Source organism: Sphaerodactylus townsendi, linkage group LG16 (assembly GCF_021028975.2).
Source record: "Sphaerodactylus townsendi isolate TG3544 linkage group LG16, MPM_Stown_v2.3, whole genome shotgun sequence".
Lineage (NCBI taxonomy): Eukaryota > Metazoa > Chordata > Lepidosauria > Squamata > Sphaerodactylidae > Sphaerodactylus > Sphaerodactylus townsendi.
Window position 1 is genome coordinate 15575989 of NC_059440.1, and position 205857 is coordinate 15781845.

Sequence of the window (205857 nt, forward strand, 5' to 3'; positions counted from 1 at the left end):
AAAGTCTTTTTTTAAAAAATACTTTTCTAATAGCAAGTATTTCACCATTCAGAAAACGTCAGGAACTCAGAAATAAAATAAAATGTATTGATTTGAACACAGAGGCGCGTCGGGGAATGTAAAAGGCTTTTCATAACCTCGATCTGACATCTTCCAGACCAGCAGCCTCCCGGGGTCGTTCCCCATATTTCATTTCACTGCTTTAAAAAAAAGTGTGCAAGGACGTAATCAAAAGCTCAGAACAAGCATTTGAAGTTGCTAAAGTGTAGTTTCAAAGAATACATTCTGGGATCCAGGAATTGCCTGATTCAAATCTTACATCCACCACAATCTTCCTCAGTGGCCTTAGCGGAAGGCCTTTTTCCTCTTGCTTCCCTTGTCCCTCAGTACAGGCGTTAGTCTACCTTACAGGGACGTTGTGATGGTGACTGAAATAGTATGCTTCATATACAATAATGTATTACTACTTTTTTTTCTGAGCTGAATCTAGACGATGGTATTCAGTTATTTTAAGATCCTTCCCATATAGAACATGACTTGCCATTTGCCATTGGACCAGAATTCGAGATGGTTTTTACCCCTGTTTAATATGGGCTAGTCTAGAGACTGACCTAGGGAGTCCCTGGTTAAATCTCACCTCTGGTTCACTCTTACCTTTAGCAAGCTGTTCCCTCTCATCACTCTTCCATATAGCTGTAATAATGATGGTCTACCTTACAAGATCGTTGTAAGGATTATACTTGAACAGCATTGAACTTTCCAAAGTGCTAGATGAATGCTAAGCTGCTGCTGTTCTAAATGGAGTGTTGCTGCCACTCAACTTTCTGTCTTTGTTCAACATTCAGAATTATTGATCATTTTTGTTTAATCCTAAAGCTCTGCTAATCCCTTTCTGGCCTACTTGTGACAGACTCTGATCTGGTGAACCAGGTTTGATTCCCCACTCCTCCACTTCAGCGAAGAATCTCTAATCTAGGGAAACCGGTTTGTTCCCCCACTCCTACACATGAAGTCTGCTGAGTGTCTTTGGGCTAGTCAAAGTTCTCTCAAAACTCAGCCCTTTCTCACAAGGTACATGTTGTGGGGAAAGGAAGGAAAGGCAATTTAAAGAAGTCAAGTTCCAGACTCCTTAAAGGTAGAAAAAAGCAGGGTATTATAAACCAACTCTTCTTCTTCTTCCTCCACACTTTCAACCAGCTCTTTTTTTCTGCACATGCAGAATAATGTACTTTCAATCCACTTTCCATGCACTTTGCAGCTGTATTTTACTGGGCCGAATAGCAAAATCCACTTGCAAACAATTGTGAAAGTGGATTGAAAGTGAATTATTCTGCATGTGCGGAAGGGGCCTTAGCCTCACTATACAGTGCACAACATTAGCCCAGGGTCACCTTGCCTGTTCTGCTGCAAACAGGAAGGCAGCGACAGAGGTCAGATTCTCTTTCTGAGCAGTGGGGAGGGGGGGATCTTGGCCTCCCCTCCCCATCTCGTGGGCAGCTGGAGCACCCGTAAGGTCAGCTCAGTGCGATCCCTAACAGCCGAAATCAAAACCCTGTGCATTTGCAACAAAAGGGAAGAGAGGATGCGGAATTAATTTTTTATGTTGCAAGCGGAAATGGAGATTACATAAGTCTCCCCTTGTCTTTCTGGTGCACTTCTGCGGCCTTCGCAATGCGTGTGGTTAAAGCTGGGCGGTTTAGAAACTCAGCAAAACCCTCCAGTGCTGGCCAAAGCTCTTCCCTCCCACCCGCCCCCAGCCTGGTAATGCTCCAGGATGTAACAGTAAATGTTTTTCCATTGATTATGAAGAATAAATTCTGCTGTCCTGCTGAAATGGAGGTTGCTTCCACACACGGAGCACTTCGGCACGTGACTCGATTGTTCTGTTCCCCACCATCAGCTACATGCAGAGTTAAAACTGGAATTCCGTATGGCATCGGACACAATTTCCTATTAAGGAACCTGGCAATTCTAACCTCAGCAGGCAATGCTGTGTCCTGTGTTTATGTGGAAACAAGAAGCATTCTGCCGCGGCTTGATTTGCCTCTGCAATTGTCCCTTTATATTTCCCTTCTCCCTCTTCACGACTGCTTTTCTCATTGCAGTCAAAATAATGGTTCGTTAACAGTCCAATCGGATCCCTCGGGCATCTGTGGGATGCGTTGCTGTGGGACCCCACTGCCTCCAGAAGGCTTCCAGGCAGCGAGGGAAACCCCACTGGTTCTGGTGGGTTTTCCGGGCTGTGGGGCCGTGGTCTGGTGGACCTTGTTCCTAACGTTTCGCCTGCATCTGTGGCTGGCCTCTTCAAAGGTGTATCACAGAGGGAAGTCTGTTCCACACTGTGTGTAACAGACTTACACAGTGTGGACACAGTGTGTAACAGATGTCCCTCTGTGATACACCTCTGAAGAGGCCAGCCACAGGTGCAAGTGAAACGTTAGGAACAAGAGCCACCAGATCACAACCACACAGCCTGGAAAACCCACCAGAACCAGTTGAATCCGGCCGTGAAAGCCTTCAACAATACACTGGAAAACCCCCACTGCCCAGAAACCCTCCAAAGGGCTTACTGGTGGCATAACTTCAGGTGGCATAACTTCAAGGCCTGGGTGGCAGTGTACTTGGCTCTAAAGGGGCCGCTGATGGTGCCCCCTCCCCCCCTTTCATGGCCCTCTACCTCATGGCCCTCTACATCTGGGACCTGCCATTCCTCCCTCTTGGGGAGAGGATTTTGAATATGGAGCTGTGGAAGCTATTTATATTTATTATTGTATTTTATTGTATTTTATTGTATTGTATTTATAAGATTTAGCTTTTACTGTCTTATCGCTGCTTTTAAAGATTTAGCCATTTTATGTTATATTATGTTTATTGTTGTACACCGCCCGGAGCCCCTCGGGGATAGGGCGGTATAAAAATCTAATAAATAAATAAATAAATCAAGCAAGCAAGCAAGCAAGGGTGGAAGCTGACCAACCTTGGGTCTACCCCTGGGAACGCCTCACCTCACTGCACTGGCATCCACTCGCAGCAACCCCAACTTTCAGGTTTTGCCGCCACAGAGCTTGAAGGGCGCCCCCAGCCACCGGTGCCTTTGCCCTCTCCACAGGAAGGGGTGCTTCTTGTGCCAGCGCCGCCCTCTCCCAATCCTATATCCCATTCAGGCCCCACACTTGGACTGGGCTATAATTTTTCTTAATAACTGTTTATTAGGATAAGAGTTTGGATTTATACCCCACCTTTCTCTCCTGTAAGGAGAATCAAGGTGGCTTACAACTTGTGAGGTAGGTGGGGCTGAGAGAGTTTGGAGAGAACTGTGACTGGCTCAAGGTCACCCAGCAGGAATGTAGGAGTGTGGAAACACATCTGGTTCACCAGTTAAGCCTCTGCCACTAAGGTGGAGGAGTGGGGAATCAAACCCGGTTCTCCAGATTAGAATCCACCTGCTCTTAATCACTACACCATGCTGACTCTCAAGAGGTCATAACACACTGTGCACATACACTCTAGTAAGCAGCCACTCTAAAAATGCTAAGTCTGTATTTTTTAACTGTCCTTCCTCATTTCTGCAAACCTAGCAGGCCTCTAGGTTTACAGCAAAATCCCCCATATCTGTGCATGGTCCCATTATATGGATATTTTGATCCACCCTTTGGAGTCAGAAGCGTAGATAATTCCAATGTGGACGATAGGCATATATTTTCAAATATATGTTGATTGTTTTAGTGTAACTTAATGTAACCACGAATATATTAAAATGAGGATAATAGAACATCTAAGAGTTTTGTGTTATTTCTTCATGGTGTGTGTGGGTCATGCCAATGCACCTGTACAAATTTTTGGACCTTGCAGTTTGCAAACTTCAAGGGCTAGTTTTTAAGCACAAAAATTCTCCCCCAACAATTTTGACTGCACATGCCCAAGTGGAAGAATTAGTATTTTCCTGCTTAGTTCTCTTTCTTCCATGGCAGCAGAGTTTAAGGGAGATGATTGACAGACAGGTAGAGTCATTTTTTTTATGTCTTCAGTTCCTCTTTCTGCCTTCCTCTAAGTAGTCTTTGCTTTACCTTCTGTGTCTTGGCACCTATGCTTTCAATCCAGATAATCAGCTAGTCCTATTTTGACTGTTTCTGTCCAAATAATAAACTCTCTTTTGTTTACTGCAGAAGTTGCTATCTGTTTTCAGTTTCTGTTTTTTCCTTTACTTCTCAGTTGGCCAAAATGGAGATACAGCGGGAGCGTGGGAGGAGCAGTTTTAAGCTTCCTCTCTTGAGTGTTCCATATTTTCACAATGCTGCTTTTACATTTCTTACATACGCAAAGTAGTATAATTGTGTATGCTAACTAAGTTATGCATGATGTATCTTCTGTTGAAGCAGTAAGCACACCTAGGGGCATGAGTCACAGGCCAGGAGCCTTTTGGCCCATGTCCAAGGTCTCACAGCTCTGCCCACACTGATGTTTTTACATGGTTGGCTCTGAGGCATGCGTTATTTGGGAGTAAGCTTGGTGCTAGTCGGTGGCTTTACTTTGAAACAACCATGCAACTCTTCCAACTGGTGAATCACGACCCTAGGAGGATTTACTCAGAAGCAAGCCCCATTGCCAGCAACCGAGCTTACTCCCAGGTAAAGGATCACGCTTTTGTTCTTCACATGAAAATCAGTGGGGTTTAACAGTGCTTAACAGGGTTACCTACACTGCTTCCCCAAAACTAGATCTTAAGTTTAATGCTAATAATCAAATCCAGCCGCCCAGGCCAGCCTAGATGTGTGTGTGGGGGGTGACTCTGTTTGCGTGTGCCCACAGAGAGGGCTCTGAGTGCCACCACTGGCACCCGTGCCATAGGTTCGCCACCACGGCCCTAGATAATCTGCAAACTACTGTATAAGGCTGGTCAGCCATGAGTCCTTAAGAATGGATCACAACCACAGCCCTAGAGAGCCAGCACGGTGTAGTGGTTAAGAGCGGTGGACTTTGATCTGGTGAACGAGGTTTGTTTCCCTGCTCCTCCACATGAAGCCTGCTGGGTGACATTGGGCCAGTCACAGTTCTCTCAGAACTCTCTCAGCCCCACCCACCTGTCGAGGTATTTGTTGTGCAGAGAGGAAGGGAAGGAGTTTGTAAGCCACTTTGAGACTCCTCGTGGTTGAGAAAAGTGGGGTATAAACCCAAACTTCTCTTCCTTCTCTTCTTCTTCTACTGTCCATTTAGTTCACCCTTCTTTTTTCTGGCTGACCAAATTCACTGGGGGGATCCCAAATCCTATCTCTTACATTGTTTTTGGTCATGGAGTTCCATTCACAACAGTTATGTCTAGGATAGTGGTTCTCAATCTTCCTAATGCCGCGACCCTTTAATACAGTTCCTCATGTTGTGGTGACTCCCAACCCTAACATTTATCCATTTTACAGATGAAGAACACTGATGCAGAGAGTCTTAGGCAGCCCCTGTGAAAGTGTTGTTCGACCCCCAAAGGGGTTGCAACCCACGGGTCGAGAACCACTGCTCTAGGAGCATATGAAGAGTTCTTTCCTAGATAATGTGTGAATCAGTCCTTTAAGAACAACAGATTCTCCAAAGAAGGCTGACAAGCCCGTGAGAGAGTGAAAGAGAGAAACAGTAAGCAAGCTAGCACGGATTTGACATTCTTCTGTCGAATGATCTTCAACCAGCTGTTTAGGAGGGGAAGGCAAACGCCACCAGGGATCCTGGGAAAAGCGGAACGTCATGCCTGCATGCACATGAGCCTAAGTGATTTGCTGTGCCTGAATCTCTTCACAGTATGAAGAAGCGCATTACTTGGTGCCATGGTTGACTGCTATGGGAGGCATGCATTTCTCCGCCATGCAAGAGCTGAGGCGGACAAGGAAGGGGGATGCAATCGCACGGCTCTGTGCTTTGCCAGTTTTAATCAAAGGATGATCCAGACCAAGTGGCAGAGCGGGAGATGGATGGATCTGCCGAGCTTTGTGATGCTTTCGACGAGATACATTCTGACTAGACCGTAGTGAGTCGGTAGGAGATATCTTGGGCCAAGTTATGCAAGTTGAATGTGGAATTAAGTTCCACGTTGTTTTCAATCGGATTTCTTCTCTCTGGGGACAGAAATGCAAATGTTTCGAACTTCTAGGAAACTTTCCTGCATTTGCTTTGTCTTCCCTGAAACCTGTGTGTTGTGCAGGACTCTTGTACACGCCAATTGGCCATGCTTTGTGTCAGGGCAGAGGCCTCCTGATGGGGAGTGCTCTAGTTCCTGAGGGTGTTCTGAGACATGAACACCACGGGTTGCACCAGGTTAGTCTTTCCCCCTTGCTACGCCTCTGGTTCAATGTCCGTCAGAAGGGTCTTTTTCACATGATGCAAAATTAACTTGCAGAACTCACATTCAGAGGGATGCAGAGATTGTCACTCATTTTAGAATCACAGAGTTAGAAGAGACCACAAGGGCCATCTAATCCAACCCCCTGCCATGCAGGAACACACAATCAAAGCACTCCCGACATAGCTTCATCCAGCCTCTGTTTAAAAACCTCCAAAGAAGGAGACTCCACCACACTCCCGAGGCAGTGAATTCTGCTGTCGAACAGCCCTGACAGTCAGAAAGTTCTTCCCAATGTTTAGGTGGAATCTCTTTTCCTGCACCTTGAATCCATTAGTCCGTGTCCTAGTCTCTGAGGCAGCAGAAAACAAGCTTGCTCCCTCTTTGACATGGCATCCCTTAACATATTTAGACATTGCTATCATGTCCACCCTTAACCTTCGCTTCTCCAGACTAAATATCCCCAGCTCCTTAAGCCTCTCTTCGTAGGGCATGTATTCCAGATCTTTTACCATTTTGGTTGCCCTCCTCTGGACACGTTCCAGCTTGTCCTTCTTAAATTGTGGTGCCCAGAACTGAACACAGTACTCTAGGTGAGGTCTGACCGATGCAGAGTAGAGTGGTAGAACTACTTCCCGCAAGACGCCATACTCTTATTAATACATCCCAGAATTGCATTGGCTTTCTTAGCTGCCATATCACACTGCTGATTTTGGTCATGTCCTGGGATAGACAAATTCAATTCCATCAGTGGCTATCATGATCAAAAGCGTCAATTCTTCGCACCTCCACTCAAAGGCTCAGGGCTTGGGGAAATACTTTTCTCTCTGCTTGGAGAGAGGTGGGGTAGGCAGTTCTGGATTCGAGGGTGACTTTGCATGGCCTGTTTAGGCTGTGGTTTTTCAGGTTTTGCAATTTGCATCGCAAACCAGGTAGGAGGACATAATGCACCCCCACCCTTGATAGGAGGAGGAGGAGGAGGAGATGTGTGCCACGTCTGCCACTCCAGATGTGAAGGACCATTCATTGGAGGGAAACTTACTGAAGATCTCTGGCCCGAAGGAAGTCCAGGTGGTTTCTAGTAGGGCCAGGATTGGTCTGGCTGTTTTAAATACTGTACTGTTGGTTATTTTATTACTGTATTTGGATTCTGTGTTGTGGCCACCCTGAGCCCTGTTGGGAAGGGCGCGATATAGATAGATAGATAGATAGATAGATAGATAGATAGATAGAAAGAAAGAAAGAAAGAAAGAAAGAAAGAAAGAAAGAAAGAAAGAAAGAAAGAAAGAAAGAAAGAAAGAAAGAACGAACGAACGAACGAACGAACGAACGAACGAACGAACGAACGAACCAAGGTTGCCTTTACCTGCTGGACCGGCAGGCACTTTGTACATACCCAAAGCGTGGAGGGAAGAACGACACGCAGCTCAGCTGGCTTTCCCCCTCGGGCAATACGCTTTGCTTCTATTTTGCAAAAGGGGTCTCTCCCCTTACACCCCCCCCCCCCCGCTTATCCAGCGCGCATGCCCTGAGCCGCTTCTGGACAGCTCCTTCTCCTCCTCCGGCCGGGCCCTTTAAACCGGGTCCGGTGGGAGGAGCCAGAAGCGGTGGGAGGAGCCAGAGACGGCGGCTCCCTTTCCTGGCTGCGGCGGCTGTGGAGGCGCCCCGGCGATGGTGCGCGGAGGGGGGGCTCGAGCTGCCACTGCCGCCGCCCCTCCTTCCCTACGCCCGCCCCGCTTGCCAGGCCGCTGGGCGGCAACGGAGCTCGGCGGCAGCAGCAGCAGCCGCCGCCTCCGGAGCGCCGGAGTGGCCCTTTTGCTCCTCTCCAAGCCCGGTAAGCGCTGCGCCCTGCCCGGTCTCCGCCTCCTCTCTTGGCTGGGATTGTGCTTGCACTGGAGCGGCGCAAAGCCTGGCGCGGGTGGCTCCATTCATGGGCTCCGGGTTGGAAGCGCTGGCTCTTGGCTCCATTCATGGGCTCCGGGTCCATTCACGCGCTCCGGACTGGAAGCTCTGGATCTTGGCGCACGAGGGTGGCTGGCTGGCTGGCGGCGCCTGGGGGTGCCTTTGCGTGGGTGGCTGGCGGAGCTGCTATTTGGATAAACAGACACCCCCCTCGATCCCCACTGCCTCCCCCTCCCCCCTTCTTTCCCGCAGTCCTTATTTTTGCGCCCCGCTTTTGGAGACGGCCGACGTGTCGGCTGGCACGTGTGGATCGGCACGCGCGCGTGTTTGGCCTCGCTCGGGCTGCGGCGTGGCACGGCGTGTGGGTGCCGTTGGGCGAGTCCCCTGCCCCGCTTGGAATGATTGGCACCCGTGCGCTCTTAGGGGAGAGCCTGCTTAATAAGATCTAAACATTGTCGTTTGCACATGTCGCTGGGGCTGACTTGAGAGTGAATGAGTTGGGGTGCGGTGTGCAATTATTTTTTATATTTTTGTTTGTTGCACATGGGCGTGCACACACCCGCTGGAGAGATCAGGGCTTTGGGGGAAAGAGCCCGCCCGCACCCCCACATGCGGTCGGGCTGGACTTTATTGGCGTTTCCTCTCTTCAGCTTCCTGAGCTGCAAGGGGTTACGTCCCTGTGCAGGCACATCTGTCTAAGTGGGAGAGATTCCCACCCACCCCTTTCCGTGGTAAATTACACTGCTGCGTATGTATCTACACAAGGGTAGCTCAGTGCTTCCATACACTGGGCCAATGCATGAATGGATTTCTCAGGGATGTTTCATATTTTCCCCTTCCTTATAGTAACTGCCATTCATTTCTTTTTAAGTCTGGAAAAGCTAGCAGGGCCCTTGCAGTTTTCTCAGAGGATACTTCTCGGGGCTTCTCCCTTGAGATATGTATTGTTCCGGTGGATGTACTCTTCTTTCTGTCTCATCAGAAGGGGCCAGTGTAAACCAGATTGTGGGGACCGGTCAGGTCAGCTGTGACTTCCTTGATTTGTGGTGAGGCTGTTCCCCAGCTGTGGCTGACCCATATCCGCTGCGGCCCCATTTCAACCTAGTGCCTGCCCATGTGTGTGATTGGCTGGCCATTATGCCTTCCCACCCACCTTCCCTTTCATCAATGGGCCCCAGATTTCTTTCTTTCTTCCTCACGATGACTTATTGTGCCTGCGTAGCATGCCTGTTCCTTCCAGATCTGAGACACCGCTTGAGCTCCCCCCCTCCAATAGTATCTTGCTGACCCTTCCCGCCCCCCACTTTTCAGTCCATACCTTACTGCATTATTTATCTCTAGCAAAAGGCCTGCCATTACGATGGGTGAAATATGCGCACTGCAATAATGTATATGTGTCGGTGTGTGCTCTGGCACATCGCTTGTCTGCTTTGCACATAGAAAAATGTTGTACCGCTCTGCAGGAATGTCTCAACTGCCACTTCTGTCTGCTGCTGACAGCTGTGACACCCCCTCTTCAAATACAGTGACACCCCCCTCTCCAAATATCGTATGCTTTTCCGTCTATAAGAATGATTGGCAATTATGCGCACTTAGGGAAGAGCGCATGGTTTATCCCAGTGACCCTTGAGAATCAAACCCGTTTCCATTACTTGGAAACGATTGAGTGTGCTGGAATGTTGTGAGCCAAGATGGAATAATACAGTTTGGGTGCCATGTGCTTTAGAGCTAGTCTGATGAGATTAGGCCGTGTGTGTGCGTGTGTAATTGTTTACAAACGCTTATTTAGGTTACCCTTTGAATGGAGGGAGATTGTAGACCAGTAGTCGCAAGGAAGCCGAGAACGGGCCGCTTTATCTTTGCACACAGCTGGACGGCTGCGCATCGAAGAAGCGATTGTTCTCACAAGATTGATCAGAGCCTCCAGTCCTGGATGGAGGATTATGCATCCACTGCTGCAGATATATCACTGCTGTCAGGTGTGCTTATAGATGTGGACATTCATTTTATGAACTGGTTGATTAAGACTCCACGGCGGCATGAATGGCTCGTGCAAAGATTCCCTCCTCTGGCACTGTAGTGGAAGGAAGGGGGCTAATTTCTCCGGGAAATTATTAAAAGCCAGTAGGTTTCTTTTTACTCGACATTTTATTTCCTGTTTTGTGTGTCTCTGGTTTTATCAGTTTTTACTATTGCTGTATTTCTTTTATTGCCCTTTATGCCCATAAAGGCTTGCTTCTTAATGGCATGAAATCGTTTACTCCTTTTTGTGTTGATTCGAGCTGCTAATTTCTTGCCCCGTTTTCCTGACTTTTGTAAGGAGCCTTCCATATAAGCCCTGTTAGACAGTCTTGAGCTACAGTGGACCATGCTGTTAATATATCAAGTGGAAGTGCTGAATTAGGATGCAGACAGCTATTGCTCCCCCAGGGTTGGAAAAGAAGAGTTTGGATGTATACCCCCCTTTCTCTCCTGAAAGGAGACTCAGAACAGTTTACAATTACCTTCCCTTCCCTGCCCCAGAACAGGCATCTTATGAGGTAGGTGGGGCTGAGTGAGTTCTGAAAGAACTGTGACTAGCCCAAGATTACCCAGCAGGCTTCATGTGGAAGAGCAGGGAAACAACTCCAGTTCACCAGATAGAGTCCACTGCTCATCTTCAGAAGTGGGGAATCAAACATGGCTCTCCAGATTAGAGTCTGCCTGCTCTTAACCACTAAACCACCCTGGCTTTGGTCTTCTTTGTTCACCAGAGGTGCATGTTACACTGTCTGCCCTGTGCTTTAAAGGTGCCAACGTTTGTTGCCCTGCGCCTTTTAAAAATAGGTGTGATTACCAAACACACACACACACACACACGTTCCCAAATTTCAGTGGCTTGTTACATTTATACTCTCTGCATCTGATGATGAGAACTCTGACTTGTGAATGGTTAGACTGCAGTGAATGTTATCAGTCTTTATATTGCAATGGAACATTGCAAAGTAAGATGACAACCCCTTTGTACAAGACAGTTTCATATGTCTCAATGACAGTGGCTGGTTGGTTTCTTGGTAGGTGTATGATTGACCTATATGGCCCAAGCTAGTCTGATCTTGTCAGATTGCAGAAGCTAAGCAGGGGCAGGCTTGGTTAGAATTTAGATGGGGAGTGAATTAAAGAAGAAGAGTTTGGATTTATACCCCACCTTTATCTCCTGTGAGGAGGCTCGAGGTGGCTTTCCCTTCCTCTCCTTGTGGGGTAGGTGGGGCTGAGAGAGTTCCGAAGAACTGTGACTAGCCCAAGGTCACCCACCAGGAATGAAGGAGTGCGGAAACACATCTAAGAACATAAGAACATAAGAACAAGCCAGCTGGATCAGACCAGAGTCCATCTAGTCCAGCTCTCTGCTACTCGCAGTGGCCCACCAGGTGCCTTTGGGAGTTCACATGTAGGATGTGAAAGCAATGGCCTTCTGTGGCTGTTGCTCCCGAGCACCTGGACTGTTAAGGCATTTGCAATCTCAGATCAAAGAGGATCAAGATTGGTAGCCATAAATCGACTTCTCCTCCATAAATCTGTCCAAGCCCCTTTTAAAGCTATCCAGGTTAGTGGCCATCACCACCTCCTGTGGCAGCATATTCCAAACACCAATCACACGTTGCGTGAAGAAGTGTTTCCTTTTATTAGTTCTAATTCTTCCCCCCAGCATTTTCAATGAATGCCCCCTGGTTCTAGTATTGTGAGAAGAGAGAAAAATTTCTCTCTGTCAACATTTTCTACCCCATGCATAATTTTATAGACTTCAATCATATCCCCCCTCAGACGTCTCCTCTCCAAACTAAAGAGTCCCCAAACTGCAGCCTTTCCTCATAAGGAAGGTGCTGCAGTCCCTCAATCATCCTCGTCGCCCTTCTCTGCACTTTTTCTATCTCTTCAATATCCTTTTTGAGATGTGGCGACCAGAACTGAACACAGTACTCCAAGTGCGGTCGCACCACAGCTTTATATAAGGGCTATCTGGTTCACCAGATAGCCTCTGCCACTCAGGTGGAGGAGTGGGGAATCAAACCCGGTTCTCCAGATTAGAATCCACCTGCTCTTAACCACTACACCACACTGGCTCTCAGTCCAGGGTCGCCATGCAGAGGTGGACAATGGAAAACCACCTCTGCTTCTCTCTTGCCTTGAAAACTCCATTTTGGAATTGCCATAACTTGACGGCACTTTTCACCATCAGGCTACTGAACTGGGATTTAATTTTTCATTTATGCACTTTTGATGTCGGTCTGAATAGGGCTGGGGAGCTATTCAGTCCCTATATCAAGTAATTGTTCCGTACTCTGCCTTGTTCTGCTAATTCACCAGTCTTTGGCCCCTTCCGCACATTCAGAATAATGCACTTTCAATCCACTTTCAATGCACTTTGCAGCTGTGCGGAATAGCAAAACCCACTTGCAAACGATTGTGAAAGTGGATTGAAAGTGCATTATTCTGCATGTGCGGAAGGGGCCTTTCGGAGTGAAACACACACTGGTCTTTTTGTGCTTTTGTTTGTTGTTTCATCTAGATTTTCGCAATGGGCCCTCCCCTCGCTTACAGTGTTGGGTCTTCTCGTTTCCTTTTGTATTATCCCTGCCCAAACAATGCTTCTCTCTGTATCTATTCTTCACGGTTCTCGCCAAGTGGGTTCTGAACCAGAAAAGTTGATGCCACAACAAATCTGGTTAGCCTGTTAAAGCGTCGGCTCTGTGTTCTTTGTGGGGCGGATTAAGTCAGCTGCCTCTCTAGAATTGGAGTGGGAATTTGAGGTATGAGGAAGATCTCCTGAAGTAGTATGCAGAGAGAACGCTGCACGGCCTTTTCATTCATTCAGCCTGTGCTACGTCAAGCGGTGGGTGAGCTGGCCTACTTTTCCTAGGCTTTGATGAATTAGCTCTGTATTATTTCACTTCCTCTTTGAAACTTCAGGATGAAGCATTTCTGGGGGATGAGTGGAAATATTTTTTTGACATTTCCATGTTTTGGTGATGGCTCCGAGTCTGGCTTTGTTTTGGAGGAGTGTTCCTACGTCCAACTTGGTTGCGTTAGAAAAGCAAATCTTAATGGAGACTTGCCATTTCTGGACAATGGAATAAAAAAAAAAACCCCTTCTTCTGCAGAGCCAAAACATTGATGCATCTAGCACTGTGCTTTTTGCTGTTCTGTTTTGCATTCGCTGGCAGTGTTTTGCCTGTTAAAGACACTGTTTTTTCCCCAACAACTGGCAATTCCAGGGACTGACCCTGTGAGTCTACATTCAAAACGTGTGCCCTGACACTGAGCTACAGCCTCCCCCTCAGATAATGTTACCATACCGCCCTGGGGGAGGGGCGGGGGTGTGCTTCTCAGGTACCCCTGCCCACTTGCTAGCCTAAGAAGGGTGGCATTGCAGAGATGGGAAGTCTGTGCTCTGGCGCTAGCCAGGTCAGCCTAAAATAATTGTTTTCTGGTTCTCAGGCTCTCAGCCGGCTTGTGTCAGCACATTTTTAGAGCAAGGCCAAAGAAGAATGTGTTCTCAATATGATACAGCAGCCCTACTGACTAGATACTCATTTTCATCCACAAGAAGACTCCTGATGTCATTGCCTCCCTTGATTATCTTAACCCAGATACTCCCTTCTGTAACTAACTCCTTTGGACCACCTTACAGTGCCCCCGATTGTTTCTCAAACAACCCACCCGGACACTCCCCAGAGGCTGTCCTGACATCCCCCAAGGGTTGGTTTGACACCCCCAGAGGTGGTCCTTCCCACTGTAAATATCCTTTCCCCCCCCCAAGACCATTGTCCAGCACCATCAACACCTTTCTGTCTTTGTTGCTGCACCACCACCACCACCACCACCACCCCCGGAACCAGACCATTTGGCTCTGAACCCTGGATCTTCTTCACTTCATGATCAGGTTGTATCACCCATATACCCCATACCCTTTTTCTATTCCAAGTCTATTTCCAACCTAGCTATATCTTAGGAACTCTGGCTGATTCCGCATGGGCCAAAAACACCAGAGTGAAAACGGTGTAAAAATGGTGCAAAAGGATTTAAAACGGTGTAAAAGGGTTTATACTGTTCTCACACCATTTTCACACCGCTGTTTTTGGCCAATGCGGAATCAGCCTCTGTGTGTGCATGTCTGCTGAATTGAATCCAGTGCTTGTAAACCCCTTGTCCCTGCAATAAAGACTGTCAGATTTGCCTCATATTCCCCTCTGAGGATTTTCTTCTGAGAGCCAATCTCCATATATACTGGTAGTAAAGATTCCTTACCCAGCCTCTTGCAACGTTGATAAGCAGTCTGCTCTATGCTAATATTCCTCACGCTATTGAGAGACTGTGGACTTTTCCGCACGGGCCAATAAACGTGGGTGACGTAAAACTCCAACTTGGTTAGCTGGTGTGGTTGGGTTTGGAACCTTTGAAAAATGGTGGCTTTCATTCACTTTCCTTTAAAAGAAAATAAAAGAAACACCACTCCCAGAGTCTGCTTGTGTTTCCCTTACTTCCACGACAGATCCCACGAAAAGCAAATTCTCTCCCTGTTAAGGTTCATAGAATCACCTTAATAACGCAGCAAACGGTACTTTTCATTGGCGTAATCTTCCAGCCGGTTCAGAGTGTTTTTACATATTGTAATCCTTACAACCGTGACCTGGATTACCCAGGTGAGCTCAATCCCATCAGATCAGAAGCTAAGTAGGATCAGCCCTTCATGGGACTCCATGAAGGAAGACTTGGGTTGCTACAAAGAGGCGAGGACAAAAGAACGAGGCGAAGACCAATGGTGCAAAATAAAATAAAATATATATTTTATTATTTGGAATTCCCAAACATTCCCGGCTCCTTTCACTAACAGCAGTGGTGGGATCCAAAAATGTTAGTAACAGGTTCCCTCGCCAGCCCCCTCTCAGCAAAGGGGGCAGAGGCGTACCTAGGCAAACCTGAGCCCTGGACAAAACCTGAGTTGGATTCCTCCCCCATGGGCAGCCACCCCACCACAACCCCCCCCCCCCAAATTTTTTGCACCAGGTCATTTCTAAATCATCATCACATTATAGAAAATGCCCCAACTCACAAATCTGAACACAGCAATGGTGAAACACACAGGTTCTTTGATAGAGACTGGTGAGATAAAAGGTACGAAAGGCTGAGAATCAATGAATTGCAGTACCTGAAAGGGATTAACCCAGTTCAGGGAGTTATATTATTAGTCTCAATTGCTATATGGAACCTTCACGTTCAAAGGCAGTCTGCCTCTTGAGGAGGTGAGGGCATGGAGATGGAAAAGCAGACCCAATTAGTAACCCCCTCTCGGCACACACAAATAATTAGTAACCCACTCTCGGGAACTGGTGAGAACCTGCTGGATCCCACCTCTGACTAAGAGGCTTCTTTGGGGAAACCTGTTTGTCTTGTAGTGATTTCCCAAAAGGCATACTTCTGCTCTTCACCCGCTGTGCAAGGGTCAGACATGTGGCCCCGGGGGACGGATGCAATCCCTGATCTGGAGCCAAGGTTGGGGAGTAGCCCCAGCTTGCTTGCAGGCCTGATAAGCCCTTTCAAGACGGCCACCCACCTGAAATGTTAAAATGGACATCTGTGAATTTTATTTAATGTTTGCGTGGTGGGATGTTCAGCTGGGCAAGAGAGAACCTGGGAGAATTGTGTTGGATGCTGCTTTTTCGTTGTGGTTTACTTAGGTAGCCTTGGTCAACTAGTTGACTTTCTCAGCCCCAGTCTGTAAAATGGGTCTAATGTCAGGCCTTGAGGGTGGTCACCTACACATTGTGCAGGAAATCTATGGCTTGTTCTTCTAACATCATTTGAAGGATTCAAGATGCCTTTCTGGGTTAAGTGAGGAGGAAGAAGAAGAGGTTGGATTTATATCCCCCCTTTCCCTTCCCCCGCCCCCACAATAAACACCCTGTGAGGTAGGTGGGGCTGAGAGAGCTCAGAAGAACTGTGACTAGCCCAAGCCACCCAGCTGGCATGTGCCCTGAGCCCTCCAGGGGTGGGCGGTATATAAATTAAATTTCAAATCAAATGTGCTGGAGTGCACAAGCTAATCTCATTCACCAGATAAGCCTCCACAGTTCAAGTGGCAGAGCGGGGAATCAAACCCAGTTCTCCAGATTAGAGTGCACCTGCTCCTAACCACTACGCCATTCTGAGGAGCTAATCAGATTGAGGTTGTGTCAGAGTGAGAGGACTTTTCGCCCTGGGGGTGGATTTTTAAAATTACCTTCTCCAAATTGCTTCCGGAGCCTTCAAGCTAATGACACAGGGAAAATACAACAAACACTGATTTTTTCATTTTATTAGCTTGGGTTGATGACGTTGCTACTGGCTTGAACTACTAGAGATTGCATCTACTACTGGTAGTCAGTGCTACTGGCTGACTGGGCAACATGCTGATGACTGCAAACCCCTCCTGAACCGGACTGCTTTCTGTTTAGCAGCTGTACACAAATTCTCCCCCCTCCCCCAGTTAAGTCAAAGAGGAACATTTCCCAGCTACGCTCAGCGGGGAGAGGGCTGAAGTTATCTTAGCTGCGAGTCTTTCATGCCATATTCTGCATACCTGCTTATTAAAGAGAGAGTATCGCAAGGGGCCTGCCGAGTGTCACCAAATAGGAGAAGAGCATGCGAGGTTAAATCCATAACCGAAGGCTTGCGGGAATCCCTGGAGGGGGAAGAGGCAAAGCACTTGAAAAGTATTCATTCACCCGGACGTGTTTGTGCATATGCTCAGTTATCTTGGGGCTTCCTACAAGGTGTCTGGTCTAATTTGTAATTTACACTCATTAGGAGCAAATATAAAAAACCAGGCAGTGAACATACGCGCTATAATTTAATTTCCCTGCTTGGATATTAGTAGGCAGTAATGCTGTAATGTAACAAATGTGAGAATATGAGATTCCCCAGGTTTGGTTGGCATCCCAGGAGCTTCTCGGCATTTAGTGGGTCCTCTCCCAGTGATAAGTCCCCAAGGCCTCCTCTTAGGGAGTGAGGATTTAATTGTTTTTCTTCTTAGCACGGCACGTTGCTTTTTTAAATAAAAAAAATTGTATGCATATCTGTGGCTGATTATTTGTCATATCCCCCAAAACTGAATCAAACTCCATGTAAAGAACAGAGGTTTATTCATGATCCAGAGGACAGCTTGGAAAAGCCAAGAATGGCTTTTCCAGCGCAGTAGACAGTAATATGTTTCCACACACACACACACCCCACACACACACATGAGAACAGCACTGAGAAAATATGGAGACAGATACCCTGTTTCTCCGAATATAAGACATCCCCGGAAAATAAGACATAGTAGAGGTTTTGCTGAAGCGCGAAATATAAGGCATCCCCCGAAAGTAAGACGTAGCAAAGTTTTTGTTTGGAAGCATGCCCGACGAACAGAACACAGAAAAATAAGACATCCCCTGAAAATAAGACATAGCGCATCTTTGGGAGCAAAAATTAATATAAGACACTGTCTTATTTTCGGGGAAACACGGTATCACAAACTGAAACCACTGTGCGTGGCGTTGACCAGCACCTGGCCAGACAGTGCTGTGTGGAAGAGATCCCATCCCCCACCCACTGAAGGCAAGAAGCAGCCCCAAAGGCAATCCAACTACTAGGCATGCTGACACTATTTTACCCTGACCCTGGCCACTAAAAGCTTGTTTGCAGTACGAATGTATCGCATCTTGGGGGAGAATCCCACAGCTGAGACGCTATCCCTGAGAAACTGGGCGTCTTGACAAAACGGATTGTTGACTCACAAAACTTTATATTCTGAGAATCGTCTTCTTGTTGGATGCGATGAGCTCAGCCCATAAAATTTATTTTTAACAGGCATTCTTGGCTAATACGAACGTCTCAATGTGTTGAGAAGGACTCTGATGGAAGGGGAAACCCCACTTCCATTCCATGCCAGCAGCTCAAGTTTCTCTGCCCCGTTCCCTCTCCTTGCTGCAAGGGAAGGACAGGGGAAACAACTCGGAGCTTCCTCCTTGCCTTCTCTTGGGCACTGCTGCCTCATTTTTGTGTACCATTTGGGGTGGTCGTCTGAACTTCGGAGGGTTATTTTGTTCCAAGATGTCTGTGCATCTGCAAACGCTGCTCTTATCGTTTTGAGGGTGATTTTTAAACCCATCCAACCCAAAAGGGTTTTCCTGCGAACTGGTCGATTTCCTTCACTTGGCAGAAACGAAGGGCCTGGCCCCACTGTGTGAATTTTTGGGTCCTCCCAGCTGTCCTCCCTTGACTATTAGTTGTGATAATTATATAATTTGATCTGTCTTAGTAAATGAAGCCTGTGCTCTGCAAAATAAATCCGCATTCCAGCCTGTTTCAGGAAGTGCCCAAATCAAAGAACGAGAACCCCAAATCTGTGCCATTCAGCCTTCCACCCAGTGGTGGGATTCAGCCGGTTTGCACCACTTTGGCAGAACCGGTTGTTAAAATGGTGCTTGTAAACAACCGGTTGTTAAATTATTTGAATCCCATCACTTCTTCCGCCCACATGCCAGTCATCTTTCTCTATGCAGGAATGCTGGCCTCTGCAGTATGGTGAACTTTAATCCCCAAATTCTGACTGTCAAGTGTGCAGTAGCCCTTGTACCATGTTTTTAGTTTCCTAGGTGGCGTGGAAGTCCTTCAAAAGTTGGTAGTTTCTTTGTCCCTGTTTCTAGAAAGAGACTTCCCAACATCTCTCCACCCACCCCCCGCCCCCAATATTTTTGACTGCTTGGATTTTGTGTGTACAAAATCCAGCCTTCCAAGCCGTCACAGTTTCAGTATTTATGCCAGTTGGTTGATCAACAAGAACCAAGTGTGCTTTCTGGAATTTGCACACCCTAGTGTAAGCAGTGCAGAAATCCGGGGCTGCTGGCCGATCACAAACAGTTTTTGCAATGCATAATGTTTCATGCATGCTTCCTTTCTGCTTCTGGCTGGGGAGGGGGCCGCTCCTTGAATGGTTTTTGAGCATCCGTTGGAAAAATGACTCCACAGCTGGACGAATTCCTAATAGGGCAGCGGATAAAGAATCCGAGAAGGGCTTACACTGGTTCTTTGGACAAATGTTTTCTAAGCCTTGAATGACAGACGGAGCCTTCAGCCAGTCTGGGCAGGAAATCAAAGCCTGCATTTAGCCGGCCACTGGTTCAAGGAGGTGTTGTCTGTTGAATGGGAAGGCATAATACTGCTATTTAGAAGGTCTTAAAAACAAAACAAGGCCTGGAGATTCAAGATGGCTTTGCAGGGGCGAGAACAGAGACAGCCAGTCTGATGTGCTGTGTTTATGTTGCATCGTATAGATCTCAGCTAAGCTCGCTTAAAAAGGCTTTATTCTTGTCCTGCTTGGGCAGAGAGGGGGGAGAATTTCTCAACACCCCCCCACCCCCAAGATCACAACCCAATTTACTTAAAAGTAAAAACATCAGCTTGGTTCAGACAGTCATCTAAATCTTGATTTGTAAGCCGCTCTGGCAGAGGAAAGGACTGTCTGTTTTGAGACGGAAAACAGGGATGGTCTTCACACGCAACAGGTGGGGTAGCTGCCCTGGACCCCACTCTGGGATGCCACCATCGCTAACTTCTCTGCAGTGTCTGGGGTTGCCATGGGTGGTATTGGGTTAAGAGCAGCAGGCGGGGCAATCACCTCGTGGGGGTGGGGGGTCTTGCAGCTGCCAGTCTCTGCTCAGAAATCTCACCACATCCAGGGATCAGAGGAGATGGAAAGGGCTCCAACCCCCAACCCACCCACAGAAAATGAAGAGTTGGCTCACTACCACCCGCCTCTTGCAGTCCCCTGGGGTAGACTCAAGGGAGGAAATGGCATTCATTCTGTGGCCTCACCCTGCATTTTTTTCCGGAGCCCCAAATGTACATTCAGTCCACTTTCACAATTGCTAAGACAGCCGCTGATTGAACTATTTTAAATAGGTAAAAGCCGACCCAGGGATGCCCACCTGCTGTCTAGTTTCCAGACGCTTCTCCCGGATCCTCATTTTATCAGTAGCCACCATATGAGTGGCAGGGCTCCCGTTATACATTAGGAATCATCTATTGATCCAGGGTTTTACGATCGGTGGTATAGTGCATGCAGACATCAGCATACGTTTTACATACCAAACCACAAAGTGGTTAGGCCTGGGTTTGTTTTTGTTTTTTTAAAACTCTGAGCTGCCATGGGGGCTCCTATAAGGTAGGGCACAAATGAAGTAATCATAAAGAGCACGAGAGAAAACCATTTTGTTTTTTCCCCCCACTAATGAATGCAATGGAGTCAGCAGAGTAGCCGCTGTGGTGTTATTGGAAATTCAGGGGATGCTTGTCTGCGATCCACTCAGTGGTGATGTTGACAAATGGTTGCTGCTTCCATGGGCTGGGCTTGAACCCCGTAGCCCCTGCATCACTGGAGCTCCTTCTGCACCTGCAGAATCATATACATTCAGTCCACTTTCACAATTGTTTGAAAGTGGATTTTGCTATTCCGCACAGTAAAATCCAGATTGAAAGTGGACCGAAAGTGCATTATTCTGCATATGCGGAAGGCAGTGGCGTATTTGCCTAGGGACCAGGGGTGACCCCAAGTGCCACTAACCTGGTCATGTGGGGGCACAAAATCAGCCCCTGGTGTGACCAGGAAGACGGCAAGGCAGCAGGAAGTCCTGCTGCCTCATCGTCTTCAGGCGCCCTCAACCCCGCCCATGTCATCATCGACATGGACAGGGTCGAGGGCGCCTGGCTGCCCCCCTGATGGCACCCCCCCCCAGCTGGGCTCGCAGCCAGCAGTCCCTTCTGCCCTCTCCTCTGCTTTTATAAGCACTGAGGCTTGGGGTGGGGCTTGCCCCCAGGGGTGGGTGGGTGACTACGCCCCCTGAGTCCCGCCCCTGGCCTCAGTGCTTATAAAAGCAGCTCTTGGAGGCCGAAGGACAGCAGTCGCTTCTGACCTCCCTGGAGGGGAGGGCAGAGGGGCTGCCGGCTGGGAGCCCAGCCGGGGGGCGGAGCCTAGTCTCCGGGAGCCATCCCCCCCAATACGCCTCTGGTGGAAGGGGCCTGGGATTCAGTTTAGGGTTCCTGACAGCCCTCCAGGATAGGAGTCTAGTAATAATCTGAAAAGCCATTCTGCCTCCACCCCTGTGGCTACTGATGCTTCAAGAAAGAAGATTCATTTGTGGGCCCGCTCTGTGTGGCCCGCTCTTCCAAACAGGCAAAAGTTGTCCGAAAAACTCCAGATAAAATGGTGATTTCCCCCATGCCTGATGCTGCGTTGTCAGACAGTTTCATTCTTGGTGGGTGGTAGGGAGATGGTTTCCAAGCCCTGCCTTCTCCAATCAGGAGGCTTCCTTGAGATGGGAGATGCTGGCAAGAAGGGAGCAAGCTGGCGCACCGAAGAGCACTGATGTGCTTCGCAATTAGAATGCTGGAGACAAAAGGCTCCCTTGCACGGCCCACTTGGCACAAGGCAGAGGCACGACTGTGTGCTGAACTGAGAACAGAATTGCGAGCCGTGGCGCGAAGAGGCAAAGGCCTCGATTTCCACGGCGGGTGCTGAGAACCATGGAAACGGGGTCAGGCTGTCAGTGCCTGCCTTCAGCAGAAATGAATGTTCAAAGACCACTTTTTGCATTCGTTTTTTTTTTACATCCTCTTCTACTTCCTCTCTCTTCCGAACCGTCCCTCTTTCTGATCTTTTTGGCAAGGGGGCATTGCGGATCTGGCACATGTTTGGAGGAGACGGTGCCCATTCGAGCTCCTTGGGGAAGGGGGGATCTTTTCTTCCCCTTGGACTTTTCTCATAGACGAGGCAGGTGGTGATGTGTCAGTTTCGGAAGCAAGCTGGTGTTTAAACAGCTGAGGTCTAGTCTTGTGCAACAGCCTGGGGATGGTGAGATCTAGAGGCGGTGGTGTGAACTATACCACTTCAGGTGCCATTTTTGAAGGCTACGGTCCCTTAGGAAACTTTACACATGGTGGGGGACAGATTCTGTACCAGTCTGCTCCAGTTTTCTAGTGGCAGGAAGATATTTTAGCACTGGAACCTTCACAAATGTGAATTTTTCCACCTGCAATCTGACATGGTACTGTCTTCCCCCAGAGCTGTGGAGCTGGTTCCACGTATGATGTGTGTGTGTATAATTATATACATAGACCCTCACATTATTATTATTGTTGTTGTTGTTATTGTTGTTATTGATTCAATTTGATAGACTGCTCTATCCCCGAAGGGCTCAGAGCGGTGTACAGATCAAAGAAGACAAACAATAAATAACAAGGTGCAAAAGAAAGACAAATCGAATAATGCAGTTGAAATTGAATAAAATCAATAGTAACAATGAGGCCCACCCATAATTTAGTGAATGACATCCAGTCCTACCCCCGGGACGGGATCGAAAAATGCCAGAAATAAAGACAGATGATACACTGGGCATATAAAGAACAATATGTATAAAATAAATAATAATAATAATAATAAGAAGAAGAGTTTGGATTTACATCCCCCCTTTCTCTCCTGCAGGAGACTCAAAGGGGCTTACAATCTCCTTGCCCTTCCCCCCTCACAACAAACACCCTGTGAGGTAGATGGGGCTGAGAGAGCTCCGAGAAGCTGTGACTAGCCCAAGGTCACCCAGCTGGTGTGCGTGGGAGTGTACAGGCTAATCTGAATTCCCCAGATAAGCCTCCACAGCGCAGGCGGCAGAGCGGGGAATCAAACCCGGTTCCTCCAGATTAGATACACGAGCTCTTAACCTCCTACGCCACTGTCATTTTGAACTTTTGTCCCCATTCAAAAAAAAGGTATATTTGGCCCTGGTAGGTAGGTATTTTTGGTATACGTGAAGGGCTTCTGCGCATGTGCAGATAGTTCTTTTTAATATCCCTGAGTAGGCTTTGCAGTTCCATGTTGGGCTTTGTTTGTTATTATTTTTAAAAAGAAGCCTCATTCTTTCGCGTTAGGAAAGCGGTGCGGTCTTGATTCAAGGGCTCCGTAATGTGGCACGGTCTAGATCGTTGTTATCTTGGCTTGCAAAAAGATCACCTAATGAATTTTTCGCATTGTGGCGGGGGAGAAGTGGCTAATTGTCATCCAGATTTAAGAACCCTCTGAGGCTCTGGGAATAATTTGTCTCTCACCACAGGGACGGTCTTAGCTGTGGGGTGTTGGGCCAACATTCCAGCCCACCCACCCACCCCAGGCTCGGGCACCCTATTGGGAATCCTACAGCTCTGCAGCCAGCCGCTCCAAACCCCACCACCCCCATTAATCCCTCACCTCATTTGAATCTCAGGCAGCAATAAGGAAGACAAATGTTACCACCCTACAATTTATCCTCCCTCCCCAATTGAGTGATTCTGGGTGCCATCCTTGTGTTTTGCCCTGGGCCCCAGAATCACGAAGACCATCCCTTTCTCTTTGCAGTCAAGGCTTCTCCCGTGCTTCTCCCTTTAGCCCTAAACGAGAGAGACAGGCCTTCTTTCCCTCCGCCTTTTCATGTTGGAGGCTGCTAAAGAAAGCCTTGGTTTGGGAGCGCTGACATATCACTAATTATCTTGATCTGCATTTCTAAGTGTCTCTTCCCAGCTTGAGTCCAAGAAGGGTGTGTGGTTTTTGTTTTTTGTTTTTTGAATGGCTGCAGGCCTAATACTGATTAAAGGAACCTGCCATATGTGTGTTCCACGCCAGGACTTGACTTACCAGTCTCGGCTCATTAGGGGTGGGCGATTCTCCTCCACTCCGGGTGTTGTCTCCCTCCCTTAGTGCTGGCTAGTGCCCCTTCCGCACATGCAGAATAATGCACTTTCAATCCACTTTCACAGTTGTCTGAAAGTGGATTTTGCTGTTTTGCACAGTGAAAGCCAGCTGCAAAGTGGATTGAAAGTGCATCATTTTGCACAAGTCCAGAGCGAGGGGGAGCTGCGCCCGGGACACGTGTGCACCCTGTGCCCCTGCTACGCCCCCAAAATGCCCCTGCACGCCCCCAGTGCATCGTGCACACCCCCACCCCCTTGGTGCTATGCCAGCGATTCTGCATGTGCAGAAGGGGCCTAGGTCTTGACCTGTCATCTCAGGGGCTTCAAGCCGGCTTGACCGTCGCTTCCGTTTTGTGTCTCCTGGGCAAATTGGAAACTGGGATGTGAGTCCTTTGCTCCTCCGAGCCGTGAAATTGTATGGATTTTTCAAAGAGTTAATGGAATTTGTAGAAGCAGCTGGAATAAGCGCCCTCTGAGTCTGCAGTCTGGTAGTACTCAGGGGTGAGCTTGCTTTTTTAGGGGTCTGGGAAAGTTCCCGATGGGCCGTCACTCTGAAGGACAGCAGACAGTCATGAGCAAGAACACCACAGGGGCTGCTATGCTCTATTTTAGTGCTATTTTAATTTATCCCTCTGGCCCTGGAGGTTCTCCTTTCCAATAGAGTTGCAGATGGTTTGGGAAAGGCACCACTGTACGGAGCATTGCCAACCTCTGCTTAGGCCTCATGGAAGAATAGCTGATCTCTAGATGAGAGGGATCCGTTTCCCTGGAGGAAACAGCAGCTTCAGAGGGCAAGCTCTATCACATGCTGTGAAGGAAAGAGGGGTGCCTCCGAGAGAACAGGGTTCTTCAAATCCAGATATTCTGAAACTGCTGAGTTTTTAAAGATTTTGTTAAAAAGAAAGAAAAGGCAGGAAAGAACTACCCCAAGGTCACCCAGCAGGAATGCAGGAGTGCAGAAACACATCTGGTTCACCAGGTAAGCCTCCGCCATTCAGGTGGAGGAGTGAGGAATCAAACCCGGTTCTCCAGATTAGAATCCACCTGCTCTTAACCACGACACTACACCACGCTGGCTCTCTCACCAAAGGTATGGGAACATAAAGGGGATTGGATACGAATGTTAATATTAAAAGGAAACAATAGTCTACCTTAAGGTGACCAGATGGTCACCTTTGTGATCCGGGACGGGGGGAGGCGGCCGCGCGCGTGCAGACACAGGAGCGCACTGCCTTCTGGTGCTTACTGTTTCCCACCCTATCACAGGGCAGCAAACGGCAAGCCCCAGAAGGCCGAGTGCTCCTGTGGCCGCACATGCGGGAGGCTGCCCCACTGCCTTGCGCCCCAGAAGGCAATGCGGGAGCCTCCCCAAAAATCGGGACAATTTGAAGAACCTGCGGGACGCGGGACAAATTGTTTATAGGCAGGACTGTCCCGCCAAAAGCGGGACGTCTGGTCAGCCTAGTCTACCTAGTAAACCTCACGATGACATCACCCCATGGGTCAGGAATGCCCTGGTGCTTGCAAGCCCTGATCTGGATATCCCCATTGTAACCTGATCTTATCAGATCTCAGATCAACTCTGGCAAGAGGATCAACTCTGGCAAGTATTTGAATGGGAGACCTCCAAGGAATGCCAGGGTTGTGATGCGGAGACAGGCAATGGCAAACCACCTCAAAATGTCTCTTATCTTGACAACCCCACTAGGGGTCTCCAGAAGTCTCCAGACTTAATGATTTTGAAAAAAGAGCTGTACGCCATACTAGAAATGGTGCCTCTCTTAGGGACTAGAGCGGAGATGGCAAATCTTTTGGGCTCGGTGTGTCAAAAATTCGGACAATGCCGAACTTGACTCTGCTGCTGGCATGTCACACACTCCAAACAAAAAAAGAAACCATTCTTTCGATATTAATGTTGCCACCAATCACAGTTCTGAAGATGACAGGTCATCAGATGATTGTGTGTTCCTGCATTGCAGGGGGTTGGACTGGATGGCCCTTGGGGTCTCCTCCAACTCTATGATTCTATGTGCTGGTATGGATGCTGAGAGCCTGTTTTAAGACCTGGGTGGTGTACGACTGAGGCTGAGATTAAGCTTGGGAGAGCCACTCTTATCTCACCTCAATCTCAGGTTCTTTTCCCTCCTATTAAACTCCAGACCAGCTGATTTCTCAAAGATTTATTGTAAAAGTTCAAAACAAAGAAATAAAACTTAAATGCACGGAGGTTGCTCATTAGGTGGTTACATTCCTTTTGGTTCTTTGTCCCCATTCCGGGAACCCATGGCCCAGAGATGCTTCTCTGACCATGTCTCAAGATGGAATTCCAAAACCTTTGTTTTCCCCTTCTCAGGAAAACTCTGTTCAGGCCAAGAGGTAACTTAGGCCTTTAAAGTTTTATCCTAGCACCTCTGCATAGTTTCCTGTCCTCCCTTCAGGAGATCAAAAGGCAAAGATGCTTTTCACAGTCATATGTGACTTCCCTTTACTGTAGCGATAGCATCTTCCATGACAGGTCCCATATTTCTTGTATTATGGTTCCTTCCATTTCGTTGGTAACTCAAACAGGGAGAATAACGTCACCCACAACATCGTGGCCTGTCACCTTTGACACACGTGTCATAGGTTGCCCGTTGCCTTGTTTGCCTTCAAGTAGAAGCAGTCCACTCAGGGAAGCATCCATGAATGTTTCTGGGAGGAGGGCTGGGGTCTCTGCAGCCCTGCACCCCAGGGCTGACCCCAGGGAGACGGGGAAGTGCAGCTGCGGAGGGAAGCATGCAGTGTTTTATTGCTGATGGTCGGCCTTTTAAGGTTGCTGCATTTGCAAGGGCTCGGAGGCAGCGCTGTCTCCCGTCACCCTTGAAATCAAAGCCATTAAGAGCCAGGAAGAAGCCAGGGTTTTATTGGGCGAGGAAGGGGCTAGGGGCACAGCTGTCAGCTCGCATCCCACCGCTGCTTCCCTTTCAGCTGTTCCTGTCTGCCCTTCCAGCCAACCGCCGTGGGCCTTCCTCCGCACACGAAGCAGCTTCGCTTTGAACTGAAAATCAACTCTTTGCAAGCCGGTCTTTTTGCGCTCCGAGGCTTTAAATTCTGTCCCTTTTGAGGGACAGATGAAGGATAGACTCGCTCTAGGAAGCCACGCATTGCCACAATTTCACTCTGCCGCTGTTCTTTTTAGAGGGGATGACGTCCTTGCCGGCTCGTGACACTTGCGTTCTTCGGCATCCAGAATTTAGCTGCCAGGAGAAACTAATGCAAATAGCCAGTGTGCTTAATCTGTGTTTTGTCCTCGTGCCTTTGGTTTGGGGATTGTTTGGAGTTGGGTTTTTGTTTTGTTTTTCGGTCAACAGAGAGGAATGGCTGTTGGGAAGGGCGCGGGAATTATCCTAGATGTTTCTTGACGTTGATGAGAGCTAGAATCTTGCTGGGGGGAGGGGGAGAAAGCGAGCTGTATCTTTTTTTTGTGAGCCGCTCCTAAATTGTGCGCCGGATCAGACTTGTGTAGCAGCATGCAAGCGCGCCGTGTAAGCATAGACATGCGCACAACTGGCTTTTAGAAACGAGGACAGTGCTTTGAACTAGGACTATAAATAGCCGGGCCACCTGAATGAGAATGGATTCTAGGTGACTAGTCATGGAAGTGTTAACAAAAGTCGCTTCCCTTTTCCTTTGCGGCGAACTGTGTGAGGTCTTATTGTGGGCAGGAATCCTGGTGAAACATTTGGAGGGCTGGTTGCTTTTGTAGATAATGTGTGAAGCTGCCTTAAACCAAACACAGGTGGTTTTTAAAAGGCCTTTTGTGGTGTGCAGAGAATGTGTGGTTAGGAGGTGGTAGAAGGCACCGTCGAGTTGCTTATCTTGGAAGACTTGGTTGCATCAGTGCCTGTAAAACTCTAAAAAGTAATTGAATCTTGAATGTGACTATCTCTTAAATCCAAAAGTGGGTTGCGGTATTTTAATTTTTTAAAAAAAGACCTCTTAGAAAAAGCATCCTATTAGGAGATTTACCTGTTCTACAGCAAATGAACAGAAATATAAATAAGCATTCGTTTGAAAGGACAACTACCTGTGTCCTTTCAGTGGCGCAGTGGCTAAGAGCAGGTGCACTCTGATCTGGAGGAACCGGGTTTGATTCCCAGCTCTGCCGCTTGAGTTGTGGAGGCTTATCTAAGGAATTCAGATTAGCTTGTGCACTCCCACATACGCCAGCTGGGTGACCTTGGGCTAGTCACAGTTATTTGGAGCTCTCTCAGCTCCACCCTCCTCACAGGGTGTTTGTTGTGAGGGGGGAAGGGAAAGGAGATTGTAAGCCCCTTTGAGTCTCCTATAGGAAAGAAAGGGGGGATATAAATCCAAACTCTTCTTCTTCTCTTCTAAAAAGTTATACTCAATTGGCCATGCTGGCAGGGGCTGATGGGAATTGTAGTCCACGAACATCTGGAGAGCCTCAGGTTGCAGACCCCTGCACTAGACAGAGCATTCCACCAGGCTGGGCCAGGGCAGAAAAACTCCTGGCCCTGGTTGAGGCTAGCCAGACATCTCTCGAGCCAGGGATCACCTGAAGATTTTTGCTCATTGAATGTAGTGACCTTTGCAGCGGGACGTACTGGGACAGATGACCCCACAGGTATGCTGGCCCCAAACTGTTTAGGGCTTCGTATGTCTTGAACAGAGAAAGATATTTTCCAGCACCCGTTCTCTGAAATCAATTAACTGTAGATTCTAAGGAACAAACTTTGGGACCTTCTTCATGGTCTGTTCCTCTCCTGCCTCCTTCAGTTTTCTTCCTGACGCTCCAGTTCTGCTTGTCATCTCTTTGGGGCCAGGGGCCTGTCTCTTGCTGCTCGTGAAACCCTGCAATTTGTCATCGAAACAAAAACACTCAACCACGGTATAGGCATTTATAGAGTTTGGATCCGCTCGTCGACATCGTTCATTATTTTCACACTTCCCGTCTTTCTTAATGGTTAAACTTCTTAAAAACTGAAATTTGGAGAAATCTGCCGCCTCTCTTCTTCTACCCAGAGAGTTGCAATAAGCCTGTATTGTGATATGAACTACTTACCATCAGGTTTCCTTTCTAAGTGTCTGATCCAGAGGCGGGCTCTAATGATTGACGCAATAATAACTTGAATTTGCACACCCTGCATTATTTATTTAGGTCACATCGTGAAGCGCTCAAGAGGCCTTTTATTAAAAACGGTTCTGTCGTAAGGACAGCCAAATGCTGGAAATGACCTGCGCCCTTTTATGAAGGCTCTGCGAGTCCAAGGGGTCTATAAAATGGGCCAATTTCAGTAGTGGCTTTTGTCGCTGTAATTTGCTGTTGTGTTGCTCCCACACCAGAAAAGGACGATCAGAAAGGGCCTTGCCTGTAACCATCTATTTTAATGTGTTTGTTTAAAATATTGGGAGTCCTTATTTGTTGCTGAACAATTCAAAATCACTAAAAATGCTAAAACTGGCCCAAACACATCAATTAAGATGAGAAACAAGCATCGGGGAACATACAAATAAATAAGGGCGCTGGATAAGGGCGCCTTGTGCTTGTGATGGTGTGATAAAGATGGGAACTGCTGCACTGCAGCGCCGCAGATGGCCAGGAGGAGGTAGTGCAGCTACCTGTTTGGCACCATCAGGTGACTTGAAGAAATGGCAGCTTCAGAAGAGGGACTCAATCATGTCCCCTACCGCAAACTCGACCCTCCTAATCATGGACCCCAAATCTCCCGGAATTTCTGGAGTTCGCAGTGCAGGAGACTGGGCCAGACAGGAGCTACATGACCTGCTTGTCTTGTACAACAGCTAGAATTGCCAACACCAAATTAGGAAATTCCTGGAGAATTGAGGTTGGAGGGTGGGTTTGGGAAGGGAGGGACCTCAGTTGGGTATAATGCTAAGTCCACTCTCCAAAGGGATCATTTTTAGAAGATGAAGAAGAGTTGGAATTATATCCCCCCCTTTCTCTCCTATAGGAGACTCAAAGGGGCTTACAAACTCCTTTCCCTTCCCCCCCTCACAACAAACGCCCTGTGAGGTAGATGGGGCTGAGAGAGCTCCATAGAGCTGTGACTAGCCCAAGGTCACCCAGCTGGCGTGTGTTGGAATATACACAGGCTAATCTGAATTCCCCAGATAAAGCCTCCACAGCTCAAGCAGCAGAGCGGGGCATAAGCATAAGCATTTTATTGTCATTGTGCACGCACAACGAAATTTACAGCAGCATTCCTCGATGCACACAATTTCAGACTCATACCCCATCCTCACTTTCCCCTTCCTCCACCCATCCCTACACAGCCCCAAACACATCAACATGAAGCCGCAGAGTTTAGCATAGCCACAGCTCTAGAGCAGAAGCTGTCTCTAAGCCTCTTTGTCCTAGTTTTGACAGACTTGTATCGTCTGCTGGATGGTAACAGTTCAAATCAAACCCAGTTCCTCCAGACTACAGTACACCTGCTCTTAACCACTACGCCACTGCCGCTCATATGCCGCAAAGTCTGCAGATCAGTTGTAATTCCAAAAGATTTCCAGCATCTACCCAGAGGTTGGCAACCCTCATTGATGGAGACATGTCCCCTTGAAGAGAGGAGGCCGTCCTTCCTGTCTTGTGGCCAACCACCAGCCAGTCCCGCATGTTTGCTTGCTCCTCGCACACTCCCAGCCCTTTAGGCGCACTTTTCTCATTCTGCACGAGGAAGATCTTGGCTGTGGCCTGAACCCAGACATGTGCCAGCGAGTCGTGGCTCATTCGTGTGCCTTTCCTTTCCAAATAACATAGAAGGTTGTTTTTCTTAGAAGCCACAAACTTGTAGAAAAGAGGTCTTTTGGCTGTGTGTCGTGTTGCCAAATTCACATTCAGAGCAACTCGGTCACACCCCCAAGGCCTGCTCTGGTCTCAACTTCTTTGCGGTTTGCCAAGCCCTTCTGAAGTGCTCTGAACCATAATGAAGCGTTTGGGGTTTCCGTGTTTGTGTTGTTGTGGGTAACTTCAAAACGATCCCAACCCGTGCCCTTGCGTCTTCTCAGCTAAGAACTGGCAGCAAGGGGAAACGATTGGGTCCCTTCTGCAGTCCATTAGCAAGCCCCAAATTAGTCCTCTGCTCCCAGAAGCATTTCCTTCTTTCCACCCTAGCTGGGTTGCATAGGGCTACATTAAGGTGACCAGAAGTTTAGCCCAAAAAAGCGGGGCCCTTGGTACCTTCTGGAAACTTCCTGTCTCCACCGGGGGGGCTGCGCAAAGAGCAGTGTGCTCCTCTTGACGTGTGAGCAGCAGCCGCAGGACACTCTAACTTCCAGGACAATGTTAAAGCCAGCCGGGACCAGGACTTCCTCAGCGCAAAAGCATGAGTGTCCCGCGAAAATCGGGATGGATGGTCACCCTAGGCTACATATAACCATGATCCTGGCTGAGGAATGGGAATGCACCCTTGGGATTTTGCAAATGTAGCTGCTCGGCTGAGTTAACAGCCCAGTTTCAATGAGATGCCAGGCGAGTGTACAATCTCCAATTTGTGTGTGTGTTTGGTCTTGTTTTGCTGGCATCACGTTTTAAATAACGCCTCTACTGCCTCCCTCCCTCCCAAGGAGAGCAGAGTTAATGAGATGGATTTGGTTTTTTTATTTTGCCGTTCAGAAAGGTATAATTAATTGGAGGGTATTCTCCCCTCCCCCCCATCAAGTTGATAGTCTACTCAAGGTGGAGAAAAGAAGAAGAAGAGTTTGGATTTATATCCCCCCTTTTCTCTCCTGTAGGAGACTCAAAGGGGCTTACAATCTCCTTGCCCTTCCCCCATCACAACAAACACCCTGTGAGGTCTCCTTGCCCTTCCCCCATCACAACAAACACCCTGTGAGGTGGGTGGGGCTGAGAGAGCTCAGAAGAGCTATGACTAGCCCAAGGTCAGCCAGCTGGCGTGTGTGGGAGTGTACAGGCTAATCTGAATTCCCCAGATAAGCCTCCACAGCTCAGGCGGCAGAGCTGGGAATCAAACCCGGTTCCTCCAGATTAGATACACGAGCTCTTAACCTCCTACGCCACTGCTGCTCCATGTTAGTGTCCATGTTAGTGGTCTGTTTGTGTGAGCTGTGTAACGAAGGAGGAGGAGGAGTTTAGTTTTATATCCCACCTTTCTCTCCTGTAAGGAGACTCAAGGTGGCTTACAAGCTCCTTTCCTTCCCTCTCCCCTCAACAGACACCTTGTGAGGTAGGTGGGGCTGAGAGAGTTCCGAAGAACTGTGACTAGCCCAAGGTCACCAAATGTCCTAATGAAAGGGGTCAGTTTGGTCAGTGAGGGGTAATCGGGTTACCAGACAGGCTTCAACATGATTGTCTCTCAGTTTCTTGCTTTCTTGACTTTTTGGCAGTTTGCTGACAGGTGGAATGGAGCAGCCATGAATGGTGATACCGTTTGCCAAGAACCTCCCTCCCAGCTTCCAGACTGGAAGGAATTCTGTGAGCTCCATGCCCAGGCCGCTGCTGTGGACTTTGCCCAGAAGTTCTGCCAGTTCCTGAAGGAAAACCCCCACTACGACACCCCAGGGGCCGATACCTCTTTCTCCCACCATTTTGCTGCTAACTTCCTGGACATCTTCAGTTTAGAGGTCAACAGGGTTTTTGTATCAGATTCTCCCACCAAATACAACATTGTGCCATTCGTGGGGCTTCAGAACTGCCACATGCCGTACGGCCGGGACATCTTGCCGAGGAAAGATCAGACCTCTACAGAATCTCTGGACAGCATGGAAAACCCGGTCCCCTCCAGCAGGTATCTAACCCAGTCCCAACAGGTCCAGATACGAAAAGTCTCCTCCTATGGCCAGTCCCGGAGCTCGGAGGACGTTTCTGTCCATACTACCTCTAAGCAGAAGTTCAAGAAAGGTTTCTCCTTGAGGAACATGAGTTTGTGTGTTGTGGATGGAATGAAGGAGATGTGGCACAGGAGGTATTCTCCAGAGCCAGGCACGGAAGCTACCCAGAGCAGGAGATCCGACAGGGAACATTGTCCCCCTGGGAATAAGGAACACAGCGATTCCAGGGAAAAATGGACTCACAAGCTGCGGCTTACTAAAGGCCAGTCTTCCAAGGTGGATCTGGTGGACATTCAAAGAGAGGGAACCCTCCGCTACATGGTCGCTGATGATACGAACTGTGTGGGCGCCTCTCAGTGGCAGAAATGTCGCCTGTTGCTGAGGAAAGCCGTGAAGATGGAGGGGGAACGGTTCCTCCTGGAGTTTTACGTTCCTCCTAAGGTAAGGATCTTCATAGCTCAAACTTTCTCACTGTGCAGTTCCTTGATATTTCTTCCAACAATGGGCATGCTCTCATTTGTAGCTATCAGTCAACCAGCCAGGGATTCCCATTGGGAGCCAAATGTTCTTCAACCCTTTTCCTCCCAGAAGGAAGTTTTAGAAATTCCTTGGCATTATGGGTATCGTTCATTAGACCAGAAATATTAATGGATGGATTGTCCTGTCTGCTAAGTTTCTTGCTTGGTCCTCCTTGTATGTATAGATATGACCAGTGCCTGTATTCTGGAGGAGACATTGGAGGCTCCAGAAAGTCACATAAACCATCCTCCTTAGAGATAGTCAGGTGCCCTGTAACACTAAGGCAGAGGTCTTCAAACTATGGCCCTCCAGATGTTCAGGAACTACAATTCCCATCAGCCTCTGCCAGCATGGCCAAGTAGCAGGGCTGATGGGAATTGTAGTTCCTGAACATCTGGAGGTCCATAGTTTGAAAACCCCTGCACTAAGGCAAAGTTCAGGGGTGGCCAATCTTCTTGCCAACTGGGAGAATTTTGAAGAAGAGCTGTGCTGGTCTATCTAGTCCCCAAAAGGGGAATAAAGAAGGAATAAGTAAGGGATAGAAGAAGTGGTGTTTGGATTTATACCCCACCTTTCTCTCCTGTAAAGAGACTCACGGTGGCTTACAAGCTCCTTTCCCTTCTTCTCCCCACAACAGACCCCTCGTGAGGTAGGTGGGACTGAGAGAATTCCAAAGAACTATGACTAGCCCAGGGTCACTAGCAGGAATGAAGGAGTGCGGAAACACATCTGGTTCACCAGATAAGTCTCTGCCATTCAAGTGGAAGAGTAGGGAATCAAGCCCAGTTCTTCAGATTAGAATCCACCTGCTCTTAACCATTACACCATGCTGATTGTCAAGAGGTCACAACACACTGTGTATATACACTCTAGTAAGCAGCCATTCCAAAAAGATTCTCTTTACTGATCAATTCACAGTTCAAACAATCAGTGTAACCATACATGTGGCATACAGTTCATTCAATTAAGTAACAACTCAAAATTACAATCCATTAGCTGTCCTATTATGATGTGGTACATTAACTACTGTTATCTATGTGAAAGATTTCTGAAGGTCCAAGATAGAATTGAGGAAGCGAATAGACCGTGAAGCAGGAAGTTGAATTGGCTGTCCCTCTCAGAGCTTTGGAGATCTTCCACATAGTTACCAGCAGTTAACGTACTACGTCATAATAGGATGGTTTATGGAATGTAGTTTTGAGTTGTTATTTAACGGTGTGAATAGTATACCACATGTACTGTCATATTGATTGTTTGAGCAGTGTGTGAATTGATTAGTACAGAGTGTATTTTTGGAGTGGTCTAACTAGTCCAGTATCTTGTTACTGACAGTCACTAGCCAGATGCCCCATTCCTACAAGAAGGAATGTAGGAGTAAGGAGGTCAAAGCCTCCCTTGTAATTCTCTACAGCGGCTGGTCATTGCGTCTGAATATGCAGACTCCATCTAGCCATTCTGTTTAACAGTTCTGATCAACTGTTCTGTATTTCATGCCTTTCATCCCTTTTGAAAGCTAGAGGCCACTATGTGGAGTACATTGTGAGAATTACTACCTTTTGTCTGCCCCGAATCTACTGCTTGTAACTTTCATTGCCCTGAATCTACTGCTTGTAACTTTCATTGCCCTGAATCTACTGCTTGTAACTTTCATTGCCCTGAATCTACTGCTTGTAAATTTCATTTCCCTGAACCTACTGCTTGTAACTTTCATGTCATCAACCTCCCAGCTGAAATATTATGAAGGCAGAAATAGTTTTTTCTCTTTATTTTTTCCATGCAGCGCATTGTTTATAAACCTTTGCTGTGCCAATTTACTTAATCACCTGGGTGGTTGTTTTTTCCCTTAGAACCACGTATAGCAGGGGCAGATGTTTTCCTTCCTACGGGGATACTTAGGCGAAATAGCTCCACGGGGTGCACGCCTGACTTGCCCGTTACCAACAAGACTTCCTTGATTTCAGCACGAGCTCTCGTGGCTAATTATTGTTGCTGCAGTTATTGAATAGCCTAATCGTACAGCTAGAAGAGAGGGGTGGGGGTCCGTATAAAGGGTCTTGCTCCTTCAGAACTCCCTCTGCTGTCTTAGGCTTCCGTTCAGCTCTCCACGGAGTTAATGGGTCATTTCAGAGGCAGCCCCCCCTCCCCCCCAAGCTTCTCTGCTGGAGCGTGTCTCCTCCGGATGTCAACACAGTCAAAAATAGCGCAGGATGGATCTGAGCAGTTGTGAGTCTTATTAGGTTATTAAGGCTCGGGGTTTTTTTTTTTCATGAGCTGCGTGGGCGATCCCGGATTATTGCTGAATACGCCGCTCGGCAGGAGGCAGTTATCCAAGGAGCCGTGGCTCCATTTGATTTGTGGATTAAGGGTTGGTTGGGATTTACAGTTAAAGGATTGTGGGCTGATTCCAGATCTCTGCGGCCTTTTTGTGCATTTCTCCCGATGACTGAGAGTGGTTATGGTGTCGTTGAGAGCCAATATGGTGTAGTGGTTACAAGCAGGTGGATTCTAATCTGGAGAACCGGGTTTGATTCCCCACTCCTCCACCGGAGTGGCAGGGGCAGAAACATAGCAAGGGGGGGGGAGCGCTCTGTGCACTGGTGCATCTCCTGCCCCAGAGTGCCCTCCTGCCATGCCCACGCCATGCCCCCACAGTGGCATTCACCCGGTGTGTCGCGTGCACCCCCGCCCCCTTGGAGCTACACCTCTGGGCAGAGGCTTTACCTGGTGAACCAGATGTCTTTCCACACTCCTACATTCCTGCTGAGTGACCTTGGGCTAGTCACAGTTCTCTCGGAACTCTCTCAGCCCCACCTGCCTCACAAGGTGTCTGTTGTGGGGAGAGGAAGGGAAAGGAGCTTGTGAGCCACCTTGAGTCTCCTTACAAGAGAGAAAGGTGGGGTATAAACCCCAATTCTTCTTCTTCTATAGGCAAAGTGTTGAATTGGGAGGGAGGAAAGCTGAATCTTGCCCAGGATGTGCTTTGATTGATTAAGGACATAGAGAAGAACCTCCCTCGCGAGTATCAGACCAGTGGTCAGCATAGTCCAGAATCTCATCTCACACAGTGGCTGACCAGTTCCTCTGAAGATCCAACAACAGGGCTCAGAGGCTGATGTCCTGGTATCCAGAAGTTTACTGCCTCTGAATGTGGAGGTTTTCTTTGCTCACTATGGCTTCTAGTCACTGATAGATGTGTCCTTCATGAGTGGGGCAGCAGATTACAGCAGCCTCCCCTACTGATATTAAGGAATAAGGAAGTGCAATGGAGGATGAGGAACAGCCCTGGACAATTGGTTCTGACTCTTAGGCCCCTTCCGCACACGCAAAATAATGCGTTTTCAAACCACTTTCACAACTGTTTGCAAGTGGATTATTCAAGCTGTTCGCACAGCTTCAAAAGAGCACTGAAAGCAGTTTGAAAAGTGCATTATTCACATGTCTTGAATGAGCCTTAGTGTCTCCTGGCCAGCAATAGAAGGTCTCTCTGCTAGAAAAAAAGTCCTGGTGGGTACTGCCTGACAGTTTTTGGACAGTGTAATTGTTAGGAGCAGCAGACAGGTGTTTTCCCAAGATCCTTTTCACTGGAGACACCAGGGATTGAGCCTGCAGCTTTTTGCACTCAAAACCCCTTTCCTGTCAGTGAATTGTGGTCCTCAGCTATGTGAAGCCCAGACTCTTAAACTGATCAGGGTTTCCCTCCTTTGTTTTGCCCTGCAGTGTGTTTTAAAAGCCCGCGTATCAAAGCAAAGCAGTTCTCACTACCCAGCCTTTATTTTATTTAAAAAAAATATATATTCCAGTCATTTTTTCTACATCTTTGTGTTTCTCCCCCTCGATCAATTGTGTCTGTGGGAAGTGATTGATTGTGAAGCCTGAGCCGCTTATTAATGCCTTTGTCCCTTGGAAGGACTGCATCCTCTCCCACCATTGTCCGTTACAATATGACTGGAAGCCCCTTACCCATTCCTGCCCCTCTCTTTTCCTGAATGTCTGGACTGTGGCTTGGGAAAGGGGTACACCGTGCCTTCTTACAATGCAGACTTTGGAATTCAGCTCACGCATAGGCAAGGAGTTCCTCTTACAGTCTGCCTGTGGATGTCTACTGCATCTAGCCAGTTGACTGGCAGAATTTCACTACATCTAATAATAAGATAGGTTTGGCCCCAGTGCCTGCCAGAGAGGCAGGAAAATGGAGAAACCCACAAACAACATGGAGAATGTATTGTCGAAGGCTTTCTCGGCCGGGATCACTTGGGTGCTGTGTGGTTTCCGGGCTGTATGGCCGTGTTCTAGCAGCATTCTGTCCTAGCGTTTCATACCATCTGTGGCTGGCATCTTCCAGAGGATCCTCTGAAGATGCCAGCCTGAGATGCAAGCTAAGCATTCAGGAATTCTTTCTGCTAGGAGCTCACCGGTTCCTTCCAAGTCCCGAAACCACTATGCTACAGCACCCAAGACATGGAGAATGTTACATATTTGAGGGACTCCCCAGCTATGTGGAAAAGTAGACTTTGCAAATTAACCGAAACGGGGGAGGGAAACCACCCCAAAAAGTTGGCCCGGTGATGACTGGTTATGTTCCAGAAACATGGGACCGTAGTGGAGAGTGAAAAGGCATGAAAGTTATGTGTGTTTGGGAGGGAGGGAGCTAGTTCTGATATGAGACTGGAGGGTAGAAGAAAATTTTGGATTTATACCCTGCCTTTCTCTCCTGTAAGAAATCTCAAAAATCTCAAACTCTTTCCCTTCCTTTCCCCACAACAGACACCTTGTGAGGTAGGTGAGGCTGAGAGAGTTGTGAAGAACTGTGACTAGCCTGAGGTCACCCAGTAGCAGCGGGGAACCAAGCTCAGTTCCCCAGATAAGAGTCCGCTGCTCATTTGGAGAACTGGGGAATCAAACCCAGTTCTCCAGATTAGAGTCCAGCACTTTCAACCACTACACCATAGAGATTTTGAGGAATGGAGTAAGAGTTGCGAATAATTCAGGGACCAGTTGTGTGCACCCTAGCTGTTTGTCAAACAACGGTTTTAAAACACTGACGTTTTGTTGAGAACAAAAGGAAATGCTTCAGGCTCCAGTGGTCCGTGACCACCAGCTGGTTCTCCTCCTCAAATCTTGTCAAAACAAACGGGATCAACATAAAACATCCGATTTTTGTGTTGCTCATTTGAGGACGATAGTTTTCCAGAGGGCTGGAATGTCTTTTCTGCATCTCTGCAGGCCCTTTCGCTCAGATATTTATCTTCTCTCCACCTTTCTACTATCATTCCCGGGCTAGTTGTGAATGCCAAATTTTTTAAAAATCGGGCATTTTAAAAGTCAAATGTTATTTATTGGAATAAATGAGGCCTTCTTCACCTCTCAACATGTAGAAGGGGAGGAGAAATTAATGTTGTTGCTGGCGGCAGATTCTGACTGTGCAAGGAATTAGGGGGTGACGGTAGGGAGTGAATACATTTCATTTCCATATTTCCCCCCAGAGCGCTTTGCTTTTAATTAAAAGATCTCGAAGTTAGCAGAGACCACGAGGGAAATCATCTCTGTCTTTTTTTTTTTTTTAATAATGGCAAAATCTGGGGAGAAGCGCTCTTTCCTGCAAACTGCCTCGGCCTGGATCCCTGGGAGAAATCTTATTCCCCATGAGTTACTGTTTTCTTTCTTTATATTTTTGACCCCCCAGGCTTCCAAAGCTAAGGTCAGCATCCCGCTCTCGGCCATTATCGAGGTACGAACGACCATGCCTTTGGAGATGCCGGACAAAGACAACACTTTCGTGCTGAAGGTAAGGCACCTCAGCGGGCACCAAGAACATCAGGGTGGCAAATTAGGGGCTGGATCCATACGTCATTGGCTATTGTACTGTTCTGCTACCAGCAGTTGTTCACAAATGGATTTTCTTGTGTGGAGAAGAGAGTCCAGTCACAAACCATTCTTGTTCAATATCCCGGAGTGTGCATTTGCAGCCAACACGGTACGGTAGTTATGGTATGATGCTAGTCTCTGGGAAACTCGTGTTCGAATCCCGCTTTGGCCATGGAAGCTTGGGCTAGTCATTTTCTTTTGGTAGGGTTGCCAACTCTGGCTTGGGGAATTCTTGAAGATTTTGGACTGGAAGACATGACTGGGAAAGGCTGGGTTTGGGGAGGGGAGAGATCTCAGTGGAGATATGTTGTTAGGACTTCCATTTTTCTAGACTTTGTGACATACCAAAGAGTCCACGCTCTGAAGCTGCCATTTCCTCTAGGACAGGGGTCTGCAACCTGCAGCTCTCCAGATGTTCATGAAGTACAATTCCCATCAGCCCCTGCCAGCATGACATGCTGGGGAATTGCCAATTCATGAACATCCTGGAAAAGGCTGCAGGTCTGAACTACTCTAGGAAGAATGGATCTGGACCAAGCCTGAAGAGATCAGTTGTAATCCTGGGGAACTCTAAGACCCCACCAAAAGATGGCATCCTCAGTCAGCCTAATCTACCTCACAGGGTGGTGTTTGTGACAATAAAATGAAGAAGGGGAGAACAATGTTGTAAGCCACTCTGGGCCCCACCGGGGATGAAAACAGGGTATAAATAAAATTTCATGCAGCAGCTGATCATATGCACTGCATACTAGTCATATTGTTTAACAAACACTACTTAAAATTATATGATTCCCTACCCTACAATTAAAGCTATTAAGTCTATATCCATTGCCTTTTCTCTCTCTCTCTTTTTTCATGCTGTCTGTCATTTTCTCTCATGTTTTTTTCTTTCTGGAGCTGAGGGCTACATCCATATGTGTGTGTGTGGGCGGAGGGGGGGAGGGGGTATGTGCTGTTTTGATATTCTACAACAATCTTTTGAGGTAGGCTTTTCCAGCCACGAGTACTCTGTCAGTTTATACGATCGTTCCAAGTGAGAATATCAGTCCATATCTCTCCAAGTTCCTTTCTGTATCCAGATTCTCTGGTCTCAACAACTTGTTACGGGTTGAGAGGGAATTAAATGCCGTTTCGATGCTTCGCCCTGATCCTGTCAGGTTTACGGTTAATGATCTCTCCTTTTGACCTTGGCAGAACTTACCTTCCATCTTTAAAACTTCAGTGAGCATCTTTAAAACTTCAGTGAGCATCAAAGAGCCAACTCTGGGCTGCAGTGATGCCCCATGGCGGGCAGGGTTGCCATGGTGACCGGCCTAGCTGCAGAATGAGCCATTCCTTGACAAATCCAACTGATGCAAACTGATGCAACTGACTCCAAGCTCCCCATCAGTCAGAGGAAAGAAAACCTTGACGGTTTCTTCACGTTGGGAAATCTCTCGGGGTCTAGCTCTTGTTTGTTTGTTTCTTTCCGGGTTGGAGGCTTTTTCTTTCTCTGGCTTTTTGAATTTGTAGGGACCGACTGTGTTTCGGGAAGCACTGCGTGAAGCGATGAAATCTCGTTTGCTACTGGCCAAAACCTGCTGGTCTTCCCTCTTGCCTTTCCGGTCAGCAAATTGGCTTTTGGCTCTTACAAAGTAGTTAGGTGCAGCCCTGGCCATAAGAAGTGCATTACATTATGAGAGCTCTACTAGATCAGACGTAGAGCCATCTAATCCCATGGCAGCCAGCCAGATATTTCTAGGAATCCCAAAAGCCGGGCATGAAGGCCGGAGCATCTGTCATTACCCTCTGACAGCTGACCGCCTATAAACCTGAAGGCACCATTTAGCATTATGTAGCTAGTAACCCTTGATGAACCTCTTCTATTAACTCATCTGATCACTGTTTAAAACCTTCTGATGGCAGCAACGTCCCCTGTAATTTGTGCGTGTACCATATTGGTGCTTGATGGCACCTGGTTGATTGAGATGCATTCCTAACTCCACACTATGGCTACATAAAATACAGACAGTGATTGTATTTGGGTGACTGAGATGCATTCCCGTCAATGGCAACTGTTTTTAGATATGTGTACTTTTGCCTGCTATATGTTATCACTACGCAATGGAACATTCTTTCCTTGATCTTGCTTTCATTGTTTCACACACTTGGTAGATAACTGGGCTTAATCCTGACACTCTCTACTCCCATGGGAAAAGGATTGTTTCTGCGGTCCTGTGGGGGAACATAAGAACATAAGAACCAGCCTGCTGGATCAGACCAGAGTCCATCTAGTCCAGCACTCTGCTACTCGCAGTGGCCCACCAGGTGCCTTTGGGAGCTCACAGGCAGGATGTGAAAGCAACGGCCTGCTGCTGCTGCTGCTCCTGAGCACCTGGTCTGCTAAGGCATTTGCAATCTGAGATCAAGGAGGATCAAGATTGGTAGCCATAGATTGACTTCTCCTCCATAAATCTGTCCAAGCCCTTTTTAAAGCTATCCAGGTTAGTGGCCATCACCACCTCCTGTGGCAGCATATTCCAAACACCAATCACACGTTGTGTGAAGAAGTGTTTCCTTTTATTAGTCCTAATTCTTCCCCCCAGCATTTTCAATGAATGCCCCCTGGTTCTAGTATTGTGAGAAAGAGAGAAAAATTTCTCTCTGTCAACATTTTCTACCCCATGCATAATTTTATAGACTTCAATCATATCCCCCCTCAGACGTCTCCTCTCCAAACTAAAGAGTCCCAAACGCTGCAGCCTCTCCTCATAAGGAAGGTGCTCCATTCCTTCAATCATCCTCGTTGCCCTTCTCTGCACTTTTTCTATCTCTTCAATATCCTTTTTGAGATGTGGCAACCAGAACTGAACACACAGTTACTCCAAGAGATGCGGGTCAGCATCTTCACGTGTGCTTTATATAAGGGCATGACAATCCTTGCAGTTTTATTATCAATTCCTTTCCTAATTATCCCCAGCATAGGAGGCCAGGTGCCTTTATCTCTATCTGACGCTGACCTTGGGGTGCTTAGACTCCAGTGTAACTCTTTTTCACATTCTTTGGGGAAACGGGAGGGGCGATAGTTTCTGGATGAGGCGGGTCTTGCAAGCTGGGTGCTTCGTTTCCTTTCCAATGAGCACTACTGATCAACCATCCAGAGTCCGTTTATTGATTCAAGGATCAAGACCTAACACTATGCAATTAAGGGGCCACCCAGCAAGGGGTAACTCTCCCAGGCAACTCAGTTTCATGCACCATCTGAGAAGTTCTGGGCGGCACAAGGGAAAATTACAGGGACTACTGGATGTCGGTCACAAAATTTTTGCGGTAGTGTGTTCCACAAACTAATTACAACTTCTATGAAGAAGTACTTCCTTTATCTTGACCACTCCTCTCATTTGCCTTCTTGGTCCGCTAAGCTGAAATGCCCCAAACTCACAATACATGTGGACTTTGCTATAAAGGTTTTGCAAAGAAAGGATCAGGCGAATTCATTAAAATAAAAAGATGACGACTAAACAGAATCTCAGTGTGCAAAGGGAGCCTGTCTGTAAATACCAGGGGGCAGACACCAAGGGGAAATCCACTTGCTTCACGCCTTGCTTGGGAAGTTTGTTTAGAGGCATCAGGCTAGAAACAGAATGATGGGATTCGATACTTTGGTCATCTCCGACAGGGATCTTCTTACATTTTTAATTGGAGAGTGGTGTTATCTGAACTCCAGCTATCCTCTTTCCTGGTATTCTTCTGTATCACTTTCGTTTGAGAGAGGTGAAAAGAAAGATCTCCCCACCCCCAAGTCCCCTGCCCCTCTTCCAGCTGTGTGCAGGAATCTGCTCTTTCACCTCCTACACTGGTTATTTTGGGAGTGTGAGTCAGTCCGGCAGAGCGAGGTGAGTTCAACCGAATGTCATTCTAGGCAGCACTGAGGTTTCTTGACCAAGATGAGGGAGCACCAGATTGTATAACCTGACCAGGGGAGAGGAGAAGATTTTTTTTTCTGGTGGCTTATTTAGTTGTAGGAATGAATACTGGGCTGCTTGTTTATATTACAGTCAGGGTTGGCCCAAGATAATTTGGTGCCCAAAGCAGTGAATTCAAATGGTTGCTTCTTCCTCCTTTCCTTTCCTTTCCTTTCCTTTCCTTTCCTTTCCTTTCCTTTCCTTTCCTTTCCTTTCCTTTCCTTTCCTTTCCTTTCCTTTCCTTTCCCTTCCTTTCCTTTCCCTCCCTCCCTCCCTCCCTCCCTCCCTCCCTTTCTTTCCTTCCTTCCTTCCTTCCTTCCTTCCTTCCTTCCTTCCTTCCTTCCTTCCTTCCTTCCTCCCTCCCTCCCTCCCTCCCTCCCCCACCCCACTCCCTCCACTCCACTTCTTGCTTGTGCCTTCTTCCTTTGTGCTTTCCGCTTATTTGGCACTCATCATCTATGGGCTATTCCTTCTTCTTCTTCTTCTTCCGCTGCTTTATTTTTTTTCTTCCTTCTTCTTCCTTCGTATTCTTCCGTCCTTCCTTCATTCCTTCCTTCCTTCTCTCCTCCCTCCCTCCTCTTTTTCCATTTCAGCCCCATGGGCCTGTGGCTTCCTTCATTTCTCTTTGTGTCCTTCCTTCATTTGGCTGTCCTTCCTTCCTTCCTCCCTCCCTCTCTCCCTCCCTCCCTCTTCCTTTCCCTTCCTTTCCTTTCCTTTCCTTTCCCTTCCCTTCCCTTCCTTTCCCTTCCTTTCCCTTCCTTCCTTCCTTCCTTCCTTCCTTCCTTCCTTCCTTCCTTCCTTCCTTCCTTCCTTCCTTCCTTCCTTCCTTCCTTCCTTCCTTCCTTCCTTCCTCCCTTTCCCTTCCTTCCTTCCTCCCTCCCTCCCTTTCCCTTCCTTCCTTTGCTTTCCTCCCTTCCTCCCTCCCTCCCTTCCTTTCCCTTCCTTCCTTCCTCCCTCCCTCCCTCCCTCCTTTCCCTTCCTTTCCCTTCCTTTCCCTTCCTTCCTTCCTTCCTTCCTTCCTTCCTTCTTTCCTTCTTTCTTTCTTTCTTTCTTTCTTTCTTTCTTTCTTTCTTTCTTTCTTTCTTTCTTTCTTTCTTTCTTTCTTTCTTTCTTTCTTTCTTTCCTCCCTCCCTCCCTCCCTCCCTCCCTCCCTCCCTCCCTCCCTCCTTCCTTCCTTCCTTCCCTTCCTTCCTTCCTTCCTTCCTTCCTTCCTTCCTTCCTTCCTTCCTTCCTTCCTTCTTTCTTCTTCTTTCCTTTTCCTTTCCTCTTTCCTTTCCTTTCCTTTCCTTTCTCTCTTTTCCTTTTCCTTTTCTCTCTTTTCCTTTCTCTTTCTCTTCTCCTCCTTCTCCCTCCCTCCTCCCCCCTCCCTCCTCCCCCTCCCTCCCTCCCTCCCTCCCTCCCTCCCTTCCTTCCTTCCTTCCTTCCTTCCTTCCTTCCTTCCTTCCTTCCTTCCTTCCTTTCCTTTTCCATTAACAAGGGGCATAATTGTTGGAATTTATCTTAACATGCACCATTCATTTTAATTGCACTCACTTGTGATGATTTCTGAGTGCCTCTGGGGTCAGTGCTTTTTAAAATAACACTCGCCATATGGTGTACCTGTTGTTATATTTGTACCCTGTCTTTTCCTTCACAGGCACAGTGCTTAAATGTACATTTAAAAATCTGTGGTGTACTTCATTGGGACAGTCACAGATGTTTGTATTGTTTTTAGTCAGTCAAAAACGTTTCTATCCAGTCGATTCTGCACTACCACCCAACTTGGAGATGTAAAGGCCCTGGGAAGAACCACATTTTTTTTTCCTGAGGACTAACACACAGATGTGTGCACAAGTGGACAAACTAGACATTTGGGAGGTCATTGAAGACAACTTGAATGAAACGTCCACCCTTCTCGTTTGCCTTTTCACTCCGCTAAGTTGAAATGCCCCAAACTCACAGTACATGTGGACTTTGCTGCAAAGGTTTTGCAAGGAAAGGATCAGGTGAATTAATTAAAATAAAAAGATGATGACCAAACAGAATCTCATAGTGCTAGACGAAGCCTAGCTGTAAAATATCAAGGGGCAAACACCAAGGGGAAATCCATTACCTTCATGCCTTGCTTGTGAAGTATTGCGTATTTCACTTTTCACCAAATTTCTATTCTTTTCCTGAGGAGAAAAAAACATTTGTCCCCCATAGCTTTGAAATGTCTGTGAATGTTATATCTCTAGCCCTAATAATTTTTGTGTCTCCCCACATACTTTTCTAGGATACAGCCCTAACATTTAAAAAATGTTCCGGGGCTGAATCCCACTTAAAATCCAGACGTTGAGTGTTTTGGATTCTGGAAATGAGGGGCAGAGAGAGAGAGAGAAAGGAGGTATTTGAACGGCTTTCTTCCATTCTTTTTCACCTAGGTAGAAAATGGTGCGGAGTACATCCTGGAAACAATTGACTCATTACAGAAGCATTCGTGGGTGGCGGATATACAGGACTGTATAGATCCCGGGTAAGACAGTATAGAAACTCACAATTACTTATGCTGAACACCAAAAGAATGGGGCCTCAAAGCACCTTATGAAACAATAACTTAAATAAAAGGATGCAATGACCAATATATTAGTCTGTTCCAGGAGCTTTGGGTCTAGTTGGGTCTAGGAGCAGCAGTGGCGTAGGAGGTTAAGAGCTCGTGTATCTAATCTGGAGGAACCGGGTTTGATTCCCAGCTCTGCCACCTGAGCTGTGGAGGCTTATCTGGGGAATTCAGATTAGCCTGTACACTCCCACACATGCCAGCTGGGTGACCTTGGGCTAGTCACAGCTTCTCAGAGCTCTCTCAGCCCCACCCACCTCACAGGGTGTTTGTTGTGAGCGGGGAAGGACAAGGAGATTGTAAGCCCCTTTGAGTCTCCTGCAGGAGAGAAAGGGGGGATATAAATCCAAAACTCTTCTCTCTTCTCCTCTTCTAGTTCATTCAGGGCCACTGGTGACAAACCATATGCTAGTCGCTTGGATTTCTGTCCCAGCACCTCTGGCCATGCCCAGTCTTAAATACTTGTAAAGAATGAAAATAGAAGTTCAGCTTAGATTGTATGCAGGTGGCAGAAATGTTCCCCAAATTTCCCTCCCTTCTTACTGGCCTTTGGCCGTATTAAACTATTACACTAATTCTCTCTCCCCTCCCTTCTAATTTCCCCCCTCCTTCACTGTCCAAATGCTCACTGAGGCTTTTTCCGTTCCTTTTCCGTATCCTGAGTTTTAGCCCCTTGCTCAAGCTTGATTTAAACATGATGCTTGGCGAGGCAAAAGCACTTTCCCTTGGGACTCTGCATTTGCTCAGTATCTTATTTAAATCTTGCCACTGCTTTGCACAGGCAGAGGCTAGTAGCAGATCTAGGGGTCAGATGACCCAGGTGCCGCATCACACATGCAGCCAAAATTTTAAGGTTTTAAGCAGTATCTCTTTCTTCAAGCCCTTGAGGCTTCAGACAGATAGGGGAAGGCTTGAACCAATTGCCCAGGCGTGTGTATAATCTTGGTGTGTTTAATCTTGGTGGCTTGGAAACCGCTGGGCTAGAGTGGGATCGTGTGGAAACACTCAAAGGCGGGTGGGTTTGGAGGATCAAAATCTTTTGAAAGCCCACCCGGATACCCTTCCTCCTGGTTTCCCCGGTACTCCGGGAATGTCAGGCGGGATCAGAAGGTCTCCGGTTTTGTCCAGAGTTATCCAAAGCTTTCTGATCATGAAAGAATCAATCAAACAATTAAAGAAGAATTTTGAGCAGCCTTTGTCTTGTGTTCTCCACTGCAAGAAAACAAAACGGTCAGCTTGGAATTAGCCAGACAGGAAGAAAAAACTTTATTCTGTTCGCAGAGAGCTGGCCAGCTGGCATCCATGCAAAATGCTTTAAAATGCACTCTCCAGCCTTTCTGCTGTATGTAGATCAACTCAGTGTCTTAAGGTTAGATTAATAAAATAAGTCAGAAATAAAATGCAGTTTGAAAACAAACAATCTCTTCAAAACAGTCAGGTACTGCAGCATAATTAGGAAACTATCAGAGCCATGAGGTATAAAAACATCAGCCATTGTTTAAGAACATAAGAACAAGCCAGCTGGATCAGACCAGAGTCCATCTAGTCCAGCTCTCTGCTACTCGCAGTGGCCCACCAGGTGCCTTTGGGAGCTCACCTGCAGGAGGTGAAAGCGATGGCCTTCTGCGGCTGTTGCTCCCGAGCACCTGGTCTGTTAAGGCATTTGCAATCTCAGATCAAAGAGGATCAAGATTGGGAGCCATAAATCGACTTCTCCTCCATAAATCTGTTTCTCTGACTGTCTCTTTACTTCCTCAGCTTTCGAAATCTCCAAAGGCTCTTTTTCCCTGTGTCAGAATATACTTTGAAGGCTGAAAAGGTTTCCTTTTAACATACCAAAAGGAATTGCTTCAGAGCCACTGTTCTAGACCAGCTGCCCTCACTAAGCCTCTGAGCATCAGTTAGAAAGTTGTCCAAGTGACCGTGGGCCAGTCATCCTCTCTCAGTTTAACCTGCCACTCAGAGATGTTGCTGCTGCTGCTGATACGATGCAGTATCTCACATCTGCTCTCCTCTGCTTTTCAGGGACAGTGGTGACGACATTGAACTTGCCTCTTGTACCCAGGGTGCCTGCCTACCTAGCAGGGTCTCGTCTTGCAGCTGTGAATTTTTGGCTGATGGTAAGCGCTGCCTCAAATGTTTGGATGGCGTATCAGTTTCTCAAGAGGATAATTTCTGGGCGCTGTGCTAGTGTGATGTAGTGGTTAAGAAGAGGTGGATTCTAATCTGGAGAACCAGGTTTGATTCCCCACTCCTCCACCTGAGTGGCAGAGGCTTATCTGGGGAACCAGATGTGTTTCCACAGTCCTACATTCCTGCCGGGTGACCTTGGCCCAATCACAGTTCCCTCAGGACTCTCTCAGCCCCACCTACCTCACAAGGTGTCTGTTGTGGGGAGAGGAAGGGAAAGGAGTTTGGAAGCCACCTTGAGTCTCCTTATAGGAGAGAAAGGTGGGGTATAAATTCAAACTCCTCCTCCTCCTCCTCCTTCTAGCAGAGACAAAGTTCTACCTATGGTAAAAAGGAGGGATTCATTGGGTGGGGTGTATTATGGGATTTTATTTTAAATACCAACCAGCAGTGGTCCTATCACTGAGAATTTGGGGTTTGCCATGTGCATAACTTTTGCTGCTTAGGAGCCATTGTGAAACGATCCCCCACAGACTGAAACTGATTTTAAATGAAAGTGATATTTAAAAATTTTGATCACTGGAGGGAACGGGCGATGATATGTATCACTGGCATCATTTAGAGCAGTGGCTTCTCAAACTTTTTTGGGCTACTGCCCCCTTGGCTCCCAGGCCCCATCCCTGGTGCCTCCTCCCACACACACACACACACACACACACACACACACACACACACACACACACACACACACACACACACACACACGAACACACGAACACACAACTCCATTCTAGGTACTATAAAGTGGAGTCTTAATAGTGGAATTCTTTCTAGACGTGCCCCGATTTCAGGAGACATGTGCCGGGTCCGCAGCTCCAGATGCCCTGCCCAATGCTGCCACCGTTGTCACAGCACCACACAGTCGGATCAGAGACTCCTTGGGTGAACACCGAGCCCACGTGCCATTGGAGAATTTTCTGCAGTCCTTGGAGTCAGCTCCTGGCAGTCACGCAGCAGGTATTGCAACGCCCAGCTGCTTGGGGGATCTGGGGAAGCAGTGAGAGAATTGAATTAGGAGGAGCTGAGGCTGATTGAGCGATTGAAACATTTATTAGCTGCCTTTCTACCTTACAGGAACCCAAGGCGGTTCACAATGGAAACACGATCAAATGCATAAAAACCACAAATGAAAACTGATAAGTTTAAAAACTGCTAGGAGACAGAAAGAGCTAGAAGTTAAATCTTTCAAGCTGGTGTGTCTCTACCCTGTCCTTTCCCAGTTGGTCACTTCTCAGTTGGTCACTTCGCTTTGTCTTTCAACAGCAAATTTTGATCAGGACATAATAATTGGCTTGTTCACAGGTTTTTCTTTTTAATTTTTAAAAAAAGTTATTTATAACAACACACACAGAAGTAAAAAATGGTAAGAAACCATAGAAAAACAACACACCTAACTAATATATATAAACAAACTAGTCACAAAATGAATCTTAATATTGTTCAAAGTCATTGAGAACAAAATCAGAACCATAGGATTTGATTTGGACAATGTTGGGACTGATAGTGAACTGCATATTTTCAATCAGATCCGTGAAAGACTGAGGGATCTGGAACATCATCGTTTCTATCCAACAAAGGCGGCTGTATGCTCTCCCCGCTCCCTCGGAATACAACCAAGTTTCAGAGCAAGAGCTAAATATCTCTCATCTCTGTTATCCATTAACCAACGCCGTGCATTCATGCTAGCACGCCTCAATATTTTCCCATCAGCGGAAACCTCAGGGAGATACCTCCAGATCCCTAAACATCAGAGACTATGCCGTTGCGGATGTGGATCTATAGAAAACATAACTCATATTCTTCTGGAATGCTGTCTTCACAGTAACCTGGGCATGATTTTAATTCACCCTCTGCTGCTTCCAAGACTTGAGCACTCCAAGTTCCAGGCCACTCGCTTTCTGCTAAGTGACTGTAATCCATCGATCACCTTGGCAGTGGCTAAATTCTTGGAAAGCATTTTAAACACCCGTATTTAAATGTTTTAAAAGTTTTCTCTTTTAAATGGAAATAATTTATATGCCTTTAAAGGTTAAAAAAAAAATCTTAATATTCCGTGAAGACATGATACAGGTTTGAGAGAGAACCTTTCTTATTACTTGTTTTGCCTAACATTTTGCTATGCAGATAACACCCACTGATACATGTCAAGTGAACAGTTACTTGTAACTTTACATATTGACCTGTTCAATTAATTCTCCTCCTCCTAATTGTAATTACCTTTTGTATAAATAATAATAAATTGTTATTAATAATAACACATTGTCATTAACTAATATTGTATTATGATTGAATTCAGTGATTCGGCAACATACATGAAATACAATTCCCACTTCTCGCAAAAAATATTTTGATTGTCATTTGCAAGGTTTGTTAATTTAGCCGTTGTAGCGTACTCTCTTAGGCCCCTTCCATACATGCTGAATAATACACTTTCAATCCACTTTCACAATGGTTTGCAAGTGGATTTTGCTATTCCGCACAGTAAAATCCATCTGCAAAATGCATTGAACGTGGATTGGAAGTGCATTATTCTGCAGGTGCGGAAGGGGCCTTACTTTTTCCTCCCAGAGTGGTCCCTGAGAAAGCAGAACTTGAGTCTCTGCCCTCAACATCCGAATTTCTGGCCATCAGTATGGCCCTCTATTACTTCCCAGAAACCTCTGCGGTGGATCCAACCATCATCCAGGAAGTCTTCCTCCAATACAGGGAGCTTTCCTCCAACTTAAATTTCCTCCAACTCTTGTTGGAGGAAATTTCAGACGAGTGATGGAATTTAGAGGCAGGATTCATCCTTCCCCAATCTCAGGATTGTATTCTGAATAAACATTTTCAAAGTGATGTTTGCAGTCATCAGCATTAATCATAGAAATCCTATGCTATCTGTGTAATCACAAGCTGATCTGTGCGTTTGCGTTTGAGAGATCACATTCACAAGTCTTGTTGCTTAGATGCACAACATGCATACGGACACATTTGCCAGAGGCTCCTTCCGCACATGCAGAATAATGCACTTTCAAACTGCTTTCAGTGCTCTTTGAAGCTGTGCAGAATAGCAAAATCCACTTGCAAACAGTTGTGAAAGTGGTTTGAAAACGCATTATTTTGTGTGTGCGGAAGGGGCCAGAGCTACAGTTGGTTGCAGTCCCTTCCTGAGTGTACACCCAGTTGCAAGCCTGCGTTTGTCACCTTGTAATTTGTAAAATGACTCACAGGAACAGGGGTTGTGCTTCAGCAGCAAAGCACTTATTTTTGCATGAAGGTCCCAGGGTTAACCTCGGCCACCTCAGGATAACCAGTGCTGACCCAAAAGAACAAATGTTCCAGCTCTGTGTTGGGCAACTTCCTCTGTTCTGATGCATGTAACAGCCACTGTCCTTCTGATTTTTCTACATGTGCAGAATTTTAGAATGTCTGCATCTTGACTTTTTCTTTCCCGACAGGGGAGGAAAGTGAGACGGAAGCAGAGATCAACCTGTCGGACTTTCCTTGGTTCCATGGAACTCTATCACGTGTCAAAGCTGCCCAATTGGTGCTGTTCGGCGGGGCCAGAAGTCACGGGCTGTTTGTCATTCGGCAGAGCGAAACGCGACCAGGCGAATATGTGCTGACGTTTAACTTCCAGGGGAAAGCAAAGGCAAGCATTCCTCAGCGATAAGACTAGCATGGTGTAGCAGTTCATGCTTTTAAACCACAAGCTGGGAGATCTGGGCTCGAACCTTCGGTTTGTGAGGAAGCTCTATGGTTAATCATGATCCAGTCACACACTCCCAAGCTAACCTACCTCACAGGGCAGTTTTTGTGAGGATAACATGGGGGGAAAGAAAGAAGTCATCGTGTTCACTTATAGTTTCTTGGAGGAAGAGCAAAATGAAAATATAATAGATTAATTTCTTTTAGCAGCAGTCACAGGAATGGAATGAGTGAGGTTTCTTTCAAGGTTCTGACGTACACCAAACTATGGTTTATCAGCACAGTGGTTTGTCAGCATGTCAACAAGACAGGTCAGTCCTTGAGCTTGTGTGTGGCCAGTTAATTATTTCTGCTTTCATAGCAAACCATAGTTTGCTGAACCGGCAGCCTAGGCTGCATTTTCCCCTCCAGACTGAAAGCCGATGGAGGATTCAGTTTGTTGTTGGCATCCTGGTTTGCAAGGGGGAGGGGGAGAACCTTGCTTTGTTGTCCAGCTACAGTTTGCTGCAAACATAAAAGAAATAACTGTTCGTGAGGAGGAGGACTTCAGTGAGCGATCCTCACCTGTTCAAATAGCAGCAAACCATGGTTTTTCTGCTTTCTCTGAGTTGTGCCTTATTCCGCCGCAAGAATTGAAGCTAGTAATCTCAGATAGCTGCGTTCTGGGGGCTTTCTGATACACTGATCAAGTATCTCTTAACTATTGTCACCTGCCTTGGATCCTGAAATTCTGAGGAGAAAGGTGGGCATAGAAACACTGTGAATAAATAAACGCTGTGTTAACTATTGCCTCTCCTCTGCATGCCTTAGGTTCTGTGTTTAGTCTGCGTTGCCTGTGGTAGCTTTGGGGTGCCTGGTGGATCATTTGAGATGGAGGAGGACTGAAGCTGTTGGTCAGCAGGACCCGCGGAAACCTGGCAGTGGGCCTTGAGTGGGGGCACCATTGCAAACAATTGAAAGCTTAGAAGCCACCCTCTAAAACCACGATCACCACTTAGACTTGATAATTGCCTGTTGCCTGGCGCAGAAACCCTCTCGCTTGCCAGCCAGAGGAAAACAGCCAAAATTCACTGGCTGTCCTCCTCCATCCACAGTGCCAGCAGAAGGGAAACATGGGAAATGCGGTAACCAGTCTTGGCCGTGTAGCAGTGCTTGATTCTCTGCCACACCTTTCGGGTAGTTAGAAGGGTGAGCTCTGAGGAACACAGACAATGCTGGCATCTGTATGCCAGGAACATGACATTGACAAAGGCTTTATTTATTTCATCCTTTCCCATTGGAGCCATCTGAAATTCTGTCTTTTAGACAGTATTGCTACTGTTTTTCATATAAAACAGCAGCTTTGAAGAGTTATGCTGAATAGGTGCCATTTCTCATTTCGAGCCAAGGAAGGGAAAACAGCTCTGGGGAGAGAACCCAACGCCTTCATTTTTGGCTAAATTTATTTATACATAACTTGTGATAACTCTGAGGAGGAAACATATATTTCAAAAACGTTGTGCAAAGTACCGAATGTTTAGAAGAGACTCTATATTCCATTTGAGAACTACACGGAGGGATCGCCCAGATGCTCTGAAGTCAAGGACACGGGCTCCCTCCATTCTCATACCACGTAGACATGTGATTGTTGGATTTGCTCACCTGGAACAATTACAGTTGATGTTTGAATGCATTTATATAATTATGAATGAACATGAAAAGACTATTCATGCAGCTGGTTTATGAATGAACTGAGAACGAAGGCAATTGATGCTATTACTTTATGAATGAAATTTTTGGATTTATGAATGAATTATATATAACTTTTGGATTTTTGGACTTCTGAATGAACTGCATATAAGTGTAAAATTCTTGATTTACCAGTGACGTCGGATTGCTTTAAAAACAACAACACATAATAGCGTTAGGCAAACCAGTATTCACTCTGACACTTAATCAAGCTTGTGGTAGCTTCCCCAATGACATATTCAGGGCTTCTGGAATTGGCTGAATAGCTTTATCATGCAGAGTTTCCTTTTTTTTCCCCCATCCGCCTAAGAATAACAGGTAACTTTGCAAAAAAAAATCAATACAGGCATCAGGCTAGAAAGTATTCAATTCCCAGGGCAACATTCCAAGTGGATACTTAGGCTGGGAACCAATTATTCAGTGACAGGGATTTGAGATTGTGAATTTAGGGTTGTTGGGAAATAAATGTGAATTAACAACAGCTGCCCTAATGAAGGTGTTAAAAAGGATATAGGAGGCAGTATATCGTTACTGCAGCTACACCTGAAGTTATTGATCTACAAGGAAACGGCCTATCGATTTGATCCCTAGAGTAGGATGGGGGGAAGAGGACGTGACGTGAATCTTCCTCTTCTCTCTGCTTCCCATTACCTGGTCTTTGCTTCTTCATCTGTGAGGTGCCTGATGTACATCAAATGCGCATATATTCTTTCTGCCATAAGAAATCTGTTAATCCGACCCCCCCCCCCCCCCCGTTTCTTCCTTTGCAGCATCTGCGACTGTCCTTGAACGAGAACGGCCAGTGCCACGTCCAACACCTCTGGTTCCAGACCATCTTCGACATGCTGAGGCATTTCCACATGCACCCCATCCCCCTGGAGTCAGGAGGCTCTGCTGACATCACGCTCCACAGCTATGTGGTAGCCTCGACTTCCTTGCCTGGTAGGTTATACGTTCATAGAATCATAGAGTTGGAAGAGACCCCAAGGGCCATCAAGTCCAACCCCCTGCAGTGGGGGACCCATTGGTGATCCCTGGTCCTAAACCAATCAGGCTGGCCTCTACAAAGGCCAGGGCTTTTAGGGACTGGGGACAGCAGGTGACAACCGGGAAATGGGGGGGATGTCCAAGGGAGATTAGGGGGCTTCCGAGGGAGATCAGGGCCCTGCGGGACCTGTAGAGTTTCCGCAGGGCCTGTAAGACGGACCTGTTCCGCCAGGCATTTGGCCAGCCTGGCTAAGTACATCGCTGCTGTTCCATCTGGCCTCCCGTGGGCATAAGGGGGGGAGGGGGAGGGAAATGACGCCATCTGATGCTATATGGTTCCTGGTTTTGTTAATGTTATTTAGTTGGTTTATGTTGGGTTTTTAAACTGTTTTATATCATTGTTGTTCACCGCTCAGAGCCCTTCGGGGATTGGGCGGTATAGAAAAACTAATAAATAAATAAATAAATAAAATAATAAAATAATGCAGGAACACATTGTTCCTCCTTTCTGCTTTGCCTACAGCAGGGGTCTGCAACCTGCGGCTCTCCAGATGTTCATGGACTACAAATCCCATCAGCCCCTGCCAGCAAGGCCAATTGGTGGTACATTCATGGAATTGTAGTCCATGAACATCTGGAGAGCCGCAGGTTGCAGACCCCTGGTTTACGGGCACAAAGCGAGAGCTGTTAGGAAGATTTTTCGAGTTGTGAGTATAATTCCACTCACTTGTTTTGGCACAAGATGACTGTTACTTCAACCTTTTCTGGGAAGTCATTCCAGAGCAGAAAGTTGCAGGTGATAAAACTAGGGTCTGATCCAGTGGTAGAACCCACCCAGATAAGACACAGAACAGCCGAAAGGCCCTGTGAGACCTAGCACAGTTGCTGGATGGGTATGCACTACGAAAGGGTTAATGTTAGCAATACAGTGGTTTGCGCAAGTATCTAGAGAGGTGATATATGCATGTTCTAAATAAAATAAGCCGGATGATCCAGAGGAGGCACACATTTATTTATTATTATTATTTAAAAATTCTACCTTGTCCATCCCCAAAGGGCTCGGAGCGGCAATTCAGCAGTACAAAACAATACACAATTAAAACAGTAATAAATAATCTAAAATACTATAAAATTCAACATTTACAAATATGATGGTGACTTAAAACCCTAATATCCCACGGGAGGCCAGTGATAGTAAATGTCAACCCGACTGGCCCCTAGGAAATGCCATAAAATGCCCTTTAAAAAGGGCTTGGACAGATTTATGGAGGAGAAGTTGATCTATGGCTACCAATCTTGATCCTCCTTGATTGGAGATTGCAAGTGCCTTAGCAGACCAGGTGCTCAGGAGCAGCAGCAGCAGAAGGCCATTGCTTTCACATCCTGCCTGTGAGCTCCCAAAGGCACCTGGTGGGCCACTGCGAGTAGCAGAGTGCTGGACTAGATGGACTCTGGTCTGATCCAGCAGGCTCATTCTTATGTTCTTATAATGTTTCACTGACCACAAGGAATAATTAACAGCCAAGCGTTTATTCTTGAGGTGAATATTGGCATTCCCTCCATGTCAGGGTTCACACAGTATTAAAGTAACCTCTTAGAAACCACAGATACTTAGCTCTGAGACAGCTGTACTCTTTTCCTAAAGCATTCATTCTGCTAAGCTTTATCACTACAGGCTGACTTTGAAACATCCAAAGTCTTCTGAGAAAGAGCTCATACAGGGGTGCGTATAGAGGGGTAGGTTGAAAAATCCTTTCTCCAAATGAAAGTAGGATCTTGTGCTGCCTTCAAGCCTAGCACATTAGTTAAAGCCATAATTGACATAACAGTTGTAATTGACATAATCGATGTAATTGACATAAGTTGTAATACCGTATATACTCATGTATGAGCCGACCTGTGTATAAGCCGAGGCACCTAATTTTACTGCCCAAACCTGGGAAAACTTATTGACTCAGGTATAAGCCGAGGGTGGGAAGCCGGGAGGCAGAGGGAGCTCCTTATTTGGGCAGTGACTCCCCCTGATGTCACTGCCCAAATAAGGAGTTCCCTCTGCCTGCCGGCTGGGTTTGACAAGCCCAGCCAGCCAGGGTGACTCGGGGTTCCTCCTTCACCCTCCATGAGGGCAGCAACAAGTGGCTTCCCGGGGGGTAGGGAGGTTGTCCCGGCCCCGCCCCCAGCCTCCTTGTGATTAATAGAAAATGGTGACTGGCGTATAAACCGAGGGGGCTTTTCTCAGCCTTTAAACGGGGCTGAAAAACTCAGCTTATACGCGAGTATATACGGTACTTTACTATAATTGCAGAGCGAGCAGGTCGCTTTCCCTGCAGAGTTTATAATCTTCATTAAGGTTGGGTTTTTTTAAAAAAAAATCCCCATTTCTGTGCTGCTTCTTAAGGATGCTGGTCTTCAAAGGCGATTTACCAAAAAAATAAATAGTGCCATTGAAACCAAAGAAAACAATAGTTGAAAAACAGCTGATATTCAAGGCTGATACTCTTTGCAACTCTGCCCTTCTGCCCGTTCCAAGAGCGTTTCTTTCTTTTCTGTCCCTCCCTTCCAGAGACCAGCCCTTCTCCAGTTGTTGCTTCCCAGCAGCCCAGTTGCCGAAACGACCTCCAGTCTCAACACTACTTTTCCAGCTTCGTCCCAGGCACTTTCCAGCCAGCCTCCCCTTCCGAGGGCACGACTTCGTCCTCTTCCTCCTCCGCCAGCCATTCGCTCTACCATCGAGTGGAAGGGACCCTCAGCGTCCGCAGCCGCAGTAACAGCACGGAGCGCCTGTTCGATTCCTCCGCTGTCGCCGCGGAGGACTACCACGAAAGCGAGGGCTCGCGCAACAGAACCAGAGCAGTGGAGAACCAATATTCATTTTACTGATGGCGCCGACGGAGTCGTTTCCGGGGTCCTGCTTTTTCTTTCTTTTTGGGACGGTTGCTTGCGAGCGAGGAGAGCCGACTTTTTGCTTCCTTGAGACTCTTCGCTTCCTGGTGGCTCTCTGCATATCTCAGCAGATCTTCAGCCTCTGAACGTGCGCGCTGTCGTCTCTAAAGGCCGCCTGGTGCTCTTGTCATTTCCTTCAAGTGCTTTCAAGATGGCCTTTGTTAACCCCAGACTCGGAGTGAAGAAAACGATCGAAGTGATACAACAGCCCAATTTGAGTGTTGTGGGTTTTCCGGGTTGGATGGCCGTGTTCCGGTAGCATTTTCTCCCGACGTTTCGCCTGCATCTGTGGCTGGCATCTTCAGAGGATCTGATGGTAGGAAAGCAACCATTGGTCCTTTCTCCCACCTTGGACATTCCACAGGTATATATACTCCACTTACTTTACCACCATCAGATCCTCTGAAGATGCCAGCCACAGATGCAGGTGAAACGTCAGGAGAAAATGCTACCGGAACACGGCCACACAGCCCGGAAAAACCACAACACCCTAGTGTTTCTGGCCATGAAAGCCTTCAACAACACACTGAACAGCCCATTTCTTGGTTTCCAAGTGAAATCCACTGTCTCAGGGGCAGAATCATGATGCAAATAGAGGGAGATGCTCTATATTTATGTATCTTGCCTCGCATTGGTTTTCACCCAGTTGGCTACATTCAACTAAAAGCAGAATGTGCCAGTTAATATTTAACTGCGTTGGGGCTGGCTCCCCTTTTAAGTAATTATTACCACGAATGGCCCTTTTGGCTTCTAGAGAGCCAAAATGGGTTGCAGGATTGTAACTTGTCTGCCTGTTATGGGTTCCGTGATCCTCTTTTTAAAGATGTAGGGCTCTGGGTACCCTCAACACACACGCGCGCACACCCCAGGTATTCTTTCTCAGCCCTTTCCAAACTCTGCCCTCATAATGCAAAGCTTTGCAAGCACAAGAATGCAATTAAAGGAAATACAAAGCTGCTATCAGAGACGTGGTCTACCTAGCTCAGCTCTGCCTACCTTGATAAACGATGCTCGTCTCCACTGAACCAGCCCTGGTGGTTGTTAATGCAACAACAGTCCCAGCTCTCTAAATGTTATCAGTTTATGTCTAGACAACAGATCAATGATGGGACGCTGATGCAAAAAAAGATGTATGCGGGTGGAAGTCAGTTTATAGGCTCCAACTTGCTGCTAGCAGTTACTGCGTTACATTTTGTTTTGCACTGACGAGTCTTTTCTGCAGCAGCGTTGAGCAGACAGCTCTTCAGTTGTGGAAAGGGGCTTTTCGTTAGCTAACGGTCGATGGTCGGAGAGCTCTCGTGCCTAAATCTCAGCAGTCTTTAGCAGTTGGGGTTCTTACTTGCCCATCATTTTCCCGGAAGCGAAAGGCAATTTAAGTTAGGAAGTGTTTAATGTTGCCTTTTGTTTCCGCCCTGGCAGCTTTGCGTGTAGAAAGGTAGCCATATTCTTGACGGAGTACCACATTCTGAACTGAGATCGGGCACAAAGCCCCATGTCTTTGCAGACCACAATTCCTAAAAGACATAATTGAATCGAGCCACAAGATCCCACTGGCCGTGGAAGTAGAATATCTGTCAGGGTTCTGATCTGATGTATGGTGGTAGTTAATCTAAGGGAGGTGAAAGTTGCCCTCGGGAGACATGGGCAGAGTTCACAGCGAACTCTAATTTATAAACGGTGGTATGGCCAATCCTCTGGTTAGCTGTGAACCACATTCGGACAGCGCCAGCAGTCCAGGATTTTTGGGAGCTGGTACCAAATCAGGATTCCAAACTACGGTTTACAGTTATTTGCTAACCGCAACATGTAGTTAATGGTTGTTCGTTGACATGTCTGAATTTGTAAACCAGTTTGTTGAGTAGGGCAACAGAGACAGCAGTGATGGGAGGAGGTCTCCCACGCTGGGGATGGAATCGAAGCCAGAAGCTGACAAAACCACCACTCAGAAATGACCACCACTCAATAAGCTAAAGTAAAGGTTCCTTTGAGTCACTGTTAGTTTTAACTTGGAACAAGGAAGGTGCGAGACAAAACGAGAGGATGAGTTTAACCCTTGAAATATTATTAATTGTTTTAAACTTCAATTAACAATTCCCCACTTAAATGTTCCAGTTATTATGTCAGCAAGCAGCAAAGAGCAAGAGGTCACATCAAAATGGGTTTCTAGTGGAAGGAGAAACGGCACGAAGATTCCGAAGAAAGCGGCCAACGTTATTCGTCGTTTCCAGGTTACAGTGGTTTAGTTTCCCTCCGTGTTGATCGCTCTTATCCAGTTTCAAAAGCCGCTGCTTCAGTCCATGCCTGATTGGCCAAAGCCAGAAATAGAAAGTTTAGGATTTAAGGTGCAATATCACTCCAAGGCCTCTTCCGCACATGCACTTTAAATCCACTTTCAGTGCATTTTGCAGCTGGATTTTATAGCAAAATCCACTTTCAAACAATTGTGAAAGTGGATTGAAAGTGCATTATTCTGCATGTGCGGAAGGGGCCCAGGTGCTCACAATGAACCATGTTTTCTGAGGACCATTTCCATAACTCTTCTTTCCTGCCACGATTGTCTATCAGGCTGGGCATAGTGTAGTTTGGAAGAAAGTAATAGCTCTCCCGGTCTTGCCAGGATACAACCCTGCTCACCAAGGATAATACAACTGATGGCTAGTTACACTTCTTTGTAAGAACTCTGACAAGTAGCAGATGGGCAAATTAAAGCATTGAATTGTTGTAATAAGCTGACTGCCTGTTAATGAGAAGAGACGTTTTCCATAAATGCCACAATAAGGCCTCACAGTAGGAGGAATGGCTTGCACGGGAAAACCTTGCTGATACGGACATTTTGTACTATGTAGGGATGGAAAATGAGATATTGTAGATGAGTTCTGTGAAGAGAGGCTGATTTTTGTACTGCCCTCTGAAGAAACAGATGCCCAGGACATGGGGGAGCTGCAACCACTGACATCATTAGCCTCCTCTTCAACCATGGGAAATCTTCTGGCTGCTGGTCATGTGACAAAAGGGGATGGGGGCAGCCTTTCGATCCATTTTCACAGTGGTTTCTTCTGTGCCAATTGGACCTAAGGGGAAAAAGAGGGGCCCTGGGAGCTGCAAACTGCAATGTTAAATTTGTAAATACAATTTTTAAGAAAAAAAATGTGAAAAAAGTTTTAACATGCTGTAGAATAAATTAATTTTATTTACAAAACCAACCAGTAAAAGACATGGAAAGAAAATGACATTCTGGGTTTGTTTGGGTTTTCATTTTTTCCCTTCTCTCTCTCTCTCTGAAATAAAAAAACCCAAGCTTTGAACAGGGGGGTGCTGGAGGAATTAATGCTGGGTTGGCCGAGAGGTTCTTTCCCAGTCTCATCAACTGATATGTAGTTTAGCATTTATTTTATTCTCCCATTATTGCTTTGTACTTCTATGTTGGCGCTAGCAATCTCAAATAACAAAATCTCAATGTCCTCAGCAAATGTCAGTTTACGTGATTCTAAGCTAGTGTAAAACCAGGGCCCCTTCCGCACATGCAGAATAATGCACTTTCAATCCACTTTCATTGCACTTTGCAACTGTGCGGAATAGCAAAATCCACTTGCAAACAATTCTGAAAGTGGATTGAAAGTGCATTATTCTGCATGTGCGGAAGGGGCCCAGGAGAAGCCAGGGTGTGGTAATTAAGAGCGGTGGACTCTAATCTGGAGAACCGGGTTTGAATCCCCACTTTTCCACATGAGCAGCAGATTCTTGTCTGGTGAACTGGAATTGTTTCCCCACTCCTACACATAATGCCTGCTGGGTGATCTTGGGCTAGTCACAGTTCCCGCTCTACCCACCTCACAAGGGCCCCTTCCACACACACAAAATAATGCGTTTTCAAACCACTTTCACAACTGTTTACAAGTAGATTTTGCTATTCCGCACAGCTTCAAAGAGCACTGAAAGCAGTTTGAAAGTGCATTATTTTGCATGTGCAGAATGAGCCAAGATATCTGTTGTAGGGAGAGGAAGGGAAGGAGTGTATAACCCACTTCAAGAATTCTTACAGTTGATAAAAGCAAAGTATAAATCCTAACTTTTCTGAATGTAAGCACGGACATTACTCTTGCCAGCTATGTACATTTACATGAAGTGTGAGGCAATGGTATCTCTATGATATGGCACCTCTGGTTATGATATAGTCCTTTTAGTAATTACTGAAGAAGATCCCAATATTTGAAGTGTTCGGTGTAATGCGGCATTGCACACATTTCTGCCATCTGTTCTACTGTTGGGCATCTCTGTTTGATACATCACATAGTTAAAATCAGTGAGCCAGAATATATGATATTAAGCTGCAATATTTATATGAAATGTGTGTATTTTTCACTTCCCATGACATTCTGCTGGCCAGCACTATTCTGCTACAAAGGCACTCAAGGACGACCTCAGAGACGAATGAAAATAACCCATTTAAACCCAAATTCAAATAAAAGCATCAGCAACAAACAAACAGAAAGCTCCAATCGCATCACAAAACAATCGATGTAAAGGCAAAAAATGTCTGACAGTAAAAACCCAGTTAAAAAATGGAAGAAAAAATCCAGAACCTGCTAACCAACCCCCACGGTACCTGCAATGCTTAGACATTCATTTCTATCAATACTGTGTAGCACGGTTTGCCATTTATCAGTTGGATTCTTTTCTATTTTTATGGGCAGATTCTAAGCAAAAAGAAAGGGAAGTCTGAGGGTGTACCTGCATTTTGATTAATTATATTCTGCCGAGCCTTTTTTATAGTCTGGCACAGAAAAGAGTCAAAATTATCCTTTATTATACTCTCTAGCTGGATATTGTTTCCCCAAAGCATCGAGCTGATTTATTAACCACAGGTCCATGAAACATCCATAAGGTCTCTTTTTATTGTTATTGCATCGTTCATCAACGTGCATGATTGTGCTCAGAAGTAATGCTTGCAGAATCCTGTTACACACTGGAATGGCAAAGGGCGGATTCATTCCTACATCCCGCTTGTGTTCACGAAGGAGCCCAGAAATACAACTGACGAAACTCGTTCATCCTGGAGTCTTTTGGCCCTCCTGGGTAGAAAAAGGCCTTGCTGTCTGAGTTGGGGATCGCCTCTCCTTCTGAGAGGACTGGGAAGCTATTTTTTACACCAAAAAGGTATGAGATCTTGCAGAAAATATCTACTAACAGTCCATGTTGGGTGGAAGTAGTGTAATATTGACAAAAAAAAGATTAAATGGATGTTCATCTGATGCAAAGAATGAACATTCTAAAAGACTCGCGGTTGTACATTTCAACCTCCCTGGTCATTCCAACAGAGTCTGCCTACTAGCCTTCCTCAGCTTGTAGCCATTCAGGTGGGTGTCTGGCCCACAGACTGGGAGACCAGAAAAAATACTGAAAGTTGGTGGGCAATGAGAGAGAAATGTGGGAAGGGACAGGATTTCCCTTCTCTTTCGCACATGGTTCATTTTCATTTGTAAAATATAGATCTCAATTCAGATATAAGGACCCTCGGTTCAGATATAAGCACGTGGACACATTTATCTGCATTCCCTCATAATATCTAGTAAGCCCCTAATAGTTATTTTCATTACCCTTGAAAAGAATGAACACCATTCTGCAAAACTCGCTGATCAAGGCAAGGGACTTACTAGCATTTAAAGATGGTCAAATGCCCCCCTGCCCTACTTCAGATGCAAATATACAGGTGTACATAAGTCCCCCCCCTCCCCATTGCATCTACTTCAACCCCACAGTTTTAGGAACTGGTTAAACATTCAGAACTTTGACATTTACAGATCCTGTTGAATTTTTTTTAAAGGGCTGTTCGGTTCCCGCTCTGTTTTTAACATGGAAAATGAAAGAAGGACTTGGGTCAAAAAAGAAACCCCAGTAAAAATCTTGGAGTTATAGGATCCACAATGACTGTGTAGTGTTGATTATGAACGCTATTTAAAAATACATAGTTAAATTAATATTTGCTATAAAGCTACCAAGAGACAAGAGAAATACAAGGCAGGCTGGCCCTTAAATACAAATGGAAATCCATCTGTGAACAGGAAATTAATTTGGCCACTGTGCTTTTCTTATGCCCAGGGCGCAATGTTCAAGGGCGAGCAGATCATGCATTTCTACAAACCGCTTAGTGCTTTTTCGGTATATTGCCAGACCGGCACGATCCAGTCAAAGCTAAAGCAACTTTGACTCATGGGATATTTCAAGGGGCAGAAGGAAGCCTGCGTGTTTAAAAAAATATCCCACTAAAAAACAAGGGCTGAATGAATAGGTCCATTGCGCTCTCAGGTGTGGTTAACTGACCACGTATTACAGGGGCGTAAGGAAGCAAACTGGAGCCCTGGGCAAAACCTGAGTTGGATGCACCCCCACGGCGGCCACCCCACCACGACCCAAAAAAACTTTTTTTGCACCAGGTCATTGGTGCCTTTAGCGCCCCCTCCCCCTTGGCCTGGCTCCCCCGGGGCCCCCCTACCGCCCCACCCCCGCCCGTCCTGATCGGGTGCCGCAGCTGAGGAAAATCTGCCCCACAGTGCTCTGGAGAGCCCCCCCAGTCCCTCCCCTGGACCACGCCATGCTGACGGCCGCCTTCGCACGAGACCGCACGTGGATGTTGGGGGGGGGGGGGGTCCGCTATCTTCCCGAGCCTCTTGGAGCTTGGCAGCCCGTTTGGACAATGGCGCCGACGAGGCCCCACGTCGAGGTTGTGGCGTGTTCGAGCCTCTTTGGGCAGGGGAGCTGCTGAGGGTTCTGCTGCTGCTGCCCTCCAGTGGCCAAAGATGTGAATTACAAGCGCACCCCCCTCGACCACGCGGCATTTCTCAGGTTATAGTTGCTATAATGTGGCGTGTCCGAGCCTCTTTGGGCAGCGGAGCCGCTGGGGATGCTGTTGCTGCTCTCCAGTGGCCAAAGGTGTGAATTACAAGCGCACCCCCGCACCCCCACCACGCGGCATTTCTCAGGTTATAGTTGCTATAATGTGCTTCTTGGGCAGGATCGCGCTAACGCTGCCGGAGAGCGTTGTAACTCCGCTCGAAATCGTGGTAACGCTGCCAGAGAGCGTTGTAACTCCGCCCGAAATAGTGGTAACGCTCTCCGAGAGAGTGCTAACTCTGTGGCTAGCACGCTTCATGCGTTATTACGATCTTGCGGAGGCGTTACAACGTTTCTTGCGGAGTTACAACGCTTTCCGGCAGCGTTAGGGTGATCTCGGGGAGCCCTCCCCAGCAGCTCCTCTGCCCAAGAAGCACATTATAGCAACTATAGCCTGAGAAATGCCGCGTGGTGGGGGTCCCGGGGTGCGCTTGTAATTCACACCTTTGGCCACTGGAGAGCAGCAGCAGCATCATCCCCAGCGGCTCCCCTGCCCAAAGAGGCTCGGACACGCCACAACCTCGACGTGGGGCCTCGTGCGAAGGTGGCGCCCCCTTAGGAGAGGCTCTGGGCTCCATTGTCCAAACGGGCTGCCAAGCTCCAAGAGGCTTGGGAAGATAGCGGAATCCCGCCATAACATCCACGTGCGGTCTCGTGCGAAGGCGGCGGGCAGCGTGGCGTGGTCCAGGGGAGGGACGGGGCGGGGTGGGGGGGCTCTCCCGAGCACTGTGGGGCAGATTCTCCTCAGCTGCGGCACCCGATCAGGGCGGGGGGGGAGGGGGGTCCCGGGGGAGCCAGGCCAAGGGGGGGGGGCGTTTGAAGCCAATGACGGGAACCCCTCCCTCCCCGTCGGCTCCTGGGTGATGAGTCCCGAGAGAGAGCGCCGATTGGGCCGCCGACTTTCCTCTTTCCGCTTGATTGGCCGGCGGGGCAGTAAAGGCGGAAGCGTCCAGGGGGTCCCGGCGGGGAGAAGGGGGCCCTCCTGCAGGGTCGTCGTCGTTGGGTGGACTCTGGCTGCCCTCCCTCTCTCCCTCGCTGGCCCTGATGGACGGGGAGGGGCTGTCAGCGGCGGGGGCCTAACGAGGCAAACTGGAGCCCTGGGCAAAACCTGAGTTGGGTCTCCCCCCCCCCCCCCCCCAGGGCGGCCACCCCACCGGGACCAAAACACATTTTTTTGCACCAGGTCATTGGGGCCTGCAGGGGGTGCATTTTAAACCGTATTGGCACCAAAATTTCAGCGTATCATCAGGAGACTGTCCTGACGCTACCCCTCAAGTTTGGTGCAGTTTGGTTCAGAGGGGCCAAAGTTATGGACCATCAAGAGGGTAGCCCCCATCTCCTTAGCTCCCATTGGAAAGCATGGGGGATGGGTCACCCCCTTTGAGGGTCCATAACTTTGGCCCCCCTGACCCAAACTGCACCAAACCTGGGAGGAATCATCAGGACAATCTCTTGATGATACTCTGAAATTTTGGTGCCGATATGTCCAAAAATGCACCCCTGCAGGCCAAAATGAAAAAACAACAAAAAATAAAAACAGATTGCTCACATGCCCCCACGGGACTCAAAATTCCGATGCCCTGGGGAATGGCCCAAACTGCCAAATGGATGTTACGCCCCTGACGTATTATTTGACCACAGTGGAAGATTCCGCAAAGGCCAAAGCGCCTCTGTGGGGGCAACTGAAAGACTGAGGTAATTTGTTTGTTTTCCAGCTTTGCAGCTGCTTAACACTTCTGCTATTCGCCCACTTCTATAATTGCAAGCATCTCTAAACAAGAAGTCGATTCAAAAGTACCGCCTCGACACATGGAGGTTCAATTCTGTTGATCATTCTTCATGACTTTGTTCAATCAGTCCTCCTTTTAAAACTATTCTAAGGTAGCAGCATCTTGGGCTATCTGTGATTTGTTTGAAGCAGTACTACCTGTTCTACTTCAACAGGTACCACAGAGCCAGCGTGGTGTAGTGGTTAAGAGCAGGTGCACTCTAAACTAGGTTTGATTCTCTGCTCTGCCACTTGAGCTATGGAGGCTTATCTGGGGAACCAGATTAGCTTGTGTACTCCAACACATGCCAGCTGAGTGACCTTGGGCTAGTCACCGTTCTTCAGCACTCTCTCAGACCCATCCACCCCTCAGGGTGTTTGTTGTGGGGGGGGGCAGGGGCAGAAAAGGAAAGGAGATTGTAAGCCCCTTTGAATCTCCCTACAGGGGAGAAAGGGGGGATATAAATCCAAACTCCTACTCTTCTTCTATCAATTTTCTGTCACTTTGGCTGGATTTCTCTAGGGCTGCTAACTCTGAGTTGGAAAATTCCTAGAGATTTGGGAATTGGAGTCCATGGCAGTTGGAATTTGAGAAAAGGAAAGACCCCAGCAGGGCATAATGTCATAGATTCCACCCTCCAAAACAGCCCTTTCCTGCAGAGGAACTCTCTCTGTCGCTTGGAGATTAGTTGTTATTCCAGGCGATCTCTATGTCTCATCTGGAAGCTGACAATCCTATGGAGAGCAAGTTCTCTCTAGCCAGTGACTTTCACTAATTGGAACATTCTCAGAGGGTCTCTCGTAAGGCTGAGAGCAGGGAAGAAAAATGTTCTTATGTTACCAAAGATAGAAATTGATTTTAAGTGTGCTTGAACCCTTGCTCCTTGTTTTAGTATTTTAGTGGGTTCTCATGAACGTATCACCTTGGAATAAGAAACTCCGTCTAATTGTTTCCTGCCCAGGAATGTGGCAGTTTGACACTGATAGGGTCTGAAAATGCAGGCCAGCTGTAATATGCAGGCCCCTCTTTTTAAAAGAGAAATGATAAACCCAATTCAATATTCAGAAAACATTGTGGAAATGTATGCTACAAGCGCCCTCTGATGGACAAATATAAAATTGCAAAGCTTGCACACAAGAAAAAATAACCCAAAACCTTTCCAGATGTTCATCAGAACTCTACGGCAGAATGGCTTCAATTTAAAAACAAGATCATTCTTGGATTACAAAGTAGCTTAATTAGGTTCACCCACTGATTCTTTTTTAAAAATATGTAATGCCTTTTGCTCAAACCAACCAAAATATCATAAAATTGTTCAGCTCCAATGTTAAAGTTTGGCCTTAAAAGACTCTTCTAGAGCAGGGGTAGGGAACCTTTAACACTCAAAGAACCATTTGGACCCGTTTTCCATGGGAAAAGAAAACACTTGGAGCCGCAAATAATTTTTGACATTTAAAATAAAAATAATACTATATATATAGGGGGTTTTTTTACCTTTTACTCCGCTCATTCTGAGAAGCGCATGGATGCGCCCACCCTGCTGCCTGCAGGGCAGGCAAGGATGAAGCCAGCGACTCGGCCTCGCTGGCCGCTGAGAAAATGCCTGCCCCGCTCCAATGGGGCGGGTGAGAGGGGAAGCCCGCGGCGCAGCCCAGCCGACTGTGGGCAGTTGGTGCGGGCAAGGATGGGGCTGGTAGCTCAGCTCGTGGAGCCACAGTGCAAGGGCAGAAGAGCCGCATGCGGCTCTCGAGCCGCAGGTTCCCTACCCCTGTTCTAGAGTTTACCATACTAGGCTAAAAGCAGCAGGATTTGGGGGGTTTTGTGGGTGGATAATGTCAGGGTTCAATTAAAACACAACTCCGGCTCCCCCTTTTTTGAGAGCTGCCGTTTTGGTGAACATCTGAATATGCACACATGCAAGTGCTTCTTTTAGAATCAAGCTATATGTCTGAAGTCCTAATAATGGAACTTCAACATCACACGTAGTGCAGAATAATGCACCTTTAATCCATTTTCGATGCACTTTGTAGCTGGAATTTACTGCGTGGAATAGCAAAATCCACTTGCAAACAACTGTGAAAGTGGATTGAAAGTGGATTACAGAGCCCTTCGAGGATTGGGTGGGATATAAATCCAATAAATAAAATAAAGTGCATTATTCTGCATGCGAGGAAAGGGCCTCTGTAAAGCATCATGTGCATCAATTACAGTTGCCAAATAGGGGCTGAGAAATTCCCGGAGATTTGGAGGGGGAGCCTGGTGAAGTATTATTATTATTATTATTATTATTATTATTATTATTATTATTATTATTATTATTATTATTATTATTATTATTATTATTAATTGTATTTATAAACTGCCCTCCCCCGAAGGGCTCAGGGCGGCGAACAGAACAAACAAATAGAGCACAAATAAAATCAAAGTTAAATATAGCTCTATATGCTAAAATTAACCCCATTAAAATGCAGCATCCTAATATCAAAATTAACGATGGCGACCTACTAGCAATCCCCTAAAAAGAAAAAGGGGAGGAGAAGGGAGGGGGGGAACGGCAGGGTTCACAGATGTTATAAGAGAGGAGAGAGGAGGGGGTGGGGTTGAGGATGGGAGGAAGCTCAACAAAGTATGACGCCATGGAGCTCAAGGAAGCCAAACTCTGCAGGGGAACTCTGTGTAGTCTGAAGATCCCGAGTAATTTCATGGGATCTCCTGGCTCCATCAAGAGGACGGCCACCAGAACACGAGTCTGACCTATTTTATCTCAATAGTTGTATTTTGCTTGTCTCAGAGAATGCCCTTAGTCACTGTTAGCTGCACAGGTGCCTGTGTAACCTATTTATCCTTGGCCACATCAATCTCCATTGGAGACCTAGGAAATAATATATGACAGCACCCTGTGGCTTAACAAACAAATATGAAATTGCTTGAACAAATCAACAAACCTTTAATCTTTAACACAACTTTCTATCATTTAAGGATAAATAATAGTGAACATATAGCAGCGATGGCGAACCTTTTCGAGACCAAGTGCCCAAATTGCAACCCAAAACCCAATTATTTATCGCAAAGTGCCAACACGGCAATTTAACCTGGATGCTGAGGTTTTAGTTTAGAAAAAATGGTTGGCTCCGAGGCACGCGTCACTCAGGAGAAAGCTTGGTGAAGCAATCGTGCAACGCTTCAAATGGGTGAATCACAATCCTAAAAGAGTTTACTGAGAAGCAAGCCGCATTGCCAGTAACTGTGCTTACTCCCAGGTAAAGGATCATGCCCAGGCCAGCCTAGATGTGTGTGTGTGTGGGGGGGTGATTTTCCACTCCCCTCCCACATGATGAACTCTGTGCGTGAGTGCCCACAGAGAGGACTCTGAGTGCCACCTCTGGCACCCATGCCATAGGTTCGCCACCACTGACATATAGTGAACTCAACTGAACAAAATCTTCAGTGCTTTTAAAGAAAAAACACTCAGAACAGTTGCCACCACTAACAGTGTCCAATAATGAAAGAATAGCAAGGAAGTCCAAACTATTAATCAAGCAGGGCTTCTTTCTCTCATCTCGCCTTCTGCATCTGATGTAGCAGCTGCAGATCTTTCTTCAGTTTGGTCCTGTAAAAAAATAAGTAATTCCCTCAATTGAGCTGTAGGCCTTCCTTCTACTGCAGGCCAGATCAACTGAGGAGGGTTACATAATTAACAACCAACCTAATACACCCTTCCATTACATTGGGAACATTCTAATATATTTTTCTTTCTTATTGGGCCCAACACATACCTGTAAAAAAAATAAGTAATTCCCTCAATTGAGCTGTAGGCCTTCCCTCTACTGCAGGCCAGATCAACTGAGGAAGGTGGAGCTCTTGCAGTTAGTAATAAGTAAGCAAGCTTACCAACTGCACATGCTCAGTGAGTTCTTATCCCCTGGGCCCTAAGATCCAAACAAAACAAAAAGACTAAAATGGCATGGGTCACACCTGCAAGATATTGCAGGGAGGAGTTCTTCCTAAACCTCAAGTGATAGAAACAGGTAGGTGGACAGTCAACACAGAGATGAAATAGGAAGTTTCATATCACTTTCTTTGTCACTAAGGTGGGGGAGACATCTGGCAGGAGTGACAGAATTCTGTGGTCTGGATTCCATCTGAAAACCAGCGGGTGCCACCCAGGGAAAGAAACAGCTTTGCACCCAGCAGTGTGGTCCGTTTTGCAAACAGCTGAGGCTGCACAACCTGTGTATGTGTGTGTGTGTGTTGCAGGTAGAGTTGCCAAACTCTAAGTACAGCCTGAAGACTTCCCATATTTTCAAATGATCTGCACACGACAGAGACCAGTTGACCTGGAATAATCTTTTAAAATATTTTTATATTTTACATGGTTTATATTTTATGTTTACATTTTTAAAGTATTATATGCTGCTGCCAACATAAGAACATAAGAACATAAGAACAAGCCAGCTGGATCAGACCAAAGTCCATCTAGTCCAGCTCTCTGCTATTCGCAGTGGCCCACCAGGTGCCTTTGGGAGCTCACATGTAGGATGTGAACACAATGGCCTTCTGCGGCTGTTGCTCCCGATCACCTGGTCTGTTAAGGCATTTGCAATCTCAGATCAAGGAGGATCAAGATTGGTAGCCATAAATCGACTTCTCCTCCATAAATCTGTCCAAGCCCCTTTTAAAGCTATCCAGGTTAGTGGCCATCACCACCTCCTGTGGCAGCATATTAATGCTCTTGCTGACATGGATAGGGATAATTTTAATTGTTATTTATTTATTTATTAGCACTTGTTATACAGATTCGATGCTTGAGATATATTGGGATTTTGCAACTGTCTGTCACAATTATAAAAGGGCTAACTGTTTGTATGTAAACGAGTTGCTGAAGTCACTGTTTATGACCTGATTTATTGATTAGCCATTGCTTACGTGTTAGCGAGCACGTAACTCTGAAGTTGTAAAGTTAACTGTTTCTTTCTTTGCGCAGACACCACACTACCACCACGACCATGAGCACGAGACAGCAGATAGGTACGGTATCAAGATGTAACCAAACATAGTACATGTGTAGTGTAGATAGTGTTGATCTGTAACAGGAAAGAAAGGATTTCTTATTTTATCTCCATGTAACCCTCCCTTCATAGTTTACATATATAAAAACCAACTGAGAATCTGTCTCTTCTGTTCTACTCTGCTAATATATATACACCCAATAAGATAACGAAGAAAGCCAATAGTGAGGAGGGAATTATGGGAAACGTACAATATATCAGAATATATCTTGGGCAATGTGATTATTGCTACTATTCCCAATGGCTTAAAACAGAAACATATACACAGAGAAGAAGGCTGCAAGTGCTCTATTAATGTGTAATAAAGTTTGTATGCATAAAACACACAAACATTTACATATATACTAATTCCTATATTGCACTACTTATTTTATATTTTTGGTGATTTGGTATTTCCCGCCCTTATTAATATTACACAGCCCTCATGAATATTTATATCGCCACAGAAGGGTGGGGAGCAGAGGGGGCGGGCCTATGTAGATACCGGCGTTCTATTCCCTTCCGCCCTCGGATGCCTGACCGGCCGTCGCCCTCGGTGACGTCATCGGTCGGGGCCGCGGCCTTTGCTAGGGAAAAAGAGCAGCCGGGGTAAGGAGGAAGGATGGCAGCCGGTCCGACGCGGCCTCCCCGGCCTCGGAAGGAGCCGCAGCCGCTGGTCATTCCCCGGAGCGCGGCGGAAGAGCAACGCCTCAAACTGGAGAGGCTGATGAGGAACCCGGTGAGGGGGCGGGGCGTGTGGTTGGGGGCGGGGCTACCCCATGTGTTCCCCCCAGCCGACTGGGGTGGGGGAGTATCACACTTATTAAGGAATATGCACTTCTCAACACACCAGTGAGCCTTTACTCAGTGGGTCTCTGGAGTGGAAGCATAGTGCTTCTCCCTCCTTAGTCTCTTGCCCCATGCAGTCCATCAGCTCTTGATTCCAGTCTTTCTTTTTATTGGCAAGAATTGCTACCCCCCTCCCCCCCCCCCGGAGAATCTCCAAAGAGTTCGCAGTGCAATCCTCAAAGGAGTTGTGCCGTCAAAGCCCAGGTTTAGAAGAAAGAGAGTAACTCTTGTTTAGAACTGCACTGGGAACTGTCCGCAGTGGATGCACCTTGCGAGTTAGTCCGGGGGATTCTGCCGCCTGTTGTTGTAGCTGCAAACTGAGCTGTTGCTGTATTTGAGCACTGGGGAGGGGAGGCCATAAGTTTCTCTTAAATGCTGTTATGACTTTTAAGTTGGTAAAAGACTGTTTGTTATAGAGTATGTGACTGCTGGTGGAGCTTTCATCAACATGGGGACAGTAGGAGAGGACTTGGACGTTGATTCCATGGGGCCAAGGGTTATTTCATCTGTGATATCCGACCTTACTAAACCTTTATTCTAGGCACCCTTATTTTCCCATTCCCAGTTTAAGTCCCTTCCCTTGCAGGCATTCTACTTGGGAGTAGTCTTGACCCTATTGATTTACGTAAAAAGAGTAGATAGGAATTCCTATAGCAAGAAAAAGAAGCAACTGGGAACAAAGTTTATTCTCTAAATTCCCACGGTGTGTTTCCAGAAATAACACCCACTTCAGTCACTGGGGTTATTCCTACGTTGATGTACATAGAATTACAGCTGTGGTTTTAAAAACTAAAACTTATACATTCATTCCTGTTCTTCTGTTAGTGAACAGTCCACAAACATGACATTGCCATATTTATATAAATTGGTAATAATATTTGGCCTTTTGTATCATTTTCAAGTGTCCCAAATGCTTTGCATTATTTGTAATCTTTGTAGCAGTGCTATAAAGTAAACTAGTATGATAATACCCCACGCTCGGGAGCTGAGAAAGAGTGACTTATCTAAGGCCACTGAGTGAGTTCACATCAGAAATGACATTTGAACTGAGTATCTCCTTAATCAGAACTCGTTTTTTGTTAGCTTCTATGTTACATCAGCTCATGACATAATAAAGTAAATAAATCCCAGCCCATTCAATCTTCTCAAGGATCGTTTGTGAAGGGAGGGCTGCAGGACAACCCAGCAGTGTGCCTCCAGAGTACCCATGTATCATTCAGGTCTAACACTTATACTAATGGGTTAATTTTGATTGTGTAATTTCATCTTAAAATATTTGAGGGAAGCTCCCATCCCTGTGTGTGTGGCTATCCCACTGTACTCTCCTAAATACAGTCTGAATAAATCTGATGGGTGGGGGTCCTGATTCTCTCCTTCTCCCCTGGAGTCATTGTGTGTGGGGACAGCAACAATTCAACTAGATCCTATACTTCAGAAGAAAGAACTTGCTGTGTATGTAGAAGTGCATTATAGTGACTTTCCTGATTGTCTACATGCAACCAAGTGTCTAATTAATACATGAAATGGGGTCAAGAACTGTTTTGTATCTTTAACGTTTCTGTTGTTGTTTAGACTCTGTTTTGATTGGCTCTGTAAAATTCCTCTCTCCTTTTAGACTACAGTGTCAAGATATTGCTCATTTCTTTTTGCAGGATAAGACTGTTCCAATCCCTGAAAAACTCAATGAATGGGCTCCACGTCCACCTCCAGAATTTGTCAGAGATGTCATGGGTAAGCTGCTATTTTTAGTTGTTTTCTGTTCTAATGTGTGATGGAACAAATATGTGAATTTGATAGTGGGAGGAAATATGGGGCTCTGGTTTCTTTTTCAGTGGTAGATGAGAGATGGGGTTTGAAACCTCTTTTTTCTCCTCCGAAGGTGATTTGAGGGAGGTGGGAGTTCTTTGCACCTTTTAGTACTTTATTCTTAACTTATGCATCTGAACCCCCCTGGTTGTCATGGAATTATTGCTATGAATCATTTGCGGTTCTGACTTTTCACATTGAAATCACATGTGAAATTATGACTGTAAGTGCTCAGATTCAGCAAAACAAATGATTCATGCTTCTAAAGCTTCACACTTCATGGAATAGCCAAACTGGCAAGAAGAGGAAATGAAGCTGGCCTGGGAGCTTGCCAAGTAAACAAGGATTTGAAGCTGAGTGGCCTGGGACTTGTCTAGTACTGTCTGTCTGCACAAGCATACGGGACATGCACATCTGCTGTGACTTTGCTGTAGTTTATCTTCCCAAGAATCTCAGTTTTTATTACATCAAGTTTCTAACCCTCATGGCTGCAAAAATATGGTTGAAAATGACCAGGTTATATTTTCTGAGATCTCATCAATCAGGGCAAGGGTTTTATCCCTACCTCTCTTAGGTTCATATTTACCATCCCTCCTTGCAATATATGATAAAGCAAAACAAAAACGATGCCCCTTTTCATCCCTGGCAGGTTCTAGTGCTGGAGCTGGCAGTGGGGAATTCCATGTGTACCGGCACCTTCGACGCAGAGAGTACCAGAGGCAAGATTTTATGGACGCCATGGCCGAGAAGGTCAGATGAATTTCCCTCAAATCTTTTGGCTGAGGTGGTGGTTAGGAGGGATCGTTCGTTCTTTGTTTTCCTGTTCTTCCTCCAAAAGAACAACACTTCTTAAATGGGGAGTGATGTTCCTTAGATTGGAGGAAGATTTCAAATTTGAGTCAAAAGGAAAGGTGGGGCATAAATATTGTAATGAATATACTCCGCTCACTGGAGGGATAGGCCCACCCCACTCTTGCTTAAGCAAATACTATTCTCATTGTAATAGCTGCCTCTCAAATATCTATCTGTATCCTGTCCCACTGAAAGTTCCAAGTTGTTTGGTGGAAGTTAAAGTAACGTTCTGCAATTCCAGTTGAAAACACTCCCAAATGTCTATGCCTTCTGCATGATATTTCTCTTCTTCAGCCACTCTCAGTCAAGAAGAAGAGTTGGATTTTTATCCCCACCCCCCCTCCTGAAAGGAGACTCAAAGGAGCTTACAGACTCCTTTCCCTTCCCCACTCACACCTGTGAGGTAGGTGGGGCTGAGAGAGCTCCGAAGAACTGTGACTAACCCAAGGTCACCAAGCTGGCGGAGTGTACAGGCTAATCTGAATTCCCCACATAAGCCTCCACAGCTCAGGCGGCAGAGCGGGAATCAAACCCGGTTCCTCCAGATTAGAGTACACCTGCTCTCAACCACTCTGCTATTGCTGCTCCACTCTCTTCCTTGTCTTGTTGAGAGGGGAGCGATGCTCCCTTCAACAGAGCCCTCTGCTCCTACATATTAAGTTCACTTTGCATTTAGTGTTTGTGCTTTATATTTGAATTTCAAGCAGCTGGGATACAGTGTTGTGTGTTATTGTTTGCTTTGCTTGGGTTACATTATACCCATTTGTTTTTATATTTGCGTTTGTCTGTACCCAGACATGCAGCAGTTCTGCTATTCACTGTATGTCTACTTCTGTTTGGCTCAAAGAGAAGTTGTTGTCAGTTTACATGGCTCAGTTCTTTGCATTCCTTTGAAATTTTAAGCATACATTAAAGCATACATGCTCAACTGTTTTGCTCAAGTTTGTGTTTTTAACAGGGCCTTCTGTCATGTTAACTAGGAATTAATCCCCCCAAGGCCCACATCATTTAAGTTATAATACTGATTGTGTATTAAAAGTTCTGGACGATGGTGGAAAAATCAGTCTTAAGAACCAAGAAGATTCAAAGCAAATGCAACAGCGCGTTGTTCAGTTTGTAATGAAAATGTCCCTTGTTCTTCGTCCCAGCAAAAACTGGATGACGAATACCAGAAGAAACTTGAAAAGAACAAAACAGTCGCAGAGGAACAGACGGCGAAACGTCGAAAGAAACGGTGAGGGCAGATGCCTGACTTGACTCTGTGGTGGTGTCACCCCTCCCCCCTCAAACAAAAGAGGAACAATTCTTTACATATTTACTTATTCTTTACATCTTTACTTATTTTCTAAAAAATACAGTCCTGTGGTGCTGGGCATTATGTAAAGAAACATAAAATAATTTAAAAAATGACTAACACTCAAACAGGTTGTTGTCGGATGTTGTCTGTAGCATGGTGGCTTTCAATCTTGAAACTACTGGCAACTATCATGTATGGAGCATTAGCCTTGAATGCCCCCCCCGCCCCCCCCCAGCCATGAAGGGGGAAAATAGGACATAAAAGCAGCATTCAAGATCAGGCAGCTATATATCTATGACAGAAAGCAATTCTAAGAACAATTCCACTTTTAATTTGAGTGCAGTCAAGCCTGGGGAAGGAATCTGGGATTTTATCATTATGGCAAGTTGACCACCATAATTTATCTCCAGGCAGTCATCAGCTCTTGCAGATGGAGAGAAGGGGCTTCCTAAAATTCCACAGGCCTGCCATTATCCTGTAACCCTAAAAAAGTTCAGGCTGTCCCCCAAGATTTGTAGTCTGCTTCCATTAGGTCCCAGTTTAACATGGGAACAGGGCAGCTGTCTTCTGATAAATAAGGGGAAATTTAAAAACTTGAACCTACTAGCAGCAACTTATGAAAGGCATTTGTCTGCCAAAGACCCCATTAAACATAGAACTAGGATGAGTTCAGAGCTTAAACAATTAACTCTGGGAAACTGCACAGATTAGTGCCCTTATAAATCAAGAATATTGTTAAAACACATAGCAAGGTATAGTTCACGTTTGTGTGTGTGTATATATATATATATATATAAAAACATTCCTTGCTTTCTTTACAGCCAAAAATTGAAAGAAAAGAAATTGCAGGCAAAGAAGAGTAAACTTGAACAAAAGAAAGAGCAAGAAGGTAAGATGGACACTTGCGGGTGTGAGTGGATGTGGTGCCATCCACAGAGAGATTCCAGTGATTCAGAAGAAATTCAGCATCTGCAGGATGTGCCTAGGATAAGAGCGTATGAAGCCAGGTTATGGCTTTCTAGCTCCACTGATTGCCCTGTTCAAGAGGGTATCTTGCACAGCGGGTCTTGGGGAGTGTCAGGGCAGTTATAAAGAAAAGGCAATATGCAGTGGTATACTGGTTAAGAGCAGGGGAGGGAAAGGAGATTGTAAGCTCCTTTGAGTCTCCTTACAGGAGAGAAAGGGGTGGATATAAATCCAAACTCTTCTCTTAGAGAGAAGCAGGTGTTAAGTAGGTGTGAGGACTCTGGGCAGGGGATGCAGTGAAGTAGCCCTCACCTTCCTGAGGAACAGTGGCCCCTTCCGCACACACAAAATAATGCGTTTTCAGACCACTTTCACAACTGTTTGCAAGTGAATTTTGCTATTCCACACAGCTTCAAAGAGCACTGAAAGCAGTTTGAAAGTGCATTATTTTGCATGTGCGGAATGAGCCAGTCATTCTCAGATAAGCTCAAAACAGATAGAACTTCTAGCTGCTTAAAGAACACACTCCCAGTTTTGGGTGCTGGACTGTCGGACGAATGAAGGACTGTTGGTTCAGGCTCTGGACTAAGCTGGACAGGGTACGAAGGGCATAGAGCAAGGGTGACTAACATGATGTCTGGGGACCGCTTGAGAGGGCTTATCAGGCCCGCAAGCTCGCTGAAGCAACTCCCCCGCCTTCCAATCTGGCCTGCCAAACCCTCCACTCCATACACACACACTCCCAATCTGATCTGGCAAGCCACCCTCCCCATGCCAATCTGGGCTGGTGAGTCTGCTGCGGGTTCAGTAGTTGAGGGACACCCCCCCTCCCCCCCACACACACCCGGCCGAGCCTGACGGTCATATTTACATCATACCCAGCCATACATCATAACAAAGGAGCTCAACATCACTGGCATAGAGGCTGTAAATACTGTAGCCTGTCATGAGGAAAGAGCTTTGCTTTTGTTCTGGAAATAATTCTCCCAACACTAATTCCAGTCTGGGTGCAGAGAAGAGTGGAGAAGAGGACTCTGGGATTACAATTCTGGAGAAAGGGCTGCCTATTTGAAGCTAACAAGTTATCTCCACATCTGTTCCTTTGCCTTTTACAGCTGCCGATTCTGACAGTTCTGAGAAGCAGCAGACCAGCGAAGAGGAAGACAAAGATGTTTCTGAGGAGGAGAAAGAGGATGATGCGGAAGAAGCCAGTTTTGTGACGAGGAGATAATGGTGCCAGCTCTGCAGTAGCCTTTCAGTCGCTGTTGAGTTCGGACGGAGCCTGGAATCTGAGCTCAGCAGACTTCATGGTGCTCTTTTGCATCTTCAGCACGGCAGAGGTGGGGCCGAAAGAATCCCCCCTGGAGCCGAGCCAGGCTACAATTTCTTCCACACTTGCTTGTGTAACTGCTGTGCAGTCCGTTGCAGGGATCCTGGGGAAACATTGCCCGTCTGACTTCTGGCGTCGCTCCGAAGGGGTGTCTGTCTGAAAGCGAACGCTTTACCCATCTGTATGTCAGGCAACCCCCCCTGAGAGGCCTAAGAAGCACAATGAGTTGATGTGACAGAGCACAGAATATGACTCCAAAGCAGAGGAAGTGTCCGGACTTCTCCGTTGCAGAAGAGCAGAATGATTTGAGAATCTGTATTGGACTTGAAAAGATTGTTCTTTTCATTTGAGAAACGTGCTGTATACTTTGGTCCCAGAGAGTTCTGTGAATAAAAGGGGGGTCCTTTGAGCACGTGCGTGTCTTTGTACTTATGTCAAGAAGAAATCAAGGGAAGACAAGGCAACGAATATCGGTTAGGTGTGAGAGCTGAATGGATCGATCACACTGTGCTTCAGAATACCAGCTGTAGCCATTGCCCACTGCTTGTATGCCCTTTCTTGGGGGTATCTGGCTAGCCAGAGCTAGGAACAGAGTACTGGCTTAGGTGGACCAAGGTCCAGTCTAGCTCAGCAGTCCTGAAATTACTAAACTGTGTTTGTTGGTCTCCTAATATGTCAAACTAAGCCAGAGAATGATTTTGCAAGATTCGTAGAGGCATTTGGGTGGTTATGTAAAAGCAAGCAGCTTCATCCGTCGGGGCTCACGGAACAAGTTTTCTAGAGAAAAAAAGATGCTTCACGTTCTTCAACATGTAGCAAAATGGAAATCCCACATGGTAGCCTCTGTAATGGAAAACGATTCTATCATTTTAACTATGAATGAAAAAAACTGCTGACAAGTCATAGCTGACTTATGACAACCCCAGTTTGAAGGCAAGAGACTTTCAGAAGTAATTTAGCATTGCTTGCCTGTGTGTCATGACCCTGGTAAACCCTGGTGGTCTCTCATCCAAAGACAGACCAGAACTGATCCGGCTTAGCTTGTGAGATCCGACAAGATTGGACTAACCTGGGTTAGAAAATAAACCTGCATTATCTGGTTTTATTATATTGTATCCAGCTTTTCAGCCAACTGTTGTCCCCTACAGTAAATCAAAGGAATGGGAGTATGTATGATAGCGCAATAAAAACATTCTCGGTGGAGAAGATGGTCAGATTCTTTTGTATCTTAATAGCAGCTGAGGAAGGGAGGGGACTCGCAGGTGGAATTCTCGATTTTAACAGGCAATTTCATGTACATTCTCATAATTTTTACTATGGCTCTGTAAGGCAGGTCAGTCTTCATTTTGTTGCAGGAGGTGTGAAAAGAGGGTGAGAGATTTGTGGCTTGCTAATGGACACTTATTGAATTCAAGGCTTGAGGTGATTTTTCCCCAGATCACACTTTAATATTTGCATTCTGAACGTACAAAGGACTTAACGGACCACAATCTTTCATGATTGTTGCTATAACCCTTCAAAGCAGGTCAGTTAGTAAGATTTGCATTTGGCCAATGGCAGGCAGACTGAGAGAAAGGCTTGCCTTACGCTGCCTAGAAAGTTTCAAATGGAGAGTAGAATCATAGAGTTGGAAGAGACCCCAAGGGCCATCAAGTCCGACCCCCTGCAATGCAGGAACACATAAGTCTCAAGGCTTCTGGCAACTGGACTACAATACCTCGTCTGTAAATTACCCTAGACTTGAATGTGCTGTTGACATTTCTGGATGAATGTTGCCCTCATGCTGTACTGGCTTCCTAGGGCAAATTTGGGAACAATTCGAAGTTTCCTCTCTATATTTCTAAGAGGTTTCCTGCGTCTGCTTTATTGCACTCATTTGGAAGCAGGTAAAGCTGTTTCTGGAAAGTTTGCTGAGTGAGGAAGCAGCAGTGGCTCATCTGCTTCGACAGTTCAAAACTCATTTTTTAAGAGGTTACAGAGTCCCTTTTTTAGCAGAACAAAATGACCTAATTCGGCTGTCCAGTAACTATGTCAGAGCAAGTACTTCTGTCCTGTTCTCATAGCTTTTGTGTCATATTTTAAAGAATAAGCAGGACAAAATTTGTTCCCAGTAGAACCTTAAAGGCGAACAAAAATGTTGCTGGGTGTAAGCCACCTCAAGTGTGAGCCGTCCTGAACCCGGCCTCTGGGTAGGGTAGGGCAGGATATATAAGCCCAAAATAAAGTAAAAGTAAATAGCTTTTGCGAATCACTGCTGTCTTACATATTGAGTGAATCGCTGCTGTCCTATTGAGCTTTGACTCACAAAAGCTTACACCCTAAACATGTTTCTGTTCATTTTTAAGGGGCTACTGGACTTGAATTGTATTCTACCGCAACGAACACAGCTATCCACGTGAAATTAAAGAATATGCAGTAACAGGAAGGGGTGAACTTTGAACGTTCTCCTGTGGAGTCTCCATATTTTCCCACTGTTCAGAGCTATTGTTCCTTTTCTTTTGATGGATGGGAGTTCTTTTATTTATTAAAAAATATTTATCTGGGTTTCCTAAATACTGTAGGGCAGCTTGCTTTGAAACTAAAGCATACTATTAGTCTTGGCCAGGGTTTCTTCATAGCAAAGGCAGTTCATCAGTAGAGCATATGTTCAGCATATTAATACAAATTGGCTCATGTTTGATCCTCAAAATGCTACCAGCAATGACTCTCTGGGGACTGGAGTTTTTATTTTTTTTTACAGCACAGCATGGGAACAGAACTCATTTGTCCAGTCCTGTGCCAGTTTTAGAACTGGCTGTTCTAGCTAGAAGAGAGTGATTTAGAACAGGGACAAGTCACTTAATGATATAGTATGATTTATGGGAAAGTGGGAAAGTTAACATATTTATCCTCACCAACACAAGCTCCCCAAATGGCTGAAACTTGTAATATAAACTATAAAATTCATATTTAAAAATTAGAATACAGGTAGTTTTCTTTCAGCTACCAGTCAGCTAAAACTCAGTACAACAAACATTATTTCAAGGAATCCCATTTTGTTGGTATTAAGTTCCATTCCAAAACTGCCTCCAGGCACTTGTTGACAGGGATCCTCCTGTTCCCTGGGATTTGCTAGAAGTGTGAGGTAGATCTGAGGGCCATATGTGGACAACTAAGGCCAAATCTCCAGATGACCTCATCCAGCAGCTTTGAAAAGCATGGGGGACACAATGGAACTCTGCATAGTCACAAAGGACAAGGGGTGGAGCTCCTGTTCCCCCACCCCACCCCCGCCACACATATCCCACTGAAACATACCTTCAAAGTAGGACTGAACCCACTGTAGGACCATGCCTCCCAGCCCCATCCCTGAAAGGTGGTTCAGAAGGATACAATGACTGATGGTATCAAAACTCACCTAAAGGTCTAGGAGAAGATGAGTTTGGTTTTAAACCTCACTTTTCTCTCCTGTAAGGAGTCTAAAACTGCTTACAAACTCCTTCCCTTCCTCTCCCCACAACAGACACCTTGTAAGGTTAAGTGGGGCTGAGAGAGTTCAGACAGAAATGTGACTAACTTAGGTCATCCAGCCGGCTTCATGTGCAGGAGTAGGGAAACAAATCCAGTTTACCAGTAAAGGGTATGCTGCTCAGGTTGAGGAGTGGGGAACCAACTCTGGTTCTTCAGATAAGAGTCCACTGCTCTTAACCACTACACCACACATGTCCATCTATGTTGCATGGATGACATGTCAACCACCAGAGCAACCAAGGTTGTTTCATTGGCCTGAAACCGAACTGGAACAGATCTAATCAAATCCACTTTGTTCAGGAATCCCTAAAGTTGTCCAGACCCTATACATTCAATCTCTTTGCTCACAAATTATACATTTGAGACTGTATGGCAGTTATTCGACTCTCCTGAATCCAGACTGGATTCCTTTAGAAGTCGACCCATGTAAAGGTGCTAAGTTCAAAATTTCAAATACTATCACCTGCAGTTTGAAGTTTTCTAGGAATAGGGTTGGTAAAGCTCTCAACCTGAAACTACAAAAACCACCTGCCATTTGGAATGGAAAATATTCAGCTTAAATGGATTGATGATCTGAGTTTACATAATGAATTTTTTTAAAGCTTGGAAAGAAACACATTACAGGTTGGAGTAACATGGTAATATTTTTGAAAACATTACATACTGTCTTAGAAAAACCAGAGAGGTTTCTCCCTCCCGAAGTACTATAACTCTGCACCCTTCACTGAAGTTGACAGGCATTGGATTCAGGGCAATAGAAAAGGAAATTATCTTTCTTGCAGTGTGTAATTATCTTGTGGCAGATACCTTGAATGACTTTAAAAGGAGATTAAAGAAATCTATGGATGTCTTCCTATGGCAATTAGCTATGATGGAAAGGAGGCAACAAAGCAGGCTTGAGAAGGCACAGAGGACAAAGCTCCCCCAGTGAAATCAGGTCACTTTTTTGACTCAGCCCTCCATCCTTCTGAGGCCAAGAAAATGAGTATCCAGCTTGCTGGGGGTAAAGTGCAAATGACCAGGGAAGGCAATAGCAAACCACCCCATTGTCATGATCGGTCCAGTTCGGTATAAGCATCTCTGGCTTATAATATCTTTTATATATACTTAAACACATTTAATATATTTTAACTGATGTATTAATTGTATTACATTTTATGACATTATTATAATCCTGCCATTATATTACGTATAATATGATCTAGGTACAAGCAAGTTTTAATATCGGTTACATATATTTAACATACTCAATATATATTTAACAGACTATTATAATTGTATTACATTTTATATTATTATAACCCTACCATTTGATTGATTATAACATGACTCAGGTATAAGCATCTCTGAGTTTTAATATCTTTTTTAGATATTTTAACTGACGTATTAATTGTATTATATTATTATAACCCTGCCAATTTTATTGATTATAATGTAACAGGTATGAGCATCTCTGAGTTTTAATATATTTTATATATGTTTAAAGCTCTCTATACTGTATTTAGTTGCAAATTTTGGCCTTGGACCATAATAATAAAGTATTCTAATTCTAAATTCCAGATAGGAACGGCAACGAAATTATATAAATATATGGAATAAATAAGGCTGAGGTAAAATGTCAAACGACCCCTCCCTTCCCCAAACCCTCCCTCCATCGGCCTCCCTGAAGCTCCCACAAGTACTCAGCTCGAGGGGTGTGAAGAGGGAGGACAGACCGGCTGGGACTGTGAGTCACGTGACGGGCTGCGCCCTCCGCGACGGCTAGGCGAGGCGATCACGTGACGGGGCCCCGGCGTTGCCTTGGCAGCGGCGGAGGCGGCGGTGATTGGGCGGCGGTGTCTGTGGGGCTTCTCTGGCCGCTGGCTGGAGGAGGAAGAGGAGGAGGTTGGCGGGGCAAGTGAAGAAGGCTGAGGCAGGGCAAGGCCCGGTAAGGCGGGCAATGGCCGGGATTTTGCCCCTGGGGAGGGGTGCTGGGGTGTTTATTTATTCATAATGAGGTAAATAGGACGCGTCCTCCGCCTCCTCTCGGTGGGACCAGCTGTGAAATACCTCTGTTTTCTATAAAGGTAATAGGGCTGTGTTACAGTCAATACAGTAGTGCTATAATAAAGGGGACGGGCCTGTGGACCATGCTAGTGTATATATTATACACACATATATTATGTATGCCTATGTATACCTACCTACCTACCTAGCTACCTACGTTTGTGTGTATATATATATGTGTGTGTATACATATATGTATGTGTATTTATATGCGTACGTATGTGTGTATATATATGTATGTATGTGTGTATGTATTATGTATATTCTGTTTGCTGTTTTTTCCCCCAGCTACATAATTCCGTTTTTCAGCCTGGCTAACATATTATGTCTAATTCGTAAACTTTGTTTCAGAGTTCTGTAATCCTAATGCTATTACTTTGCTTATCAGATGGCTATACCGTGTTGAGTGCACTGGGTTAAGTGGTGTAATCCACCTTGGGTCTTGAGAGGCCAGAGAGGTGGACTTTTATCTGGAGAACTGGGTTTGAGTCCCCCACTCCTCCATATGAGCGATGGACTCTAATCTAATGAACCAGGTTTGTTCCGCCACATGAAACCAGCTGGATGACTTGGGGCAAGTCAAATTTCTGTCTGAACTCTCTCAGTCCCACCAACCTCCCAAAGTATCTGTTGTAGGGAGAGGAAGGGAAAGAAGATGGTGAGCCCCTTTGTGACTCTTTGCGGATGAGAAGAATGGGGTATAAATCCAAACTCTTCTCTTCTTCATCTGTTTGCTGGGGTTTTTTTCCACCTATGTAATTCCATTTTTCAGCCTGGTTAACATATCATGTGTTACTAATCCTATTACTTTGCTTATCAGATGATGTACTCCCTTGAGTGTTGTATAATTCACCTGGGTGCTTGATGACAAAGGTGAAGTAGAAAGTAATGTAAAATTAATAAATACAACATATATGATTTATGACATTATGTGTATATATATAGTGCAATCCTAACAAGAGTTACTCCAGTCTAAACCCATTCAGTTATGTGCACTTAGACTGGCGTACTCTGCACAGGATTTTGCTGATTGCTGATTTTAAATGCATTTTATATAATATAGAATAATATATATAAAATGTGTAACATATGTAATGCACATATACATATTCTTTAGAAGATGTGGATCTTGCTTTTCTCATAAAGACTCAAAGGCCTACTATAACTGTGTGTATATATGTAAATCAATGCATCTATTTATCTAATGTGTGTTATATTCAGAAGTCACTAGAAGTGGAAGAGTGCATTGTCGTTAAGATGACAAAAGGTTGAATATAGCCTTCAAATTTGTTGGTCCCTTGTGTGATGCACGATATCTGTTTAGCAATGAAAAGTCCATCTGCTGCATTTTTAAAACAAAAGGCCAGTGGCACCTTAAAGACAAACAGCATTTATTTCAATATGTTACCCAGACTTTCTTTCAATTAGCTCAGGACATTCTGTTTTATTCTCACAGCAACCTGTGCAATAGGTTAGAAGAATGACCAGCCCAAGATCACTTCTTGGTTGAGTCAGGATTTGTAGCTGCCTGACTTGCTGCACTGGCTCTTTCTTTCTGGATGTATAGTAATATAATTTAACGTGAACTAGGCGTGTGCGAATAAGTGTCAATTAGAGGGTTGTTAAAGAACAGCATTGCTTTTAGTGTGGCGTTAGATCTTTCACAGCATATGAATCAAAACATACGAATTTGAGTCCGCAGGTAAATAAGTTAGTGACAGAAGGCAGCATTTGGGGGTTCTGTTTATATATTTATGACCTTTTGGCCCACTTTTCAGAAAATACAGGTCCACAGGCACCAAAATTTGATACAGAATGTTCGGTGCGAAATAGACAGCTGAACATATTGACTTCTGAGGCTTTGCTAACAGGAGTTGTAATGTTGAGCTGATATTTTAAGTTTGTTGCTGTTTTGTCAGCAATGTGTTTATTCACCCTCTTGCATTTAATAGAATTGTATTATTCATATTATAAAACTGTATTAAATACTTGTAGGTATTTTTAAACAAGCCCAGCATTTGATCTATGGTTGAAAGGTGTGACTGGTTCAAGGTCAACCAGCGGGATTCATGTTTCAGTTGCAATCCTGAGGAAGGAGCAGTTGTACCACAGCGGGTGTGTGTATGTGCGTGTGTGTGCAGCCATGGCACTGCCACCTCCTAAAAGGCTCACTGCACCATGGCTAGGAACCTGACTCAACGCTGCCTCTCCCCTAGTGAAAGTGGCATATGAAGCTCAACAGGCTGCACGGCCAATTTTGCTGGCATAAGTCCATGCTAGCAAATGGGGCATTCTGAGGCTGGAAGAAGAAGGAGGAGGAGGAAGGAGAGGAGGAGGAGAAAGAGGAGGAGGAGGAGGAGAAGAAGAAGAAGAAGAAGAAGAAGAAGAAGAAGAAGAAGAGAAGGAGGAGGAGGAGGGCTTACAATCTCCTTTCCCTTCCCACAACAAACACCCTGTGAAATAGGTGGGGCTGAGAGAGCTCCAAAGAACTGTGACTAGCCCAACTGGCATGTGTGGGAGTGCACAAGCTAATCTGGATCCCCAGATAAGCCTGCACAGCGCAAGTGGCAGAGAGGGGAATCAAACCTGGTTCTCCAGATTAGAGTGCATCTGCTCTTAACCACTGCACCACGCTGGCAGAGTTCAGGAAGCCGACTAAAGGTGCCCCTGGAACATCCCTTTGGTGTCACAGTGGGCTCCTGTGCCGGAGAAGCACTGCCATCATAGTTGCCCTGGTAATCAGGTGTTGTGGTACTGCACAGATCCCCAGCACTGGCATATGTACCCCTGCACTGGCGCAAATGCCCCTTACAACAGCACGTGCAACATTTACATCAGTGCCGGGTCATGATGCCTCCTACGTGGTTTCAACCCCCCCCCCCCTGGATTGCAATGATATTGTGTTGATTTGAGCCTGCATCTCTTTGTACTGTCACTCTGACAGCCGTACAGGATCCTGAATAACGATCCTGAGCTAAAGAGGGTGGTCAGAAAAAGAGTGAGCACCAAAGGAGGGTGTATGAGACAGAGAGGGCCACTGTGGTGTGATGGTAAAAATGTCAGACTAGCATCTGGGAAACCAGATTCACATCCCCCACGCTGCCATGGAAATTTGCTGAATGACCTTGGGCCCACCCCACAGATTCAGTCTAACATACTTCACAGGGTTGTTGTGGGATACAATAAAAGAGAGGCAGATGATACTTCGGGTCCCCATTGGGGAGAAAGTTGGGCTATAAATAAGACAAATGCAGTAAAATAATTTATTTTTAGTTATTTATCATCCATCTTGTTCATTGAAACCTAAGGTGGATTATTTTTTGCATCCAGTCAACTTGTGGGACCCCCAAAGGGGTTTCAGGGCAATGGAGGTTCAGATATGATTAGCTATTGCTTACCTCTGTGTAGAAATTCTAGACTCCCTTGGTACTTTCCATCTATGTAGTAACCAAGGCTGACTATACTTAGCTTCTGAGGTCTGGTGAGATTGGGCTGGCCCAAGCTTGATCCAGGTCAGGTTACAGAATTATAAAACAGTCTAATAAAGAACAATAAATTCGCAAAGTCAACGATACAATAAAACTGGGCTGCACGGAGCAATTTTTAACAAGCGCAGCGCAACTGGATCACGCAAAATTAGAAAACGTCCAGCAAACGATGCACTAAGTTGTTGAACTAGCACGGCATGCTTCCTTCAGGGGCACAGCCACCCTGGAAATGAGCCAGCTGGGTGCAAATATTTGAAAAACTATCCCAAACAAATAATTTTAGGAGGAGACAGGAGAGAGCCGGTGTGTGGGCTAGAATATTTTCTTCCATCCCTATATTGCTTGAGGCCTCTTGTCTGTGCCTGACCAGCAACTGAGATCTAAGGCTCTCCCGCTGGGTCCGAAGCCGAGATGACAAACAAGATCAAAGCCAGCATCTCCTGGTGCTTTCAAAGCACTTCCCCTCTCCAGAGCTCTTTGCTGGCATGAGCTGTAGCCAGAAAGCGTTTGCCAACGCAACGCCCACCGAAGAAGCCACGTAGAACTATTGAACTTAACTGAGGCTACATTGTCAAGATCGGAGCAGGTTTGGTTTCCTGGGGTAATAATTTGCAATGAAGCCATTCTGTGGCTTTTCTTCTCGCCATTGACCGGTTGGCGCCAGGTAAAATTGCCTTTTCATGTTAAGGGGGGGAGGGCATAAGGGTACTGTTGTTGACTATCACCATGATTGAAGAATGGACTTTTAAATACTCTTTCTAGGGCCAATATAAGTGTTTCGCTTTGAAAAATAATTTCTGTGGACAGCCATTGTGGTGTAGCGATTCAGGTGGCTGACTAGGGCCTGGGAAATGCAGGTTTGAATCCCCACTTGGACCAAGGAAGCTTGCTGGGTGATCTTGGGCCAGTCTCAGCCCTGACCCTGGCAAGGATTTGGATGGGAGACCTCTCAGGAATATCAGGGTTGTGATATGGAGCCAGGCAATGCCAAGTCACCTCTGAACATCTTTTGCCTGGAAAACCCTATCGGGTTGCCCCAGATCAGCTATAACTTGACGGCAAACAAACAAACCCTGAAACTTTCTCTGGAGACCATCACTTACGATGGTGACCCAAATATGATTTCAGTGTATTTTTGTTTCGTGTGATTATGCTGCAGAAGCTACGGTCAACTGTGACTTCTCTGTATATCTGTTTGCACAAACTCTCCTTATTTTGGTTACTACTATCCCTTATTCCAAAGATTTGGGACAGTTTGCAAAGAAAAAGAAAATGGCTCTAAGACTGTAGCAAAGTAAAATTAAATGGTATCCAATCCACTGACATTTCTCCAGACTTTAAACCTGGTTTCCAAAGGCTAGCCCACACAATTCCTTATTGCATTGCTCACCAAAGGTGCTCAGGTTCAGACTTGGCAGAGCCTCTAGCAGGAAGGATTTTTGGGGCTGGTGGAGGTTCTAAGAGCCGTTCCTTTTTTCACTTTTGGTGGATATCCAAGATGGTAAGGGCACAAGGTTCGAAGCAGTCTCTAGCGATGTTGGCTGGGAGCTATTTAGTGCTTTATAGGATATCCTAGAAGTTTCACAGTCTGTTCCCCAAAGACACCAGTGGGCTGTTCATGGGGTTATCGAGGTGTGTTCTTTGAAAATAGTAGGTGTGGTCTGATAAGTGGCACGCTCATCTTCTGTTAATGGAGCCCCACTAACACCATGGAGTGACTTGCATGGGTGCAGTTCCAGCATTAGCCCATAATAGGCAACCAGAAAAAGATCCCTGTCTACTAAGCTTCTCTCAGGTGCGAGCCATTCAGAGACAAGCCATTTAGCCATCAGTCTGTGTGTGGGTAGCCACTCCTGTATTCAGGGCCACTTACCAGAGAGCCAGTGTGGTGTAGTGGTTAAGAGCAGGTGGATTCTAATCTGGAGAACTGGGTTTGATTCTCCACCCCTCCAGCTGAGTGGCAGAAGCTGATCTGGTGAACCAGATGTGTTTCCACACTCCTAGATTCCTGCTGGGTGACCTTGGGCTAATCCAGGGGTAGGGAACCTGCGGCTCTCCAGATGTTCAGAAACTACAATTCCCATCAGCCTCTGTCAGCATGGCCAATTGGCCATGCTGGTAGGGGCTGATGGGAATTGTAGTTCCTGAACATCTGGAGAGCCGCAGGTTCCCTACCCCTGGGCTAATCACAGTTCTCTCAGGACTCTCTCAGCCCCACCTACCTCACCAGGTGTATGTTGTGGGGAGCGGAAGGGAAAGGAGCTTGTAAGCCACCTGGAGTCTCCTTACAGGAAAGGTGAGATATAATTCCAAACTTTTCTTCTTCTCCTTACGATGTTGTCACGAAGGTGGTTTGATCCACACGCAGACAGTAAAATAAACACTCATGCCTCTTTGTAACATCACATATGCAGCACCCCTAGTATAAATATGTGCTAGTAACTGGGAGAGCCTGGTAATATATTTTGGACTTGACTGTGTGGTTGTTTTGGAATTCTGCTTGGTTGAACCACTCATATTCCTGTCCTGACAAAGTTCTGCCCAACAAGGAATGATACATGGCATGAAAGAGAGAACTTTTTGCTTCTCCTTGCATAATCGTAAGAGCACCCAATTAAATTGTTTGGCAGTAGATTGTAGGATTGTCACAATGAAGCCCTCTGTTACACAGCGCATGCAAATTGTGGAAGTCGCTATCACAAGACACTGTGATGGATGCTCATTTAGAGGGCTTTAAAAAGGAACTAGATGCATCCACAGATTGTATGTCAACATTTCAGAGGCAGTTTACTCTTGAACGCTGGCTGCTGCAAGAAGCGGTAAAATGGAGATGCTGCTAACGTCCATGTTCTTCTTGTGGACTTCCAAAGGGCATCTGGTTGGTCACTGTGGGAATCAGGACACTGATCAAGCAGGATACTTCTTATTTTCTTAATCTGGGGCCCGAGAACAGTTTTGAATGAAACTATTGTGCATGGCTGCCCGTGACAAGGGCAGTAGCACCCACCTAAGTTAACAGTGCAACGCTTGCAACCGGTATTGTGGGTTTTCTGCTAACAGTGCAACGCTTGCCACCAATATTGTGGGTTTTCTGCATGAACCACGTTTCATAAATGCTTCCCCTGCTTCCTTCCCCAGGTTTGCCTTCAGACTTTGTCACTGTTGAGAAAGAGAGATATTATTGCACGGATAGGGTACTTTTCATGCAAAACTGTGAGGCTGATGAGTGAAATTTTGTCTACTTCCTCTACGTATGTGTGTGTGTGTGTGTGTGTGTGTGTGTGTGTATGTATAAATTTTACAGTAATAACTATGTTGTTCTGTCCTAGCAAAAATAAACAGGACTCTTGTGGTACAGTCACCCCTTGGGTTTCGTCGCCTTCGGTTTTTGCTGGTTTCGGGTTTTGCCGGTCGCTCCTGGCTGTTTTTTTTTTACCTTGGGTTTCGCTGGTCGTCTCGGGCTTTATTTACACAAACGGCGTAAATTTAGGACTCTTGTGGTAGCCGTTTGCGTAAATTTGCTACATTGTTTGCATAGCGCGTGTGCATACGGAGTAGCCTCGGGTTTCGCCGGTTTCGGGTTTTGCTGAGCGTCGCTGGACGGATTACCGGCGAAACCCGAGTTATTTTAGAGGCCAACAACAATTATTCCATCATTAGCTTTCATGAACTTCTACAGATGCAACAGGTGGATTTTCGCTATGCAGTCAGCTTATGTTGGGGTACTGACTCCATAGTGAGAATCCACTCGTTCCATATAAAAAAGGTGGGTTTTAGTTGATGAAATTAGTACGGTATTTATTTGCTTTTAGTCCACTTATCAGTGAAGTGTTCCCAAGGAGCCAGCCTGGTGTTGTGCTTAGAGTGTCAGATTAGGATCTGGGAGACCCAGGTTCGAATCTCCATTCTGCCCTGGAAGTTTGCAGGGCGACCTTGGGCCCTTCATACACTCTCAGCCAAGCGTAGCTCACTGGACTGTTTTGAGGCTAAAACGGAGGAGAAGAGGATAATGTCAGCTGCTAGAAGAAGAAGAGGAAGAGTAGTAGTAGTAGTAGTATGGATTTATGCCCCACCTTTCTCTCCTGTAAGGAGACTCGAGGTGGCCTACAAGCTCCTTTCCCTTCCTCTCCCCACAACAGACACCTTGTGAGGTCGACGGGGCTTAGAGAGTTCAGAGAGAACTGTGACTGGCCCAAGGCCACCCAGCAGGAATGTAGGGCTCATTCCACACATGCAGAATAATGCGCTTTCAAACTGCTTTCAGTGCTCTTTGAAGCTGTGCGGAATAGTAAAATCCACTTGCAGACAGTTGTTAAAGCGGTTTGAAAACACATTTTTTTCATGTGCGGAAGGGGCCTAGGAGTGTGGAAACACATCTGGTTCACCAGATAAGCCTCCGCCACTCAGGTGGAGGAGTGAGGAATCAAACCAGGTTCTCCAGATTAGAAACCACCTGCTCTTAACCATTATACCACATGGCTAAATAAATAAAATAAAGAGCAATAGGAAAGAACGATGAAAGAACAGTCCTAAAACCAGTACAACAATATGGAATAAATAAAAAGCAAGGGATAACCACCATGAACTGCAGCTGCAAACAATAACTGTAGATGTAACTGGTGGATTGGCATGGGCTGCCTGAGGTGGCCAGGAAGCACCTGCACATCTATCATTCTGCAAACCACATGAAACAGTTGTTCAGGGTGGCATTTTTTTAGTCCTATTCCCCAGTCATTTCAGCCTCAGATCGGGCAGGTAACATGTGTCAAATTCCTTCATGACAGCATGGAATGGCAAGGAGAATGAATTCTGCAATCACAACCCTAGGTGTTTTACAAGTGTGTGCTCTCTTTCTCTCTCATTCTGGGAGTTCTCCTGAACACTGTGCCCTCAAAACTAAGGTGTGTAAATAGTGCTTTTTCATGTTCAGCCACGTTTGCATATCTCCTAGGTGTAGCTCTGGCAGAAACAGAGTGTTTTTGGCATGGATGAATGGTTGAGGAACAATAAAAAGAAGAGAAGGTACTGGGTGAGGTGGTGGCTCAGTGGCAGAGCCCTTTCTTTGCCTTCTGCAGGTCTCAGATTCAGGCCCCGGCATTTGTATAAGGATCTGAGCAGAGCGCTAAGACTTGGAGGATGGTTTTCGGGTCTCTCCTAGGTTAGAGAGAGAGAGAGCTTGAAGGCATTCGTTGCAGCAGGATCGGCCATGTTACTTCTGTCCTTCAGCATTCTGAAAAAAATATTGCCCGTTTACTGTCCTGGTTTCTAGTTCTTTGGCTGGTTTGGATTAACAGTATGTAGTTTTGTTTAGAATGGCTCTTCTCAGCAGGTCTGGGGTAAGATATTTGGGGAGCTGGAGTGCAAAATCCAAATGGCCCACTCTCAGGAACATGAGGCATAATCCGTTAGGAAGTTCTCCTGGGCAAGCTTAATGGAAATGAAGGGGAGCTGGCATCTTTTTCAATGCCGCTCACTCGGTAGGACTTCCTGATGGAATCTGTCATGGGCCAGATCTGTCCACCATTCTGCTCCTAATTGCAGTTAAAATGTGAACGTACCAAAGTACCTTGTATGAAGGGTCTTCTACATGGTCTTAGACAGAGGGTGGTTTTTACTTGAAGAAGAAGAAGAAGAGTTGGATTTATATCGCCCCTTTCTCTCCTATAGGAGACTCAAAGGGGCTTACAGACTCCTTTCCCTTCCTCCCTCACAACAAACACCTTGTGGGGTAGGTGGGGCTGAGAGAGCTCAGAAGAACTGTGACCAGCCCAAGGTCACCCAGCTGGCGTGTGTTGGAGTGCACAGGCTAATCTGAATTCCCCACCCAAGCCTCCACAGCTCAGGCGGCAGAGCGGGGAATCAAACCCGGTTCCTCCAGATTAGAGTACATCTGCTCTTAACCACTATGCCACTGCTGCTCCCCACCTGCCTGTATTCCTTCAAGTGGAAACCCTAAGAGTTCCCAAAGATCTCTTTCCTGATCCAGCTGTCTCCACTTTCCCTCCAGGAAGGCCCATCTCTGCTCCACAAATACAAAATGTTAGTTTTGGGCAAACAAATCCTTTTTTAATTTTTTGCATCTCATAACGCAAGCTACGCTGTAAGCAAGATGCAACGCTAAGAAATCCACAAAGTATGTAATATTGCCATAATTAAAGACAGGGCCCCATTTTATTCTGCACTTGCTCATCCAGTCTGCTGTTATTCCGACAAAGAGAGGATTGCCAGTTAGTGATAAATAACATTCTGAGAATCTGACTTCCCTTCCCATAGATGTTTATATAGTGTTAATTTTGGCAGACAGATTCTGTGCTGCAGGACACAAATATTGATGGGTGGGATAAAGCTGGGCTGGATTGTTTCTCCTAAAAGCTGGCTTTTCTTAAAACATCCCTGCAGCTTGTCATTCATCATGAGCACCGAGTTGAATGTCCCCCCGGACCCGCCCGCCTCTGCCTGCTGTACGGAGCCTGCTGCCAAAGGCATGGACTACCGGGATTGGGTCCGTCGCAGCTACCTGGAGCTGGTTACTTCCAATCACCATTCCGTCCAGGCTCTCTCCTGGCGGAAACTGTACCTGAGTCGAGCCAAACTGAAAGCTTCCAGCAGGACCTCTGCGTTGCTCTCTGGATTTGCCATGGTAGGTTCTTCAGTTGCTTGCTTTCGAAGCTGACGTGGCTTTGTGGCCTGTTTCTCTTAATGGGGGCGTTTATCATTCTACGGAGCAGGAAGTTGCACAAGATCCCAGATCCCATTTAATGGGTGCTGGTTGGGAGCTAGATTCTTAGACATCTGAGTTGACCCAGGTTTGGAGGCATTCTGAAACAGCAGCATAAAGCACCAAATTTGCAGGCAGCATGCCAGACCCTCCTATGCATAAGGACAGGGGCAGAATTTAGATCTTGTTTTGAGTCGAGTTAACACCTGAAAGACCAAAAAGGTTTATGGGGTCTAAGCTTTCAAGAGTCAAAAGCTCCCTTCATCAGATCTGAGCTGCTACTGGAATCTCCTTCTGAAGACCAGCATGGCCACTGTCTGAAACAGAACGTTAAGGGGACTGTGCATCTTTCCAGCGCTGCTGGGCACATCACCCCAAAATGTAAACCATTTACCTGTGATCCCCTGCAGCTTTCCCAGCCTATCTCTGGAAGAGCTTCAGAAGTTTTAGCAGCCACAGTTTATTAGCATGTGACTGCCAGAACACTGCCAGGAAAGGGACCATCTGCGAGACATTCCAAGAAACCACAGAACATGAATTTCCCCAATTTGTTTGGACAAGAAGCAAGAGTCTGCCTCAATCTTACACCCGTATCAGATTGGAAATAGGTAGCCAGAAGACCTGTTTGTGGCAGGAGGGAGTCTTTGAGATGTGCTGAGATAAGGATGAGGAACTGTGTCTGTTCAAGGAGTCACTGGGGCAGTGTGTTCCAGGCTACTGCTGCCAACTGGCATATTTTACTAACCCGATTAGCGAGAACGGCAAACCTTTTGATGGTGGAGGGCAGACCCAGATAGTTTCCTGCACTTCAGCATGGTGATCCTTTCCAAAATAATCTCCACCAGGAACGTATTTCCATGTTGATTTGTCTACTGAGGCTGCCTTGCGTTCTGCAGGAAATGTCGGTAAGCAGTCTAGGTAGCTCACGCAGGGTAATGGCCTGGCTGGCTTGAAGCCTAGCCATAACCGTGCATGCATCCTTGAGCTCACTTCATCACAGGCCTACCGCATCACGTTGCAAGGAAAAATATGAAGCGGCAGTAGACACACTCCTTCCAAGGGAGAGAAGGTCTCAGGCCCAATGCCTGCCATTTGCTGTAGTTAGAAACTCTGCAGTCTCATGTCTTCACTCAACTAGGTGCTCAGTCAATTAACAAATGGGGGAGGGAGCCTATGTATGTGGGGTCTCAGGAAACTGCAAGGGTTTTGTTCGTTTTGTTTTTGTTTTAAGGCTGAAATTCTGCTTCATGAACAGAAAGAAATTTGTCCGAGGCAGGCAAACCCTTGGGCAGCCGCAAGTCTCCCATTCCTTATATCCTGATTGTTCATCTTGGCTGAAATCTCAAACGCCGCTTCAGAGTGTTTTCAAAGCAGTGGGTGTGATTCTCACTCCCTCCATCACACGCACACAAACACACATTTTTTTTAACTGAAGGCTTTTGAACTGGGATTTATTGATACCTGTATGTTTTCGCGAACTATTGTCCAAACAACTTTTGGGGGAGAATTTTGTGCGGGAAAACTGCACGGAAAGAAAGAACTAGAAAGCCTTCTCCCTCTACATTGGTCTTCTCAGCCACTCCTAAATCACAGGCCGTGTATGCATTCATCTGTCTAACCAAAAAAAAAAAAGATCTGGAAAAGAATGTCAGAACTTAATGTGATGTTCTGCCTGATAGCGTGGGTTGAAGCTTTGTTTCTCACCCATTTTATTTATTTTAATTTTATTATATTTATACCCCACCCAATTCCTGGCTGGAGCTGGGGTCAGGGTGGCTTTCAAGAACAGGCTAAAACCAATACAAGCGTAGGTTAAACAAATAGGCACTACAATGTAAGTACAAAACTAAAACAATTATATTCCTGCTTCTTAAAATCAAATACAGATGGCCCCATTAGTAACCCCCAAGCCTACTACTTCTCTGCTATTCATTAGTTATTTATTAAGGGAAGAGGGAGAGACAGTGGGGGAGACAGAATGGTCTAACAAAAATTAAGATGATGCCGATGGTAACAATTTAACACCTGTTGTCAGTACTGGTGTGGGTAGCCAGCTACTACAGATGGAATACTCACTCATGGAATGGCCTCAACCAAAAGCCCGGTAGGAACATCTCTGTCTTATGGGCCCTGTGGAACTGGTCATGGCCCCACAGGCCCCTGGTGTCAGCTGACAGAGTTCCACCAGGCTGGAGCCAGGGCCAAAAAAGCCCTGGCTCTGGTTGAGGCCAACCAGATGTCCTTAGGGTCAGGGACCACCAGCAGATTTCCGTCAGTTGACCAAAGTATCCCCCACGGGTGATCTGGAGCATGGTCCTGCATTAGCAGTTCTAGCAAATGTGTGTTTCAGGGAGCTGAGCAAATATTCAGCAGGTGGTGTCGATGCTTTTCAGGTGGCCATGGTTGAAGTCCAGTTGGAGATGCAGTACCAATACCCTCAGATGCTGCTGATCGCCTTCAGCGCCTGCACCACCGTTTTGGTTGCCGTCCACCTCTTCGCCCTCCTGATCAGCACCTGCATCCTGCCCAACGTGGAAGCCGTAAGTAACATCCACAACCTGAACTCCATCAGCGAGTCCCCCCACGAGCGCATGCATCCTTACATCGAGTTGGCGTGGGGCTTCTCTACCGTCTTGGGGATCCTCCTCTTCCTCGCCGAGGTTGTCCTTCTCTGCTGGATCAAATTCCTGCCGGTGGACTCCGTTTTGAAAAACGACACTGCCGTCCAAAAGCCGAGCAGCCACACGGGCTGGCAGGCGGCCCTCATCTCCACCATGATCATGGTCCCTGTGGGGATTATCTTTGTCATCTTCACCATCCATTTCTACCGGTCGCTCGTCCGTCACAAGACTGAACGTCACAACCGGGAGATTGAAGAACTTCACAAACTGAAAGTGCAGCTGGATGGGCACGACAGGGGACTGCAGGTCGTGTGACGGACGGGCCGTCTGCCTGTTTGGCTGGCTGCTCTGCAGAGGTTTTTCTTAACAAGAATGAATGAAAACAGATGCTGAGGGCCCCTCAGGGCCTATAACTCTCGGTCAACTATCACCTCTGATGGCTTTTCATAGGGCTGAACGGTCCACCTTCTCGGGGCTTTTATGTCTGCGAACAACACTGCCAAATTACTAAAGCTGAAGAGGTCATCTGCAGACGGGCTTGGCCTTTTGATTTCCAAATTGTTAAAACTGATTAGGCTGTCCTTTGCAACTGATTTTATTTGTCAAGTAGAGTGGGTGGGTTGGTGGAAGAGAGAGAACTGGGGAGGGACCTGATGCTATCCAGAGCTGACACACTGGCAGCGAGTTCACACATGTTTTTAGAGATAAATTGTCCAACAGGAGTAAGTGAATTCGTCCTGTGGAAATCTGCCAAAACCTCATGAAATGTAGTCTCTCGACATCTTTTATAAAGGGGTTCACTGGAATAACGATGGGGAAGAGCATTATAGCAGTTTGTGCAAGCTCGTCCTTCTTGGGTTCGTTTTGTTTCTGTGCTTGTTCCATGCAGCTTCTATAAGAGCAGCCCTTCCTGGCCTATTGAGCTTTTCATCAAGAAGGGAAAGAACATCTTGGCGTCAAGAAGCTCTCGTGTCATTGGCTATTCAGAGCTTCAGCGTATCCTTGGAAAGGCTGGAGACAGCCTAGTTAGAAAAAGAGGAAAGGATTTCAAGGAAGGATGTGTAGAATTTTACTAGAAAAAGACTTGCTTTCAGGCCTGACAATCAAAGCCTTATGGACTAGCAAGGAAAGCATCTAGAATGGGCATGCCCTGATTACGTGGGCAGCCCTGTAGCATGGTGCACAGCATTGTAGAAGATTTGACCAAGGAACTCCTCATTGGATGAGCTGGTATCATTCAGCTGAAAACAGCTACTGCTGCCTGTTCCTGTTTTCTCCCCCACCCCCCAAATTATTACTGACCACGAAAAAGGAAGGAAAAGTGATGGGGTGTGGAAAGGGTTTTGGGAGGTCCTTTCTCTCAGCATTCTGACAGGTTTGACACAGGATTACATTATTATCATTGTCTGCATAGTGCTTGTGTGCTCTCAGAAGGCAATTAAGCTCGCTGAAATAAGGATGACGCGGATTCATCCATAGACAAAGAAGTTACTTCTGTTGTCACATGATCAATGAACCTATGGTGTTAAGATGGCAAAACTGAACCTGGAGAAATTAGATTCCAAGGCAGCAATCCTGTGTAAACTTGCTTGGAAGGAAGCCCCTTTGAATGCAACGCAACGAATTTCCAAGTAAGCCCATGCTGGGTTGGGCATCATGGCAGATTCCTGCCTTGCCAAATGTTATGCCATCTTATCCTGCATCTCAGATCTTTGCATGTCCTCAGAATGCTGTTTAGTACAGAGGTGAGGATAACTGTATGGTACATTAAAAGTTTATGGTCTACATGGTCACTGTCCTTCCTAAAAAAAATCCTTTAGTGTCTGCAGAACAGGGTTATTGAAAAAGATATTCAGTGCTTACCTTTTTCACTGGACACTGTTGCCAAATTTTTTTTAACCAGATTGTTAACTTCATGATGACAATATATACCTAGTGGTTCTCCCTCATACCTGCATTCCCATGCCTGCAGGAGACTGCTAGTTCTAGTATAACGCGTAAGTATATAGTATTTACGATGCATATGAGTTGTGAAATCCTCCTAAACTGCCAATTATTAAATACCTCTAAGCTATTATTGTGGTGCTTTTTCCCCCCAAGGAAAACATTACTTTCTTTAAACAGCATTCAAATCAGCCGCTTAAGGAAAAAGGAGGTAAGTCTAGGGCTGTTTGTGCACCGCCCTCAATCACAGATCCAGTACGGATTAGTGAGATCTTTTGAAAGCTCCAGTAATGCAGTTGGCGGGTGCGGCGCATATGTGACAATGCAAGAACACAACGTTCTGCAGTCACGAGCTGGAGCCGCAGCAAATTGTCTCCGGGAACTCGAGTGGCACAGCTAGTGCTTGACACACCCGTGGCAAGAGCGACGGATACCTTCCCAGTGCCTCTTTCAATTCCTCCAGAGTTCCTCCAGAGTCTATAGGGAAGGGCCAAAACCCACTGCCAGTCAAGAGCAGAAATGTATTCAGTTGTCTGACCCAGTTGCTTTTTATGTTTGTAGCTTCTCCCACCCCAGTCTGCATCTAACAGAACTGGAGGTGGTATCTGCACAGCTGGGAGTGGTACTGACACAGGGTCCTTGGGGCGGGGGGGATCAAACCAGTTTTTAGAGGTAATTTATTGAAGGGAAAGGGCATGTAGACAGAACTGGGAAGGCACAAGGTCTGTAAACAAACATTTTGGTAGGTTGAACAGTTTAAATTCATAATATACATGGGAGTTCTAACTCTGAGGAGGAGGACATCTTGAATCTTGGGTGTTTCCCATCAGCTGTTCAAGGAGGCAGGACTAAACTAATCCCTTCCTATCTTCCTCCTTGCCCATGGCCTACGTTGTGCATGTGCATAAAGTGCCATCAAGTTGCAGCCGACTTACGGCAAGCCCAGCAAGGGGCTTCTGAGACGCAGAGGTGGTTTGCCAGTGCCTTCCTCTGCATGGTATTTCTTGGTGGTCTCCCTTCCAAGAACTGATCCTGCTTAACTTTTGAGAACTGACAAGATTGGGTTACATCAGGGGTAGGGAACCTGCGGCTCTCCAGATGTTCAGGAACTACAATTCCCATCAGCCCCTACCAGCATGGCCAATTGGCCATGCTGACAGAGGCTGATGGGAATTATAGTTCCTGAACATCTGGAGAGCCGCAGGTTCCCTACCTCTGGGTTACACCATACCACCTTCCCTACCACAGCTTATGTTAATCCCCCTTTTCCTCCAGTAGAGAGGTGACAGTAGCATTTTCACAGTCACAGCAGTAAAAATGTAAATAAATAGAAACAGAAAATTTGATGTTGGCCTCCATCTAGTTCAGCATTCCATTTTCTACAGTGGCTAAACAGATGTTTTGAGAAACCAACAAAGATCACACAAAGGGTGCAGCTGCCCCCACGATGAACCCCGAGCAAGTGGTATTCTGACACACACAGCCATTCATATGGATGTTATATCCCAGACTTTGACGGCCTTCTCCTTCTCCTCTGCTCCCTCTAATTCCCCTAAGAGTCTAAGAAACTCACTCGAGTAATCATCAGGATATGTTTTACTTGATCAATGTGTACATTAAGTGAAGAAAAAATGCCAGCTAATGTATGAGTTCATTAAAGTTTAACACTCTAATTTCCAGTTAATCAAACAAATAAGGGTCGTAATTCTTTCTCTCACATGCCTACACGGGTGTTCCCTGGAACGTTAGAGCAATTTCCAGCAGTTTTCTACCCAGTTCTTCCTGCTCTCCTCCATGACTGAATTCCTCAGACAGCTCTCTGAAGGTGATGCAGATCCGGCGGCTTGTGATATGGTTTCGATAAATGGCGTGGTTCCACATGTAGCGAGCGGGTCCATATAGAACCACCAGTGATCTCCGAGGCAAGTGAACACCAACGGTAATGTCTTTGGATGGAACCACCTTTGTGGAAGAACAGCAGTCCGCTTCCCATTGGATAGTGTTCCTGAGTCCTTCTGCAGAAGCAAAACTGATTGGTTGATGATGGTTCTGAGAGACAGAGAGTGATGCAGAGCCATGCATCTGCTCCTCTGTGCTAGGGAAGGCAGGGAATAACTGGATGCCGTCCTCAGAATCACAAGACATGGAAAGCACGGTGCTTGACAGCAAGTTCAAACTCACTAGGCGCTCACCCCAAAGCCAACAGTCATCCAAGTGAGGGTCAATGGCAGATCCTCTCGCGGGGTCATAATCCAAGTTGCACTGCTCCACAGGAAGGAAGCCTGCCAGGGAGGGATGGTTTCTCATGCGTGTCACAAGCTCCTGGCTGAACTGGGGCAAGCCGGAAAAATCAGTCACTTTCAACTTCTGCTTCTTGAAGTTGACTTTGGGACCATAATCCTATTGAAATGGGGGGAAGGAGAGAGAAATGATAGTTGAGATTTTGTGGAATCGTGGCTAAGAATATGAGCCGTTGATTGGAGCTGTGAAGCCCTCGCTCATATCTTTCTCCGGAGAGCTTTAGACAACATCTCTTTTTCCAGTTCACCATCCGCAACTCGGAGATAATAATCTCCTTTACAAGACTACTGTTAAGAATTGCTGTCGTAATTGTTCCGAAACATTCTGAAATATGTAGAAATCAATATAAGTGCTATGTGTTATATAAGCAGGGAGGTATTCTCACTACCTGCAAGTCTGGAACCCTGAGATTTTTCTGAAACTGACTTCCATCGAGATCGAAGTCAGGTCGTGAGCAGAGCTTTGACTGCAGTACTTAACCCTCTGTGCCATGGGGCTCCTAGCTTAGATGGCTTTAAAAGGGCATTAGTGAAATTTATGGGAAATAGCAATCATGGATAACAGCCACTGGTAGACTGAGTGGAACTTTTGCCTCTGAATAGCTGTTGCTGGCAGGCAATATCAAAACAAATGCCTCTATGTCCCTAAAGAATCTCGCTGACCATTCTGGAAAACAGCTTTCTAGATTAGATGGAGCTTTCGTCTAATCTAGAAGGGCTCTTCTTACATTGTTAAATCGTCTTTCAATTTGTTCTTTAATGACGGAGAAAGGCATAAATAAAACATTCACAACATCAGGGGGCTGCGTTGCAGGGAAAGACCGGGAAAGTTGAAGACTTATGAGCTAGGAGAGTTTTCAGCGCAAGGACAATACCTGCTTTCTTCGGCCAGATTGCGACGGCTTCCAAGCGTTTTGATCCGTCAGCTCCACTATCTTGCTTTCCTCCTCTAGGCTTATGAAGTCATCAAGCAAAAAAACCCCTGGAAATGGAAAGGCCCAGCCTGCAAATCCCGATGGCCTTTCTCCTACAGCCAAGCCAGTTAGTGGGCAGTAAACAAAGTTCTCTTTTTTCTGAGGAAAGAAGGGAGGCAGGAAAAAGGGAAACATTTTTCATTCGGATACTATTGCACCAAAAAGAAGAAGTCATCTTTGAAAGAAATGTTCCTAGCTGCCTCGGTAGAATCAAGTCCTTACGTTGTCTAGAATCTTTTTGGGTTATTCTATTATGTTTCATTGCTATGTTTATTGCTATTGTTATATTTGCATGTTGTGATATATGTTTTATGATATGTGTGACACCGATGGTGGCTGCTCTGAGCCTATCACGAGAAGGAGAACGCAAAAAAAAATTCAAATTAAAAAGGGAAATTAATTTTGATTATTCTTCGTTACACTTTTTAATCAGCTGTCATAACTGTTATTTTATTCTCATAGTTTAAAAGTACTACTTATTGTCACAGTATTTCAATTAATGAAATATGGGGATCCTGCAAATGAGAGAAAATACTAGCTATGGGATGCCATTAAGATAAATGAAATTTCTGCAACATACCATCTGTGTTGAAGTATTTTTACTGATAAAAATGTTAAAATTAAATAGGAGAGGATCTTCTAGGGGTGAATCACTTGCAGGGTTGAAAGAAGCTATGAATGTCTTGCTGTGAATAACTTTGTCAGCACCTGAGTGCTACCAAGCTATTCAATCCACTTGCAAAGACAGAAAATGTATGGAGACAAGGAGAGAATTCCAGAGAACTAGACAATCTGTTCTCTGGAAGGAGCTGTGAAAAGAAAGTAAGCCATCAAGGCCTTCTGTTGTTAAATATTTCACCAGAGTTTGTTTGACTTTAAAACTGCCTTAATAGAAACACTGTCAGAATAATGGTCTGAGATAATTTACTCATGCCTTAAAAGCTTCCCATTTCTGACTTCTTGTTATAAAAGGAGTGGTGATAGTTTTGAAACTAGGAAAATGTTATTTTAACAGGAATAGCTTTTGTAAATAAATTTGATACTTAACTATGCTTTGCATATAAAAGATTTCAATCATTGTTGAAGGCTCTGCTCCATTTGCTATATCCGTTATCCCACGACAGACTCTCCTCTGCCCATTAAAAAGCAAAGAACATTGTTCTTTAGGTTGATTCGGTTGGAGGTATACTAGAAAACCATAACTGTCTAGCAATCTGTGATCAATAGTTCAGATGCAATATGGCAGGTGGAGGACTGCAAAGCACCTTAGTGTTCTTGGGCGCTCGATTACTTGCATGCACATGAAAAATAAGGCAGCCGGGCTCTCTCGACCCTGCCCGTGTCGATGACAACATCCTGCTGCCTCGCCGTCTTCCTGGTCACGTGGGGGGCCAATTTTGCGCCCCCCACGTGACCAGCTTAGTGGCGCCTGGAGACAGAGGGTACCCCTCGTCCCTGGGTAAATACCCCACTGCTCTCCAGGCTCCATCCCCAAATCTCTAGGTGTTCCCCAACCTGGATCTGGCAACCCTGCACCCCAGCCCCTAGTGGGGAGGAGCCCTTATCGTCCAGTTAAGCGTAGTGTAGTGGTTAAGAGCAGGTGGATTCTAATTTGGAGAACCGGGTTTGATTCCCCACTCCTCCACCCGAGTGCCTGAGGCTTATCTGGTGAACCAGATGTGTTTCTGCACTCCTATATTCCTGCTGGGTGACCTTGGGATGGTCACAGTTCTTTGGAACTCTCCCAGCCCCACCTACCTCACCAGGTGTCTGTTGTGGGGAGAGGAAGGGAAAGGAGCCTGTAAGCCACCTTGAGTCTCCTTACAGGAGAGAAAGGTGGGGTATAAATCCAAACTCTTCTTCTTAAGTGGTTAGATTGACTGGTTTAAGAGATGCCTGAAAACCATGATTTAAAAAAGCATTGGTAGCATGTGCAATCTTAGAAGGGACATTACCAATCTTAGAAGGGACATTACCCCTTCTTTCTCCCAAGATAAAACAGCTCTTCTGAGATGGGACGGGCCATAACACGTCCCTGTCTCATGTAAAACCAGCAGCCTCAGTACATAAGGCTCAACAGGGCTCTTAGCTGTAAATAATACATCAAATAGGCAACCCTGAAAACCTGCTGCAACCAGAATTTATTTGGAGCAACTCCAGAACAACAAAAATTGTTGTGGTGGAACCTTTTGTGCCCCTCCTGCCCACTTCATCAGATGCACAACATGCTGTCATCAGCTGATCATTATATATAATCTCACACTGAACACATCACTTAACTATAATAACGACAGGTACCATAAATATGCTGTCAACTAAAGACAGCAGGTTGTATCCAATGATTCCATCTGGCTGGCGTTTTCTTCCATCAGAAGTTCCTACGGTAGTACCAGCAGAAGAGTTGTTGGCTACAACCCATTATCTAGGAAATAATGTATATTATATAATGATGTATGTACATATTATCTGTCTAAATCTGTCCACTGAGACAGACTGTGTTATATGTATCCTTTTTACAACTGAGGACATAACATATAAAATGTATATTGTGTATGAACGTTTGTAATAAACTTTGGCCATAGTGGACATAAGTATGTTGCATATAAAATCTCTGGTCAACTGAGAAAGTGTTTTCCCCCGCATGTCTACATCTGTAATATATACAGGTGGGGGTAAAATGGAACACCTCTACAAAGAAAGAACCCCCAACTGCCAAGAAGTCCTGTCAATGATATTCCTTCTTCTGTATTATTTTATACAATTCCAAGTAGTCCTGCAAACTGGAGAGGGGTGAGGAGATCCCACAGGCCATTGTTACTGTCAAATGTAATAATAGTAACAGATTTAATATGGTCCAAGACCAGCACATGGTTACAGAACTCCATGAAAACCAAAAAATACATAAAGGTACGAAACAAAACAGAAAAGACATCTACCCAAAACAATGTTAATAACATCATTGCAAAAATGGATCCCAATGGGACATTCGAAGAGCAGAAACCATCCCCAAACTTTTAACTCACTGTCTGTTATCCACCAACCTCTAAAACACCTTTACCGGTTGATCTTTTAAACCTTAATCAACCCCTGGACTTTTTGTTTTGCTACCACCGACCAGCACAGCTTCCCCATTGTAAATATACAATTCAATGTAAGAATCGACGGCTTCCCCATTGTAACCATACTGTCAAATGTAACAGATTTAATATGGTCCAGGCCCAGCACATAGTTCCAGAATTACATTAAAACATAAAATATATACCTATGTAATTGTAAAAATCTATATTTGTCCAGTGTTAAAAGGATCCTATACAATTTTTAAAGTACAACTGATCATCCCTGCCACTGGTGAGACGCAAGGGCGCTTTGCACATGCTCAGAGGCACGCTCGAAGTCCCTTTTTCAAAAGGGGGGGGAAGGCTTTTTTTGACGGTGGGTTGGCGAGCCTGCCCCACCCCTTCCCGTCTCCCTGGCCGCCCACCCCCTTTCCCTTCACTCCGCCCGGCCCCTCCTCCGTGATGCCGCTCTGGGTACCTGCGGGGGCGGGGCGGCCTCCTCGCAAAGCAGGCAGGAGCGGCGTCCCTGGCACCCGCAGGCTCCGGGCCCGGCTGAGGAGGCGCCAGCGGCGGCGGGGGAGGTCCCGGCGACTCTTCTTCCTCCTCCTCCTCCTCCCCTCACAGCCGCCATCCCGACCTCCTTCCCCCACCCCTCGCGCCCGGCTCGGGGAGTCCTTCCGCTTCCCCGCGCGAGGCGGCCGCGACGAAAGGAAGGCCTTCCCGCCTCAGAGGTGAGAGGAGGAGTCGCCGCTGAAGTCCGTCTCGGGCCGGGGAGGGAGGAAAGCGCGGGAAGAGACGGACGGCAAGTGGCCGCCTCGGCCAGCCCGGGCTCGCTGGGCCGCCTTTCATAGGCCCGACCGCTTGACTGACTCGATCGCGCCGGTGGGGGGGGACAGAGAATCGGTTGTGAGTTGACGGACTCGCTTTCCCAGCAGCGCCCGCGCTGGCTCGCCCGTAGGAGAAGCGTTCTCGGGGCCGCGCGGGGCATGGTGGGAATTGTAGTGGCGGCGTGGGCCGCGGGTTTAAAGATGCCGTTACTTGAAATATACATCCTCCACCCTGGTTTCTCCTTCGCTCCTTCAGCGAGCGCGGGTCGCCGCTTTCTGTCTTTCTTTCGGGGGTAAAAATGCTCGGGGGTGCTTATTTTTTATTACATCGGGCGAAAATAGATGGGGGGAGGAGCAACCCTCCAGTCAGGCAACCCCCTCCCCAAAACCCCACCGTCGCACGTCCATCTTCGTTTGAAACAACAGAATTCCCACAATAAAGAGGGGAAAGGGGGGGGGGGATCAGGCAGTCCCATGGCTGACCCCGTGAGCCCCCTGCTCCCAATTCTGTTTCCCGCCCATTTTCTCAATTCAAAGCTTCAATCGCCCCCTCCCCCATTGCCAGGCAAAATACAATTCCTGGCTTTATATGATCTCCCTTTCCTTCCAAAAAGCACCCCCCCCCCCCGCCGCATCCTTAAATCGTGTGGTTGCAAAGGAGTAAATGGATAGTGTAAATAAACAACTGGACATGTGTGTGTTGGCGGGAAGTTAAAAGGGGAATAATAAGACAATCAGCCCCCTGCCCTGTTATCCTTTCGGCTAGAAAGGTCTTTGGTCAAGATCTCAATTCAGAGCATGGAGGAAAAGCCATTTTCTTCTTCCCCACCCCATAAGGCGGGCTGAACGGTTTCTTTTCTCTCTCCCCTTCCCCACCAGCTCAAAAACGCAATGTCTATTTAAGGGGAATAACTAGATACTCCTGACCCCTAAAAGCTAGACAAGCATCCCATTCCTCAAAGAAGATTTTTTTTCTGACTTGACCTTTTTTGTTGTTTTGTTTTGCTTGGGGGGCGGGGGGAGTAAAATCTCACACACTGAAAGATTTGCATTATGTTTTCAAAAGTAAATATTTTTAACTGTAAATATTTACAGTAAATGTCCTGTAAATATTTTTCGACATTCATATGTTATGATTAGAGTAGGAAGGTAACTAACTGCCCATCCCCAATAAGTGAGATGGGTGTCCCCCCACCTGAACCCTCCCCCATTTTGGGGTTAGATTAAAATTCAAAACACTAAAGAATCCTTTCTTGTTCCTTATGAATGCGCTGTCTTTGGTTTAGTGGAGGATTCTTAACAGCAAGGTTCAGCTTTGATGCCATGATAAAGAAAAGAGCGCCTCCATGCCTGTGCAAAGTGTGGCAGGTGACTGAAGTGTTCTGTATGGAATATCTCTGGAGGAGAGAACATTTGTCTAGTTGTTGGGCAGAAAAAGGCACACCGTTTCAGGCAAACCCCAGAATGCCCCCTACCAGGAGTGGGTAAAGTGTGAAATCAAAAGGATAGAGTCACAGGTGGCACAGTTTATATAGAAGTTGATACAGGCAAGGACACCTTCAGATATAAGTCCCAGGTCACAAAGGGCTATATAGTTGTTGAGCAAAAAGCTAAATTGTGGACCATCAGAAGTATTATTGTTTGCCTGCAAGAGAACGGGGCTCATGCCCACTAGGTGTTTCTCTGTAAAACTCTGCCCAAAGCAAGTTGTTTATATGCTGAAACAAATAAGAATCAGGCTATTCCAAATAAGGTTACATATTGCCGTATCCTAAATTCATTAGTTTGTACACATTCCAGTTATACTGGACATCTCTGGTTTTTCTTGCAAGTTTTGCAATCTTCTGCTACACTTGTTTGCAGACATCACTGTCCTGTTTAGCCCGTATGGATTCCTTAGCAAGCAAAAGTTACAGAAGCTAAAACCTTCATATATTCATTAAATATGATCCACATACTGAACATCTTGAAATTACTGAAGGCTTTCATGGCTAGATTTAACTGGTTGTGGTGGGTTTCCTGGGCTGTGTGGCCATGGTCTGGTGGATCTTGTTCCTGTCGTTTTACTTGCATCTGTGGCTGGCATCTTCCCTGGACTGAAAAATTCCACCTGCAATACTGTACCTTTGTATAACAAGTTCCACCCAAACGCTTACTGATTGGCTCCCCACCTGGGGGCATGACAATTTATACCCCACTAACATTCCCTTCTTGCTGGACACAGTGTGTAACAGACTTCCCTCTATGATACACCTCTGAAGATGCCAGCCACAGTTGCAGGCGAAACATCAGGAACAAGCTCCACCAGACCACTGCCACATAGCCCAGGAAACCCACTACAACCATCTTGAAATTAACTTGGAAATAAATAGGTTATGTTCAAGGGCCACCCCGTGTACAGAATGTTGCAGTAATCTAGTCTGCAGATTGTAGAAACATGGACCAGTGTGACTAGAGCAGCAGATTTTAGAAGGAAGAGTTTTCCAATCTGGTGTATATGAAAGAAAGTCCTAGTTCTTATGTACGTATCTTTTGGATGTGAACTATGTTCAGTGATCTGGGACTAAACAGCATTTCGGAAATGAGTCCACAATGAATCTATACACAGCATCCTTGAAATGCGGGTTAAAGCCATTTGCACTTAACCATTTGTGCAAGATGATGTTTTACAGCAACTGGACTAGGTACAAATAACCAGTTGTTTTCAAACTTTCTTCCTTCAAGGACTCGTTTTCAAGTTGACTTTCTTGTTGAGGAGCCAAATTATGTTATAGAACATTCTGAAGATCATTCTAAGGTACTCAATTCATGCGGGGTGCTGACCTGTCCTGTTGGCCTCACTGTTGTTCGCATGAGCTGACTCAAGAATCCAGCTCAGGCCACCGTTTCTCTGTGACTTGGAATTACAAGGTGACATTGGTGGTGGTTAAACAGGTTTTTAAGCAAGTATAAAAAAATGTTATCCATTAATACTCTTTTTTTCAGTGAGATTTGCTATTTCAAGGAGATTTGCTATTCCCTAAAAACATTTCCTTAAATAAGGGATAACTGATTTAAATAACTCAAGCCCCTAACTGATGGTTGCTTTGCTTGCCTACTTTGGAGTGAACTCGTGAGCTGATTAACATATATGTTTGAGCAAACGTGTATAAGATTGGGTTATGAAATGAAGTCGCTTACAATAGATTAAAACAATGCACATGTTACAACAAATTAAAAACAATACAAATATTATTGATAAATAATAAAGGAACAAATTGGCATATAGTTCTGGTACCCCAACAGGGCCTAAATGGCTAATATAGAAGATCTTCAAGTGACTTGTAGGTAAGCAAGGTTATGCAAAGATATGGAAGTCCTTAAAAAAAATAAACCTGAAATAAAGACAAGATAATAAATCCCGGTGGGAGCAGATAAATCCATTAATAGCCATTACCTGGGCTGTAATCTCTTCAACTGACACAAAACAGTAACTAACCCTTTGGTTCAATACAATTTAAGCAATGGTACTTCTATTCCAGAGACAGAAGCAATAAAATAAATTCACACTATACACAGTCAGAATCAATCAGGACTTTGCAAGATTCCATGTTCATAATGTGGTGCCCAATATTTCTCCGTTTGCTTGTATTGTGTTTTTTGTACATAAAGGTCCCTGCGGCAATTCAGCTAATGTACCCTAACCCTATCTCTGTATCAACCATAAAAGTCCATTGCTCTTCCCCTACCCATAAGACTAACAAGGGTTTCTGGGTAAGGTTGGGATAAAATGAATGGAATCCCCGGCCCCCTAATCCTCTAACTCCAAATTCATCAGATCCATTACCTCCCTCTGAGGGTCCCTGGAACACAACAGGATATTCACAGTATCCCAGAACACAACACGATACTCACAATACTGTCCTGGAGTCAACTCTGTGTCCCCTTGTTTTAGTTCTCAGTTGTGGCAGATAAAATAACTATGTCCTTTCACCCATACAATCCCTCATCCTTATGGCAGGTTGAATTGATTATCAGCAAATCACTGAGGGTGCACCCAAGTCAATCAGTCGCAGGGGAAAGAGAGAGAGAGAAGGAGTTCCCGGACGAGCCCCCAATTGTGGTGCCCAATATTTCTTTATCAAACATCAAGCCAACAGAAGAGAGTTTTAAGTAGCTTTATTTGCAAAGAAAGGAGAGCCATCCTTACATGGACAGACTCCATCGAAACAGTATATCCACAGCATATTTATTCACTTCTCCCAATCTTGCCACACCCTCTCCGTTCCCCCAATGGCTAAGTGTACTTGGTGTTACAGCTTTCCGATCCGCCTATTTACATGTTGCTCCTTGATATGTTTCCCCCCTTCCAAATTTTTCCTGTATGTCCATTATCAACACCCCTTATTCAAGCTGTGGTGTAAAAGTTAATATGCATTAGCTAATTACGCATGCCTCTTTTACGTGACCTCCTGCCGTCTGCTTGCAGTTTATGTCTAAGCAGCTGTGTGAGTTTCGTTATCACTCACACGCGTATTTTTAGCCTATACACTTCCTTTGTGTATTTTGTTTTTATCTTGTGGTTGGAACTTCCCACCCCATAAGCTCTGCACAAACATCTTTATATCATCTGTTTTCATCTTGTGGTTGATGAACTCTTGAACAAATATTAGTCTGTTAAAAACCTTTAACCCTTTTACTTCCCACTCCTCTTATTCTTGTAGAAAACACATTTCTCCTTTTTCACAATAATACTAAACTTTACTTTATATTTTTTACTTAGATGCTCTCATAGAGAATTTAGTTAAGCCCCAAATCTTCGCTTTTGGCTCAAGCTGCTAAGTTCTGTTTCCTGTCTAAAAATACAATTTAATCCTTGTAAAAATTAAATGGGTACTTTTCATTAGTGATCTTTCTCTTGTTCTTTTGGATTTTGAGAGGAGACAAATTCCACTGTAATAGCCATCCTAGTCTGTTGCAGCAGAAGCAAGAGAAGAGCGTTGTAGCACCTTGAAGGTTATTGGATATAGTGTAGCATAAACCTTTGTGGGTTTGAGCCCACTGCCTCACATGCAGTGAAGTGAATCCTCATTCAGCAGGATTTTTGTACACATAAGGAATATTTGCAAACAGTGGTTTAAAAGACTGCTTTGTGAAATCGCTACAAAAATGAAAAGTATACAAATAAACACAGCGATTTTTCATAGCCACTGCAACACAGAGTTGCCAGATCCCCCCAAACTAAAATAAACTCCATGTAGAGAACTGGGGTTTATTCATGATCTGGAGGAAAGCTCGGAAAACCAAGACTGGCTTTTCCCACGCAGTTAAAAGTAATATGTTTCCACATTCCTCCTCCCCCCCCCACATGACAACAGTACTGAGAAACTATGCAGACAGTAAGGCCCCTTCTGCACACGCAAAATAATGCGTTTTCAAACCACTTTCACAACTGTCTGCAAGTGGATTTTGCCATTCCGCACAGCTTCAAAGAGCACTGAAAGCAGTTTCAAAGTGCAGTATTTTGCATGTGCGGAATGAGCCTAAGATAGCACTAACTGAATCCACTGTGCATGGCCTTGACCAGCACCTGGCAATTCAAAGCAAAGAAAGACAACCAATCCCCCGCCCATGGAAGGCATCAAACAGCCCCAGAAGTGTAGTCGTGCACGCGGAGTCACCGTAAGAACAAGACGAGACGCGGAGATATCATCTGGTGGAGAGAGCCAGCAGCGGGAGCGCGGGGGTCCGTGATCCTGGCAACTCTGCCGCGTGCTAGTTCCTGGCACCTTTTATTAGGGATTCTCTGGGGGCGGGCAAAGGAGTGGATCGGCGGGAGGCCGGGAGACCGGGAGACCGGGAGATCATCAGGTGATGCATGATCTCATCGGGCTGGTACGTGCGGGAAGAAGCGTCCGTGTCTGGGCCTAATCCACACCTGGGGGCAAGGGCCCCATTATCCCTTTGTCACCAGGACACCTGGTGGCGAGTTCATGACCTGTGACTCACCCGAGTGGGTGGGGATGGGGAGGGCAGGTGCGCTTGAAGGCGTGGATTGGGCTTTCAGCATGCCAAGCTCTGCCTCACGGTGCTGCTGGGTCCAGTGACCTCATCCCTACATCTCCTCCTTTTCTACGCTTTTTAGGAAGGAAGCCGAATTGGTTAGGGATAACTCAGGGGACGCTTCGCCATCCCACAGCACTCTGCCCGAGCTGATGCGGGCTAAGCTTGTGTAACATGAGAACTTGGTTCGCGGCACGTAAGGGGAAGTCAAAGAGGTTTCTTACACATGGCCTGGCAATATTAGAAATACATTGAACAAGGCAGGATCCGGCGATAAGGCACACAATCAAACCAATGCAGGACTGTACAATGAGTACTTATACCATCCCCTGGCAGCAAACTCCAAAGGGCTGATGACCACTCAGTGAGAGCAATACATCATATTTCAGATTAAGATACAACGTCTTGCAACTCATGCGTAACTTTCATATACAAGGAATTCAAATGGGAATTATCAGAGAGATTAAAACAAACACATATTAAGTGTACATTCTCCACAACCCCTGGTGTGATGCAGCAACAGCAAAATAATCAATAAGCGTACGATTATCTAAGGTTAAGCTTGGCCCGAAAGTTCTTGTTGCTTTCGGAGGCCAGAGCATCCAGAAGGCGATGGAAGTGGGAGATTAATGGACTTCGCATAAGGAGCACAGTAACAGAGCCAGCCCGGCCGATAGTCTTAGCGTTATAAGAAGCAAGTCCAGGGACTCCCACTAGGGAAACGCCCGGGGAGACAAACTCTGCTTCGGAGGAGGGCAACCTTGCGTCGCCTCCGGCAAAGTGGGATGCGAGAGGGAGAGGCCGGAGGCGGCCAGTGCGGGGCTTTCCTGGGAGGTGGAGCCTGGGGCAGAACGTGATGGTGAGGCGGCTGGAGGCAAGCAAAGGGTTCCGGCAGAGAAGTCGAGCAGGAGGGATGGAGTTGAAGGTTCTTTCCCGCGAGTCAGGAGAACCAGCCTTTGGGGAGCAGGATTGTTCCGTTACCGCAGACACTCGGGATGTCCCTCCATGTAATGCAGTGCAGTTCCAGCTAGCTGAGCCGGTGAATGGGCTGGGCGGTCTCTCGTCCCGCCCGCCTTGGCAATGCGAGCGCCAGGTGTTGGACTTGTGGTTAAGCGACAGTCTTGGTGATAAGGGGAGAGAGCGCCGCCCGAGTTTTGAAGCGATGGGTCCCCAGTCAAGCTCATGGAGTGCTTGATGAGCGCAGGGTGTTCATAAAGGTTTGAGCTCAGGCCAGATTCCTCCTATAGGAAATCTCCAGGGGCTTTAAAAGCGGGGAGCAGGCAGGAGCTCCCAGCAAACTTCCTACTCCAAGGTACTGGCCCAGGCAGAAGAAGGTTGAGGCGTTGGCAGCGCAGCGAATCGATTCCCAGATGTTGTGGTCTGACCAAAGGCTTTCGTCAGGGGTGACCCGGTGTATCACCCGGCAGGGAGAGCAGTAGAACAGGCAGGAGGATGGTGACTGCAGAGTGCTTGGTAGTGATGATACATGAAGCATGGCAGCACAGAGATCACCGAGGTGTTCTCGGGGGTAGCCCTCACATTGTTGCAGCAACTCCCGAGGCTTGGCTGGTGGTCACCCTTGACATCCCCCCCAGGTCATCCGAGCCTTTGGACCCGTCCGAGGCTGGCGGCGGGATTCACGTCCAAGGCCGCAGGACAGGATCCCTCCAAAGAGATCCGGCTCCATCTCGGGATAGGGTTGAGACAACTACTAAGCGCTTCATTCCATGGGCTGGCCGGACATGGCGAAGCTCGAGAAATCCACAACAAGGGACCTGTAGGAGGAAGAGGGACTGAAGCACACCCCTTCCCCAGGTAATATGGGAGGGGCCGGATCCCGCCAGGCTCGGTCTTGGAGGCATGGCCAGCCGGGGGCCCTGAGCATGTGGGTGAGTAGTCTGGGCAGCTTGATGGCCCGACCAAGGTCTCGGAGGTTTGATTGACGATCAATTTTAAGAAGTGATTGTTAATATCAAGTTTGCTCCAAAGTTTGCCCTCTCGCGTGGGCTGAGCGCAGGGGCCACCTACTCCTCTTTCTTTAATTTTTTTTTGACAGGGAGGGGCAAGAAATTTGAAGCGATCCTGATGAGGGTCGACCTCAAAAGCGTCATCAGAAGCTGTCCGAGTGAAGGTCCGAGCCTCGAGGAGCTGGGGGCGAAGCGACCATTAGGGAATTGTGGGTATGCATACTTAATTTGCAGTACAAAAGGAAAACTTTGAGGGCTTTTGGAGTCACCCGGAATGCAATTCAGGGGAATGAAGTCGATCAGTGGCATTTAGGAGTTAAATCTTCCACACACAAAGGGAGAGGTTTCCTTGCAGAGGGAATGTACTTACCGTGACAGCGGTGGTTGGCTCCCGCCGAAGGCTGTAGGGGTTGCTAATTTTTTGTGATCAGTTTATCTTGGCGAAATGTCAGCCACGCGAAACCACTTCCTAAAGAGGCCGGTTTTATTTCAAAGGTCTGGACTCAAGTCAGAAAACCCGGAAAAACAATATGGGTATTTAGAAGTGATGATGGTGCTTAAACCATGATCACTTTCGCAGGTGTGCCAAACGCCGGTTTATATTAATGAATTTGAATAAAACGGCAGCCCCTTTTAACCACAGGGCCTGTCCTGGCAGTTAACAAATTTACCAGGATGGAGCCCAGATTTTGAAATCCAGGGAGGGCCAGTCAGCCAGGTGGCCCTCCCACGCTTTACTGGTTGAAAAGACAGAACAAAATGGGGAGAGAAGGAAAGGCGTTCCAGAGCGGGGGGCTCTGGGGTGAAAGTAGAAACACAACCAGGAGCTGGGGGAAGCTGAGAGATCTCAAGCGTAGCCAGCTGCTATCTCTGTTCTTCTTCTGGGGTGCAGCCATGGCGATGGGAGTGGATTTTATCCATCCCAAACTAGTGTGGAAATCTTTACTTGACTCATGAGATCCCTTCCCCAAAGGTTGCCAACATTGAATGTCTAGGGCCGATGGGGCGGACTCGTGAGCTGCTGCTTTCGCAGTCCTGGGCTGTAGACGTGGCCAGATGGTGCTCCGTCTCGGGCGGTTTGTTTCCCCCCACTCCCCCCCCCAGATGCTTGGAACCCAGCAGAAGCCCCTCTGTTGGCCACCTGATCAGGCCACTTTCGGCTGCTCTGATGGCCAGTTGCGTCGGCGCCCGGTGTCCACCAGTCCCTTGAGCGGACACCCCTCTATGGTGAGCTCCAGGTACAGGGGCGGGGAGCTTCGATGGAGTGTCTCCACATGCGATAGTGGTGTTGGCAGCGCCCGATGGCTGCTGGGACTCGTGGCCTTTACTGTGAATAGATGGCGGGCAGCGTGTGGGAGCCAGGAGGATCAGCTGTGCGCAGCTGGTTTCCAGCTAGGCCAGCTCCCTGGGGATGTTTGTCCATACCTGGATGTGGATGGGTCCCTGAGTGCGTGGAGTCAATGACCCTGGGATGATGAACAATCCCTGCTCATGGCGGAAGCCTTTGGTGCCTGTAGCCCAATGGTCCCGTGAGGGCCAGGGATCGCATATACTGGGTGAGGGCAGCGAGGTCTAGGTAGGGGAACCCAAAGGGAGATAGGTTGGAGTGCAGGCAAGCGAGATGCCACGAGAAGGAAGTGTATGGTTTTGGTGAGGCCCGGTGTTTGGGGCTGTTCTAAGTAATCTCCTCCTTGGTCCTGGGCTGGGGAGATGCCGAGGCCTTGGGGATTTCCAGCGGGCACTGGCACCAGTGGGGAAACCTCTCTCTGGCACTGGGAACTTGGTCCCTAGGCTGTCTTGGGGTCTGCCTCAGGGGGGAGGGTACCCCCCTCTGCTCGAGGTTAGTAATGGCCCCCCTCGGGGGCGGCTACATTCCCTCCTCGAAGGTGTCCTGGCTTGCCGGCACTTAATTAAAGCACTCACCCTGGGGCTGTCCTATGGTAGTGGAGAGTGCTCTGTGGCTAGGAAGGCTGGCAGTGGAAGCGGAGGGACCCGATGTCCCTGACAAGCCTTAAGCATATGTCTGCCAGCTTCGAGTTTGCTTCCCTAGGCCTGTGATACGCCCTAAGGCACTCAGTGGAAGCGTTGCCTCCTTGGCAAGGCGTAAAAGGCTTCGTTTTGGGCCTCCTAAGCTATCTACCTTGCCTCTTGAGGCCTTCCCCTGGAGCCCTGTTCACAAATTCAGCATAGGGACTCTTGGGGCTTTTGGACAGATGCGGATGCTAAAGCTTTGGGTCGGTTGTCCGGCATTGGGGACTCTTCATGTACGCCTTATATATCGCGCACTCAGAAGCTGCATCGGCTAAGGGTGGCCTCGGCAGAGTTAATCCTGAAGAGCATTACCGGGTTGGCGAGCTTCTCACTGCTACGTCAGAAGCTATGCGGGCGGTAGCGTAGCATACCCGCCAGGAAACATATCTGCTCCTCCGTTTATGCACTGCTGGCGGTACTTCGCTTTCCCCAAACCAATGCACGTACTGTCGCGGGGTTTTAAAAAGCATGCTAAAGGCAATTGGTTTTCCAATCCTCCCGGAACCATCAGGTGGTTCCTGGCGACTGCCTCCGGCATGCCCTCCTTACCATGAGGAGCTGATGATTTTCCATCGTCCGCATTGACACGCAGACTCCAGGAAAGGATGTTTGTAGCTTAAGAGGAATGGTACCTCAACCAAATTCGCTGAAACGAGCAGCGCCATCCCTCCCCTTTCCTGAGTCCCGCAGTGTAGGTGATTGACAGGGCAATACATGGCGAGAATACTGGCATCGTCTTCCGTCAGAGTTTCCTTTTTTGCTAGATAAATGGCATAATCCGGAACTGCTAGAGTTTCGAAACTTCCGTATTACATTGGCGCTGGCCGAATATCGCATTTGGCCTTCTACCAGAAATGAAAGAAATTTGAAAGGGAGGAGCGGCGAGCCCGAGCAGCGGAGGAGATTTAAAGAAAAGGGCAAAGGGGGGCAAGGGAGGTAGAAGGGAGGGACAGAAGTCCAATTTTGAAGTGGATAGAGAAAAGTCCTCGGGGGGTGAAACTGGAAAGCTGAAGAAGGGTCAAAGCTGAGAGTGATCTGCGGCAAGAGGGCCATAGACCTGCGGAGGCTGGGATGGCAAGCATAACATTGCCTCCACGTCCCAGTAAAGCAGTGACATCGGGCTGAGGCTCTCTATGCAGAGTCGCCGATCGGCGTTTTTCCCAATCCTTAAAGATTCAATGCGTCCCCTTTCTGGGTACCATGGACATTGAGCTTCAATCCTCCTCAACCAATTTATGCGCAAAACTCCTCTCTTACAGAGAATTCCCGTCAGCTTTTATTCGCGGCTTTCAATTAAGCTAGCGTGCTTGTCACTTAAGCCTGCTTTTGCAAGCTCCCCATACTTACTACCATTGTTTGCCGTCAGTTGAGGACGAGAGAGTGTCCTGGGAACTTCGAGGTCCCTGGATGCGCTGATCCAGCTGGACCGGCGGTACCGAGAAATGGAGTCCCTGGATGTCAGCCCGATCCAGGGCGTCGGTACCCTTGACGCCTTTCCAGGCTTAATGCGGCCAGTAAGCAGCGGTGGAGGGTTCTGAGGATTTCGGGTTTTGGCACCGAAGTTGTAGTCGTGCCGCGGCGAGTCACCGTGGAAGCGAAGGGCGAGATAGCCCGGAGATATCATCTGGTGGAGAGAGCCAGCAGCAGGAGCGCTTGAGGGGAGTCCTAATGGTCCCACAGCTTAACTCTGCCAGGTACTAGTTCCTGGCACCTTTTGGTAGGGATTCTCATGAAGGCTGGCTATAAGGGGTGGATCGGCGAAGGAGGCGGGAGAGCGGGGAGATCATCAGGTGATGCATGATCTCATCGGGGCTGGTACAATGCGTCTTGAAGAAGCGTCGTGGTCTGGGCCTAATCCACACCTGGGGGCAAGAGGCCCCATTATCCCTTGTCTATAGGACACCTGGTGGCTGGGAGCCAGGCCGAGGCGGTCTCATGACCTGTGGGACTCACCCGGGGAGGGTGGGGGGGGATGGGGGGCCGGAGTCGCCAGAGAAGGCCCGTGGATTGGGCCAGCATGCCAGCGCTCTGCCTACGGTGCTGCTGGGTCAGCGGCTCATCCCTACAAGAAGCAATCTAGCTACTAGGCATCCTGATAACAGTACAGGAGAATTTGAAGACCAGACAGTCTGGCAAGATGAACTGTGTTCAAGCAACAGCAAATGTTTAGGCTACCAACTGAATATCTCCCTGGGGCGTTTTAGATGATTCTCCCCAATCCGTTTGCGTGGCTTTTCTAGGAGGTTTTGGAAAGATATTGGACAGCTCTGGTTGAGCAGAAAACTGGAAAGGGTTAAAAATGTCCAAAATAACCACAGAACTTCTGTTGGAAAGGGCAGTGCCAAAGTCCACGAGGCTGAGGAAGATCAAAACTCTGAAGTAAGTTCAGTTAAACATCTCCAAAATCCCAGACCTCGGTTTGCAAAACAAACAAACAAAAAAACCTCCTGGTGTTCAGGGAAATCCACGAAAGTTTTGCCAAAGCCTTCTCCATGATAAAGCTCTGCTTTTTGCAATTCCGAATTTAAAGGTGCATCGTTAAGACACAAGGATTGGAAAAATTGAATGGCCAAAAATGAGGAACAGACAATATCCTTTTGTTATTTTGTTCAGCACACTCCTAAGAAATACAGTCACAAGATTCCAGTGTTTCACAGAAACAATCATCTGAATATGGCAGCCCTTTGCAGATGACAAGGATATACAACAAAATCCACTGGCTCAAGAAGTATATGCTGAAATATACAGGTTCTATTTAAGATGCATTCTGTGCTATCTGGACTTGTAAAACGAGTCCTGTAAAATGGACCTGTTCTGCCAGGCATTTGGCCAGCTGGGTTAAATTAAGACTACATACGATATAGGCCTCCTGTGGGCTCAGTTGGGGGGTTGGGGAGCTTTGATTGCCATCTGTTATATGTAAAGTTCCTTTTTTTAGTATTTATTGTTGCTACTTTTTAAATGGTTTTTGAATAGATTTTATATGGATTATTGCTTTTGCTATATATTTTAGCGAAGCTGTTGCACTGGCCCTGATGACCCCAGCCGGAAGGGCGATCTAAAAATCTAAAGTATAAAAAAACAAACAAAACAATTGGTCAGTGTCAGTCATCCCTCTAAGTCAGTGGTTCTCAACCTGTGGATTATGACCCCTTTAGAGTCGTAATGGCCCTTCACGAGAATTAAGCCTTAAGACTCCCTAGCTTCAGTTAATTCCTCCATCTGTAAAATGGATAAATGTTAGGGTTGGGGGTCACCACAACATGAGAAACTGTATTAAAGGGTCGCGGCATTAGGAAGGTTGAGAACCACTGCTCTAAGTGTTCCCTGGTGCTGCCCAGTAGTCTGAAAACAGAATCAATTTGTTGACCAGCCATGTTGAACAAAAAAAGGCTATAACTCCTGCACAGAGCTGAGCCGCTTAGGAGAGCTCCCCCTGCCGAGCAGCCCCTTATCTGTGCGGCACTGTGCCGTGCAGCCGTGATTGTGGGCAGCATACAGGAAACGTTTGTCAGTGCTGTCACGTTCTTAGCTACCTGGTCTTCTGTTTGAATGAACCCTGTTTGGAATGAACCTTGGTACTGAAAACAGTCCAGTGGTGGCAGCTTTGATTCAGTGAACCTAGCCAATAAATGGAGTTTTGCCTGATTGGCATCTCCAAGAGCTTGTTTCTGATGTTAAGTTCTTTTACTGTAATGAACATATGAACCGTACCAGTGAACTCCAATGTTTTTGAGCCTATGGGCACATTTGAAATTCTAACACAAGGAAATCTCTTGTAGCTCTGCTATCAGATCTTTTAACTGCAGGTTCCAGGGACTGAACCTAGAACCTTCTGCATGCAAAGCACATCTTTTGCCATTAAACTACAAGAGCTCCTGCCTCCTGGACAGGAGTTGAATTTGTAGTTGCAGCACGAGGAAGTGTCAAGGGGCAGCTGCAAAATCATCAGGCCTGCAGCTAAACTGAGGAAGAGGCCGAGGCAAAGCTAGATGAGAGGTGTGGTTAAGTCAGCCAAGCAAGATGGACAGAATGAGATTTCAGGGGCACTTTTTATTTTCAGCCTGTCCAAGTTGCAAATAACAACAGAAGATTTGGAACCACATTTATTTTCCCATCTGCGCCACCTCCAAGAACTGGACCTGTCCGACAATCTGCTAGAACGGCTTCCTGACAACCTAAGCCTGCCGAACCTCCGCATCCTGAATTGCAACAACAATCAGCTGGAAGATGTGACTACCTTGCAGCAGTTCCCACAGCTGGAAGAACTAACCTATGCCAACAATGTGTACCTGACCGTGAGTATAATAATCAGCAATCTGTGGGAATTATATCAGTTCAGGGGATTGGGAGATCTTGCAGGCATGTCTGCGAAGGCTTGTAAGTCTGTTACAGCAAAATAAAGCACAAGTCCAGTGGCAAGACTTCAAGAGCAAGAACATTTATTTCTGTATGAGCTTTTATTTGTTTATTTAAAACATTTCTTAGCTCCTTTTCTATCCTAAAGACTTCAAGATGTCTTACAATGTAGATAACATACACACAGTAGAATACTCTAAAAACATTTAAGCCGTCATGGGGTTAAGAATGGCGGACTCTAACTTGGAGAACCAGGTTTGATTCCCCACTCCTACACATGTAAACCTGCGTTGGGTGACCTTGAATGATCACTGCTTTCTCTCAGGGTTAGCGATATATTTGAAAAAATTAGTATAGTATCAGGATTAAAAATTAATAAAAAGAAGTCTAAAATGATTGCTAAAATATATATATCCAAATGATCAAAAATAAGAAAAACCTGGTTTCCAAATTGCTACAAAATTTAGATATATAGGGGTGATTATAACAAATACCATTTTGACGTCGTTTCAGAATAACTGTAAGAAAACCTGGAAAAAATAAAAAGGATTTGAATGGATGGGAATTTTTAAATTTATAATTACTAGGGAGAATTTCAGTTATGAAAATGAACATTTTACCAAGAATTTTATTTTTATTTCCAAATATACCTACTATGAACTCTGATTAACCACTGACTATCTGGCAAAAAAAATTAGCAAAATTTATATGAGGCTATATTTTGAGGCCGCTGCTTTCTTTTGGTTGAAAGATTGGATTTTACTAAAAAAAATCAGAGACTGATTAAATTGGAAGGAGATGGAGTAATATTTGGGTGGCATGTCTGTTTATGGTATGGAAAAGAAAAGAAAAATAAACAATTTAAACGTGTTACAAGATTTGTGTAGTCGACCCATAGCGGTCAAGCATTAAAAGAAACGAGACGAGGCGGAGATAACATCTGAGGTGGAGATGTCGCCAGCAGCGAGTGACCGGAGGTCCGTGTTCCCTAATGAGAGTCTCCGTCTGCCGGTTCCTGGCACCTTTTATTATTACTCTATAGTGTAGGAGAGGGAGGGCTGCAGAGTTCGGAAGGCCGGGAGAGAGTGGGAGGAATGGGGAGATCATCATGTGATGTATGATCTCATCTGGCCTACGTCTGCGGAGAGGCTGAATGCATCTGGGCCTAATCCTCACCTGGGAGAGGCAAGACAAATTGTCCCTGCGCCCGGTGATTGAGCCAGACAGTTCCCGCGACCTGGCGACTCATGGGGGGATGAGAGTGGGGGAGTGCGTCACGACCCGGCAAGGCCGCCCAGGTCGGCGGCTAGTCCCAGCGTTCCTCGGCAACCTGCTGGAGTGGCAGTGCACTATCTACATCTCCTTTTACATTTTGCGGCGAGGGGCGAAAGCGCTAGGGGCCGATTTAAAGGGGCGGCTTGTCTCCTCCATACGTTTGGTCAGGCTATTGAAGCAGCATTACCAACATTAGAGAATTTGGTTGCGGGGGGTAAGGAAATCACGAGGGGCTTACACACGTTACAGGTGCCAATATTAGACCGCGCGTTGAGTGAGAGCAAGATCCGATAATAAGGCACTGAGGTAGGACCAGCAGAGGCTGTACAATAGCACTCAACCATCCACTCCGGCAGCCAGCTCAGAGAGGGCTGACCGCCAGCGAGGGCAAAACATCACACTTCAGATTAGATGCAATTTCTTGCACAGCTCCGTAGAAGCAATTTAGCGAATCATCAGGAAAGATTAAAACAATACATGGTATGTACACTCTCACGCTTTGGTGATTCCAGTTAATGGCGGCATGATTATCTAGAGCAGCTTAATGGGGATTCTTACTTGTTGCTTTCGGAGCCAGGGCATCCAGAGGGCGAGTGGTGAAGCGGAGTTGGTGGACTTAGCGAGGAGTCACGAGATCCCAGCTGGCCAATAGTACAGGAAATAGAATCGGGGGGGCTCCACACAAGGAAATTCGCGAGGAAGGCAGACGCTCAACCGGAGGGCGATCGCGCTCGATCCGGCAGAAGGAGAGGATTGGCGGAGTGGAAGCGATGCGGCGGTGTCGGAGCTCCTAAGGGTGCAGGAGCCACAGGGTAGGTAAAGTGGCCGGCGAAGGCCCGGTGGCAGAGAAGTCCCGGCAGATAGGCGAAGCGGAGATGCAGTAATGGCGAATAGTATAACCGAAAACTGGAGCATGCGATAAGAATTAAACAATAAGACATGGTTACCCGAGCTATAAGTTCGGTGACTCTCTCGCGAACAAAGATGCGTGGAAGAAGCGTGTTCGATAACATGCAGAAGTGGCTGAGACGTGTGAGGAGAGTTCAAGAGTTAACCTGCCGGGGATGTTCCGGCTGTAAGCTCAAATTCCCGGCGGGGCGTTAGAGGAAGGAGGAGGATGGCTGATTAAGTAGATATGAAGGGGTCCTGCAGGGGTGACCGGCGGTCACGGTGAGGCAACTGTATTAGTGACGCTGCTGATGGCTATAAAATCCACAGTGATAGCCCGCGCAAAGGCTGCAACTTTGGGATTCTTAGGCGTCTAAGGCCGGAATCGGCTAGAAACGGGAGTCTTAGGTTGAAGCGGATCTTGGTCCGTTCGATGCTGATTACCAAGTCTACTGAGGCTGTGGGATGGGAATTAACTCCGGGGAGAGCCTGTTCCGTCTTCGTGGTGTGTACAACCCCGTTTGCTTGCATCGTTCCTCCGAGCAGATTAGGACATGTAGGGCTGAGATCCATATAGAAGGACCTGTAAGGAGAAGGACTGAAGCATACCCCTTCACCAGGTTATGAGGGCGGCCCCGCCAGAACTTCGATCTGGGGAGTTGGCGGTAGTAGACTTGGCGTGGGGGGAGGGTCTGACTGCCTGAAGTCAATAACTTTCTATAGGGTGACCTGTTGTGTCCTGATGGTAGAGGCGAGAGCAAATTTTAGATGATTAATGGTGAAAAGTACCTTTGAGGACTGTTTTGTTGTATGTGTGGCCTAAATGGGGGGGGCTAACTCCTTTCTTTAGTTTGTCTGGCTAAAAATCTCTTTGGAGATTCGCGATTTGCCCTTTCAGCGATTGCTTACCCGGTGCTGTTGTAGGAATCCCACGTGTGTTAACCGCTGATTCCCAGATTGAGTGCACAGAACTGGAGCATGGCTACTTGAGGAAAGAATATCTTGAGCTAGCGTTGTCCGTTTAAGCCATGGAGAAGGTGACCATGGCGGTTATACTGCGCAAAAGAGGTGCTGGATATGAAAAGCGTGATTGTTGGTCTGCATACCGAGGTGGTATGGCCAGGCGTACCCAGTGAATATCTATGGTTCACGTGTAGGAGGGTGCTTCCAGGGGGGCTAGGGCAGGAAGGACCAGGAGTTCGTCCATTTACCTACCAGGAGAATCATTTGCCAAGGCCCTCTTTCGGGTTACAGGAGGTCTGAAAGCGAAGACGAGGCGTGAGCGTTGAAGCGCCATAAGTTAGCAGATGGACTACGCCTGGTTGAGAGGATGCTGCAGGATGTCGAGGCCCGAGTGCTTTTGCCCCTAGTGGAAAAAGTCCGTGTGACTGGAAGAGTCCGAGAAAAGAAGGGAGGTGGAGATAATAGGTGGCGTTGTCTGCGTGCTGGTTTCTAAGCTGAGGGGGCCTGGGGCGGCGTGTGAATAGCATATGGCCTACAAAGTACTGGGAGGAGTTCTGGATGCTAGAAGGTTCCGTAAAGCGTCAGGAAAGAGACTCATGAAGGTTTGGAGTCGATTCGAGGAAGGGGCCGCGTAGGCTCGGGTAAGTGGGCAATTACGATGCGCCCGCGTATTGGGGAGTCGACCAGAAGGTTGAAGGGTTGGGGAAGGTTTGAAAGGCCAGAATGGCATGGCCGAAGGTTCAGCTCCCGTTGAAGCCAGGAGGCTTGGGAAGCCGGCGTGTAAGCGGTCTGCCATTGACCATTTACGTTGAAATGCAATGGCGCCGGCCGGCAGCTGCCCGTCACGGCGGAATAATTAGAGGCAGGTGGGAAGGCAGGGGCGGCTAAAAGGCGAATGGGACAGGGGTAGAGTGGAGGAGAGTGAGGCCGAGGGTCTGGGGGGGGAGGTGGAAGAGGATACCCCCTACAAAAAAATTTTACCTCGAGGAGCCAGCTGGAGGGTGAGGAGGCATTCAAGAGGGTATTTGGAACTCTGTTCTGTTTGCAGAGGCATGGCGATTTTCGGGGGTCCCATCCACCATTACAGAATCGCGTTAGAAAGCCCTTGGTTGATGAGATCTGCATTAAAAGCTGGCCGGGGGGTGGAGAAGATTTTTCGCTGGTACATGAGGAGGCAGAATGTAAAGCCATTACGACAAAAAGGAAGGTTTGTAGTGACAGCGTGGTACCCTAGGACTTGACAGGGAGAGGGGGGGTGTTCAAGAGGAAGTAGTAGAGGTTGATCTTTGAGGGGGACTTCGATCCACCCATCGTGAACTAGGACCTCCTTTACTGCTTTCGAAAGGTGTCCGCATGCTTCTGGGTAGAGTTGGATCTTGTCCCCTGGATTTTTTTCTTGGCGGGAGTAAGCGAAAACAGGGGGAGGGCTGAGCAAAGGGAAGGGTGGTGAGGCGAAGAAGGGCCGGACCCAGTTGAGGGTCGAGCAGCTTCTGCAGCTGGAGGCGTGGCGTGTCTGAAGTTGAATCTCGGTATGACAGAAGCGGAGTAGGAGTGGAAGAGCTTATGCCCCAGATACAAAAATGGCTCGTTCTTCTGCACCTTTTCGGGAAGCGTGATGTACCAGGCCTGAACTGTTATTTTAAGCGTGATTAATGCGGCTAGCGTCACCCACTGCGAGGATAGTGCGGTCGCGGCTACTAGGATATCATCCACTAGCAATGGATGATCATAGCTCGAGCTTTAGCCTTGAAGAATAGAGACTAAAGAAGCGTGATGGAGCGAAAAAGAATTGACTACAAAGGTGGGGCTGTTGAAGGCATCCCCTGGGGCAAGACCCTTCCATTGGTATCTGGCCGTGGAAGCTGCTGATGATTAAGCACCCGGCACACGTGAAAGCGAAATACTTTCGGTCTTAAGGGGAGAGGGGGATACAAAAGAAACAATCCTTCAGGTCCGACAGCCAGGACCTGGTAGTCTGAGAGGATAAGGTTGGGGTTGGGTAAGAAACACGCGTTGGGAAAGAGGGCCATGGGCTGGATACAGGCATTTACTGCTCTGAGATCCTGTAATTGTCGCCACCCGGGCACTCTTCTTTTTATTACAAAGACAGGTGTGTTCCAGGGCTGATGTTAGAGGACCTGAAGTGTGGCCCACGTAGGTCAGCTTCTCCTCCAGGAGTTGGTGCATGGCAATCAATTACATACTCTCTGGGCGGCGGCCACTGTTCTACTACCATACTGGGGTCTTCGTGGTCCACACGTGAGGGGAGGCGGTGAAGCGGCGGGCTTACTCGTCTGAGCTCTCCCACTTGACCATGGGGAGGGGCTGATGAAGTTGCCGCCGATCTCTAAAGGGTTTCTGAGTGCGGCCTGCTCCCTTTCCTCCCAGGCCCAAATGTATGTCCCAGCCGACCCACTGATCAGGCCGCCCGGACACTTGCCATGGATGGCGTGCTGAGGAGCTCCCGCACCCTGGGGTTCACCTGGGCCTCCGAGCTGTAATGGAGTGAAGTGTGGGATGCTCTTAGAGATTGTGAGGAGCCCCGTAGCGTCCCCGGCTTTGCCTCGTGAGGCCCGTTCCTGGAGGATGCCGCATACCGTTGGGGTATCTAGCTTGAGCTCAAATGACGAGGTCGGTACCTGTAACGAAGGAATGGATTTTTTGCTTGGGGTGGAGAAGGCTCAGGAGGCCGGGCCTCCTGAGGGTCTTCTCCCTTTGGGGAGACCCCGCTTCGGTCGCGAGGAGTCGTGGCCCCCTACTGGGCAGCCTGCAAATGCTGCACGGAAGTGTCCCGGACTGGTGGCAGATTGAAACACCTGCACACCCAGGGGCTGTTTCCCAAAGGCGGTGGAAAGGGGCTGCCCGGTCAGAAGGAGGAGTCCAGCGTGAGTGGTGGCGAAAAGGACCCGATATCCTGGCAGAAGCCTTAAAGCATGTAAGCCAGTTCAGGATCACTTACACAAAGCCTGTGAGTGCCTTGCGCGGCATTCAGCTTGGGAGAGCTCACTTTGGCGGAAGGCGCCTAAGGAGTTCGCCCTGGAACCTCCCTCCGTTGTCAAGCCCTGCCTGCTTGAGAGCTTCACCGGAGTCTGCTCACAAACTTCAGCGTAGGAGGTTCTTGGGGTTTTGCGGATGTGAAGAAGCTCTGTCTTGAGGCTGGCAGCCAGAATGGCAGGACCCTGATAAAGCGCCTTGTAAAAGCACTCCAGAGGCACGACCGTAAGGAATGGCAACTTCAGAGTAGGGGACAATCCTGATTGTTGCAGGGGTTTGCTAAGAGGCATCGAAGCCGTAAAGTTGCATGGCCGGAGATCCATAGCGCGGCCCGAGGCGCTGCCCTGCTAAAGGAACATTGCTGGTGGAACTTCATGCATACCAGATCGCCAGTTGCCAATGCGAGGGGCTCGGGAGGAGCATCACGAGGCCCCAGTCTTCCAGTGGAATCGGGACCATTAGGTGGCTCCTCGCGACCCGCCTCGAGAACATGCTTCTCACATAGGGGTAGGTGACTCCCCGTCCCGCACTAGAACTGGAGTAGGGGCCGCATAGCTCAGGGGAGGCGAGTGCACCGACAACCCGCCCGAACTATGCCATCCTCCCCACGGTATCTGTGGAGTGGATTGGGGCACAATGCACAGAATCTCGGCATCTAAAATCTTCCGTCAGGGTTTCTTTCTTCACAGGTAAGTTGGCTGCTCGATTCTGCAAGAGTTTTGAAGGCTCCCAGCGCCATTGCGTAGCTTCGGCGGGAGGAATACAGTAACCGGAGGAAAATGAGAAAAGCGGAGCAGGGGGGGGAGAGTGACGACATGAGAGAGAGTTAGATGGGGCTGAAGGAGGCTTGAGGAGAGGGCAAGAAGGGAGGACGAAGCGTCAATTTGGTGGATAGAGAATTCGGGGCTGGAATTGAAGGTGAAAAGATCAGAAGGAGGGATGACCTACAGCAAAGGGGAGCCACCGCTTAGGTCTGCAGGCTGATGGCTGACAAAACATTATCTCCGCGTAATTGGCAGCGACATCGGTAGCGAGAAGGCTCTGTCTTGCGAAGAGTTAAGCCCGATGTTTTCCCGATCCTTAAGATTCCAATGTCCCCCTCTGGGTACCATGGACACAGAAGCTTCAATCTCCATCAACCAATTTGCGCGAAGCTCCCTTCTCTTCGGAGGGACCCTACAGCTTTGAATTTAGCAGCTTTCGGTTCGTCCAGCGTGCTTGTCATAAGGCCTGCTTTTGCAAGCTCCCATACTCACCGGTGTTCAGTCCGGGACTGAGAGAGTGTCCTAGGGCCAGCGTGTCTCTGGATCGCGCCCGATCAGAGGACGAAGGCGATACGAAGCGGTGGTCCCTGGATGCGCCCGATCCATACGGACTTCGATTATCAGCAGCCCACTTCCCCGAAGTACGGCAGTGAGCAGGGTGGGGACCGAGGATTCCGGGTTTGGCACCAGCATGAAACCGACCTGCAGCGGTCGAAGCGTATAAAAGCGAAGGCAGGCGAAGACGGAGATAACATCCTGAGTGGAGATAAGCCAGCAGCGGGAGAACCCGGAGGTCCGTGTTCCTAAGCCGAAGTCTCCGTCTGCGATTCCTGGCACAGCACCTTTTATTGTTATTACTCTACTGCTCGAGCGTGTAGGAGGGAGGGCTGGGGGGAGTTCAGCGGGGAAGGCGAAATTACGAGTCATCATGTGATGTATGATCTCATCTGGCTACGTGCGGAGAGGAGCGTACGCGTCTGAGCCTAATCCTCACCTGGGGGCAAGACCATTGTCCCTGCGCCCGGTGATTGAGCCGAACAGTTCCGCGACCTGTGACTCATGGGGGGGATGAGTGTGAGAGTCGCGATAGGCCCGGCAAGGCCCGCCTTAGACCGCTGGCGTCCCAACGTTCCACTACGGCACTGCTGGGTCGGCAGTGCACTACTACAATTTGCACTAAGCAGGGTTTAGAATCAATACAGAAAAAACATTATAGATAAGATTCCACTTTGGAAATCTCCTCGATAAGTGTTTAGAAGCAGATAAGATAAAGAAAAGATCTGGCTTACTTATCAGGATCTTTTAGGAACACATAAAGGAAAATAAGATTTAATACCAATTGAAACTTGGCTACTTTCTACCACCAATGGTGGCTCTGTGATGAAGCAAAAATGTTTTGGAAAGAAATACGTGAAAATAAAAATTGTATTTAAACCAGAGACTTATCTACTTGGGATTCTAATCTAGACAGATCCTTAGAAAAAGAGGTCAGGGAACTTTTTAGATATTTCTCTGCAGCCACAAGAATATTATGGGCTAAGAAATGGAAATCAGGAGATGTATCCACAATATGTTACTTCATATAGTTTTTATTCTCTTTTTTCCTGTCTCGTTTTTTCACCTTGGAGGCAGAGACAGGACAACCAGCAAGGGTTTGATTATTATAGTTGAGTTGTACGTAAGGAAAGTCAGAAGTCATCTTTTTCTCTCGTTTTTGTGGGATCTTGATGAACTTAGAAGATGTTGTATAATTTTTTCTCTTAATATCCTTTCTGTATACTGTGCTTTAATTAATGATAAAATAAAGCAGATAATTTTTTTACAGTAAAGGCTTAAGGAGCTGATTCTCAAATCTGTTCCTTCTTTGTTTTGCCCTCACTCTCCAGCCTAGCGATGATTATAAGGTCATGTTTCTTCTGCGAAATCTCCGGCAGCTGAATGGCAAAGATGTCACCAAACTGGCCAATCACGTGAGGGTGATCAACAGTCGTGAGCTGACCACCAGGGTAAGCTGGCTGATGCCTCTTTCATATATGATGTGATATTACAGCCAAACCTCTGGCTTTTACCCTCTATTTTTGTTCTTGGAATCTCACGGTAAGGGATGCATATAAACTGTGCATATATTAAGTGCATGCTGGCATTCATTTAAAAATCTTCTATACGTGTTGCCAGGTTGTATTAACAATGAAGAAGATTACTGGCATAACTTCATGTCAGGAGTCCCCAACCTTTTTGGGCCTACAGGCATGTTTGAAATTTTGACATAGCTCTGTTTTCAGACTGCATTGTGGAGTTCTTCTGAGTGGGTACTTAAAACCGTGTTTAAAGCACAGAGCTGGGTCTTGTACTCCCAGAATGCTTGAGAGAATGCCTGCATGGTATAATAGTTAAGAGCAGTGGACTTCAGTCTGGAAAATCAGGTTTGATTCTCTGCTCCTTCGCATGAGTGGCGGACTCTTGTGCGGTGATCTGGATTTGTTTCCATGCTCCTACACATGAAGCCTCCTGGGCGACCTCCGGCTAGTGAGAACCAAATCATAAATACGAAATAGAAAGGTGTTAATGGAACAAAGGCAAAAACCAGCAACAAACCTGCTACGCCAATGCTACTGGCATAAAGGAAACATATGTGCCAAATTTTGATAAAGGGGCTTAGAAATAATATTTTAAAGTGAAATAGTGTACAGTAACATTAACACATAACATCACATTCACAAAATACAAAGCCATATTCAATGGAATGAATAGTCTCACATGAACAGCGTAGCGCATACATATTTGTTTTGTTTTTATTTTACTGTATAAAATATTTAATTGTTTTCACATTAGCGCGGCACAAAGGAGTATACATTGCAGACAATCAGTCTGGGTTTGGGGATTTGTATGAGCAGGAGTCTAGTCCTTTAATATATGGTTTCTGTTCCATTACCCACATCCACCCGAATTACTGGATTCTACTTTTGACAACCAGAGAAACTGGTTCCCCAGCCCCCGATCAGTCTTTCCCATTATGGCCAGTTTGCGTTCCAGTTTTTACATGATGAAATATTTTCTTCCGTATTTTGGAAGTGCTGGTTTTGATACCTGACCATGTCCTCAAAGGGCGGAACTGAAAATAATATAACAATGACACCGTTTAAAATAGGATATAATGAACACCAAGACTTAACACTGGTCAGCGGCATTGCAAGACTACTTTAATACTCTAATCAGGAAAAAAAAACCCTGAGTGAACAGATGGGTTTTAAAAACCTTTAAAGGCACTGTAACCCTGGATCCTGCAAATCAAGGCAGCAAGATGGTTTCACAATTAAGAGGGCACCGCTAAGAATGTGGTGGCCGTCACCCTTCTATGAGATAAAGCCACCAGTCTTTCATCAGTGGCTTATTATAGTTAACCGAAAGGAACATCTGGGAGGAGGTATCAGATATTCCAGACACAAAGACATTTAACATAAGCATTGACAGGCTGTTGTGGGTTTTCCGGGCTGTGTGGCCATGGGCTGGTGGTCTCAGCTTCTGATGTTTTGCTCTGTCAGGTCGAGGGTTCCACGCAGTGACTACTCTGGATTTCATCAATCAGAAGTGTTTATTGAACTGGAGACCTGGAAAGCCCGGCTTTGCAAAAGCCAGTTCTGAAACAACCCCCAGTCCCCCCCCAGTATAATTCCACTGATACAACTCCCCATCCTGCCCCTTTCCCACATAATGCAGAAGCAGGAAAAGTGTGTGAAAGCTGATGCTCCCCCCGCCGCACCCAAGGCCAGGTGGGAGATAGGGAGCCATTTGGCCAGATTGTTATCTATCATGTTATCTATGTCTCAAGCAAGCAAGGAGGAAAAGCAGAAGAGAAGAGCAAACAGCAGGGAAGGCTCCAGTTCAAGATGACTGGGGCCTAGCACTCAGCATCCCCAGGCACTCTGACATGCTCACATCTGTGGCTGATATCTTTAGAGCATAGGTGTCAAACTCAGGCCCTACAGGTGTTCATGGACTACGATTCCCACCAACCTATGCCAGCAGGGCCAATTGGCCATGCTAGCAGGGGCTGCTGGGAATGGTAGTCCATGAACATCTGGAGGCCCTGAGTTTGACACCTATGTTTAGAGACATGTCACAGTAAGATGTGTTTCTCTCCGTGGCACAGAGTAGTACTTTAAATTTAAGTCAGAAATGTATTGCTAACCATTAGAACACCAGAAATAAATCTGGCTGCTCCTTTGTAGAATCCAAACTGCCCTCAAGGGTAGCTCTCTGCAGATTGCATTAACTACCATAGTCCATATGCAAGGTTACTTGGACATGCACCACAGAGGGTTCCCCAAAAATGGCAGAGTTGGTGAATCATCCAAACCTGATAAAACATGCTCCTCAGCCTGAGCACCTGGGAGGAGACGGAGAACACTGCTGACTTATAGACATGACCTTACAGGGGAGAATATTCCTGCTGCCCTTAGCACAGCATATGTACCATATCGCTTATTCCAGGAATTGTATGATTATGTGCAAAAAAAGTATTCTAAACCTGAGGGCAGACTCTGGACCTAAGATGCAAGCCACTGGGCAGTGCAACAAAATAGAAGTCAGCATCGCTTATTACCTAGCACCGTGGTGTGTTCTAACAAGATAATGTGTATTGCAAAGACATATACTCAGTGCATTATAAAAGGGATCATTAGAAGGTTGACATCAGATGACCGTAATGCTCTCTGAGAGTTATAGAAAGAGGGGTATGGAAAAGGATGGAGACAAGTGGGAAGGTTAAAGTGAACCTCTGCAGATCCAGGGCAGGAGGAAGGAATCTGAGGATGAGCCGGTGAAGGACATTTGCTGGGGATCTGAGCGCAGTGAAATTGGTCTTCTGAACCCAAGGATAAGTTTCCATGATCAGACCCATCCTGGTTCCTGGGCCACATTACATTAATGTGTGGAAACTTGTGTCTTTCACCTCCTTTTTTGTATCTAATGTATTCGGCATGGGATATGCTGTGAAGTCGGCACAGCAGAGCCTCCTGTATATTATTTTCAGAAGAGTTCTGTAAGATTTTCTCTTTGTTTAGGTCACCGCTCACTGGGGGAAAAATTTCCGTAACCAGGTACCTAAAACTCTGTCTCCTGATAAGCTGAAACAGATCAGGAAAAAATTTGTCAGGTCTGCGCAAGCCCACGTCGCGTACGGACCCAGCTCACTCAGCGACTTCACCCGATGGCGGGTAAGTTCAATCCCTTTCGCTTTCTACGGACTTTGAGTCCTGGATCTGATATGTGCAGGTCCTCAAAAATATGTGCAGGTCCTCACCCGGCATCAAGGAGACGTATACAACATTCATTGGGGACAAAGCGGAGGGGGCACTGGGGTCTTTTGCAGACAACCGCAAAAAAATCCTTTTTGAGAAGGCTCCTCTGAACAAATGGTTTTTCTCAAGATGAAATTATGTTCAGAGCTGTTTTCCTTCCTGTTATCAGGATGTTTTGGTGAAACATTCTTTGGAAGGATGGCAATGATATCTCCACCGTTCTTTCAGTCAGCCCTTTTCTGTAGCTACATTGCACCGAGTTGGGCTTTTGAACAAAATCCACTGGTTACCCTGAATCAAGTCTAATTTGGGGAGCTTTGGGCTTCTCGGGGTCAGTGGGTCCACATTATCCAGGGGTCTGATGGAATGGATGTTCGGAAGAACTCCTCAATAATCAGGTAGGTCATTCATAGAAGAACAGGCAGCCCTTCAAGCATGTTGGCCCTGAACCATATAATGCTTTAATGGTCAGAACCAGCATTTGCATTGAGTTTTAATTAATAGAAATCCTACAGCAAAAGTGAATATGGTCTGAGTCATTTATAAAACTTTAATCTATGAAGGGGTTAGAAGGTGAAGGAGTGAGGAAATACAGGTTAGGTGGCTCGAATGTAGTATGTGGGGAAATTATACATTTTGCCTCGCTGTTCTTTTTGCATGTTCCTTACATGTTCCATAATGAACCATATATTAAAGCAAAGGGCAACCTTCTGGAAGCAAGCATTAATCCTATTCATTTGATGCCTATTTAGAAAATTGTCAGAAAGTTAACAGAAAGTTGCTCATCTGTGAATACTTTTGTGCCTCGCTGCAGAACATTTTGTGGGGAAATAGTTCCCAGACTTTGAAACCATGGGAAAATCTCTCTTGTCTTTCCTGAGATAACAAATTAATATAACAATTTTCTACTTAATGGCTCAACAAAACCCAGAAACATAAGTAGGAAACAGAATTAGGAATCAGACTTTGTGCGAGTCAAATAAAAGTGTATTGCGTAGTTGCCTTTTTTTATCGGTACAAATGTGAAGTCCTGTTTCTTTAAAGTTGTTTGGTTGCTACCTGACTTTTGGTGCGGTGTGTGTGGGTGTGAGAGAGAGATCAGTTGTAGATTTTGAAGAAGTAATTCATAAATACCAGCCTTCTGATGCGCTTAGAAATTTTGTGCACTTTGTGAGCAGAAGTAACAACAAAAAGTAGTTTCAGAATTTCAGACCAATCATTATACTTTATATTTTAACTGCTTGCAAGAGATCGTCAAAACTGAAACCCTTGGGAGTTGGCTTAGTCTTGTTAAAGTCTGCTAAATGTGAAATTACTTGTCAGCCAAGACCCTCCTTGATTTTCCAACTAGGAACCATCAGTGTGAGTTTCTTCCAATTGACAATCCAAATGAAAAAAATAATCCTTCCCTTTTTTGTGTTCATCATTTTGAAGGTAGAAACATTGCACTGCAACAGATGTATTCCTACCCATTTCTTGTGATAGGTGTTGTACTTTATTTCCTACCTACCTCTAGCTTTTTCATTAAAATGTAACCAGTCCCCCCCGTTCTTCTCTTAGGTGAAAATGATTGCAGAGGAATTCTTGACTTCACTGGTAAATCAAGAAGATAACCCTTCTCCTGAAGGAGGAGAAGAGGAGGAGGAGGAAGGAGAGGAAGAAGAGGAAGAAGAAGAAAAGAAAGACAAAATTGCAGAAAGTATGGCTGAAAGTAAAGCTGCTTCTAAGGTCGGGACTCTGTACATTTACCACTGTACCCCACTGTACTTTTCCTGTTCTCAGTGGCCTTCACTTTATTCAGGCTTTTCTCATTGAAGCCCAGGGCCGCTCCCTACGTCAGCTGGGGAGAGACCATAGTTTTGCATATAGAGCGGCCAGGTTTAGTTCCTAGCATAGCCACTCCCGCTGAAGAGCACGTCTCACTTAAATTAGACAGTAGAGAGCAAAATATATTGGAGGCCAGTTTCAGAAGCCATATTGGTGTGATGTCAGTGTGTTGGTCTAAGATCTGAGAGACCCAAGTTCACATCCCCAGCCTGCCATGGGAACTTCCTGGCTTTGTCACACACTGTCAGCCTAACCACATGTGTTAGCCTGTTTTTTTTACCTACAGTTCTAGCAGGCGACCAGCAGGAAGGGCTTTGCAGCCTTCACTCCTGCCCATTAACAATTGATACAAGAGGAAAATCAGGGGAAGCTGCTACCTCACAGGCACTTTTGGTTTCAGGGAACTTTTGACCATTTGGTCACTTGATTTGGGTGCTTACCTTGAGAGTGGGGCCCAAGCCCTTCTGTGGGATGCTGTGGTTTTCAGTTAGCATGATCCTTTAGTGCTCCATTCCCCGTCTGTGGAACTGTGCTTTGTTACATAAATGCTTATCATGTAAGGCTTATACTGTAGGGCTTACTAGAGGGATGTGGCTAGTTGAGCACGTTGTAAAGCTGGAATTACTCTAATGACAGTGAATCATTTCCCTCTGCTACAAGAACCAATGAGCTCAAGTTACAAAGCATGCATCCCATTGTACAGATGTCAGTTGGACGTTGCCTGATACTTTTCTCCCCAGCAAACCCACAGCAAAAGGAAAGCGGCTCGTTCCAGAGGCGGAGCTGCGAGCAAAAGATCTCGTTCCCACAGCAGCTGCAAGGAGGAACCGTCTCCCAGCCCCAAGAAGACCAGCCGCTTGCAGGACGAGCGTGGTCCCGAGGAACAGAGAGTGTCCCGTTCGCAGACGAAGGAATCCCACTCCGCCCAGGATTCTGAAACTCATCGGAACGGAGGGCGGCTTCCGAAAGCACGTAGCCACAAAAGGTCCAGTCAGCAGAAAGAGGAGCACAAGGAGGAGGAGGAACAGGAGGAGGAGGAGGAGGAAGAAGAAGAAGAAGAAGAAGAAGAGGACGAAAAAGATGTGTGTAGCACCCCGGTTAAGGACTCTGAAGGCGAGGTACAAGGAAAGCCTTCGTCTGGAGGGCTTGCTGGGACTAGAGAGTTGCTAGGTTTCCCTTTTTCACACAAATGTTTTCATTGTCTTTTGAAAAAGAAGCAGTCGTCTGAATACAATGAGGGCAGTACTGATAAATGCATGGGAAAAAATGGCCTGGAGATATTTAGCTTATTGTAGGTCAAAATCCAGATTTTGGGTGGTAGCTATTAAGAACCCTCTCGTCATAGCCATTGGATACTAAGACAAATAATTTGCTTCTGCAGTTTTTAAACAAGGCAGTTTTATAAATCACCAATTACTTGAAATGGGACATCCAGGATGCCTACTAAAACAGTGCTCAAAAGTGATCAAATGATGTATTTCTGCTACCAGGTACATTTATTCTCCCTGTAGTAATGGGGAATATTAGAGTAGGTGCAGAAAGGAGAAACTGAAAGACCTTCCCAACAAACCAAGGGGGCAGAGTTTGGGTCTTTTTGGCTTAGCGGAAAAAAGCAGCCATGGGATATGAAAAGGCATATAAAATTATGCAGGTTGTGTAATAAGCAAAAAGAGAGATTTTTTTCCAGCCTGTGTGGCTGTGAACTGGTAGTGAAAACTACCTGAGCTAAAACTACCAGACAGCTGCCACGAAAACCCACAACAGCCAGTTGATTGCAGCCATGAAAGCCTTCAAAGAAACAAAAAACACCATGTTCTTAGGCAGCAGAGTATCAGCTGTGGTGTCAATTAACCAAATGGTGTCAACACCACCATTGTGGTGTCAATAACCAATAACTAGTTCTGTGTTTGGAGAGGCCTCCTGTGAGCATCTGGTTGTCCACTGTGGGGAAGCAGGATGATGAACTAGATGGTCCTTTGGTCTGATCTAGACAGGGCTCTTTGATTCTTGTAAGATCTCTCCTTTGTGTAATGAAACATACCTCTTTCTTCCACTGGCTCCGGAACTTCTTTGCAGGAGACAATCAGCCTGGAGCCTGTCCATTTTCTACAGTGTCACAGTAAAGGAAACAATAGGGATGACTTCAAAACCCAGCTGTGGGCCTGTGTCTTTGAGCCACCGCTGGATTGTGGGACAAGAAAAAGTGAGTGTGGTTGACCTCGATCAAGCAGTAAAAGTTCCAGAGCAGGCAAAGAAGATGTTTTATTTTGCATGTTTACATCTTGAGGGGTGGAGATGCATAGATGTCTCTTATGATTGGCAGCCCTGTTGTCTGGTTCTGTAAAGGATGACTAATGCCTAAAACCTTTGCGCTCCAAAGCTTAAATATATCTTGTATTTTCCACTATAACTTTCCATTCAGCTTGTAAAGAAGCTGTAAGCATAAGAGGCTCTGTGTCCTAATGGACAAAACGGGATTAAATGTGATTGCTTGTCTAGTGCATCACACATAAATATTATTATACAGATGATGATGGTGGCGGTGAGAGATACACATTTCCCCCATATCTCCAAGCACTGATATAAGACTAAGTGAAAGCATGCATTTGAAGATCATGTCTTCAATTTGGCAGATCCAGTGGTGAGCTCGTCCAGGACAGCAGCTACCTGTGGAGGCGACTCTGTCTGTCTGGTCGATTGTGAGACTGGCATTGTTTTGAAAAAGTACAAAGTGACTGGAGAGGTAGGAAAAAAACCTTCACCTTGTGAATGTGCCAAATATGGACATCAGTTGGCTTTGCTGGCCAAGGAATAATAGTGATGTCTGGTGTGATGGTAACACAAGTCTGAGCGCAGTGTAGAATTCTGTGCTGAAGAGCATTCTAAATTGTGCAGCAGGAAATTGTGATGTTGGAATGAAATGTACAGAAGAAGCCCTTTTCCCCCTGGCTGGTCCTGTCCAGAATTTGGGTTTTGAAATCTTTCAGCAGAAACTGTCCAGGTATTTTCACCTCTATTGCTGGAAGGACCGTTCTCATATTATGGGAGAGGGAGAAGTTCTGTCTATTCACTTTCCGTCTAGTCACCTTATGCATAATTTTTGTCACCTTTGTGATGTCCCTAGTAATTATCTGTGTTCTAAATTGAATTCTTAAACACTTTCACAACGGAGAAGGTGCCTCAACCCCTCGATCGTTTTGGTTGCCCTTTTCTAGGTCCTCCAGACCAATGCCTCATTTGGCTTTGCTATCTGAAGCTAGGTATTTTGTTTATTTATTGAAGTCATACGGTGCCTTTCTGTTCCTTATAAAGCAGTTTTGAACCCAATTCAGTCTGTCTGGCTGTTTTAACCTTGAATTTCTACGGGATTAAAACCTCTGTCGTTTAACTTCTGTCCTGGTTCTTTCCCCCCACTCTGCTGTTTTCAACAGGAGTTTTTCACTGTCTCATGGACAACCCTCACAATGGTGACCAGCGATGGGCGCAAAAAAAGGCACAATGTCTTGGCTGCTGCCGGGAGACGAGGGATCGTGAAGCTGATTCATGTGGCTGCTGACTATTGCTATGGAGAAATCAAGGCCCACAAGAAGCCCATCGCTACTGCCTGCTTCAGTCCGACCACCGAGACGCATCTCTTCAGTACGTCTCCCTCTCGTTCAGATGGCTCTCGGCTTGCCTCTCGAAAGCAACAGACAGCTGTCTTTGCTTGTTCTGTATGTAAGACTGACGTGCTTGCTGCAGTTCCTAACCTGGAATTTTGCAGCCGTAACTGTCAGACGCTGCAAATTCACCTGAGACCAGTTCCTCGCATGATAAATAGTGCAGATGTTTGCCTGAACGAGCATTCAGTGCAGTCTGGAGATGCTGGACAGCAATGAGAATTGCCTGGTGGTGTACTGTTCATTTTATGAGCCTGCAATGCAGCATGCTCTCAACTGACTGCAGTGGGCTGTGATCTAGCGTGCAGTCTGGCTGAAGTGCTGTCACTTTAAAAAAGAGTGCTTGCAGGTGGGGAGAAGGGGACACTAGGGATTTGAGTCTTTCTGGACAAGGGAGCTTTATGGCTCAAAGGACATGTCAGGCAGAGGGAGAAGGGACTCCTAAATGCTTCTAGGAACAAGAGAAGTCTTCAATCTACTGAACCCATCCACAGGCCCTGATTCCTTTGACCACTGTCTTTAGAAGTAGCTGTGCAGTCACAAGGGCTATGACTACACCCCTACAGCAAAGAAAGTTTTGCTAGACGGGAGAACTCAGTGCAAAATACGACAATATCACCAGGGGCGTAACGAGGCAGCCCTGGGCAAACTGTAGCCCTGGGCAAAACCTGAGTTGGATGCCGCCCCCCCCCCCCCCCATGGGCAGCCACTCCACCACGACCAATTCTTTTTGCACATTGGTGCCTGCAAGAGGTGCGGTTTTAGACATATCAGCACCAAAATTTCAGCATATCATCAGGAGACTGTCCTTATGCTACCCCCCAGGTTTGGTGAGGTTTGGTTCAAGGAGTCCAAAGTTATGGACTCCCAAAGGGGGTGCCCCATCCCGCATTGTTTCCAATGGGAGCTAATAGGAGATGGGGGCTACAGTTTTGAGGGTCCATAACTTTGGACTCCTTGAACCAAACCTCAACAAACCTGGGGGGTAGCATAAGGACAGTCTCCTGATGATACGCTGAAAATTTGGTGCCACTAGCGCCAGGGGTAGGGAACCTGCGGCTCTCCAGATGTTCAGGAACTACAATTCCCATCAGCCCCTACCATGCTGACAGAGGCTGATGGGAATTGTAGTTCCTGAACATCTGGAGAGCCGCAGGTTCCCTACCCCTGCACTAGCCTAAAAACTCCGCCCCCTGCAGACCAAAAATGGAAAACCACTAAAAATACCCAAAACGAACCCTGCATTTTGATGCCCCCCACAAGGTGATGCCCTGGGCAGCTGCCCACCTTGCCCAATGGGCATTGCGCCCCTGAATATCACAAAGGAGGCGTAGCTGAAGTAGAGGAGGTTTTAGCACCCCACTTTTCTCTGCCTTAAGGACTCTCAAAATGGCTCATAATCACATTCACTTCCTCTCCCCACACCAGGCATTTGTGAGGTTGGTGGAGGAGTGGGGAATCACTCACAGTTCTGCAGATGAGAGTCCACCACAACACCACGCGAGAAAGGCAGGGAAACCTGAGATGGCTGCCTGTGTGTTTTCCTGCTGCCTAACTAATCTGTATTTTTCCTCCCCCTCCCAGCCGCCTCCTATGACAAGAAAATATGCGTGTGGGACATTGGCGTGCCAGACTGCGACTATAATTTCAAAGAAAGGTAATGATATAGAAGCTGCTCTTCAGGTCTGCCAGTGGGGAGTGGGAACTAAGATGTGTTTCACTTGCCAGGCAGCTGTTGGTGCTGGAGACGGTCGCTACACCTTTACGGATTGCCCTGGTGCCCTCTTGCCCGGACCGGTACTTAGTGGCTGGCTGTGAGCAAGGCTGCTTTGCCTGGGATATCAGACTGGATGAGGAGCGGCCGAAAAACAGGTGGGTTGCGTTTTCTTTCTTAGAAAATGGAGGGGGCACTGTAAATGAGTCTTCATTGGTTGTAACTTCTGCAGAACTTCTCATGGGTTAAAAACCAAACAACTTCCTCCCGGTTTTTTCCAGGCTACCTGCCTAATGCTGCCTAATGCCCCCTGCCTAATGCTGTAAAAAGTTGTTGTGGGGATAAATTGGACTGAGCAACTAGCCTAAGACCATTTATTATTATTATTATTATTATTATTATTATTATTATTATTATTATTATTATTATTATTATTATTATTATTATTATTTGGGTTTATAGACCGCCCTCCCCCGGAGGGCTCAGGGCGGTGCACAACATATTTATTGACTTTTCAGGGCTGATTTTTGGAACTTAAGCTCTTGTTGTCAGCCAAATCTCCAGCATGGACAACGTTAGGGATTCTGTCCTGATTTCCCTTTTCCCCCAACAGTCTCTTAGTCACCACTTCTTTTTTTTAAAGAAACCCATGAAGGCTGAAATGGATAAAAATTTGGTGATTCGCCATAGAAGGGTTGGTTGGTTTCCTTTCCGCCCCCTGTGACTGCTCTCTTTCAACGTTTCAGACCTCATGAAGTGGAGTTCCAGTTCCCGGATGATAAAGGGAACGAGACTTCTTCCCACCGGGTGGATGGCCTGGCCTTTTTGAACGAAGACATTGTGGGTAGGGAATCTGCGTCTGAATTAAGCGTTTAATTTTTGCTCGTGCAATCATGTTCCTGAAAGCTAAAAACCCAGTAGCTAAACCAAATCTACATCCATGCTTGCAATAGAGTGAGTTAGAATCAGCAACCATTTCTGCCAGGAAATTGTGCAACCGCACTTGGAGTACTGTGTCCAGTTCTGGTCGCCGCATCTCAAAAAGGATATTGAGGAGATAGAAAAAGTGCAGAGAAGGGCAACAAGGATGATTGAGGGACTGGAGCACCTTCCCTATGAGGAGAGGCTGCAGCGTTTGGGACTCTTTAGTTTGGAAGGCTGAGGGGGGGGATATGATTGAAGTCTACAAGTATGCATGGGGTGAGAAATGTTGACAGAGAGAATTTTCTCCCATCCTCACAATACTAGAACCAGGGGGCATACCCTGAAAATGCTGGGGAAAGTGGGACTAATAAAGGAAACAGTTCTTCGCAATAGTGTGATTGGTGTTTGGAATATGCTGCCACAGGAGGTGGTGATGGCCACTAACCTGGATAGCTTTAAAAGGGGCTTGGACAGATTTATGGAGGAGAAGTCGATTTATGGCTACCAATCTTGATCCTCTTTGATCTGAGATTACAAATGCCTTAACAGTCCAGGTGCTCGGGAGCAACAGCCGCAGAGGGCCATTGCTTTCACATCCTACATGTGAGCTCCCAAAGGCACCTGGTGGGCCACTGCGAGTAGCAGAGAGCTGGACTAGATGGACTCTGGTCTGATCTAGCTGGCTTGTTCTTATGTTCTTAAATTAGTTAGATTACTGTTGATATTCTAAACAGAGTCATGGCCTTCTAGATCCACTGAAGTCAGTGGGCTTAGAGAGATGTGCACAGGTGGCTAGAGCCTTTGGCTTTGGCATGCACAAGGTCCCACCTAGGTTCAGTCTCTGGCGCCTCCAGTTAAAGGAAGAAATGGAAGAAGAGTTGGTTTCGATACCCTATTTTCTCTACCTCAAAGGAATCACAAAGCAGCTAGCAATCCTCTTCCCTTCCTCTCCCCACCACAGACACCCTGTGAGGTAGATGGGGATGCGAGTTCTGAGACTGGTGACTAGCCCAAGGTCACCCAGCAGGCTTAATGTGTAGGAGTGGGGAAACAAGCCCAGTTCACCAGATTAGAGTCCACTCCTCTTAACTACTGCATCATGCTGGCTTTCAGGCGGCAGCTGTTGAGAAGGACTTCCTCTTCCTGGGCCCTGGAGAGAAACTGCCTGTAAGAAGAGACAGTAGCTGGGCTTGAAAGACCAATGGTCTGCCTCCAGGCACATACCCCTGTGTGTGTGTGTTGAAGCTGCTTTGTGAATCAGCTACATTCTCTTTTTGCTTTGTGAATCAGCTACATTCTCTGCTAACATTCTCTTTTCACTCCAGCAGATGGGGTATGCTTGAAAGGAATGCTCCATCAGTTCTTTCCCTGTGATTCAATTCTTTACCTGTGTATGTTTTGCAGGCTGTAAAGGTCCCCCACCCCCAGCAATTGACTACTGGAAATCTGCAGTTCCTCCTCATTTCTAAGACTTCACCAGGCATTGCAGATTCCCTTCCAAGCCTAACTTTTGTAACTATGAAAGCCCAGAAACTTGGTTTTTAAAAGAAACATTTTAAGTACATTTTTCGAAAGGTCACAGCTCTTAGATGGACCAAAGACCTGCGGGGTGGGGCAGCTTGCTATGCCCAAATGTTTCAGCCTGGTTTTTTGCTTAAATTTGCAGGAGAAAGAATATCTTTTTCTGGCCCTTTTCATTCTAGACGATAGTGAAACCAGACTACAGTTCAGAAGGCAAAGATTAAAAGCTCCACATTTATTGGGTCTAAATTCTATCTTGTGCATGGAATTGTTTCAACATGCAGATCACTGGATAGCCCTGTTAATTAGCTGGCTGCTTTATCATCTGTACCAAATATTTATTTATTTATTTATTTATTTATAATCAATTTTATATACCGCCCCTCCCCCGAAGGGCTCTGGGCGGTAAACATCATCATACCAAACAATCACATTAAAACCCAGTTAAAACAGCGAATGAAACAAAATTACAGCGGCGTCCAGCGTAAAACTTCATAAAATATAATAAACCCACCCTGGAAGAAACAAACCCAGAGAGCTGAGGCCCCATAAATTAAGGGCCCAGAATGTAAAAAGGCGGGGGGAGGAGGGCGCACATCAGCGGCCGGCCCCTCCGAACGCCCGGTGGAACAATTCGGTCTTGCAGGCCCTGCGGAACTCTCCAAGATCCCGCAGGGCCCGGATAGCTGATGGTAAAGTGTTCCACCAGGCAGGGGCCAGGGCTGTAAAGGCCCTGGCCCGGGTAGAGGCCAGCCGCATCATCGAGGGGCTGGGGACCACCAGCAAATATGGCTTCACTACTGCCCTGTGAGGTAGGCTGTTGTCCCATTTTACAACTGAGAGAGAAATTAGCCAAGGGCATGGCTGAAGCAGGACTCCAATCATGGGCTTAATTCAGATCTTTCCGCAGCAGCTGGATTGCAGTACATTTTTTTCTTACAGGTTATCATAATCAACAGACATTTCGCTTTCTAAGAAAAAAAATGCCTGGGTGCAAAGCCTGTTTCCCTCTTTCCTCCACAGTTACCAAAAGTTCTAAGATGGGGTCCATAAACCTTTGGAGCTGGAGCCGCTCTTTCAAAGAACAGGGGAAAGGGTCTCGGAGGACAGTTCAGGCGGTCATTCTGGCGGAACTGGAGTGGTCCTCAACAGATCTGCCTTACCTCACCCTCAGCACATGCCCAAGTAAGTGTCTTCTGAGTTACACGCTTAAGAAAACTTCCAGGTTGAAAATGGTATGCTTTGATTTGACACGGGCTTTGTGGTTCTCTCGCAGCAGAAGAGTATGTATTCTGTGGTGACGAGGCAGGAAGCGTGTGGCTGTACGACCTCAGCAACCACTTGTCTGCTCTGAGTGCTACCAAGGAAGACCGGGCGACCAAGAGAATAGGACCTGCACAGGTAGAGAAGTGGCTCAACTTCTTGGGTTCATGGCTTGGGCCCCACTCACAGTTAGTTACCAGATTGGCCTAGATTTGAGTCTAGTTGTAACTTCAGAGACCAACAAGTTCTTTGGGATACAAGCTTTTGCAAATCAATTGCTCCCCTCCCCTCAGAATCTTGTTGATTTCTAAGATGCTTCTGTACTTGAATCTGGCTGTTATACTGCAGACCAAGACATCTTCCTTTTTGAATTACATTTTATATTAAATTTGTATGCAACATTTAAAAAGTTTTGGGCTATTGGAGCTGCCAAATGGCAGGCTGGTTTCCTCGGAGCAGTTGCACAAAATTTCCTCCAAGACATTTGAGACGGATGCAGGAAAGATCTGTTTAATTTTCTGATGTATTGATCTGGTTCATATTTTTACTTTTCTCGCGGGGGAGGGGAGGTCAGAGTTCCGAAGCCAGAGGAAGTAATGCCTAAAGCGTCTAATTCACTATTGAATTATTGGTAGCTGGGCAGGGAGGAGGGGAGTGAGCTTTAGGCCAGCTGTTAGGCAAAGGTAACTTCTCTGCACTTCCACAATATGGTCAGGAAGGTTCACATCTATAACACAAGAGGGACAGGAATTCTGTTTTTCTGGGGCTGTAATTATGGTCAGGCTGTTGGGTGGGATCAAAAGGCATCTAATTCAATTTCCTTTGAGCTGAGTTGGAAGAAAGATGGCTCCCTCACATCTAAGCCTTTCAGACAGCCATATAGAAACCTGCTGAGTTTGTTCATTGAGAGCCCAAGTCTTTCTAACAGAGAAAACAACTGCTTCTTTGCATTTTGTGTATCTCATTTAGCAAGTGAGGCTGAGGGGGAGCGATTATGTCCTCCATACGTAGTTCAGGGTTTATTTACAGGGTTTATTTATTTCATATATTTAAAACACACTGGTGTATATAGTTAATGGAGCATGTAATAAAAAAACAGTTGGAGTAAGTTTTATTATTGATATAAGCTTAGTATAAGCTTTTGTGTTCAATCACACTTCTTCAGACATGAAAGCTTATGTCAAGAACAAAACTTGGTTGGGTCTTAAAGGTGCCACCAGACTCAAAAATGTTCCTGCTGTTTCACGCCAACAGTTACCTATTTGAATCTAGGAGCATGTAACAGTTACTTCTCGTGAAAACTCTAGAAACGCATCCATCTGGTTCACTGAAGTACAGTTTCCTGTTCATGTGAACATATGCAGTATTAGGAGTTGTCCATCCTTCCTTTTTTCCTGATAGTCTACACATTATCTTGACTTCTCGTCTTGTGAACATGGGCAATGCATGTATCAGCACACACAATGCATGTATCAGCACACAAAAAACCCAAGTCCACGTCTCTCACTCAGCCCCTCTGACTCCCCGCAGGTTCTCAAGTGGCCGGAACTGAAAGCAAACGGAGAGCCCTTGACGGACGTCTTGGTGAACAATGTGGTCGCGGACCCCTCCTTCACCTACCTGGTTGCTCTGACTGATGTAAACATTGCTGCGATATGGAAGAAAGCCTAGCTGGCTTGGCTTGCCGCCCGCCCCCAAAGGAGAAGAACCTCATTTTTCGTCCTGTTTCAGTAGTGCAGTATTTGTGACCGTTCACAGAGAATAACCCAGAAGGGGAGGTTTTACGTTCATGTTATCAATGCAAGAGAAATCAACTAAAAAGGGTTGGTTAGAACCATGTCTTGTTATTGCCAATACCTGCATCTCTTAACTGTGAGTTTGCTTCATTGGTGTATTAAGTGTATTTGTTTTATAGAAAGACAGTATTTAATAAAACTTGATACCAGATTATCTCAGGTTTTTTTTTTTTAGTGTAGTTAGGAAGAACGGTTGGCCAGAAACAGAATGATGTTCTTCTTGTAGAGTAGGTAGCAATAGATCAAAAATACAAACAAAAGGGTTTAGAAAATCTTAACGTGCCCTCCTCCAGCCCTGCAAATTTTAATTAATGAGGCAAATGTTTTTGTATTTTGTCAATTCTCAGAAGAGACCATTCCACACACCTCGCATTAACAGTAGCACAAGCCCTCTGCTGTCTTTTAGGTTTTTTGTTTTTTTGTAACAAAGAACCAATTGATAAACGTCCTCTCTAAGAAAATAAAGATCAGGGGTCATAATCTCACATATCAGAACTAAAGTTTTATTAGGCAACAAACATTGTATCTATCACTGAATGAAACTTACACAGAAGTCAGGGAACAACATTCCTTAGGAGCTACAAAGCAACAAATGAGGATTTACAAACATGAAAAAAAACAGTTATTTACAAAGTTGATGCTAAACGGCATGAAATTATTCAATCCCTTCTTGTCTGTCTTTTATGGCAACCTGAAAGAGAAGAGACAGAAGTGACTTAGTGCAGTTTGGCCTATCCGATAAAAAGGAAGCAGCTTAGAATTTCAAATAAAGCCGCTGCCTGTGTTGGGTTGCTGGACCATCTGCTAAGGATCCCTTTTTCAGACCAACTCTGTCCTTGCCCTATTCAGTCAGTGGACTCCTTGTACATATTTGTCTGCAATGCCCTTATGTGTCCCATGTTTTATGCCATGCTTTAATAAACGGTCTGAATTTTCTCAAGCGACTTCAGTAGAAAAGGTTCAATTCCTCTTAGAGGACTCTTTTTGCACTTTTTTGCTGCTCATTTTTAGAGGCCGCAGAGAAGAGTCGACGGGAGGTGTTCTTAGATATGGGTCTTATTTCAATTCTATGGTTTTAGTGTTAAGAACTCAGTTTGAGAACAGAAAGAAAAGTCTTTTTTTTCATGAAAGAAAAAGACTATGTAGACAGGAGAGTCTGGATCTTCCTGGTCCCACCCATTCTTCCTTCCCCAGTTCTATGTGATTGTCCCTCCTCCTACCGCCAAATTACTCACCCCTCCCCCTCCCAAAGTAGCCACTGATCTTACGTTCTAACAGTCTGTCTATCAGGTTCTCCAAATTCCTGGCTTTAATATGTTTTTAAAACAGCCTAAATCCTTTATCTCTTCCACAAAAAAAGATTAAGTGGTGGGGATTCAGAGGACCTGGAAGATTGTTATAATACTGTAAAATATGTCAATTACCAGAGGGGAAATTGGCCACCGTGCGGGGCTGGGGCAGGGAAAACCTAACACATGGAAGCCCTGTTGCCACTGTGCTCTAAAAACAGCCACAATAGCGACAGGGAAACCACCCAAACCTGTCTGTGTGGAAGATGCCCATGCCATGAAAGTCATGTCAAGATTCAGTGTGGGATGCTAACTTACCCGGAACCTTTCCTCCAGTAGAGAGAGCTCGCTGATGAGATCGGTGATAGCATTGGTGAAGGCTTCCTGGGGACTGTAGTCAGGAGTGGTCTGAACACGAATGATAATCTTATGCTCAAGGGGGTGAGGGACTTTGTATCCAGCAAACAGCACCTGAGGATCTTTCAATAACTGCCTGAGGGAGAGAAAGGGACAGGCAAAATGATCCTGTTACGAAAACCAGAACTGCTGTGCTCCATCCCTGCGGAATAATCCAGCAGTTTGACAGTGGGGCCAGCCAGATGTATCAGGAAATTTAACCGAAAACAAGAAAAGCAACATCTTTCCTTTAGTTTTCTTCAACCTCCTGTATGTTTTTAATATGTCTTATCTCCCGTGAGCATGAAAATTCTATTCTGCTATGAGAACTAGAAGCTCCAGTGTTATTTATTGAAAACTACAACACATCACTTGTCTCCTGAGCACAAACATAATAAAAACAACAGTACAAGTAACTGGTTGTTGTGGTTCTGGGCTGTGTGGCAGTGGTCTGGTAGATCTTGTCCTTAACCTGTACCAAAACACGGCCACACAGCCTGGAAAACCCACAACAACCAGTTGAATCCGGCTGTGAAAGCCTTCGACAATACACAGTACAAGCAAGATTTTAAAACTCTCACAGGTAACAGCCTAAAACACTTTATTAAACTCCTTAACGCATAAACCAGTACAGCATCAAACCAAGACAGAAGCTAGCAAAAGTTTCTGTCAACCTAAAAAAGGACTGGGGGTGGAGGTGGACCCCTCCATTTAACTAGAACTGCGAGAAAAAAATACCCCCTTTTTTTCACCATGTTACCCTGGTGATCCTTCTAAATAAGCACCATAAATTGTTACTCACGACTTAATGATATTCCCAAGTGTGTGGTCTTCCTTGTTGATAGTAAACAAACAGGCATTTGGTACTTTGGTATCCTTGTTTATTGTAATCCTGGGGAAGGCAACATAGAGGTTATGAAGGGCAATGTTTACACTACTTAATGGATAGGCCTACAGAAGCTACTCCCAGCATTTTGCTATGGGATGAGTGCTTGAAGGGCTAATGTAGTTAAAGAGCATTCCTTTGCTGCCCGTGTATAACTAAATTATGGAAATACCAGCAGGCAAACTGCTACAGTAATTACAATGGGCTGTCAGCCCCCTGCCTTTCATCATAACACCCTCCCTTCCATCCTAAATGGATGTATTGTAAGTGTAACGCTATGAGTAAGGCCCACGAGGTACACACAGAACATAGGGAGCAACTGCTATGGTGTTTCACAAGCTGATTACACACAAGGTGTCTGCTGCACAGTGGAGGTGAATGTCTGTTGCAGCAAGATTTCTTGTATGGACATATTGCTTCAAGTCCCGCTTTCATTTCCCACTCTCTCTACAGCAAGCGAGACCACTTCCAGCACAATTTGCCAGTGAGTACAGTGGGCCCGGACACCTTCCCCCCTCCCCTGTTAACAGCTTCTTGTCAAAGGAAAGGAGTTCACTGACATGGGCTTAGCCAAAACACACCAACTTGTCATTCTCATATTGATATATCGAGATATCAATGTAATAATAGCAAAATGCTTGGAAATAACAAGTCTCTTACAGCAAGGTCTTTCACAGCACCTGCTATTAGACCCCCTTTATCTTCAGGGATGTCTACCATAGCAGCCTCACTTCTGGACTCCTATTCACATACACACCCTATTTTGAACTGAACCACCCCTGTCAAATTCCTTCCTTTTTTTCCGTAGGGAGGGCAGTTCACTTTTCATGCACCTTCCCAACTCGATGTAGTAGTTAAGAGAAAGTGGTCTCCAATCTGGAGAAGCGGATTTGATTCCCCACTCCTCCACATGAAGCCTGCTGGGTGACTTTGGACTAGGCACAGTTGCCTCGAACTCTCAGCCCCACCTATCTCACAAGGTGTCTGTTGTGATGAGAGGAAGGGAAGGAGTTTGTAAACCACCTTGAATCTCCTTATTGTTGGGGGGGAAAGCGGGGTATAAATCCAAACGCTACTTTTTTCTGCCTCTCTCTCCTTACCAGAGGTCTGCCACCTGCGGCTCTCCAGATGTTCAAGGACTACAAATCCCATCAGCCCCTGCCAGCATGACCAATTGGCCATGCTGGCAGGGGCTGGTGGGAATTGTAGTCCATGAACATCTGGAGAGCCGCAGGTTGCAGACCCCTGCATGGCCCTTATTCCACACCCCTTTCTCCAGACCATTTTAAAGCATATTAAAAGTTAATGGAAGTTCAACAAGGTTTGGAGTCACCTGGTTGAACTTCAGATGCCCGGGAGAGAACCTGCGCATCCCTGCATCCAAGGATAACATTCAAGCCCATTGCTGGCCAAAGTCCTCCCACTTTCATCGCCCCCATTCCCATTCCCCCCCGACTTCCTTCCCTTCTCCACTCACTTTTGCTCCCCCTTGAAGAGCAAGAAGGACTCGAAGGCCGGAGGTGCGTTCATCTCTCTCCGCTCTTCTGGTAGCTAACGCAAGAACTTCCACTTCCGGGTAACTTCTGGGCCGCTTTCGGGTTCACAAAGTGACGGGAGAGCGCAAGAGCGGCAGCTCCCCCTGGGGGCTTGGAGGAGGAAATCGGAAGCCGCCTCTTTGAGCAAGAGACTGTGCTAGGGCGCCCTCTAAAGGAGGCCAGGGATCTCGCAAGCTTCCCTCCCTCTTTAAATCCTGTCCAGATTAAACATTTTTTTTCATCCAAAACGTTATGTCCACGCGGCAAATGCCCGTTATAACGATCGTTATCACGGCGGCACTGACCATCATAACGCGGCAAATGCCCGTTATAACGATCGTTATACCGTTATAACAACCGTTATACCTGGCATTTGCCGCGTTATAATGGTCAGTGCCGCCATGATAACGATAGTTATAACGGGCATTTCCCGAGTTATAATGGTCAGTGCCGTCGTTGTGACGATCGTTTTGGACAAAGTGTAAACTACAAGAGCTTATTCCGGTGTTTGAAGGGGGGAAATATGAATGACTCCCATTTGTGGCTTTTCTGGACTTCTTCCGCTCAGGACTCGACCTCCCAATTCTCCCCACACAACCCCCCTCCAAATGTGAATGTGCTTATCTCCATGTTTGCAGAGGCGTAATTGCAGAGGCGTAATTCTAGCAGGGGCTTAAGGAGGCAAACTGGAGCCCTGGGCAAAACCTGCCTTCAGCCCCGCCCCCCTTGGCCTGGCTCCCTCGGGCCCCCTCCCCCCCTTCCCCCCCCCCCCCGCCCGTCCTGATCGGCTGCCGCAGCTGAGGAGAATCTGCCCCACAGTGCTCGGGAGAGCCCCCCCCCCCTCCCCTGGACCACGCCACGCTGCCCGCCGCCTTCGCACGAGACCGCACGTGGATGTTATGGCGGGATTCCGCTATCTTCCCAAGCCTCTTGGATCTTGGCAGCCCCTTTGGACAATGTAGCCGAGAGCCCCTCCTAGGGCGCCACCTTCGCACGAAGGCCCACGTCGAGGTTGTGGCGTGTCCGAGCCTCTTTGGGCGTGGGAGCCGCTGGGGGTGCTGCTGCTGCCCTCCAGTGGCCAAAGGTGTGAATTACAAGCGCAACTACCCCCCAACGCGGCATTTCTCAGGTTATAGTTGCTATAATGTGGCGTGTTGGGGCCTCTTTGGGCAGGGGAGCCGCTGGGAGCACTGTTGCTGCCCTCCGGTGGCCAAAGGCATGAACTACAAGCGCGGCTCACACTCTGGGCGCCACCCTGCAAAGGGGCTTTTACTCCAAAGAGGCTCTGACACTATGCAATCTCGACGTGCGGCCTCGTGCGAAGGCGGCGCCTGAGAAAGGCCGCCCTAGGCTCTCGGCTCCATTGTCCAAAGGGGCTGCCAGCTCCAAGAGGCTTGAAACGTTAGTGGAGTCGCCCACAACCTGCACCTGCGGTCTTGTTCGAAGGCGGCGCCCTGAGAAGAGTCGTCCGGGACTGCTGGCATCCCTTTTGTACAGGAGCCCCTTGGCCAAAGAGCCTCAGAAAGTTAGCGCCCGCCCCCCCCAACCTGCACATGAGGTCCCGTGCGAAGGCGGCGGTCAGAGTGGCGCTGTTGGAATCCACTCTGCACAGGGGTCGGACCCCCTCTCCCAGGAGCGCTGGGAAGCTCAGGGGCCGGCAGATGTGCAAGACGTCATTTCTGGTCCCCTCTTACAGGAGAGAAAGGGGGGATATAAATCCAAACTCCTCCTCCTCTTCCCCATAAAGACTCTCCCACTTTTCTGAAAAGCTCAAGCTGGGGCGGGGGGCTGGCTCCTGGCAACCGCTCCTTGGGGCCTGGGCTCCCCCCCAAAAAACCCTGCCCCCCTCTTTCAAGAATAGAGGCCACACACAGCTGCTTTCTTTTAAATAGATTACATAGGTGTCAAACTCACAGCCCTCCAGATGTTATGGACTACAGTTCCCATCATCCCCTGCAACCATCATGCTGGCAGGGGATGATGGAAACTGTAGTCCATAACATGTGGAGGGCCGCAAGTTTGACACCTGTGCTCTACAGGGTAGCTGGACACCTCATGGGGTTACAGTTGTTCTCCTGGTAGGATTGCCAACATCCAGGTGGTACCTGGAGATCTCCTGCTATTACAGTTGATCTCCAGGTGACAACGTTAAGTTCTCCTGAAAAGAGTGGCTGCTTTGGAGGGTGAACTCTATGGCATCATGGATTTCAGGGTCCAAAATCAGACATTCACTCTACAGCAGCAGCTAGTGGGTGGTGGCGTGAACAGGTACTGTTCCTTCAATTACACCCTGCTTTACTCCCCAATGGAGACCCCAAACAGGTCCACATTCATTCAGAGAATACTGTCTCTAGCAGAGGAAGACATTTGTGAAGAGAAGGTTAAGAGGTGACATGGTAATCATGTTTCGATCTTTGAAGGGATGTCATGTTGGTGAGGGAGCAAGCTTGTTTTCTACAGCTCCAGAGGCTAGGACCAGGAGTAATGGGTTCAAGGTGAAGGAAAAGAGATTCCACCTAAACATCAGGGAAAACTGCCTGACATTAAGGGCTGTCCAACAGTGGAATGCACTACCTCGGAGTGTGGTGGAGTCTCCTTCTTTGGAGGCTTTTAAAGAGAAGCTGGATGGCCATTAGGAGTGTGTTGATTGTGTATTCCTGCATTGCAGGGGGTTGGACTTGATGGCCCTTGGGATTTCTTCCAAGTTTATAATGCTATGTTTGGCTCAGAACTGCTTTGCATTCTATGGAACTTCCCCGCATTTTGTGACTGGACAGAGTCATTTTGTTGTGGCACCATCTCACCAGGACAGCCATTTTGCTAATGACACCCAGTGGCTGTTTTCAGAAAGGGCGACAAGTTATGGAGCCCTGCAATCTTACAGATTATAATTCAAAAAACCAAAATGACATGACCCCATCCTGCCTCAGCTTTGAAACCGGCGCTGAGGGTAGGTGGAAATGGTGGGTTACAAAATCAGACCCGAGTTGGAGCTCCTTCCTAAAATTGCTTTATTGTGCGTTCAGAGTTTCTCCGGCTTGCAGAATGGTGGTTTCCGTGCAGCCCCCCCCACAAAGGCTGAAGCCCCCCTTTCCCCTTCCTTGGTCCATTTTAGCCAGATGGCAACAGCGCCTGTTTATTCGTCTTCAACTATGCAACAGTACAGAAAAAAAAATTGCTCATTGCCTAACTGGGAAAGGGGAAAAAAAATGAGGATGTAGCTCAGGGGTGTCCAACTCTGGCGCAACAGGCTACAATTGGCCATGCTGGCAGGGGCTGATGGGAAGCGTAGTCCATCAACTTCTGGGGTGCCAGACTTGGACATCCCTGATGTAGCTGGATCATCTCCAAAGTTCCATGTAGTCCAAGATCCCAGTTCCCACAATAGTCAATTGGATGGATTGAGAGGCCCACAAATGAAGTACCAAGGCCAATACCTCCCTTTGTTGGTGTCTTCCACCTAACAACTGGTTTTCAAGAAGATATATTGCCTCTGAACATGAAAATGCCATTATGATGGAACCCACTGATAGACCTCTCTCCTACCAACGTGCCCAATTCCATTTTAAAACCAGCAAATCCACTGTCACAAGCAGCAAGAGCCACTAGCCTGGATGGGCCTCTTTTGTTCAGTTCTGAGAGCACACTGGGGCCACTCGCTCTATACGGTGAGCTAGGAGTTGCCCATCTTCTGGTCTTTGGAGAATCAGCCCCCACCCTACCCAAGCATGAGTGTAAGTCCAGAGAGACTCATTTCAAGGCATTTGGCTGCAGTTCTGGTGGCCGGGGCAGAATCGGGCACGGCCCAAACAACTGGTTTGTTCCGGAGTCACGTCTGCAGATCCACCAGGCAGTTCCGCTCCTGATCAGCCAGATCCGTCAAGTGGGAGAGTTCCTTGTCGTAAACTTCCTCCAGGTCCTGCAGCACGCGGAAGAGCTGGGTCGGTCCATCAGCATTGCTAAGGTCTGCAGCAGGAAAGAGACACAAACGGAGGGATGAAACGAGCCACTTGTGGCCACTGCAAGATACAGCAGGAGGCTGGGCAAACTGAGCTTCCCTTGGACCCAGCAGAAGAGGTGCCCACTGAGGCTGTGCTGGGTGGACAAGCGGTCCAATGCAAGACTTGGAAGGGAGTAATACATTCAGTGTTTCTTAGCTGTCAACTCACATCTGATTTATGGTGACCCTGGTGGGGTTTTTAAGATAAGAGACAGAAAGAAGAAGAAGAAGAGGAGGAGGAGTTTGGATTTGTATCTCGGTTTCTCTCCTGTAAGGAGACTCAAAGGGGCTTTTCCTCCCCCCCACAACAAACACCCTGTGAGGTAAGTGGGGGCTGAGAGAGCTCCGAAGAACTGTGACTAGCCCAGCTGGCATGTATTGGAATGTGTTGGAATGCACAAGCTAACCTGGTTCACCAGATAAGCCTCCACAGCTCAAGCGGCAGAATGGGGACTCAAACCCGGTTCTCCAGATTAGAGTGCACCTGCTCTTAACCACTACACCACGCTGGCTCTCATTAGAGAGCTTAGAGGGTGCTTTGCCATTGCCTGCCTCCACATCATGACCCTGGCATTCCTCGGAGGTCTCCCATCCAAATACTTGCCAGGGTCAATCCTGCTTAGCTTCTGAGATCTAACTTTGTCTCAGCCTGGCCTGCCTCACAGAGGGCTGATGTCAGAATAAAATGGAGAAGAGGAGACAGATGGAAGCAGCTTTTGGATCTCCTTGGCCAGAAAAGCAAGGTGGAAAGATCCTAATGAATAAATATGCAACACCAGGTCTGTCAATTCTCCCCTTTTCAACAACAAATTTAGGAGTCGCACCTTCACTTTGGTTCAGAGGAAGGTCCTCTCCTTTCTCCTTCCATTCCAGATACTTTTCCCTGCAAACAAGAAGAAAACAGCCCACCATTATCACTTGTGAAATTAGATCCACACTGGTTGGTACTCTCCAAATTGCAAGTTGACGGCTAGGGGAGGTCTCACTGTTTGACTAACACATAGTAAATTTCAATTATTGCGTCAGTCTGCAACTAGAGCATATCCCCAGTCTGATGTATGCAGGACTTAGAAGTCAGTCTAGTTCAATGGGGTTTACACCTACCCTGTTTCCCTGAATATAAGACATCCCCTAAAAATAAGACATAGTAGAGGTTTTGCTGAAGTGCAAAATATAAGGCATCCCCCGAAAGTAAGACGTAGCAAAGTTTTTGTTTGGAAGCATGCCTGATGAACAGAACACAGAAAAATAAGACATCCCCTGAAAATAAGACATAGCACATCTTTGGGAACAAAAATTAATATAAGACACTGTCTTATATTCGGGGAAACACGGTAAGTGAATGCAAGCAGCATCACAGCTGAAGCCACCCAAGCACGCCACAGCAAATCAGGGACGACTCACTTCATCGCCTCTCGGACTCCAAGCAGATGCCGGAATATCAAGTGAGCTTCCAAATCCGGATCCAAAGGGTCGTTCCATTCCCGCAGAGTAACTCCATGCCGAGTTTTGTCACAGCCCAGACCTGGAGGAAAAGGCAAAGGGGGTTTCTTGGTTTTAAGGGAGTAGAAGTTTGTTTCTTTAAACTGTCAGATCTGGCATCCAGACCCCACCAGAAACACCTTTTCTTCTTGGTCTCATTGAAAAAAAATAATGGTTGTTTTCTATGGCTGTTTTCTTGACTAAAAGAACGCCACTGCAAGACTCAAGCTATTGCATCCTTCCCACACTAACAGCGCAATCCAATGCAGAGTTACAGGTAAAGGTAGTCCTCTGTGCAAGCACTGGATCATTACGGACCCATGGGGAGACATCACATCACAGCACTTACTAAGCAGACTTTGTTTATGGGGTGGTTTGCCATTGCCTTCCCCATTTTCCCATTTTATTATCAGGGGTCCCATAACATCAATGGGACCCACCGTTCTAAATTTAAATTCAGATTTGCTGGATGCCGTTTTATTGTATTAACTGCTGTTTTGATGGATTTTTAGCTTGTAGCAAATGGAGTTGTGTATTTATTATCTGTAAATTATTTATTCGTATTAGCCATTTGCTTCACATGTTGGGGTTGGGGTTGGTTATTTTGTGGGGAAGTTTGTGTTGTACACCGCTCTGAGCCCTTTTAAATGAATGAATGAATGAATGAATGAATGAATGAATGAATGAATGAATGAATGAATAAAAAAATTCTTCAAGTTACACCCCCAGCAAGCTGAGTACTCATTTTACAGATCTTGGAAGGATACAAGGCTGAGTCAACCAGAGACTAAGGGAGCGAGAACTTCACCCGGGGCATGAACTGCCAGTGTGTGCCTTCCCTCCCCCTGACATGCCCCGCCCCGCCCCAACACCCCCCCCATGTGATTGCAATGGTGGCGCACAGGGCGAGCTGCCCCAGATGTCCCCATTGCATCTAGAAGAAGAAGAAGAGTTTGGATTTATATCCCCCCTTTCTCTCCTGTAGGAGACTCAAAGGGGCTGACAATCTCCTTGCCCTTCCTCCCCTCACAACAAACACCCTGTGAGGTGGGTGGGGCTGAGAGAGGTCCGAGAAGCTGTGACTAGCCCAAGGTCACCCAGCTGGCGTGTGTGGGAGTGTACAGGCTAATCTGAATTCCCCAGATAAGCCTCCACAGCTCAGGCGGCAGAGCGGGGAATCAAACCCGGTTCCTCCAGATTAGTTACACGAGCTCTTAACCTCCTACGCCACTGCTGCTCCTCTACGCCTCTGGAGCCAATCTTGAGACGGCTACCTGAAACCAACTTTCCTTGGGATCAAACAGTTGCTGACGTAATAGAGAGATGCTAAAAAGGCCAAATCTGCTTTGATTCCAGAAAGATTTAAAGGGTGTTCTCAGCAATCATGAAGTTCTCCAGTCCAACCAAGACCCAAGCTTTTTTTGGAGGGGGGAAATCAGGTTGATAAGCCCATCTCCAGTTTGGGTGCTTTTATTGGAATAGACTCTGTGAGTAATGGAGCAGAGCTTGGAGTGCGATACGGCAGCTTCCTACTCTACTCCACAGCGCCCATGAAATGAATGGCTCAGGCAGGACGAAGAAGAGTTTGCATTTATTCCCCCTTTCTCTCCTGTAAGGAGGCTCAAGACAGCTTGTTCCTTTCCCTTCCTCTCCCCACAACAGACACCTTGCGAGGTAGGTGGGGCTGAGAGAGTTCTGAAAGGACTGTGACTAGCCCAAGGTCACCCAACAGGAACGTAGGAGTGTAAACTTCCCAGAAGACAAATCCCCCGGTTCCTATTATTAACCAGGGGAAATATTAAGTCAATTTCCTCCGTGTAGATTTCTGGATCTTGTCCACACTTTCGTACACAGTGGAGCAGAATAATACAACAGCACAGAATATGTTACCTGTTTTGTCCTTCTGGTGGCAGCAGCTCCACTTCTCTCCTCGGAAGATGCCCGGGTGGTAGGAGCACAACATCCCCGTGTTGTTCACACAGACCTTCCTCAAGGCTGACAGCCATTGGTTGAGCTCGTTGACGCACTGGAAACCCGCAAGAAAATTCATGCCTGATTATATGCTAGTGTGACGGGAGCAAAGTGCATCTACATTTAAAAACACTATATCTAAACAGTAAAAATTCCTAAAACTCAGAATCAACAGATGGCGGCGTACCCTCCTCCCATCCCAATCCTCACCCTCAGGAGGCCTAGATGAAATAGGGGCCTTGTTCTTCTCAACCCGGCTGGCCAAATGCCTGGCGGAACGAGTCCATCATGCAGGCCCTGTGGAAACTTTGTAAGTCTCATAGGGCCCTGGTCTCCTTAGGGTGGCTGTTCCACCAGGTAGGGGCCAGGGCAGAAAACAAGCGTGTTCCCTCTTTGACAAGACACGGGGTCCAATATTTGAAGGGATGCCATGTGGAAGAGGGAGCAAGCTTGTTTTCTGCTGCCTCAGAGACTAGGACACGGAGTAATGGGTTCAAGGTGAAGGAAAAGAGATTCCACCTAAACATTGGCTCATTCCGCACATGAAGAATAATGCACTTTCCAACTGCTTTCAGTGCTCTTTGAAGCTGTGCGGAATAGCAAAATCCACTTGCAAACAGTTGTGAAAGTGGTTTGAAAATGCATTATTTTGCGTGTGCGGAAGGGGCCATTGGGAAGAACTTCCTGACCGTCAGAGCTGTTTGACAGTGGGATTCACTGCGTCGGAGAGTGGTGGAGTCTCCTTCTTTGGAGGTTTTTAAGCAAAGGCTGGATCGGCATATGTTGGGAGTGCTTTGATTGTGTGTTCCTGCATGGCAGGGGGTTGGACTTGATGGCCCTTGGGGTCTCTTCCAACTCATTCTATGATTCTATGATTCCAGGGCCATAAAAGCCCTGGCCCTTGCAGAGGCCAGCTGGATTTCTCTTGGGCCAGGGATCCTAAGCAGGTTCTCCTCCGAGGAGCAGAGAGACCTGGTGGGGCAGTATGGGGAGACATCACTGATAACCATGGTTAAAGAAGATTCTTTAACCATGGTTAAAGAAGTTAAAGAAGCAGGTTCTCCTCGGAGGAGCAGAGGGACCTGGTGGGGCAGTATGGGGAGACATCACAGATAACCATGGTTAAAGAAGATTCTTTAACCATGGTTAAAGAAGTTAAAGAAGCAGGTTCTCCTTGGAGGAGCAGAGGGACCTGGTGGGGCAGTATGAGGAGACATCACAGATAACCATGGTTAAAGAAGATTCTTTAACCATGGTTAAAGAAGTTAAAGAAGCAGGTTCTCCTCGGAGGAGCAGAGGGACCTGGTGGGGCAGTATGGGGAGACATCACAGATAACCATGGTTAAAGGCTGCAAGTTTTGGAGGTCCTTTTTCTGGATGCCCTCCAGTGGGTTTGGCCTGTGCAAGCATGCTGCCTTCTCATCTCATTTGAGGAAGCAGAGCATGGTTCTGACTGTCTAGTCCTGCCAAGATTTGGAAGAGATAAACAAAACACAGCCGCATGTTGCAGGATCCACTGACCTTTTCCCAGCTCTTCTGTGGGCTCTCACAAACAGAGTTTTTCGTTCATTTTAAGATGGAGGGCTATTGGACCCCATGACGTTGTATGTGACCTGCCACCACTCCCTTGGATGCTACAGTGTTTCCCTCCCCACCCAAAATGCACCATTTCCCTCCCTGGCTTCCAGAACCTTGCACTGTAGATAAACTGTCTCCGCCTGCCCGGCCTCATCAGCGTAGACAATCTGCATGACGTGGGAGTTTCCAAAGCTTTTCTCTTCTACCTTCTCGGCTGCCCGGATGTTGGCCAGAGTGATGAAGGAGCTTTTCTGGAAAGGAATCCCAAGAACAAAACCAAGAATCAAAATCCAGACTCCCTCCACTCTTATATTGCATTCCTGTCTTCCTTGGGGAGGATTCTGACGTTCACGTGCCGAAATCCCTGTTCTGATGGCCAACAGAACCCAGGGCTCGTTGCCTTGGCTTCTCCAGCAATGGACTTGGACAGAAGAGATTTCTGCCAACAGAGTGGGACTTTCCTTGCCTTGCCCTCCTTCTGCTACAGCTGCCCCTCTCCCTAAAATGCTGCTCCTCGGGGAGAGTCTGGCAAGTTTCTAGTCTCTCTTGCCATCCCAGTGAACTCCTCACCTTGGAGCTGGGTGTCTTGGCATAGGTGAGGGCTTCGCTAGTAAGGGTGAAGTAGAGCTTCTTGAAGGAAGACGACAGGAGAGGGCCTTTATTTTTGGCCTTGTGGATGAACAAAGGCCCCTCTTTGACCACCTGGCTCGGCAAGGTGAGGGCCGTCTGCAAGTCCAGTTCTGCAAGAAACATTCCCAGTTAACAAGCTGGAATGGGGAAGGGCGTATGTGCAAACTTGCTCTGTGTTGATAAACAGGTAGAGCTGCCAAACTCCAGTTGGGTCTAGGGTTGCCAGGCCTACCTGGTCATCGGCAGGGGACAAAGGGGTAGGGGTTGCCATTCTAGGTAGATTAGGCTCAGGTCTACCTAGGTCAGGGTTCTGCAACCTGCAGCTCTCCAGATGTTCATGGACTACAATTCCCATCAGCCCCTGCCAATTGGTCATGCTGGCAGGGGCTGATGGGATCTGTAGTCCATGAACATCTGGAGAAGCGCAGGTTGCAGACCCCTGATCTAGGTCGAGGTTTACCTGCAAGCTTCTGTAGAAGGGCGGGGGTTCAGACCTGTCCCTCCCAGATGCTAATCCGACACCTAGTCCAGCATGGTGTAGTGGTTCAGAGTGGTGGACTCTAATCTGGAAAACCGGGTTTGATTTCCCACTCCTCCACATGAGCGCCGGAGTTTTATCTGGTGGACTGGATTTGTTTCCCTGCTCTTACACATGAAGCCTGATGGGTGACATTGGTCCAGTCACAGTTCTCTCAGAACTCTCTCAGCCACACCTACCTCACAAGGGGTCTGGTGTGGGGAGAGGAAGGGAAGGATTTTCTAAGCCACCTTGGGATTCCTTACAGGACCTGACTTTTTCTACTGGGACTAATGGGAAATGATATCCCAAATCAATATAGACTGCTTTTCATGTACATTCGTATCGCGGCAAGGACATTGAAAGTGCAGAAATGGAGAGAGGAAAAAATGCCAACAAAGGACAATTGCATACAGAAGGTCACAAAATATTCAGAATTAGAAAAATTCACAATCTTATTAAAGGACAGTAATACAGAGAAGTGTGTAGAAAACTGGAAACTTTTACGGACTACCTAATGAAAGAATATGCTAGAAGAGAAATAACTTGAGATCTAAAAGAAAACAGCAGACTGAAATAGAATATTAGAAATGATAAAAGGGTGTAACTGGTAAATTGTTCCATTTTTCAAAATAGATGCATGAACCTAGAATGGATTAGAATTCAATAATGAGATGGTGGAAAGTCATTATTGGGTTATTTTCCTTTTTTGTATTTCATGTTCTTGTTTTGTATTGATGTGGTGGGGTGCGAAAGGATTTCTGTTTTCCCCCGGTTTTTGTTCTTGTGTATTCTAAGAAAATAAAAAATAAAATAAAAAGAGAGGAAAGTGGGGTAGAAATCCAAACTCTTCTTCTTCTTTAACCACTCCCACCACACTGGTGTCCAAGTTGCAACCGGAACGAGTCCACGCACCGTCTTTCTCCTCAAAGTCTATCAGCTGGAGGATGAACTGCTTCATCTGGGCAGCTCCCTGCTGGATGGTGGGTTGCAGAGGGGCCATCCAGCTTTCCTTGGCACAACTTACACCTGGATCCATATTTCCCACATTCTGGACCATCTGCCAACAAACAAAGGGGAGGGGGGAAGAGGTCACTGAGGGCCACACTTCCCCTTTCTAAGTGCCCTGGGCCCTTCCTTGGAGCCACAGCTGTGACTTCCAGGGTTGCCAGCACTGGACTGGGAAATACCTGGAGATTATAGGGGTGGAGCCTGAGGAGGACAGACTTTGGGGAGGGGAAGGACTTTAAAGTAAGGTGACCAGATGGTCACCTTTGTGAACCGGGACGGGTGGGCGGTTGCAATTGAAATAACCCACAGAACGCGGGACAAATTTGAAGGCGGGACTGTCCCACCAAAAGCGGGACGTCTGGTCAGCCTACTTTACAGAGTCCACCTTCCAAAGCAGCCATTTTCTTCAAAAGCACCGACCTCTTTTGTCTAGAGATGAGTTGTAATGGTGGGAGATCTCCAGTCCCCACCTGGAGGCTGGCAACCCCAGTGACCCTTCTTCTCCCCTCTCAACTTGAAAAATGGGAGCAAGAGTCACGTGGACTGAAGAGCGTGAGGCGAGTCTTCCCTTCTCCGGTGGGTTCTCAGACTTGCACAGAAGAGAGGAGGTGGCAGCAACCGTTAGAGACGTTTGGCCAAGAACCTAGCATCATCCATTAACCTTTAGGATTCTCTCTCAGCTGGGAAGCAAGGAAAAGTGGCAGCCTTACCTTAGCTAGGAGCAGCAGGGCTCGGCTGGTGCGGGCATCGGGGTGTTTCTCTCGCAGGTGAAACAGTTTGGGGGACATAATAGCCGGGGAGAAGAAGCGCAGGCAGAGGAAGCTGGTGATGGCAATGAACTTGACGTTCTGCAGATGGAGAAAGAACAGGGAGGAGTTCGCGTCAATAGGGATGGAGAGAGTCACCTGCTGGCATTTGCAGTTCTAATTCCACCTGCCTGGCATGCCCTCCACGGAGATGACCAGGGTCTTGAACCAGATGTAAGCATCTTCCTCCATGCTGCTACAGCAGCATTCTCAGCAGTTTGGAGGCTTTGAGATTCATTACGGCTAGGACAGGGGTAGGGAACCTGCGGCTCTCCAGATGTTCAGGAACTACAATTCCCATCAGCCCCTACCAGCATGGCCAATTGGCCATGCTGACAGAGGCTGATGGGAATTGTAGTTCCTGAACATCTGGAGAGCCGCAGGTTCCCTACCCCTGGGCTAGGAGAAGGATGGGGCTAAGATTTCCCTGCACTCACCTGGTCTTTCTCTTCAGGGAAACGCTCCCCGACTCTCTTGAAAAGCTGGCGAAAGGTAGCACGAATGACAGCAGGACACAGCTTGATGGACTTGGCGACGGCGGCGAGGAGGTCGGTCAAGTAGGACCGAAGGATGTGAACGCTCTGTTCGACCACGTCGCTGTCACTCAGGGTCCGGTGGAGGCTGGAGCATCTGGCCAGGAAGTCAAGACACACCTGTCAAGACTCCAACTTCTGCCCCATTCCTGAAGGATCCCCAGGCAACGTGGGCAGTCCCAATTCATCCATTCCTCAACATGTTCTGGTTGTGTGAATGGCATCAATTATCTTATTGCACATAGAGTGTGGAGAAAGTATTGTTCCCCTCTCAGAAAGGCAGATGACAAAATGATGGGCAGGGGATTCCGCAGGGACAATTAATGTGTGGAACTCGCAGCCACACACAGTCATTGGCTTAGATGGCTACAGAAGGAAATTAGAAAAATAGACGGGAGGGGAGGCTGTTAGCCATTATAAGAACCAGCATGGCGTAGTAGTAGACTGACTAGGTCAGGGGTCTGCAACCTGCGGCTCTCCAGATGTTCATGGACTACAATTGGCCATGCTGGCAGGGGCTGATGTGATTTGGAGTCCATGAACATCTGGAGAGCCGCAGGTTGCAGACCCCTGTACTAGGTTAAAATCACCATTTTGCCATGGAAGCTGGGTGGCCTTCTTCACAGGGTTGTTTGTTGTAAGGTATAAAACAGAAGAAGTGAGGACAGAAGTTGTGAATGCTTTGGGCCCCCACTCGGGAGAAAAAGCAGGGTATAAGTATCTAGATAAATAGACAGAACCTCCAAGTTCGACAGCAGTGTATCTCTGAATGACAGTCGCTGTTGCTTTCAGACCCTGCCTGGAGGTTCCCAGAGCCATATGTCAGCCACCACAGAAAAACAGGAGGCAGGAATAGGTAGACGTGACTCTTCCACGCTCTCTGTCGGCTCCTCTTACCCAACATCTTTGCTCTCCACTTTGTGGGGATCCAGTTCGATGTATCTCTTTTCTTCAAACATGCGGTTGATGGTGGGGCCCAGGACTTTATGGAGATATTGCATTCCTGCCACCTGCAGGACGGCACGTGGAGAGATGGACAGAAGCAGTGAGGCTATTAGTGGCAGTCTCAGACAATGGCTTTTACACAGGCCACATTCTCACCAGCAGACTGCAAGCTTGGCTCTTACCTTCAGGAAGGACTCCATCGACTTAGAGGCCAGAGAGTTGCTCCGAAAGAGAGTGTTTGGCTCATCTGAAACAAAGGAAAGCCCCCACGATTGGTGCCTAATCACACAACCTGGGGCTATATAGTTTGCATTTTTTTTAAAAAGGAGGAGGAGGAAGAGGAGGAGGAGGAAGACAGTAACACTAACATGGGTCCCTCCTACACATGCAAAACAATGCACTTTCAATCCACTTTCAATGCGCTTTGCAGCTGGATTTTACGGTGCGGAATAGCAAAATCCGCTTGCAAACAATTGTGAAAATGGATTGAACGTGCATTGATCTGCATGTGCAGAAGGGGTCATGGTGAGACAAATAGTCTCCCTGCAGCCTCTTCACCCTCCAAGCCACGTTGCCAAGCCGAATCAGACCCTGGGGTCCTTTGGAATGACTTGATGTACTAGACCAGGGGTCTGCAACCTGCGGCTCTCCAGATGTTCATGGACTACAAATCCCAATTGGCCATGCTGGCAGGGGCTGATGGGAATTGTAGTCCATGAACACCTGGAGAGCCGCAGGTTGCAGACCCCTGTACTAGACATCCCATGTGCTTTCACACATTTGTTGGATAATGCATTCTGCATGCACTAGAGTGATGGTTCACAACTGGACTGTCTTGTGTGAAACAGGAAAATCCCGTTGTAAACAATAGCTACAGTGAACTGAAAATGCATCATCTAATGCATGGCCAATTGGCCATGCTGACTCTCCGGATGTTCGGGAACCTGTAGATTCCCATCAGCCTCTGTCAGCCATGTGGTGGCCATGCTGACGAAAACTGATAAGTAGGTATGGAAGCTGCCTGAGTTCTAGACTATGTTCAATAATGAATACAGCTAGCTTGGATCTCACCCCCCGCCCCAGTCCAAAGCACAGAAATGCTTTGTTCTTTACTCTTGACAGATACGTTAGGCAAGACTCAGCCGTTTGATAAGCTTTGCTGGCATGTGAAGCAGCAGATAGTAATTTGCACATGACATTTGAGAGACAGTGTATCCATCAGAACATTTAGACGTTAAATTTCGAGAGAACCTAGGGAGGGAAATGAAGCCTGAATACTGGCACCATTAGCAACAAGACGCTAGCAAAAGGTTTTAAAAAGTCTCCCCAAAGACTAAAAGAAACAAAAATGTGAGGATTCATGGGGCCAAGGCTAGAAAATATGGACAGTCCCTTGCAAACAAAGAATGATGGAGTATGTGAGACTCCTGTGGATCGCCTCTTCTCCCAGTTGCCTTCATATTTTCTTCATTCTTATTATCCTCGCTGGTAAGTTCCTGTTTCTCGGGAGGGGGGGGGTTCAGTTCCTCATGTGTTTTGTGCCCTCTAGTGGTCAATTCGAAATTACAGAGGGCTTATACCCAGCATGTCTGCCTGCATTTGAATCTGCAGGGACATATGCTGGATATAAACATGTGTGATATTGAATGGACCACTAGAGGGTGCAAAATATGTGTGGAATGGGGGAAACCCCTTAAAGATACAGGAACTTACAAGCAGGGGACACTGAGAATACAGAAAAGCCTTTAGAATCACTTCCTTTAATCTCCTTTCCTAGGATCCCTGTTTTGTCTGCTTCTTTTCCAAGGGTATCATCTTCTCTTCTAGAGTAGAAGCAGCTCAACCAACCAAAGACTGTTCTGCCTGCCCTGCCTCTCTGACATCACAGCAGCTCAGCCAAAATCAACCAATCCCTTTAGTTCAGTGGTGGCGAACCTTTGGCACTCCAGATGTTATGGACTACAATTCCCATCAGCTCTTGCCAGCATGGCCAATTGGCCATGCTGTCGGGGCTGATGGGAATTGTAGTCCATAACATCTGGAGTGCCAAAGGTTCGCCACCACGGCTTTAGTTCATTATCATACAGATTATTTAAAATACTGCTGCCTTTGTAAACATTTGGTGAACAAGAGCTGATAACACCTCTCTTAGTCACTTTATCTGGAGCCTCGGGTAGGAATTCCTTCCCCCCCAGTCACCCTCCACTCCAGTGCTATGAAGGGGGGGGGTTCAAACCATACAGAGATCACCCTCTTAATTTTGCTGTGCCCGGGGTACGTACCGGTTTTGTCCAATTCTAGCTTGATGAGAAGATCCAGCAACTCTTTGGCTAAACCTTGTCCTAGGAAGAGCTTGACAAGGTTGATGGCAACTTCCTGCCGGCACTCAGCAGTCGTAGTTTCATCAATGAGGGTTATTAAATGTGCTTTTCTGTCCTGTGAGGGGACAGAGAAAGCTGAGAAAACAATTCCCACAAAGATTGTAAATAGTCATAAATAACTTAATAGGGGAAAGCTACCTGAAAACATGATCTGGTGTGCAGGGAAAGGGGTCAGGGTTACCAGATCTCCCCTTTTGGCAGCACACCTTCCACCCCCACCTCTGCCTATCACTGCTCAGATAAGCAGTGGAGAAAAAATGACAGACAGAAAGGATGGGTGGGAGGGAGTGGGCATCTCCACTGCCATGCAAGGGAAAAAAGAAGACGCATTGCACGCCAATTGCTGCCTAAATTTAATATGCGTTTCAGTGCAAAACATATACTGTATATAGAAATAAACTATCAAAACCTCATACAAGCGTACATATACAAGGTGCAAACAATAACACGTAGAAATCGAACGCGTGATAACTACAGTAATTCTAGTTAAGTCACATCCATGCAAACCTTAATATTTCTAGCGAAATGGGGCCGATAAGTCTTTCGAGTACAAAGGGAGTATCCTTCCACTGGCCATGACATCACTTCCAACTGACCCAGAAGTGACATCACATTGGGAGACACTATAGCATTTGCCCGAAAGATATGGGGAAACAAAAGAAAAGAAATCCAGTTTAGCCAAGAAGAAAATGTCTGCAGACAAGAGAGTGAATCATTTCAACAGGGTCAAAGAATGACAATATTAATGACCCAATAATGACATAGGACAATTCCCAGATGTGTAACTAAGCAGCAAAACACAGCTGTGAAGGGTGCATATGGTGTGGGGAGCCAAAATGGGATTGGGACATTAATATTTCTCTTCCCCTAGACCAGAGGTCGGGAACCTCGCGGCTCTCAAGGATGTTCCAGGAACTACAACCTATGGTTCCCATGGCCCATGCCCTACCAGCATGGCCAATTCACCCGCTTGACAAACTGAGCAGGGAATTGCGATTCTAACACTCGGGCCTCGGGCGTTTGCCTGGCCGGAAAGCCGACGAAAGACCTTTCACCCCGCCTGCAAGGAGCAGGGCGCTGGGCCACTCGGGCCTGGTGGCTTGATCTGGCCGGTCAGCTGGGACTCCTTTCTTTCACCCTCCTGCAAGGGAGCAGGGCTGGCGCTTCACCTCAGCCTCGCCAAGCGGCCGGCCAGACTGAGCCGGGCTGGGACTCTCACCCGGCCTGCAAGTGAGCAGGGCTGGCTTGACTTCGGCCTCGGGCGGCTGGCCTGGCCGGGCTCGCTGGATCCTTCACCCCAGCAAGGGAGCAGGGCGGGCGCCACTCACCTGGGCGGCCACCAGACCAGGAGCCGGGCCGGGACGCTTTTTCACCCGGCCTGCAAGGAGAGCAGGGCGGGCGCGCGACGCTGCAGCTGGTTGGCCTACTCCCACGCTTCTGCCCTGGGTGGCTGGGGAGGGGTGAGCTGGGCGGGGGCGAGCGAATGCAAGTGGGCGGGGAGCGGAGGGGGGGCGTGCGCAGGGAGCTGGGAGAGTGGGGAGCCAAATGGCTCTTTGAGGGGAAAAGGTTCTCACCAAACTGCCTAATATAGGTGTCAAACTCACAGCTCCTCCAGATGTTATGGGACTACGGTTCCATCAGGGATGATGGGAACTGTAGTCCATAACATCTGGAGGGCTGTGAGTTTGACACCTGTGCCCTAGACCAACAGTCTTGATCCATACTGAGGCCCTCCACAGCAGCTTTTTGTTTGAGGAACTAAACAGGGATCTTTCAGCCTTTAAACGCAGAGTAGCTACAACTCCCAAGGGATCCTGGAAGGAAATAAGACACCGGGGACGTCCGCAGAAAAAGTCTGGTCACATCTCACCTGGGCCGCCTTAACTTCTTGGCACAGAAGCTGCACCAGTGGCTGGTAGTGACTGGATGGGAGCCCCATCTCATCCCGAAGGCGCACTTGGAGGTGCAAGGCACCCAGGTTGCCTCTGAGAAAGGAAAAAAAAAGACAATGATGATCCCAGGAGCATGCATGGAGCGGGCTAGGATACCAGTAACCTGGGAAGGTGTAGTTAATGAACATTTGAATTTTTTTATTTTGATATAACAAAAATTTAAATGTAAAGTAATGAACAAGCTGAATTTTTCTATCATAAATTAGATGTTTCTTGTTAGTGAATAATCTGATTAAGTATTTTCACATTGAATGTATATTATATTTCCACCAAATCTAATGTTTACGAATGCTTTTCATATCTATGTAAATAATTGTTACTCTTTTTTCCTCCTTATTCTTTAATGTTTATACTAAAACGTTAACGAAATGTATACAATGCTGTTGAATTTAATCTAAAAAAATTATTGTTAAATAAGTACATTTTTTAAAAATCCCATGAGGGATTGCTGTAAGTCAACTGTGACTTGATGCCATTTTATTTTCCCTGATAGTCTAGGACTACACAGCTCTACACAGATGCCTGCAATCACAAATTAGTTCTGTTCATCTCTTGCCGTGCAAACCCTACCGGGTCGCCGTAATTCGGCTGCGACACACACAATCGTCTCTGGAGCTCATCCCAGCTTTATACAATCAGAGGACTCTACAGTGGTGGGATTGAAATAATTTAACAACTGGTTCCGGTGGTGGGAATTCAGATAATTTAACAACTGGTGGTTTACAAGCACCATTTTAACAATCAACCGGAGTCTCTTGCTGAAATTAAAGTGCGGAACCTGCTGAATCCCACCACTGTCTACTATCCCTGGAGACCAGGTGATCCTCCTCAAAACAGAAACTCACTCATCCTGCGGCGGCTTTGATTTGTCCGGTTGGAGGAGAAACCAGCCTTCCTCTTGCTGAATAGTAAGCAGCCCCTGGATATTGAACACCACCTGCGAGAAACGAGTGAAACACAGACTGAACGCATGAAACTGCCTTCTACCAAGTCAGGATCTTGGTCTGTTGAGTGTCAGTTTTTTTCTTGGACCGGTGGTAGCTCTCTGGGATTTCTAGCAAAGAAGTGTCTTCCCCAGCACATGAACTCCTCCAGCTGGAGTGCCAGGGACTGAACGAAAGATCCGCATACAAAGCGCAAAACTACTGCACTCTACTGAGCCATTGCCTCTCGGCAGGAAACTATGGCAGTCAAAGAGTTGCGTCGACTCACTCTTGACATGTGAGATGCCTCAAAGTCAGCTAAACAGAGGGTAAATTATATTGATGAATCCTGCTGTATGTTTGTGTGCAAAACACAGAAATAACATTTAAGGTGGCACCTCTCCACTAGAGTGGGGAGCACATGAAGAGGTCGTCCAGCACCACTGAGGCCCCTTCCACACATGCAGAATAATGCCCTTTCCATCCACTTTCACAGTTGTTTGCAAGTGGATTTTGCTATTCCGCACAGTAAAATACAAATGCAAAGTGCATTGGAAGTGGATTATTCTGCCTGTGTGGAAGGGCCTCTAGACCCCATTCCACCAAGCATGGAATAAAAATATAATTCAGATCTAGGATAGACTGGCAACAGATAAAATGCGTCCCGGTGGATTGCAGAAAAGGGGCCTCCTTTGGCAAAGGGCCCCCACCACCACCCCAGGCAAAAAGCAGAGGTGACTGTTCTTTAGCTGCTGCTTCCAACATAGTCCACTCTCTATAAATGTTTCATGCAGTGGTGGGATCCAAAAATGTTAGTAACAGGTTCCCATGGTGGTGGGATTCAAACAGTGGCGTAGCGCCAATGGAGCTGAAATGAGGAGCACGATCAAGTGCAGGGCGGGCATTCGAGGCCCGAGGGCATTAATAGACTTCTCTGTTACTGTAAAAAAACTCTTACTGTAAAAAAAAAGTTCCTAATTTCCAGCTTTGGTATCTTTCTGTCCATAATTTAAAACTCATTATAGCAAGTCCTATAGTCCACTGCCAGCAGAAAAACAACTACTTCTCCTCTAATTGATTCTGCCTGTCAAATACAATTTAATACTTTCAAATACTTCCATTTTGTTTCTAGAAATCAAAAAGGGAGGATACTTTCCTTAAAACAAGGGAACTTTTACCCTATTTCCTAAAACTTTGTTTTAAAACGGCCCAATAGTTTCCAGGGATAATTATCCCGCTTTCTTACCACTTCGCTTAAACAGCCACATAGGGAAACAACAGGACTTTATGACTTTTGGACCTAATGGAATTTCTAATGGAAAAGCAGGCCCAATTAGTAACCCCCTCTCAGCACACACAAATGATTAGTAACCCACTCTCGGGAACTGGTGAGAACCTGCTGGATCCCACCTCTGGCTTCATGTCTGTCTTCTCCCTGTCTCTCTCTTACCTTCCCCAGAAAGTCGTTCTTACTGACAAGGTCCCAATCCCAAACCTCTACGACGCACAGCTTCTCTGGGGCCGACACATCCAGGTCAAACTCGAAAGCCTCGTTCCATCTTGGATAGCAGGACTTTTTGATCACCTGGAGAGGGGGCAATGTGGGAACTACTCGGCGACTGGGGTGACAGGCAGAGCGGTATAAAAATCGAATAAATAAATCCTGGCGATTGGCATAAATGGCTACTTAATGGGCGTTGACCAACAGCTGGAGAAGGCCCAGAAGGGGCTCTGTTGGCTTTGGCCGGGTAAGTCAAGCCCCCCTGTTCATAGGCGAACCTGTGAATGCAAGTGAGGTGGGGGGGGGGGGGGGGGGGGGGGGGGGGGGGGGGGGGGGGGGGGGGGGGGGATGTTTTGGCTTCTGTGTCCTTGATTGGGGATTTCCCAAAGGATGCTGGACTAGATGATTGACTGGCCTGACCAGAGGCATCGAGGGAAAATGTAGCCCCGTGCAAAATTTGAGTTTTCTGCCCCCCCCCCATTCTGTATGGGTGGTTGCCCTCCCCCACCATGATCAAACAACATTTTTTTGCACCAGGTCTTGAAGTCAGTGTATGGACTCAGGGGGAAGGAGGAGGGGGGTGGGGGGGCAATTTTCCACCCCCCATGTGACTAAATGGCTGCAACCTGGGGACATTTGACCCCGTATGAATGAAGTGCCCCCTTTTGCTTCTTTCACATCAGGGTCACTTTATATCAATAGGGCCCGCCGTTCTCCCCCTCTTGGGGGAGGGTTTTCAAATCTGGGTCTTGCTGGACATCTTTTATTGTATCAACCGCTGTTTTTAAGGGATTTAGTAAGTTATGTTTTAAAATTGATGGAGCCGTATAATTTGCAATTTATCTATGCGGTTAAGCTTCGCTCCTTTATTTGGTTATGCTGTGATAGAATTTTATGTTGTACACCGCCCAGAGCCCCCCGGGGATAGGGCGGTTTGGAAGACCAAATAAATAAATAAATAAATAAATAAATAAATAAATAAATAAATAAATAAATAAATAAATAAATAAATAAATAAATCAATCAATCAATCAATCAATCAATCAATCAGTCAATGAATGAATGAATGAATGAATGAATGAATGAATGAATGAATGAATGAATAAAATATGTCTGTGATGATGTTTTACTGCAGATCTGGAGGCAATTTGTTTGCTGCAGCCTGGGGACATTTGACCCCCCCGCCCCAGGCCTGACCCAGCAGGGCTCTCCCCATGTTAACTACCGGTCCCTATTTCCAACACTGCTCAAATGTCAGCATTTCTGCCCTATGCATCACCAGAAAAAAAGAGGAATGGATTTCAAAGAGACAGGGGATGGTCTAGTATGCAGATCTTGGGAAGGTGCTAGTATGGGGGGAACACACACCTTCTTATCATCAGAACACAGCCATCACTTTCTTTAGCCTTGTCTTCTTCTCCACCCCCCCCCCCACCCACGGTCCAGACTTACGGAAGTCTCCTGCGTCTTGCTGTTATAGCGAACTCTGACAAAGGGGTCGGAGGCTCCATTCCGGTCCTTCCGAGCCAAATCCCTGGGAAGAAAAAGAGGGAAGAGAAGAAAAGGATGAATGTAGGGCCCTATTGCAAAGCAAAGAAAATGTGGCTTTGGGAAAATCCCCTTCTTGCTCAGCCTAGGATACCTTGCAGGGATGTTGTGAGCAGTTTAATTAGTATGTCTACCCTGCACAGAGATACAACAGGAGAATGTTAATTCCCCTAACAGTGACAGGAGAAGTAACAGTCAAGTCAGTCTTACCGAGCAGCCGAACGCACCTGGCAAGCAGCTTCTTACGATTTGATCGGAGGTGAAGTTCCCCTGTACCTCCCCTCATCAGGGTGCGACTTCAGTGAGGATTCAAGCCAGCCGCTGCCAACCTGGAAGCAAAAGAGCTGGGGCGGCAGTGTACCCTGTGAGAGCGTCAGTGTCCTACCTTGCAGGGATGGTGCAAGGCGAAGCTAAATTGAAGAGTTGCACGCATCAGAAATGCCATGCAAAAGATAGCTCTGGCAACTTCCAGCCCATCTGTCTGACAACAAACAGATCGTCTCCAGATCTGCAGTAAAACATCATCACAGTTCTGAGGATGTTCTGGTTCGCCTCCCACCTCCCGACTTCTTGCCAGCCCTGCTGTCTCAACATACCACCTTAATAACCAAGGCAGGTGTACAACAGGTACTGTCACAAATATTACACCCATGCGTACTCCAACTCACTAGGTGAGTAATATTTCAACATTATCTTGCTGTCCATAAATATACAAGAAAGATTTTTGTAAGTCAGTACACCGTCAGGTATGGCTATAAAACCTCTAGATTAGGTTTTTATTTCGGCAGTCCTTTGTCAAGCCAATAATTGTTGTATAAAGTATTCTTTTTCATCTTTCACATGAGATCCTGATATCCAGAGAGAAGGACTATTTAAAGAAGAGCCATTCAAGGGAAATTTGAATTCAGTTTGGAAACTATCTAGTGTAAGAAAAAACAGTTGTGCTCCTAGAGGAGTAAGGAAAAAGAATACTTTATACAACAATTATTGGCTTGACAAAGGACTGCCGAAATAAAAACCTAATCTAGAGGTTTTATAGCCATACCTGACGGTCAATACTGACTTAAAATGCTATTTATATAACCTTATAATTATGGAAGCAAGATAATGTTGAAATATTACTCACCTAGTGAGTTGGAGTACGCATGGGTGTAATATTCTCAACATACCAGCCTGTTAACAGACTAAGCCGCAAATCATGAACCGGCAGTAGATGAATATGAAAACATCTGCACCACGCTCCCCCTTAGGGCAGCTATTTGCAATCGTTCGATAGGTGCTGAATTCGTCGCAAACTAATTTCCCGACATCTACAAAAGCAGAGAAGCTGTGGCGTGCGTGGTTCTTTCAAATAATGACTAAACCTCTCTCCAGCCAAGCCGACCCCTTTCAAAAGACGGATGGCATCACAGTCTGGATACAGCCTAGAATGAGTCAGAAAACCCACTCGGCGAGCTGATCTAATGGTTATTACCCAGATATTTATAGCACAGAAAGAGAAATCGAGAGACTCGTTCAAATGAGGAAGGGCCAAATGGTCCCTCTGGTTTCTTTTCACATACATAGAACGTTTGGGTTCTCCACTTTTTACTGTGGGTTCCGTAGAGTCGATATTACATAGGCCAGGGGTCTGCAACCTGTGGCTCTCCAGATGTTCATGGACTACAATTCCCATCAGCCTCTGCCAGCAGTCCATGAACATCTGGAGAGCCACAGGTTGCAGACCCCTGGCCTATGTAATATCATACTGACATACTGACCCTGACATAGGCATTATGGTTTTTATATGCAAATTTATATGCAAATTTATTCATGCAATGTACTTATACCTGTAGAAGAAAAAGAAGAAGAATTTGGATTTATATCCCCCCTTTCTCTCCTTTTAGGAGACTCAAAGGGGCTTACAATCTCCTTGTCCTTCCCCCCTCACAACAAACACCCTGTGAGGTGGGTGGGGCTGAGAGAGCTCCGAGAAGCTGTGACTAGCCCAAGGTCACCCAGCTGGCGTGTGTGGGAGTGCACAGGCTAATCTGAATTCCCCAGATAAGCCTCCACAGCTCAAGTGGCAGAGCAGGGAATCCAACCCAGTTCCTCCAGATTAGAATGCACCTGCTCTTAACCACTACGCCACATTGAAAGTGATGCTGTTTCAGGGTGGGGGATAATCCACCCCAAAACAGCATCACTTTCAATGTTGTTTAACTAGGGACCCCGGATTCTCCCGGGGCAGGCACTTTGTAATTGTGACTATGGACGTGGAACCTGCATTCCTATTGTTGGCAGAAGGATCTATCCTTGTTCATTGATGCTGCAACATCCGTACACTACACGTCAATGTCATTCAAACCCGGCTCCAAAGCCGAGGGCCTCTAATCACTTTGAGCCAGGAGGGTATGACCAGCCCGGCAGCTGCCGCCGAGGGGAGGGGGTTGCTTTTCTGAGAGAGGCCTTCCTCCTACGCCTTGAGAATGAGTCATGGGGTCCTCCCCCCTCGCCCCCCCCCCGCACGTCTGGCTGGTCTTTCAGCAAGCAACTCACGTCCTCTCTGGGCTCCTGTCTAGCCCAGCAGACAGGCGACAGCAAAGAGCACGGTGTGGGGAGAGGGGGCAAAAGGAATTCGGCTGTGGGAAACTTCTCCCACCTGCTCATTTCCTGCCTCTCTAACCTGTTCCTTTCTATGGCCCAGATTCAGAAGAAGACGCAAACAGAGGTGGACCTGCAAAGATCTGGGGAAACAGCAGCACACTCCGGAATGCTGCTTTCTAAAGATCCCAGAAGTCTTCTTGTCTGAAGTCAGAACAGTTTCATGCATATTAGAAATACCTGCAAGTCTGCCTTCACAGCTTTAAAATTCAGAACAGAGTTACTCCAGTCTAAGCCCAATGAAGTCCAGACTGCACTATAAGAAGAAGAGAAGAGTTTGGGTTTATATCCCACCCTTTCTCTCCTGTAAGGAGACTCAAAGGGGCTTACAATCTCCTTTCCCTCCCCACAACAAACACCCTATGAGGTGGGTGGGGCTGAGAGAGCTCCGAAGAGCTGTGACTAGCCCAAGGTCACCCAGCTAGCGTATGTTGCCGTGCACAGGCTAATCTAGTTCCCCAGATAAGCCTCCAAAACTCAAGCGGTAAAGCAGGGAATCAAACCCGGTTCTCCAGATGAGAGCGCACCTGCTCTTAACCACTACGCCACTGCTGCTCCTAAGAAACAATAAGAAGCAGTGTGAGAGTTCATTTCATTCCCCTACCCCTTCTTTTCCATTGCATCATCTATTTATTTTATTTTATTTAATACCCCGCCCTCCCCAACCCAAGTTGGGCTCACGGCCGCTAACAAACATGTGTTTCAATGTCATTTTTCCCCAAAGGAAAAAAATTGAATTATCAACTTAGGGGGGAAAAACCCCCCCAGGAGTTCTGAACTAAACAAGTAGTGTGTTAAGACTGTGGCTGTCAAACAGGGAATGAAAAATTGCTACTGGGATCGTTCGTAAAACGCAGCCCTCCTGCTTCAAGTGGCCTGCTTCAGCAAGAAGGAAACTCCCATTTATGGAGAGTTGTAGATGCAAACAGGATTTGGTGGGGGCGGGGGGTGGGGGGGCGAGGGAAAGAATTGGCAAGGCTGTGCTTTGGGAACTGGAGCTCATTGGGATGGGCCCATCCCCTCTTCTCCAGGAAGGCAACCAGCCAATCTATCAGCTGGTCAAGGGGAGCAGAGGAGCACAGAACAGGAGTCAGTGGGCTATGCTGCCCTGAGGCCGCCTTGGCTTGGGGAGGGCGGGATATTAAATTAAATAAAATAAATGCAGGGTGCAATGGAAAAGAAGGGGTAGGGGAAAGAAACGAACTCCCACACTGTTTCTTATAGTGCAATCTGGAGCAGAGTGACTCCAGTCTAAGCCCCTCAACTTCAGCGGGCTTAGACCGGAGTAACTATGTTCTGGATTGCTCTGTCCGTTTTAAAACCGTGAAGGCAGACTTGCAGGTATTTCTAATTGGAATGAAACTATTCCAGCCACAGACAAGAAGGCTTCTGGGATCTTTAGAAAGCAGCATTCTTGGGCCTGCTGCTTTCCCCCCAAATCATTGCAGATCCGCCTCTGCTTACACGATCTCTTATGAACCTGGGCCAGTCTGCAGCTCAAACGTGACAATGAGTTTACAGGGAGAGGGGCCGCACGTCAACTTAGGTAGGCAACGTAACTAGCAACAAATCAGGAAGCAAAACAGGACCGGAAGAGGCCCTGTAAGGTGGCCAAGTTCCCCTTGGCTGCTGGTGAGGGTAGGGGGATAGGGTTGCCAGCTTCAGGGTGGGAAACTCCCAGAGATTTGGGGATGGAGCTTGAAAAGAACAGGAACCTCATCGGGGTATAATGCCCTGGAGTCGACCTCCAAAGCATCCTTGTATTCTGCAGATCTCTGTGTCTGACAATCTGACAAGCTGCAATTCTGGGAGGAACCCCAGGTCCCAGCTAAACGCTGGTGTCCCTAGAGCACTGCCCCCAGTTTACCCCCTGACAAAGGAGGCAAGGAAGGAGCAGGGTCCCTACAGCTTCCTTTTGGCTTGAGACAGCAACAGTTCCTGCACCTGTTTGCTGAAGCCACGGTTTCGTGGTTTTCCATCCACATTGCAAGGGGCTGTCCAGATCATTGGCCTACCGGGCTTCTCCCTAGCAGTATTAACTGCCAGCCCACCCCTGATTGTCACGGACTCAGAGAAGAACTCCTAATAACAGCTTTAAAAACTCACAGAGCCTCCTTTGCTCTGTTTACTCACTCAAAAGTATAAATAGATTCTCTGCTGTTGCCGTGAAACATCTCTCACCTTTGGGATGTTCAGCCAGAAGGCTGTGGGTAAGGGACACCTTCCCGATCACATCATCCCGGCTGACGGAAGAACGAAGAGACAGAAAGGAGGGGTGGGGGGGAGAGAACAAAAGGTTGTCACAAACCACCACAAAAGGTTAAACCCTGAAAACGTCAGATTATACAGGTTAGGAATAGGGTTGTGTTGGTATTTGGCAAGTGCCAGTCACACAATCCAGTAATGAAAAAGTTAATGTTGTGCATGCCTCATGCCAATTAGTTAGTGAGGTCAGAAATCAGTGGCCAGGTAATTGACCCCCACTGGTCAAGCAGGTCTAGGTATATCCTTTGTTCACTCTCTGCACATGCTCTCTAATAGTTTATTAGCCATGTGATAGCCAAGCAGAAGCTAGCTAAAGGAGCTAGCCAGTTAGAAAGATATTTTCTTGTTTTTGTATCCAAGTTTACCCTTCCCTATTTTTATAGTTGGTAAACTTTATTGACTGTAAGCAACTGCCTCTGCCTCTTTATTGCTCAAACTCTGCATGTATAAGAAATGTGATACAATAATCACAACTAAGATTCACTTCAGGTTGCGACGAATGGCTGTTCTTTACCGCTATGTTCAGTTGCAAGTCCTCTCTAGTACTGTATTCCAAGAATCTACAAGAATCTAATTCATGCCAGAATTAGAGCGTGCACAGTATGATACAGGTTTCACTTCCTTTGCATATTCCCTTTCTTCTGCATTATTGATTAGAATGTACACACTGATAAAACAATGTTTAAAACCCCACAGTGCACTCGCACATGTGCCTGCAAACATTATTTTTGATGTGTCATGTTGCTAACACGCCCGTGTGCATTTCAGCATTACAGGTAAAGAGGCATGTAAAAAGATTTTTGATACAACCATACATATAATCCCGTCAAGATTCGGTTTTTGCAGGCTCAAGGTCACCCAGCAGGCTTTATGCGTAGGAGCAGGGAAACAAATCCAGTTAACCAGATTAGAATTTGCCGCTCATGTGGAGGAGTGGAGAAACAAATCTGATTCTCCAGATTAGAATCCACCTGCTCTTAACAACTACACCATGCTGGCTCTAGTACTGAATGGTCAGGAGGGGATAAAAAAAAGCATGGAAGGACTCAACAGGAAGTGACAGCATACCTTAATGCATCTTCATCCATCACATAGAAGGACACACAGTGGAAGGTAGGGGGCAGGTGGACCTCATATTCTTCGCTCCAGAAAGGGAACAGAGTTTTCCATACTGTGGCTGTCCTGAGGGAAGGAAGGGGATCACAAATAAACAACGGACCTATGTCTTCTGAAAATACTTAGAAGAGCCATTATTTGGAAATTATTAAAGCTGAGAAAGCCAGGTCTACAAGCTGAAGTTATAAATGTTGCTTGGGGAAACATCAGGAAGGTCATTCATTCACACCTAACAACATTAGCAAACCCTAAAGAAGCCCCCACAATTCAAATTCCTGGATTGCTGAGGAGGAGAAGGAAGAAGGAGGAGGAGGAGAAGGAGGAGGAGGAGGAGAGGAGTTTGGATTTATATCCCCCTTTCTCTCCTGTAAGGAGACTCAAAGGGGCTTACAATCTCCTTTCCCTCCCCCTCCCCCCAACAAACACCCTGTGAGATGTATAAGGCTGAGAGAGCCACGAAGAACTGTGACAAGCCCAAGGTCACCCAGCTGGCATGTGTTGGAGTGCACAAGCTAATCTAGTTCACCAGATAAGCCTCCAAAGGTCAAGTGGCAGGGTGGAGAATCAAACCCAGTTCTCCACATTAGAGCGCACCTGCTCTTAACCACTACATCATGCTGGCTCCCAATGGAAGGAAGAATTTGGGAAGGGAAGGGAGCTAAAGAAGAATGAGTCTGCCTTCCAAAGCTTTCATTTCCAGACTATAGAGATCAGTTAGAATTCCAGGAGGAATCCCAGCCCCACTTGAAGGGTAGTAATTATACCCTTTTCCTTTTTCTTTTTCATTACCATGAACTGCTTAGAGAGCCAAATCTGGCAAAAAAAATGGGATAAAACAAATTAAATAAATACTCCTTCTGAACGTTCGCACACAATCGGAAACATGGGGAATATCCCTGAACCCCAACTTCAGATTTGCTCTTATTTGCTGCCCCAGAAAAAAAGAATGGAAGAAGAGGAAGAGTTAGATTTAGGGCACCGAAGGCTTACCGGATGATGGCTTCGTTGTCTATTTTCACTATGCAGTATGGGTCACTGCTTCCTGTACTGAAAGAAAAAGAAAGAAGAAGGAATAAAGAACATCCATGGCAAAGAGTATTTAGAAAAACATACATTGCACTGGAGATGCCAAGGATCGAAACCCGGGGCACCAGCTTCCTTGCCAAAATCACCGGCACAGAAGACAGAAAAATACCCCCTCACACGTGGCCTATATCCTAAGCCAGTGATGGCGAACCTTTTTGAGACCGAGTGCCCAAATTGCAACCCAAAACCCACTTATTTATCGCAAAGTGTCAACACGGCAATTTAACCTGAATACTGAGGTTTTAGTTTAGAAAAAACGGTTGGTTCTGAGGCGTGCGTTACTTGGGAGTAAGCTTGGTGGTAGTTGGTGGCTTTGCTTTGAAGCCTTGGGAGTAAGCTTGGTGGTAGTTGGTGGCTTTGCTTTGAAGCAACCGTGCAACTCTTCCAACGGGTGAATCACGACCCTAGGAGGGTTTACTCAGAAGCAGGCCCCATTGCCAGCAACCGAGCTTACTCCCAGGTAAAGGATTGCACTTTAGTTCTTTGCATGAAAATCAGTGGGGTTTAACAGCGCTTAACAGGGTTACCTACGCTGCTTCCCCAAAACTAGGTCTTAGGTTTAATGCTAATAATCGAGCCCAGCGACCCAGGCCAGCCTAAATGTGTGTGTGGGGGGGGCACTCTGCATGTGCCCACAGAGAGGGCTCTGAGTGCCACCTCTGGCACCCGTGCCATAAGTTTGCCACCACTGTCCTAAGCCATCATAGAATATGGTTTTCTGTAGGTGGTAATGCGGTTTTCCTTCTGATAATAAGATCTCAGCCCTAAGCTGGATAGCCCCAGGCTAGCCTGATCGCATCAGATCTCAAAAGTTAAACAGAGTCAGGCCTGGTTAGTATTTGGATGGGCAGCCTTCGAGGAACACAAGAGTTGGGACATGGAGGCAGGCAACGGCCGACTACTTCTGAATGTCTCTTGCCTTGAAAACCCTACGGAGTCACTGGCTACGACTTATGGCAGGATGGGGCCTAACATCGTTGACTGGGGTGAGGTGCAAGGACTCACACCTGCCAGTGGGAAGGGGGGAAGTGTCTTCATCTTTACTATGTTGATGGATCTTCCCTGTTCTTTCATTTTCCTTTGATGCTTGTAACTGTAGCTAAACTAGAAGCAACCCTGGCACCGTCCCAGTGGGAGGTGGCGGCAGGTGGCTGGACACTACCGCTGCGCTGTCCTTGAGATACTAGTTCCCCAAACATCCTTCATTCAGTTGTATCGTTGTCACATTCCATGGGAAACAGAGAGGGGGGTTAGGGTTAGGACCTATTGCAGTGATGGCGAACCTATGGCACGGGTGCCAGAGGTGGCACTCAGAGCCCTTTCTGTGGGCACAAGTGCACATGTGGGGGTGGGATGGAAAATCACCCCCCACACACACACACACACATACAGCTAGGCTAGCCTGGGCACGATCCTTTCCCTGGGAGTAAGCTCAGTTGCTGGCAATGGGGCTTGCTTCTGAGTAAACCCTCCTAGGGTCGTGATTCACCCATTCAAAGCATCTTGGAGCCAACCGTTTTTTCTAAACCAAAACCTCAGTATTCAGGTTAAATTGGCGTATTGGCACTTTGTGATAAACAAGTGGGTTTTGGGTTGCAATTTGGGCACTCGGTCTCGAAAAGGTTTGCCATCACTGACCTATTGTAAAGAAATATTCACACATGAAACTAACAAGATAAATATTTACTTTGAAAAAATTCTAACCCTGCCCCCAGCCAAAGGCTTCTGGAATGAGTACCCAATAAAATTCATAGAGGATTACAAGTGTTTGTTATCCAATGAAGACAAAATTACTGAACTTCTTAAAAAATAACCCCAGCCAAATTCAGGAAACACCCCCACCCTCAGCCTTACTTGACCTGTCAGAGATAATTTCATCACACCCAAAGGTGTTTGATATAGGGCTGGCATGGTAGGTGCACCCAACACCAGCTTTTCCCAGCATAGAATCACAGGCCGCTTCCGCACACGCAAAGTAATGCATTTTCAAACCACTTTCACAACTGTTTGCAAGTGGATTTTGCTATTCCGCACAGCTTCAAAGAACACTGAAAGCTGTTTGAAAGTGCATTATTCTGCATGTGCGGAAGGAGCCATAGAGTTGGAAAAGACCCCCAAGGGTCATCAAGTCCAACCCCCTGCCATGCAGGAACACACAATCAAAGCACTCCTGACAGATGTCCATCCAGCCTCTCTTTAAAAAAAACCCCAAAGAAAGAGACTCCCCCACACTCTGAGGTAGTGCATTCCACTGTCGAACAGCCCTTGCTGTCAGGAAGTTTTTCCTGATGTTTAGGTGGAATCTCTTTTCCTTCACCTATAAGTAAAACATAACAGCTAGCAGAAAAAGCTGGGACCTGCTCCAAGCTGCAAACAACACACTTGGCTAGGATATAGTATCTCCGATGACAGGCGCCTGGTACAAAATTCTCACTTCAAAGCCCTGGTCTTGAAAAGACGTCCGGAAAGGAATCCTGGCAGCAGAACAGTCTCGCGGCTCATCTCTGCAGACAAAAGCCGTTCAGCTGCCAAGCAGGAATCTTTCAACTGTTTGCTTCTTCCATCTCAAGTGCGTGAGAGCCTCCCCCACCCCAAGTCCTTCCCCCTTCCCCCCAGCCTGCTTCTCCAAACAGAAAACCAACTGGGAAATGGAGATAAGCTTTTTGTCTTTGATTGAAATGGGCGTCTAACTCCATAGTGGTTTGACGGGACCGCAAGCCTTGCTGTGAGACGTTGAATTAGACAACTAAAAGACTTCTGGGAGCCCCAAAGAGCTCACCCGTGGAGAAGGCTGCTCATAATATCTCTGGATTATTCACTGCCTCGTTTGAGGGGGAGGTAAATCGGTTGCCTCTTTTAATTCAGGAATAACAGAATCCATCGGCCTGGATAGACTAGGGTAGCCTGATCTCAAGGGATCTCAGAAGCAATGCTGGGTTGATCCTGGTTAGTATTTGTACGGGAGACCTCCAAGGAACTCCAGGGTCTCTCTGCAAAGGCAATGGCAAACCACCTCTGAACATTTCTTGACTTGAGGAGGAGAAGGAGGAGGAGGAAGAGGAAGAGTTTGGATTTATACCCCACCTTTCTCTCCTGTAACCAGACTCAAGGTGGCTTTCAAGCTCCTTTCCCTTCCTCTCCCCACACCCGGTGAGGCCAGTGGGCTCAGAGAGTCCTGAAGGAACTGTGACTAGCCCAAGGTCACCCAGCAGGAACGTAGGAGTGCGGAAACACATCTGGTTCACCAGATAAGCCTCAGCCACTCAGGTGGAGGAGTGGGGAATCAAACCCAGTTCTCCGGATTAGAGTGCACCTGCTCTTAACCACTACACCATGCTGGCTCTCTATGGGGTCATAATAAGTCAGCTGCAACTTGACCGCACTTTACATACACACACAGAATCCTTGTGCGTGGGTGTGAAGTGCCAACAAGTCACATAAGAACATAAGAACATAAGAACAAGCCAGCTGGATCAGACCAGAGTCCATCTAGTCCAGCTCTCTGCTACTCGCAGTGGCCCACCAGGTGCCTTTGGGAGCTCACATGCAGGATGTGAAGGCAATGGCCCTCTGCGGCTGTTGCTACCGAGCACCTGGACTGTTAAGGCATTTGTAATCTCAGATCAAAGAGGATCAAGATTGGTAGCCATAAATCGACTTCTTCTCCATAAATCTGTCCAAGCCCCTTTTAAAGCTATCCAGGTTAGTGGCCATCACCACCTCCTGTGGCAGCATATTCCAAACACCAATCACACATTGCGTGAAGAAGTGTTTCCTTTTATTAGTCCTAATTCTTCCCCCCAGCATTTTCAATGAATGCCCCCTGGTCCTAGTATTGTGAGAAAGAGAGAAAAATTTCTCTCTGTCAACATTTTCGACCCCATGCATAATTTTATAGACTTCAATCATACCCCGCCCCCCTCAGTCGTCTCCTCTCCAAACTAGAGTCCCAAACGCTGCAGCCTCTCCTCATAAGGAAGGTGCTCTAGTCCCTCAATCATCCTCGTTGCCCTTCTCTGCACTTTTTCTATCTCTTCGATATCCTTTTTGAGATGTGGCGTCACAGTTGACTAGTGGCAATTCCAGAAAGTTCTCAAGGCAAGAGACTAATTCAAGAAACCTTCTCAGAGGAGACTGCCTGTAGCAACTCTGCATGAATCACTCTTCTGGCTTTTCCATCAAGAACCACAGCCAGATCAGCAAATTACACAGAGATACAGAGTGTGCTCCTCTGAAGGATGGCAAGTCCTATATCTTATACACTGCAAAAAAAACCTCCCTTCCCCCATTCGGCCCAGAAGATGGAAAAAAAATGTTCCTCCAGTTTTAATGTGGAATTTATTTTAATGTGGGGTAGCTAGCGGCAATTTAAAACATACAAACAAGGGAAGAATGCCAAGTAGCCTCGACTGGATGTTCGGAAGAGCTAATCAGAGGAAAAGGGAACTCCCTTATGGAAAAGGTCATATTTAAAAACACCAGACAGGCATGGCTGCTTTGAGCGGAACATAACAGAATAAATAAAAGGCTTTAACTGGAATTCCATAAACATCGCCAAGTGCAAAACTGACACGTGGTCATAAAACAGCACTTCTCCTAGATCACCAAGTAAATTTGAGACCACCCCCTTCACATTTCACAGGATTTAATGGATCATATGTGGAATATTCCAAGGCGGGGAGAAGGGAAGTGTTACCATGGCTTAGTAGCAGGTTCTATTCCTGGTTCTGGAAGTTAAAACAATAGGTAATAGATAAATGAGAAACACCTCTTGCTGAGACTCTGGACTGCAGTCAGAATGGCTAACATTGCCACTGACAGATGAAACAGCTTCAAGGGTTCATGTATGTTCAACCCAACGGAATCATTACCAGAGGGTTCACCTCCAATTACTCACGGCCCGCGTGGTATAGTGGTGGACTCTAATCTGGAAAACCGGATTTGATTCCTCCACTCCTCCACATAAAGCCTGCTGGGTGACCTTGGGCCAATCACAGTTCTCTCAGAACTCTCAGTCCATGCGGAGCAAGGCAATGGCAAACCATTTCTGAAAGTCTCTAGCTTTGAAAACCCTACAGCAGTTGTGGGTCTCCTATTCACTTGTCTCCAGCATGTTTTGTATAGCTGAACACAAACCTGCAGTGCACAAGTTTCACACAGTGAATGGTGTCTTGGTGCATTTACTAACATACATACTAGAGACAAGAGATTTCATTTCCAGAGACCTGGGATAGGGAGTGGAACCACCAGTGTGGTGTAGTGGTTAAGAGCAGGTGCACTCTAATCTGGGGAACCGGGTTTGATTCCCAGTTCTGCCGTTTGAGGCTTATCTGGTGAACTAGATTAGCTTGTGTACTCCAACACATGCCAGCTGGGAAATCCTGGGCTAGTCACAGTTCTTTAGAGCTCTTTCAGCCCCGCCCACCTACAGGGTGTTTGTTGTGGTGTGGGGAGGGAAAGGAGATTGTAAGCCCCTTTGAGTCTCCTTACAGGAGAGAAAGGGGGGATATAAATGCAAACTACTCCTCCTCCTCCTCTTCTTCTTCTAGTTCACACTACCAACATCTTCACAAGGCATTTTTATTTCTACCCTTGCTTTCTTCCCAATGGCAACCGCAATGTCTTGCAAAGTTCACCTCTACGCCATGTTAACCTTGCGATCACCCTTCAGATAACTGTAGCAAAACTGACCAAAATTCAAAGCAACCCAACTATGCTGATTCAGTGCAGAACAACCCCTAAAGTAACCAAAATAGAGTCAGTGATTCATCAGGGACAGGTTGGAGAACAGCGTGGGCGTCCTGAGAAACGAGGGAATGGCCACCGAGAGGTCGTTTTAGCAGGTCTGCCCTTCAAGACTTATGCCAAAAGCTGGCAAACAGAATATTTATAGAACCTGAAGAATTCATTCTCCAGTTCCTCTGACTAACCCCTTCCTTGCTGGACAGCCTTGTGCTGAAGCTCTCAGTTTGATTTGCTATTGCCTCCAGAGCAGAGCAGACTAAATGCCCCAGAACCAATAAGAAGACTCATTCTAGTGTTGCCAATTCCAGGTTGAGAAATTCCTGGTGGAAATTCCTGGAGAAATTCACAGGGGACTAACTTTACCTTTTACACATTGCAAAACAGGGGGAGAAGGAGCGTGTACGATATTTACTTGTTCAGACAGAGACACAGTGGACAGCAGTGCAACTGAGTGCGAATACTGGCCGTGGGCTGAGAGATTATGTCCAGGGCAAAGTTGTGCCCACTGGTAAATTCTGCCCCGCTCAAGTGGTAAAGTAAATTAAAATTGTGTTGGAAGTGGTCTCGCTTGCCGAAGAGAGAATGGAAAAGGAAAGCAGGGCTCGAGGAAAAACATCTGTTCAAGAAATCTTGCTGTGACCGACACTCTCCCCCTTGTGCATAATTGATCCAAACAGACTCTTATTTGCATAGCCCCGCCCTTCCTTTGCTAAGGGAAAAAGTCTTGCAAATAGCTTCCATTGTCAAAAGGGAACTGCTCTAGCCCTCTCGGTTGACCATACTGGCCCTAGGAAAACCACTCCCCTTATTCTGCCCCTGTGGTTGACTATACAGTATGCCTTCTTAAAAATAAGTATGACTTGCTAAGCGTTCAAGTGTCTTTCCGTTCTCAGTCTTAATTCCTTCTTGTAAAATTGTCTGTATGTTTAAAATTTCTTGCTAATATTTCATCCTTTGATTTTGTTTTTATTTGGATACCCTGATGAGGCAAAATAAGAATCACATAGAAATATACAAATATAATTTCCCTCTGTGCTTTTGCTCTCCTCCTGGACTTCGTATTGGTGTGTATAGCTTTGTAGTTTTCAATATTGTCACCTCCCCTATCATCTTGGTTCTACCACGTTTGCAGGTAAATTCATATGAATGAACAGTAAGGGAGTTGACCATTTTATACTCTGCAGTTGCCCAAGTATCCTTTAAATGGTCAATGATCTATTTTAGGACACTGAAGCAAAAACACCCAAACCCTTCTAGCTTTTAAGGGTTGAAAAACAGGGCAATCAATACAGCAACATGTAATATTTAGTGTGTATAGAACCAGAGCTGCTCTCCTTGGTAGGAGTACTGGATTGTTGCAAGCACGTCACGGCTTTCATGTGAAATGGAGAATAAGAAAGTGTACAGGGAGGGCTTCGGCTCAGTGGAAGAGCAACAGCTTGGCATGCAGAAAGTGCCTAGTTCAATTCCCGGCATCCCCAGGTAAAAGAACCCAGTAGTAGGTAGTATGAAAGACCCTCAGCCTTAGACCGTGAAGAGAAGTTGCCAGTCTGAGTAGACAACGCTAACGAAAAACACAGACAAGAGAGAGAAACCAACCCTTGTGTCCAGTAGGATGCAATCGTCAATGTTCGTGTTCCAGGAGACCATGAGGATGGACAAGGGTAAATGAGAGCCAATACATTTTGCCTTCGTTTCAAGCCGTGGAGCAGTGGTTAAGAGCAGGTGTACTCTAATCTGGAGGAACTGGGTTTGATTCCCCACTCTGGTGAACTAGATTAGCCTGTGCACTCCAACACATGCCAGCTGGGTGACCTTGGGCTAGTCACAGCTCTCTGCAGATTTTTCAGCCCCACCCACCTCACAAAGTGTTTGTTGGGGGGGGGGAAGGGAAAGGAGTTTGTAAGCCCCTTTGAGGCTCCTACAGGAGAGAAAGGAGGGATATACCGTAAATTCAACTCTTCTTCTTCTTCAAGTGCGCTGAAGAGCAGGGCTTTGTGGGAAAAGACAAATTCAGTTCCTTCCTTGCAGACTCCTCTGTTTTGATGCAGGATCTCTTGCCAAGATCTGGCACATGGGTAGCTTAGAATCTTGCAGGTGACCCAACAAGAGATGACAGGGGTGGAGGGAGAAAAAGCACGGAGAACGGTGCCCTTGGACGAGTGTCTTTGGAATCAGGTCCCGGATGACCCGCCTGTTGCCATGAGCTAAGCAGATAACAGGAACTGCTCATTCTAACCACAGAGGCTGGCTGCAGGCAATTTCCTCTGTGTGGCCAGCAAACAGCGTCCAGAGCAACAGAGCTATTAAGGGTCATTTCCAATGAGATACAAGAGATAATATTTGCACTCTTAAGACATAGGAACTCTGATCAAAATGGGCACATTCTGGGGGGGCTTTTAACCCCTGTGCAGTGGGGCAGAATACAGGTGCCTGCCCATATTTGTATTCCCCTACTGGTGCTACAGCTGTACTCTCCTTGGACTTTTTGATCAGAGAAACAGCATAGTGGTAATGGTGAGTTAATTGCGCCGTCTGACTGTGCAAGTGTCCATTTTTATATCAACACGGGGTTGCCAGTCTGTTTCTGGCCCCAAAGAAAGAACTTGGGTTATGTGTGGATTTTTTGCATTGGCAAAGCTTCATTTTTCCTATGATGCATTCCCTCAAGCCCTGCTTTCTCTCTCCATTCTCTCTTCGGCAAGCGAGACCACTTCCAGCACAAGTGCAAATCTTTGCGTAGAATCCTGTAATTGCTTCTAGATATTTGCTCAGCTGGACCACTACCAAGGTGCAAAGAAAACATGTGCAGAGAGTATTCTCTGTCTGACATATAACAAGAAACAGACTCTGTTTACCTGGGAAAGAGGACCTTATGTCAGAAGGGACATCTAAAGAGAAAGGAAAGTTTTATTCTTTCAAGAGGGCAAAGCGTAGCTGGCATCTACAGACTCTAGGAATCGCGTTGTAAGCTGCTTCGCATTGTAAGCTTCGGGTACCCATCTGGGAGAAAAGTAGGGTACAAATATACAAAACACTTAACGCCCCCATAAAAAATGCACAGCACAACCGTGGGTTGTAAACACTGCCAATCCTATGCGTTAACAGGTGGGGGTGGGTGGGCATAGAAAGGCATCTCTGATATGATGCACAAAGGAAGCATAAACACACCTCCATTGGCACAACCACACTTGCTACCCCCAGAAAAGTCTCGAATGACAGCAAGACTCAGGTGTCCATATTGGAGGCATTTCTGTCTGGGCCACTAGTAGGCTCAAGCTTGCCTCGAAGAAAGCATGATTCTAGATCTCACCGCTGCAAAGAAAAACCCAAGACGCCCCGGGGGCAGTTTCTTTTCTGCACAGCCTACTCACTGGGTTAGAAATGCATTCCTTCCCTTTCAAACAAGGCAGGCTCCGGCTAATCAGCAACGCTGAGTAAAGAAACCTTCAATTTCCACTCCTGAACACACATGCCCAAATTACCCAGTTTTCAGCCCCTGCAGCTTCAAGAGTCTGTTAATCAATTGTGAACTAAAGGCAGGGAAATTATATTCTTCTGAGGGGAAAACCACCTGTAAACACAACAGAAAAGAGGCAGCAGTGGCAGGAGATTTTGACTGACATTCAAAGGGCTTTGCATCTAACCTTTTAAAGGTAAAACCAGTTACCTGTGACCACACAGGATTGTTACTGACCCACGGGATGATGTCATATCACAACGTTTCGGAGGCAGACTATGTTTGTGAGGTGGTTTGCCATTGCCTTCCCCACTCATTTACACTTTACCCCCAACAAGCTGAGTACTCAGTTTATGAGGTGGTTTGCTGTAGCCCTCCCATTCATCTACACTTTACTCCCAGCAAACTGGGTACTCATTTTACCGACCTCGGCAGGATGGAAGGCTGAGTCAACCTAGAGCCAACTACCTGAAACCACCTTCCGTCCGGGTCGAACTCAGGTCTCCTGTTCCCCCTCCCCCTTCGTCGCCAGAGAGAACTTTGCTTATGCCTCAAGACCTCAAGAACAGGCTGAGTAACAGACTTCTCTCTGTGATACATCTCTGAAGATGCCAGCCACAGATGCAGGCAAAACGTTAGGAACAAGATCTACCAGACCACGGCCACACAGCCCAGAAAAGCCACCATAACGAGGAAGCAACTGGTTCTGGTGGGTTTTCCAGGCTGTGTGGCCGTGTTCTGGTGGATCTTGTTCCTAACGTTTCGCCTGCATCTGTGGCTGGCATCTTCAGAGGTGTATCACAGAGGGATACACTGTTACACACTGTGTCCAGAGAGAAGGGAATGTTTGGGGTATATATTGTCCATGTCCCAGGGTGGGGAAAACCCACTAGAACCAGTTGAATCTGGCCTTCGACAATTCAACTAGAAAGCAGTTTGTTGCAATCATTCAAAGAATTCAGGAGTGAAACAGGTGAGCTGGTGAAATCAAACGGAGACAGGTACCGATTATTCCTTGCCATGTTCCAATGTTGACCTGGATTGAAATCTGCCCTCAAGCACAGAAGGGTAGATTTGCTGTCCAGCTATCTCCTCAGTACCAACTTCTGTAGGTTAAAAAAACAAAACAAGCAAGCACAAGTTTCTCACCTCATGGGAGAACACCTGAAATCCTACATGCACTTTAGGGACCAAGTCCCATTGCATTCAGAGAGATTTGGTCCCAAGGAAACATGGTTCAGGCTACACTGAAGGGTGGTTTAAGCTTGCAGAGAGTCCACAGTTGGTTTGACCTTTTTCATCCATCCCACAACAGAGTTGCACGCAGGTCTTAAAAGGTGACCGGAGTTCATAAAACCAAAGTAACATTTGCAGGAGTGGGAGGGGGGGGAAAGGAAACAAAAACTTCTGCAGAAAGCATTTTAAATCCATCCCATTCTCCCCTATTTACACACACAGCCTAAGCACATAAACTAAGTGAATTCTCAGCCCCAAACAAAACATGTTTTTTCCCTGAGAGATATCCGGCTGTTAGCATTAAATAAACAGTTCTAAAAGATCACACCTTCAACCATTTCCTTGCTAAGCTGTGTTGACAGATCCGCGAGGTCTCCAGCTATCCAGGGAAGGAGGGCATTCCAATGAAAACAATGGGGGTTAAATGGCCCTCCTGGATATTTTTTATGTAATGTTTATAAGAAACTGAGAAAATATTAAGTCTGTGGGAAAAAGGAAAGCAGCATTAATTAGCCTGCCAATGCCCCCATCTCAGCTGATGATTGCCTTGTTGGAGACTGGAATCCATGCTTGCCAACTTGGGCTAAGAAGTTCCTGGAGATTTTAGAGATGGGGCGGGGGGCAGAGGCCCCTTCACCCAGAAGATTGGAGATACATCTGATGGGATCTTTATATTTCCATACAAAAATGCCCGGCGGTATAAACACATTCTTTTGCTCTTACCTGTTGCTGTCCTTTCCTATGAAATTGACATTTTATTTGAGCTGGATGAGCACCTGAACTAAATTAGATCGAAGCCATGATTTCATTTTGCAGAACATTAAAAACTTGTGGTGGGTTTTCCGGGCTGCGTGGCCGTGGTCTGGTGGATCTTGTTCCTAACGTTTTGCCTGCATCTGTGGCTGGCATCTTCAGAGGTGTATCACAGACCCTAGCTGGAAAACCCACCGCAACCAATTGAATCCGGCCGTGAAAGCCTTCGACAATACAGTAAAAACTTGGTTGCATTTTCTCAACTTTAATCTGAAACTTTCTCTCTTTTTTTGGAAAGCTTTCAGGGATCTCCAGGCTCCTGGCTTCTCTCCCAGCTGCCATAACCTTTCTGCAGCCTGAACCGGCCAATTTCTCTTTAATTTAATTTTTTTCCCATTTCACAAGTTCTTGAGTTAATGCAGCATGCTCAGTCCTTTCCATCCAGTCACCTCTTTCCTCCTTATTGTTAACTTGCAAAGTTGTTTCTTCCCCACACCCTCAAACACACACTGCTAGGGAATCCCCTGGGTATGACTAAATCCTGACCTTGTCTTTCTACAGCGTGGTTCTGTCCTTTTACTATTAACGCACTCGATGATAAGAGCACACCATATGACGGAAGGCGGATGATAGGCTGGCCTATTAAAGAAGACGGGTGAGACAAAATTAATGTGGTTATTGGCAAAGGCTAATGTATGCCCTGATTAACTCAGCGAGCAGCCTGCTCGTGAGAGTCGAGGACTCGGAAGGGCCTGCCTGTGAGTCCGGACTTGCCCCCTCCACCCCCGCTAGCAGGGTTGTGTTTTTCTCACTTTGCCATTCTGTGCCTTTTCTTCAGGAGCAAACAGGTTCTTCCTGCAAAGTGCCCCCAAGTGCCTGTCTGCTGGCTCGGAACGTTCTGTTTGCACTTGCCACCAGCATCGGAACGTGTGCGGCTCAAGATGACCTAGATTAGCCAGAGCGCGAAGACGAAGCGGGTTTGGCAGGAGGGCGCCCGGACTTTCTCACGCTGCCCCTTCCTGAGGAAAGAACTGCTCTGATAGGCTAAGAGTTTTTATTTACCTACAGGTGAAATGCTAGTGCTGGGGAAGGGTACAGAGTTTGGCTGGGGACTGTTGGGTGACCTTGAACCAGTCACAGTTCTCTTGGAATTCTCTCAGCCACACCCACCTCACAAGGGGTCTGTTGTGGGGAGAGGAAGGGAAAGGAGCTTGGAAGCCACCTTGAGTCGCCTTACAGGAGAGAAAGGTGGGGTATGAATCCAAACTTTTCTTCTTCATTGTGAAGCTGAGCGCCCCTTGCACAAAACCAGGTTAGGTCAGTTCCAACAGGACATTTCTCCTGCCCAGAATTGATTTGGAATGACAACTACATGAGGGATGCACGAAGAAAACATGACTGCAGAGAAAAAAAAACCAAAGCAGTGAGGGTCGAGAAGGAGGAAAGAGGAAATTCATCATGCAAACCCAACCGGAGGTAGCACAGAGTCTAAACAAATGAGCCGCCATCAGCATTGGTCTCGCCACAAGTTCACCAGGAGGTCTTGGAAAAGCCATTCGTTCAGCCTCAGTCTTTCCACTGCCCTAACTGCATAATGGGCATGACAACGCTGGCTGATCTCACAGGTTTTGCTTAAAGATTGCAAAAGATGCCAGCGCAAAGTATGTTGGACACAAGTGTGTTCAATTCACATGTAGGGATACATTCATAGTCTTTTCTCCAACTTTGATGTAATTTCCCCCCCGCTTCTACCCTGCTGCTACTAAGGCAGCAAGCCAGCATGGTATGGTGGTGGTTAAGAGCAGGCGCACTCTAATCTGGAGGAACCGGGTTTGATGTCCTGCTCTGCTGCTTGAGCTGTGGAGGCTGATCTGGTGAACCAGATTAGCTTGTGCACTCCAACACATACCAGCTGGGTGACCTTGGGCTAGTCACAATTCTTCAGAGATCTCTCAGCCCCACCCACCTCACAGGGTGTTTTTTTGGGGGGGGGAGGGAAAGGAGATTGTAAGCCCCTTTGAGTCTCCTTACAGGAGAGAAAGGAGGGATATAAATCCAAACTCTTCTTCTCAACAGATCCTTTCAGAAGTCAGTTGCATGCTATTCAATGGGACTTTATCACAGGAAAGCCCAAATGTCAAAGGAAGGCCATTTTACTTCCCAGCTCTAGGTCTCAAAACAGATGCCAAGTGGTGATGAGTTCCAGAACCAGTTCAAGTCCGGTCCCAAAGATTTTATTTTGTATGGGTGAGGAGGGAGCAGACTCAGCTGCCAGCTGCTTTTCTGTTTTGCAGATTTGAATATCAATATCACATCACTGATGGCCAATAACATGAGACACAGATAGCTAAGTTGCACAACAAAAGGGGATTCCCCCGACCACCACACTCATAATTTAGGAAGGCTGGCAAGTGATGCTGTAAACGTTAGAGAAGTATAACAAAAAAAAAACCCAGCTCTAAAACAAGATCAGGACATGAAACAAAACATGCAAATATCAAATAAATTTAATCCAAACAAACAAACCTCTGCACAGAGAGTACCAATACCGTTGCTAAACAGCAATGTACCATAATCATCCTAGCCAGAAAGACTCAGCTAGAGGCAAATGCTAAGTATAGCCGAAGCGTAACGCAAAACCACACACACAAAACCAGCTGGTGCTTTTCAACTCATGGGTCAGGATTCCCAGGTGGATCCCAGAGCTCTTCCAGCCGACGTAGCCAACCTTTTTGAGCCTGAAGGCATCTCTGAGATTTTGGCAGGGCGAATGGAGCACAACTGCACAATTGCTGCCACGGGAAGGGCAGCCAAACCACAAACAGGTACCTCAGGGGAAAGAGCCAAATGGAATGCCTGCCTCCTCACACCTCCTGGGAAGAAGGAAATCCAGAGGGTGGAATGGAACCACCTGCTGACTACGGTGCTTGCCAATACGCCTCACCTTCCAGAGGAAAACCATTTCATTTAAATGACAGTGTCCGATAACAAGCTCTGCCTGCTTGCTGAAAAGCTTGGTGGGTGCCACAGGAAGTGCCCTGCTGCCCATGTTGGGGAACCCTGCCTTAGAGGGGAGTGTCCTGTTGTCCACGTTGGGGAACCCTTTTTGAGGCTGCCTTTTGGAAGGACCCGTGCTAGAAACAGGGCAAGAACTCTACACATCCTGTCCGTCTTTGCGCAAATGTTGACAAAAGCAGCAGGAGACATTACTCAGGGGCAGGATGGATCCTCTGTGGATCTGACCCTTTGCTTGTTTCTTGCTATGATACCCTTCTTGGAACTTGACCTCTGTTTCCTGCTCCATCGCTCTTGATCTGCTGTCCATGGTCCTTCCCTTGACACCAGTGAGGCACTACTTCAGGCTCCCGCACTTCCTGTCACGTGACTTTGATGTCATGTAAGTAAACACCAAAGTTCCAACTCAGCAGATCTGGGAAGACTGAGGACCACTGCTCTAAGATGCCCAGGGCATACATGGCTCTCCCCGCCTCCAGTTTATTCTCACAATAGCCCTGTGAGGTAGGATCAGGAGGAAAGAGCAACTGGCCAAAATCACCCAGCAAGTTGGCTGGCAGAGCAAAGTTTTGAAACCAGCCCACCCCAACCTGAGTCCAGGACTAAAGCCACTACACTCCGTTGGGTTCTAAAATGGTAGCTCTTGGACAGTGTTTGAAGTGGGGGGGGGGCCTTTGAGAAAGCTCTTAAACCCCCTCCCCACCATGAATAGACCCAGGAATCCCAAATCTCCTGCCCCCCCCCCAAAAAAAATAGCAAAACAGGCTATCAGAAAATGCAAGGGGACTGGCCATCTCTCCCTGCAGTTCTAGGGTGCTTTTAAATGCATTAAAGAGCCATTTATTCTGGTGTTTTCTCTGCTGTTATGACCAAAACTACCTCTAAAGCCCGTTTTACTGTCGATTTCATCTGTAGCCTTCTTTGACCTGACAATTATTCAGCCATGTTGAGGGTTTCCAAGCCAAAAGGTAAGGTAGAAACCTTCATCAATCGGTCAGTCATAAAAAACAAAATTCACACGGGCACTTAAAAAGAGCTTAGGAACGAACATCAGACTGGCAGGAAAACAAACTGAAGTGCAGAAAGAATTCTTCACCTCAGTCCACATGGACGTCAATGCCATAAAAATGCCATCTGGATTGAACAGGGTGGGGGAAGGAACCCACCCAGAAGTGGGGCAGCACAAAGCAGCAGATCCCCAGTTTCTGTCACACACCTGTACACCTACAGGAATCTACAGGAGCAGCAGTGGCGTAGGAGGTTAAGAGCTCATGTATCTAATCTGGAGGAACCGGGTTTGATTCCCAGCTCTGCCGCCTGAGCTGTGGAGGCTTATCTGGGGAATTCAGATTAGCCTGTACACTCCCACACACGCCAGCTGGGTGACCTTGGGTTAATCACAGCTTCTCGGAGCTCTCTCAGCCCCACCCACCTCAAAGGGTGTTTGTTGTGAGGGGGGAAGGGCAAGGAGATTGTAAGCCCCTTTGAGTCTCCTGCAGGAGAGAAAGGGGGGATATAAATCCAAACTCTTCTTCTTCTTCTTCTTAAGGAAGGTTACTTCAATCTAAGTCCATTTGTGTCATTGGGCTTAGCCTGAAGTAGCTGCATAGGACTGCATGGTGAATTGCTGGCTAGAAATAGTAATATCTTCAGCACTCCTTTCCTACTGAAAGCACAGGGACAAGACTACGGGCCAACCCTGCAAGACTAGAGTGTAGGAAGAGCACCGCAAATGCCAACAGCGAACCATGACGATTGCAGCGCCAGGCCTGCTTTCAAAAAAGGGGGAAGGAAACAAAAACCCATTTGGGTGTCAGCACGTAAGATCTGGACTTGTGAAATCGGCAGATTGCTTTTCCCTGCCCCCAGTAGAAAGCAGGAAAGCACGCTCGCCCTGTTGAGCCACATTTAAAACAAAAACAAAAGAGGAAAAGTTATTAACAGGAAACCAATCACAGCCCAGCAGATCGGGGGTTCCAGAGCTAAAAAGCCAAGAAGAAAACCACCCACCATGCACAGAAGTGCCCTTCACCTATGTAGGCTCCGCTTCCGAGTCAATACCCAGAGGGTTAAGTGCCATTGCAATCAACAGGGATTTACTTGAAGGTAAATGCACACAGCCCGGCAATCCTGCTCCTGTTCAACCTGGTATTCCCATCTAAGTGCGCCTAGCCTCAAACTACCAGACTGGAAACAGCAATATTCTCCGGATCCCTTTCCTAATTGAAAGCACACGGACAAGTCTACTGGCCCACCCCGCAAGACTGTTGTGGGAAAAGATGTAGGAAGAGCGCTGCAAATGTGACGCGCCCAGAGAAGGAAGCTGCCAGCAAAAGAAACCGTTCCTTATTGGGGTTTTTGATTTAACAAAAAATTACTTTCGTACTTACATGTCTTTGGCAGGCAAGTTTTTCCCCTCCACTATTCGGATGAACAAAGAACTCCTTTTGGCCATCGCTGATCCCAGGAGTGAACTGCGCTCCTACCGCATGGGAGCTTCTCGTGGGCAGAATTAGGAACGGATGACGGAACCCGCCCGCCTCTAAAGCGAAATCCGAATTGAGGCTGCGAGCCTCGCGTTTCCACCGCTCTGCTTTGGATTTTGAGAAACGCAACCCACCACCCCCGCTCTCGAGCCGGTTTTTATTGCTCCGCCAATCAGGAAGCCGAAGGCGAAGAGGGGCGTGGTCAGAACGGCCACTCCAGATGCGATTGGCCGAGACGCTCGCCGACTGCCCCCGCAGCCGGTCTTTTAGGACACGCTTTAGGCACGCTTCCCTGGGGGTAAATCTGGTTTTGATTTTGCACCCAAGGAAACGCGCGTGGATTTGCACAGCAGATCTATTGCACGTAAATTGCATTGTAAATTGCTCAGCAAGGCAGTGGGAATTCAGGCCCCTTCCACATATGCGGAATAATGCACTTTCAATCCACTTTGCAGCTGGATTTTACTGTGCGGAATAGCAAAATCCATTTGCAAACAATTGTGAAAGTGGATTGAAAGTGCATTATTCTGCATGTGCAGAAGGGGCCTCAGTGTGGGTTTAGGATCGCAGAAGGTTTTTCTTTTAAAAAAAAAGATGTTGGCTTTTCCTAATGTAAAAAAAAGAAAACTTGCACCTTCCTATCTGAAATGTTTTAAAAATCTTTCCCTTCGATTATTGTATTGCCAAAAAAAAAAGAGGTGTGTAGCAAATGTGCATGGCACACATGACATGCAGGGTTCCTCTGGATTAAACCTGCGAAGTGTGAACTGTTTACACTCCGGAGACCAACGTCGTGCCAAACGCGAGCATCGTTCATAGTTTACAAAAAAAAAAGGATTACATTGAAAGTCCCACTAGATGAGATGGCGCTACCTTTTTTTTTTCTTAAATAGGATGCTGGCTTTTTGAAATACAAACCTGCAACTGGACTCCATGTATTTTGACTCAGAATTAGCCTCACTATGCTCAGTGGGGCTTCTTCTGTTGTAAATATTTATGTGTAGCCTTCTCAGAGAAGGTGAGTTTGGATATCCACTTACCAGTGATTCATCCAAGGAAGAAATGGCCGGCTTTAGTGGAACCTCTGTGAAACGAACGTGTCTCTTGCAGGCACGCTTATTCAGAAGTAAATCACGGTTGAATTCCAGGGATTCACTCTCTGGGAAGCGACCACAGAATTGCAGCTGCCCATCACAACCGTATAGGTATCCTACGGAGTGAGACTTACGCCCAAGAAAACACCCATATAGGATAGCAGTTCATTTACTTCTGACTAAACATGCATAAGCCTATGCTGCATGTCAGTCTGAAAATGTGAAATTTCCTTATACTGAGTGGGACCACCAGCCCATGAACAGGATAGATTGGTTTGGCTTGGTTTGTTCACTTATTTATTTGTTTGTTTGCTTATTGCCCCTCCCTTGTCTGGCTCGTGGCGATGTACAAACAAAATTACAGTACATAAAAATTGTTTCGACAATGGACCCATAGTTTAAAAGATGAAACAGTACCCAAAGTAATAAAATAAAATAACCTACAGGAGCAGCAGTGGCGTAGGAGGTTCAGAGCTTGTGTATCTAATCTGGAGGAACCGGGTTTGATTCCCAGCTCTGCCGCCTGAGCTGTGGAGGCTTATCTGGGGAATTCAGATTAGCCTGTGCACTCCCACACACGCCAGCTGGGTGATCTTGGGCTAGTCACAGCTTCTCGGAGCTCTCTCAGCCCCACCTACCTCACAGGGTGTTTGTTGTGAGGGGGGAAGGGCAAGGAGATTGTCAACCCCTTTGAGTCTCCTGCAGGAGAGAAAGGGGGGGATATAAATCCAAACTCTTCTTCTTCTTCTACATAGTCCACAAGATCAGAAATTAATGAACCGAACGACACTAAAAGCTATGAAATCAAGCAGGAGAAATAAAACCCATCTATGAGAAAACACATAGCCCCAGAGGAGACTGGTGGTCAAAGATCAGCCTCAACGGAATGCATTGTCTGGCGGAACAGACTGGCGGAACAGACCATTTTGCAGGCCCTGTGGAACTCCATAAAATCGGCAGTCCACCTCTCTCACTGAGATTCGAGACAAATATATTCTAAGAAGCAATCTGAGCAATGTAATGCATGCAACCGGCAATGCAATCGCTGCTCTTGTTTCATGATCCTGTTCGAATACACTCAGGACAGATCCAATAAAAATGCATGACGCATCCTGCAAAGGGTGATTCACAAAATTCGAGAAATTGTATAATGCAGCAATATCGTGTATTCAATGGTGCAATGAGAACGGCCTCCAATTTCACAGACATTAACTATAACCCTTTATTTAAAAAGACCCTCCTGAGTCATTGCATTTTAGAATAAGGCCTTGGGCCGGTCATATACATGCAGCCTCGTCTACCTCGCTAAGCAGTTGTGTGGATAAAATGGAGAAGGGGAGAATATTATGAGCTGCTTTGGGGGGCAAAATGTGTAACATACATAAAGTAAAGGCATGAATAAATCCTTGCTGTGATGTAATGGTTAAGAGTGGTGGACTCTAACCCGGTGAACCAGATTTGTTTCCCTGCCCCTCCACATGAAGCTGGCTGGGTGACCTAGTCACAGTTCTCTCAGAACTCTCTCAGCCCCACCTTCCTCACAAGGGGTCTGTGCAGGGAGAGGAAGGGAAACGAGTTTGTAATCTGCTCGGAGAAAAGTATAATCCAAACTCTTCTTCTGTTTGAGACTGAACTGGAAAGGCTAAGGTTTGGAACACCCCCCCCCCCCCGACTTTCTGACTGCAAATCCATAGTTGGGGATTGGTCCTTCCACCAATTCGTGGGCTCATTCCGCACATGCAGAATAATGCACTTTCAAACTGCTTTCAAATGCTCTTTGAAGCTGTACGGAATGGCAAAATCCACTTGCAAACAGTTGTGAAAGTGGTTTGAAAACGCATTATTTTGCGTGTGCGGAAGGGGCCGTAGTTTCTAACTGTCCCAGAGGTTTCCCCCCACCCCTATTCATTCTCTCTTCTGAGCTATTATTCCTACTACCCACTTAGGGACTTTTTAGAAGCCATTCCCTGCAATGCAAACCAGTTTGTGGTAGATTTTGGCCTCGGTCCCAGTGATTAATTGACCTCTTTGCTTTACAACCTGAACCCATTCAGTTGTCAACAAACACATAAACTGAACTCAGGATTAAGAGAAGGCTGAAATGTTCTTTCTGAAACAAAAACAGATGTCAGGACATTATTAACAGCTTTGGGGGAATGGCAGGAAGATCTAGGCAGCTGATCCACGAGCCGTGGCCTCTGGCCCCATTGTCTCCCTCCGGAGTGGTATAACCTTCAGCGTGTCAGATTAGGATCTGGGAAAACTGGACTTGGATCCCCTTTCTTTCATGGATGCTCACAGGGTGACCTCGGGCCAATCACTCAGCCTTAGCCTAGTTTACCTCAAGCACCAAAAGCCATATTGGGGTACAAAAGTGGAAAACAGATACAAATAAACACAAGATAGGACAGAGAAGAAAGCCACAGAGAGTCTCAGGCCCCTTCCGCACATGCAGAAAAACGCACTTTCAATCCACTTTCAATGCACTTTGCAGCTGGATTTTACTGTGCGGAAGAGCAAAATCCACTTGCAAACAACTGTGAAAGTGTATTATTCTGCATGTGCAGAAGGGGCCCCAGTGTCTAGACGTTGTTAGTGCTACGCTGTGCCTGGAACCCCAAGACAAACATTTGCCTTTTCCCTTGTCCAAATACATGTAAACCCACAGTACAGATTTGTCCCTGCATAGTGTCAAAAATTCATTTATTAGCATATTCCTGTCCAGGGGCACTATTAAACAGATTCCTTGTTTTATACAATCTGTTTATTTCAGGACAAACACAGAAGATCTGTTAAATATGAGGAGAGAACTTCAGATCCGGGTACGGGACACAGAAATAGAGGGGCAACTATCTAGCAGCCCCGGGTTGTCAGCCTTGCACATTCAAATTCAAATTCCCTCTTGTACTTCTCTTCAGTAAACACACCACAGTGCTGAGCTGGAAAAAAAAATGATGCTCCACTACTGGCAGCTAAGCAAAGTTGACAACTTGCCATGTTTGGACTGCGCTTTAGGCAGAAGTAGTTTGGGTTAGAACTTCTGGTGTAGGAGCAGTCTATCTGAATGGGGAGAATAGGGACCTTAAGTTACACCACGCTTAAAACATCCGCCACCATTTCAAAAATGAAACAGAAATCCAGAGGCATAATTTGTTTCAGAGGATCTGATCTTCGGAAGATGCCAGCCACAGATGCAGGCGAAACGTCAGGAGACAATGCTACCGGAACACGGCCATACAACCCGGAAAACCCACAACACCCTAGAGGAGGGGACTGTTATCTTCCCATCCAGATCGACAGCTTCCTGGACTATCTAGGCTTTGGGCTAGCAGGGCTCTCCTTATGGAAGTCCTCCTAAGCAGCCATTTTTCTCCAGTGGAACCAATCTTGGTACTCTGGAGAGAAGATGGAATTCTGGGAGATTCTCCATCCCCACCTGGAGGATGACAACTCTTCTGGGCTGAAATCACCTCACAGGATTGTTGTAAGAAACGGAGGACCATGCATCCTGGCCTGAGCTCCCAGGAGGAAGAGTGGGATAAAAACTGACAGAGATATGTCCTTCTGTGGCGAAATCATAGGCCCCTTCCGCACACGCAAAATAATGCATTTTCAAACCACTTTCACAACTGTTTGCAAGTGGATTTTGCCATTCCGCACAGCTTCAAAGAGCACTGAAAGCAGTTTAAAAGTGCATTATTCTGCATGTGCGGAATGAGCCATAGTTTTTACCAGTAGCTTTTCCACCCACCCACAGAGAGCCATCAGCACAGGCTTCTGCTCGAATTCTTGTGTGATTAAGTGACAGAGTGCAGAGGTTGTTTAGACTTGTTGCCTATTTTTGGATACGCCACCCCTGAATTTCTCTTGCCCCTCAGACCAGGTTTCATTTTTCTTCTCTTTCTGGTGCATCTGGATTTGCAGTTGCTTGTACTGGGAGCGCAGGGACGGCGACATGATGAGATTCCTACAGTGTATCCCCACATGCCAAAAAAAATAGTGTTACGCTTCACGCCTACATCCGTAAAGCTTTGCTTTTATGTGCCCTTGCAAGAGCTTTCTCCGTTTTTGGTGTGAGTCACCATTCCGAGTCCTGATTCAGAAGGTAGCAGTGACTCATTCAGGGACATAACAGCTAACCTCCTCTGAGGCCAGTTGATTCTCTGTGAATGACTGAAGGGGAAAAGAGAGAGAGAGATTCCATTGATGCAATAGAAGAGAGTAGAAATTTATTGAATTAATAACATGTTTTGTGTTAGCTTCCCGGGGGGTTCTGTAACCATCAGGGGGCCTATCACAGAATGTCATTCAAAAGCATTAACAAAGAAATATCCCTCACAGACAACCTTAATACAAAACTCTGTACCTTCTTTAAAACAGAACACAGATACAATAAAATGTTACGTGATTGCACCCACACATATATTGAGCTTTTGATTATCTCTATAAATTATATACATACAAGAATCCATGATACTTATGGGAGCTCTGTCTGTCTGGACACAGTGTGTAACAGACTTCCCGCTGTGGTACACCTCTGAAGATGCCAGCCACAGATGCCGGCGAAACGTTAGGAACAAGATCTACCAGACCACGGCCACACGGCCCGGAAAACCCACCAGAACCAATTGAATCAGGCCGTGAAAGTCTTTGACAATACATTGCATTGTTAAAATTTCAGAATCCATCTTTTTTATAATGAAGAGCATGGGACCAAAAAAACAACAACAAAACAACTGCACACCAACTAGCACCTGAGAACAATTTTGACATAGTGCTGGATTCAAACAAGCCAGCCAGCCAACCCGCCCACCCGTCCCAAAATCCAATGTAGGAAGCTCTAGAAACAGCACTCTGCCCTTGCGGCAGCAGGAAAACGGTCATAAACAAGGTTACGTTGGCGTATATAATGCTACTGAACACGAGCTTTGCCATCTGTTCCCCTAGGATTTTAGTGCAGCCTCAAAGATGATAAAAGGAGCGGTGGGGGGAATTTAATGCTGACAGGATGAAAACAGAGAGCTCAGCTTCGATTCGGCTTCTGCCATTGTGGAGCTGGCGCGGATGTGCTAGGATCCCTGGAGAATCCTTCTTGATTTTCACCCAGAGAATAAAGAGGATCTTACCCACTTTGGGCACTTTCGCACCTGCTGAAATTATGTTACTTTAATGACCGCTTGCAAATGGGTTGTGCCCTTTCACGCAGCGAAATCCAGCTGCAGATTGCATTGAAAGTGGATTATTTGGCATGTGTGAAAACGCCCAAAGTCTCTGAGATAATACGTTCCAGGCGGATCCAATAGGCTTACCACCTCCAGATGGGAGTTGTAGTTCTCCTGAACTTACCAGTGATCTCCAGAGATCATTTCTCTGGGAGGAAACGGCAGCTTTCAACGGTGGGATCTATGGGATCGCTGCGCATCCCTGCCGTGACAAAACTCCAAGCTCCCAAGGCATTGTCCCAAATCTCCAGGAATTTCAACAAACCAGAACTGATGATGCTAAGGTTCAATGAGGACTAGCTACTCTTCAACTTAGCAAAAGGGACCATCCCTCCAGGTACAGAGAGGGGCACAAGCTCAGCTCCTTGCAGGGTTTCCTCCTGATAGTCCCCTCTCTCAGGTCAATTCAATATGGAGCAGCTTGAATATGATCTTCCTTGTGATTCCAGGTCTGCAGCAATGGTTCCTCTGCAAGGCAGGGAAAAAGCCCACAATGGCCCATTTCTGGAGGTTAAGCAAAGCTGTTTTGTTTAACGGGCTTTTGAGAGTGGCTAATCTCCAGCAAGGATGTGCAGTGGTGTGGTGTAGCCCGATCTCATGAGATCTCTGACGCTAAGCAGGCTTGGTACTCGGAAGAGAGACCACTTGGAAGATTCTGCAGAGGAAGACAATGACAGACCACCTCTGCTTCTCACTTGCCTTGAAAGCCCCTTGCCAGGGCGCCCTACGTTGTTTGCCATTTAACAGCACATAATGTCTGGGACCTCTGTTGGAGAAGAAGCTGGAGATGATCAAAGCTACTGGCTATTGTTTCGCTTGTTGTCACTTTCCCCCCTGTTAAGTCACATCTAACTTATGGCGACCCCTGGTGGGGGTTTCAATGCAAGAGACCTTCAGAGGTGGTTTGCCGTTGCCTGCCTCCAGGTCATGACCCTGGTATTCCCTGGAGGTCTCCCATCTAAAATACTTGCCTGAGTTGACCCTGCTTAGCTTCTGAGATCGGACAACATCAAGCCAGCCCGGGCTAACCAGGTCAAGGGATTAATTGTTTTGGTAGCAGTGAATACTGAAGAAAGAAAGAAAGAAAGAAAGAAAGAAAGGAAGGAAGGAAGGAAAAGAAGAAGAAGAGAAAAGAGAAGAAGAGAGAAGAGAAGAGAGAAGAGAAGAAGAAAGAAAGAGAAAGAAGAAGAAGGAAGAAAAGGAAGAAAGAGAAAGAGAGATCAGCCCAACCCATTCCACTAGTGATCCAGTTGGGAGAAAACTCTGCTGCCCACTTATACATATAGCCCATTCCTGAGCCCCAGGGAAGATTCCTATTTTCCAGCATTTTTCCTTGGCAAAAAAAAAAAGTCCCCTTTTTGCCCCGGCCTGGAGGAGTTTGGGAAGGCAGCATATTTTAAAATGGTTGGTTGTGCAGAGACATGTGTATAAGTATCATATTTTCCTTCCACCCTGCCAAAAAATCCCTATCCAGATAGAAACGGATTTTGGTTATGAGCACAGAACAAACACGGCCTTAAATAGATTTAAGAAATATTTCTCTGTGTATTTGAGTTGTAGCTATTCTATACAAGCAGGCTTACAAGATGAAACATTCTTATGTTAGCATTTTATATAAAAGATTCCTTTGACGGTTATCCTAACGACACGTCCCTGGGGGGTATGCCCCGTTGAATAGAATGGGACTTACTTCTGAATAGGCCTACTTAGGATATCTATCTTACAAGGCTGAAAACAGGGTATGCCTTTAAAATATTATTATTAATAGTAATATAAAGCAAAGGTAATTTGTTCCTCCTCTACTTGCATGTTATTTGGCCTTGGCACAGGCAAGAACCTTTTCTAGCAGGGAAGGAAGGGGGGGAATATCTTCACGGCAGTCAAATAGGACTGATATTTGTGTTCTTTCTCTGCTTATGGGTATTTAGCCTGGACACAGCCAGAGCGACAAGAGTTTGGCATGCACATAAGAACATAAGAAAGAGCCTGCTGGATCAGACCAGAGTCCATCTAGTCCAGCACTCTGCTACTTGCAGTGGCCCACCAGGTGCCTTTGGGACCTCACCTGCAGTATAGGAAAGCAATGGCCTGCTGCTGCTGCTGCTCCTGAGCACCTGGTCTGCTAAGGCATTTGCAACCTCAGATCAAGGAGGATCAAGATTGGTAGCCATAGATCGACTTCTCCTCCATAAATCTGTCCAAGCCCCTTTTCAAGCTATCCAGGTTAGTGGCCATCACCAGCTCCTGTGGCAGCATATTCCAAACACCAATCACACGTTGCGTGAAGAAGTGTTTCCTTTTATTAGTCCTAATTCTTCCCCCCAGCATTTTCAATGAATGCCCCCTGGTTCTAGTATTGTGAGAAAGAGAGAAAAATTTCTCTTTGTCCACATTTTCTACCCCATGCATGAATTTTTATAGAGCTTACAATCAGTTATGGGCTTCAATCCAGGCGTCCTCTCCCTCTCCCAAGCGAGGAAGAGCCCCAAACACTGCAGCCTCTCCTCATAAGGAAGGTGCTCCAGTCCCTCAATCATCCTTGTTGCCCTTCTCTGCACTTTTTCTATCTCTTCGATATCCCTTTTGAGATGTGGCGCATTAGGTACCCACTTGAATGGGGAAGTACGTTTCTTTAGATTTGGGCTTTCCGTTTTTCACCTGGACCAAAGAACGTGAACTGAAGCTACTTGAATTAAATGTAAGTTTAATCTGTGCACTGACCTCTTTGAAAGACTTCTTCTTGGCTGCACTCAACACAAACTGGGCTGAATCGAAACAACTCCAATAGCGCCCCCCTTTCCAAGCTGCCACTTCCTTCAGCGGAACGGATCTCTGTACCCTGTTTCCCCTAATATAAGACATCCCCGAAAAATAAGACATAGTAGAGGTTTTGCTGAAGTGCGAAATATAAGGCATCCCCCGAAAGTAAGACATAGCAAAGTTTTTGTTTGGAAGCATGCCCGACAAACAGAACACAGGAAAAATAAGACATCCCCTGAAAATAAGACATAGCACATCTTTGGGAGAAAAAATTAATATAAGACACTGTCTTATATTCAGGGAAACACGGTAGTATAGAGAGACAATTCCAGGAGATCTCCAGGCCCCACCTGGAGGTTGGCAGCCACACTCTCTGAGTGTTTTGTACTTGGGGTATACTTTACTTGTCCATTCGATGGGCAGGGGCCTCCTAGCGTTTGTGGGAGAGCTGGTCTTGTTCTTGCCTTAGATCCCTGCTCCGTCCCAAGCATATCTCCATTTTCAGCTCTCAAATGTCAGAGTCAGACAGCATGAAAGAAATTCGGCTTGGGGTGGGAGGCCGAGGCAGGGGGGCAACCAGTGGTGGGATTCAGCCAGTTCGCACCACTTCGGCAGAACCGGTTGCTAAAACGGTGCTTGTAAACAAACAGTTGTTAGTTGGTTCTGGTGGGTTTTCTGGTGACCACGGCCACACAGCCCGGAAAACCCACCAGAACCAGTTGAATCCGGCCGTGAAATCCTTCAACAAAACAGTTGCTCAATTATTTGAATCCCACCCCTGGGCACCGCCATGTCTAAACCCTGCCAAGCCGCTCCTTTCAACCCCATTGCTTTTAGAGGATTACGAGGAGCGGGCAGCAAAACACAATTTTTTTTTCATCCCGTGTTTTTTGGCAATGCGAGAAAATAATCCATCAGGAGAGCCACAAGGGATCTTTGTGGATAAAAGAGAGGCAAAGGTCAGGGGAAAATAACACTCTGTCCCGCAGAAGCCCTGGAAGCCGATCAGCAGGATTGGTGCAAAGATTTCCACGGAAGGAGGCTCATCCTGGGGTGTTTCTGTAGCTTTTTCGAACACGGCTCTGTTGCCAAGATCCTCCCCATTTGCTATTTTTAGTTGTTTTCCTTTCCATATTTATAATGAACTTTTACACCCCCGATGCGGGGAATGGCAGGAGGAGCTGTTTTCCAATAGCTTGATTGACAGGTGCAAGGTTTTCCTATCAGTGCCCTCTTTGTTCCAGCTACAATTGGATCCCATTTTTATTCTGCCCCCTCCCCCCTGAAGCTTGGCCCTCTCCTCTTCCCTCTTCCTCTCACAATAACCCTGTAAGGTGGTTTAGGCAGAGAGGCCACCTACTGAATTTTCTGGCTGAATGGGGATTCGAACCCAGGTCATAGTCTGACTCCCAAATCATGATTTTACACTGGCCAAGGCTTTCATGGTTGGAATCAACTGGCTGTTGTGGGTTTTCCGGGCTGCGTGGCTGCGTGGCTGCGGCCCGCGGGCTAAGCATGAATCAGGACCACGGCTAACTCCAAAAGCATCCCAGAGGCCTGGTGGCTTGGAGGAGGGAACTTAGACCACTGCATTGCTCCCTCCAAATGGAAGCGTTAATAGCCTTGCAAGGAGTTCCGAGCGTTGTGTCCCAGCTTGGCAAGGATTTGCACCAGGTGCTCAGTTGCAAAAGTGTGCAATCTGGAGGGGGTTGGAGTGCCCCCCTACCCCCCCCTCTGCAGAAGGGAGCTAAAACCAGAATATCTACTCCAGCAGTAGATGAGAAGGAAAGAAGAAGAAAGAGAAGAAAGAAGAAGAAGAGAAGAGAAGAGAGAGAGAGAGAGAAAGAAAGAAGAAGAAGGAAGAAGGAAAGGAGGAGGGAGGAGGAGGAGGGAGGAGGCGTGGGCGGCGTATTTGTGAGGGAGGAGGAGGAGGAGTATGGATTTATATTCCCCCTTTCTCTCCTGTAAGGAGACTCAAAGGGGCTTCCAATCTCCTTTCCCTTCCTCTCCCCACAGCAAACACCCTGTGAGGTGGGTGGGGCTGACAGAGATCCAAAGAACTGTGACTCGCCCAAGGTCACCCAGCTGGCACGTGTTGGAGTGCACAAGCTAATCTGGTTCCCCAGATAAGCCTCCGCAGCTCAACTGGCAGAGTGGGGAATCAAACCCAGTTCTCCAGATTAGAGTGCACCTGCTCTTAACCACTACACCACACTAAGAGTTATGTCACCCCCAGGAGGAAAAACAAAAACAGGTT

General features: G+C 46.8%; 7 protein-coding genes across 11 annotated transcripts; 4 read left to right on the forward strand and 3 right to left on the reverse strand.

Annotated features, from left to right (window-relative positions):
- Positions 1 to 7973: 7973 nt before the first annotated feature.
- Positions 7974 to 57543, forward strand: SH2B2 (SH2B adaptor protein 2). The gene is made up of 9 exons (XM_048518472.1): positions 7974 to 8156; positions 32369 to 33253; positions 39015 to 39116; positions 45543 to 45634; positions 47744 to 47838; positions 48683 to 48865; positions 51349 to 51542; positions 54097 to 54268; positions 56877 to 57543. The coding sequence occupies exons 2-9, from the start codon at positions 32396 to 32398 to the stop codon at positions 57191 to 57193; spliced, it is 2013 nt and encodes a 670-aa protein (XP_048374429.1). The 5' UTR covers positions 7974 to 8156; positions 32369 to 32395; the 3' UTR covers positions 57194 to 57543.
- Positions 57544 to 71525: 13982 nt separating this feature from the next.
- On the forward strand, positions 71526 to 79267 carry PRKRIP1 (PRKR interacting protein 1). The gene is made up of 6 exons (XM_048519601.1): positions 71526 to 71703; positions 73466 to 73544; positions 74269 to 74369; positions 75620 to 75705; positions 76590 to 76657; positions 77850 to 79267. The coding sequence occupies exons 1-6, from the start codon at positions 71587 to 71589 to the stop codon at positions 77963 to 77965; spliced, it is 567 nt and encodes a 188-aa protein (XP_048375558.1). The 5' UTR covers positions 71526 to 71586; the 3' UTR covers positions 77966 to 79267.
- A 4122-nt stretch (positions 79268 to 83389) lies between these two features.
- On the forward strand, positions 83390 to 99420 carry ORAI2 (ORAI calcium release-activated calcium modulator 2). 3 transcript variants are annotated; one of them, XM_048519458.1, is made up of 3 exons: positions 83390 to 83501; positions 93508 to 93748; positions 96220 to 99420. In XM_048519458.1, the coding sequence occupies exons 2-3, from the start codon at positions 93521 to 93523 to the stop codon at positions 96760 to 96762; spliced, it is 771 nt and encodes a 256-aa protein (XP_048375415.1). In that variant the 5' UTR covers positions 83390 to 83501; positions 93508 to 93520; the 3' UTR covers positions 96763 to 99420. The 3 variants fall into 3 exon arrangements, with proteins under 3 accessions (XP_048375415.1, XP_048375416.1, XP_048375414.1); XM_048519457.1 differs by lacking the exon at positions 83390 to 83501 and adding an exon at positions 83518 to 83640; XM_048519459.1 differs by lacking the exon at positions 93508 to 93748 and having other exon boundaries at positions 83439 to 83501.
- Positions 99421 to 99969: 549 nt separating this feature from the next.
- On the reverse strand, positions 99970 to 105352 carry ALKBH4 (alkB homolog 4, lysine demethylase). Its single transcript, XM_048518546.1, has 3 exons — positions 105200 to 105352; positions 101567 to 101764; positions 99970 to 100791 (listed from the first exon to the last, which is right to left on the reverse strand). The coding sequence occupies exons 1-3, from the start codon at positions 105350 to 105352 to the stop codon at positions 100114 to 100116; spliced, it is 1029 nt and encodes a 342-aa protein (XP_048374503.1). The 3' UTR covers positions 99970 to 100113.
- On the forward strand, positions 105315 to 145771 carry LRWD1 (leucine rich repeats and WD repeat domain containing 1). 3 transcript variants are annotated; one of them, XM_048518542.1, is made up of 16 exons: positions 105315 to 105452; positions 117829 to 117967; positions 119652 to 119886; positions 128718 to 128837; positions 131895 to 132047; positions 133692 to 133859; positions 134699 to 135076; positions 136035 to 136161; positions 136592 to 136701; positions 137390 to 137597; positions 139202 to 139274; positions 139346 to 139489; positions 140078 to 140175; positions 142800 to 142961; positions 143053 to 143177; positions 144570 to 145771. In XM_048518542.1, the coding sequence occupies exons 2-16, from the start codon at positions 117888 to 117890 to the stop codon at positions 144708 to 144710; spliced, it is 2322 nt and encodes a 773-aa protein (XP_048374499.1). In that variant the 5' UTR covers positions 105315 to 105452; positions 117829 to 117887; the 3' UTR covers positions 144711 to 145771. The 3 variants fall into 3 exon arrangements, with proteins under 3 accessions (XP_048374499.1, XP_048374501.1, XP_048374502.1); XM_048518544.1 differs by having other exon boundaries at positions 143056 to 143177; XM_048518545.1 differs by having other exon boundaries at positions 134699 to 135040.
- Positions 145318 to 149040, reverse strand: POLR2J (RNA polymerase II subunit J). Its single transcript, XM_048518547.1, has 4 exons — positions 148884 to 149040; positions 147323 to 147412; positions 146443 to 146617; positions 145318 to 145526 (listed from the first exon to the last, which is right to left on the reverse strand). Exons 1-4 carry the CDS (start codon positions 148934 to 148936, stop codon positions 145491 to 145493), a joined length of 354 nt encoding a protein of 117 aa, XP_048374504.1. The 5' UTR covers positions 148937 to 149040; the 3' UTR covers positions 145318 to 145490.
- Positions 149041 to 151938: 2898 nt separating this feature from the next.
- Positions 151939 to 194630, reverse strand: LOC125446011 (ras GTPase-activating protein 4-like). Its single transcript, XM_048519478.1, is given in 21 exon segments — positions 151939 to 152907; positions 153766 to 153824; positions 154346 to 154466; positions 156314 to 156449; positions 158086 to 158223; positions 158543 to 158712; positions 160035 to 160179; positions 160841 to 160978; positions 161374 to 161566; positions 162367 to 162479; positions 162597 to 162661; positions 164697 to 164850; positions 166666 to 166780; positions 167593 to 167684; positions 169121 to 169255; positions 170624 to 170705; positions 170930 to 171043; positions 175540 to 175605; positions 176696 to 176809; positions 177734 to 177790; positions 194429 to 194630. Coding segments are annotated over 21 exon segments (2409 nt in total). The 5' UTR covers positions 194494 to 194630; the 3' UTR covers positions 151939 to 152770.
- Between the last annotated feature and the right edge of the window lie 11227 nt (positions 194631 to 205857).

Bases quoted from the DNA above. Each gene is read 5' to 3' on its own strand.
- LRWD1 (XM_048518542.1), top strand. From the start codon at position 117,888: ATGTCCAAAATAACCACAGAACTTCTGTTGGAAAGGGCAGTGCCAAAG. The intron at 117,968-119,651 runs GTAAGTTCAGTT...TTTTATTTTCAG, and splicing joins AGGAAGATCAAAACTCTGAA to CCTGTCCAAGTTGCAAATAA. The intron at 137,598-139,201 runs GTACGTCTCCCT...TCCCCCTCCCAG, and splicing joins CACCGAGACGCATCTCTTCA to CCGCCTCCTATGACAAGAAA.
- PRKRIP1 (XM_048519601.1), top strand. From the start codon at position 71,587: ATGGCAGCCGGTCCGACGCGGCCTCCCCGGCCTCGGAAGGAGCCGCAG. The intron at 74,370-75,619 runs GTCAGATGAATT...TCTTCGTCCCAG, and splicing joins TGGACGCCATGGCCGAGAAG to CAAAAACTGGATGACGAATA. The intron at 75,706-76,589 runs GTGAGGGCAGAT...CTTTCTTTACAG, and splicing joins GCGAAACGTCGAAAGAAACG to CCAAAAATTGAAAGAAAAGA.
- POLR2J (XM_048518547.1), bottom strand. From the start codon at position 148,936: ATGAACGCACCTCCGGCCTTCGAGTCCTTCTTGCTCTTCAAGGGGGAG. The intron at 147,413-148,883 runs GTGAGTGGAGAA...TGCCTTCCCCAG, and splicing joins CTCTTCAAGGGGGAGCAAAA to GATTACAATAAACAAGGATA. The intron at 145,527-146,442 runs GTAAGTTAGCAT...CTTCTCTTTCAG, and splicing joins TACTGGAGGAAAGGTTCCGG to GTTGCCATAAAAGACAGACA.
- ALKBH4 (XM_048518546.1), bottom strand. From the start codon at position 105,352: ATGGCGGCTGTGAGGGGAGGAGGAGGAGGAGGAAGAAGAGTCGCCGGG. The intron at 101,765-105,199 runs GTACCCAGAGCG...TTCTTTCCTCAG, and splicing joins AGGCCGCCCCGCCCCCGCAG to AAAAAAGAGAACTTTGTTTA. The intron at 100,792-101,566 runs GTATTGTCCTTG...CCATTTCAATAG, and splicing joins AATCTGGCCGAAGAAAGCAG to GATTATGGTCCCAAAGTCAA.
- ORAI2 (XM_048519458.1), top strand. From the start codon at position 93,521: ATGAGCACCGAGTTGAATGTCCCCCCGGACCCGCCCGCCTCTGCCTGC. The intron at 93,749-96,219 runs GTAGGTTCTTCA...GATGCTTTTCAG, and splicing joins TGCTCTCTGGATTTGCCATG to GTGGCCATGGTTGAAGTCCA.
- SH2B2 (XM_048518472.1), top strand. From the start codon at position 32,396: ATGAATGGTGATACCGTTTGCCAAGAACCTCCCTCCCAGCTTCCAGAC. The intron at 33,254-39,014 runs GTAAGGATCTTC...TTGACCCCCCAG, and splicing joins AGTTTTACGTTCCTCCTAAG to GCTTCCAAAGCTAAGGTCAG. The intron at 51,543-54,096 runs GCAAGCATTCCT...CTTCCTTTGCAG, and splicing joins ACTTCCAGGGGAAAGCAAAG to CATCTGCGACTGTCCTTGAA.